This window comes from Armigeres subalbatus, chromosome 1, assembly GCF_024139115.2.
Source record: "Armigeres subalbatus isolate Guangzhou_Male chromosome 1, GZ_Asu_2, whole genome shotgun sequence".
Taxonomy (NCBI): domain Eukaryota; kingdom Metazoa; phylum Arthropoda; class Insecta; order Diptera; family Culicidae; genus Armigeres; species Armigeres subalbatus.
The window spans coordinates 252,913,647-253,115,866 of NC_085139.1; the positions used below are offsets into that span (position 1 = coordinate 252,913,647).

The 202,220-nt window shown below is 42.4% G+C and overlaps 14 protein-coding genes and 5 long non-coding RNA genes across 23 annotated transcripts; 9 read left to right on the forward strand and 10 right to left on the reverse strand.

Annotated features, from left to right (window-relative positions):
* Positions 1–3,864: 3,864 nt before the first annotated feature.
* Positions 3,865–7,308, reverse strand: LOC134206704 (protein sel-1 homolog 1-like). Of its 2 annotated transcripts, none has more exons than XM_062682429.1 (4): positions 7,092–7,308; positions 5,019–7,012; positions 4,617–4,821; positions 3,865–4,550 (listed from the first exon to the last, which is right to left on the reverse strand). In XM_062682429.1, the coding sequence occupies exons 2-4, from the start codon at positions 6,932–6,934 to the stop codon at positions 4,254–4,256; spliced, it is 2,418 nt and encodes an 805-aa protein (XP_062538413.1). In that variant the 5' UTR covers positions 6,935–7,012; positions 7,092–7,308; the 3' UTR covers positions 3,865–4,253. The 2 variants fall into 2 exon arrangements, with proteins under 2 accessions (XP_062538413.1, XP_062538412.1); XM_062682428.1 differs by having other exon boundaries at positions 5,019–7,015.
* A 21,609-nt stretch (positions 7,309–28,917) lies between these two features.
* On the reverse strand, positions 28,918–30,028 carry LOC134212818 (uncharacterized). The gene is made up of 3 exons (XR_009979353.1): positions 29,896–30,028; positions 29,393–29,495; positions 28,918–29,319 (listed from the first exon to the last, which is right to left on the reverse strand). It is a non-coding gene; the product is annotated as an uncharacterized LOC134212818 (long non-coding RNA).
* Positions 30,029–32,100: 2,072 nt separating this feature from the next.
* Positions 32,101–34,690, forward strand: LOC134212821 (zinc finger protein 43-like). The gene is made up of 4 exons (XM_062691033.1): positions 32,101–32,362; positions 32,423–33,921; positions 33,996–34,371; positions 34,434–34,690. The coding sequence occupies exons 1-4, from the start codon at positions 32,240–32,242 to the stop codon at positions 34,584–34,586; spliced, it is 2,151 nt and encodes a 716-aa protein (XP_062547017.1). The 5' UTR covers positions 32,101–32,239; the 3' UTR covers positions 34,587–34,690.
* A 9,192-nt stretch (positions 34,691–43,882) lies between these two features.
* Positions 43,883–45,651, reverse strand: LOC134212829 (transcription factor grauzone-like). The gene is made up of 2 exons (XM_062691045.1): positions 45,444–45,651; positions 43,883–45,389 (listed from the first exon to the last, which is right to left on the reverse strand). Exons 1-2 carry the CDS (start codon positions 45,567–45,569, stop codon positions 43,950–43,952), a joined length of 1,566 nt encoding a protein of 521 aa, XP_062547029.1. The 5' UTR covers positions 45,570–45,651; the 3' UTR covers positions 43,883–43,949.
* A 9,315-nt stretch (positions 45,652–54,966) lies between these two features.
* On the forward strand, positions 54,967–56,651 carry LOC134206710 (zinc finger protein 728-like). Its single transcript, XM_062682436.1, has 2 exons — positions 54,967–55,222; positions 55,283–56,651. Exons 1-2 carry the CDS (start codon positions 55,094–55,096, stop codon positions 56,597–56,599), a joined length of 1,446 nt encoding a protein of 481 aa, XP_062538420.1. The 5' UTR covers positions 54,967–55,093; the 3' UTR covers positions 56,600–56,651.
* Position 56,652: 1 nt separating this feature from the next.
* Positions 56,653–58,418, reverse strand: LOC134206709 (zinc finger protein 99-like). The gene is made up of 2 exons (XM_062682435.1): positions 58,245–58,418; positions 56,653–58,184 (listed from the first exon to the last, which is right to left on the reverse strand). Exons 1-2 carry the CDS (start codon positions 58,365–58,367, stop codon positions 56,838–56,840), a joined length of 1,470 nt encoding a protein of 489 aa, XP_062538419.1. The 5' UTR covers positions 58,368–58,418; the 3' UTR covers positions 56,653–56,837.
* Positions 58,419–60,821: 2,403 nt separating this feature from the next.
* Positions 60,822–61,741, reverse strand: LOC134206716 (uncharacterized). The gene is made up of 3 exons (XR_009978307.1): positions 61,392–61,741; positions 61,208–61,323; positions 60,822–61,115 (listed from the first exon to the last, which is right to left on the reverse strand). It is a non-coding gene; the product is annotated as an uncharacterized LOC134206716 (long non-coding RNA).
* A 10,651-nt stretch (positions 61,742–72,392) lies between these two features.
* On the forward strand, positions 72,393–74,440 carry LOC134206711 (zinc finger protein 91-like). The gene is made up of 2 exons (XM_062682437.1): positions 72,393–72,639; positions 73,123–74,440. Exons 1-2 carry the CDS (start codon positions 72,505–72,507, stop codon positions 74,416–74,418), a joined length of 1,431 nt encoding a protein of 476 aa, XP_062538421.1. The 5' UTR covers positions 72,393–72,504; the 3' UTR covers positions 74,419–74,440.
* A 352-nt stretch (positions 74,441–74,792) lies between these two features.
* Positions 74,793–163,631, reverse strand: LOC134207210 (uncharacterized). Its single transcript, XM_062682930.1, has 18 exons — positions 163,403–163,631; positions 151,551–151,670; positions 149,358–151,490; positions 149,100–149,290; positions 147,112–147,241; positions 124,020–124,249; positions 123,548–123,786; positions 112,161–112,316; positions 110,619–110,800; positions 110,013–110,262; positions 109,031–109,351; positions 106,047–106,204; positions 104,506–105,465; positions 84,668–85,056; positions 84,265–84,481; positions 77,207–77,623; positions 75,731–77,125; positions 74,793–75,245 (listed from the first exon to the last, which is right to left on the reverse strand). The coding sequence occupies exons 2-18, from the start codon at positions 151,668–151,670 to the stop codon at positions 74,913–74,915; spliced, it is 7,821 nt and encodes a 2,606-aa protein (XP_062538914.1). The 5' UTR covers positions 163,403–163,631; the 3' UTR covers positions 74,793–74,912.
* On the forward strand, positions 77,561–91,979 carry LOC134206705 (transcription factor grauzone-like). The gene is made up of 4 exons (XM_062682430.1): positions 77,561–77,766; positions 89,648–89,819; positions 89,875–91,542; positions 91,613–91,979. Exons 2-4 carry the CDS (start codon positions 89,709–89,711, stop codon positions 91,781–91,783), a joined length of 1,950 nt encoding a protein of 649 aa, XP_062538414.1. The 5' UTR covers positions 77,561–77,766; positions 89,648–89,708; the 3' UTR covers positions 91,784–91,979.
* Positions 88,253–89,072, reverse strand: LOC134206718 (uncharacterized). Its single transcript, XR_009978309.1, has 3 exons — positions 88,777–89,072; positions 88,647–88,712; positions 88,253–88,543 (listed from the first exon to the last, which is right to left on the reverse strand). It is a non-coding gene; the product is annotated as an uncharacterized LOC134206718 (long non-coding RNA).
* On the forward strand, positions 116,829–141,492 carry LOC134206707 (transcription factor grauzone-like). Of its 2 annotated transcripts, none has more exons than XM_062682433.1 (2): positions 116,829–116,891; positions 139,955–141,492. In XM_062682433.1, exon 2 carries the CDS (start codon positions 140,063–140,065, stop codon positions 141,392–141,394), a length of 1,332 nt encoding a protein of 443 aa, XP_062538417.1. In that variant the 5' UTR covers positions 116,829–116,891; positions 139,955–140,062; the 3' UTR covers positions 141,395–141,492. The 2 variants fall into 2 exon arrangements, with proteins under 2 accessions (XP_062538417.1, XP_062538416.1); XM_062682432.1 differs by lacking the exon at positions 116,829–116,891 and adding an exon at positions 133,446–133,711 and having other exon boundaries at positions 139,955–141,491.
* Positions 118,666–120,131, forward strand: LOC134206714 (transcription factor grauzone-like). Its single transcript, XM_062682440.1, has 3 exons — positions 118,666–118,783; positions 118,855–119,429; positions 119,498–120,131. The coding sequence occupies exons 2-3, from the start codon at positions 118,923–118,925 to the stop codon at positions 119,678–119,680; spliced, it is 690 nt and encodes a 229-aa protein (XP_062538424.1). The 5' UTR covers positions 118,666–118,783; positions 118,855–118,922; the 3' UTR covers positions 119,681–120,131.
* On the reverse strand, positions 142,179–147,969 carry LOC134206715 (uncharacterized). Its single transcript, XR_009978306.1, has 3 exons — positions 147,613–147,969; positions 146,733–147,241; positions 142,179–142,829 (listed from the first exon to the last, which is right to left on the reverse strand). It is a non-coding gene; the product is annotated as an uncharacterized LOC134206715 (long non-coding RNA).
* LOC134206717 (uncharacterized) lies at positions 142,843–143,809 on the forward strand. The gene is made up of 2 exons (XR_009978308.1): positions 142,843–143,559; positions 143,635–143,809. It is a non-coding gene; the product is annotated as an uncharacterized LOC134206717 (long non-coding RNA).
* On the reverse strand, positions 159,261–159,848 carry LOC134207211 (uncharacterized). Its single transcript, XM_062682931.1, has one exon. It carries the CDS (start codon positions 159,846–159,848, stop codon positions 159,261–159,263), a length of 588 nt encoding a protein of 195 aa, XP_062538915.1.
* A 177-nt stretch (positions 163,632–163,808) lies between the features above and the next one.
* LOC134206720 (transcription factor grauzone-like) lies at positions 163,809–172,866 on the forward strand. Of its 3 annotated transcripts, none has more exons than XM_062682444.1 (4): positions 163,809–163,832; positions 163,895–164,598; positions 164,658–164,949; positions 165,004–165,691. In XM_062682444.1, exons 2-4 carry the CDS (start codon positions 163,905–163,907, stop codon positions 165,554–165,556), a joined length of 1,539 nt encoding a protein of 512 aa, XP_062538428.1. In that variant the 5' UTR covers positions 163,809–163,832; positions 163,895–163,904; the 3' UTR covers positions 165,557–165,691. The 3 variants fall into 3 exon arrangements, with proteins under 3 accessions (XP_062538428.1, XP_062538429.1, XP_062538427.1); XM_062682445.1 differs by adding an exon at positions 172,749–172,866 and having other exon boundaries at positions 163,823–164,598; positions 165,004–165,569; XM_062682443.1 differs by having other exon boundaries at positions 163,823–164,598.
* LOC134206719 (zinc finger protein 184-like) lies at positions 166,047–168,385 on the reverse strand. Its single transcript, XM_062682442.1, has 3 exons — positions 168,142–168,385; positions 166,605–168,016; positions 166,047–166,546 (listed from the first exon to the last, which is right to left on the reverse strand). The coding sequence occupies exons 1-3, from the start codon at positions 168,250–168,252 to the stop codon at positions 166,168–166,170; spliced, it is 1,902 nt and encodes a 633-aa protein (XP_062538426.1). The 5' UTR covers positions 168,253–168,385; the 3' UTR covers positions 166,047–166,167.
* Positions 172,867–181,769: 8,903 nt separating the features above from the next.
* On the forward strand, positions 181,770–184,371 carry LOC134212836 (sorting nexin-29-like). Its single transcript, XM_062691057.1, has 4 exons — positions 181,770–182,365; positions 182,487–183,488; positions 183,558–183,864; positions 183,927–184,371. The coding sequence occupies exons 1-4, from the start codon at positions 182,184–182,186 to the stop codon at positions 184,071–184,073; spliced, it is 1,638 nt and encodes a 545-aa protein (XP_062547041.1). The 5' UTR covers positions 181,770–182,183; the 3' UTR covers positions 184,074–184,371.
* Positions 184,372–202,220: the final 17,849 nt, after the last annotated feature.

The following is a 202,220-nucleotide window of genomic DNA, read 5'->3' on the forward strand; positions in this document are numbered from 1 at the left end:
TTCATAACCCAACTGATCCGATAGCGATCTGAATCCGATAGATGATCCGATCCGATAGCAACCGACCAACCCACTCCAGAATTGGATTTTCTTGACCCAACTAGGTTCGATGACGTATCCAGCCATCGACCAACCCACTCCAGAGCTGGATTTTCTTGACCCAACTAGGTCCGATGGCGTATCCAGCCACCGACCAACCCACTCCAGAGTTGGATTTTCTTTACCCAATTAGGTCCGATGGCGTATCCAGCCATCGACCAACCCACTTCAGAGCTGGATTTTCTTGACCCAACTAGGTCCGATGGCGTATCCAGCCATCGACCAACCCACTCCAGAGCTGGATTTTCTTGACCCAACTAGGTCCGATGGCGTATCCAGCCACCGACCAACCCACTCCAGAATTGGATTTTCTTGACCCAAAGGTTCGATGGCGTATCCAGCCATCGACCAACCCACTCCAGAGTTGGATTCTCTTGACCCAACTAGGTCCGATGGCGTATCCAGCCACCGACCAACCCACTCCAGAGTTGGATTTTCTTGACCCAACTAGGTCCGATGGCGTATCCAGCCACCGACCAACCCACTCCAGAGTTGGATTTTCTTGACCCAACTAGGTCCGATGGCGTATCCAGCCATCGACCAACCCACTCCAGAGTTGGATTTTCTTGACCCAATTAGGTCCGATGGCGTATCCAGCCTACGACCACCCCACTCCAGAGTTGGATTTTCTTGACCCAACTAGGTCCGATGGCGTATCCAGCCACCGACCAACCCACTCCAGAGTTGGATTTTCTTGACCCAACTAGGTCCGATGGCGTATCCAGCCACCGACCAACCCACTCCAGAGTTGGATTTTCTTGACCCAACTAGGTCCGATGGCGTATCCAGCCATCGACCAACCCACTCCAGAGTTGGATTTTCTTGACCCAATTAGATCCGATGGCGTATCCAGCCACCGACCAACCCACTCCAGAGATTGATTTTCTTGACCCAACTAGGTCCGATATCTAGGCGTATCCAGCCATCGACCAACCCACTCCATAGTTGTATTTTCTTGACCCAACTAGGTCCGATGACGTGTCCAGCCACCGACCAACCCACTCCAGAGATTTATTTTCTTGACCCAACTAGGTCCGATATCTAGGCGTATCCAGCCATCGACCAAGCCACTCCAGAGTTGGATTTTCTTGACCCAACTAGGCCCGATGGCGTGTCCACCCACTCAAGAGTTGGATTTTCTTGACCCAACTAGGTTCGGTGGCGTATCCAGCCATCGACCAACCCACTCCAGAGCTGGATTTTCTTGACCCAACTAGGTGCGATGGCGTATCCAGCCATCGACCAACCCACTCCATAGTTGTATTTTCTTGACCCAACTAGGTCCGATGGCGTGTCCAGCCACCGACCAACCCACTCCAGAGATTTATTTTCTTGACCCAACTAGGTCCGATATCTAGGCGTATCCAGCCATCGACCAAGCCACTCCAGAGTTGGATTTTCTTGACCCAACTAGGCCCGATGGCGTGTCCACCCACTCAAGAGTTGGATTTTCTTGACCCAACTAGGTTCGGTGGCGTATCCAGCCATCGACCAACCCACTCCAGAGCTGAACTTTCTTGACCCAACTAGGTGCGATGGCGTATCCAGCCATCGACCAACCCACTCCAGAGTTGGATTTTCTTGACCCAATTAGATCCGATGGCGTATCCAGCCACCGACCAACCCACTCCAGAGTTGGATTTTCTTGACCCAACTAGGTCCGATGGCGTATCCAGCCATCGACCAACCCACTCCAGAGTTGGATTTTCTTGACCCAATTAGGTCCGATGGCGTATCCAGCCATCGACCAACCCACTCCAGAGCTGGATTTTCTTGACCCAACTAGGTCCGATGGCGCATCCAGCCACCGACCAACCCGCTCCAGAATTGGATTTTCTTTACCCAACTAGGTTCGATGGCGTATCCAGCCATCGACCAACCTACTCCAGAGCTGGATTTTCTTGACCCAACTAGGTCCGATGGCGTATCCAGCCACCGACCAACCCGCTCCAGAATTGGATTTTCTTTACCCAACTAGGTTCGATGGCGTATCCAGCCATCGACCAACCCACTCCAGAGCTGGATTTTCTTGACCCAACTAGGTCCGATGGCGTATCCAGCCATCGACCAACCCACTCCAGAGTTGGATTCTCTTGACCCAATTAGGTCCGATGGCGTATCCAGCCATCGACCAACCCACTCCAGAGCTGGATTTTCTTGACCCAACTAGGTGCGATGGCGTATCCAGCCATCGACCAACCCACTCCAGAGTTGGATTTTCTTGACCCAATTAGATCCGATGGCGTATCCAGCCACCGACCAACCCACTCCAGAGATTGATTTTCTTGACCCAACTAGGTCCGATATCTAGGCGTATCCAGCCATCGGCCAACCCACTCCAGAGTTGGATTTTCTTGACCCAACTAGGTCCGATGGCGTGTCCAGCCACCGACCAACCCACTCCAGAGTTGGATTTTCTTGACCCAACTAGGCCCGATGGCGTGTCCACCCACTCAAGAGTTGGATTTTCTTGACCCAACTAGGTTCTATGGCGTATCCAGCCATCGACCAACCCACTCCAGAGTTGGATTCTTGACCCAACTAGGTCCGATGGCGTATCCAGCCACCGACCAACCCACTCCAGAGTAATAATGCACTCAAGTAAAAGATCTATTTTATTATATTCTTCTCATTATTACTATTCTCTACAAGTATGAATCAAGATTTGTATTGCGCTACCTAGAGATGTCGCAAATTAATCGATTACTTCGATTAATCGATTCATCGTTGTGATAATGATTAATTTTGAATCGATTATTACCCAACGATTAATCAATTCAATAATCGAGATGAATCGTGAGTAATCGATTAGTTACTAATCGATTAATCAGAATTTGACGACATCATAAGAGTGAAATCAGGAGTGATTCAGTTTCATTCCAAATTTTCGACCACTATTCTAGTTTGAATCTGGAGCAAAATAGAACAAACATGTTGGTTTCTCCAGCAGTGTTCCATTCATGTTTTTCAAATTTTTAATTAAATGAAATCATTATGTTGCTGCCAAGAAAGGCGCCGTAATTGCAAAGTGGATTGATCGGTAGATAAAATGGCGCATTTATACACCAAAACAATTGAAAAATATTTGAATCTCGTGATTCATCGTGTTTCAAATCTGCAGAAAATAGAACGGAGCGTTATACCAGTTTTATTTTTTTGACATTTGACTGGTATAAAAAATTAATCTAAAACAGCTGCTGGGAAAATGAATGTTCCAGATTCATATTCAAACTGACAGCCCCGAACGATTTGAAACACTGCTGATTTTACTCTAAGGATGTCGAAAATTAATTGATTATTTCGATTAATCGATTCATCGTTGTGATAATCGATTAATTTTGAATCGATTACTATACAATGATTAATCGATTCAATAATCGACAAGAATCAAGAGTAATCGATTAGTAACTAATCGATTAATCGGGATTTTACGACATCTCTAGCGCTACCCACCATTGATAAGCCTACGACCTCCTTCGGGATCGCGACCCACAGTTTGGAAAGCCATGGTCTAACGCATGCGGTAAAAGCTCGGTAGGTCTTCACCTAACTTAAGTGAAGATGGGCGGACGATGTCGGCCAAGGTGTAGGCTGATAAATTACAATTACAAAGTTGTTTTTACCTACATTTTCGGCATATAATTGAATATAAAATCTCAATTACCCTGCAATCTCCATTGCACCAAATTTATAAAAATGTTCAAACGCATCCTCAAGTCACTATATTTGCGTTTGCTGTTGTTTAAGTAAGATCTATGTAAAGGCTTTCTTTTGTTAATCTTCTGGCTTCGAACTCCGTTTACTAAATATATTTCACATAAACTTCTACATACGTTCCGACAGCAGATGTACCTCGCCGTATCTCAATGTATCATCCAACGGCTTTTCAAAACACATTCTTCGACATGGCTCTCCCGTAGAATCAGATCACACTCATCAATCACTTCAAGTATAGTCAGAGCAAGTCAATAAACAGAAACATAATGCAACAGAGAGTGCTGACTTTAGTAAATTTCACAGAACTGATTTGCGGTACTGTGAGAGTTGCAAATAATGAATGAAACATGAGTTGACAAAGATTAATGTTTCAAAAATAAAAGCATCGATTAGAAGTATTCCTTCCATATTGATGAAGCTGCACGTTGCCACGACATTCATTGAGGTGTATCTTCACGCTGTTGTTGCTGCTGCTGCTGACGGCGTTGATCATCATTCGTATTACTAGGCGCGGCTGGTCGGTCCAGAAGTGGAGCTTCATCTGCTGCTTCCGTGGGCACGGGTGGCGCTGCTGGCGCAGCAGCAGCCGGTTGATTATAGTTGGCTGCTCCCGGTGGAGGTGGTCGTCGGAAGTACAGTGCTGCTCCGAGCACCACCGTGAGCATCGTGATCAGGTAGAGATCCCAGTTCGAAGCAATGTTTTCGTCCAGTTCCAACAGAACGCTGAAGGGGGACTAAAATCGAATGTAGCGAATTTTTCAAAGTAAATTTTTTTTGATTATCAAATCGCAATTCTTTACCTCTCGTAGTGATTCCAACTTGAACAGCAGCTGCAGCTTCATCAGTGCCAAAGTAACGGGTACCTTGGCATCTACACTGGTCTCCGCGGCCAAATCGTAGCACCGTTTGGCTAGGTGAATATCTTTCTTCATTCCGAGCCCCTGTTCGTGCATATAACCCAGGTTGAACATTGCTTGGGCGTTGTGCTGCTGTTCCGAGGCCATCCTGAAAAAATGCAACATATGTGTATTTGAGAAATTAAATATTAGGAGCCTTTTTCATTTTTAAAAAGTTATCCCATCATAAAAACTACGAAAAAAGTAGGTTTGCTTAATGGAAACATAATTTATCTAAACGTTCAAGGACGCCTTCTGTTCACGTCATCTGCAAGAGAGTTAAAAAATCCTACATTTGGCACTCACCTGTAGTGGGAAGCAGCAGTCTCGAAATCAACGTTCGTGCCCAATCCGTAGTAGTGATAGTCACCCAACTTCACCTGTGCCGCCGAGTAGCCCTGAGCCGCAGCACGTCCCCAGAATTGCAACGCTCGAATCAGCTCTTCCTCCCTATTCTGGAACAAATTGATCTCTCCCCTATCCAACAGGAAGGCGGCGTTGCTCTGCGCTACCTCGTAGCCCAATTCGGACATCAGTGTGTACTGCATAAAAGCTTCCTCGAACCGATAGGAACGATAATCCTGATGGGCAGACATCAATCTCTCGGACCACTTTCCTCTCTCGGCAACATTTTTGAACAGCTCTACTGCAGTCGGACAGGATCGCATCATACCAAGTCCCACAGCGTGCATTTGGCCCAGGTTGTAGAAAGCCAACACATGCCCCGATTGTGAGGCCAAATTGAAATACTTGTTCGCCAGTTTGAAGTCCCTCTTTACGCCGATTCCGCTAAAGTACATGTTTCCGAGCTGAAGTTGACCATCGACCCAACCCTGGTCGGCGGCCTGTGTAAAGTATTTCAATGCTTTTACTGTATCCTTCGGAACGCCCTTGCCATGTAGGAACATGACGCCTAAGCCAGATTGTCCAACAGGGTTACCCAAATCTGCTGCCTTTTTGAAATATTTAAAAGCGGTGTCATTATCCGCTTTAATGTTGTCGCTTCCTTCCAGGTAGATCTTTCCCAAAAAGGCCATGGCCACAGCATTACCCGCGTTCGCCGCCTGGCTAAAATACTGCAACGCTTTCTGGTGGTCCAGTGGAATACCGCGACCGCCTTGGTAGTGAAGCTGGCCCAAACCCACCTGGGCCTGAACATCTCCTTTATCTGCAAGCAGCTGATAATAATCAATCAAATCGTTGTCCAATATTCCAGAGCTCGGTCCGGCATTTTCGATTTCATCCAGAAGCCTGATTCGGTGAACAGCGACTCCACCCGAGAACGTCACTTTGTCGGCTACCTTCGTGGCTACTTTCCTGTAAAAATCCAACGCCGTTTCGCAACTGTTCGGCACGCCTACTCCAGCCCAAGACCGATATCCAAGCGCCATTTGGGCCCACGAATTGTCCCCCAGGGCGGCCATTGTGTAGTACACCAATGCCTTGGACTGACTAACGTTGAATCCAATTCCCGTAGCGTACATCAGACCTAGTCCCATCTGAGCTTCGGGCAACCCTTCCTCGGCCAGTTCCAAAAATGTCTTCTTTGCTGCTTCCGTATCCATGTGTACCGGATGACCCAACAGCTGAGCCCAAGCGACGTGAATCCTAGCCAATGGATGGCCCTTATTGGCTGCCTCCACCATTAGCTTATGCCCCTGCAGCTTGTCCACCTTGGTCCTATTGAGTACCACCATCGCCCTATCGTACGCCTCTTGCGCCTCTAACTGCTCCGGGGTCACTACCACTGGTTCTTCATCCTCCGGCGAAAGCCTATTAATCTCCTCAATTTCACTCTCAATCTTCTGAATCATCCTCTCGTGACTGTCCAGCAGCTCGTTCAACATCTCTGACATCTTCCTGCTCTCTTTATCCTGCGACAAATCCGGTGCCTTCACTATCTTTATCGCCGAATGCATAAACTGCAAATCATCCGACAACACCTCATACTCGGACTTCTCGCTACTCTTCTTCCCGGAGTTCTCCAGTACCAACTCTTCCAGCAAACCTTCCGCCGATTTTCTTTGGTTTGAACTCTCCTTCGTTTCCTTCACTCCGTCCTCTTCCGCATTCTTGCCCTCCCCTTCGCGCTTCCTACTGTTTCCCGCGGAGGTCGCACTCGTTTCCTCCGGCCCTTGCGGTAACGATTCCAACTCACTGCTCCACACCTCTCCGAACAGGATCAGGGTCGCAGCGCAGAACAGAAATACGATAGTTCTCATCTTCAGGTGCTCTTTAGTGCCGCCAGTAACAACAATTGTGACGTGTCTTGCTGCCCATCGGACGGGAGAAAAAAAAGTCTGCTGATGAATGGAATAAAATGCTATCAGTTCCTACACCGTCGTCTATTATCAGAATCTTGCGACCACCAATTCGCACCTTTCACAAAGTTGCTGATGCGATACACCGGCGAAACGGTTTAGAGATGGCTCGATCGAATGATTCTATACTCAATTTTTAGACCAAAACTCCTGATGCACTAAAAAAAAGTTAATTTTACCAATTTTACAACTGTTTCCGGAGGATTTTTTCACTTTTTTGGACGATGAACTTTGAAGATTTTTTCGTCGGAGAATGTGATGTTTATTATTTTGCACTGAGGTGGAAGAAAATACAAAAAAAATGACGTGTGATTTGCAGATAATGACAGATGGGATTCGCTCCCGGGAATTTTCGACATAGTGCGCAAATATGCAGGATAGGGTGGTGCCAGAATATCGTAAAATGAGTAAAAAAAATGTTGTGCTTCTACATACTCATACCACTTCCGAAATTAGGTTCAAAGTATGGATTGTGAGAAAAATCCAACTTCGCTATCCGGATAAAAAATTACAGTACCTTGTATATGGTTTAAGCCATTATAGCAAGACAAAATGTTCAAAACGACTTATCTGCTTTTGTAAACAAAGATTTAAACGACGATTTGACGAATCTGATAGCAACACTATAACCAGAGACCGGCGGAGTGAAAAACTGTCGAAATGGCAACGTATGAAAATGCATGAAATCGTGAAAATAATGCTGGCAGCACTTGAACTTTTTGCTTGCTTCTTATGGAAGCAAAAAGTAAACAAGTCGAAATGGAACCGCTTTTGACGGTTCGATTGGAAACAAGATGGCGTCTTCGCCGATCTCTCATTCTAGTATTTCTAGAATCTGATAGCTCTCCCACGCAAACCGACACCATCAACAGGTAGCGGAAACCTTCACCTACCTAGACGAATCCAAGTAAAAATAAGAAGAAGACACACGACGGTGTTAACTTTGACAGATCCTACAGCGCAGCATAGGAAGATCATCTAAAAATGCTTATAATAAATTCTAGACAAATTGTAATTAAAATCTGATTGATGTATGATACGGAAAAAGTTCCGAAGTTTATAATAGATACATTTTTGGAAAATATACAAAAAAAATGAGATAAGCTTCCAAATAAGTAGGCCTACCTGAGAACTTTTTCCGTATCGTACATCAATCAGATTTTAATTACAATTTGTCTAGAATTTATTATAAGCATTTTAAAATGATCTTCCTATGCTGCGCTGTAGGATCTGTCCAAGTTAACACCGTCGTGTGTCTTCTTTTTATTTTTACTTGGATTCGTCTATTGGTGGTGTTGGTTTGCGTGGGAGAGCTATCAGATTTGTCAAATCGTCGTTTGAATCATTGTTTACAAAAGCAGATAAGTCGTTTTGAAAATTTTGTCTTGATAGAATACTACACAGAAAAAAATTCCATGGTAACGGTTACTATTTTGTAGACTACGCCATGTTTTCAAAACAACCACAAATTTTCAGTTAAATTAACCACGCATTCGGACAAATTCACCACTGATTCAGTTCATGCAACAACATTCCACCAGGACCACAGTTGATTTTTACTGCGCGCATGGTAAAATCAAACGGGTTTGCTGTCTGCTGAAAATCGTCGGTGCGTATTCTTAAATTAACCCTCGGAATGGTAGTTTCGACCGCAACATTTTTTTGCGTGTACAAATTGTATGGCAAACAATACAATCTTCTGTACATTTATTGTAGATTGTTGATGGTAGAAAACACATGAATTGTATTCACATTAAAACTACAACAAAACCAATACTATATCTTTAATATTTTTATTGTTCACAAGAATTAACAAAAATCTGATCAATTTTCAAAATTATTCTATTTTTTTTTAGAAAATATTTTTTGAAGGTCATTGTCGCTGCGCGAACAAAATTAGTTCATCATAAAATCAATCACGCCGTTGCGCCCAGCATTGCAACGCGTTGGTCTAAGCCATACCGATGTTGATGTCATATTAAGAAACTGTAAGTGATAAGTAGAGCGGAAAAAGGCATAACTAATTTACATAAGGACAGCTAGGAACGAGTATCGCACACAGATTAGGCGATAAACACGCCCACGCGTAGGCGCATGTGGCAATAAACATTTTTCCTTTCTCTTTCGTCCTGCCAGAATGCAGTCCTTTGGCAGGAACGATACAAATGTTTTTCAATCCTAAGAAGCTAATGTTATGCAATCATAGAAGATAAGCTGCGCCTTAAATTGTGAGCCCTTCCCGATCTGGCCGTAAGAGCAAGCGAAATAGAATCGATTAAGGATAATTACCAGATCTGGATGGGCGTTAGTTAATAAGCTCAATACTATTATACAAGTGGTAGATCACCACACATTCAAGAGTTACATTAGGCGCAACGTGGAAGATCACCACATTGAAGAATAGTTGTAATGAGTGAAATAGAAAATATTCGTAGATTAATCACTAATGCCCAAAAGAGAGCAAAAATGTGACCCAAATATTTCCTAAATTGTAAATCACTAATGGATCATGTAGAAGTAATACCCTTACCCCTGTGAATGTTTCAAATAAAATTAAGTTCGATGTTTTACTCCTGATTCTTTAATTAGAATTTCGAAACTCCGGTCTTCAACTTCCCTGCTTGACTCGAAAACGTCTCTCCGTAAAGGAGAAACAAGTAGTATCAAAAAGGACTTTTTGGTTTGGTTCCTTGATCGAAACAAGTTGCTCTGTAACAGGAGTAACAAGTAGTTCCTTGGGAAAGTAACCTCGCGGTGTGCATTTGCGAAGGACATCTCCCTAACCGGAGAAAGAAGTAGCTCCTGCACCCAGAAAATTAGTGACAGTCCAGCGAGGTCGTCACAACCCGGTTCCTTGGATCGAAAAGGTCTCTCCCTAACAGGAGAAACAAGTAGTTTCGAGGAATCACCAAGCCGGCGTGCATTTGCGAAAAACGTCTCCTCACACGGAGAAATAAGTAGCTCTTACACCCGAAACTCCAGTGACGACTGCGTCGACTTCGTCACATTTTGGTGGCTCCAGAGAGGACCTCGGAGGGCGAATCATCGTCAGGAATTGAGAGCTTCCAGTTAGTTGAAATCTAACTGAGACACCGCAGTAGGCCTGTGTGCCAAAAGTGTAGGCCTTTGTGCCACAAGAACGGTGTGTTGATCACCTAAAGAATCAACAACAAGTGAATAACGGTGTGCTGATCACCTAAAAGAATCAGCCGTGAACCAAGTGACAGGCCTTTGTGCCAAGTGTCGGCTTCGTGCCTCGTGTAGGCATTAAGCCAAGTGAACCGCGGAAGGCCAGTTGGGCCAAGTGTAGGCAATAGGCCAAGTAGGCTTCGCGCCAACGGTGTACTGATCGCCAGAAGAATCAGTTGTGTAGGCAGTAAGCCAAGTGAACCGCGGAAGGCCAGTTGGGCCAAGTGTAGGCAGTAAGCCAAGAGCTTCCAGTTAGTCGAAATCTAACTGAGAAACCGCAGAAGGCCAGTTGGGCCAAGTGTAGGCAATAAGCCAAGTAGGCTTCGCGCCAACGGTGTACTGATCGCCATAAGAATCAGTCGTGTAGGCAGTAAGCCAAGTGAACCGCGGAAGGCCAGTTGGGCCAAGTGTAGGCAGTAAGCCAAGAGCTTCCAGTTAGTCGAAATCTAACTGAGAAACCGCGGAAGGCCAGTTGGGCCAAGTGTAGGCAATAGGCCAAGTAGGCTTCGCGCCAACGGTGTACTGATCGCCATAAGAATCAGTCGTGTAGGCAGTAAGCCAAGTGAACCGCGGAAGGCCAGTTGGGCCAAGTGTAGGCAATAGGCCAAGTAGGCTTCGCGCCAACGGTGTACTGATCGCCATAAGAATCAGTCGTGTAGGCAGTAAGCCAAGTGAACCGCGGAAGGCCAGTTGGGCCAAGTGTAGGCAGTAAGCCAAGAGCTTCCAGTTAGTCGAAATCTAACTGAGAAACCGCGGAAGGCCAGTTGGGCCAAGTGTAGTCAATAAGCCAAGTAGGCTTCGCGCCAACGGTGTACTGATCGCCAGAAGAATCAGTTGTGTAGGCAGTAAGCCAAGTGAACCGTGGTAGGCCAGTTGGGCCAAGTGAATCAAGTGAACCGAGTAATGACCACGTTGGAAGACGAGGTTCGTTACATGATCGAATATTTCAACGAGATAGATCGTCAAGTGAGTCTTGTAAGACAAACTCCAGCGCACCAAAGGTGGATGCGGATACCGTTGTCAGCAGAAGTTCTGAGTGAGACAAGAACATACACCATTACATTGTGGCCAGGGACTACCGAAGAAAGGACACACCGGAAGAACATCAAGAAGTATAAACCCCTTCGCTGGGCCAGAAGGTGAACAACAGTGTACCACTTGGAACAAAAGCACAGGAGGAGTACGCCTTCGAATCCGTCGGAACCGCATCATTAACGACACTTCAGGTGAAGGTCCGTCGTACGGTGCACGCAACATAGTAGCAGTAACGGGCTCCCGCCTCGGTGCAGGCCAGCCCGCTAGACGATAGTGGTTATCACATAGAAAGAAAAACCGCAACCGTGTAAGCTTCCGCCTCGGCGTTAGGCTAGCTATACGGGTGCGCACCTTAAACCATCGGATCAGCTCCCGCCTCGAGCAGGCCAGCTGACCGGTGTGACCAGCTCATCAATACTGTCGACTAACCGCCCGACCGATAGGGCCTAGTCTGGGACGGTACAAGGAAGGAGCACGTCAGACCATCAAGTTCCAACCAAGAGGACATTCGTTAACCAGGAAAGGAGTCAAGTGAGTCAAATTAAAGAAAATTTATATACAAACGTTGGAATGGATTTCCAATTTGAGATTAACAAGAATGGCCATTGTGGCTTATGTCAGGGTAAGGATGATAAGGATGTAATGGTGGCCTGCGACGATTGTAGTCGCTGGTTTCACCTTATGTGCGTAAATTTAAAACATAGACCGTTAAAAGAAGAACCTTGGTCTTGTGCCAAATGTGCCAAAATAAAATTAGAATTCCAAACACTGAAGGATCAGATCCAACAGTTGAAAGGCATAAATAAAATAGAGCCACAAGTAGAAATTTTTGAAGCTCTAATCCGAAAGGTTAACGACATCAACATCCATGGGCAAACGGCCATCGAAAAGCATATTGCTAGACAGTCTATGATAGAGTTACCATATTTTGATGGTAACTACAAGACTTGGTCCAGATTTAAGAAGATTTTCTTAGAGACCACTAAACAGGGCAACTTCTCGGACTTGGAGAATCTAACACGGCTCCAAAAGAGTTTAAAGGGAGAGGCATTGCGTGCAGTCAATGCGCTCTTGTTAGACCCCGATAATGTGGGGGTCATAATCAATAAACTTGAAAACCGATTTGGAAATATAGAACTTATATACACAGGATTACTGCAGGATGTTCTTACGACAAGAAATCCTAGATTTGAAAATCCCCAAACTATGATTGATTTCATCTCCGCAGTGGGAAATTTGGTTGTCAACATGACTACATTAAATCGTACAGAATACTTGAACGATCAGCGGTTAATTAGAGACTTAGCAAATAAATTGCCTTCTAATTTGCATCAAAAGTGGTTGATGCACGTAAATGAAGAAAAAGAATTGTCTTCATTAATGAACCCATACGTTGCACTCACCCTTAATGATTTCTATGATTGGTTGAAACCACATGAAACATTAGCCACTATGTTGTTGGCGGAAAAGTTGAAGGGTAATGAGGGAGTCAACAAACCGGGGAAATCCGATCGTGTAAACTTCCATAAGTTACCACCACGGAAATGTCCCAAATGTAACAAAAACCATAAATTGGTAGATTGTACCGATTTTAAGAAGATGCCTGTGAACAAGCGAAGGTTGTTCGCAGTGGAGAAGAAGCTTTGCTTCTCCTGTTGCAGCCCGAACCACAGAGTAATAGATTGCCGAAATAAAACCGTATGCAATATAGATGGATGTGCTGTTAGACACCATCGTTTGCTTCACGAAACCCAGGGGTAAAGATAAAGTCGAAACTGTGAAAGGAAATATAAATTATCACTCGAGGAGAACCCAAAAGGTATATTACCCTATACTTCCAGTTACATTATCTAATGGTGAGCATAAAATCAATACTCACATATTCTTTGATTCAGGCTCTTCTATTAGTCTAATTCATCAGCGAACAGCTGATGAATTAGAAGCGAAAGGCTCAAAACAGAAGATATCCTTGGCTTGGACTAACGGAGAAGTTCAAGAAGATGATAATAGTGAGATTATCAAGCTTAGAGTTAATGGATCAAACGGGAGGTATTTTACTTTGAAGGATCTTAGCACAGTAAGAAACCTTTCCCTGCCAAAGCAATCTCTAAATTATGAACAATTAAAGGGACGTTATCCTCATATTGAAGGATTAGACATAGAATCCTACGATAACGCAACTCCCACAATATTATTGGGGCTTCCACACGCTTATCTCTTTAGAAGCATCGAAGATAGAGTTGGTAAGTTCAACGAGCCACTGGCATCCAATACTAGACTAGGGTGGGTCTTGTACAGTTGCACAAATAATAATAATTTTTCGGCTCTCAACCATGTCTTTGTACTCAACGAGGTGGAGGAAGAGGAAAAATCCATGAAAGAAATAATGTCCGCATATTTCTCAACAGAGGCCTTTGGGGTAAAAGTACCATCGACGGAATTAGTTTCAAAGTCCGATGAGAGAGCCGTAAAAATTATGAACGACACTCTCACACGTACAGATAAAGGCTATGAAATAGGTTTACTGTGGAAGACTGATGATGTGAAACTTCCTAGTAGCTTTCAAACAGCTTTAAGTCGATTCTTACAGCAAGAAAAGAAACTTGAGCGTCATAATGATTTAAGAATCTGGTATCATGACAAAATTGAGGAATATATCAAAAGGGATATCTAAGAAAGTTGAGTCCAAAAGAGTACATGATTGAGAATAGTAAGACCTTCTATCTACCACACTTTATAACTATAAATAAGAACAAATCGAAACCGAGAATGGTGTTTGATGCAGCTGCCAAAGTCGACGGCGTATCATTAAATTCTCAGTTACTTTCTGGACCCGATATGACGGAATCATCTCTCGGGATAAAAATCAGATTTCGAGAAGGAAGCATTGCCGTCGCAGGGGATATACAAGAAATATTCCATCGCATTGGAATTAGACAAGAGGATCGAGGGTCCCAAAGAATTATCTCCAGGGAAAAATCCAATGTTAGACTCGAATTCTACGAAATGCAAGTCATGTCATTTGGGGCTACATGTTCTCCTGCTTGCGCGCAATTCGTAAAGAATAATCATGCCCAAAAATATAAGGACGAATGTCCAAAGGCAGTGGACGCGATATTAAAGAATCACTATGTAGATGATTACTTAGACAGTTTCGATGATTTAAGTGAAGCTGTAAACATCGTGTCCGATGTTATTAGAATTCATGACGAAGGTAATTTCAGAATGAGAAATTTTATTTCTAATTCAAAATCATTGCTCGATCAATTACCAAGCGACAGAGTGTCGCCTTTGAAGGAGATTAAATTAGATGATGAAGAAGGCGACTACGATAAAATTCTAGGAATGTATTGGGACATTCGGAAAGATAACTTCTTGTTCAGAATAAACTTTCCTAGTGAACCCACTAATGAACCTACGAAGCGGCAAGTCTTATCATTTATAATGAGTGTGTACGACCCGTTGGGTTTGATAGCACATATAACAATCGAGTCGAAGATACTAATGCAAGATATCTGGCGACTCGGAATAGGGTGGGATGATAAAATCTCAAACGATTTATCCAAAAATGGAATATTTGGCTAAATAGACTATCTTCCATTACTAACATCAGAATTCCAAGATGCTACTCTCATTTTAAAATCCCATCAGACGAGAACTTCATGTATTTTGCGATGCATCATTACACGCATTCGCAGCAGTCATTTACATGCGAACTATATGTCGCGACGATATTGATGTAACAATAGTCGTGGGTAAATCCAAGATAGCTCCTACTAAGATTATGTCTGTACCACGTTTGGAGCTTCAAGCGGCTGTATTAGGAACAAGACTTCACAATACAGTTCTACAGGAAATAAGAGTAGAGATTAACAGTGTTACCCTTTGGTCAGACTCCAAAACTGTACTTAGCTGGATAAAATCAGAAACTCGCAAGTACAAGCAATTTGTACAATATCGGATAGGAGAGATACTAGAGAGTACGCTGGGATCTCAATGGAAGTACATAAAATCGAATTCTAATCCCGCAGATGAAGGTACCAAAATTACTAATGCGAAAACAACATGGATTAAAGGTCCTTCATTTCTAACTAAGGAAGAAAATTGGGGACACGTGACTAAATACGATTTCTCGGACGATTTAAGCCATGAGGAATTACGTCCTGTTCTTGCAACAATGCAAACCTTTAAACCAGATCTGGATTGGATAAATATCCAATGGTGCTCTGATTGGACACGCTTAAAACGAGCCGTGATTGGAGCACTCAAATATTTGGGAAAATTAAAGGCCAACATTAGAAAAGTCACCGTTGATATGATCATCTCAGCTGAAGACTTAGAAGAAGCTGAGATATTGCTTATACAAAAAACTCAATGGGAAGCTTTCCCTAATGAAATGATGGATTTAAGCACCAAGCGAACAGTTGATAAATCGAGTCCGATTCGTACACTCACACCATTCTTGGATAAGAATGGCACCATGAAATCGGAAACACGATACAAAAAACGCAGAATGCATACCATATTCTGCCAGGTATCCGTACATCTTACCGGCTAAACATATTGTATCGGACCTCATATTGAAAAACAAGCATGAGGAATTCAAACACCAGAAAACAAAAACGGCAGTGGCAGCCATACAACAAAAGTACCATATAGTAAATATTGATTCTGGGATGAAAAGAATAAAAATAAATGCCAACATTGCAAAAACGAAAATGCCAAGATAAATATACCAAAGATGGCACCGTTACCAGAATGTCGGCTACAACCATATGTGAAACCCTTCACTCATACCGGAGTAGATTACTTCGGACCCTATAACGTGTCTATTGGGAGACGTACTGAAAAGAGATGGGGAGTCTTGTTTACTTGCATGACTACATGGGCGGTATATTTGGACCTTGCCCATAATCTAAGCGCGGATGCTTTTGCTAAGCCTGAATTCTATACAGAGTAGAAGGGGACGAATTAAATTCCTTTATAGCGATAATGGTACCAACTTTGTAGGAGCTAATAACGAGATGGCAAAAATCCAACATAGACTAGCATCAGAGGGAATAAGATGGCAATTTAATCCCCCAGCAGCACCACATTTTGGTGGAGCATGGGAAAGAATGGTAAAAGAAGGCAAGAGCCTTTTACCTAATGAAACCATGTCAGAATACGCATTTAGAGCTTTGCTAACCGAAATTGAAGGTATCATAAACAGCAGACCTCTTACCGCTATATCATTGGATGCAACCGATGACGAACCACTCACTACAAACCATTTTTTGATTGGATGTGCTGGTGGAGCGGAACCATCATTAAATGATACTTCTAAACCTGAAGCGAACCGACAGCAGTGGAAAAGGGTACAACATATGGCAAAGAATTATTGGGATCGGTGGTTGCACGAATACCTTCCCTCCCTGGCCAAAAGATCAAAGTGGGCTGAAGAAGTTAACAACATTAAGGTTGGCGATATCGTTATGATCGCTGACGACGATCAAAAGGCAAGATGGCGAAAGGGAATGATCATTAAAGTCCACCCATCGAAAGAAGGTCAAATTCGATCAGCAGTAGTTAAAACGGCAACGGGCGAATTTACTCGTCCGGTAGCCAAACTGGCGGTATTGGATGTACTACCACCAGATGACGTTACTACCTCCGAAGATAAGCCGAAAAAGAAAAGGTCAAATAAGAGGAAAGCGCCCTCTGAAAATGTTTCTGAGTGCAATAAATTTGTCGGGGCAATTAACAAATTACCGGAAGGGTACGAGTACGGTAAAAGAAAATGCGTTGATATCGAAAGGGTCAAACAAATTGCAGCGGCTATCGCAAAACCAAAGCCCAAGATAAAAAAGAAAAGGATACGAGCCGTAAATTGGACAAGCATGATGGTTATATTGTACTTTGTACGTGCTCTTTTGGGAAGCGCGATATCCTTCGATGGATCTGGATTGATAGCCTTTGATTGCGGAAATCCGGAGGTCAATCTTACGAGCTACTCCCTGTTAGATGTAGCTTCATGTATACCACCCTCGAACAACTTGTCGACAAGCGAATTGCAAATACAAGTGTTGCAGAGGAGTGTTAAAAGTGAAGTCAAGGCCTATCAATGTAAAGTAATAGCCAAGAGGAGGATTAAGCATTGCGGAATGCATTCTCACACTTCAGAATATGAACGCGGCTATGAATACATTGTGAAAAGAGTTCACATCCGAAGAATGTCATTTATCACATCAGCTAGGCATAATTAAATTAGCTTACGATCATCAACTGCGCGAATTGAAACGCAATGCTACCACTCGCGGAGAGGCAACTGATAGTGGGATCAGTTTGGGGAAGCCACTGTAAAGGAGGCACCTACCGAACTCCAAAATATACTTGGGAAGATGCCTTGGTTTATTACGAGTATGAGATCACATTGCGAGATTACATGGCAGTTGTAGATCATGAAAATGATGTTATACACTTGAGAAACGGTCTCACATGCAGATTTTCTCAAGGAAAATGTTTAGATTCGGAAGACGGAAACATAACATGGGACGCCGTCTCCAACAACGGATGTGAAGAATCAGAATACGAGGTAATTTATAAGGGTTTGGTAAATCGAACCCAAAACGAAAAAAGGGATAAACATAACAAAATCTCAAACGCCGTCTATAGCACAATTTCAGACACACATCTGTTCTCTATTAGAGCTAGGGAAAAGACAAAATTTGTGGGCACTTAGGTTTTATGACCGATCATCCTCGTATCGTTATTATTGAAGTGGTAGGCTTCAACTCTCCTTTCAAAAGGAAATCTACGACGGGTAGAAACTTTGATTTGTTTACATATTTCATTTTCAAAATAACGCTTGTAGGTAACTATATTGGGAACAGCATGTCGGAACTTTACAGCACGGTTATGACCGAAATGTGTAAAGTAGAGAAAACACTGATGGAAAACCAAATTAACACTGGCACGTCTCAACCCTACAGAATTTGTAACCAGTATCATAAAACGATCTGGATAAACCGCTGTGGTGGCAGGAGAAGTTTTGCACGTATTGGAATGCAAACCAGTTTATGTAACTCCCAGGTCGGACGAGAATTGTTATCAGGAAATACCTGTAACGGTTAACAATCTTTCCATGTTTATAGCACCAGTAAGCCACGTACTGCAAAATAGAGGTACACAGATTGATTGTACACCTCTTCTTCCGGCCAAGTTTCAAATAGGTGGAAGATGGTACACCACCGACGGACGGATAAGAGAAACCACGTCGCCGTTAAAGCTAACTACAGATATAATAACCACGTGGACTTATACTCATCTTCCAAACCTAATACAAAGTGGTGTTTATGACGCAGAAAGCGTGATCAAGATGAGAAACATGATCTATGAACAGGGTGACAAAAGAGCAGCATCTAATGTTTTTCATAAAATTTTGGTCGGAGAGCGACCAGATTTTCAAGGATTCCGTTTTGATGCTTTGATATCGGATCGAATGATTGAAAATGTTTTTGAAAAATATTGGTCTAAGTTACTCTCATGGTCAACCTGGTTGGGAAACATAACTTCTACCTTTATTGGTATATACATGATAGGAAGAATAATTAAATTTACGATTGACACTATTATGCACGGGCGCATATTATATGACATATATGGTTTGGGATGGCAACTACTTGCATCATTTTGGGATTCTTTAACAAGTTTTCTTTCTCATAGAAATGCTATGAAAAGAACAGAAACACAAAATAATAAAAAGGAAAATCCACCGCAACACGAAGTAGAAGTCGTTCAAGAAAATTTGGACAAGTCCAGCGCTCCATTCTACCCAAATTTATTTTCGCGGATTAATGAGCAAATTTGAGTAAACCTACACTCAGAATAAAATGCATATTGTATATATGTGCCCCGCACTTATATTTTGACCAGTGTACTTTGCATTTCCAAAATATGTGCGGCGCTAATAGAAATATTCCGATTAAATGATCATAAGTTTTATGTGCGAATGTATTGATTTCTTCATTAGGGCTGCACTTATAATTCACGAGGAAACTAATTCGCTCCTAACCATTAGGCTTGCACATATTTTCCATAATCATACATACTGGCTATAATTTAACAGTAATAAGAATGAAATAATTGTTTATTCATTGAATTTAGAAAACTATTTATTTTCAATTTTTTGTTACATTTTTACGTATTCATTCCCATGACGATAAAACAACGCAATTGAAGGTTTCGAAACGGTTCCTTTTTCTTTCCAAGCCGGAAAATCCCGAACATAACACGCAAAAACACTGTATATCACATGCGAGACGCGTTTTTGAGGGAGTGTGCCATTTTTTCCATCATTTTTCGGCATGGAAAAACTATTACCTTCGTTTTTTTTTGCTTCCGGTACGTCTCTTTCTATCTCATCAGGAATTATCTTCCATGTGAAAAGCTATGCCTTTTAATGTAGGTTTTTTCAGATTCCTTATGATCATTGGTTATGGTGAGATGATCGACATAACTGGTCCGGTAAGAACGTGCTCTACTCGGATTCTAAAAGCAAAGAATTAATGATTCAATATTTTGTAAAATAGATATATTTTACTTCCTACTTACCTCATAACTATTTTTGATGATGAATTGATTGATGAATCCTTGAGATAAACCGCGTAAACAACTATTGAGCAGCTTCCCTTCTGCGCTGTTTTTTTAAGTTTTGTTGTTGACGAAGCCACTCGAGATTCGTTAACTGCCTTCGTAATAAATTTTAAGTGCGGTGAACTATAGTTCAATTTCAATATCCTATGCACTTAAAACTATTCCAAATTAGTAATGCAGTTCAAAATGATCGCACATATTTTTCATAAGGTGCACTTAACCCTACAGCCTGGTACCATAAATAAATTCTATGCGAGTTTCGCACATAGAAATTATCATTCGATTTATTTGAGTGTAGCGTTTTACGGGCTCCGTAATGTCGCTGCGCGAACAAAATTAGTTCATCATAAAATCAATCACGCCGTTGCGCCCAGCATTGCAACGCGTTGGTCTAAGCCATACCGATGTTGATGTCATATTAAGAAACTGTAAGTGATAAGTAGAGCGGAAAAAGGCATAACTAATTTACATAAGGACAGCTAGGAACGAGTATCGCACACAGATTAGGCGATAAACACGCCCACGCGTAGGCGCATGTGGCAATAAACATTTTTCCTTTCTCTTTCGTCCTGCCAGAATGCAGTCCTTTGGCAGGAACGATACAAATGTTTTTCAATCCTAAGAAGCTAATGTTATGCAATCATAGAAGATAAGCCGCGCCTTAAATTGTGAGCCCTTCCCGATCTGGCCGTAAGAGCAAGCGAAATAGAATCGATTAAGGATAATTACCAGATCTGGATGGGCGTTAGTTAATAAGCTCAATACTATTATACAAGTGGTAGATCACCACACATTCAAGAGTTACATTAGGCGCAACGTGGAAGATCACCACACATTGAAGAATAGTTGTAATGAGTGAAATAGAAAATATTCGTAGATTAATCACTAATGCCCAAAAGAGAGCAAAAATGTGACCCAAATATTTCTAAATTGTAAATCACTAATGTATCATGTAGAAGTAAGACCTTACCCCTGTGAATGTTTCAAATAAAATTAAGTTCGATGTTTTACTCCTGATTCTTTAATTAGAATTTCGAAACTCGGTCTTCAACTTCCCTGCTTGACTCGAAAACGTCTCTCCGTAAAGGAGAAACAAGTAGTATCAAAAGGACTTTTTGGTTTGGTTCCTTGGATCGAAACAAGTTGCTCTGTAACAGGAGTAACAAGTAGTTCCTTGGGAAAGTAACCTCGCGGTGTGCATTTGCGAAGGACATCTCCCTAACCGGAGAAAGAAGTAGCTCCTGCACCCAGAAAATTAGTGACAGTCCAGCGAGGTCGTCACAACCCGGTTCCTTGATCGAAAGGTCTCTCCTAACAGGAGAAACAAGTAGTTTCGAGGAATCACCAAGCCGGCGTGCATTTGCGAAAACGTCTCCTCACACGGAGAAATAAGTAGCTCTTACACCCGAAACTCCAGTGACGACTGCGTCGACTTCGTCACAGTCATAGTAATATTATTTTTGAAATATTAATTATATTTATTGAAGCAACAATTGAGTCCTAAAGCCCTACCTCGTTTATGGTTGCAAACGATAGTGCATCGGTCAAGAATACTTGTACCGTTGTTATAAAAATTCTGGTAAAATTCTAAATCAGTAAAAATAATATTTTTGTGTTTAAGATATTTTAAGGCAAATTTTGGGTTCTGCAACATTTCAGAACGAATGAACCATCAGCCCAAAACGTCAGCCCCATATATTAACTGTCAAAGGTTGAGTCAAGTGCCCTGCGGTGTTTTGCTAGTGCGTTTGAATCCGTACGTCAAATAAGACCGAAAATGTCGAGGAAGCATTTTTCATCTATTTTTCAATTTCAAATTAAACAATGTTCTTTTCGATTTTTGAGTCTAAAGAAAAACTGACACGTTTAGAATAATTACCTTCATCGTTCCCTGAAAGAAAATCGAATATCGATTCTTCATTTTAGTACCCAATTGAAAACCATAAAATAACAATAACTTTCATTGTTGAGTAGAAAGTTATATTATTTGATCCTTTGTTTTTGTTGTTGTTGTCGTTGCTGTAGGACAATCTTTTTTCAGCGTTGTTCATTTGTTGATAATCTCGCGCTCCGCTGATTTCTTCATTAAACAACACAAATTTGGCAATATTTAGTTGACACCATGGTCGAAAAAGAATTTAGAAATTTTGAGCCGGTGATTTGCAAAGAATGTACGCAATGCATTAACACATATTTGGGGTTGTATTGCTTTTCTCACCGAAGAATAGACTACCGTGCAAATTTGTCGAAGTAACAAAACAAATGCTCACACGTCAAATTGTATAGAATTTAGCGAGAGCACAATCCAAAACATCATTCTTGCACCTTTTCTCACACCCCAAATAGCTCTTTCTTGCAGTGGAGACGTCATCCATATATGGAGAAACTGGTGGGAACATATTTTGGTGGGACAATATTTTCTGCATGGGAGTCGAACACGGCGCAAAATTTGCAATATGCTATATGAGCTGGACCGTGCGGCAGTGTATTTCATCTTTCGTGTGCTGGTGTAAGTAGGGTAGAACTTGAAGCTCTATCCCGAGGCCTGATGTGGATGCGTAGCAAATGTATATACTATCATTCAATGACTGGAAAATTGCTTTGAAGAAAATATCTTCCTCGTCAATGCCCGATAATACACGCCTAATGCAGAACGAAATAGCAGATTTGAAATTCCAAGTATCTTCAATTGCGGACGCTCTACAACGAATTAAATACTCGAAACGATTCACCTGCATCTATTGTGAGTTTGCTTCACTCAACTCCTACCGCACATTCAGATGCATCAAATGGAACTAACGATAACTGCGAAGACGATGTAAGACAAACTCAACCGCAATTACAGATACAATCATTGCCTGACTGTTATTTTTCAATGTTTCTAACACACATCGATAATGCTACAACTGAAAAAGGCTATGGTTTATCGATGCCTGGGCGTCTGTGAGAGCGATCGCGTTTGAATTCTAAAATTAGTGCCGAAGAACTTGGATTGTAGTCGTTTAGATTATATCTCATTCAAAGTCATCTTGAATTGTAAATGGAAAGAGAAAGCTATGAGTACATCTACCTGGCCCAGAAATCTCAAATTTCGTGAATTTGTTAGTCGCTATAACACCATATGGAAACCATGAAATGTTACTAGAAATCCGTTGACTCAAATCCGTGTTGCTCCGTGTGATTGTAATTAAGTTGTGAATTATAATGATATCAATGTTTGATTATTAATTAATAAAACCGTGATCAATGTTTGAGTTATGTTTGCATTTGTGATAGACGTTCAAAAATGTGAAAAATATTCTTATTATTAATCCTCTTTCTTACTCGTTCCCTGTTAATACCGATGTAAGTGTTTGCCTTTCTCGTGTAATATAGTTTAGCTGTGATTATGTAAAAAATGTAATTTGATTAAGTTTAAAGTCGGATGTAAATGAGTTTTAGTCGATAGTTTTAGGATATTCATTAAAAAAGATAATGTCAGATGGATTAAATTAATAATAATTAAATAAATAAATAAATAAATAAATTTAAATTTTTCATATGATATTTAATATCACAGATCATAAAATGTTCGCATTATTATAACAATAGAAATTAGAAAAATCATAAATTTCATTTAACATTTTTATTCGAAGGAAACTAGTTCTACACGTAAAAAAATTCAATTATTTTTTTTATACAATTTAATTTATATTATCTATTAAACATCATATTATGTTTTTCATTTTCCATTATATGATTGTCATAATAAAGCTGAATCGTTTTCATCTAGAGTGTGCATATCGATTATTATTGTTTTGAATGAAAAGTATAAGTTTCGCCTAATGGCAAAAATGTATTAGGCGAAACTTATACTTATGATTAGCATATCACAATAGAAAAGCAGCCGCGGCGCCGTCGGATATTCATCCTCCAGCCAAACTGTTGTGGAAAAATTGTTCACGTTTTGTTGTTCTGATCCGGTTCCTCGTTAAAACGAGCAACAAACATCAACAGGTAATATCCTATTTAGGCGTAACATTATATTTATTCAAACCAATTGTGTTTTTTTCTTCAGTAATTCAGAGCCAATCTGCTCTATTTTTCGGGCGGCGATTCCGATTGCAATCAGACCGGAGGAGGTGGAGGTGTCGCCGGGTCATCAACAACACGGCCAAGCGTTGTCATGCCGGGACAAGTAAACCTTGATGTAAACTAGACCCGGAAACAGCAGGGGGCAGCAGGGACAGCATGGACCATGTCCAAGGGCTTGACGACCCCTCCCCAGCTGTCTGCGAGTCAGGGAGAACTGCCTAGGGCGTGGTGGGATTTAGCAGTGGGCTCTGCTAAAATCCCTCCCAAAAAACCACAAGTGCCCGTAATCAGACTCTATCAAAGCGACTGTGTGCCGCTTCAAAAGCACAAGCCCAGGGAGTGCCAATTGGCATGGGGAGTGTCCCTACTTCGGTAGGGTAGCGCGTGAGCTGCCTCGGCAGGGAGTGAGTGATCTGGTTGTGCTGAGGCAGGAGTGTCATAGCGTGTCGCCGCTATTGTCACCTCGAAGCGCAGCAGAAGTCTGAGTATGAACTGCACATGCTGAGGTAGGAGTCGAGGGACCTATCGACACCTCGAGGCATGGCAGTGGAGTGTTAGAGTGAGCACCCGAAAAGGGTCACATGGAGCGAATGGTCTTTGGAGAAGCTGCTTCGGCGGCAGGGTAGCAGTGGGTTGTACCCACACACCTACAGTTGTGCACATGTGGTGCATGGGGAGTGTCCCTGCTTCGGCAGGGTAGCGTGAGGTCTGCTTCGGCAGAGGTGTGATTGATCTGCTCGTGCTGAGGCAGGAGTGTCGTAGCGTAATATCTGTAGGCCCAGGCAGTTACCGCTATTGACACCTCGAGGCACGCTTCATCTAAATAAAAATTGATTTGTATGGAAAAAATCTTACATGCTTCCCCCCATTGAAAAACCCAGATAAATTGCTTACTCAACAGTGATTCGTGCGTGAAGTTTTGTGCAAGAACCCATTTGAGAACATTACAAAAGCCGCGCAGTGTATTATAAGGCCAGTATCGACCGGGCGCGAGTATTTTGATCACCCGCACTGCGCTGTCATTTTAGTTTAGTCACTCTTTTCCGTACCAGTCACTGTTTTCGGCTATCAATTTGGTTGCTGCATTCCGCACCGGTGACGTTTGACGTTTGACAGTTCATTAAATAGCAGCGCTCTTAACGCGCTGCCAAATTTAATCACCTTTCAGTTGCGCTACTGGTTGCGCTTATATTCACTACCGGTAATCTTGCTCTTAAAAAGTAGAGAGGTCACGGAATTTTGCTCAATATTAAGGTTGGTATCGTGTTCAAAAGAAATTTCTTTTTCTATCTCAATCACATGTTAAATTTCGTTCACTGAATCGGAGTATCCACATAAAAAGAACAAAAAACAAAATTTCATGTGATTGAAATCTCGATTGAGATAGAAAAAGAAATTTCTTTTGAACACGATACCAGCCTTATATCCAGAAAATATGACAATAATGAACGCGAAGTGGTAGACCCCGAACTAGTACCCCGCGAAATGGTTAACCGCGGAATGTTTTACCGCGAAATGTCGTACAATCTAGAGGTCTTGATAAGAGAAACGCGGATAGAAAATGTAACTCTGCCAACACTGCAGCAAATCTTCTTTATTAAAGAACAACACATTAAAAGGAAGAAATGGTTTATCTAGGTAAAATTTTACATACCGCTATTCAATGTGTTCACATAACTTTGGCAATAGAATCCAATAAACAGAACAATTGCATTTCATAATCTATCATTGATTTGCATATATTATTGATAACAAATGTAAAATGCATTCAAAATTTGTTCATTCATAAATGGTATTAAATCGAATTTAGCCGTTTTCAGTATTTGAGCCGATGTTTTGGCTGCTTGACAGGTCTCTTGCTCGATTGGCTGCTGTTTTTTGACGGTTCGATTGGTGGCACATGCCAATCCGCGTTTCTCTTATCAAGGCCTCTAGTACAATCCATTTAGGCTCTGTCTCATTTGGAGAATTAAACTTAAAATTGACAGTTCAAAAATTAGCAAATAATCCGGTCATAAGAATGGCTGGTGCTACCCAGCAATTCCAATAAGACATCGATACAAAATGATTCGATATCTGTCAAAAGTAATCTTGCTCTGCGAGCAGGGTTATTTGATAATTATTGAAATGTCACTTTTAAGTTTAATTTCAGTTTAATTCTCCAAATGAGACAGATCCTTAATGAGTGTATTCTCAAATCTGTAAACATGTAAACACGGTTACCCCTTCCACACTCCAAATAATCTAAACGTTGTTTCCACCTGAATTTTCAGGTACATTTTACGTGCACACGTAACTGCAAATGCTTCAGAAAATTCAGGTGAAACTTACGTGTCCGGTGAACTCTATCCAAGAACTTACCTGATTTTCACTTAGAATGAAAATTCTATCAAAAAATCAGGTGAAAGTTACGTGAATTTCAGGTGGACAAGATCTACGTACTTTTTCAGGTGGAAACAACGTGCAGATTTTTTTGGGTGCAGTTTCACAGTATAGCCGGGCAACCAGTGCACGGAAGAAAAAAAGTACCCAAAATTGAGTACTTTTAAACTTACTTTTGAGTTATTTTTTCTCTTCGCTTTCATCCACTCTTTCACCCCAGTTCCATACGGGAAGCCAATTTTGAGTTTTATTATCTGAGGTCGAAATTGAGTGAATTAAACTTACATAGGTAGCCAAATGGCGTCAGACGGCGGTACCAAGATCGACATAGGCGCACGGATCAAGAAGACAAGGGCTGCCTTTGCGAGTTTAAGAAATAATGGTCCAATGCACCGAGTTCATCATTGACGTTTGAGACGGGCGCTGTTTACTAGGAATGAATACTTTTTCATTCATCGAGTTCATGCAAGTGTTCATTTTTAGTAAACAGCACCCGTCTCAAACGTCATTGAGTTCATTCGGTGCATTGGACCATTGGAAAAACAGGCAGATAAGTGAACGCACCAACATACGAATTTTAAACTCCTGAAATCTGTGCTGTTATACGCTAGCGAAACATGGTGTATTTCAGTGGAGAACACACAACGGCTGCAGGTGTTCATCAACAGATGCCTGCGGTATATAATTCGGGCCTGGTGGCCTCACAACTGGATCGCAAACAACGAGCTCCATCGTCGTTGTCACCAGAGGCCGATAGCAACAGAAATTCGGGATCGGAAGTGGGGCTGGGTCGGTCCTCGGGTCGGTCACACTCTACGTGTGGGGAAACGAAATCTGTAAACAAGCATTAGACTGGAACCCAGCGGGACATCGCAGCAGAGGCAGACCCAGATGCTCTTGGTGGCGAAACCTCAATAAAGAAATAAAAGAAGTCGACCGAAATCTAACCTGGCAACAGGTTTAAGCGAGATAGCTGGGCAACGCTAAGGATGGAGATTTTTTAAGTCGGCCCTTTGCACCTCCGGAGGTGTACAGGACCCATAAGTAAAGTAAGTAATTCTCAAATCTCCGTGGCTGTTCAGCGGTTGTGAACAAGTTCAATCTCGGCAGTGTCACATGAAAAGGCCTATATATCCATTAGGGTCTCGCCGACATTTCTCACCAACACGAACGCAGGTTCGTGGTTGCAAACAATCCCATTTGATTTTGCCGTGACAGCTGCTCGTGGTTGCAAACAAACCGAGTAAAAGTGTGAGTGAAACGTGCGTGTACGTACACGATCGCTGAAAGCCTAATGCAAGGAATCTGACAATATTCCCGGCTCGATTCCCGGGATGAACCCCCTTCACGCTCGTCTGACTCGACTCAAATTTGGGTCAGTTTAACTCAAAATCGTAAAAACTGGCTCAAGACAAAATTGAGTTCAAGGCCATGAACTCAATTTTGAGTCACGTTGTCAGATATTGTATTTTGAGTTATATCTACTCATTTTCATAAAATCGAATATTTCTCGCTTAACAATTGATTAGGGCCTACAATGAAAAAACAAATTTAATTTTAACACCCTTCGATAGCATCCTTTAATAGCTACTAATAGTATAAAAATGTTCCGCATCTTCAATTAAATTACTTAGAAAAAACTAATTTTAGATTGGGCCTACAACGTGTTATTTTCAAAATATGTGTAGGTCCACCCTAAAAAACGGCCAAGCCACTCGTTTTTTTCTGTCTGGGATAAGCCTTCTCCAAATTCGGGCCGCCCGGATAAAAAATATGATTAAAATATCATAAATTTTACTGTTACATCACCAATTAAAACATAGTAATTACTAGAGGCCTGAATAAGAGAAACGCGGATAGAAGATATGACTCTGCCAACACTGTATTCAATCTTCTTCATTAAAGAGCAACACATGAAAAGTAAGAAATGGTTTATGTAGATAAAATCTCATAAACCGCTATTTGATGTGTCCACATCACATGACAATAGAATCCAATAAGCAATGCAATTTAATTTCATAATCTATAAATGACTTGCATAGATTATTGCAAACTAATGTAAAATGCATTCAAATTTGTTTATTTAAAAACGACATAAAATCGAATTTAGCCGTTTTCAGTATTTGAGCCAACATTTTGGCTGCTTGACAGGTCTCCTGCTCGATTGGCTGCTGTTTTTTGACGGTTCGATTGGCGGCACATACCTATCCGCGTTTCTCTTATTCAGGCCTCTAGTAATTACAATTGAATGTAATGGAATTTCAACAATTAAATCACATCAGAAATAATGGTTTTCCACGATAAAATGAATGGTAAATGGGACTTTTACAATAAAAAAAGGGGGGTTGTTATGTATCTTTACAATAAAAAAAATCGAAAATTTTCCATACAAAATTCAGAGCAAAACAATTGATTTTACGGTTCTTCAATGGGATGATTTCGAAGGACAAAACCATAGAAAACAATGTGTTTCAAATGTTTTCTATAACTTTTTTTATTGTTTTACAGTAAAAATACAATACGATTTGGACTACATTTCACACTCATACTACAATAGAAATTCAATACAATTAATTGTTTCACGATTTATTTTATTACTTTGATTGGAAATTTTATTTGAATTTTAGATTTAGATATTTTATTCTGTTGTTGAGCGCTCATTGGGTATGCCGTAATGCTACGTTTAGACAAGGCAAGTGAATTGAGCAAGTCGATCGAATCTAACGCGAACTGAACGTGTAAACACCTTAATTCAATTCACTTGAACGAAAAGAAAGTTGAACATGTTCAACTTTTGGCAAGTCAATTGAATTCAACTGAGTTGTTCAATTCACTGGCCCTGTCAAAACGTAGCATAAGTGTTGCTGCTGGTGAAAAGTAGTGATGTTCGTATATGGCGGCGCTTATTGCGGCCGCTGTATTTCGGCATCCTTTCCAATTAACCATGCTCTAGAACTTCCGTGGAGATACGCCTGTGAATGATGAACATTATAAAAGAATGTCAATGTTCTTCGAGAGCACATAGAAAATATAAAGAAAAGTTACCTTTATCAGCGGTGGGTGACGGCTGTTCTGTATCTAACTTGGTATCTAATGGAAAACGTTGATGATTAATGGCAAACTATGGTTTCCAGTGACCTTCATAGTTCTGAAAGAAACAAGTCAAAATATTAACTAAAACGTCAGATTTGCTTTGACGATAACAATCAAGAACCCCCCGGGAAGCGTTTTACAGTTTTCTCCGCATGGTCTGTTAATCGAAATCTTCAGGTGCTGACAACACTTGGTCGGGGTTCAGCCAAATCGCACCAAGCGCCAATGAAAAAATACCCATTTTCTTGCAAAATTTTTTTTTGTAGCAGATCCAACTGATCACAAATCGTATCAAATATCCTTCTACCCTACAACTGCGGATACCCAACAACAAATGTACGAATGAATTGACATGAATTAATTTTGGTTTTCATTCTACGAACAAAATATCACAAGTCAGTCAAAAAGCCGCTTGGTGCGTTTTCGCTGAACCCCGACCACTTACAAGTACTTACCATCATTACAAGGCACAGCAGCCAATGATCTATTAGCCAACCACTATAGCAGAATTTAAAAGAGCAGGAAGCAATGAAGAGTCCTGAACTTCGACTGTTCGATTTTTTATTTTTCCCTAGCCGTAAACAAAACATTACACGCTTAAATAGAATTAGTTTTCCACCGAGTAAAAAAAATTAAAAACTATTTTTTTATTAATTTTAATTGTTGTATAGAGAAACCGTTTTTTTTTTTGAAGATTTGCAATATAATTTATATATTTAAGAAAATCAAAATAAATATTTTTTTACTCGACATTGGAAACTATTGTTTTTTTATGGTTTTTGTTGCTTCTTCATTATAATAAATACTTCAAAAATTAATTTAATTTTTCAGATTTTTATTTTTAAAAATTGATTTTTGGTGAACAAAATCGACTAATTCAAAAAATTGGTCAAAAGTATAATTAACATTAGCGAACCATAATAATATTATAAAATGTATTGGTAACATTTGGATTTATTGTTCTTTTGAGGTAAATACAATATAGATGTTTTTCAACCGTAAATATTCTACATTAAATGAACAGTCGATTGTATTGTTTACCATTCAATCTATAATATTCCAATGGATTAAACCATACAAGGTACTGTAAATTTTTATCCGGGCGATAACGGGAATTTTTTCCGAACCGTCATCGGCCCGACTTCAGAGAGAGAAAATTTCCCCTCCCGAAAAGCCTTATCCCGTGTTTACTTTCGAAAAATGCCGTAAACAAAGGGTCTATGAATGACAAGCAAATGCAGAATGACTTATCAAGAAGGCCTATTCCGGAGAAAAAAATTAAAATAGACTTAAAATTTTATTTCAATGATTTCGACACATTTTTGCATGTTTTCGATGCAATTAAGATTGTGGATGGACAGATAGTGTTGATTATGTGCTTTTAGGAGTTTTTGCTGCCGAAAATATCATAAACCTGGGAAATAGGAATAGAAATTGTGATGCATTTTTTTCGAACGGCATTTTCTCAATGTTTACGTTTTGGCTGTAGGCCCTTTTCAAATGTTACGCGAGATTTATGAAATTGAGTTTGTCAAACCAACAAAAAAAATAAATTTCTTTTTTTTCCTAAAAACTAAAAAAAAATAAAAATAAAAATTGAAAATATTTTATTTAGGTAAATGCTCAACAAAATAATACATATGGAGTTACAATCTCGGTTGGAATAACAATTATAATTATATGGAATGAAATTCAGCACGGCGTCTACGGAGCTATCGAACTGGCCATACTTCTTATACTGCTTACTCTCGAAGGCTATGGGGGAGATAAGGAGGATGTTTCAGGTTCCAATCCTGCATTGCTAGGGATTTGCGCTGAGGATCTGACAAGTCTTCACCGGTCTTGGGCAGCGTCCTCATAGGACGTGACATAGCGTGACAAAGGATTTCCCCGATGAAGTCGTCCCGATTCTTCAAGCCAAAAAGCGTTAAACTAAAAGCGCAGAATCCGGACAAAGAAATTCTTATAATCACACGCATGAATATGAAACATGGAGAAACTTACCTCACTTGACCAATCTTTCTCTTCATTTTAAGTCCTTAAGTAAATAACCTGAGGCCTCAACTGAAGCTGACTGCAATAAATAATACATGAATTCAAGACAAAATTTTCAAAACGACTTATCTGCTTTTGTAAACAAAGTTTCAAACGACGATTTGACGAATCTGATAGCTCTCCCACGCAAACCAACACCACCAATAGGTAGGTGAAGGTTTCCGCTACCTGTTGATGGTGTTAGTTTGCGTGGGAGAGCTATCAGATTCGTCAAATCGTCGTTTGAATATTTGTTTACAAAAGCAGATAAGTCGTTTTGAAAATTTTGTCTTGAATTATGCAAAACATACAATATGTTGATAAAGGTTGGTTCAACTTACGTATTTTCAACAACTTTATTTTCTCCAACATAGAAATGTTCGGACTTCGCCATTTTTCTAAAATTTTCTTGGTAAACTCAAATTTGTATTCTATCCTTTTTATTCTGATTTGAGTGACAGTTACTCAAATTAATAAATCTCGCTTACTCAGTGTTTGACGTCTCAGACAAAGTTATGAATATGAGTAAAATCGACCCAAATTTGACTTCAGCCGAACGAGCGTGTTGTACACAAAATTAAAAAAAAAGATTTTTTCCCCGGGTAGCAATGTCAAACCGCGCATCGCATCATCAGAACTCAGAAGACAGCTCAAACATGTAAACAATAAAAAAAAGTCATTTTTCGCGGATGTAAAGCAAAACTCACATTAGTTTTGTTAATTTCGCCGTAATTTCCTGTTATATTTGTCTAAAACGCAGAAATAATGAACGAATCCTTGTCAGAGTGTTTTACCTGCATGCGTAAAACAGAAAACGTTCTACGCATCTGCGACGAAGCGAACATCGAAAGGGTCGATCAGATCCTGGCCAGGCACTTTTGGTTCCAGGTGAGCACTAGGAAAATAATACAGAAAATGCTTGCTTGATAATAATGATCTTGATTTTAGAAACGGGACTTTGAACTGTCGGTACTTTGCACCAGTTGTTGGGAAAAAATCGACGAGTTCCATAAATTCTACTGCGAGGTAGCCCATGTTCATCAGGTTGATGCGCTGCGGGTGGTCAAGCAGCAAGATAGCCAGGATGAGATCGCATCAACGAAAAAGCGTCGGGGGCGAAAGCGAAAGAAACAGCTTTCAGAAGATGACACTGATGAAGAGAGGAAGCCTCCGACCATCGATTTAAGTTTTCCTGTGCCGGTGGAAGTGAAGCTGGAAATTACGGAGCCAGAAGTGGAGATTTTTGTCGAGGAGCATGAACAGGTCAAGCAGGAGAATTTGAGAGAATCGGAGGAGGATGAAGAAAGTGATGCTGAAGAGGAGGAATCGGATGAGGATTCGATGAAGCCGATAGCAGCAAGACGTAGACAATCCAAGCGACGAAACCATCGCGGTACGAAGTCATTCATGGGAGAAAAAGATGCGTACATCCTCAAGCATTTGGATAAACTGGTTTGCGAACAGTGCAATGAAGAGTTTGACACTTTTAAAAAACTGGAGAAGCACTGTAAAAAAGAGCATAACTCTTCTGCTTCTGTTGTTTGCTGCAATCGAGCTTATCATAAGCAGCTCAGTTTGTATCAACATCTGTGCCGGCACAAAAATCTGCTCAAGTACCAATGTAAGGAGTGTGACCGCTGCTTCAAAAACGTAGACGGACTGAAGATGCATAATTTGCTGCATCACACACCGGAAGAAGAGAAAATGTTCCGCTGCCAACTGTGCCAGACGGCTTTTGCCACGGAATCGTTTCTGACTAGTCACCTTAACTGGCACGCCACGGTAGAACCGAAAAACATCATTTGCCATAAGTGCAATAAATATTTTACTAACACAAAAATGCTGGAGAACCACACAATAACTCATCATCCGGAGTTTCTAGACCCGGAAGGGTTTTCGATCGAAACGGATGGTATGCAACAATCGATGGAGGAACATCAGCCATTAGATCAACCTTTACTTGACGAGTCCGAAACATCATTCAAACGACCCCAAGAATTGGCCAAACCGATCCGCCAAAAAAGCACAGAAGAGTCGGCCAAAGAGGACGATCTCATACGAAAGTACTGCTCGCTAACCTGCGACTTGTGCGACTTTATCGGGGCCACGTTCAACAAGGTAAAGGTGCACTACAAAAACGTCCACCAAGTGCCGGGTTTCGCTGTCTGTTGTGCGCGCAAGTTCAGCAAGAAGAGCCGACTTTACGAGCACGTGTGCGTTCACGAGAATCCGGAACACTTCAAGTGCCAGGTGTGCGACAAAACGTTCCAAAACAGCTTCGGCTTGACGAACCACATGATGTGGAAGCACACTCCCGACTCGGAGAAACCGTTCCGGTGTGACGTGTGCGGTAACCGATTCTGGAAGGAATATCTGCTGAAACAACATATGGAGTATCATCTGGCGCTGGAGGAGAAGAAGTACGCCTGCAAGGAGTGCGATCGATTGTAAGTTTGTTGGGTTGGGATCGTAAAAAGGGGAAATAAAATCTGATCATTGATTATTTTGAATTTAATTTCAGCTTCGGAACCAGCCTGTTACTTAAATCGCATGAGCAAACCGTACATGGTCTCAGCGCTAGCTGGGTGTGTGACATCTGCGCCAAAGGATTCACATTGAAATCGGCGCTAGAGTTCCACCGGCAGCAGCACACACAGGAGGGCTTGGCGGCGCAAAAGGCTCAGTGCAAGTATTGCAACCTCTGGATGAAGAACGTGCGTAGTCTACAGAGCCACCTGAAGCGCTGCAAATCCGACCCGGTCACGTGTGACATCTGCGAAAAAGAGTGCTCGAACACCTTCTCGCTACAAAGCCACAAGAAGTTTGTCCACTCGAACGTTCCGTTGTACGCGTGCAAATTTTGCGCCAAGCCATTCAAGCGATTGTTACGGTTGAGGGTAAGTTAGCCACAAGCTTGTGTGATAGTTTTAGAAGGAACTAAGGGAACTATTTTTTACAGGAACACGAAGCAGGACACACCGGAGATACGTTGTACAAGTGCGAATTCTGTCCGCGGACCTGTAACTCGAGTTCAAATATGTACACCCACAAGAAGGTTGCCCATCCAGAACAGTGGGCGGAAAAGGTGGCCAGCCGGTTCCATAAACGGTAGAAAGGTTCCGGAAATCTGTCCGCATTAGTGGGTAAGTCATCTCGGTGTGTAGGTAAATTATTACAAATTCTAGTATCGAATACACATAGAGCGTGTGATGATGGGTTGGACGAAATTGATTTCGATGACCACTTCCCTTGAATCAGATGACAAATAATCAAGGAATGTAAAATAACAACATTGCCAATGACAACAACATTGTCCTATCTTGTAAATGTTGGGACAAACTCAGCTCGCAATAAGCGTTTGTCCCAAACTGCAACAGAATAGGACAATGATCGCCTGCCGCTCATTTTGAGAAGTAGTCGGTTTCCGATGATGGTTTTGGTTAAATCAGTATCAGTTATCATAGCTTAGACATAAACTTAACCATCTGTACACATGATTTGTTTTTGACTTCTGAAATATACAAGTTATCGCAGTTTGAAAAGTTCACAACAATTACCTCTCCATGTTTGTTGCAAATAAAATGGAACGCAACAATGTCTTTATCTTCTGCAGATGAGGACAAAGAGTTATCGCTATTCTCTTTTGTCGCTTGTTTTTCGCATTTTTCAGCGACAATTACATTCCTTGCAAATAATTGAAAATGAAAACATGAAAAGGACAGATTAAATGACAAAGTTATGAAAGGCAGTACAAAAATATGAAGGAGAACGAAAGTAAAAGGTAAAATAGATAAAATGTTTAAAAAAGGAAATGGGTTTCAAGCGAAGATACATTTAAAGGAAAGAAATACAGATAGAGGAATTAAAAGAATAAAATTAGGGTGAGAAAAGATAAATAAGGTAACAAAGGAAATGGAAAATAATCAGGAGGAAAAATAGTGTTATATAGAACACAAACAGAGGAAAAATATAAAACGGTTAATGATTGAGTAGAGAACGGGGAATAGATAGATAGAAAAAAATGGAGAAAATGATTGAAATGATTGTTATTGAGAGGATTGATAGATAGGGAGAAAAAATGCAAACTACTAGGCAAAAAGAAAAAAATACAAGAAAAGCAAAGTAGAGAGAAAGAGTGAGAAAAATGAGGAAAAGGAAAAAAGACAAAACTAAGAGAAACAAAAACAGAAAAACTTATAGCACTGAAAAAGAGAGAAAGAAAGAAAGAAAATACTGAGAAAGGAAAACATACCAAGAGGAAAATTGGGAAAAAGAGAAAGGAAATAAAAAAGTGAAAGTGAGTGAAAGGAAGAAGAAAAAAAAAGGAAAAAACAGAAAGGTGATAAGAGAAAAAAACTGAAAAAGTAAAAAAGAGATAAAACTTAAAAACAAAAAAAATAAACTGAGCGAAAGCAAAAAAGAGAAAGAGACATATACTGAGAGAAAAGGCTGATATAAAGAAACAGAAAAAGCCAACCCAAAGAGAAAGACAGAGCTGGAAAAAATTAAACACATAAGGCTGATTTAAAAAAGATAAAAAAGGCTGATAGATAGAAACAGAAATGGTTGATAGAAATATACAGAAAAGCTGACGAAGAGAAACAGAAAGGGCTGTTGGAAAAGACAGAAAGAAAGCGAAAGAGAAGAGTGATAGAAGTTGATTGAAAATGCTGTCGTAAAGACAGATATTGACAGAAAGACAGAAAAGGCTTATAAGAAAAAATAGAAAAGGCTACTAGGAAAAGGAAAAGACTTATAAAAAAATGCGAAGGGTCGTGTACAAGACACGATCGCAAGGTATACGTTGGACAAAAAGTGTAAAAAAATGAACTGGGTGTATAAAAAGACAGAAAAAGCTGATACAAGCAAAGGTTGATAGCAAGGGATAGAGACGGCTGATAAAAAACGACAGCAGAAGGAGGCAGAAAATGCTGACAAAAAGATTTAAAAGGCCGATAGAAATAAAAAGAGAAGACTGTTATAAAGCCACAGAAAAGGCTGATAGAAAGATGAAAGGAGAGGACCGATAAAAAGAGAAAGTGAAAGAGGGGGGTCATATAAAGAGACAGAAAAAGCCGATAGAAAGAGACAGAAAAGGTTAATATAAAGAGACAGATGAAGGTAATAGGAAGAGACAGAAAGAGCTGATGAAAAAATAGAAAAAGCTGATAGAAAAGAGAGAAAAATCTAATAGAAAGAGAAATAAAAAGCTTATAGAGACAGAACAAGCTGGTAGAAAGTGACAAAAAAGCTGACAGAGACAAAAAAAATTGATGGAAAGAGACAGAAAAAGCTGATAGAAAGAGACAGAAAAATCTGATAGAAAAAGACAGAAAAAGCTGATAGAAAGAGACAAAAAAAGCTGACGGAAAGAGACAGAAAAAGGCGATAGAAAGAGACAGAAAAAGGTGATAGAAAGTGACAGGAAAAGCTGATAGAAAGAGGCAGAAAAAGTTGTTGGAAAGAGACAGAAAAAGCTGATAGGAAGAGCCAGAAAAAGCTGATAGAAAGAGACAGAAAAGGTTAATAGAAAAAGACAGATAAAGGTGATAGGAAGAGACAGAAAGAGCTGATGGAAAGAGATAGTAGAAGCTGATAGAAAGAAACAAAAAATAATAGAAAGAGACAGAAATACCTGATAGAAAAAGACAGAAAAAGCTAATAGAAAGAGATAAAGAGACAGAAAATGCTGGGTAAAGCGTACCATTGGTACTTCGCGTACCTGAAGGAATAAAATAGACCCCATTTTGCGGTCCTTAGCCTCTTACCCAGCAGCTCCTATCCCTACCTCCCCGTAGTGCTGTCCGGGATACGAGCAACCTTAGGGAAGATCGGGTAACCAACCCCGGTGGGAGCTATGGTCGTATGCTGACAGAGAAGGGGAGATTAGCTCCTCTCCGGAGGTGCAAATCTTACTGAGCATCTGCTCTCCATGTCAGGATCGGCTCACAACAGCGTCTGTTCTCCATGTTAGGGGCAGCTGATCATCGTCCGAGTGTCAGCGAGGGACTCTAAGTGAAACTGTGCACCATGGTCTACCGGAAATAAGGAGGAATGGTCCTCCGGAAATTGAGCGGTTTTGGTGTCAGGCCCAGCCAGCCTTTAAAAAAACAAGCAACGAACAATCAACAAGAGAGTACGGACCGGAACCATCGGCGAAGACCACTGCGACGAAAAGGGACTAGCTATTGGAAACTCAGTTCGTGGAACTACAAATTTCTCAACTTCATCAGGAGCACACGCATACTCGCACGCCGATGTGCTCAAGGACCGTGGATTCGGCATCGTAGCGCTGCAGGAGGTTTGTTGGAAGGGATCAATGGTGCGAACGTTTAGAGGTAATCATACCATCTACCAGAGCTGCGGCAACACACACGAGCTGGGAACAGCTTTCATAGTGATGGGCGATATGCAAAGGCGCGTGATCGGGTGGTGGCCGATCAATGAAAGAATGTGCAGGTTGGGGATCAATGGCCGGTTCTTCAACTTCAGCATAATCAACGTTCATAGCCCACACTCCGGAAGCACTGATGATGATAAGGACGCATTCTACGCGCAGCTGGAACGAGATTTGAACGCTCAGTCGCCTCCAAGAATATGGCCATTCGCAGCACCTACTTCCAACACAGCCTCCCGTATCGGTACAGCTGGAGATCACCACTGGAGACTGAATCACAAATCGACCACGTTCTGATTGATGGACGGCACTTCTCCGACATTATCGACGTCAGGACATATCGTGGCGCTAACATCGACTCTGACCACTGACCACTGCATACGCGCAGCATCTCGAGGCAACGTTGCCGGAAGAGGGGGAGCTCGATGGGGCTCCTCTTGAGGACTGCTGGAATACAGTCAAGGCAGCCATTAACGACGCAGCGGAGAACAACGTCGGGTATATGGGACGAAGTCGACGGAACGATTGGTTCGACGAAGAGTGCAGACAGATTTCGTAGGAGAAGGGCGTAGCGCGGGTGGTCGCGCTGCAGCAAGGTACTCGGCAGAACGTGGAACGTTATAGACGGAAGTGAAGACAGCAGAGCTCATCAAGATGGGCCCGGAAAAGCTAGCCACTTGCCTGCACAAACTGATAGTCAGAATCTGGGAAACCTAACAGCTGCCAGAGGAGTGGAAGGAAGGGGTTATATGCCCCATCTACAAGAAAGGCGACAAGCTGGAGTGTGAGAACCTTCAAGCGATCATCATCTTTAATGCCGCCTACAAAGTGATATCCCAGATCATCTTCCGTCGTCTGTCACCATTAGTGAACGAGTTCGTAGGAAGTTATCAAGCCGGCTTCGTTGACGGCCACTCGACAACGAACCAGATCTTTACTGTACGTCAAATCGTTCAAAAATGCCATGAATACCAGGTCCCAATCTGTTCGTTGATTTCAAGGCGAAATACGACAGTAGAGACCGCGTGAAGCTATGGAAAATTATGGACGAGAACAGCTTCCCTGGGAAGCTTACCAGACTGATCAAAGCAACGGTGGATGGTGTGCAAAACTGTGTGAAGATTTCGGGCGAACACTCCAGTTCGTTCGAATCGCGCCGCACAGAAGGACCAATCTTCAAAAAGACGGTCAAAAACCATTTTTTCAAAATGATCCAAATTGATAACTTGAGTCATGGGTTGTTAGTAGAATACTTGACGATGATGTTAACATAGTTTTGAGTCGTTTTATTCGGGTGGATCTTACCTTTACAGTCAATACAAGTTGAGCATGTTGTCGATTTTTAATTCTGTTAAATCTTGTAACATTTATCTTACTGCTTCATTATGTTGGCCACAACGTATACATCACCCAAACCTATAATATTTGGCACCATCACAAAGTGTAGTCCAAAAACTAATAAAGCCACGCATATACGTTCGTAAATTATTTTTGATCGCGCAGAAAGTACTTCGTCTTTATCATGTATAAAATTATTATTGTATTATCTTCTTGTTGTCTTCATTGTGAAATTCAAAAAGGTACCCATCGGTATCCATCAATGAAATTCACAGTGTAGCTTCATTTTTTTGTCAGGAATTCAATCCTGCTGAAATTGGGTTCCGCCACCCTCCGCCCGCTCAGTTATTTCGGTTTGACTGACAGTGATCGTTTCGGTCTTGCCATTCAATTTTGATAAATATAGCAACGCACAATATGTTTTCTCTTCTCCTTCTACTTCTCATTTGCTCCAATACAATGGTGCGACATCAGCTGAAAATTGTCTAGGGGTCGTACACTTATTACGTAAGCGTTATTTCTGGTTTTTTCAACATCCCTCCCTTCATGTAAGATTTCTTACATATAAATAATTTTTATTTATAGGTAAAACGGCAGATCCCTCTCCCCCATAAGGGCATACGTAATATGTGTACAGCCCCCTAGTACAATTTGTTCTCGTCCTACACATACTTTAATTAAGGAAATTCGACGTGATCATGAGTTTTTACAGGCACATGCGCTCTAAAATTTTGAAAATATTGTTAAAGGAAGTAGGATAAACTATCAAGTCATGTCATGTTTAGTCGCAATACAGGGAGAGAATTTTATTTGACCCCTACGTCTAATTTTCCATACTTACTCTGTAAAAAGATCATGAGTTTTTCACATGAACCTTAATATCAAGAAACGATTTGCGCCTCTACAGCTTTAGTTTGTGTAGGGACGAAACAAAATCCATTCTATATGTTTACAATTTCTAATAATGGAATTCATTTTTCCGTTAGCACTGCAGTGAGGCGGCAGAAATTGGTAGTTAAAGGTAGCAGTTAATACCTGTGAAAGTGCTCATAGAAATAGAACTCTACACTGGCCCCAGCCATAGATATTTTATGAGGCACCACTTGGTGCAAGCACGTTGTCTTTGAGAACGTTAGCGTGCTTGCGACGACTGGTGCCTCACCTCTCGTTCCGGTAGTGGATCTCTAGCTTACGGGTCGGTGAAGATTAACCATCCATTCAATGAAATATCATAATATGTGGCCTGCTAGACCATTTTATTCACTTCTAACATTTTTGACCGTCTTTTTTGGAATTGGTCCCACTGTGCGCCGGGGACTAAGACAAGGTGATGGACTTTCGTGCCTGTTGTTCAACATTGCGCTAGAAGGTGTCATGCGGAAAGCCGGGTGTAACAGCCGGGGTACGATTTTCGCAGATGACATTGTCGGCCGAACATTTGCAAAGGTGGCAGAACTGTACACCCGCCTGAAACGTGAAGCAACAAAAGTTGGACTGGTGGTGAATGCGTCAAAGACACAGTACATGCTTGTGGGCGGAACCGAGCGCGACAGGGCCCGCCTGGGAAGCAGTGTTACGATAGACGGGGATACCTTCGAGGTGGTCGAGGAATTCGTCTACCTTGGATTCTTGCTAACTGAACCACGAGCTCGCCCAGCTCTACGACGAACCCAATATCCAGAAGGTAGCTAAAGCCGGAAGGATACGATGGGTAGGGCACGTTGAAAGAATGCCGGACAGCAACCCTGCAAAGATGGTTTTCGCTTCCGATCCGGCAGGTACGATACGGCGGGGATCGCAGCGAGCGAGGTCGGCAGACCAGGTGCAGAACGACTTGGCGAGCGTGGGGCGCATTCGAAAATGAAGAGATGCGGCCTCGAACCGTGTATTGTGACGTCAAATTGTTGATTCAGTGGTTTAGATGTTAACTAAATAAATGAATGATAGAGACAGAAAAAGTTGATGGAAAGAGACAGAAAAAGCTGATATGAAGAGACAGAAAGAAGAAGCTGATATGAATAAACAGAAAAGCTGATAGAAAGGAGAGAAAAATTTAATAGAAAGAGACAGAAAAAGGTGATAAAAAGAAAAGTTGATGGAAAGAGACTGAAAAAGCTAATAGAAAGAGACAGAAAAAGGTGATAGAAAGTAACAGAAAAGCTGATAGAAAGAGGCAGAAAATATTATTGGAAAGAGACAGAAAAAGCTGACAGGAAGAGACAGAAAAAGGTGATAGAAAGTGACAGGAAAAGCTGATAGACAGAGGCAGAAAAAGCTGTTGTTAAAAGGGAAAAAAAGTTGTTGGAAAGAGACAGAAAAAACTAATGGGAAGAGACAGAAAAGGCTGACGGAAAGAGACAGAAAAAGCTGATAGGAAGAGACAGAAAAAGTTGGTAGAATGACAGAAAAAAAAAACTGACAGAAAGAGACAGAAAAAGTTGAAAGAAAGAAATTGAAAAAGTTGATAGAAAGAGACAGAAAAAGTTGAAAGAAAGAAATTGGAAAAGCTGATACAAAAAGACAGAAAAAGTTGATGGAAAGAGGCACAAAAAGTTGTTAGAAAGAGACAGAAAAGCGGATAGGAGGACACAAGAAAAGCCAAAGTGAGAGAGAGAGAGAGGAAGTGTGAGAGAGAGAGAGGAAGTGTGTGAGAGAGAGAGGAAGTGTGTGAGAGAGAGAGGAAGTGTGTGAGAGAGAGAGGAAGTGAGAGAGAGAGAGAGAGAAACATACTGAGAGATAACATACTGAGAGATAACATACTGAGAGATAAAACATTTTTAAAAACCCAGATTAATCCACCTAGCGTTGGTGGTGCCTTTCTCGCATTTAGTGGAGTCACCAACCTTATATGGGGTTTATATCGTCCGATGTATCATTTTCTTCAGAACTTTTAAATGCTGATCGGTCACGTTATGAAATTCAATAGTGATCAACAAGACTTTGTCCCCTGTCGAATGAAACTTGTTACGAGAAAATCGGTTAAGGATTACTATACGAAAAGTTGTCTAATGTTTTTTATAACTTTTGTGCACACACATACACACATACATACACACGGACAGACAGACATGTGCACAGCTCGTCGAGCTGAGTCGATTGGTATATAATACTATGGGTCTCAGAGCCCTCTATAAAAAGTTCGTTTTCGGAGTGAAATGATAGCCTTTCGGTACAACTTAGTTGTACGAGAAAGGCAAAAACTGATATAGAACAAATGTATCACAACAAGAAAGTTGAAACAAAATTATGACAGAATGCCGGAAAGCAACCCTGCAAAGATTGTGTTCGCTTCCGATTCGGCAGGGACTAGAAGGCTTGAAGCGCAACGAGCGAAATGGGTTGACTAGGTACATAATGATTTGGCGAGCGTGGGGCGTAATCTAGGATGTATTATGATTCCAGTTGAAAATCGAATTTCGAACTCGCGAAAACCGATTTTGTTCGCGTTCCAACCTTTAGCGCAATTAGTGCACATTGTTCGCAACCAGATGCGGAGTAATAAATCTTGCGACTAATACGACAAAAATTGATTTTCGTGAGTTCAAAAAAATCGGTTTTGAGCTGCACGGGGGAACGTGGGATAAGGTCGCCATACGGGGCAAGATCGCCAACAACTATTGCAGCATCAGTAAGCATTATTTTTACTTTATATTATAAGGGAAGATGCTCTAATAATGAAAAAGGGTAATGAAACTGGAAAACCTAAATAATTTGTGAAATATTCGAAATAACTCACTGAATCGATTTGTACGCTTTCATCATTAAACGAAAGCCATTGAGCCCATTGAAATTTGTTTGGAATCAGATGTTGGGTACCGGAGATATCTCTGAAATACGAACATAAAGCATTAGACGTATTTTGTTCACAACATTGGCAAAATAATGTCACTATTAATTATTTGAGTGTATTACTTCTACGTGTATTTAAACTATTTACAATGATATGGAAATGCTCATCTTCCAAACTTAGACGTACATGTTCATAATATAATTAGATGCGGAAGTATACATTTGATAGTTCCTTTAGGATACGGCAGGCATGAAGAATGTTTTATAGAAGTCGATTTGAAAGCGAGCTCCCTTCTGCCATGCTCCCGTATGAAGGGAGGGAAAACACTCAGTTTTTAATTCTGCAGCTCGGCTAAAATCCACACAGCCGTCTGCCCAGCAAAATAAAAACTGATATATAATGACGTTTTTAGCTGATTTTCGGCAAATTATTTGCTGAATTGACAGAAATCTCGGCAAAAAACTTGTTTGCTGGGACACGGCTGTGCGAAACTCGGTAAAAGTTTAACATTTTGCTGAGATCCCGGTAAAAAAAAAATAAGTTTGAAGAGTATCAGTGTGGAAGCTGTGGAGTGGAGAGATATCAGCTTCCACACTAATACTGTTTCCAGCTTCAAACTATTTTGTTTAAAATAAAAATCTCAGTTAAGTATTTGTTATCATATTGAAGGTCATATGCATAGAAATTGTAATATGCACTGGGTACACATAATCTTGTAAAAAGGGTTCCATTCACTGTATGTGGATTAACACGGGTTTTTCATTAAAATCTCTTAATTTTACAGAGGACACGGCTATGCAAATATAGTCGAGCTGTAAATAACAATATTAATAATAATGTTGATTACTCTGTAGTTTCTTCAACAACTAATTATTGCCAGCTATTATTTTCATTTGATTTTTATTATTATTATTGCTACATCAAATCAACATAGAAAAAAAACGTTACCACTATTTCGAACTACCATCCCCTCCTTCTTCGTTTTGCTCCGTACTGGCAAACTTGGCCTTGTGATCCTTCAGCCACTCCTGCGGGTGGTCCTTCTTCCTGTGCGCGTACATGGTGGCATTCGAGAAGAACTTCTTCTCGCAAAACTGACACTGGTACAACGGTTCCCCCGTGTGGGCATTAGCGATGTGTTCCCTCAGCGTGACAGGCCGCGAATACTCCTTGTTGCACAGTTCGCAAACGTACTTTTTACACTTCGGATTGTGCTTCCGCTCGACGTGCAACTTCAGCGATAGCAAATTGATCGACACGTGATCGCAATGTTCGCATTTGTACTCTCCCTCGCCCCGGTGTCGGCCCATATGTTTCCTCCAGTATCGGAGGTTTTTCATCCATTTGTTGCAAATGGGGCACTGCTTCTTCTGCTGCTCGGCCGTCAGCTCATGATACACCTGATGCGCCTTAAGTTCCGAATGCTTTAGGAAGCCTTTCGAACAAACCTCACAAATAAATTCGAAGCTCTTTTCGTGAACCGCCAGGATGTGTCTCCTGAGATGAACCTTCGTTTTGAAGCACTTGCCACAGGTGGGGCATTTGGCTTTCTCCTTTTCCAGTGTTTCATGCTGGTCTATATGCCGCTGCAGCAATTTTTGCTTGGGAAAGCTTTTCGGACATCGCTCGCATTTGAATATCAGTTGATGCTCTTCGGGATGAACTTCCTCTTTGTGGCGGTTGACGCTACTCTGAGACTTGAACGATCGGTTGCAAATCTCACATTTGATGGTTTGCGGGTTGAGTAAATGCTGCACGTGCAGAAGAAGAGCTGCCCGAGTTCTATATTTGAGGTCACAGCATACGATGTACGGCTGATCATGGACCTGAACCGTGTGGCGAATGATGGCTTGGAAATCATCGAACTCTTCATAGCAATGCTCGCAGACATAAGATCTGTGCTGTTTGATGAAGTCGTCCTCCTCTTTTTGCTGTTCCGGTGATAACTTCTTTCGCTTCCGGTAAATTTTTTTCGGCTTCGACGGCTTAGCTTTAGATCCTTTTTCCGATGCAATCCGTTTCGACCCGTTGCGCAGTTTTCGAATTTCATAACGAACATCTTCATCGTCTTCGGCCATAACTATGAGTGGTTTTTCATCAATATCAATATCGGTGTCACCCATTGATGGCTTCTGATCGGAATCATCCTCAATATCCGGCTCACACTCAACTATGTCGGAAGTTTCGTTCGCTTCCAACGTTGCATCCAAGCAGTTGTCAAATAGCGAATTCGCCTCGCAACCATTGTCCTCCTGTTTGAGATATACGGAAAGCGGTCTTGAGTCCAGCAGATCTTCATGCAATGTCTTCACTTCTTGGTAAAACTGATGGAACTGATCGACTTTCTCCCAACAGAATTCGCAGATGACGGCACTTTGTAGGTCGTCCTCCTGCAATGTAAACAAAGTGAGAAACAATAAAATCAAAAACTGAATTTAACTTACCTGAAACCAGAAATGCTTGCACATGACCATGCGAATGTTGGGTTTCGATTCTTCTTCATCGTTCACGATTTGGAAGAATTTTTCGGATTTTTGGGCGCATGTAAAGCATTTATAATTATTGTTCATTGTTTTGATTTATAAATCCCACACGGATCGAAGGCACTCGTCCAGATTTGTTAACTACTGATGTTGTGTGGAAACTGTAACGGTAAATCGTGAAACAAACAAACTGCATCTTGCAGCACGTGCAACAAGAAAAATTGTTGCGTTCGTTGCATCACAATCAGTGTCGCAGTCAGAGATGCCAGATTTGAAGACATGTCTTTAATTTGAAGACATTTGAATCTCTGTGAAGACATTATTTTCTTTCATGAAGACATTTTGAAGACTTTTCAAAATATTTAAAGACTTATTGACTACTTTATTGAGGTTAAAAGACTATTATTCTTCCATTTAATAAATAATGGAAGAATAATAGTCTTTTAACCTTGTAGCATTTCCCCTAAGACGCTCTAAAATAATTAATCATACTTTATTGAGTTTTGCAGTAGCCATCAAGCAAATAAGTACAGTGCGTGTTTTATTCATAGGGAAAATAAAAAAATATCTATTTTGTGTTCGGTGGCTCATGCGCATGTAATGCGCGCAGTTCCGGTCGAAACTGCAGTGCGTGTTTTAGTCGTCGCGAAAATAATAAACCGCGCGTCTGTATTCTCAATCCAGTTGAAAACCGGAATTGGGTTGTTTAGTGGTATATATGTTTTTACATATTCTGAATCTGCATAAAAAACTGAGACTAACCCCAATTTTTCAGAATTTTTGGAGCCCCGGAACTATTTTTAATTTGCATTTTAAATTTGTATGGGGCTAGAAATTTGTTCTTATGCTGCATGGGCCAACTGTCATTCTATGAATGTTAGTGTCATTCTATCGATTAAAATGGCTTATTGTTTGCTGTATAAAAATGTAAATAAAAGGTTTACAAAAAAAATAAAAATATGTTGGAGATCAGGAGAGCATGCTCTTTATGTTAAACTATAAAAAACTCGATATTTTTCTGAGCTAAACAACCCAATTGGGGTATAGCGAAGTTGGATTTTTCTCACAATCCGTACATTAAACCTAACTTCGGAAGTGGTGCGCTGTTTTCATATCTCGAAGCGCTATTCAGCGCACCACTTCCGAAGTTAGGTTTAACGTACGGATTGTGAGAAAAATCCAACTTCACTAGCACCCAATTTCGGGTTTCAACTGGATTGAGTATATAATGTGCTTGACTCTGGTCGAGACAAATACGGAGTTTGAGGTTGAACGTGATTCGTTACGTATCGGACGCGAATCCGGGTATTAGTTTTATTCTGTGCGGTCGGATAGTAAATCGGACGCATAACTTCCGCGGGATCCGAAATTTAGTTCTGTGCTGATTAAGCGATTGATCGTATTTCGATTAGGTACAAAGCAAAACGGTCACGCAATCCGAAATATTTTGTTTTGTTTACATGTTTACATATATGTACTGTTCGGAAAGTAAATCAATTAATGCGCGTTTTTATTTGCAATCCCCTCCCTTAGATCGCATCACTCATTAAAGTGAATCCAGATAAAATATCCTGTGCAACTAACACAATCCAGCTTTCCGCACGCTCGGTGACGGCTGACGGCTCGGTGACGAATGACGGCTTGTCGGTGTGTAAAAATCAATCGATTACTGTAATTTTTGACACTAGTTGGAGTAAAACTCACTGGCGAAAAGGCCTTTTTCCACTTCCGCTCACCAAGAAACGCCAGTGGGCTTTCCTCCAGCTAGTGTCAAACAGTACAGTGACCGATTGATTTTTATACACCGACAAGCCGTGTCCAACAGCTCCAAGGTGTGCGCCAGTAGACGTAGGCTACTGGCAGGCGTTGCCGCATCTATTCTTAGGTACGGCGGCCCGTCCTGGGCAAAAGCACTGGGGGTAACCAGTTACCTGCAGAAACTGGAGAGCACCTACCGCTTGATGTGTCTCAGGGTGATATCGGCCTACCGCACGGTATCGCACGACGCATCCTGCGTGATAGCGGGTATGATGCCAGTCGGGCTGGTCATCCGGGAAGACGAGGAGTGTTTTGCGCTACGTGGCACCAGAGGAGCCCGCGAGCGTACCAGAGTGACTTCGGTTGCCAGATGGCAGCGCGAGTAGGATAACTCCTTGAAAGGTAGGTGGACCCACCGGCTGATTCCTAACATATCAAGCTGGGTGGGGAGACCCCATGGGGAGGTTCACTTCCATCTGACACAATTCCTGTCAGGCCATGGCTGTTTCCGACAGTACCACCACAGGTTTGGGCACGCGGAGGTCCCCGTCTGCCCTGACTGCCCAGGTGTTGACGAAACTGCAGAGCACATACTGTTCATATGTCCTCGTTTCGACGTCGAAAGAAGAGCAATGCTAGACGTTTGCGGCCGGGACACAACTCCGGATAATCTTATCCAAAGCATGTGTCAAGCGGTGGAGAAGTGGAACGCAGTCTCGACTGCAACCACTCAGATTGCCTGCAGCTTGCAGAGAATCTGGCGCGCCGAGCAACAATCGACAAGCATGACTAACTTGTGATTGGTAAGTTAGAGCGAAAGTGCCGAACGCGAAGAAGTGTGTGAATGGTTTGCCCATGCAGAGGTAATGGCGCAGCGGGTGGCAACCGAGATCGTCACCTCGAGGCATGGCAGAAGGGTGAATGAATAGGTGTAGAGTAGAGTGGGGCAAGAGTGCGCGTGGGGTAAGAGTACGTTTTCGATTTTTTGAAGTAATAAAAAAAGATAAACTAGCAGCACTGCATCAGTTTGACAGGTATTCTGGCCAACTATTATCATGTGTAATTGTAAACGATTTAAATAAACAACAAGGGAGATATGGAGTTAGATAACTTTTTGGTCATTTTGCTAAAAAAAATTGGATTTCCGCAACTAGTATTTCATTACCATATATACGTTCAATCAGGTGAACATTATACCATTTCGATAACCTATTGTATAGAGTACTTTATGGTACAGAACACCAATCCGGTTGGTTTTCCAAGAAGTCAACACCATTACTTGAATAATTTTTGGGACTGTGGGGTAAAAGTACGCATGAACCGGTGGGGCAAGAGTACGCATATGGATCTTCAAGTTATGATGTCAAACCCGTATCTCCGGACGAAATAAGACTTCTTCCAAAGCGTAAAGATCCACAACTAAGAAAAAAGGGACAGAATTCGAAATTATCACAAGTTTTTAGAATAAGTTGAAGTAATTCGGTGTTAGAAAGGACTTAGCAAACAAAGCACTGAAGCGAAATAATTAAATTGTATTAGGACTTGTTGTACATCTAAACATAGTACGAAAACACAATTTCATCTAAATTATAATTTCTTTTAATCAAAAGAAACATTCATAAATTATGCAACGTTCAGCTGAGAGGAGATGCGAGATGTGTATGATCCATATAATTTTTAGAACATTCATACAAATAGTGTAGGATAGGGGGGAGGGGTGATGGAATTGCCAAATTTTACGTTACGTGATTGGTGGACTTTCTTTAAGGAAAATGCCTTTGTATACGCCACGCGAAACCTGATATATATTTTTACCTCTGTAGTTTTTTGTATATATAAAAAAAAACAATGGTTTTCGTATGAAAGTGCACATTCTTAGAACCCCCTCCCCCTTTAAGAGTTACGTAATCTTTAAACATTCCTTAATATATGCTCATTAAACATCAATTAAATGTTATTAACTCTTATTTGTGTTAATATATACTTAAAGCACATGATTGGATAAATGCGTACTCTTACCCCACCCAATGCGCACTTTTACCCCACCGGTGGGGTAAGAGTGCGTTTTTCACTTGTCCTGCAATAAGGGTTTTACTAAAACGAATCTCAATAATTTCAATATTTTTTCCACTGGGTAACATAAAGGAAGAGTATATGAATCATCGACACTGATTTGATATGCAGAAGCTTGCTTCATAAGGTCCACATGATCGATTAAAAACTAAGTGCGTACTCTTGCCCCACTCTACTCTATGTATGAACTGCACACGCCGCGCTGGGAGTAGCGCAGGAATGTTGGTTCCTACGACTACTGATACCCCGCGGCGTGGCAGAGGAGTGTGGGTGAGCATCCAAGTCAGTCTCACATGGTACGAAAGGAATGAGTTGAGTCGTGTTGAGCTAGTCTCATATGGCATGAACGAGGTGAGTCAGACTCACATGGTATGTCAGAAGTGGGAACCTAAGCGAAGAGTCCCACAAGGGATGCCAGAGGGAGTGTTAGGTCGAATGACTCGAGTAGTATGTGTCAGCGCGAACTGAATGAAAGAGGTGAGCAGTCTCACATGGTACGATAAAGGTGCATACAAGTTAGTCCCACACGGCATGAGAAGGGTTGGCACCATAGGCGTAACTAGAGTCTCGGTCTAGGGGGGGCCATGGCACCAGCTGGTGAGATGTAATTTTCAAAGGCGATTTAAAGCACTGTGCGCATGGATTGCAATAGAAATTGTTTGACTTAGTTTATCGCTCATTCGTCCTAGAACTAACATAAAAAAAATCGCGAATAATACAATTGATTTCAAATGATGCTGTGATTGCTCCAAAACGCTGTGTCTGTTTCAACTTGACTTCTCCATGTTACTAAATGTGGATAAGTGTGTAATCTAAGATTCAAGAATCTTCTTCGAATTATCTATAAATAAAATTCGATATTAGTATATTTCTGAAAGTTTTCAAGCATTTTCATAATTACTTAATGCATAAAGATCTCGATTTTTTTGAAACTTGAAATTTTTGAAACTCTTTAGATGTGGAATAAATTCCACGAAATATTGTCATAATCAATAATGAATCCTAAAGTGTTTTTTATGAGTCATAAATTCCATGAGACTTCAGAAGCAACCAAATCGATCTGAATTGTGCTGCAAAAGAAATGTTTTCTGATACGAACTGGTTTCTAAATCTATTTTTTTATCCTAAAAAATAAATTCTAACTAAAGCAGGCACAAAAGAGTTTTCCGATGATCCTTATGGAATCGCCAAAAAAATAAATGGAACAAGATCTTTTGAGGATTATAAAAATATTTCTTTAATGCTATCTCTGTTGTGAGTGCGAAGGTTGCCTAAGTTTTGTCCTAATACTTTCAATGGAATGCGTAGTTGATTTTTCTGTCATTCTAATAAAGATTCTTAAGTTTTATAATTTTATATCTTTCTGTGCCAGAATTATTTAGCGAGAGCAAAAAGCTCCATAGGAATTTGATCAACTGTTTTGCGGCATACCTTGCGATTAACTCGAAGATTTTCGAAAGAATGGTCGTTCGAAATTTCATTGACCGGATTTGTGTACATGTGCTCATTTTGATGTAGTTGCTTCAGTCTTTTTTGAAGCGGATGGTAGTTTAATAGAACAGAAATATTTATATCTTAATACAATTATGTTTTTGTTTCTGCGACCAGGATACTAGTCAAACAAATGCCGAACAAATTATTATTTTAAGCTAACAACTGAATTAGAAGCGGCATTGATTTTAGCTTAAAAATCGAGAAAATGTTCCCGGGGGGTCCAACTTAAATATTTCGATGCTTTGCTGAACAAATGGTCATAGATGTGATAACGCAACAAAAAATATGTTTATAGAATTCATAATCAAAATTAAGAAATATGTAGGAAATATGTAAATGAAATAAAACTGACTAAGTTGGAATTACTTTTCAAAATTTTCTGGGGGGGGGCACAAGTAGGTCTGGAGGGGGCCAGGCCCCCCCCGGCCCCCCCTTATTTACGCCAATGAAAATATGTAAATGAAATAAAAACTGACTAAGTTGGAATTACTTTTCAAAATTTTCTGGGGGGGGGCCACAAGTAGGTCTGGAGGGGGCCAGGCCCCCCCGGCCCCCCCTTATTTACGCCAATGGTTGGCACAAAAGTTAGTCCCGCACGGCATGAGAAGGGTGGGCACACAAGTCAGACCCATAGGAGCGTTAGCGTGTGTGCAAGCATGGAGTGTATGAGCATGAATCAAGGGTTTGGGTGGGCATACAAGTTAGACCCACATGGCATGAGAAGGGTGGGCACACAAGTTAGACCCGCACGGCATGACAGAGGTGCAACAGAGTATGTAGGGTGTGTTTGAGGGTGCGATAGAGCGAGCACCCAAGTCAGTCTCGCACGGGACGGGTGCCTGTGTGAGCGAGAACGAGCGAGTACGTTTAGTACTGCCATCCCCCAGAAGTAGTACTGGGAGGTAGTTCCTGGGGGAAACGATGGTGGAGCCCGAGGGAGTTTAGTCGGTATTACCGGTATGGTCGAGTCCGACACTCCAGTACACTTCCGTGTGGTAGTTTGGCAACTACAATGCACGTGTACTGGGTTAGTGTGTAAATGCATTCTCCCTTGTAAAAAAAAAATAAAAAAACACCGACAAGCCGCCATTACCAAGCGTGAAAAGCTGGAAACCAAATCCCAAGACAATCGTGGAGATGCAGAGGTGTTCTCGGTCTCTAGTAGCAACGAGAGTCGAGTAGCAACGAGAGAGCCCTCCTTAGCCGTGCGGTAAGATGCGCGGCTACAAAGCAAGACCATGCTGCGGGTGGCTGGGTTCGATTCTCGGTGCCGGTCTAGGCAATTTTCGGATTGGAAATTCTCTCGATTCCCCTGTGCATAAAAGTATCATCGTGTTAGCCTCATGATATACAAATCTCGAGCAACATATGATTAGGACCGAAAAACCAACAATGCCGAACTGAGAAAAATGAGGTTCAAGTAGAAACTCATTTCATTGCCAAGACCACATCAATGCTATACGTAAATGTTTATATTATAACAGCAGATTGAGATTAATTGAAAAACCGTTTGAAATCTACAAAATTTCAGCTAAAACAAAAATCGTGCCGTTTACTCGCATTACCGGCAACACGTCTGGTTTTTAAGCCGTTTGCTCAAAGTTAGTAACACCATCGGATTTGTATAGATTTGTTAGCCAGTGCAGTTCTGCTATGTGATATATTGAAAACCTAGCACGAATATAAGTTTTAAAATAACTTGAAGCTAGTTTTTCTAAATAATCAATATAATGTGAACGGCCTAAAAACCAAAGCAAACATTCTGCATGGTAGTTAAGGGCGCCAACAAAGGACTATAAAACTACTACGGTGCAAATGGTTCATGAGCCGTTCACTCAAAATAGCAATAAATGTGATTCTTAAGAGATATCAAGTACGGAGTTTTACCTAGGATGAAGAATCATTTACAAAGCAATCGTTTATGCTAGAAAATCAAAAATCATGGTTTTGGTTTATAAGCCGTAATCATATGTTACGCGAGAAATGCAAAAATGGTAACCTGGCATGCTAACCTGGAAACCTCACAGTTAATAACTGTGGAAGTGCTTAATGTACAACTAAGCTGCGAGGCGGCTTTGTCCCAGTGTGGGGATATAATGCCAATAAGAAGAAGAAGAGAGTCAAACTAACAACCCTTCCTTTCCTACACTAAAAAAATCCACACATTTGTATTGGCAAAAATCTAAAGAAATTTACAAATAAATTTTATGTGCGCGTTAATAACCACCCGCTATAGGAGAAACCACATAAGGTTATTAGTTAATAAGGGTTATGTGTGTTTCCACATATATGCTATGCGAATTCATATAGCCGTTATGTGGGAAATGCTTTAGTCAAAATTTATATGTGCCACACATGATGGATATGATTGGATTTTTGCCAGTGTATATGACCGTAAGGACGTGGCCGTGATCTAATTTATTTTGAACGGCAAAAATAGACTGACTTGATTTGATCTATTCAACCATTGAGCTAGATCCAGATTTTATTTTCTAGATTTCTTCTGAATTCATGTGATCTTTTCATATGACATTTCTCTAAATACCCATAAAGAATGAGGACAGATTTTAGGAAACTCTTTGAATTTCCCGTGGATTTTTGAAAGAATTTTCAGTGAAATTATGAGGAAAAAAAATTGAAATTGAACTGAACTTCCACAATTTTAATTTTCACAAGAAAATTGCTCCAATTAATTTCCAAAGACAATATTCTCACGAATGTCGACAAGAAATTAAAATTGTTCTTGAATGAACCTTTCTCAGACTTTCCGCGGTAAACTTTAATATTAAAATCTTCGTTTTAAAGAAATTCAAAAAATCCACATTTTAATTAAAGACTCAGTAGAAAATTCCGAAGAAACTTGTTACACATCCTCAGTCCCCTGGCATCAGGTAAAAAACTCAAAGGTGCAGCCCAATCAGGTTGTACGCAAAGATGACGTAGGACTACGTAGCTATTCGAAATTGATGGAATATGCCATGATTATTTGTGTCTTCTTATTAACATTGAGCAAACTGCTCGGAGGACAACTGAATCAAGAAGTCGAATAGTTGCTCCCAGTTAGATAGACTTTGAGTCTCCAACCGTTGAATTAACATGACTCATCGGCCTCATCGCTGCTGAAGCCACTCGACTGGTTTCATTGGAGGACATCATCATCCCCAAAAACTAAATCGTAAATAGCGAATTTGATATCGCATCGGAGGGAGATGGTGCAGTAAATTTGAATGGATGGAATCACTAACAGCAACCAAGCTACCACGCCAAACGCCGATGCCACCGAAACCGTCCATTTTCGCAATTAAACCTTTCTTTTCAGAAAATGCTGGTCCTGAGAAGAACTAATTTCCTTTCCCCAATGCGCATTTCCAACTAACTGACACCACAATTTGCAATAAATTTTCAGCATCGCCACTGGTGGTGCGGGATCGCAACAGAACTATTGTTAAGAGCTGAGCAGAATGGATACGTTTGCGTGCGTTTTAAAAGTTTCGCCATGGGAAAACTATCAAAACGCACGCAAACGTATCCATTCTGCTCCGCTCTTTATAGTCAACCCTTTCTTCATATGAAATGCTGATTCGTTGAGGTTGAATGATCTGCAGCAACACACCGAGCACCAAAACCAATGCGATGGATTTCCGTTGAAAATGTTACCAGCATTATGCTGTGTCCGCTGCGCTGCGATTGCTTTGATGCGTCCGCTCTGCGTGAAATCTTGTTCAAACTGAGGATTAGATCCAAAACCGCAAGTGATTGATTTTTGATGTCTGTGCTAGTGATACATGTACGTGATTGGTTGGTTCACTTATTTCTAAACTTTTTATCAATTATCAATAATAAATAGTTAAAAACCAGTATTTTCATATAAATACAAAGAAGCGTTGACTCATCCTTGATCGAAAGTTCCAAAAAAATTTAAAATCCATCGAGAAACGGCTGAGATATTAAAGTTTGAAGTCTATCATATTTTCGTGACGGTCCTCGATTTTCGCAATCGTAAAATGTACCCCAATATAGAAAAGACAGACGTAGTCCTACGTCAAAATCATAAAAACTATATAAGAGATTTTGTTCAGTGTAGTGGCGGTCACAAACCGTTGCAATCTAGGATGTTGCAATGGTTGCAATGCAATGTAGCGTTTGGTTGCAGGAGTTCCACAGTGTTGCAGGTGAAGAAATAACATCCAACATCAGCTGCCTAGCTGACAGCTTTTTGTTGACAAAAATCGCAAAATAAAAAAAAATCCGATTAAATTGGAATCGGAACAAGTTCGAGCTGCGCCATGGAATCGAATTTAAATAGTGAGCAAATATGTTATATATGTTGCCAAAAACATAGTGATTCAAATTTTACGGAAGTGGATTTGAAGCAGGATATGGAATCAATCATCTGCCAACATTTTTGGTTCAAGGTAATCGATGATGCATTCAAATTTCATAAAAATATATTTTTCATGTTTACTAATTTCTAGAATGACGAGCTACATAATGCTTTGGTGTGCATACCCTGTTGGGAGAAAGTGAATGAATTCCACAAGTTCTATCAGGAAGTGAAAGATAATCACTCAAAGCTGAAACTCCAGCTAACACCCGTTTGCATCAAGCAAGAAGAAATCACCATTGAGGAGGACCAAGGCCACCAAAGTTATGATGAAGTGACAACAAGTGAAGGAAGGTTTGAGATGTCCTCCATGGAACTGGATGTAAACGAAGAACTTTCTATGGGCACAAATCCTGAGGATATAAATAACGAGGAACCTACGCAAGAGCAGCGACGAACTTGGAAACAGGCAAAATACCGTAAAAAGTTGTCAAACGAGGAGCGACAGGCCCAGGATAATGTAATCATGCAGCATTTGAGCTACGATTGTGAAGTATGTGACTTGGAGTTTAGTGACTTTTGCCTAGCGCTGCGGCATCGGATAAACGTTCACGAGCAAACATATCTCATGTGCTGCGATAGGCAATACAAAACCCGGTTAATGCTGTACCAACATGCGCTGAATCCAGGAGCATTTAGGTGTGAGTTCTGTGGTAAAAATTTCAAACTGCTGCATGGCTTTCATCGCCATATGAAACAATTTCACAAAGACGAGAAGGAATTATTATTCAAGTGCCTTCATTGTCCGGAGAGCTTCGCTCAGGAAGGGATGTTGCGGCGCCATATGGTCGAGCATGATCCAACAAAGTGCGAGGTTTGTGGAAAAGAGTTCGCGAATAAATATGGTCTGCGACGACACATCAAAGATTTCCATGTGGAGCAGAAAGAATTCATTTGCGATATTTGCTCTAAAGGATTTTCTCGGCAGTCGATGTATCTGGAACACCGAGTGACCCATGATTTGACAGCAGAAGAGATGCGCGAGCAATGTCCAATTTGCAACAAATGGCTGAAGAACCATATCTGCTGGGAGAAACATGTGAAACGACATAAAACTGAGGGGGCGCAAATTTGTGACATTTGCGATCACGTTTCGGTGAACTCGATGTCTCTGAGGGTTCACAAGGTACGCCAACATGGACCGAACAACAAGAAGTATCCATGCGATATCTGTGGCAAGGAGTACTCCAGGGCAGCGACATTAAAGGAACATGTGGCAAATGCTCACACCGGAGAACATCTGTACCAGTGTCAGTACTGCTTGAAGAAGTTCTTCTCCAGTGCCACAATGTACGCACACCGGAAAAAAGATCACCCGATAGAATGGCTAAAAGATCACATGACAAAGTACGCCAGCAAAGATGAAGATGCAAATGAGAAGGGCGACAGCTCCAACGACGTTTCGTAGCCTTGATTCGTGTCTGTTTGTAGAATTAGTCGAATAGAAACCAGATATTTTATATTAATTTTTTTATTTGATGTTGATGACATTTCATTGATATATTCTTTACATTCTGTCCAAGGGATAATGAACAATCATCCTGCCCTATCAGTGCAAATTCTACTTCATTTGTAATTAGTTTTAGTTATGTTAATTGATCACTTTTTCTCCATAATCGATGGAAATTTGAAAAACATAAACGCCTCTATTCCGTTACGCTATCACCTTCGCCTGTATCCTCCTTCCTGGCGTACTTGGCCATCTTATCCTGCAACCATTCCTGCGGATGGTCCTTTTTCCGGTGCGAGTGCATAGTGGCGTTCGAGAAGAATTTCCGCTCGCAAAACTGGCACTTGTACAATGGCTCTCCCGTGTGAGCGTTGGCCACGTGTTCTTTCAATGTCGTTGCCCGCGAGTACTCCTTGCCGCACAGCTCACACACATGTCGCTTCTTATCCGGTGCATGTTTGTACCTGATATGCGCCTTGAGAGCCATCAAATTGATCGACACATGCCCGCACTGCTCACATTTGTAGTCCCCTTCGTCTTTGTGGCGCCTCACGTGCGTCAACCAGTATCGGTGGTTCTTCAACCACTTGTTGCACACCGGGCACTGTTTCTTCATTTGCTCGTCGGTAAGGTCGTGTAGTTTCCGATGCATCATCAGCATTGCCCGACGGAAGAACCCTCTCGAGCAGATTTCACAGATAAAATCTCTCGATACCTGATGGACAGCTCTAATGTGGTTCTTCAAAATAACTTGCGTTCGAAAGCACTTACCGCAGATATCGCATTTGGCTTTCTGCTTTTCAAGCGTTTCATGTTCAGCCAAATGGCGCTTCAGCAGCTTTTGTTTTGGAAAGCTTTTGGAGCAATACCGGCACTTAAATATCAACTGGTGCTGTTCTGGATGAATTTCCTCTTTGTGACGGATGTACCCACTTTGAAATTTGAACGTTCTGCTACAAATTTCACACTTGATTGCCTCTGGATTGAATATGTTCTGGACGTGCTGATATAGCATGGATCGCGTCCGGTATTGATGTTCGCAGCACATAATGTATCGCTTATCGTGAGCATCTATTGTATGGCGACGGATAGCACAATAACTATTAAATTCCTCATTGCATTCCTCGCATACATAAGGTCTGTGCTGTTTGATAAACTCGTCCTCGGCTTGTTGCTCCGGCGTTACGTTCAGATGAGTGATCGACTTGGGATTTCTCTTGACTTTAGGTTTTTTCTTGGCTTTGTGAATAGGCGAATTTGACTTAGGCTGCAGCTGATTACGTTCATCAATATTAACAATAGTATCGGTTTCACAATGCAACCGATCTTGCAGATCCTCTACCTTCGGTGCCAGGTCAATGTGGTTTGGCTCTTTTAGCAGTTCTTCGTCTATCTCGACTTCTTCCTGTTTGATGAAAATCGAGTTTGATATTGCTTCCAACAAACTCTCACGATGATGCTTTACATGTTGATAGAAACAATGGAATTGATCCACCTTAAGCCAGCATATTTTACAGATAAGTGCGGCCTGCAATTCGGCTTCCTGAAATGCAACATATTCTAGGTAATTTTGAACCCGCTGGGACTCAGATTATAGACTTACATCGAACCAGAAATGTTGGCAAATAATGTGATAAATATTCTGATTATAATTTACTTCAGTGCCAGATGTAATATGAAATTCTTCTGCATTTTGGCCACACATAAAACAACTTGAATTATCCATGATCTAAATACTAGTCCAAGAATTTCTAAACAGAATTACAAAGTGACTCCAATTACGGTGTATGAAACAAACAAAAGAAATGCTACATCTGCGCTTTCATGTTGCATGAAGAAGAAGAAACAGAAAAAATCTCCACGGGAAAGCATACGAAGAACTTTTTAAATTTTTTCTCAAAAATTCTAAAAGCAATTTAATTAAAAACGGTAGGTAGGGTTAGACTTTTTTCTACTGTATAATAAACACAATTTTTCTATTCTAAATTTTATTTTGTAATATTACACTAAGTGTAAAGTACGGTACGGTGTTGGACTTATTAAGTCTTAATAAGTCCAACACCGTACTGCTTAGAGCACCTCCACGGGAGTCCTCATCGCTATTCTTATTATACACGTAAAAAAATTTAATGTTGTTTATTATTAATATTTCTAATACTTTTTTGCCAAAGCAGGCGCTTAATAACATGTATAAGAAAAAACTTTTACATCGCATTAGTTACATACATTCGGAAACTTATACTTTTCATTAACTTATGAATGTTATTAGCTTTTTGATATGGGATCATACACGGTTAGAAAAAAGTACCTAATTTTAGGTACTTTTTTTCTCTTGCATCTCCCTCCCTCTTCCCTTTGTTGTCATAAAATGAAGAGCAAAACCACTCAACAAGGGCATTAAAGTGTGGGAACCAAACGTTGAGTAATCTCATGTTTACAAAAGTTGAGTGAAATTTACCTAACTTTTGGTTAGTTTCTATTTAAAAATAAGTATATTTTACTTAATATTAAGTGAATTTTACTTAATTTCAAGAAAAAATTACTTAATTTTGGTTTCCCACACTGAACCCCCGATTTGAGTGAAAAGTACCTAATATTAGGTACTTTTTTCTAACCGTGTACATTAGGTGGCATAATGAAGAGTATAAGTATTTTCGAATGGTTTTTTGCCATAACATATAAGGTTATTTTTTTACGTGTAGCGCTCCTTTTCGAGTGCTATTTTAGGATAGCGCCCCATCTTCCCACCGGTGGTTTCTGTTTTAGGTATAGCGACTTCGTAAACATATTGAGTTCTCACCGGGCGTTGCTAAAAGTAGTCATTTTCTCTTTTAATGGCTCTACATTCCTACTGGAACTTGGCTAGCTGCTCAACTTAGTACTCTATAAGCATTTCCTCAGTTATCAATTGAAAGCTTTTCTGTGCCCGTCATTGCATGAGTATGTATTTTGTGTGACAACTATGCTTAAGGAGCCCATTTGAAAACAACAGAATCGAGAATCCGAAGGGCAATACTACGCTTTCCTCGTAATGCTAGCTGGAGACCCGTCATCAAATTTTTTTCATTTTTTGCCTTTCTCGTACAACAAAGTTGTACCGAAAGGCTATCATTTCACTCCAAAATCGAACTTTTTATAGAAGTCTCGGAGACCCATGATGTTATATACCAATCGACTCAGCTCGTCGAGCTGAACAAATGTCTGTCTGTCCGTGTGTATGTGTGTGTGTGTGTGCACACGAGAACCAAAAAACATTAGCCACTTTTTCATATAGTAATTCTTAACCGATTTTCTCGCAACAAGTTGCATTCGACGGGGGTCAAACCCTAGTTGATCACTATTGAATTTGATAACGATCGACCATTGCGCTTAAAAGTTATTAAGAAAATGGAATCAAACTATGTAAGCGCCATATAAGGTTGGTGTCTTGGCTAAATGCGAGAAAGGCAGTGTCACCACTCGGTGAATTGAGTTGGTTTTTTTTCAACATTATTCCTTCTGGACTTCCTTCCTCCTGGAAATTTGTTTATTTCCACATTTTTTTCTCTGAAAAATGTCCCGGACAAACAATTTTGTAACAACATCCGAAAGAATCCAAAGAATTTTCTTGGGAAAACTTACTAAGTTTTCAAATGAAATCACAAAAGAAATTGCCTAACGGCCTAACTGTGTAAACGCAGCCCAACAGGCTGGAACGTCATACGTTGACGTCTTCGAAGATGACGTGGGATGTCATCGGCATTATAGGCATTATTTCCCGTTCTAAAGATGTGCATGGAGTTGAATTCAAGACAAAATTTTCAAAACGACTTATCTGCTTTTGTAAACAAAGATTCAAACGACGATTTGACGAATCTGATTGCTCTCCCACACTGAACCAAAACTTCATCCCGCCAGCGACTGAAAACTGATTTGCTCACGCCCCTTAACGATGTGTAGTCGAAAACCGGATGACAGTCATTCACTCGGATTCAACCGGGATGATGATGGGTTGAATGAAATTCATCCGAAAAAAGGAGGAAATGCATTCCAGTTAGAATTAGCATCATACGGTAAACAAATGTAAATTTTACGACAATCAGCTGACACGTGAATTAGATTCAGAATGTTTATGTGTATGGAAAACAAATATTGAATAAATTAGTTTTCTTTGATAAGATATAATCAAAAGACATTATAATGAGTGACACATTTTAAAGAAAATTTATTGCAAATAAATTAAATACGTTTATCACGTTTTTTACATTGTTGGCCTCAAACAGAACACAGTGAAAGGGCGATGAAATAGTCAATTGGAAAACACGTTCAAACAGTTTCTTTTACAACTGCTTCTGGCGCTGATTCGATGCATTCCGTTTGAGGTATAAAACTGTGCACTGATCTCAAGAAGCGTTCTGAGCCTTGTTCTAACCATCCTGGCCCTGTTGCGTTGCAGTAATCGAAACCAAGCAATTTTTTGTGATGCGTCGTTTGCCTGGGAAAAATAATGTAGTTTTGTTTTACCGTATCTTTGAAATGCAATTGATTTGTTCGTTAAGACTTTTAAGAACACGAATATGAACTCACAATAAGACCAAAACACCTGCAACACTAGATTCCTCTAGAATGATAGCACCTGGAATGGTCCCGGCCCGACTACGATGTGTTGCAGAACTTTATTCTTTAAATGAAGGTGTTTTTTTCTGAAAAACAGAAGAATGGGATCTTATACTCTCTTGATGAGAAATGCATCCAAAACAATAATACTTACAGTTTTTCTTAAAATCGAAAAAAAAAAAACAAACGCCAATCCAATGTTCCTTCCGCTTGGCTTTGAAATTTACAATGGCGATGTTCCATCCGATGAACCGTGTTCTCAAGGTGTATCTGGTGCATCGGGTGCAACTTTTGTTCATTCCAAAATCGAATGATTTGTGTTAAGGGGCAGAATCAAAACAACAATCATTCGATTTTGGGATGAGAATCAGCCGGTGTTGAAAAGATTATCTTTCGAAAAAAGGTGGATTCTGCACATGATGAATTCATAATTTGAAAATGAAAGGATAGGGTTAAAAGCTTGCGGTAATGATGATTCAGTCGTATTTAGGATTAGGTTTTAGTTCAGTGCACGCAAACCAACACCACCAATAGGTAGGTGAAGGTTTCCGCTACATGTTGATGGTGTTGGTTTGCATGTGAGAGCTCTCAAATTCGTCAAATCGTCGTTTGAATCTTTGTTTACAAAAGCAGATAAGTCGTTTTGAAAATTTTGTCTTGAATTGTGAGTTTAGGAGCAAAATTCTTTTCATTTAAAATAACTCCTTTTCATAAAATATACTCCTTTCATTTAAAATAGATCTAAAGTTGAATTACAGTAGCGAGCAATATTGTGCAACTTAAAACTAGATTTATCACAACTTGTATCACAGTGAGTTACCTTAAATGACTAGACTAGAATTTCTTAAACATAACCTAAATCTAATATCACAGATAATCGTGGCAAGATAAGCAGAGTCTACTTGAATTTAATTGTACGACCTGTTACCGAAATTTGTAAGTAGAATGTTTTCTCCACATTGTTACTTTACTTGATACTTCAATAAATTTCAGCTTTAAGCTATTTCGCACCAATCGAGAGTTTGCGTCAGCTAAAAAGATTTCGGAAGAAAACCGCCTTTTTGTTCTTGGAACAAAATCTTAAAGAAATTTCGTGGAGCAAGCATGGATGGCAACCTCAAAACACCGATACAGGAAAAGACAGCGGATTGCGTTTGCTGCCACCGTCCGGAATCGGCTGACAACTGTGTTCAGTGTGACCAATGTGATGCCTGGTGATATATGTCGTGTGCTCATGTGACACCTTCGGTTGCCGAGCGGCCGTGGACGTGTAAGCCGTGTTTACCGCTGAGCACATGCTACACTACCTCCAGTGCTAAAGCGGCACGTTTGCAGTTGAAAATGCAGAAGATGAAGGAACAGCAAGCACTCGAGAAACGTCATCTGGAAGAGAAGTTTAAGCTGATGGAGGAGGAGATAGAAGATCAGGAAGACGCCATTAGCAATCGGAGTAGAGCTAGCGGCAGGACGAGTATGGACAGAGTGAAACAGTGGCAGCAGCAATGTCTGGAACAGGGTGCGAGCGCGCAATGTCCGAAGCAAATGGATAAATCGACGGGCAGTGTAGCAGCTCTACCGGATCTGAAACCAGGCGATCCGAAGACTACTATAGGAAATTCGTTCAATTCTACAAACCCGGTCGTCGTGCGGGATCAGCAGCGGTATACTGGCGCGATCCCAAAAACGTCCAGAAAGCAACACGTGGAGGACTCGAGAGGTAAAATTAAACCCCCATTGCCCCCCGTAGCACCTCAAGGTAAGCCACTTGAATCTGTTCCCTTACTATCCAAAACAGAAAGCTCCCTCCAACAGATTATAAGACAATTTGGATCGTTGGCAGCTTCCGCCACGGTACCATCAAACGCTACAATGACCATGCCTCCCATGACGGGAGCGAAAGTTGGCCATCAGCCACTAATGAATCCAATTAACCCTGGATTAGTACCCAAACTTATGGAACAGTCGAATTTTGGCCCTTTACCACTTCAGACTGGGACAGAACCTGCGAATACGGGGCTGTACAATGTTGGTCGTTTGCCACATATATATCCGGCACCGCATCAAGGGACCATCCCCCCACCACCGGTACTACGTCATATTGAACAATTCGTCCCCTCCGCCTCGCAGTTAGCCGCGCGCCAAGTAATGTCCCGGGATTTGCCTAACTTTTCTGGTGAGCCTGCTGACTGGCCGATATTCATCAGCAATTTCATGAACAGCACCCTAGCTTGCGGTTTCAACAGTGCCGAGAATCTTTCGCGTCTCCAACGTTGTTTGAAAGGGTCCGCGTATGCGTCTGTCAAAAGTAGGTTGTTGTTACCCGAATCAGTGCCTCAAGTGATCGATACACTTCGCTTGTTATATGGGCGGCCCGAGTTATTAGTGAGTGCTTTATTGCAAAAGGTGCGCAGTGTTCCGGCCCCGAAGGCGGAGAAATTAGAAACGATCATCGACTTCGGCATGGCGGTTCGGAGCCTTTGTGATCATCTAGAAGCCGCTGGACAACAGGAGCATCTGTCCAATCCAACGTTGTTAAAATTGCCGGTACACACCAAGTTGCAGTGGGCAGATTACTTGCAACAACACCCGGTAGCCAACCTTAAGGTATTTGGGGACTTCATGCTTCAGATCATCACAGCCATTAGTAGGGTGACAATGTGCGTTGGTGGAAGCAGTGGTGATCATCAAAGGCCACGAATGAAAGGGACGGTGAACACGCACAGTGACGAAGCGGATTTCGATCGGGAGAAAAACAGGACAGAAATTCACGCAAGATGAAGGACTTTGTCGCAGTTGTCTCAACGCGCATGGTAGAAGAAGCTGCAGAAACGCGAAGCCGTGCGTAATCCAATGTTGTCCATACCGCCATCATCCGCTACTGCATTCGAGTCGAACCAGCGCAAGCGGGCGACCTGTACAAGGTTTGTCTACAGTATCTACCGATACGGAAACGAGTGACGAAACTAAAATGAAAGCGCTGCGCGGGTGATTAAAATGCTCGCGACCGATAATGATGCTCTAAACCAGGTTTAAGCTGGGTAAACACCGCTTTAGAGTTAAAACAGAGGTGAACAAATTGGCCCTAAAAGTCTTTGGTCAAAATACATTCTTTTATATTACAGTGATCGTTCGCTAATTGGGGCATTTTGACAAGCGTCAATGTTGTTTACTTTTTGCATTGAACAAAGGAAAATTGTACGCGCCAGAAAATATCGATCCCACCAAACACGGAAACAAAACGTCAACGCATTTTTGACATCATAATCTGACGTTTAGCTGCTTTTTAATTGGGTTTCGCCCCAATTAACGAACCCCCAACTAAAAAGCGCCCCAAATAGAAAAATCCCAATTAGCGAACGTTCACTGTACAAAGATTAATCAGAAGCTTCTTGCTTCATCACAAGATCGATGAAAAACGATTTTTCCTCTTCGGTAACAACAGGTTGAACCACTGTCATTAGAAAAGTTTTCTTTTCTTCTTCAACTCCTTGAGGAGCATTTTGCCAACTTACATTTGTATCAAAAGAGGATGAATTCTTTACAACTAACTTAAATAGCTTCTTGGAAAATAACTTGCAGTACTTAAGGTCTTTACTGTATTGTTTGCGTATCCAAGTTCATAACGGCCTTTTTCAAACACCACTTTTTGCATGGAAGCCACACACGGGCGTGGTTTGCAGTGGTTTATCGTATACTCCAAAACGATGAGCATTGAAGAAGTCAGTTGCTTACATATCAAGTACGTCAACATTGTTCTTTTCATTGTCATTCACAGACTTGAACTGACGACATGTTCATGGCGCATTTTGGAATCAAACGCCGCATGGATAGAGTCATCGGCCATTACCGTATCCGATTGAAAGTTCTCCAACAGTATGCGCTCGACCTGAATTTCATTACTGTTAATCAACCAAAAGATAATTGTCTTCAGGTCAGCGTACTTCATAATAACTTTGAAAAAACAGCTAAGGATTTCGTTGGCTGTACGACCCTTAACCGACTCGGACCAAATGCACGCAGACAATGGGAATGCTCGTATGTAGGGGCCAACAGGCGCAAAGCTCTCATTAAAGACCAGCACTCTTTACGTTAATGCTCTTGAACCAATCCAACCGTATGACCTAGAATAAACCCTGAGTAATCCACCTAGCGGTGATGATGCCTTTCTCGCTCGTTCAAAAGGGTTGACAAACATATTTTTCACATTTGTTTATGGCAGCCTTACTTTGTACCGTTAAATGCACAAAAACGATCCATAAAAAAATGAAAAACGATCCATAAATAACATCTGAATGTTCCATAAAACGCTACCTTAAATCCAAAAAATTGCTCAGGCGTATCCATAAAGATTAATTAAAGAATTCAATTAATCTTTTTGATTATGATCGTGATTATGATCCAATTCGGTAATATGGTCCATAGTTTTGGATATATGATCCATACTGTTGGTCTGTTGGTCATTTGACAAACTTTCGAGTGTTTCTTGTTTTGAAGTCAGAATCCAGCTTAGGCTTCTGGCACCCATCAATAAGTTAGCCTTTTTAAAATTATTGTTTTGAATAGTATGATTTTTCATATAGATAAGAATTCATTTTTTGCTGATAGCATTTCCGTTTTTGTCATTGACATTCAACCACTTTTAACTAAGATTTACGAATTTGATCCGACTTAATAAAATTTGAAGGGAATTCTACTATGGTTGCTTTTCTTCATGTGGAGAGCATTTCGGAGTGATTAACTGAAGGTTTTATTAAAATTGATTCATATTAATTTGTTTTTGTATACATTATAATGAACTGATCTAAAATTATTTATCAGATCACTCTGTACAGGTAAACTATCACTGTAAAAAATCTGATAGATAACTCGTGACAGAGCTGGTGTTACCGAAATCAGCATACTTGGGCCAATAATGTGTAATACTTCATATCATACTGATTGCATACCTGATATTATTCTATCAGGAAATCAAAAATCGTTGATTGCCTTAGAGTAATTTGTTATGGATTACAACAAGGATGTTTTCGATCATTTAGTAATATAGGTTCGATAATTTAGTAGTTTGTCAATAACTCATTCCAGAGGATAAATGTCGAAAAATATTCGTTCTAGAAGTCCACCATAAAACACGTTTAAAATTTAACTTCTGGTATGAGTAATCGACAAACTAAATGATCGAACTTAGATTACTACATGATCCAAAACATGCTTGGATTGTAGAAAAGTTTGGATACATTTTCCATTGACTTGCCAAAAAGAAAAATTTTCTTCAAATCCTACCGAATCTCAGCTTCTCCCACAATATCCGAGTGCTATTTGAAATCTTCAAACACAGCATCCGGTGCGTTGCCGCACGAATGCACAAGCAGCCGATGATAAGTGCAAATTGCGTATAACGTGTTATACTTCGATCACCACTCATCCAAGAAGTAAGGATAGGTGAGGGGTGACGTTCTAGCCTCTCACTCAGAGAATCTGTGTTCGACGCTCGTTCGGTTCTCATTTTTTTTCAAAAACATATTTATAAACAATTTTTATTTTCTATAACTCAATACCACATTTTTAAAACTACTTCTCTGCGTTTGTAAACTAAGATTAAAACATCGATTCGTCAAATCTGAGAGGCGAGAGCACTCCCACGCAATCCAACACCACCAACAGTTAGCCCAAGTATTTAGGTAGTTGAAGTATAACATACATATGTTAGACTACATATCTACACATGTCTTTTAATCGAAATAATTAGACTTCCATGTTGCCAATCTAAAAGAAAATTAAATTTCAAACCCGAAAAATCTAACTATTTTCGGCTAAAATGTGTTTTAACATTTCAACAATAATTTTAAAATTGACGCCCTTCACTCTTGACGGGGTGATGGGCCAATGGGGCGTGTTGGTGATGCTTCCTTCTGCAATATTCATCCAACGGCAAGCGACTGAAGCGAATGCAGTGACGTTTTATTTTAGTATTAGCATTTATTTTAGTATTACAAAAAAATCCCGGGATATAGAACAAAAAATGTTTCCAGTTGGCAAACATTCTAGTGCTTCCCAGTTTGAAGTCAGAATCCAGCTTAGGCTTCTGTCACCCAATCAATAAGCTAGTCTTTTAATTATTGTTTTGAATAGTATGATTCTTCATATTGGTAAGAATTCATTTTTTGTTGATAGCAGCTTCGTTTTTGTCATTGACATTCAACCACTTTTTAACTAAAATTAACGAATTAGATCCGACCTTATAAAATCTGAAGATAATTCTACTATGGTTGCTTTTTTTCATATGGAGAGCATTTCACAGTGATGGTACGAAGGTTGAATTAGAACTAATTAATTTTAATTTGCTTTTGTATCCAAAATCCAAAAGATCCAAAATTATTTACTTATTTATTATTATGAACTCCATACACTCCATATCCATGTACACAATCTGATAGATTACTCGTGACAGAGCTGGTGTTACCTAAATCAGCATACTTGGGCCAATAATGTGTAATACTTTATATCATACTGATTGCATACCTAATATTATACTTAATTAATTTATTAATTATCAAACCTGTACATTTAGTAGTTTGTCAATAACTCATTCCAAAAGTTGAATTTCAAACGAGATGTCCACCATTTCTAGTGCGAAGGTTTATACAACTCTGCCTTATTGTTGTTTCTTTTGCACTAATAACAAAATAATAGCGCTAGTTGCAGTAACTTATACTGACTAATAATAACTAATAAAAAAAATTGTTATCATTCAGTATAAGTTATTACAAACTAGTGCTTTAAATCGATTATTAGTTAAATTAAAACAACAAACTGTAGGACAGAGCTGTCGAAAAATTTTCGCACCAGAAGTCCACCATAAAACACGTTTTGAAGTTTAACCTCCGGGATGAGTCATCGACAAACTAAATGATCGAACTAAGATTACTACATGATCCAAAACATGCTTGGATTGTAGAAAAGTTTGGATACATTTTCCGTTGACTTGCAAGAATGGAACATTTTTTCCGAATCTTTCCGAAACTCAGCTTCTCCCACATAATCCGAGTGATATTTGAAAACTTCAAACATATATGTTATCACTATGAATGGGGTTCCAATTAATTGGTCTAGCGAAGTCCAAGATTTAGGACTTATGTATAGCATGAGTTAATTAACTATCAAAACCACACAGAAGATATGCAAGCGAATAGGTCGGAATATAGTAAGTTAATATTTGGAGAAAATCAATACCATTTACTAAAATAAATTGTTTTATTTACAAACTAATTGTTAGAAAAGCCATGTTCTACATATACTGTGCCAATATAGATTATTTGCTGTAACGCCAGGAAGACTGCATTACAGAGGATTCAAATTAAACGTTGAAATTGATGTTGCTTCCCTGCACATCAAAACACTATGAATATTAGGTGACATATCTGAATGAATTGACACAAAAGCACATAACGTAGACTCAATCGTATATGTTTTTCAACGTCAGATGATTTAAATATGCCACGGAACCTAAACACAGCATCCGGTGCGTTGCCACACGAATGCACAAACAGCCGATGATCAGTGCAAATTGCGTATAAGCTGTTATACTTCGATCACCGCTCTTCCAAGAAGTAAAGATAGCTGAGAGGTATCGTTCTAGGCTCTCACTCAGAGAGTCTATGTTCGACGCTCGTTCGGTTCTCTTTTTTTTTCGAAAACATATTTATAAACAATTTTTCTTTTCTATAACTCAATACCAAATTTTTAAAACGACTTCTCTGCGTTAAAGATTAAAACATCGATTTGTCAAATCTGAGAGCCGAGAGCACTCCCACGCAGTCCAACACCAGCAACAGATAGCCGAAATCTTCACCTATATGTTAGGCTACATATTTACACATGTTTTTAATCGAAATAATTAGACTTTCATGTTGCCAATCTAAAAGTAAATTAAATTTCGAACCCGAAAAATCTAGCTATTTTCGGCTAAAATGTGTTTTAACGTTTTAACAATTATTTTAAAATTGACGCCTTATATCCCTTACCGGGTGAAATAAAAAAGCATCACCCGGCCCCCATTTTGTTTACTCGCTTCCGTCAGGGCCAAAGCGGTGTGTTGGTGATGCTTCCTTCTGCAATATTCATCCGACGGCAAGCGACTGAAGCGAATGCAGTGCCGTTCGCTCCCGCCGAAATGTGCTTGCATAGCGTCCTCACGTACACCAGCTGCGCTCCCATACGCTGATTGAACGCCACAAAAATAGCTGCCACGTGAGAAGTTCACTCGTATATAGGGTATGCGAGCGCATGATAGCAAAATAATAGAAAAAATGGGCCTGATTACGTTTAGTAAAGAGAAAGGTTATTAATTATTGAACAGTTTTCTCTTCGTTAGAAGTTACCCAAATAAACACTTATAGGGCGATCATGCCTTCAGTGAAGACAATGGGTTCTTAATAATATTGTCCATCATTGCATTTCTTAACTGATACGACACGTTGTAATTATGCCATTATGAATACTAATTGAAAACAATAATTTCCCCAACAAATTGGCTTTCCTACCTATATACTGCCGCGGCAAGCGTAACTGTTCCATATTTTCTTCCATGCAAAATCAATATTGGACGATTATGCTTGCGACGGCAGTATAGTGGAGCTCATTTTACCTCCAAGAAATTTAGATTAATTATCAAGGCGAAATGAATCCAATTTCATGTCTAGCAAATTCAAAGTTTGTCTATCAGTTAATGCATTAAAACTATCAATTTAGAACCACTATTGATTTTATCAAATATATTTTCTTTCATTGATTCAATAATACTTCCAATATTGGTACCGTTACCCTAGCAGAGTGAACTCTGCGGCTTTGAAAAGAAATGAACGTATACCAATTTGATGAATACTGTACAACTTATATTTACCCATACCATGTGTGTCCCGATGGTTTTGTGGTATAGTAAGCGCTTTCCACCCCAGAGGTCAGCAGTTCGAATCTAGGAAAATTCAGTGTAGAACATTTTGCTATTTTTTTATACGCAAAAACAGTTTTTTGGCCATAACTCCAGATTGCGATGAGCTATTGATCTAATTTTCAATAGCAAACAATGGGACTGAATTCCGCGTCGACTGCAACTTGTTGCGAGCAAATCGGACAATGGGAAGTTCAAAAAAGTGTGTCTACAAAATTTGTACACATACACACATACACACATACACACACACACATACATCCACACATACAGACATCACCTCAATTCGTCGAGCTGAGTCGATCGGTATATAAGAATCGGCCCTCCGGGCCTCCTATCAAAATTTTGTTTTTGAAGCAGTATTATAGCCTTTACGTACACTTAGTGTACGAGAAAGGCAATAATATATAAATAATTGAGAACTTTTTGCAAATCCACAGAAAAAACTGTTTCATCTGGTAGAACTTTGTCACCATCATCTCGATAAGACAGTCGTGATTTCTTTGGACGTTGAGGATGTTGTGTATGTCCTTGTCCCGGGCAAGAAAACTACGCCACTGCTGCTAAGAACCGGTAATGGAACGTTTGCCTTCTCCGCAAACAAAACACGATCACCTGTGTCATTTTTTAAATCGAACCCGAGGAAGTCCTCTTCCGATTCCGCCCATTGGATTGTCTGTATTGGATATTCCATTTCCGGTTCCACTTCTACCGACAGCGAAAAATCACACCAAAGAAATACAATCGTCGCTGGCGAAATGTAAAAACAAATTAACAACAACTCTCTCTCAGTTCACGGTGTGACAAATATGCGTACATTTTTCGCCTGGCCAGTGCATTTCGCGGCATAAGTGTCACATTCGGGTTTTAATTGAAAAACGTGGGAAAAAAGTTGTTTTTGGGAATGTTTGAGTCCGGCCCAACGAATATGAATATTCTTCTATAGTTTATTGGGTTAAAGTCAATAAAAAAGCAAAATTTTGCGATAACAGGATGAATGCATTTTGGAACTTCAAATGCGTTTTTCTCATTTTTCTCGTCTGCAACATGTGACATTTATGCGTCCGACGGCAGTACAGTAGCCGTTCGATAACTGCAAAATGTTTACTTTTCTGTTAACGAATGCCGTTCTATAACTGCAACGCATTCTAGACGTCAAACGGTTGTCAATCGACGTCAGATGCAATAAAAGTACATCTAAATGTGCAGCGCAATGCAGCTGTCATTGCGTTTGACATCAGTTTGAAGTTTAGCGGTCCGATAACTGCAAAACTGTTGCAACTATGTATCGAGTTGCAGTTAAAAAGCATTGCAGTTTAATGACTTGCAGTTATCGAACGTCTACTATAAAATATTGCCAGATTTTCTGGATATGATACACTGCGCGGCGTTTGTAATGTTCCCAAATGGGTACTTGAACAAAACTTCACGCGGCGAATGACTGTCGAAAGAAAAGATATTTTAGTTACTAGATAAAGATTGTCGCTGTCGTCGCTGTCCGGAACATCTTTTGCTTTGCGAGGATAGTGGAGCTAAATGTCGAAGAAGGAAAATCCATACGGTTTGACAGCTTGGTACCCAACATGTTCCGGACAGCAGAACAAAGGGAACCGAAGCGACAATCTTTATCTATAGTAACTAAAATATCTTTTGTCGAAAGGTACGGCCGCGCCAAACGATACACCGCAATGCTATTCACCCATAGGATAGGCCATAAGAATCAAGTAAACGGGGTGCAGAAAGCGCGGCAATACCTTTCATGAAAGGTTCGCTGCGTGCAATTTTGAGAAAATCAGGCAATATCTTTTGGATAAACCAAAAAGAAATCAGCTGCTTGTCACTTTTATTAAAAAAATTTGAAAAGAGGGGAAGTCGACGAAGAGAATCCTCTCTTGTGACATTCCCCCTACAGTGACTATAATAACAGTGTCGTCAAGTGTCAGAATTGGAACATAATCGTCTGTCATTTCCATACAAATGCGCGTTCCAAACGAGCAGGAGACCTGTCAAACGTAACACATGACGTTACTCTTCTTATAGGACTCTAATTCCCCCTTATTCCAGATAGAGCTTGATTAATGAATGTCGATTGGTTCTGCACCGTATGACCACCCTAATGGATGAAACATTTTGCCATGAATGTTTTGTCACAGGAATGCATCATATGCAACGTGCAACGCTGTAGTTGTCTAGTTGTCGCAACGCAATATTCGTTGTGCACCGTCCATAACATTTTTGCCAACTATATTTTATAATTAATTGAATGCATTTTTATTTGATTTTAACATTGTTTAGTGTATCCTGAAAACGCATAAGAAACATGGCCTCAGATTTAAATTATAAAACATGCTTCATCTGCTGCCAAGGTAGTAAAACTTCCTACGAAACGCCCGACTGTGGGCAAGAATCTAGATCAACATTTATCAGTGTCGTTTGCCAGCATTTTTGGTTTCAGGTGAGTGCAAAATAGAAATCGATTTATACTAAAATTTAGATTAACTATTAATTTTAATGTTTTAATCGTGATTATGTGTTAGGCCCGCTGCACACCTGAGTTTTTTTAACGCCGTCTGCACGCAGAGTTGAAAAGACGCCATGGGACCTTAAGCTCTCGTCCTTTCTTGCATTACATTTCTAACAGGGGAACAGTTCCCTCGGTTAAATATTCTCAGCGCTTTGGGTAGCGCTAATGCTTAGATGCACATCCGTCTCCTTACCTTGTCTTAATGCTTATTTTTAAAGCTTGTCTATCTTTATTGAGTGTTATCTGAATGTGCTGCAGTTGACGAATAATTTGATCTAATTTTTCTCCAAACCAGTTTCAGTTGAATGCCAAAATTAAATCTTGCTCAATGTCATTTTGATAGATAGATTACAATCATGAGCATCCAATCAAAACCATGTTAGTACACTTAAATAGAAATTCAACTAATTCCAGGAAGACGACCTGCTAAATGCTATCTTCTGCGTTGCTTGTTGGAGCAAAGTAGATAGCTTCCATCGGTTCTACCAAGAAGTGAAACAACTTCACGCAGAGCTGACATTCCATCCTCCAACCAATACAATCAAGCAGGAAGAAATCGACATCGATGAAGAACAGCACATGGAGAGTCATGAGATCGGCGTAGTTGATGAGGTGACCATTAAAACTGAAATATTTGATGATCAACTATTGGGAGGAAATCGAGATGATAAAGACAATCAGATTACCGAAAAGAAGCATAAAAAGTCGCGAAAGATATCAAAAGTAACACGTGAAGCTCAAGACGAAGTCATTCGAGAGCACCGGCAATACAGGTGCGATGAGTGCGATTTGCAATTTTACAGTTTCTGCACGGCCATCCGACACCGAATAAAGAAGCACAATCAAGCATCCATCGAGTGCTGCGACCGACAGTTTAAAACGCGCTCTCTGCTGTACCACCATGTTCTGAATCCGGGGGCATTCAAGTGTGAGGTATGTAACAGAACGTTCAAGTTTTTGAATGGTTACCTGCGTCACAAGAGGGAACAGCACGCGGAAAACGGAGAACCATTGCTGTTCAAGTGCCAGCGATGTCCGGAAAGTTTCAACGAGGAAGGGTTATTGAAGCGCCATTTAACCGAGCACATTCCTTGGAACTGTGAGGTTTGTGGACGGCAATTTCGGACACGAAATTTACTCCAGAGGCATACGAAAGCCGTCCATCGGGAGCCAACCGATTACATTTGCCAAGTCTGTTCGAAAGGGTTCTACAAACGGCAACTGTTTGTGGCGCATCAGAAAATACACGAACTGACGGCGGAAGAAATGAAGAAACAGTGCGAAGTTTGTCACATGTGGTTGAAGAACCAGGCCTCGTGGGAGAAGCATGTGGTAAGGCACCAATACGAAGGCCAGTACAAGTGCGATGATTGCGATCACGTATCGGTCAATCTGTTGGCACTAAAGGTTCACAGGAAAAGGCGACATAGTGCGAACAGAAAAGAACATCTGTGTGACCTGTGCGGCAAAGGTTACTCGCGGGCGAAATCACTGAAGGAGCATATGGCGAATGCCCACACGGGAGTGCCCTTGTACGAGTGCCAATACTGTGCGAAAAGTTTCTTCTCCAGCGCTACCATGTACGCGCATCGAAAGAGAGATCATCCGCAAGAGTGGATGCAGGACCACGGAACGAAACGTAGTTACGGGGTAGGGGTTTCTGGCGAATTTGGTGGAAGCAGTCGAGAGGAAGATATGCAAATGGAATGACGAATACAAATGTTAGGCGAAATTATTTGTAGTTGATTTCTTTTGACAAGCAATAACAGTCCAATCGGAACCATTTCCAAGTTTTCCAAGAATGGGTTAGTTCTTGAATTGAAAGCACACCGCTTTTCAATAAGATCATTAAAGATCGAATAAAAATTCGTGACGTAGTAACCGAAGAATAACCATCTCCTGGTGGTAATCCTTACTAGATGCTTCCGATTAAAACAGCTCCCTGCCAGTAATTAGCATTCCTGGCAAAACACCATAAGTAAATCAATAGTGGCTATTGCCTACGGTGAAATATCCCAAGTGCTAACCCAATGGAGTTTTGTTTTGGATTGCTTTAGAGGATAATCCTGATATCGACCTACACGTGACTTCAGAGCTCACTTTATTATGTACAGTACAGTCACCAACTCGGATTAGGAAACACACAAATCTTATTTACTTACTACTACGTACTTACCGGGAAAATCGTCGCAACCTTCCCTTGCTCAGGAGTAAGCTGATCCGTCCTCGGACGGTTGCGATGACATCAGCGGTAGCACACCACCGGGAATCAATCCCGGAAGGAACGGAGGTAGCTCTGGAATTGCGATTGCAGTCGCAGCGCTAACCGCGGTTGTTCCCACAGCCGTTGCAGCGACCGTCGTGGCCGCTTGCACGTCCGCCGGTTGCTTTTTCATTTGCAGCGCATGCTTCCAGTCGGCGTACTCGACCGGGTGCATTTTCCGCCGGTGCGAGTACAGATTGGAGTTGGAGTTGAACGTTTTCGTGCAGAAATTGCAGGTGTACAGCACCTCACCGGTGTGGATGGTTTCGTGTTCCTGCAGAAAGGGAGAAAGTTGTGTAATTTTGAAGAAGTGCTCAATTGAGAAATTTTATTCGGTAGACTTGCTTTATACGATCGGTTTTAATATTCGAACTGCAGAAAACAATCTTTTTTCATAGGGACACGAAAGCAATTGAATCTTACAATTCAAACGCAGCTGCTTTCGGTGCCAATGTTGATGATCGTGCTCAAGGAATAATTGGCTATCTTACGCCTTAATATTCGAATATTTCCACTGGTCTTGATAATAATTCTAATTTTCAATAGTTAACTGTAATTTATTAAATTTCAAATTGTTCATCAAATTGGTGGAGTGCTTCCGAGTCGATTATTGTGAAAATCTCGAAAATCCATCTAACAATGCAAGCACCATTAAATATTTATAAAAATATTTCGTTAGTTCATGGCGCTTTTTAGAATTTCATTCGCATTTAAAATCAAAAATATTCATTGCGACACGACACAAACATATGCCTTTACCTTCAAATCGATCGGCCTTTTGAATGCCTTCTCACAATAGCTGCACTGGTGCACCCGCTGGTCGTGGTGCATGTACTTCTTGTGGCTCTTGAGCTGCGCCGGATTGGGTGCCATCTTGCCGCAAATATCGCACGCGATCGGCCCCGTGCTCTGGCAGATCTTCCGGTGCGTCCAGATGGACTTTTTGTTCTTCATCCATTTGTGGCACCGCTCGCACTGGATCTTGAGCTTCTCCAGCCCCTCGGCACTGTGCGTCAGCTGGTGCGTTAGCAGATCGGACCGCTGGCGAAAACCGCGTGCGCAGATGTCACACACGTACTTGGCGGCCGCCCCGTGCTTCGAGTGCAAATGCGTCCGGTACGATTGGTTGGTTCGGAACGCGATATCGCACTCGACGCAGTAGAAGCGCTTCTCCGCGATCGAGGTGTGCTTCAAGCGGTGGGACGTTAGATGATAAGCTTTGGCGAAACTTGCCTGGCAAACATCGCACTTGTAGATTCTCTCCTCGTCCTTCACATGGGCATAGTCCTGATGAAGTCTCAGTGCCAGACCACTGTGAAAAGTTTTGGAACAAATGTCGCACTTGAACTTGTCCGGGTCCTCATGAAATTGGGCATGCTGGTAGAGGAACGATCGCTTGTAGAATTTGTGATCGCAGCAAACGACCATCGGATTGCAGTTGTGCACAGTTGTGGTATGATATTTTAGCTCGCCGAACGTGTCGGAGCTGAAGTTGCATTTATCGCAAAAGATTGGACAGTATCTTCGGATGAACTCATCCTCCTTGGCGATGGTTGCCTTTGTTTTTCCAATCATGGACCGATCCACGTCCTCTTTCCTCGGTTTCCGTTTGGCGTACTTTTTCCTCGGTTTCTTTTCCCCTTTCGTTCGTTTTATGTTGACCAACAGTTCTTCATCGGAGTCATCATCACGCGGTGGTTCCCAATCGGAATCATCATCCGTCTGGGGTTCCTCTTCCGGCTCTACAATAACTTCCACCGGTTTTACCACCTTTGGCTTCGGCGCCGTTACAACTTCCGGATTTTTCCGTTTGCGCCCTCGCTTCTTCTTGACTGGCACCTCAACGATTTTTTCCGATTCACTTTCCTCGTCTTTTATTTCATCAAGTTCCGTTGCTTTGGCTTCCAGTCGATCCACATCCTCCCCCTCAGCATCAGCATCGACAACTTTCTTCGAATCGGCAGCATCTTCTCGCTTGATTGCCGTATCCACAATTGCACCTTCCAGCGGTTCAACCTTGATCTGCAATCCGGCCGACGGATCGTCGGCCTCATTATCCAAATGGACCCGGCGCACCTCGCAGTAGAATTTATGAAAATCGTCAATTTTCTCCCAGCAGCTGGTGCACAACACACTGCTGGAACATTCCGTTTCCTGCGGAGTGGATCATAATAATGCAATCATTTTTTCTGACCATCACAACCAGAACTCAACAATGGGTGAAACCGTACTCACCGAAAACCAAAAGTGAGTGGTGACAATCCGCTCCACGTCGTCGGAATTGGTGTCGTCCGTGATGCGCAGATAATTGTCCGTCTTGCGGAAACACGTTAGACATGGTTCCACGGTGGACATAATCGTTTCGGAGTATTTTCTTCCAACGATGCTAATAATCAGCAGCACTTTGACAAGTTTACGACTGATAATGGAAAACAAACATATTTTTCTTTTGTTTAATTGTTTGGCTTTTCTTTTTTGTTTGCCCCAGCTGTCTAATTCTGTGCCCTTAGGTATCGTCCTTCCCCTTCCTATATGAGAAAATTCAACAGCTTTGGCATCACTGTTAATGTTTACTATCGTGTTTTGCACAAATTGTTTAAGCTGATTTACATTGCTCTTTTTAAAAGTTCTAAGTTTTATGTTTAAGATTAAACATGTTTACTTAAAATTATCAATTTGAAAAAAACCTAGAATAAGTGTTTCGGTGCTTCTATATTGATCAGAAAAACGTATTCCCGGTGTGTTGTTTGGAGGATCAAATCTTGTTTAGATTTGGTGCTGTTCTGAATGCTAGGGTAAGCGCCTATTTTATCAAACCGATAATCTTGTGTCATAAAAGCCTCCCGAATAAAAAATACAGTAGAATAACAATACAATTTATTGTAACACTACTATTAATAACATTAAATTGGCAATAGATTATATTGTAAATGAAACCATAGAAATACATTAGAATGCATTGTTATGAACCATTTACTGAAATGTAAATGAAGTTTTCGCAATAGAATGTACGAGTTGTTAAGTATCGTAACTATACAAAATCTGAGATTTTTCCATACATTTTTTTCGTCACACAATAGAGTGTATGGTTAATATATTGTTGAAATATCCGAACAAAACTGTTCAAAATACAATGGATTGTATTGTATTTATATAGTAAAACAATACGATTTTAAATTTCTCAGTTGTGACAGGTTTACTGTTCAACAATGCAATTTAAAGGGAAAAAATGCATATTTGGCGCTATGAGGCAAATATTGTTATATAGTTTATATCCAATGTATGTTGTCCAGAAGAAGGGAACCCTCTCACAAAGAATAACAACTGGAGTTCCCTCTCTACACCACGGCAGGCTACTGACTGATACTTCTGCCAGCAGCTGCAGTTCTCTTTATTCAACAATAGGTATATACAATAATCCATAACAAACTTCCTTAATCTATACCAAAGAGCAACTACAACTAACTGGCGCCCGCTTCTTATCCATCTTTGATCTACAGCGAAGCGTCGCACACTACCTGATATTCCAACAATGTAAAGAAACGTTTCAAAAACTATCAATGTATGAAACTTATGTACTAAAACGTTCCAAAAACAATTGCAAGTATAGTTACATTAGAGAAATATGTTGATGTATTGTATCCTCAGTGTTGATACAATCTGTGCAACCATCAAGAAACAATGTATCCTATTGTATACCGTACATTTTATGGTAATTCAATTGTTTACACTATTGAACCAATAGTACATTTTTATCCGGGTATACCTTTTTAAATAGGCGTAATTGGTTTTGACCTTCAATATTTCATAATTCCTGAAAATTGATCTGCGTTCGATAATTATTATTGATCACAGATCATTTTTCAGGAATACGAGATGCTAAAACTTCTGCAAAACGTTCTCGAGTTTAGACCACGGTCACGGTATTTACCTTGACCGAGCCTTTTGCTTTGTCGGCATACACCCAAACCGGTTAAATAGAAAAGTATATGCACATCATGTGAACCTAATTGTCGTGGTTTGAGGTTCTTCCTGTGGTGGTATTGTGGCTGGTATTGAAATGATAATTAAAGTTTGCGAATAAAAGTAGGGTAGGATGGGGCAAGATGGGTCACCTAAGGCGAACCTTCAATGCCTCAAAATAGAAACCTTTTGATTTAGCTTTTCAACGTGGATCTATAAAAATAGCTCATAGTCTGTAAGCCAAAAAATCAACATTTCATCTCATTTTGAGTCATTGTCATCAGTTAGTATAATATCGCGTGCATAACTTATGATACTACTAGCTTTATGTACCCGGCCTTGCTCGGAATTGCCAGTTTGGTTCGAAGTTTTTTTTTCACAATCGGAAAATGATAAAACCAATTGGTCAACAGGGTAATTGTGTTTACTTATTGTTTACTGTTATTGATACTTCATCATTTGATTAAAAGAAGACATCCTCCCCCTTTTACAAAGAGCATGCTCAACCCCCCATTGTCGTCTCCTTGAGATAAAGAATGTGTGTACCAAATTTGGTTGAAATCGGCCAAGGGGTTCAGAAGTTATACTGAGTTGATAGATACCTCAGCAATACCCCTCCCCGCACACCCTCCCCCTTTTTCCGAAGAGCATGCAATCGTCGTCTCCTTAAGATTTAGAATGTGTGTTCCAAATTTGGTTGAAATCGACCAAGGGGTTCAGAAGATACATTGAGTTGATCGATAACTAAGCAATACCCCTCCCCGCACACCCTCCCCCTTTTTCCGAAGAGCATGCAATCGTCGTCTCCTTAAGATAAAAAATATTTGTTCCAAATTTGGTTGAAATCGGCCAAGGGGTTCAGAAGATACACTGAGTTGATCGGTAACTTAGCAATACACCTTCCCCCACACCCTACCCCTTTTCCAAAGAGCATCCCCAACCACACTATCGTCGTCTCCTTAACATGAAGAATGTGTGTTCCAAATTTGGTTGAAATCGGTCAAGGGGTTCAGAAGATACACTGAGTTGATCGATAACTAAGCAATACCCCTCCCCGCACACCCTCCCCTTTTTCCGAAGAGCATGCAATCGTCGTCTCCTTAAGATTTAGAATGTGTGTTCCAAATTTGGTTGAAATCGACCAAGGGGTTCAGAAGATACATTGAGTTGATCGATAACTTAGCACTACACCTCCCTCCACACCCTCCCCCTTCTCCAAAGACCATCCCAACCACGCTATCGTCGTCTCCTTAACATGAAGATTGTGTGTTCCAAATTTGGTTGAAATCGGTCAAGGGGTTCAAAAGTTACACTGAGTTGATCAATAACTAAGCGATACACCTTCCCCCACACCCTCCCCCTTTCTAAACAGCATGCTTTGGCCTCACATTGTCGTCTCCTTAAGATAAAGAATGTGTGTTCCAAATTTGGTTGAAATCGGCCAAGGGGTTTAAAAAGTACACTGAGTTGATCAATAACTGTGCAATACCCTTCCCCCACACCCTCCCCCTTTTCCAAAGAGCATCCCTAACCCCCTATCGTCGTCTCCTTAAGATAAAGAATGTGTGTTCCAAATTTGGTTGAAATCGGTCAATGGGTTCAGAAGTTATGCTGGAACATACATACAAACATACAAACATTGAGTTTTATATATATAATATAAAATATATATATATATATATATATATATATATATATATATATATAATATATATATATAGAAGATAGATAGATAGAAGCTAGAAGATAGATCACTATATTACTAAAAATGTTTAAATTTTAGATTGCTCGACGAGATTACACGTTTTATAGAAAGTGTGTTTCGCATAAGAAACAAAGCTGAAAAATAGTTTAGCTTGCCATACACTACCAAAATGAAATTTTATCATCAAATTGAGTGTCAATGAAGTAGAACCAAATTATTCCTCCTACAAAGTCATAATCTTCACATTAAAATGTATACGATGCTCAAAAACGGCCCTGGTTCTATGAATTATTTGAATGCATTGAAACTTGATCAAAGCAATCGATTTGTGCATTGGTGCCAATCTTTATTTTAATTTGAGCTCGATATACAGAGCAAAAGTGACAAAAGAGACATTAGCATATACGAATCTTTGGTTCCTACTTTGATAAGGTATCACTAGAGCCACATGTTTCTGCTGGACATACTTGCTAGTACACAGCCCATGACAATTCAGATATTCGACAGATGTCCTAAGGATATTCGCTCGGCCGCAACACTTCCTTGGTAATCGCGTCTGGGAAGTTTCAGATTGAGTTTTATTCATGTCGCTCTTATTACTGGATGTAGAGCAGTTCAGAAAATTATTTCAATTAACTCTTGGTAGCCTCAGTAACAAATTCCTCAGAAATTCATTTCATCAACTCTTAAAGTTGGGAGGGAATTTCTCAACCCTTGCTGGGAGACGATGTGCTCGTCTCGCCGTCCCTTCGTCGAATGAGTCGGACCAAAAATGGCCCGTTGCTTTTATAGCCGACCTGGCTGGAGGGAAATGCTCGACCCTTGCTGCTGCTGGGAGACGATGTGCTCGCCTCACCGCCCCTTCGTCGAATGATTCGGATGCCAATGTCCCGTTGCTTTTATAGCCGATCTGGCTGGAGGAGATTGATCGATCATTGCTGCTGCTGCGAGACGATGTGCTCGCCTCGCTGTCCCTTCGTCGAATGAGCCGAACCGCCAATGGGCCGTTGCTTTTATAGCCGACCTTGCTCGAGAGGATGGCTCAACCCTTGCTGCTGCTGGAAGACGATGCGCTCGCTACGCCGCTTCTTCGTCGAATGAATCGAACCGCCAATGACCCGTTGCTTTTATAGCAGACCTGGATGGAGGGGATCGCTCCACCCTTGCTGGTTCTGGGAGACGATGTGCTCGCCTCGCCGTCCGTTAGTCGAATGAATCGGTGCGTAGTAGTAGTAGTAAAATCTATCAGTTCAATCTAAGTTAATTGCCTATTTCCGGGGATTTGACCACCCGACTTGGACGTTAATTTACAATGTTATGAAAACTCATATGTGAATATGTACGTTATGTGGCAGATATTGATTTGGAAAATGTATTGGAGGTAACCACTTTCCCTTCGATGGGACTCGAACCCATGACCCTACAGTACGTACATATTCACATATGAGTTTTCATAACATTGTAAAGTTTTTAGGGGAACTGTTCCGATCTCCATCTCACTGTACGCTAAACAAAGAAATACGGAACCAAATTCGTCGCTTCTTTTTGTCAACATGCGTGCTCACTGCTGCAAAAAATTACAAAAATAATAAACAAACCAAATTCCTTTCCATTGCTTTGTTTTTTATGGGATGGAAATAGGAGCTATGGGATGAAGTGGCAAACCGTTCCCCTATTTCCCAATTTTTTGTGTTATAACATATTATTTTACAAGTCAAGTGTTTGACCCTAAGGTCCTTCAGCCTAGTAACTCTTTTTTTTAAAATTCCATATTCTAGTTTAAAACAATTGCATTGCAAAATACTACAAATCAGCCGAAAAGGCATTATTTGGCTTTTAACTTAATTTAAAAACTAATAATTTGATAACCTATCTACATATTTACATTACAATTTGATATTCTAATTGGGTATAAGCGCCCTAATGGCTGCCTGATCCGAGTTCAAGCAACGGACCCTAAACCGATCTTTACCCTCACCAAAGCGCTCGTGTAGTGTTTTGATGCCAGCCAGACGGTGGACCTCGGATATTCTTGTCCTGGGAGGGGCGTTGAGGATAATCCTCAGGAATTTGTTGTGGACCCGTTGAAGTTTGAGGTGGTGGGTTTTAGCGCAGCTCTCCCAGACCAGCATGCCGTAATCTATCACATGGAGGATGATTTGCTTGTAGACAGCAAGCTTATTTTTCAGGGACAATGACGATCGACGGTTGATCAAAGTGTACAGCAGTTTCAACAAAACGTTACACTTCGTCACCGTCTTGTCAACATGTTGCCTGAAAATAACCCTCGATAGGGTCAAGCCAAGGTAGTCGGCCTCATTGGCTCATTCCACAGTCGTGCCATTGAGGATGATTTTACAGTCCCCAGGCAGAACATGTTTAGGGGATTTAGAGTGGGGGAAAATGATGACCTGGGTCTTCGCCGCGTCGATACAGATCTTCTAGCAGGTGAGATATTCTGTCAGGGCATCCAGACCTCGTTGGAGTTTTGCCGCTAGCGCTCTGATCACTCTACCATTGTAGACGATGGAGGTGTCATCTGCCAACATAGACAGAATGCCACCTTCTGGAGTTTCTGGCATATCGGAGGTGAATAGATTGAAAAGCAGGGGCCCGAAGATACTGCCCTGGGGGACATCTGCGACGATGTTGTGCGCATCGAAACTCGCTCCGCTGATTGAGACCTGGAATGTCCTTGCCGACAGGTAATTGTTGATGATTTTCACCAAGTAGCTGGGAAGATTGTAGCGATGTAGTTTGTACACCAGGCCATCATGCCATACATTGTCAAATGCCTTCTCGACATCGAGTAAGGTCATGCGGATGTTTTTGAGACAAATTTGTTCCGTCTGAGGACGTTGGTAACTCGAGTCGGTTTGTGTACAGTTGACCGACCGCGTCGGAAACCAAACTATTCCTCGAGCAAGATGTTGAGATTTTCGGCACACTGATGGGACGATAACTTTTGGATTATTCCCAGGCTTACGGATGGGGATGACTTTCGCTGACTTCTAGTACGATGGAAAGTAGCTGAGCCGGAGGCACTGATTAAAGATCAGCGAACGGTGCTCAAAGTACGGAGCGCTCATGTGTTTGAGCTCGAGAATCAGAATGTTATCGAAATCTGGGGCCTTAATGTTCTTTGATGATTTGATATAGGCCGTCAATTCGCCAGCTAAGATCTCCAACTCCTCCGAGAAGTCGTTGGGAATAATATGGATGTTGTGGACTGATGATGGACTTCGTGTGGACTGATGATGTTCTGTCCAAGATTAAGCGATCTGACAAAATGACGACCTATTTGGGCGACCTTCTCAGCAGGAGTTATCAAGCGATCCTTATAGCCATTGCTGTCTAATGGGATTAAAGGTGGAAAGGGGCGAGGCTTGGATTTTAGAATTTTGATTAGCTTCCAGAACGGCTTAGCATAGTCTGGGAGAGCGCGAATCTTATTCGAAAAATCACTATTTCTGAAGTCCACCATTCTGGCCTGGATTACTTTTGTCAAGCGATTGCAACGGGTTTTGATTGCAGGCAGCCCAGTACGTTGGTACTGTCTGCGAACCACGTTGCGAAGACAAATGAGATCTTTGGTGAGGGTGTCAATGGTTAGGGTGCTGCTTACCTGACGAGCCTTTGGAACATGCTGTTCTCTGGCCACCGAGATTGCCTCTTCACTTTCTGGCATCTCCGGACGCACCTCGTAGTCGATGGTGTTGTCAACGCACTGCTGGAACCGCTGCCAGCTCACTCGATGGTAGTTCCTTCTGGAGAGTTGGTGACGGTTAATCGAAGAACCGATTTCGACCACCACACCACCGGGTAGTAATCCGAGCTGAGTTCTTGGTATACGATCGGATGTGAGATGTGATCTTTCATGTTGGTTATGTACAGATCTAACGTTGCGTGGGCTCCGGACCTACTCAGCCCCCGCTCGAATCCAGGCTCAGGATCGTGAAGTGACCTCCATGTCGTTGCTCCAGATGGCACCGTTTCGATTGCCGCGACTGTTGCCCCAGGCTTGATGCTTCGCGTTTAGGTCACCGGCAATGATGTACTGACCTTGCCGCCGCGTAAGCTTGACAATGTCCCCCCGAAGGGCGGTCGATGTACCATCGATGTCCTTGGCTTGAGTTGGGCAGTAGGCCGCGATGAGGGTGATTACTCCGATGAGAGTGGTGACTTCTATCCCAACAGCCTCGATGATCTTAAGCTGCAGACTTGGCAGCAGACGACAACTGACGTTGTTCCTCAGTGCGATAGCCACACCTCCTCCCCTGGAGTTGGACCGATCGAGTCTCACCACACGGAAGTCCGGAATATGTACACTCACCTCGGGCTTCAGGTGCGTTTCCGTGATGAACGCCACGTCGATCTCTCTCTCATCGAGGAAATCAGCCAGCTCAATGATTTTGCTCTTAAGTGATCAAGCGTTCCAGTTGACCAGACCCACACTAGCAGCCATTTTCATTGACGAACATGCCAAGGGCGAAGATCTGGTCGAAGCGCGTTTTGCAATCGCGTAGTCGCGTTGCCAGTTGGGTGAAAATCGGGACTAGCTGCTCTGATGTGTAGAGCGGTGGGTCGCCCTCGGCCGGAAGGGGCTCATTGTCCTGACGACGGAATCCAGGGGAGAAGTGGGGGCCATTCGCTGGTGGATGGGGCTTGGGGTGTTGAAGCTTGAACTGATGCTGCAGCGGCCGCCAGCCGTTTGTGTGGCTGCAAAGGTGGAAGTATTGGTATCGCTCGTTGGGGAGCCGGGATGGCCGGAAAGTTCACCTCGTTGAGAGCAGTAACACGGTTCTTTTTCGGCAGGGTCCTGGTGGAGGCCATCTTCCGGATGTCCAAAAACGCCGCCCGCTTTGGACAGTCCTTGGTTGTAGCCCGATGTTTGTCGCCGCAATTGGCGCACATGGGATCTTGGAATCTAACACCTTGTGGCACTCTTGGGTGGGATAGGGTTCGCCACATTTGATGCAGCGCGGCTTCATGCGGCAGTTCCTGGTGCCGTGCCCGAAATTGAAGCAGTTGGTGCACTGCGTGACGTCGCTTCCAGTCAACGACCGACGGTGTAATTTATAACGCCGACTAGCTTCATGTCCTTCCACGTGGTGGAGCCGTGCTCCAGATGGACCAGTTAAATCCGGTCGCGATATCTCCTCGTCTTGTCGTGACGAGCGATCTTGTGCACGGCCACTGGCTTCAATCCGCAACTTTCTAACTCCTCTTCCTTCATGTCGTGGTGTCCTCGCAGCAAAGCCTTAAGCGGCTTCTTGCCGGGGTGGTCATGAGTGTAGTACTCATACTTGAGGACCTCGAGGAACTCCACGACGAATTGATGATGGTCCTTGTTTGCTGGCATTACTTTCACGCCCTCGCTACAGAGCCGAAAAGTACATTTCAACCCTTTAGCGATCAGCTGACGAATTTTCGGGCGCAAATCCGGCGGATCGCCCTTCACAAACACGGGCGGGCACTTCTCCTTCTGCTCCGGTTGCATCTGCGGCAGCCGCGATTGCTGCTTCTTCCTCTTTTTCGGCGGATTGCCGGCGTCATCAAGTGGCAACGGAGAGAACACGTTGCTCTGCAAAAGCTGCTTAGAAGGGTTACACGTGCCTCCATAAGCAGTGCGCTTAGGCACTTTTCCCGTGACCGAATCGGCCACCGTGTCTCCCATGACGGGTCCGGGAGAAAATAACGTCAACGCGACGAAGCGAAAACGTAAACAGCGAACTTGGATGGACGCGTACACGATGGCTTTTTGCTGTTGAAGAGGACCTGAGGGCGCTAAATGTTCAGGGCGAATGGAAGCGGATCGAGTCCAGTGGAGAAGGATACTCCATTCGGCGTAGGTTCATCGAAGAGCTATAGCCCATCAAGTAAGACGGACAAGAAAAATGCTGCTAAGAGTCGAATGCTAGTGGCTCGTACCCGTTCCAACAGAGAGCGGTACAGTGTAGCAAGGACAGAAAAGAAACGATTCCACCGCAGAAAAAAAGGCAACACGAAGAGAGTGTGATAGCTGAAGCGCAGGATAACATGGATAGAAACGATATGCGGAGGTTTTGCGCATCTGCACTGATGATAAGGACGCATTCTACGCGCAGCTGGAACGTGAGTACGACAGCTGCTCAAGCCACAAGATCATCATAGAAGATTAGAATGCTCAAGTGGGCCAAGAAGAGGAGTTTAGACCGACTATTGGAAAGTTCAGTTCCAAAAATGTCTATGTGATCATAAGACATAAATTATGATCACATAGATATTTTTGGACATATATTTCTGTTTAGGACATTTTGTTTTTAGACATACTTTCTGATATATTCGAGGATATGTGTTCCAGGACAGTTTGGACGGCCTAGACCTTTTAGTTTTTGCCTTTCTCGTACAACTAAGTTGTGTCGTAAGGCTATAGGATTACTAAAAAACTTTTGATAGAAGGCTCGGAGACCCATAGTGTTATATAACGATCGACGACGAACTGAGATGATGTCTGTATGTGTGTGTGTGTATGTGTACAAAATTTGTAGACACACTTTTTGGAATTTAGCATTATCCGATTTACTCGCAACAAGTTGCATTCGACGGGGAATGCGTTCCCATCGTTTAAAAATTGGCCCGATCAAGCATTGTATTTCGGAATTATTGAAAAATCATTGTTTTTTTTTAATGTAAAAATCGAAAAAAAAATTTCAAGAATTGTTGCATATTAATTAATGCAAAAACATGAAAAATGATAAAAAAATGTGATCTAGGCCCCCAAAGTGTTTTTTTTTCACCTTTCTAATGCGATTAGAAAGGCATCATCGCCGCTAGGTGGTTTTTTCTATACTAATTTTGGCAGGATCAAGTGAACAAAACCCAAATCAGTACGTTAGATCTACATAAAACGTCCTCAAAGGGTTAGTCAACTAAAGTGGTCAGCAGAAAAAAATTGTTCCGATCTATTTGGTAAACATATATTGAATAGAGAGAGTATTAGCCGTTCTAGTTGTAGTTGGTCGCAGTGCCGCGGCTGTTCCTGGAGGATTTTGCAACGGATGGCTTACGCGCCACCTCCGAAGAGGACCACCCGTCGGGTTAGTTTGCCCGGCTATAGAATGGTTAATGAACTAATCCGGAAATTGTTCAACACACCAGGAACACGCGTAACCGACCACCCACACTCAAATTGTCTAACCCACGATACCGACAACCAAACTCTTACAATCCTGACCAACGAAACCCAGCACACTCCCAAATCCTATCACGTGTCCACAGTATAAAATTATCATCACTGGTAACAATCTTCCCACCCCATCTTTCTCTATCGCTTCGAAAGACGAACAATTCGGATCAACATACGCGGACAGACAATACTAACGCGTAACGTGAAATACCCTCCAGACTCTCTCAATCACATCTGACTAACTAGGAACTACAATTTACAGAAACAAAAAACATAGTTTATTTCGGTAGGACATTTTTATAATTCGCTTCAATTCACATCTCTGGGCCGGCCTACTTAGTCCATTTCACTTCCCTAGCTTGTGCGGTCTTCTACTCTTTCTCTACTTCTAGCGCTTTTCGGTATCACTTGTCTTGCATGCGACGACTTATTCTAATTGGCCATTTCGGCCACTGCGATGGACTCCGACTGGAGCTTACGACGGTTCGCCTATTTTCGCTGACTACAGCACACTCGGAACCGCGAACGGGTCCGGAAAAAAAAAGGTTTGGAAACACTTACGGTTCGGGCCGACTCAATCGGCCGGGGTTTGACTGGGGGTCGCCGGTTGGAGTGCAGTTAGACGGGAGTAGCCCTTCCGCCTTCGTCAAGGCGGGAAACCTTGAGTCCAGAGCGTGGCAAGGGTTGGCGATGGCGACGAGCAATGGTGATGGCGTGCAGGCGGTGGCTTTGTCGTCTAGGCTGTCCAAAAATAAAGACAGCGAAGGTCGTTGACCGCACAGATAGGTCATTGACACAATTAGACTACACTAATGACACTCAATTCTGGGTCTGGTTACCTTTAACACACAAGACAGTCGCATAGCTCACAAAAACTCTACCGCACAATTTACAACTAGGCTAGCCTATACGGGGAACACAGAAAAGATTAATTGGCCAGTCGAACACTTCACGTTTAAATTCACGAACCAATTACACCACTGAACAAACTAAAGGATCGCGCTCTTCTTTCACCACGGTCAGGATCAAAGTGAACGAGTCGATTGCAAATAATCCTCAGATTAACGTTCTTTGGCAATGTAACCGGAAATTGAAGCGCGACGGATTACGTTGACCCTGATTGTAAGAGATAGATTGTAAACATCTCCCTCCCATTCGAAGCGGTTTGGTCTGCTACTCATATTCCCGATTGCAAGTCGAACCCTTTCTCATTGCTCGGACTTTATGTAACGGTGTCACGAATGGTGATCCGCTTCAAAGGCGCTTATGCGTTTCAGGCAGGCTATTGACATCCTATTGTTTACCCCATCGCCAGATCGTAGCCAGGATGTCCCGGGCTATAATATTTTTTCATACTGCGTTTCAATGATGACAGCGGGCTATATCTATTGATGATGATGACACCACGCTTGTCACCGGCTCGGTTTCAGGCGTAGCAACTAACCTCTTCACGCAACGTTCTATTTAAATTGCATGCAAGTCTGCACCAGCTACACGGTTCGTTTTATTTGGTATTCCATGTTGTGTTGTATCGAAATTTACGAATTTGAATTAGGTCTAGAATAATTATTAACATTTGACAAAGAAGTATATATTTACAGTTTTAGATATTTATATTTACAAATTTAGAAACTTAATTTACAAAGAACTTCAAAACAAATATTGACTACCGTTACAAAGTTTCAGGGCTATTTGGCCTTACGCCCATTAAAAAAAAGGTTTGTAGAAATGTATGCGACAAGATTAGTGACTTTTAAAACAAAAATGTCGAAACATCATACAGTCATCCTACAGTTATGAATCATGGTAAAACAATCAATTTTCTTTTTCCAACGTTCAGGTGTCACAGGATCGTCAGGCCTATCTAACGAGCACGAGGTCGCCACATTTTACAGATAACAATGTCTGTTTGTTTGACCTGTGGCAAGGCAATTAATTTCGACGATCAGCCCCTCACGGTCAGCGAGAATAAAAAAGTGCAGAATGCATTATGCAAGCATTTCTGGTTCGGCGTAAGTAATATCTAAAATAGTCGTCGAAATTCAATTCACATCTAAATTATTGTAGGAGCATCAATACCTTCAGAGCGTCATCTGCCGTTCATGTTGGCTCAAAATTGAAGAATTCCATCTATTCTATTGTGAAGTGGAGGAACTGCACGCCCATCAGTTGTACCCGCACATACAACTGTTGGAGATCAAACAGGAAATTGGCACCACCGCGGAAGATTTTATGGAAGCAGAAGGCGATGTAGACAGCGGTGAATTATATGCGATTAAAGGTGAGAAACCCAGTTACGAAGGTGACGAAAAGGTGTGCATTGAAGCTGATGGTATCGAAAAAATTAGAAAAAGTCTCCGACCGTTGAAAGTTAAGGATCCTATTGACGACGATGACGTCAAATCTGAAATTGAGGACGAAGATTCAAACGCAGGCGACGAAGATTACAAGCATTCCGATTCAGAATATACGAATTCAGATGGAAGTAATACTGCTGAAGAAGCCGAAGGATGTTCGAAACGCACAAAAAAGCATCCTAAGGCCACAAAAGAAGAAAAGCTGGCAATCCAAAAATATATTTCAGAACATATTTTACTTGAATGTGATACCTGTGCGGTGCGATATATCACCATCAAGGAGCTGCATGAACATTCAATGGAAGATCACAATAAGCCAGCAACTGTTTTGTGTTGTAACCGTAGCATCTCGAACCGTTTCCGATTTGAGGAACACATACGATACCATTTGAATCCGAATCGGTTCAAATGCTCACAATGCTCGAGAGCCTGTCCCAATCGGGACGCACTCCGCAAACACATACAACAGGTGCACACAACAGAGGATGCGAAGCTATACAATTGTCAAAAGTGCACTAGAAAATTTTCTACGAAAAAGGGATTAGCCCGACATGAGAAGATCCACGACGAATCCGACAACGAAGGAACTGGTACGAAGCGCCGATCACGAGCTGTGGACAATGAAAAGATGATCGCAGAAAACATAAACCTTGAGTGCGATTCGTGCCAAAAGAAATTCGAGTCATTTGGAAGTTTGCAAAAGCACTCATCTAAGGAGCATTCAAAGCTCGCGTATGTTTTTTGCTGTGATTTGAGATTCAATAAGAAGCCACGACTCATCGATCATGTTCTTTTCCACTTGGACCCAACCAGCTTTCAGTGCAAAATTTGCCACAAAAATTTACCCCATACTGAATCCCTCAGGCGCCACATGGATAGTAATCACGCACCGGCAGAATTAAAAACGCTCAAATGCAGCATGTGCCCTAAGATGTTTACGCATCTGAAGTTCCTTAAGACTCACGAGCGCTATCACAACCGCAGGTGGTTGTGCGAAATTTGCAACAAGAAATTCATCTGCGAAGCTAACTTGAAGTATCATCACAAGACGATCCATACCAAGGAGCTGAACTATGTGTGTCATGTCTGTGCCAGAACGTTCAACATCTACTCCTCGTATCGGTCCCATCTTGAAACGCACGATGTATCCCCGAAGAAGAAACCGCAAAAACCGCCAGTGCAGTGCCCGGTTTGCAACGCCTGGACCGGCAAACTGTCCCACCATATGCGACTGCACTCGGGAACGCAAACGTGTGAAATTTGCGGCAAGGAATGCAAAAACGCGATCTCCTATCGGTACCACATGAAGAACCACGAGATGGGAGACTTTGTATGCTCGGTTTGTGGCAAGGGTTTCAAGAGGGAAATCACATTGAAGGTATAGATCAATATTGCAAACCACAAATATTGTTAAACATCCAATGTAACTTAATTTTTTTTATTTTCAGGAACATATGGCATCGCACACTGGGGTCAGCCTGTACAGTTGTGACTTCTGCGATCGAACGTTCAACTCGAATGCCAACAAAGCTTCGCATCGCAAGAAGATGCATCCGCAGCAGTGGCTCGAGGACAAGTTGAGGAAAAAGGCGGCCAAGCTGGCAGAGTCTGCGTCGTAGAATATTTTAACGATAAGTAATGAATGGTTGGATTATTTGAGTAACATGGTATCTGGTACGTATTTTATTTTGTGACCTACGTTATGAGGAATTCATTGCACAGAAGTAGAGCGACAGTCGCTCGGATCATAAAACATAGTCAAACCCCGCTCCAGACTGAATGTTGGTAATCAGATATTCAGGCTTCGAGTTTTAACATGTGAGTTATAGAATACCGATATAGAAACGGAAACGAAGCGAACGCTTCGCGAAGGATACAAAATTCGGATCTAAGTTTCAAGGTAAGTGACAATCCTACAACTTCTATCCAATGGATTTTTTTATAATTAAACTATTTAGAGCTTCCTAGTAAGTCGAGTCGAATACAAGACACTAGCCCATATGAATAAAGCCGAGTAAATACGTTCTACTCAAATCTGTGAAGATTCACAGAGATTTTCAACAGCACTCAGAGATATTTCAGTAATGAGTATTTACTCAGTTAGTGTCCTGCAAATCGCCAAAAAACGGCAAAAAAAAAGTGTCAATATAATCTATATGAAGGTAGGAAAACCTGAAATTTTCCACATTTTGATGAAACATCCAAAATTTTGGTGAAGCAAAACGTCTAAGTGATGTACTATGCGTCTCCACGGACTTTCCATACCAGAAATTTAAATCGCCGACGCGTGGTGCATTGTTCCTTCCCTAAGAGCTGCCAGCTAAAAAGCGATTTGCCTCATGAGTTTTTCGGTAGCATAATATCACCAAATGTTATTATTATCAATATGATTGAGATTTTCAACAAGTTTAAGATGGCATTAGCTAGTTATATTGTTTAACTCTACTATGAAACAAAAATACCCGTGAAAATCGTTACAACTAAGACTGTTCCAAAATTCCAAAATTTTCGAAGCTGCGCTCCTTTTTTGTGACAATGTTGATGGACCACAGATCCCACACTGAGTTCCAGTGAGGTCCGGCTGGGATTTGTTAACGGTTTTGGAATCGGAAGCCATTTTGTGGACGGACTCACGCAGAGAAAAACTACCTTTTTGAACTAAAAAATAAAATTATTGAAATATTTTTTAAACTCAAATATTTTATTTTTAAAATCTAAACTGAAATATATTTATTTCAAAAATTTTCATTGTTGTTTCTACTGCAATCCAGTATAAATAATACCGTATATTATAAACTAGTTTGTGAAGTAAATATTTGAAAAAAATACAAATATAATTATTGTGGTTTTATTTCCCACATGACGACTAATTAAAAATTAAATAATTGATAATCACAAGAAATTTAATATAACATTTAAAATAAATTTTTGATTACAATATTTATTGTTTTTTGAATTTAAGAAAAATATTATTGAAAGCAAAAAATTTTCTTTTTGGTTTAAAAATATTTTTTGTACAAACAAAAAAATATATTGTAAATTCAACAATTTATGTTTTGAGTGTGGTTTTGGAACATTGTAGAAACAACAATATTTTTCGTCTAATCAAATCTGTTTTTTTGTTGAATTCAACAAATAAAATTATTAGCCGAGGAACAATAATTATTTTTGTTGTTTTTATACATAATATCATTGAGTTTAAAAAACATTTCTCTGCGTGCTTCTCACAAGCGACGTTTTTGTAACTTCTTCGAAACACTATTTTGAACATTCTGAAAAACCCAGATTAATCCACCTAGCGACGGTGATACTTATCTCGTGCGTTATAAAATGAAATGAAAATGAAAAAAAATCTAAAAGCTTATTAAATTGCTCTTAGATTTTTTGTGAAGAGTATTAAAAACGGTAAGCAGTACGGATTTTCCTTCTACTGTATAATAAACACAATACATAATTCTATTCGAAATTTTATTTTGTAATATTACACTTAATCAGCTTCCTTCCGTCGTCGAGTATCCGCATTGCCTCTTTCGCTGACCGTATCATCCGTTCCCAAACACCTCCCATGTGTGGGATTCCCGGGTGGGATGATATGCCAGGCGGTAGTCAAACTGCTTACGGCTTCGGCGCACTCTTCGTTGATCTTCCCATCTCGATCATCTCATTGTTTGATCTGCGGAAGCAAGTGGCATTGTCGGAGAATATTTGACTTGGCATGCCAAACTTACTTTGAAAACCGGTGATGGCCATTTGACACGACTAGGTCGTGAGACTGTGCACAGCTTCCAGGTGCACCGTACGCATAGCCATGCATGTGAAAACTGCCACCCAACGTTTCTCTGTACCTGAGCAAAGGCAGATAACTGAAATAATATCAAACTGATAACAGGATTAGTTATCCTTATTATCATCTTGATATTTAGTTATCAATCATGTGATTAACTGATAACTGAATAATAACAAAATGTATTATCAATACAAATTTGGTATTTTCTTCTAAATTTCGCGTCGTTCAGATATCGGGCTAAGCATTCTATTCTTTCAAATATATTGTACAGCGCATAAAAAAATCTACTCATCCGCTTATTTTTCGACGCAACCAAAAATAAGCGCCAGATAGGCGCCTAAGATGTGGTGGGGTTTGACAGTGGGCCCTGTTAAACCTCTATAAAAAGCTGCATGTATCCGCAAGTAGGCTCCGCCAAAGCGACCGTGTGCCGCTCAAAGCGCACAAGCCCAAGTCCTGGTGTTAGGTGGGACGCTAAACAGCCCTGACACGACGGCCCTCCGACGAGACAGGAGGTTTGCGCAGGCCCAATAAGCCGCCTTTAAAAACAACTATTACGAACGACATAGAAGATAATACGACTCGATACAATCGGCAACGACCTAGGCGACGAATAAAGGATCACGATTGGAAGATTGGAACATGGAACTGCAAGTCGCTAGGCTTCGCAGGTTGCGATAGGATAATCTACGATGAATTACATCCCCGCAACTTCGATGTCGTAGCGCTGCAGGAAATCTGCTGGACAGGACAGAAAGTGTGGAAAAGCGGGCATCGAGCGGCTACCTTCTACCAAAGCTGTGGCACCACCAACGAGCTGGGAACCGGCTTCATAGTGCTGGGAAAGATGCGCCAACGCGTGATTGGGTGGCAGCCAATCAACGCAAGGTTGTGCAAGCTGAGGATAAAAGGCCGTTTCTTCAACTATAGCATCATCAACGTGCACTGCCCACACGAAGGGAGATCCGACGACGAGAAAGAAGCGTTCTATGCGCAGCTGGAGCAGACATACGATGGATGCCCACTGCGGGACGTCAAAATCGTCATCGGTGACATGAACGCTCAGGTAGGAAGGGAGGAAATGTATAGACCGGTCATCGGACCGGATAGTCTGCATACCGTATCGAACGACAACGGCCAACGATGCATAAACTTTTCAGCCTCCCGCGGAATGGTAGTCCGAAGCACTTTCTTCCCCCGTAAGAATATCCACAAGGCCACATGGAAGTCACCTAATCAAGTAACGGAAAACCAAATCGACCACGTTCTAATCGACGGTAAATTCTTCTCCGACATCACGAACGTACGCACTTACCGCAGTGCGAATATTGAATCCGACCACTACCTCGTCGCAGTATGTCTGCGCTCAAAACTCTCGACGGTGTACAACACGCGTCGGAGTCGTCCGCCGCGGCTTAACATTGGGCGGCTACAAGACGGTAGACTAGCCCAAGACTACGCGCAGCAGCTGGAAGTGGCACTCCCTACGGAAGAGCAGCTAGGCGCAGCATCTCTTGAAGATGGCTGGAGAGATATTCGATCCGCCATTCTAAGCACCGCAACCGCTGCACTAGGCACGGTGGCTCCGGATCAGAGAAACGACTGGTATGACGGCGAATGTGAGCAGTTAGTTGAGGAGAAGAATGCAGCATGGGCGAGATTGCTGCAACACCGCACGAGGGCGAACGAGGCACGATACAAACGGGCGCGGAACAGACAAAACTCGATTTTCCGGAGGAAAAAGCGCCAGCAGGAAGATCGAGACCGTGAAGAGACGGAGGAACTGTACCGCGCTAATAACGCACGAAAGTTCTATGAGAAGTTGAACCGTTCACGTAAGGGCCACGTGCCACAGCCCGATATGTGTAAGGATATAAACGGGAACCTTCTTACGAACGAGCGTGAGGTGATCCAAAGGTGGCGGCAGCACTACGAAGAGCACCTGAATGGCGATATGGCAGACAACGGTGGCGGTATGGTAATTAACCTAGGAGCACGCGCGCAGGACATGCGACTTCCGGCTCCGAATCTCCAGGAAATCCAGGAGGAGATCGGCCGGCTGAAAAATAACAAAGCCCCTGGAGTTGACCAACTACCAGGAGAGCTGTTTAAACACGGTGGTGAAGCACTGGCTAGAGCGCTGCACTGGGTGATTACCAAGGTTTGGGAGGATGAGGTTCTGCCGCAGGAGTGGATGGAAGGTGTCGTGTGTCCCATCTACAAAAAGGGCGATAAGCTGGATTGTAGCAACTACCGCGCAATCACATTGCTGAACGCCGCCTGCAAGGTACTCTCCCAAATTTTATGCCGCCGACTAACACCAATTGCAAGAGAGTTCGTGGGGCAGTACCAGGCGGGATTTATGGGTGAACGCTCTACCACAGACCAGGTGTTCGCCATACGTCAGGTATTGCAGAAATGCCGCGAATACAACGTGCCCACACATCATCTATTTATCGACTTCAAAGCCGCATATGATACAATCGATCGGGACCAGCTATGGCAGCTAATGCACGAAAACGGATTTCCGGATAAACTGACACGGTTGATCAAAGCGACGATGGATCGGGTGATGTGCGTAGTTCGAGTTTCAGGGGCATTCTCGAGTCCCTTCGAAACCCGTAGAGGGTTACGGCAAGGTGATGGTCTTTCGTGTCTGCTATTCAACATCGCTTTGGAGGGAGTAATACGAAGGGCAGGGATTTACACGAGTGGTACGATTTTCACGAAGTCCGTCCAGTTATTTGGTTTCGCCGACGACATTGATATCATGGCACGTAACTTTGAGAGGATGGAGGAAGCCTACATCAGACTGAAAAGCGAAGCTAAACGGATTGGACTAGTCATCAACACGTCGAAGACGAAGTACATGATAGGAAGAGGCTCAAGAGAGGTCAATGTGAGCCACCCATCACGAGTTTCTATCGGTGGTGACGAAATCGAGGTGGTTGAAGAATTCGTGTACTTGGGCTCACTGGTGACCGCCGATAACGATACCAGCAGAGAAATTCGGAGACGCATAGTGGCTGGAAATCGTACGTACTTTGGACTCCACAAGACGCTTCGATCGAATAGAGTTCGCCGCCGTACCAAACTGACTATCTACAAAACGCTTATAAGACCGGTAGTTCTCTACGGACACGAGACCTGGACGATGCTCGTGGAGGACCAACGCGCACTGGGAGTTTTCGAAAGGAAAGTGTTGCGTACCATCTATGGTGGGTTGCAGATGGCGGACGGTACGTGGAGGAGGCGAATGAACCACGAGTTGCATCAGCTGTTGGGAGAACCATCCATCGTTCACACCGCGAAAATCGGAAGACTGCGGTGGGCCGGGCACGTAGCCAGAATGTCGGACAATAATCCGGTGAAAATGGTTCTCGACAACGATCCGACGGGAACAAGAAGGCGAGGTGCACAGCGGGCAAGGTGGATCGATCAGGTGGAGGACGACTTGCGGACCCTCCGCAGACTGCGTGGTTGGCGAAGTGCAGCCATGAACCGAGCTGAATGGAGAAGTCTTTTATGTGCAGCACAGGCCACTCCGGCCTTAGTCTGATGATAAATAAATAATAGGCGCCTAAGAAAAGCATACCTGTAGCAAAAAAGCTACTTTGATAATTTTGAAAATTTGATCGCCACGCGCTGGTTTGTAGCGATGAATGCCAGATATGTAGAAGCCTTGAAAAAATGATCATGAAAGATGTCAACAATTCACAATACTTCTGCTAAATGTACCCGGCCAATGCTATGAATAGTGACAGGAGCTGTTTCCAAACACTGAACAGAAATTTTCGTCTAAGCAGACTGATTTTCCTCGTTACTAACGATATTTATCTGTTTTGTTTATTTCTCTGTCAACACAGGGATTTCCACAAAAATTGAAATTGTCCTATCTGTTTTATACTCTGATTATTAACTTTACTTTCATTTCAGGTGTTGTTGAATAATGAAATATGTACAGTAACCATTCGCTAACTGGGCGCTCTTTAACTGGGCTGCTTTTTAACTGGGCGTTCGCTAACTGGGCTACAGCCCAGTTAAAAAGCAGACAACCGTCAAAAATAGACGTCAAAAGTAGTTTGACATCTCATTGTCAAAGCTAGCAAGGGGCATGCAAAAGGGAGACGAGTGAATATAATTGATTCTCGAGTAACATGATAATCGGGCGTAAACCAATTATTATTTCTATTCAGAAATTAAAACAATAATTAGGGTCGCAAAATAATGTTCAGGAATGTGGAAGACCTTTTAAAAATTAACTTCTTGCCCGAAAGCGAGTAATCAATCGAAATCGAAATCAATCGCACCCATTTCAATATCTACCGTTAAAATCTGTTAATCTGTAAGAAGTACCCTCATAATAAACCCGGATCAGTTGAATCAATAATCTCGGTAGTTGAAATTTATGAACATGGCCACAACTAAAATTCAGAATGTGAACCATTCCACCATTGTGAACCATTTAAAGTTCAAGTTTGATGGTTATTTCTCTGTGGTTATAAATGACGATTTCAATTCAAAAATTTAATGAATTTCGGTACGCGGGAACTATTTAAAACTAATCTTGAATAAAAAAAAATGTTTTAATAATAGGATCAATTGCCCAATTGCTGCTTACATTTTTAAAATTGCTGCCAAACAATAATGCATGACTTAAAGCTAGTAGGCTACTGAAAAGTACTGTGCTAATAGATAGGATACGGAATGGTCACGGAATGATTCCGCTACTGAAATTCCGTGAGTAGTACGGAGCTGACAAGTAGAGAAAATTTCGTAAAAATGCTGGGTAAGCTAAATCTTTTCTGGGAGCTATTACTTTTCCTTACCGAAATATATTCCGTACCATTATTCCGTACGGAAAAGTAACATTTCTCCCATACTGAATCAGCTGTCAAATTTACCTTGGTAATTTGATCAAATTTTCCGTAAACCCATTCCGTAAGAGCAGCGTACTAGGCTTTAGCTAGTTGTTTGAATAAAATCAAGAATATCTTGTACAAATGAATAATTTAAAAGCAACACAACAAACAAGGAGTGAGGTCTTTTAGTATGTAATGTAAATAACTGTGGTTGAGTTGTTTGCATTTTGTTAGATTCGCCCAATTGGCAAATTACTCGTGTTGCATATTTTTATTGTTTTTAAAAAGCAATTCAAAACATTGCATCGACATCACCCTCGGTGTCCATAAGCGTTTGACAGGTCAGCCCAGTTAGCGAGCAGTATTCGCTAACTGGGCTGTGCTCTTAGCCCAGTTAGCGAACGGTTACTGTATCTGAAAACCAAGCGTTGTAGTTTGATAAGTACTTAAAATGGCCTTGCAGCTCCCGGAACATATGATCCAAGGGCATGTGCTTATTCAGGAACGGTGAATAGTATTGACTAACCGCAATATAATTCGTCTTGGGATCCACAGTGCTTATGTATATGGGAAAACGGAAAATTTAACTGGAAGTGTCGGATAATCAAGAAATTTCAACGTTCTGGTGTGTTGGTGAGAAAACAATTATGCCAAAACAAGTCGATTTATTAATGTGCTCAACCAAAGAGTAATTGCTCAACTACTGACAGTTTAAACCTAACGAGCAAGATCATCTGCAGTCAAATCTCCAATAATCGATGTTGAAAGGACGGTCGACTCATGGGAATATCGAAATGTGAAATAGAAAATTCTTTTGGAAGGTGTTTGAATGGACCATCACAGTAGCCCAAAAAATATGTTTAACTAGCAGACCCGACGAACTTCGTTTCGCCTAAAATTGATTTATTTTCTGATTAGTTCTTGGGTTATGCAGAAATTTCAGTTTCATTTGTATGAGAACCCCCCTTTCCAAAGTGGGGAGGGGTCTCGAACCACCCTAAGAACCTTCCCCGGCCCCAAAAACCTCTACATACATTTACTTCGATCGGTTCAGTAGTTTCCGAGTCTATAAGGTTCAGACAGACAGAAATTCATTTTTATGTATATAGATTACCCAACTAACATTTAATGTCAATGTAAATGTTATTTCAACTCGTCTATACGACTTCAAGCTGAATATGTGTGCTATACATATGATCAAGAACTTCTATTCAATGCTTTTTTACCAGCAAATCTGGCGAATCTATTCAGCTGTTTTTGACGTGCCTGCACAACTACTTTACTGCATGTTACATATTTTTTTCTCAATCTTTACTAAACCATTTAGTAATATAAATCGCTTCAATGGCGCTTATTCAGATTTTTTGAATCTGTTAAATAAGTTTTATACAGCCACTGAATTCAATTTGATTAAATAATATTTGAGAGGAGAGTGAATTTCGGAGTTTATTTGTTTTTTTTTTGTGAAAACTCAAATATCAATTTTGTTGCTAGATTCGAACTCCTGATCTCCTGATTCAATGGCCGCTGCTCTGTCATCACCGTCGGTTTGACATATGTAAATAACAAAGAAAATTATGGATGTGCTTCTTCGCATACCCAATAGGTTGTTTTACTAACGCTATTTTCAGATTCATGCTGTATAAACGTTAGAAAGAGGCCTACATGCTGCTTTCAGCACATAAGCTTAAAAATTATGCTTTCAGCATTATTTCAACCATTATTCAAACATCTGTCAGCATGTTCTGTGGGCTAACTTTTATGCATCCTCAATCACTGAAATTGTTTTTAGGCAACATTTTCTCGATCTGTATAGATGCTACTCTGCTGCTAATCGAACAGTAGCCGTCAACAGCAATATCGCTTCTAAATGGCTTGTTTTCTGACACTATCTGCAAGCATTAATGACAGAGCTTTGTCAGTTTCTATAAGAGCTGGTGAATACCTTTATAGCTGCATTACAGAAATCAATAGCTAATACACAGCTCCGGCAAAAAAAAAATCAAATGTAAACATTGCGGTTTTGACGTTCCATACTGACAAGCTATTAAAAGAAGCAGTATAAGGTTTACTTAAACGTTGTGTAATCTTCAAAGATACAGAAGTTGCCTAAAAGCTTCGCTAGTTCATTTATAGCGCCATTACGCTATATTGTTATTGCTATAAGAACAGCGAAAACGTTTTCATTGTGAATGCTACTTACCGTAATATGGGAAGTTGCTAACAAGCAACTCAATTACATACATGAGCGCTTAACCGATAAGCTTTGTTGCTAATTCAGACAGAGCTGTTTTATGACTATATGAAAGCTGCATAAACGATAAAAGATAAATATATTCGGCACAAACTGACTAGCTGATAGATATTTGGGTAATAGTCGAGTTGAAGTTAAGAGACTATTTGCGAAGGCTTTTCTTTTATTCAGCATTGGCTGCTTTTATTCAAATATTATACAGCCTTAGGCTAGAAGTTGAAGCTTTTAGCACCAAAATTGTTAGTTGGGTAGTCCTGAGAATGCATATGAAAACATGAAACATTTCACTGTGAAATGCAAGGCTGTGGTTTAGTTTGAATAAAACCTATAACCGAAATCGATTTACAGCATGGTGCTGCTAGCAACCTAATGATTGATAATATAAGTGTGTGTGTGAGTCATCCTCTACCCCTCACCCAGCTGGGGGTGTTGGTCAAGTAGTACTACGAATAATTTGATCAGATCTCATGCTCCGTAATGGTGCCCTTTTTGTTACGAAGACTAGTACTACAAAAAGGATTCACTTCTGAAACAAGACAAGTTTCTTCAGCGAGTGTAGGGAATGGAATGTACTAGTTTTTCATAACAGGTACAGCAAAACTTCACAAGGACGCCCTTATTCGTACTAACTACTTAGGGAATAGAAGGCAGAGAAGAGCCATCGTTGCTTACTAAAGCTTGAACCGGATACCTGGGACTCCCACAATATCCGCGGCAATAGAAGCGAACGATGCCCTGTACGTATTTAGTGATAAATTTCAGGAATTTTATATAGCGATTGAAGAAAACAAAGTAAATAATTGGAACGTGCTCACCAGTTAAGTTCGTCAATAGCTCCAAGCTTAAACAGGGCGTATCACTCGGCGTAGCAAGTCCAATAAGATATCGACATCCTTCTTTTTTATCCTCCTTGAATCCCATCCTTCTTTACTTCCATCGGAACTATGGCTGCAATGCCCAACTGTTGTCGTTTGGGTACTGTGAAGTCTCTCGTGGGATTCCTAGCTGCGGTAGCTGTTATTGTCAAGGCTTCTGCTCTTCCAGTTTAATTGGTTTATCTCAATGAAAATTTCAGTTTCATATTTAATAACGCTCTCGAATTAACTCCATGATGTACTGATTATCGTTGATGTTATGCATCCTTCAAGAACCAACGAACAGGAAAAAATGTGCATACGTCCGTGACCATCACTGAATCTTATCATCCTAGATATCCTTCCCGTTTAGTAAATACTTCTGATGCTTGTCATACTTCTGACGACCAAGAGCACGAGTTCTCCGATGTCTTGAACCCATAAGCCGAAATGGAAATACGGATCTTATCTTCTGGCATCTGATTTCTAGGCATAAGGGTGCCAAAATACAGTGGTTGTGATGCGATCAATTTTGAACAGAACTATTCCAAATCGGCAGCTCTTCTTTCTTGAGTTATTTTAAAATTTTAATATTTCTCAATCATAAAAACGAGGAAAATTGACAACTAGAAAATAAACACGTCTATTTCGTAGCTCAGCACACTACGATCTTCACCTAATGATTGATAATATAAGAGAGAAAAACTAACCTAAGCCTATTATTTAATTGGTCACAACTGAAAACAAAATGTATTCAATAAAAGGACGATGAACCGTATTTATCCTAATTGATTGCCGATTCGCTATTTTGAATGAAATTCATTTCGGTTATCATTTTTGCTATGTTAACTTGTAATTCAACCAGAATGATAACAATTCTAGTTATCAATATAACTGGATAATTAAGTTTGTTATTAATAAGTTATTCTGCTTTGCACCACAGAGAACAGACATGGATACTCGAACAAAATTTCGTTGAAAACGTGTGTAAAGATTTAAATCCCACCTCAGCACCGCCAACGCAGGCTACTCGTCAACTAAGATTTAAAAAATTACCTTTTACGTCGAGCGGTTTCGGGCGCGATATTGCCGAACATCAGGACTATGTCCAACTGACTACTTTTCGTACGTTGCTCGTACACGTTCGGTTGCAATTGAAGTTAGGGAAGGTTTATTTCGGCCAGGCCGAAAAGGTTGGATACGATGGGAGGATCGTCGTCATTCATCAGCTGTTCTTTGGCATTTGTGATGAACATTGACTCCCAAGCGTTGAGCTGGGAGTTTTTCCTTACTGTTTTTAACAGTTTCGAATTCTCCCAGTTAATGTTGAGACCATAGTTTACTGCATGTATAGCCACGCTCGATTCGTTTGTTTTGTGTGATTCCACAGCATTTTTATGTTCCCTTAAACGTACTTTTATTTTGCGGTGGATCTGACCGATGTAAACTGCAGAACAGTCATCACAAGGAATTTGATAGATTCCCGACTGCTCTTCCGGTGGAACCTTGTCCTTTAGATTGCAGAGTAAATCACGTAGAGTGTTCTCACTTTTATATACTATCTGCAATCCCTGTCGTTGAAGTGCAGTTTTAATTGGGTTTGTTAGTCTGGGATAAAATGGTACATAGAATTTGTTATCAATAATGGATAATAGAATTTGTTATCAATAAGTTATTCATTTTTGCTTGGGTACGCCGTTCAACTGTAGCTTCCACCGGACCCGACGCCGACGGAGCTGAATGGCCAACGATGAGATGTTACTCGTTCGACATGAAGTGGAGCCATCCTCGGTGAACGTGGCCGACACTTGTTCACTCTACACCACACAGTAAAAAATAAAAAGTAATATCACATCAGATATGATGCACATCATCGCCGTCGTAAATAGAATGTTTTATTACATCTGAATGGCGTAACAAAAAGTTGACGTACTTGATATTTCGTCCTCAAATTAGAGCAATGTAATTCATTTTAGACGTAATATAGTCGATGTAACTGAAAAAACGACGTGAAAACCGGTCGGGAAAACCCCGCTTGCAGTAGCGGGGCTATAGGGGGATTTGGACTTTTTCTTTCTTGATCAAAAAGACATTTTTAGATAAATCCACATTTTATTTATTTCAGAAGCATTTGACTGTTTCCACAACTATAAATTTGTGCATAATTTTAATTTACAATTTTTAATTGTTTAATTTTAATTTTTATTTTTTATTTTTATATTTCATTTCCTTATTTTTTATTTTATTTTTTATTATCATTTTTAATTTTTATGTTTTATTTTAAATATTTATTTTCGTTTGTTTTGTGACGTAAGTTTTTAATTTTCATATTCAAATTCTATGTATTGTATATGTTTGTATCATATGCTTGCATATTTATGAGCACTCATGAGTAACTTCCGAAAATTAAAGTATGGCATTTCTCGCTTATTTTACTTGTCCGTATTGGAATCCCGCAACTACTTTTGTAAATTTTATTCAATTTCTTCCCCCTGATGAAAATTCATCATTGAATGACTGAGATTTTTTTCCAGAAAGTCCTCCGCTAATTTATTTAGGAAAATTTCTAGATTTTTTCGATTACGTAGGCCAAGACGTGCGAAAAAGTAAAAGCAGCATTCTCGATGTCGTTGGAGAATATCGAACTCCAGTCCATACTTCCCAACACTTCGACAATACTTTCGTGGTCGGCTTTCCGGTAGTCGTACGCTACGGCATCAGGAAAATCGTCGAAGTCGTTTTCCAAGTTCTCCGGAAAAGAGACAACTAAAGGTGGATGATGCGGGACGATTTTGACCAAAGGAGCAGGGGTCATGTAGATGCATGGAGCGACGTCTCTGGCACTCACAAAACATAGATTTTCGTTTACGACGTGATTAACTTGAACTAGCGTCGCCGCGCTGTAGCTGTCGATTAACTTCAATGCCCCGGAATGGAAAGTGGAATGTTCGCCGTCAGGATAAAGAAACCCATTGTGAGATGGTTTCCATGAGACACCGGGTAAATTGAAATCTCCTAGAACAATAACTTCGTCGCTTGAGGCCATATTTTCCACTATAGATGAAACAGAGTGGCAATGAGTATCGATGTAAACCAGATCTCTAGTTCTGTCAGGAGGAATGTAAACAGCGCAAATATGAAGGAGGCGATCTTGCAGGACGATGGTCACCCAGATCTGCTCTAAGCGTTCCCATTCAGAATTTTCGATGACTCTAGCCTTCAAACCACATCTTACTGCGATTAAAACACCACCATCGGAAGACTTTCTGCTGTTTCGTGAACTACAATCGCAGCGGTGTACCTCGTAACCGGAATCGAATACTTGATTAGAGAGTGTGCGACTATCGATCCAGGTTTCCGTTAACACCATCACGTCATAACATTGGGCCGAAGTGGCCAGGTGGTAATCCAGGACATTGGAATTGATGCCGCCTGCATTCTGGTAATAAGTTTGAAGGTTATCTTTACGGAAGTCTGTCGAGAGAGCGCCCACGGTGAGTGTTTTGAGATTGAGGTGGCCGTGCTGCTGCGCCAGACGATTGGGCTAATCCACTGGGAATAGGAACACTGTTAGGTGAAGGAATTGTTGAAGGCTGTCCATACTTGCCAAACATTGGAGTCCGGAAGACCCTGTCTCTCAACTCGTTCACAGGACCGCTTGTAGCGGTGTTGGTCGGAATCGAGCAAGTTGCATACGGTGCTGGAATCGATCCAGAAAATGGTTCAACTAATATTGTAGGAATTACGGTTTGGCTCATTCGAGCTCCTAGTACAGCTCCCATCAGCTCCAGACGGGGAATCGATTGGCGTTTTATCGGTGCCACTTTTGCCCGAGACATCACCAGACTTGTAATCACCGATGGACATCCACACGTCCTGAGGTGATGACGTCCATACGCCCAGACCAACTCACCTTCTCAGTTACCTCAGGGTCGGCTTTGGACCGGGAAAAACCGAGTAACCCTATACTTACCTCCTGCTATCTTTAACGAACCAGGGAGAGGCCTATAATTGTGCTGGGTATTGGTCATGTACTAGTTATATAAAACAAAATGCATACTCGAGACATCAAATCTATATTCTAAGACAAAGGGGGGGGGGGGGTTACAATGTTCTGATTCTTACAATGCTTGTTTTTCGTTGGGGCCCATTGTTGTTGGAGGACAGATCACGTTGTTGGGGGAGAGATGACGGAGACATACCTGGGACCACGTGTCCGATATTGTAGTACTCGTAAAATGAGCGACGCTTGACGATCTGACGGCAATTCGGCGGATCGACCACTGTTCGCAAAGATGCGCGCCGTGGCAAGCACAGTTATTATTTGCAGGGTTGAAGAGTATTCTCTGTACCGTTGGCGGTAGGCACAGGAATGCCTAATCCGGCGGCCACGCGTGGAAACGACGTCGCGTGAGCCGGAACGTCCCGTTGAGGTGGAGTGGACTTTCATGCCGAAATTAACGGCGGTGGCAGATCAGATCTCACTAAGCGAACAACACTTGTAACTCTATCTCCAAACTCCACTAACTCAACTTGTCTCAATTCTATTACCAACTTCAACCAATATTTTATTGTGATGAACTTTTGTACAAAACATGTGGTTGGCTTCCTATCCCGGACTTAAGTCCCCGAGCTCAAGCGCGCCATCTCTCTTCTTCCCTCCATCATCCTCGACACCTTCCATCCCCATCATCATCCTGCTCCATCATAAAGTCCTCCATTCCTCGGCAAAATGCCAAATTTAGTATTGTCGTATTCTAAGCTGCTCCCGATTCGGTTCAGTTTACATATAACGAGGGGTTCATGATTTTGATAAACTAGATTTAAATTTAATTTTTTTTTCAGGGGTTCTCAAATACTTCTCTTAACTAATGTTTATGTTTTTTTGCATGTATCGGCAATTTATTATAATATAATTTATTTATTTAACTAACTAATTTTAAGACCTTTCATTGTTACCGATTCTGTCGGTAACAGACTACAGTTGAATTCTCCTTGCGCAACTGCTCGCAGATATGCGATGCAACCCCCGTGTTCGCTAGCATCGGTAAAGATATGCACTTCCAGAGAATCAACTTCGGCGGACATCGCACCGCCGAGATAGCATCGCTCAGGGGATCCGGATCTCCTCTACTTGTGGCAATCTTGTTTCTTCAGGCCGTTTCTTCAACTATAGCATCATCAACCTTCACTGCCCACACGAAGAGTGACCCGACGACGAGAAAGAAGCGTTCTATGCACAGCTGAAGCATACATACGATGGATGCCCACTGCAGGACGTGAGGTAGAACGCTCAGGTAGGAAGGGAGGAAATGTGTAGACCGGTAATCGGACCGGATAGTCTGCATACCGTATCGTACCCGGCAGAATGTGGAACGTTATAGACGGAAGCGGAGACAGCAGACCCGCCTTTTTCAGGAGAAGAAACGCCGCCTGGAAGAAGCGGAGTGCGAGGAGATGGAACAGCTGTGCCGTTCTCAAGAAACACGCAAGTTCTACCAGAAGCTCAACGCATCCCGCAAAGGCTTCGTGCCGCGAGCCGAAATGTGCCGGGATAAGGAAGGGAGCATCTTGACATAATTTAACATTTAACATAATAACCAACCTGATTATGTAATATTACCCTTCTTTTCCAACTGACATGATGTGCATCATTTTATGTGTAGTAAATTACTGTTTCATAGAGGTAATTTTACGTATTTTGTGCGTAGCTGAAAAAATATTTTGCCCGTTAGATTTTACGTCCAGTTGTGTAATTGTACACCGATTTGACGTGAAAATACATCAAATCGGCTATTACATTGATTTTTGGAGTACATTGACCAAGATTACGTCACGGGATATTAATATTTTTTTTGCTGTGCAGACGCATTTGCTCACTACCTGCTGTATTGCCGGACGCATTTTCGGAATCTGGAACCGCTGCCTCATCTCATTAAAGACGGTCTCCGAGCTGGTCGTGGTAGTGCTGGATTAGCATAAAAGTGACGTCGTGGAACCGTGACAGAATGATCGGGTGCTTCTTGTCGAAGGAACTCTCCTCGGATTTCGCAATCCAACCGTCTATTCGCAGAACGCCTTCGTCGTCCAATACCGGCGAGCTTTTATATACCGGGCTATCCTTTTTAAGCTTTTCCATTCGTTCGCCCGGTTGGCACTTTGGGTCAATCGTTAGCGCACTCATCTAATCCGGAAAACTATCACTTGTGCCTGTCGCCAGCTAATCGTTTCCGCTTACTGGAGCTCTTCTTGTCCAAGTAGTTAACTGCAGTCGCTTCTATCAACCACCGTTGCTTCGCCGTAGCTAGTATTTGGCGATAAACTGTAATACGCTGGCGATTACCAGCAACAGTTTCGTCCAGCGAGAAATCGGCTCGGAGTCGATCACCTCGTGGAACATTACAACCCCTCTCGCTTATACATCCGTCTCTTTGGTCTCCGGCTCTTGCGCTGGCCACTCTTCTTGCGGCCGATTCAAGAAAGACGGTCCGTTGAACCACTCACCATTACTTTGCAACGGCAGACCTCCTTTCCTCCACTTTGTTACTACGTCTGCGATGTTGAGCTGCGTTGGATTTCTCCGACCCGGAAGGCAACGAATTGCTTATTTATTTATTTATTGTTGCTACATCAACAGACTAATTTGTCCCAATGATGGTGTGATAAAAAAAATATTTGGGCGAATATAAAACAAAACTAAAAGTTATACATTTAAAACAATTTACAAAAACATATCAGTCTTTACGTAGTCCACTGTGCTGAAAATAACTGGTAGAAACGGCGGCGCAGCGTCTGTCGGGGAATGTGAAAGTCGAACAAAGCTGAGACACGATTGAAGTTTCTCTGCAACCCGCTAATAGCACCATGCATGCTGTAGTTAGTACGGCTGAAAGGCATTCTTAGCATTGCGCCGATTCGTAGTGTTCTGGGACGGACGTTGATGCTAATTTGATTCAGGATAAAGCTACAGTCAATTCGGCCTTGCAAGATGTCAGCAATTAGAAGAGCTCGAGTTGTCTTCCTACGGTGTCGAAGCGGTTCCAAATGTATCAACTGACATCGCGATTCATAGCTTGGAAAACGTTGTGGATCCCTCCATGGAAGTTTACGTAGTGCGAAACGCAAAAATCGGCGTTGCACCGACTCGATTCTGTCGGAACCGTTGTTATAGCTCGGGTTCCACACTGCGGAGCCGTATTCCAGTATAGAACGTACCAGCGAGGAGTACAAGGACTTCAGACAATCAATATCGGAAAAGTCCTTTGTAGTGCGAAAGATAAATCCTAACGCTCTGGAAGCCTTGTCCACGACACATGAGATGTGCAGCTTGTACGTGAATTGGGAGTCGATGATAACCCCCAAATCTTTCACCTGAGTCCTCCTGAGTTCGATCGTGGAGTCAAGTAGCTTATAATCGAAATTAATTGGTTCTTTTTTTCGGGAGAACGTAATCACAGAGCATTTTATCGGGTTGACCACCATTCGGTTGATGAAACACCAGCCAGAATATAATAGTAGTTGATTCTGCAAAAAGCGACAATCGTTTATCGAGTTTATCCGGAGGAACATCTTCAAATCGTCAGCGTATGAAAGCCTTGGACATTTAATTATGAAGTTCACGTCATTGAAGTATAATAAGAAAATTAGTGGTCCTAGGTAGCTTCCTTGTGGTATTCCCGATGAAGCCGGGAAATCGTCAGATGTGCATTCGCCGACGGAGACCGACAGCCGGCGTCCAGTCATGTATGTACGGAGCCAAGGAGCCAAGAAAGAACAAGCCTTTGGAGTTTTGCTATAGCGATAGAGTGGTTCAGCTTGTCGAAGGCGGCGGATAAGTCGGTATATATTACGTCCGTTTGCGCCCTGTCATTCATGCATTCCGTAATATATGAAGTAAGGCACAACAAGTTAGAAGTTGTGGAGCGGCCGATCGTAAACCCATGTTGGTCTTCGGACAAATAATGTTTGCAGTGAGAAAGCAGAGGTTCCATGATTACAAGTTCGAACAGCTTTGAAATGGAGCTTAGAGACGTTATTCCTCTATAGTTATCCACGTCTCGTCTATTTCCCTTTTTGTGAACAGGAAGTGACCATTGGAGATAGATAGCCTAAACAGCGCAAGCAGAGGTGTTAGCAAACTAGAAATGTATTTCTTCAGGAGTGCAGAGGGGACACCATCAGGGCCGGGGTTAAATGAAAGCTTGAGTCGTGAAGCTGCAGTCGAGATCATTTCGGCGTCGATGTCGATATTGCTCAGTGCTTGGCCGAACAGTGGGACGTTATTCGCTGCGAGAGTAACTTCGGCGTCGGACAGCTGCTTGTCGATGAAAACGTCAGAGAACTTCAACGAAAAAAGACGACAAATGTCCTTAGGAGTTGAAGCGGCCTCACCGTGTAATGTCATTGTCGAAGGAAGACCAGATTCTTTCCGTTGTTTGTTCACAAAATTCCAAGTCTTCGGATGCGTTATAAGCTTCGATTGCACGTTTCTTAGGTATTGCGAGTAGCATAAACGACTGAGTCGCTTATAATCGTAGTTCAATCTCACATAGTAGGATTTAAGTAGAAGTGTACGATGTTTCGTGTATTTCCTAAAAGCAGCTCTTCTAGTGGATTTCAGTTTTTTAAGCTCCTTTGTTTGCCAGGAGGGATGAGAATCTCTATTCTTGATCTTTTAGGGACGTGCCTTTCGATTACGTAGGCCAAGACGTGCGAAAAAGTAAAAGCAGCATTCTCGATGTCGTTGGAGAATATCGAACTCCAGTCCATACTTCCCAACACTTCGACAATACTTTCGTGGTCGGCTTTCCGGTAGTCGTACGCTACGGCATCAGGAAAATCGTCGAAGTCGTTTTCCAAGTTCTCCGGAAAAGAGACAACTAAAGGTGGATGATGCGGGACGATTTTGACCAAAGGAGCAGGGGTCATGTAGATGCATGGAGCGACGTCTCTGGCACTCACAAAACATAGATTTTCGTTTACGACGTGTCTAACTTGAACTAGCGTCGCCGCGCTGTAGCTGTCGATTAACTTCATTGCCCCAGAATGGAATGTGGAATGTTCGGTGGCCGTCGGGAAGAAACCCATTGTGAGATGGTTTCCATGAGACACCAGGTAAATTGAAATCTCCTAGAACAATAACTTCGTTGCTTTAGGCCATATTTTCCACTATAGATGAAACAGAGTGGCAATGAGTATCGATGTAAACCAGATCTCTAGTTCTGTCAGGAGGAAAGTAAACAGCGCAAATATGAAGGAGGCGATCTTGCAGGACGATGGTCACACAGATCTGCTCCAAGCGTTCCCATTCAGAATTTTCGATGACTCTAGCCTTCAAACCACATCTTACTGCGATTAAAACACCACCACCGGAAGACTTTCTGCTGTTTCGTGAACTACAATCGCAGCGGTGTACCTCGTAACCGGAATCGAATACTTGATTAGAGAGTGTGCGACTATCGAGTCAGGTTTCCTTTAACACGATCACGTCATAACATTGGGTCGAAGTGGCCAGGTGGTAATCCAGGACATTGGAATTGATGCCGCCTGCATTCTGGTAATAAATTTGAAGGTTATCTTTACGGAAGTCTGTCGAGGGAGAGCCTACATTGCGCCCACGGTGAGTGTTTTGAGATTGAGGTGGCCGTGCTGCTGCGCGATTGGGCTAATCCACTGAGAATAGGAACACTGTTAGGTGAAGCAATTATTGAAGGCTGTCCATACTTGCCCAACATTAGAGTCCGGAAGACCCTGTCTCTCAACTCGTATACAGGACCGCTTGTAGCGTTGTTGGTCGGAATCGAGCAAGCTGCATACGGTGGTGGAATCGATCCAGAAAATGGTTCAACTAATATTGTAGGAATTTAGGTTTGGCTCATTCGAGCTCCTAGAACAGCTTCCATCAGCTCCAGGCGGGGAATCGATTGGCGTTTAATCGGTGCCACTTTTGCCCGAGACATCACCAGACTTGTAATCACCGATGGACATCCACACGTCCTGAGGTGATGACGTCCATACGCCCAGACCAACTCACCTTCTCAGTTACCTCAGGGTCGGCTTTGGACCGGGAAAAACCGAGTAACCCTATACTTACCTCCTGCTATCTTTAACGAACCAGGGAGAGGCCTATAATTGTGCTGGGTATTGGTCATGTACTAGTTATATAAAACAAAATGCATACTCGAGACATCAAATCTATATTCTAAGACAAAGGGGGGGTTACAATGTTCTGATTCTTACAATGCTGTTTTTCGTTGGGGCCCATTGTTGTTGGAGGACAGATCACGTTGTTGGGGAGAGATGACGGAGACATACCTGGGACCACGTGTCCGATATTGTAGTACTCGTAAAATGAGCGACGCTTGACGATCTGACGGCAATTCGGCGGATCGACCACTGTTCGCAAAGATGCGCGCCGTGGCAAGCACAGTTATTATTTGCAGGGTTGAAGAGTATTCTCTGTACCGTTGGCGGTAGGCACAGGAATGTTGCCTAATCCGGCGGCCACGCGTGGAAGCGACGTCGCGTGAGCCGGAACGTCCCGTTGAGGTGGAGTGGACTTTCATGCCGAAGTTAACGGCGGTGGCAGATCAGATCTCACTGAGCAAACAACACTTGTAACTCTATCTCCAAACTCCACTAACTCAACTTGTCTCAATTCTATCACCAACTTCAACCAATATTTTATTGTGAGGAACTTTTGCACAAAACGTGTGGTTGGCCTCCTATCCCGGACTTAAGTCCCCGAGCTCAAGCGCGCCATCTCTCTTCTTCCCTCCATCATCCTCGACACCTTCCACCCCCTGCATCATCCTGCTCCATCATATAGTCCTCCATTCCTCGGCGAAATGCCAAATTTAGTATTGTCGTACTCTAAGCTGCTCCCGATTCGGTTCAGTTTACATATAACGAGGGGTTCATGATTTTGATAAACTAGATTTAAATTTAATTTTTTTTTCAGGGGTTCTCAAATACTTCTCTTAACTAATGTTTATGTTTTTTTGCATGTATCGGCAATTTATTATAATATAATTTATTTATTTAACTAACTAATTTTAAGACCTTTCATTGTTACCGATTCTGTCGGTAACAGACTACAGTTGAATTCTCCTTGCGCAACTGCTCGCAGATATGCGATGCAACCCCCGTGTTCGCTAGCATCGGTAAAGATATGCACTTCCAGAGAATCAACTTCGGCGGACATCGCACCGCCGAGATAGCATCGCTCAGGGGATCCGGATCTCCTCTACTTGTGGCAATCTTGTTTCTTCAGGCCGTTTCTTCAACTATAGCATCATCAACCTTCACTGCCCACACGAAGAGTGACCCGACGACGAGAAAGAAGCGTTCTATGCACAGCTGAAGCATACATACGATGGATGCCCACTGCAGGACGTGAGGTAGAACGCTCAGGTAGGAAGGGAGGAAATGTGTAGACCGGTAATCGGACCGGATAGTCTGCATACCGTATCGTACCCGGCAGAATGTGGAACGTTATAGACGGAAGCGGAGACAGCAGACCCGCCTTTTTCAGGAGAAGAAACGCCGCCTGGAAGAAGCGGAGTGCGAGGAGATGGAACAGCTGTGCCGTTCTCAAGAAACACGCAAGTTCTACCAGAAGCTCAACGCATCCCGCAAAGGCTTCGTGCCGCGAGCCGAAATGTGCCGGGATAAGGAAGGGAGCATCTTGACGGACGAACGTGTGGTGATCGAAAGGTGGAAGCAGCACTACGAGAAACATCTGAATGGCGCTGAGAGTACAGGCAGTGAAAGTCAAGGCAGCGGAGGAGATGACTACGTCAGTTCAGCGGACGATGGAAGCCAACCAGCCCCCACCTTGAGGGAAGTTAAGGATGCCATTCAACAGCTAAAGACCAACAAAGCCGCTGGTAAGGATGGTATCGGAGCTGAGCTCATCAAGATGGGCCCGGAAAAGCTGGCCACTTGCCGGCACAATCTGATAGTCAGAATCTGGGAAACCGAACAGCTACCGGAGGAGTGGAAGGAAGGGGTTATTTGCCCCATTTACAAGAAAGGCGACAAACTGGAGTGTGAGAACTTTCGGGCGATCACCATCCTTAATGCCGCCTACAAAGTGATATCCCAGATCATCTTCCGTCGTCTGTCACCATTAGTGAACAAGTTTGTGGGAAGTTATCAAGCCGGCTTCGTTGACGGCCGCTCGACAACGGACCAGATCTTTACTGTACGGCAAATCCTTCAAAAATGCCGTGAATACCAGGTCCCAACGCACCATCTGTTCGTTGATTTCAAGGCGGCATACGACAGTATAGACCGCGTAGAGCTATGGAAAATTATGGACGAGAACAGCTTCCCTGGGAAGCTTACCAGACTGATCAAAGCAAGGGTGGATGGTGTGCAAAACTGTGTGAAGATTTCGGGCGAACACTCCAGTTCGTTCGAATCGCGCCGGGGACTAAGACAAGGTGATGGACTTTCGTGCCTGTTGTTCAACATTGCGCTAGAAAGTGTTATGCAGAGAGCCGGGTGTAACAGCCGGGGTACGATTTTCAACAGATCCAGTCAATTTATTTGCTTCGCGGATGACATGGACATTGTCGGCCGAACATTTGCAAAGGTGGAAGAACTGTACACCCGCCTGAAACGTGAAGCAACAAAAGTTGGACTGGTGGTGAATGCGTCAAAGACAAAGTACATGCTTGTGGGCAGAACCGAGCGCGACAGGGCCCGCCTGGGAAGCAGTGTTACGATAGACGGGGATACCTTCGAGGTGGTCGAGGAATTCGTCTACCTCGGATCCTTGCTAACGGCTGACAACAACGGTAGTCGTGAAATACGAAGGCGCATCATCTGTGGAAGTCGAGCCTACTACGGGCTCCAGAAGAAACTGCGGTCGAAAAAGATTCGCCACCGCACCAAATGTGTCATGTACAAGACGTTAATAAGACCGGTTGTCCTCTACGGACATGAAACATGGACAATGCTCGAGGAGGACTTGCAAGCACTCGGAGTATTCGAAAGACGGGTGCTTAGGACCATCTTTGGCGGTGTGCAAGAAGACGGTGTGTGGCGGCGAAGAATGAACCATGAGCTCGCCCAACTCTACGGCGAACCCAGTATCCAGAAGGTAGCTAAAGCCGGAAGGGTACGATGGGCAGGACATGTTGCAAGAATGCCGGACAGCAACCCTGCAAAGATGGTGTTCGCTTCCGATTCGGCAGGTACGAGATGGCGTGGAGCGCAGCGAGCGAGATGGGCAGACCAGGTGCAGAACGACTTGGCGAGCGTGGGGCGTATCCGAGGATGGAGAGATGCGGCCTCGAACCGTGCATTGTGGCGTCAAATTGTTGATTCAGTGTTATCTGTTTAGATGTTAACTAAATAAATGAAAATGAAATGAGACACCCTGCGTATCGAACGACAACGGTCAACGATGCATAAACTTTGCAGCCTCCCGCGGAATGGTAGTCCGAAGCACTTTCTTCGCCCGCAAGAATATCCAGAAGGCCACATGGAAATCGCCTAATCAATAAACGGAGATTGAATCCGACCACTACCTCGTTGAAGTGTGTCTGCGCTCAAAACTCTCGCCGGTGTACAACACGCGTCGGAGTCGTCCGCCGCGGCTAAACATTGGGCGACTACAAGACGGTAGACTTGCCCAAGACTACGCGCAGCAGCTGGAAGTGGCACTCCCAACGGAAGAGCAGATAGATGGCTGGAGAGATATTCGATCCGCCATTGGAAACACCGCAACCCCTACACTAGGCACGGTGCCTCCGAATCAGATAAACAACTGGTATGACGGCGAATGTGAGCAGTTAATTGAGAAGAAGAGGTGAATTGTGAGGCACCGATCGAATAGAGTTCGCCGCCGTACCGAACTGACTATCTACAAAACGCTTATTAGACCGGTAGTTCTTTACGGATACGAGACCAGGACGATGCTCGTGGAGGACCAACGCGCACTGGGAGTTTTCGAAAGGAAAGTGCTGCGTACCATCTATGGTGGGGTGCAGATGACGGACGGTACGTGGAGGAGGCGAATGAATCACGAGTTGCATCAGCTTTTGGGAGAACCATCCATCGTTCACACCGCGAAAATTGGAAGACTGCGGTGGGCCGAGCATGTAGCCAGAATGTCGGACAGTAATCCGGTGGAAATGGTTGTTGACAATGATCCGACGGGAACAAGAAGGCGAGGTGCACAGCGGGCAAGGTGGATCGATCAGGTGGAGGACGATTTGCGAACCCTCCGCATACTGCGTGGTTGGCGAAGTGCTGCCATGGACCGAGCTGAATGGAGAAGACTTTTATGTGCAGCACAGGCCACTCCGGCCTTAGTCTGATAATAAATAAAAAACCTTCTGTCTTGCCGGAGGGCCGTCGTGTCAGGTCCATTAGTGGCCCAGGCTTTCGGAGGGGTTGTCAAGCTTTTGGACAATCCCTAGCAGCATAGCTTGGCTTTGGCTGACTACACATATCTATGATTGCTACTCCGTGATTGACCAGAATCAGAAAATTGCACAAATAACCAACTGAATCATTGACTAAGGATTGTTCAAGCATTCTCACTGTGCAAATTTCAGTGACTCAAATGTCAAAATGAGTAATAACGGCGCCGCCACGTCCTCGTAGTCAGTTGGGAAGAAGAAAGGAATATTATATGGTTTTTGCTATTTGATAACCGTGTTTACCTCTGCGTCTCCACAAAAACCACAGGAAGGATAAGTTAGTCGGTAGGATTTCAAATTCCTCTATTTTCGGAGTTATTAGGAACAATGGCCAAAACTGGTACAGTTACCCTATCGCTATAATCACATAAATCCCATAAATCCTTTGGAAACATCCTAACCGATAACAATTACAGCTGGCATCACTTGACGTGTTTACGTTTTTTACCTTTTTTACCGTGACATTCATCGCATCAGTTTCATGTAGATTGTTTTAGCACTCGATGTTCAGTTTAAAACCTTGTATTTATGTGAGGTAAGTCTATGAAATTTGAAAATGTTAAAACTGTTAGTGTTCCGATAACTAATCGTCATCATTCTACCATTAAATTGCTTCATAGTTAGGCATATTGACTGAGTTCTGTTTGGTTTGATAGCAATCCTTTCATCAGCAGTGATGATATTGTTCATTACTGATAATGCAGATTGTAAGTAAGGAAAATTATGATAAGAGAAAATCTAAACCAGCCGAATTCAGATCAATATAAAGCATTTTACGAGTTTGTCACACTTTTCTTGAATATACATACCAAACTTAAGGTTTTGATCAAACTGTTTCAGTCCGGTTCTTCATCTGACATCATCCTATCAAATAAAGTAGGTAATGAAAAGAAGTTTCATTGGTATCTTATACTGGATGAAATTGATGTTTTATTGCAATATTTTCCTTATTTCAGTTTGCAAATTCTCCACTGTTTGTTCTGCTGCAGTCAGGCATCGGTGGTTTAGATTCCTCGAATCCCGCTGCTTGCAACTTGGTAGTCTCAATTGTAGAAACCTGGTATAAAGCGTTTCGGTATTACAGAAGTAAATGTTTGGTAAAGCATAAGACAGATAGAACATAGATGCGCAGTAAGAAAGAGTTGAAGTTCCTACTTATTGGTTGAATCAACCAATTGTGAAGTAAATTTGGCTCCGTTTCACAGATTACAATGTCTGGCTGTCTCACCTGTGCCAAGGCCATTGATTGTGGCGATGAGCCACTCACGGTTAGCAAGAACAAGCATGTGCAGAATGCGTTATGCAAGCATTTCTGGTTCGGCGTAAGTAATATCGATCAGAATTGTTAGAACCAGAATTAATGTACATCGTTCATCTTTTAGGAACATCAATACCTTCAGAGCGTCATTTGCCGTAGCTGTTGGGTCAAAATTGAAGAATTCCATCGATTTTACTGCGAAGTGGAGGAACTACGCACATCAGCTGTACCCGCACGTACAGCTGATGGAGATTAAACAGGAAGTTGGCACCACAGATGAATACATGGAAGCGGAAGATGTTTTGGAATCATGTGCAATCAAAGGAGAAATTCCTTGTACTGTTGAAGATGCTGGTAAAGAAGAGAAATATTCCACCAGATGGTATTGGAGAAATCGGAAAACGTACACGATTGCAGAAGATGGAACTGATTCAAGAAGCTAGTGCTTCGGACCAAGAGGAATCAATCGACGACGATAGCGCAGTCAAATCTGAAATTGATAATGAAGACTCAAATGATGGTGATGAAGATTACGAACATTCATATTCCGAAAATTCAGATTCAGAAGGAAGTGATAGTTCTGAAATGAACGAAGAAGGTGCAATTGAAAAACGTACAAAAAAGCGTACTAGGGCAACGAGAGAAGAATTGCAGGAAATTCAAGAATATGTATCCAAACATTTGTCGCTTGATTGCGATACTTGCTCGGAACGGCATACAACCTTCAAAGAGCTACAGGATCATTCAATGGCAGAACACAAAAAGCAAGCAAATGTATCGTGCTGTAATCGTAATATATCAAACCGCTTTCGATTTGAGGAACATATTCGGTTTCATTTGAATCCTGATCGGTTCAAATGCTCACATTGCTCGAGAGCATGTCCCAGCCGGCAAGCGCTGCGCAGACACATACAACAGGTACACACACCTGAGGATGCAAAAATATACGATTGTGGAGAATGCGGCAAGAAATTCTCTACCAGTAAAGGCCTAGCGCGACATGAAAAGCTCCACGATGAAGGCTCTAATGTAAAGCGTCGAACGCGGATTGTGGACAATGAGAAGATTATCGCAGAAAACATAAACCTAGAGTGCGATTCGTGTCAGAAGAAATGTGACTCATTTGGGAGTTTGCAACGGCATTCGTCGACTGAACATTATAAACTCGCGTATGTTTTTTGTTGCGGTTTAAGATTCAATAAGAAGCCACGACTCATCGATCACGTTCTTTTTCATTTAGATCCGACCAGCTTTCAGTGTAAGATTTGTCACAGGAATTTACCCCACACTGAGTCCCTCAAGCGCCACATGGATAGTAACCACGCACCGGAAGAAACAAAAACGCTCAAATGTAGCATTTGCCCTAAAATGTTTACGCATCAGAAATTTCTAAGAATTCACGAGCGCTATCACAATCGCAAGTGGTCGTGTGACATTTGCGACAAGAAATTCATCTGCGAAGCTCTCCTAAAGCAGCATCACAAGTCCATCCATACAAAGGAGCTGAATTACGTCTGCCATGTCTGTGCCAGAACTTTCAGCATCTACACTTCGTATCGGTCACATCTTGAAACCCACAGCGAAACGCCAAAGAAGAAACCGCAGAAACCTCGAGTGCAGTGTTCGGTTTGCAACGCCTGGACGGGCAAGCTGTCCCAGCATATGCGGCTACACTCGGGAACCCAAACGTGTGAGATTTGCGGCACGGAATGTAAAAATGCAATCACCTATCGGTACCATATGAAGAACCACGAGACGGGTGACTTTATGTGCTCGGTGTGTGACAAAGGCTTCAAGAAAGAAATCACACTGAAGGTAGGTAGACTCATTTTGCAAACAACCACATTGTTGTAGACATCAAATACAATTAGGACCACTTTCAGGAACATATGGCATCGCACACAGGAGTCACTCTGTACAGTTGCGACTTTTGCGATCGAACGTTCAACTCGAATGCCAACAAGGCTTCGCATCGTAAGAAGATGCATCCGCAGCAGTGGCTCGAGGACAAGCTGAGGAAAAAGGCGGCCAAGCTGGCACTGTCTGGAACAACCGTTCAATCGTAGGGTGGCAAAAAAATTATCAAATGCGTGGGACGTATGGATAACAAAATTTTAAAGATTTTCTTTGGCGATTGATGTTATGAAGATTCTTTTAATTGAACACTCTTGGGCTTTCGATACGTCCCGCTGTTTTGAATGCTCAAACAGCCGAAAAATCTTTAACGGCCTTTTAGGACAACGGGAAGCATCCAAAGCTGAATAGTTTGGAACTCGAAGACAAGAATATAATATCTTTCGATTCACGGGCAAATCGGCGATTAAACTTGATCGCTGCCCTCACTGATCACTCGAAAAATTGACGGATGGATCCAAACGCCCATTTCTCGTAGTCATCACGTCCTTCCAACTTATCTTGGGATTGATGAGACTCGCTGTTTTCCACCAGAATCCATTTCCCTTCGGCATTTGGTTGTACTTCGTTTTCAATCGAAACACCGTCTTGAGGCTGTAACATTCCATCTCCCGTTCTTCTTAAATACAGGCTTGATTAATGATTAGTACTTGAAGATGGAACATGTTTACTTTCGACTACGTGACGTGGACCGATACCACTTGGAAGAGTTACACTTGGCTTGTTAACCTTTTAGAAATAGTGTCCAAACAGATAGGGACCAACAGTAGTTTACAGACTTTTAGTTACTTTGGATTACTGATAATTTAATTCGAATATCATATGTCGGGTACAAACAAGACTTGGCGCTGAAGAATAAATGGGTCTTCAAGATTGAAACCAATTCTAGTCCTGATCGCACAATCAAACGCTACAAGGCAAGACTTGTGATTGAAAGGTACTCGCAGAAAACCTTACTCTGTTCGCTACTTCTCCGTCACCGACTGAATCGTACGCTGGAGTCGGAATATGGAGTCGAAAATAGTGCAATTCTTCAAGAAAAATGATAACCAGCCGCTGGCGGCACCGGCACCGTTCCTCGGGGCTGTTGCTGTGTTATCGATAATGTTCGTTTTTTCATAAAGCGGGCAGGCGTTCAGTATATGGCAGATGGTAACGGTATAATGAGCATTTGCGGTGATACTCTTTAGTGTTGGAGAAGGGAACCCCCTCACAAAGAATAACAACTAGAGTTTCCTCTCTACACCACGGCAGGCTACTGACTGATACTTTTGCCAGCAGCTGCAGTTCTCTTTATTCAACAATAGGTATATACAATACATCCATAACAATATTTCTTAATCTATACCAAAAAGCAACTACAACTAACCGGCGCCCGCTTCTTATCCATCTTCGATATACAGCGAAGCGTCGCATACTACCTGATATTCCAACACTTCTCCTTAGTGTGCACGCGTCGCTACTTTCTTGGTTCCTTCTAACACCGAGCCTCCCGTCCAGAGCTCATCCTCGCCGAACAATTCCTCCTGGCCCAATCCGTTGCCCGTACAAATGGCCTCTATCCGACGTTTGCACAGCAAACTCGCTTTATCGGTCCGCTGTACGTTTGTTGTCCACTGTTGTGCGCTCTCCAACATTTAGAACCTAGGTTGTGAGTCAGGTTGGTGTGTCCTGTGCGAAGGCGCGACAGAACAACCTGCTCAGGACGGTTCGGTAGGTCCTCTCCTGGGAACGTAGTTTTTTTTGCCATTCGGCAGATGTTCCACTGCCTTCTCCAAGCATTTGCCCATGCTATGTTAATTTGGTTCTTCACCCATCATTTGGCGTCGTCAGCCGAAACTCTGTGGCAGAGGAAGGAGCTTGTTTGGCCGATATTGGTCAGGATGTCGGCGTTTTCGTTTCCCCGGATGCCAGCATGGCCGGGAACCCTCATCAGAGTGACGTCATCATTTAGAACTTCCTGGGTAGCTTGGATGAATGGGTGGCGGTTGGATGCTGAGGCCCGGGCTACGAGCACACTTGCCGAGTCGGTAATGATCAGCGTCGGTCCTTTCTCGGCAGAAACACAGCCTGGAAGACTGCTGCAGCTTCCGCCGAGTAGGAAGCGAATGGGTTGTTGCTGGAGTCAGTCCCAATTCCCACCATGGCAGTGACCTTTCAACCGACCGTGTATCTTGTCGACGTTGATCATTATCGGTCCTTGATCCGTTGACTGAAGAGGTTCTGCACTTGCTGCTTGTTAGGTGCTTTGTGCAATTGTGTCTTCAGCGACATGTCGAACCTCGGGGGTTTGTACGATCAGTTCCTTGGGCCAAGGCGGTGGACTTCGGCGATTTTCGGTAGCTGCTGTTGGGTTGTCTGTTGGAAGTCCTGATTTTCCCTGTCGAGGAGGTAGCAGAGTCATCGAAGGCCTTGTAGTAGCCAAGTAGCCTACAAATTTGGAGCTGAGGGCTGCGGTCACCTGATAGCGGAAGGGCACAACGCCGGCTTCTGCGCACGCGTTGTCCGCCGGTGTTGATGAGAGCTGTCCTAAGACCAGGTTGGTTTTAGACCAGGGCTAGGGAGCGCTAGGGAGCGTTCTTCTCCGAGAGATCCGCTTAATCATCAACCGTCTAAGACGAGTTTAGTACACTCCATTTAATTCAATCGTCTTCAGTGTCTTGTACTTGACTCGACTTGTCGAGTTGAGTCAAGTACAAGACACAGAAGACTACCTCACAGTTGAGGTCGAAATACGTATCTGCAAAGATAGGTCTCCAGATTGTGATCAACAATCATAGTTTTTTGTTTTTGTTTGAACAAGAATATTTTTCGAGCACATGAAATTAACAACATTACAAACAAGGCAACCTTTTCAAATTACATCAGCGTTGTGATATCTATGGCTGTGAGACTTTGCTACATCTATTTTAATTGCCTACTGTTGGGCAAGTCTGTGTTAAGCATTTTTCAAATCATATTATGATATAATCCTGTTACAACATTTGAAAGATAATGGCTACTGAGAACAAAATTGTGTAAAACTAAGTTATAAATATCACAATACGTTAAAATTGTGTTCAATTTTTGTTATGCTCTTCTAGTCGGGCTATCACGACCTGTAAAAATTCCAACTGCACAGAAACAATATATTTTGTATCTGATTCTGTTATAAATTTCTAACAAAATATGTTATTTTTATGATAAAATTGTAACAAAATTTGATAGTTTTTTGTTTCCAGTAGTGTAGTTTTTGATATAAATTTAGATATTTTAACAACATCCTGCACCATGTTTCTAACAAATTTTGTTATAAAAATTTAGTGTAACATAATAACATAGGATGATATAATTTTGATATGACCTTCTAGTCGGGAACAAAACGTAGTGGAATTAAATAGAGTGTACTAAACTCGTCTTTGACGGTTGAATACATTCCACTAAAAAGATCTTAAAATATTTTGTCTGAGCTTAATCATGTTGGATATTATTCCCGTGTTTTCTTGCAGTGTTCGCCGAAGGATCGTCGGATCCACTGTGATTCTGAGGAGTTTGACCGTGTTCTTGGTTGTGATGGGTGCTCCGTTCAGCTCGATCGGCCGGCCGGAGAGGGGGGGAGGTGGATGCGATTGTTGATTTGGCAGATGTGGGATCTCACGCACTTGTTAGCCGACATTACGAAACCGACTGGCTGACTCCATTTGGCGGCATTGTTGACAGTGTGCTGGATTTTTCTCCGGATTTTCCTAGGGTGCTTGCCGACGGCGACGAGGAGGATGTTATCGGCGTATGCGAGGATGTGTATATTCTTTGGGAGATCGGTGAACACCTCCTCCATTGCGACCAGGAACAGCGTAACCGCTATGGCGAAGTCCCGTTGCCGAGCAAAACCCGGAAAGAGCGACCAAGCAAGAAGTTTTCAATGAAAAGAAGGAGGTTGCCGGAGGCACCCCAGAATACAAGTTTACTGAGAACACCGGGGGTTCATGCACGGTTGTAGGCGCGGGAAATCTCCAATGTTACAATTTTGGTATGCCTACCTTGGGCTTTCGCGTCCTCTATGATTTGGGCTAGGGAGGCGAGGTAGGTCCTGGTGTCACGGCCGGGTCGGAAAGTGTGCTGTCGATGATCAAGCTTACCAGTAGTTTCTAGGAAGGGGGTTAGCCGTCGGTTTACCATCCGCTCCATAATTTTGTAGCCGACGTTTGTTAAGGCTATGGAGCGGTAACACCCCGCCTCGTTTGCAGGGCCTTGACTCTTCGGCATTGGTACCACTAGACTGGATTTCCATTCCGCGGGGAAGGTTCCGCTTGTTCATTCCTTGTTTATTGTCTCCAGCAAGGCAGGTTTTTAAACATCCGATGACTTACCCTTACCTTTTTACAGCGCAAAATCCAGTTCGGCAGCAGTGGAAAAGGGGTGGGTCATGGCGTTGCCATCGTGATATGCGGAAGGCGGCTATTTCCGACGCAGGAAACGGTTTTTTTGTTCCGAGGATTGTTTTTTTTGTACCGAGGATTGTTCCGGGTTGATGCCGACGAGGAAGTAGGTCCCGGCTTTGTCTTTTGCTTCGCGCAGAGTTTGTCGGCAGTCATTTCTGGCGGCGTGGTAGCTGGCGTGGGTCGTCGGCTGGAAGACGTTTTTTGGCTTTTAACAGCGCTCGGAGGGCCTTGCGTCTGGCTTTTACCGCCTTCTTGGTACCGTCGCATCACCAGTATATGACTATGCGTCCCGGGTTGGGGCTGGTTTTGGGGATGCATTTTAACGCGACGTGTAGAATGGTGTCGGAGAGGTAAGACATGGAGATTGTGAGCGCTGGGACAGCTCGCGTTCGATCTCCCACTGAAAACTGCCCCAGTCCGCATCTCCATATAACCACCATGGCCTGCGAGTGATGTTGGTGGGGGCGCTTTCGAAGGCTAGGAGGATTGGCGTGTGGTCGCTACCTCTTGTGTCCCATCGGCGGATCAGAGAAACCTCACGCGAGCCGCTCAAGGCTATGGAAATATCGACGGCAAACCTCGTAGACCCTCGACAGAAGGTAGCCGTTATCGGATGGATGGATTTTCCTCTGGCGTTCCTGTACGGCTGCCCCAAGATTGATGGTAGCTGTTCACACCGCCCAGGACGACAGCGGTGATAGGAGGTTGTTGAGAATACACCCAGGTTTTTTTTACGAGGGGGATACGTACCTCGCAAAAAAAAACCGTGTAAAAAAAAACCGCGTTAATTCGAAAATCCGTGTAAAAAAAAACCGTGCTAATTCGAAAATCCGTGTAAAAAAAAACCGTGTTAATTTGAAAATCCGTGTAAAAAAAGACCGCGTTAATTCGAAAATCCGTGTAAAAAAATACCATCGAAAAATTTAGAAAATTTATTGATAAGTGAAAAGTTTATCAGTCTATTTGATTGACAAAACCTAAGAAACTGGGTATTGCCGGAACAGGCTCGATGAGCGAAAGCCGAAAATTGGTGTTTGGCGTTATTTTGAAATTTAAGATGGCCGATTTCCAGTTAGACCTGTGATTTTCTTATACCGTCGCCGCGTCGGCGTGCCGCTGTATGTGAATTTACCACGCCACCGAATATTTTCTACCATATCGATGGATATTGGAGAACTGTTAAAGAAGTAGGTTGAAGGGTGTTGTACAATTTTGAAGATTTTTACTGTTAAGTTCAGTTTTATCTAGCAGCATGAAGATTATTTAATTAGTTACTTATGAATCCTGTACGCCTCCGGTGGAGCTTACCTGTAGCCAGGTTAGATTAAGGTCGAGTTCTTCTATGAGCCGTCATGAGCCTCTGGGTTTGCCTCTGCTGCGATGTCCCGCTGCGTTCCAGTCTAATGCTAGTTTGCATATTTCGTTTCCGCTCCTTCGTGAAGTGTGGCCGATCCAGCCCCACTTCCGATCCCGAGTTTCCATTACTATCGGCCTCGGCCTTACTATCGGACAATGGAGCTCATTGTTTGAGATCCAGTTGTGAGGCCACCAGGCACAAATTATGTACCGTAGGCATCTGTTGATGAACAACCGTATAACAGTACAGATTTCACGTTAGAGTTGAAAATTCGGTTTTTGATGCGTTATATCTGCCTGTTCTTCCAGATATTACTTAAACTCGCAAAGGCACCCCTTGCTTTCTTGATCCGTGCGCCTATGTTGATCTTGGTACCGCCGTCTGACGCCACATGGCTTCCAAAATATTCGAACTTTTCAACATTCTCCACTGATTGTCCAACTACTGTAAAACTGGAAGAGGTTGCCGTGTTTACGTCCTACGATTTGGTTTTGGTGACGTTGATGACTAAACCTGCGGAAGACGAGTCGTTGAGCTTACTCTGCATATCAGAGCACCGTTGAGCGAGAAGTTCACGTCATCAGCCTATTCGATGTCGTTTAGATTCTCCATGGTTAAAGGCTGCCATAGGTTTGGCAGATTAACGTCGATTACAATAAGGAACAGTAACGGTGATGGAATACACCCTTGTCTCACACCAGCTACGACCCGGATAGAGCCACACACGACCTCATTGTGCAGTACTCTGCACAAGAAGACCTCGTACTATGCCTCGATGAGGCCGATAATTTTCTCAGGAACCCCCTTGCGTCTCAGGGTCCCCACATATTCTCAAGAATACCAAGTAAAGGGACTCTTGGAATTCGTTGACCTGCTCCAGAGTGATACGGAGCGTGACAATAAGGTCCACACAGGATCTTCCGGCACGGAACCCGGTCTGCTGCCGCCTGAAAGTCGCATCGATCTTTTCCTGAATTCGGGCTAGGATAACTTTGCATAGAACTTTGAAGACGGTACACAGCAACATCATGTCTGATAACTGACGAGTACACAGTCAGGTCATCCTTTTTGGGCAGCTTCACTAAGATACTTTGCAACCAGTCGACCGGGAAGGTTGAGGTGTCCTATATTACGAAATAAACGATGCAGAAGATGAGCAGATGTCATGGCAGATGTTTGAATCTCTAGCAGTGATGGCGCTTCGGTGTTGACGCGCGTTACGCGTCGCATCCTGAACAGATCATGCTGAGGTGGTGGTGGCCTGGTTGGCACTTGAAAAAGGGTCGACCAATAACTGACCATTCGCGTCTTTTACAGGCATCGTTGCATTCATCTTCGCCCCGCTTAAGCGTTGTGAGATATCGTAGAGGAGGCGAATGTCCCTGGTTGCTGTGGCTCTCTCTCCCCTTCGTCGGCAAGCGAGTCCGCCCACGCACGCTTGTACCGTCGACAAGCGTAATTAAGTAAAATTTTATTTTTATTAGAAGCTTGCATTCTTGCCGCTTTTTTTAATGTCTAGTTTTTTGTAGTAAGGAGGAATTTCAGCAAGAATCATCGGAGGAATTTCTGGAAGGAATTCTTGAAGAGTGTCTGGAGAACCTTCCAGAAGATTTCCTGGAGGTACTTCGGATAAATCTCCTGTGGAGCTTTCGGAAAAAATCTTTGAGGAACTTCCGCATGAATTCTCGGAGGAATTTCAGAGAAAAAAAACGCCGGAGAAATTCCTTTGAGGAACTGCTGAAGGATTTTTTTATTCATATATTTTTTTATTCATATATTTATTTACTACTACTGATTTATTTACGCTACTGAACCGTGATCTACTGTAGTATTCTGCTGTACAGAATCTATGGATACCCGTAGTTCGATATTGTTGTCGTTGCCGATATCATCGTGAGTCCTTGTGTCCATTTGTCCATATGGTGAATCCAATGATCGTTGCTTTGTTCGGTTGCCATTTTTCGAAGTACGTTGGAGGAATGCCTTCGAGATCAGTTTTATCAGTTGTTGTCTGGCAGACGTGTCCGTGAGGCGTTACCTCAAACGCCACCGTTGGGACTGCGCTGCCGGTGACTGACGAGGGTTTGGTGAAGGGGATGGGAATCTAGCCCATGTTCATTCGCTTATAAGGCGAAAGTATAGCCAACTACGCTACGGGACCACATGCCGGAAGAATTCCTTTGAGGATCTTCCGGAGGAACTCCTCTGAGGAACTTCCGGCGGAATGCTTTTGAGGAGCTTCCAGGGGAATTCCTCTATGGAACTTCTGGAGGAGTTCCTGAAGGAACTTCCAGAAAAATTCCTTTGTAGAACTTCAGGAGGAATTCCTTCCAGCAACTTCCGAAAAAATTTCTTCGAGAAACTTCTGGAGGAATTTCTCGCTTAACTTTAATTTGAGTACTGCAATCAAAAGCTTTCATATTGGTCTGTGGATTGCAATATTCAAATTATTTCATTAAAACAAATGTTACTTAGGTCCTTTTGAAAAGTTAAGCTAGATTTCTCTGAGGAACACTCGGAGCAACTCTTGGAGGAACTCTCGGTAGCGTTTCAGGAAGAATTCCCGGATAAAATTTCAAGATGAATTTCCAGGGGAGTTCTTGGAGGAACTTATGAAGAAATTTCAAGAAATATTTCTGGATGATTTCCTGAAGGAACTTTTGGAGGAATTTCTGGTGGAACTGGTGAAGGAATTTGTGGTGGAACTTTCGAAGAGATTGCTGGACGAACTTCCGGAGGAATTCCCGGAGGAACTTTCGGAGCAATTCCCGGAGGAACTTCCGGAGAAATTCCCGGAGGAACTTCCGTAGAAATTCCCGGAGGAACTTCCGAAGGAATTCCCGGAGGAACTTCTGGAGGAATTCCCGGAGGAACTTCCGGAGGAATTCCTGGAGGAACTTCCGGAGGATTTCCCAGAGGAACTTCCGGAGGAATTCCCGGAGAAACTTCCGGAGGAATTCCCGGAGGAACTTCCGGAGGAATTCCCGGAGGAACTTCCGGAGGAATTCCCGGAGGAACTTCCGGAGGAATTCCCGGAGGAACTTCCGGAGGAATTCCTGATGGAACTTCGGAGGAATTCCCGGAGGAACTTCCGGAGGAATTCCCGGAGGAACTTCCGGAGGAATTCCCGGAGGAACTTCCGGAGGAATTCCCGGAGGAACTTCCGGAGGAATTCCCGGAGGAACTTCCGGAGGAATTCCGGGGGGGGCTTCCGGAGGAATTCCCGGAGGAACTTCCGGAGGAATTCCCGGAGGAACTTCCGGAGGAATTCCCGGAGGAACTTCCGGAGGAATTCCCGGAGGAACTTCCGGAGGAATTCCCGGAGGAACTTCCAGATGAATTCCCAGAGGAACTTCCGGAGGAATTCCCAGAGGAACTTCCGGAGGAATTCCCGGAGGAACTTCCAGAGGAATTCCCGGAGGAACTTCCAGAGGAATTCCCGGAGGAACTTCCAGAGGAATTCCCGAAGGAATTCCCGGAGGAATTCCCGGAGGAACTTCCGGAGTAATTCCCGGAGGAACTTCCGGAGGAATTCCCGGAGGAACTTCCGGAGGAATTCCCGGAGGAACTTCCGGAGGAATTCCCGGAGGAACTTCCGGAGGAATTCCGGAGGGACTTCGGAGGAATTCCCGGAGGAACTTCCGGAGGAACTTCCGGAGGAATTCCCGGAGGAACTTCCGGAGGAATTCCCGGAGGAACTTTCGGAGGAATTCCCGGAGGAACTTCCGGAGGAATTCCCGGAGGAACTTCCAGATGAATTCCCGGAGGAACTTCCGGAGGGATTCCCAGAGGAACTTCCGGAGGAATTCCCAGAGGAACTTCCGGAGGAATTCCCGGAGAAACTTCCATAGGAATACCCGCAGGAAATTCTAGAGAGAATTCCCGGAGGAACTTCCAGAGGAATTCCCGGAGGAACTTCCTGAGGAACTTTCGGAGGAATTCCTGGAGGAATTTCCGGGAGAACTCCCGGAGGAATTTCCGGGAGAACTCCCGGAGGAATTTCTGGAGGGACTTCCGAAGGAATTTCTGAAGGAAGGAATTTCTTACTTCCGGAGGAATGGGGGAACTTCCCGATGAATTCCTGGAGGAACTTCCTGAGGGATTCCTGAAGGAACTTCCAGAGAATTTCTTTAAGGAACTCCCGAGGGAATTCTTTGAGGAACTTCGGGAGAAATTTTTCTGAGGAACTTCCGGAGGAATTCTTCTGAGGAACTTTTAGAGGAATTTTTGTGAGGATTTCCCGAAGAAATTTTTGTGAGGATCTTCCGGAGATTTTTTTTTCTGGAAGAAATGCCGGAGGAATTCTTATAATGGTTTCTGACCATTGGTATTGAAAGGGTTTCCAGTCGTGTTATCGAACCGGAAAACGGCCATCTTGATTTAATGGCTCGTCGAGCTCATTCCGTTAATACCCATATTCCAGGGGTTTCCAGTCGTTTTAACGAACTCAAATTCGGCCATCTTAAAATCCAAAATGGCGCCAAACATTGATTTTCGGCTTCTACTCGTAGAGCTGCATCGGTGGTGACGAAATCGAGGTGGTAGAAGAATTTGTGTACTTGGGCTCACTGGTGACTGCCGAAAATGACACCAGCAGAGAAATTAGGAGACGCATAGTGGCTGGAAATCGTACGTACTTTGGACTCCGCAAGACGCTCCGATCGAATAGAGTTCGCCGCCGTACCAAACTGACAATCTACAAAACGCTAATTAGACCGGTAGTCCTCTACGGACACGAGACCTGGACGATGCTCGTGGAGGACCAACGCGCACTTGGAGTTTTCGAAAGGAAAGTGCTGCGTACCATCTATGGTGGGGTGCAGATGGCGGACGGTACGTGGAGGAGGCGAATGAACCACGAATTGCATCAGCTGTTGGGAGAACCATCCATCGTTCACACCGCGAGAATCGGACGACTGCGATGGGCCGGGCACGTAGCCAGAATGTCGGACAGTAACCCGGTGAAAATGGTTCTCGACAACGATCCGACGGGCACAAGAAGGCGAGGTGCGCAGCGGGCAAGGTGGATCGATCAGGTGGAAGATGACTTGCGGACCCTCCGTAGACTACGTGGTTGGCGACGTGTAGCCATGGACCGAGCCGAATGGAGAAGACTCTTATGTACCGCACAGGCCACTTCGGCCTTAATCTGATTAAATAATAATAATAATCGTAGAGCTCATTCCGGCAATACCCATATTGCATGGGTTTCCGGTCCTTTGATCAACCCGGAAGTCGGTCATCTTGAATTTCAAAATGGCGTCAAACATCGATTTCCGGCTTCTACTCGTCGAGCTCATTCCGGCAATACCCATATTGCACAGGTTTCCGGTCCTTTTATCAAACCGGAAGTCTGCCATCTTGAATTTTAAAATGGTGCCAAACATCGGTTTTCGGCTTCAACTCGTCGAGCTCATTCCGGATATACTCATATTGCATGGGTTCCGGGCCTTTTATCAAACCGGAAGTCGGCCATCTTGAATTTCAAAATGGCGCCAAACATCGATTTCCGGCTTCTACTCGTCGAGCTCATTCCGGCAATACCCATATTGCATGGGTTTCCGGGCCTTTTATCAAACCGGAAGTCGGCCATCTTGAATTTCAAAATGGCGCCAAACATCGATTTCCGGCCTTTACTCGTCGAGCTCGTTCCGGCAATACCCATATTGCATGGGTTCCGGGCCTTTTATCAAACCGGAAGTCGGCCATCTTGAATTTCAAAATGGCGCCAAACATCGTTTTCCGGCTTCTACTCGTCGAGCTTATTCCGGCAATACCCATATTGCATGGGTTTCCGGGCCTTTTATCAAACCGGAAGTCGGTCATCTTGAATTTCAAAATGGCGCCAAACATCGATTTTCGGCTTCTACTCGTTGAGCTCATTCCGGCAATACCCATGTTGCATGGGTTTCCGGGCCTTTTATCAAACCGGAAATCGGCCATCTTGAATTTCAAAATGGCGCCAAACATCGATTTCCGGCTTCTACTCATCGAATCCATTCCGGAAATACCCATGTTGCATGGGTTTCCGGGCCTTTTATCAAACCGGAAATCGGCCATCTTGAATTTCAAAATGGCGCCAAACATCGATTTCCGGCTTCTACTCATCGAATCCATTCCGGAAATACCCATATTGTATGCAGTTTTATACTCTGCAAAACAATCGTTCCCATATCCATAAAATTATTCTAAGTGTTTTCCATTCAAAAAGACTTAGAAAATTTTGATCTGGGTACCGCGTTAATTCGAAAATCCGTGTAAAAAAAAACCGCGTTAATTCGAAAATCCGTGTAAAAAAAACCTCGCAAAAAAAAACCGTGTAAAAAAAAACCGTGTAAAAAAAGACCTGGGTGTACTCATCAATTTGTTTTGAAGACGGATACTATGGTTATCGGAAGCGACCATCCGATTCTCACCGCGACGGCGGGGAAGTCTGCGTCGACGAAATTCCCTGGAGGATTCCCACTGCAACTGACCGGTAGATGTTCTACTCGACTTTGGTGAACTACTTGTACCGGCTACCCATTGATCGGTCCCTGGCGGCAGGTGTTGCTCCTTGGATTTCTTGTAGGGTAATGGTTACTGGGTCCGAGTTGGACACCAACAATTCCAGGTTACACAAATTGTTGAAATAACCGCTTATGCTCCACTGGAGTGCTAGTGTTGTGGATGGCGTTGTAGCTTCGGAGCCCGCAACCAACAGAGATGGGGGAGGCGATGGGTAAAAAGAGGTATTGGACCAGGTTGGTGGCGGAGTTCTCCCCCAGAGCTCTTCCAGAGGCAGGTCCCTTGCCGTGGTCTGCTGTGATTGACGTTGCATGGGAGGAGATCATACGAGTGTTTTACTTTCCGGTTACTGCTTTAGAACGAAGTTTTTTCATACGATTTCCAATACGTATCGCTAAATTATTCATACCATCGCATTGTAATCATAAAATGCTGAAGGAAACACGAATAAAATGTAAAACTTTCCAAACATTATTTTGTATTCAAACTTAACGGAATGTTTACGGAGAATCATACCAAAACAAAACATAAAATTTAATATGTAAGTAATCGGGACGCCGTGAAACGTCTCCATACAATATATTTACAAATCTATGACCAGAGTTGAACAATATCAACAGCGTAGGCTGATATGTGACTTCCTTCATTTATCACATATCAGTAGAAGAAATCAGCTATCAACTCTGCACTGATATTGCACACTGCTCTGTCAGTCAGACATAATGACTGATATTGAACCAATCTCTATCACTGATAGCCGAGCTGCTTGCCAATTTAATAAACTATGGCGGAGGTATCACTACATCGTAAAGAGAAATCTGAAATAGAACCAGAGCGCAGACGGGAATATCTGGAGTTATCAAATGAAACTAATATTTTACATGCTTTTATGAAACATCCCAAAATTTGAGATGTAACACGAGAACACTCCACGCACTGTCCGCCTCAGTCTCTCATGATTATGGACCATTTCAACGATTAGTTTGCCTTCAGGCTGAAATTTCTCGAATGGCTACACTCTCGTTGAAATGGTTCGCAGCCTGAGTATTTTGAACATGGATGGATGATGATTTCATTTAGTTATAAACGAACGGCACGGATATTGCATTTCCCCCTAACAAATTACTAATATAAGTCTTGCCTCCATTAATTTTATAGTAAAAGAACTTTACCTTTACTTTACTTTTATCACAGAAATATATAGGCAGGCATCCACTTTCTGATCTCTGTCAGTGACAGCCGCATGTATCAATATCAGTGTGAACTGATAGAGCATAAGGCTATCTGACGTTTATCTTCTTTCTCTTGCACGCGCACAGACGGGATAGAGTTTGTTTTCATACGGAAACGCTTCCGAAGCGTTTCCGTATGAAAACAAATCCTATCCTTTCCTTGCGCGTGCAAGAGAAAGATGATTAAACGTCAGATAGCCTTATTGCATTGATCACTGATTGCTAGGATAAAGAAAGATTTTGCTGCTAACAGGGCTATCGATATCACCTAAATTTCTGTAGTGATGGTGATATTAAGCAACTCTGGCTATGACCTGCATCGCTTATGATATTTTTTAAGAGTGCGCTACAACAGTTTGTTGCACAACATTTTCTTTCTGCAACGCAACAGAGCCGCGACAATGTTTGACATGTACAGCTCCATTTTGCCACCCGTCATGTCAAATTAGTGTTTGATGAAAATCAATCCATTCATACTTGGTGGTCGGTGTTCAAAAATCCGAATTTTCACTTTGCTCTTCCATTTAAAACATGAACCAAGCGCCGGATGAAGCCGGTTGTCTTATGTGCAACCGGAAACCGATAAATTTTTACCGCATTACAATAAAAACAGAAGATCGAAAGCCGGAGATTTCTCAAGTCCTTTGCCAGCATTTTTGGTTCCAGGTAAGCCTACTCAGCGAATGAATTATGTATGAAAAAAAAAATCAAAATTATTAGCACGCTAATGACGATGTAATGAATAAATAATAGTACATTTTTGAGTAGCATTCGCATGTGAGATGCTGTACGGCATTGAGAAGCGATCGAGTCTTTTCTAATCGCAGCACCCACAGGCGTTAAACGAACTGCCTCATTCAGCTTGATGCAATGTTTGGGATTTCCAACTTGGGATATTTGGTCGGAGTACTGCCAAAACGCACCAAGCGGCTTTTTGACTGATTTACAGGGAATCAATATTCGAGCAACGCCTAACAATATACCCTTTGTCATCAACAGAGTTTGTTACTGACAAACGCACCATGCAACAAGCCTTTGTCAGAACCTGAACACAATATGACAAGAATCATTTGCCTTGCATGCTTTGATATTTCCAAGAATACGAGGCTATTTTTGTAATCAGCGTTAGATTCTCGAATATGTCCATGAAAGTAGAAACTACGATAGCATAAAACCGAAATTTGCTCTACAGAAAATGCAAAATAACGGAATGAAAAGTTAGCAACAAAATTGTCTTCTTTTTTGTCGTGGACAAAATTTTTCGGATCTTTGTCATTATTATCTCCGACAAAAACAAAGCTTTGTCGTTGGTTCTCTTTTGTCGCTTGTTTCGTATGTGCATAGACGAAAAATTGATTCCCTGCTGATTTATGATATTACACATTGCAAGAAAAAATTGGAATACATACTGAAAAATTCAAAGCGCCTCCAAATCAATATTTTCTTTGCATTTATTAGTCAAAGGAACCTAATGCTATGTATTGTTAATATTTATATTCATGACATTTCTTCATTTAAATCCATCTAATTAGTTGCAATATTCGAAGGAATCCAGATCTGAACCTTTAGATGATGAAGAAGGTAGGAAATAGAACATAAATGAATAAATTGATGCCTAATTGAATAGAAAAGATATTAAATTATTCAATAAAATTTAAAGTTTATGGGCAGCTCAAAGACTACACACTTAAATCGATAATTTCACCTCGGTAAAACTTTTTACTGATTTTACCCGGTAAACATTAATTTTAACCGAGAGGTCAGTTAATTTTGAAGAATTTACTGATTTTTGTAATGAACTATACCGACATCTCAGCAATGTACCGCAGTTTACAGAACATCGGTTAAATAAATAACCGGAATGCTCAGTTCATCAAACTCTGTTTGCAGTTGACGAACAAAATACCGAGCAATCAGCAAAAAGAATACGGTTTGCTGAGTTTACAGTAATACGTTTACTGAAGTCAGTTCAGGACTCATATGACACTCTATGTGCCGCCATATTGTGTGTGAAACCTTTGCGCAAGCCTTTTCGGGTTTTACCGCTTAGTTTTTTACGTGATTTAATAAGACCACAAAAAAAAACAAAATATTTTCTAGAGGATATTTCGGTAAGTTGAAGCGATCCAATTTGTAGTCAACAAAACATATAATGTTAACCTTCTTGAATTTTCAGAAGTTTTGCTGCATCTGTTGAGCGTCCGTCTGCGTACCAAGAACCGAAGAAGTATGTCGCTTGGTCCAAAGCGGCGCTTCATCAGTCATGCCGTCAACGGAAGTTCTGATCTTTTGATCGACTCACATACTTGATGCACTCCTTTGTATACTCGCCGGATCCAGCACCGAACGCAATGGGACGTAACGGCGACGGTAACGGCAGAATTTGGCATGAACTATATGCGTTAACTCTCAAATCCTGCAATTCTTTTGAACCGGTTAGGTCAGTTTTGATAAAAAAACGCTGCGAAAATAACCATTGCCGAAAATAAATAAACATTTCGATCGAAAACGGTTTTCTTTTATTTTTTTATCAACGAAGAAAACTAATACTAAATAACCTTGTTCTCGGTAATATTCGTAACCGAGATCTGTATTCTTTTTACAAATTTTCCAGTAAATTTTTACCGAGTGCTCAGTATGATTTGACATTTCATCATCGAGAATGCAAACTGAGGACTCGGTAAAATGTTGAACTTTTTACTGAGTGGACTACCGAGAGCTCAGCTGTTGAGAAATCGGTAATTCGTTTACCGAGCCCGTCAATTTAAATTAAGTGTGTATATCCAACGAGTTAATGACGTCTTCTTTCCTAGCCACAGCGAATTGTGGGGCTTGCCAAGTAAGTGGTGGAGTTTGGCAATGGGCTCTATTATACTTTTATAATAAGTTGCATCTATTCGTAAGCAGGCACTACCAAAGCGACCGTATGCCGCTCAAAATGCGTTATTCCCAGACATAGTGTGGGGTGGAACTGGGCAGGACTTCGACACAATTGTGGTAAAATTATTTCCTATAATTAATAAATATTTCCATGCCTATGCAGGTCCATCTCATTCAAATTATTGAACAGTTGCATTGTTTTATTGATTGAATTCAATTCAACGCATACTATGCGTAATTTGTTCTATGCGTGGATCTCCCTCTGTGCGTTGTTTCCGCGGAGCTATCCAAATTTTTCTTTTTGTTCGTCAAAGTGAAACGTAAATCATTTCATATCAATAACCATACGTACATTTGTTGTGGAATATCCTCAGTTATGGAGTTGAAGGATATCCGATGCGATTAGTGATCAATTAAATCTGCTAAACGAAAGCTTAGGCTGGAAAATATGGCGCTTGGCGCGATTTGGCTGAAACCCGACCATTTCTTCCTGCAATACAAGCAGTTGAAACAAACAGGCAGCCAAACACTTTCTTTTTCCCTATGTGAAAAATGAAAAATTGACTTTTGGCGGTTTGCTGCGTATTGTTGCGACGAACGAGTCTTATAATACAGTCGCCTCTCCTCATCTCGGGGGACCATTGAAGGGACCATCGAGATAAGGAGAGATCGAGGAATGGAAGGAAAATTGAAATGGGTCCAAAAGTTACTATGAAAACGACAACAAAACAAATGACATTTAGTGTTGTTGATGTGTTTGTTATTGTCCAAAGCTGGTGAATGAAACCTAAACAAAATATGATCAAAACTCATCGAGATAGGGAAGTTATCGAGATGTAGAAAGCCCAAATGTATGTAGATTGAAAGGACTGAGAAAATCATCGACATTGGGAGAGATATCGAGATATAGAACATCGAGATGTAGAGAGTCGACTGTATAAGCAATAAGCATTTGCTAGTACCTATTGCTTGTTGTATACAAGCCACGTTCATTTCGGCCAAACGAAATCAGCTTCAAAGTCATTATTTAATGATTTTGAGTGTATTACTTCTTGAAGTGAAGCCAGTGGAGATATATTAGCTTCCACACTAGGGCTTCCATTCCGAAACGATTTCCAGGATTCCCGATTCCCAGGATTTTTGTATCAGTTTCCCGAATTTCCCGGAAATGAACAACATAGTAAAATATTTTGTAATAATTGTGTTATTTTTTAAAATTTGATGATAACGGATTTTGCGGTATCAATTACATTTTTTTACTAGCATCATCTCACTATTTTTTTTCACTCTTGTAGTTTAAGTTACAACTGAAAATGTTACAGAATCATACGGTGCATTCCAACACGTGTTGAAGAGAGGCGAGACAAAGAACCAGTTTGTATCTATCGTTCGTTTATTCAGTAAGTTCAAACGTCGGTAAGCGTTGTGAAGTCGAATTAAAAATTTAGTGTCTGTGGTGAAACAGCAGAGCTATTAATGTTCGCAAATACTGAGGCAATAGCAGTGACCGCTTTGGCAGGTTTGTGCTATTATTGTAAAAGGTTTTTTAAGACCTTCAATCCTTTTCACTCAATTCCCGAACAGACTCATATTCCGCAGACTCTTTTGTATTTTGAGATAATTCTTAAATATTTCATTTGAATATTTATAATATTGGTAGGCTAACAGATCTTGATGGAAAAACAGATTTTATGTCTTTAGTATGCGATCATTACAACTGTCTTACAACAAATACTCGCATTTTTTTTGCAATTTGATGCGTTTTAGGTGCTGTTCGGCATTTCAAGCAAAGTTTGACTGAAAAAAATGTTATAGTCAGGATCATTTAAGTACGACAATCAAGCACTCGCCTGACAGCTCTGTTTTATTTCAAATGGAAGAATTCTCATTTCAAATATTTCATCTGCTTTAAATACAAAACGTGTTCAAGTGGACGTATATGAATAAAAATGGTTTATCGTTCAAAGTTGACCAGAAGATTCCATGCACTAAAAAAAAGACGACGAGTATAAGAATAGTTCATGTTAGGAATATTTTGGCGATAATAGAAGAGAATCCTTGAGAGAATCTCTCGAAGCCGTCGTTGTCCAAAAACTGAAAAAAAATGCGGATACAAGCTGAAAAAGTTTTTTTTTAATATGGAGAAGTAGCACATAGTGGAGCTCATCAGGACACTGCAGATCTTACTCTTGATCCAGAGCAGATGCTGATACTTATGACATGGCGAACGTTTTGTAGAAGGAGTAAACGCTTTTCGAACTGAACACAATCTTTCTCAGGCTTTCAACAACTCTTTCATCATTTGAGGACAAAATAGCAAGCCTCCCTGATGTCGAATGTATATTTTCAAAACCATATTTTACGACAAAATTTTAACTACGATTTTATAAAAGACAGGAAACTACGATTTTGAATTAGTTTTGAGAGTTTTTTTATTTCCCGGGATCCCGGGAAATTATTATTTCATTTCCCGTTTCCCGGGAAGTTGATTCCCGGGAAAAATGGAAGCCCTACTTCCACACTGATATTCTTCCCTCCCCCTTTATACGGGAGTTTGGCAGAAGGAAGGTCGTGCGATATGTGCCATCACAAATATTGCCCTCCGCTCGCTTTCAAATCGACTTCTATAAAAACATTCTTCATGCCTGCCGTATCCTAACGGAACTATCAATTCTAATGCCTCTAATTCTATCATGAACATGTACGTCTAAGTTTGGAAGATGATAGGGTATGATGGGGCAAGATGGGTTGCCTAAGGCAAAACCTAAATATCTCAAAACAGAAACATCTTAATTTAACTTTTCAACATGGATCTATAAAAATAGCTCATAATCTGTAAGCCAGGGGTATGAAATACCAAAAACTCCACTTTTTATTCCATTTCGAGTCATTAAAGTAGAAGTCTATTTTTCTGTCAATCAAAAAATGGCGGGGTAAGATGGGTCAAACAGCGGGGCAAGATGGGTCACCTTTAAATACTGCAATTAATATTGTTTTTATTCCCAATTTTGAATTACACACAGATAGATAGTTTTATTGCCAATGATTATATTGAATAAAAAATAATGTTTAAGCCTTGGATGATGAAATGGCTCTACATTTAAAAATGTCCGCAAATTCTTATGAAAACAAGCCGTCTAAGTATAGCTTTTTTAAAAACATAAAAAATAGACATTTTCAATAAACAAATTAACATCATTATGTCAAAAGTAACCTTAAAATGATTCAACCAGCAATGGAAAATATGTTTTGAATACGAACTATGCCCTTCAGTATGCGCTGACCCATCTTGCCCCATTTGTAAGTTCACGTTAGAATGTCTAATTTTCGATCAAATTTATTTATTATAATAATATAAATATAATATAATATAATATAATATAAATATTATAATACGTTCACTATGTTACTAAAAATGTTTAAATTTCACATTGCTCGACGAGATTACACATTTTGTAGAAAGTGTGTTTCGCATAAGAAACAATGATGAAAAATATTTTACCTTGCCCTACTCTACCAAAATAAAATTTTATCATCAAATCGAGTGATAATAAAGCAGAACCAAATTATTCCTCCTACAAAGTCATAATCACCACATTAAAATGTACACGATTCCCAAAAACGGCCCTGACCCATCTTACCCCGTGACCCATCTTGCCCCGGCTAACCCTATTAGCATTTCCATATCATTCAAAGCCATGTTTGCAATATTTCTGCCTCACAGCCCAAGCCACCGGAAGTTCAGATTTTACTTAAATTTACTCTTAACCGAACTAATTGGTTCACTATGGTTCACATCAAGTTCCAAGCATCCTTAACGGAACTTTAAAGTTCACTTAAAGTTCCGTTACATACAAAAAATTACTTAAAATGAGAGCTGATTAAGCCAAAATAGCCCTTCTTATCCGAACTTCTGATTGTTGGGAGGTGTGCAAAAATAATAAAATCACAAGTTTAGTACATTAACTTTCTAATGATTTTGATTCTACTACTTAAAAGAAGAAGATACTCACAGAATTACTTTCACAGGAAGATGACCTTCAGCGCGAAATAATTTGCAAGATCTGCTGGGAGAAGGTGAGCGAATTCCACCAGTTCTACACGGAAGTGGAAAAGCTGCACAAACGGCTAGATCCGATGCCCATTTTTATAAAAGAGGAAGAATCTTCCCGGGACGCAGTTGTACAAGAGGATAAGAAATCTGCTATAACTGAACAAGTGAAGGAAGAACCATCAACAGAAAAGCTTGAAGAGAGTCTCGATGGCTTCATCGATGAGGAGGAATCCGATAGAGACGACGATAACAATTCCGAGTTTGATGTGGAAGAAGTTGCACCCGAGCCTGAACCTCGTAAGAAAAGGAAGTACACCCGTCGAGCACCCGGTGAGACGGTGAAAAAAGAGAAAAAGACTCCATATCCGTATACGCCTAAAACGCCGGAGGAACGGGAAGCGGAGGATGCCTTTATCAGACAACATACCCCGTATATGTGTGAGGATTGCAATATCGATTTTGAACAATTCCACTTATTTCAACGGCACTGCCTTCAAACACATAACAAAGAAGGATTTATCGTTTGCTGTGGCATACGGCACCGCAAGCGCACCGTGCTTTATCAACACGTGCAGCACGTTATGAATCCGGAGGCATTCAAGTGCGAGATTTGCGGTAAGACCTACAAGAACCGTTTCGGCTACAATCGCCACAAAAAAGAAAGCCACGCCACAGAGGAAGAGCGAACGTTCAAATGTCATCGGTGCCCGAAAAGCTTCATAAAGGAAGGGCCGCTGAAGCGCCACCTGGCGGATCACGAGACGCTGGACAATGGAACGGCTAAGTGTGAAACCTGTGGTAAGTGTTTCAGCAACATTGGAATTCTGAAGAATCACGTCAAGTACCGGCATGTGAAGCAGATGGAGTACATATGTGATGTGTGTTCGAAGGGATTCTACATGCGGTCAACGTTTTTGACGCATCGCAAGACTCATGAGGTTCCCGCGGAGCAGCTTCGGAAGCAGTGCCCGCACTGCTTCAAGTGGTGCAAGAATCACGACTATTGGCGGGTACACGTGCGAAGACACAAAAACGAAGGCGAATTGAGCTGCGATGTGTGTGGACACGTGTCGCCAAATTTGATGGCACTGAAGGGACACAAAGCGCGAATGCACACCGGTCCGAAAGTGTTCCCGTGTACGTACTGCGGGAAGGAGTACGCTCGGGCGATTACTCTGAAAGAGCATGTGGCGGCGGCCCACACAGGCGATGTCCTGTACCATTGTCCACACTGCGAGAAAACGTTCAACTCCAGTGCCAATATGCACTCGCACCGGAAGAAGATGCACCCGCAGGAGTGGCTGGAACAACGACTTGCCAAGTACGGTAATCGGGGCCCTGCGGGCAGTGGAGTGCCGTCTAGTGCGGCAGGAAATGTGAATATAATTCCGGAAGGGCATAGTATTTTTGAATAGAAATTGAATAGCAGCATTACGCGAGGCAGCTCTCTGGTTTAAGTTTTTAAATAAAATCAATAAAGTGCATATTTATCTTTAGCGAAGTATATCTCATGGTTCTTTTTTTTCGAAATGTCAACCCGTGTTCTGTCGATACTGAGCAACTGAGTACAAAACGTGTGGGTGGTCGATTTGAGACAGGACTTCGCTGGAAAATGGACGGTATTTACTTCCCAAGCAGTCTTCCCATGAAGCGTGCGATAGACGAATCCAAGTAAAAATAAGAAGAAGACACACGACGGTGTTAACTTTGACAGATCCTACAGCACAGCATAGGAAGATCATTTTAAAATGCTTATAATAAATTCTAGAGAAATTGTAATTAAAATCTGATTAATGTAGGGTACGGAAAAAGTTCTGAATTACATATTCGGAAGCTTATCTCAATTTTTTGAATATTTTCCTAAAATGTATCTATCATACAGTTCGGAACTTTTTCCGTATCATACTTCAATCAGATTTTAATTACATTTTGTCTAGAATTTATTATAACCATTTTAAAATGATCTTCCTATGCTGTGCTGTAGGATCTGTCAAAGTTAACACCGTCGTGTGTCTTCTTCTTATTTTTACTTGGATTCGTCTATAGATTTGAAGGGTTTCAAACCAGATCCAGGATTATCTGGATACTGTAATAATCTAGACTTATTTAAAAGCAAGGCGGAGCAGCATCGATTGGACTGTAAAACTTAATCACAGATGGACTAATCTCTCTTGATGTTATAAAAAAGACACAACTGTATAAGTCAACGAATAACCAGAAACTGATCTTTTATTTGTAGCTCTGACAAGCATACCATAAAATATCCCTTTTTGTTCTCTTTTCCTCTCTTACATATTTCACTCTTTATTTCTGAGCGCGCACTCTTCAGCACTACCACAACAACTCCTCCCTTATTTGAGAAATAAAACTAGCACTCGATATTTGAATAATCAAACCGACACATTTTCTGAATGCTACATCAATATTCACTCGAAAGTGAATTATCTAAATCAAATAGTTAGGCAAATAAATAAATTCATGAAAACAACCTAATATTTCTACTATTCCAATACAATTTCTGCCTAATAATATATAAAATCACGTTTCATCTTCTTCTTATAGTTTCTATTCGATCGCCTAGTTTTTGGCAACCTCTCTTTAGGCTCAGTATCAGGAACTAGATTGTCGAACAGATCTTCTCTGTATATGAACGACTCCGCCGGGAATCCGTAGAAGTCGGACTCGTGATCAGACATCCTTCCTTCCTCATCAAAGTCTTCTTCCCTTCTGAGAATTGTACCGATCGTTCTCATCTCGGAAAACGAACTTAGAGCTGATTCCCCGCTGAGTGTCGTTCGTGATCTTGAGCTGTTGTTTGTGCGCCGAAATTTGCCTTCCTCCCAGCGAAATCTGAAAAACATTTGCCGAAATACGTTTTAGAAATGTAGCTGGCAGCCACCGCCTTACGTCAGCTTTGTTAGTGTTTTTATAATAAATCAGATCACCGCATTTCAGATTAACAAACCGGTCATTAAAATTGTCAGTAGGTAAAATATCTGTATCAAAGGGTGTATCATCATGCATTTCAAGATTGTGTTTGTAGCTAGCCTTGGGATTAATCAAATCCAATAGTGTTTTTGGTTTGTATGAAAGGAGTCTCTCAGATGGAAAACGGTTGCCATCCTCTAAACAAGTGTTTCTGTAGTTTAGGAGAAAGTAAGATATCTGCAAATCCGTATCCAGTTTGTTGACATTTGGATCCAAAAGGAACTTTTTAAAAACATCCTTCACCAAACGAACCACACGTTCAGCTTGTCCATTGCTTTGCGGATGGTATGGTGGACTTTTCAACATTTTGACTCCTTGTTTTTCAAAAAAAATCACGAAATCTAGAGCGTTAAATGGCGGCCCTCCATCCGTGACCAGAACATCTGGTAAACCATATCTTGCGAAAATGCTGAGAAAAACTTTAATGATGTTTTTGCAGTCCGTGCCATTCTTCATGTGCTCCAGCTCAATCCACTTTGTGTAGCTGTCCACCATCACTAAAAACGTCTTACGGTCAAAATGGAAAAAATCTGCGTGAACTCTACTGAACGGCTTGTTTGTTGGTATCCACTGTGTGCAGGGAGCTGGCCTGGTAAGTGGATTCATCTCGTTACAAGTTGTACATGATTTAACATAATCCTCCATGTCTTTGTTCATCCCAAACCAGTACACAGTTCTTCGAGCCAGCTGTTTTATTTTGTTTATGCCCGAATGGTTTCTGTGAAGCAGTTTCAAAATCTTTGATTTTAGTACCTCAGGTATGATCACGCGATCTTGGAATAACATACACCCCTCAACCATTTCAAGATCCTGATGATGTGAATAAACGTCTCTGAAACATTTTTCAATGCGTTCTGGCCAACCCTGGTGAAAGTAGTTCACGATTTTTTCCAAAAATTCATCCTTCTTCGTTGCTCTGGCAACCTCCTTGTAATCCAAAGGAACTCCTCCGTAAAGTTAAGGCTCTTGATATATTCTCGATCCAAGGCTTTGGGAACTGGCACCGCTGGTGGAAACCGGGAGCAGAGATCTGCGTTTGCCATTTTAGAGGACGGCCGATAAATTATTCCGTAATCGTATACAGACAACGCGAAAACATAGCGTTGCAGGCGAGTAATATAAATCTGATTCTTTCCTTCTTTGCCAAAATTCCTATCAGTGGTTTGTGATCTGTGTATATGACAAACTTCATCCCAAATGGAATTTATGGAATTTTTTTACTGCACACACAACTGCCAAGGCCTCTAAATGTAAAATGGGGTATTTCCTTTGTGCGTCATTGAGGCTAAAAGACGTGAAACAAACCGGCCTTTCTTCTCCATCTACAACGTGTGACATTACGCCCCCTAAACCATAACTGGAAGCGTCAGTTGTTACCACTATAGGTTTCTTTGGGTCAAAATATTCCAACAGGCAAGGACGAAGGAGATAACTTTTGCAGTCTTTGAAAACCTTATCGCATTCGCCCGTCCATTCAAATTTCACATTCTTTTTCAGCAACGCATAAAAGCATCGTAATTTAGTAGAAAGATTGGGAATAAACTTGGAGTAATAGTTTATCAAACCTAAAATGCTTTGAGTTCCGACGTATTCCCCGGAGCTTTTGCTTCACGAATGGTTTCAATTTTTGTGGACATGGCAATAAACCCTTATCCGTCAAAATGTGTCCAAGATATGGTAAATCAGTTACAAAAAATTGGCATTTCTTTAAGTTGACTTTAATATTAGCCCTGGAAAGTCTTTCAAGAACTACGTAAAGGTTTTGTTTGCATTTCTCCAAATTTTCTCCCGAAATTAAAACGTCATCCAGATAACAAGAAACGTATTCCAAACCATGAAGGATTTGGTCCATTACCTTCTGGAAGATGGACGCACTAGAAGACGCTCCTTGCGGTAGGCGATTATAAACATATAAACCTTTTATGGTATTTATAACCATAAACTTTTTTGAGCGCTCTGATAAAAGAAGTTGTGTGTAAGCTCCTGCTAGATCAAGTGAGCAAAATATTTTAGATCCTGAAAGAGAGGCAAAAATGTCCTGGGCAACAGGCAATGGGTAAGTGTTTGGGATGATCACCTTATTGATTGAAACCTTACAATCGATGACTAAACGGATATTTTGATCTTTCTTAATCACAATAACCACCGGTGATGCCCATTCACTGGTTTCAATTGGCGAAATCACCCCATCTCTCTCTAAAGAATCCAAATGATCTATGACCTGTTGACGCAATCGTAATGGTACTCCATACGCCTTTCGGAAAATAGGTTTTCTTCTTTCAATACTAGATCTCCTTCATACCCCACTATTGGAGTTGAAAAATCCCCGTCACCTGAAACACCTTTGCAAACTTACGCTTAATTTCGTCCATAAAATCTTCTTCTTCAAGCTTGTGAATGCTTTCGTCTTGTGCCGCTATTTTCACAAGTACATTTCTCCATACTCCATAAAAGCAATCCATCCAGGTGCGACCCATTAATGGCACGAAATTGTTATCGCACCGAAGTACTATAAGATCAAGTTGCTGCCTCACTCCACCATGTTGAACCTTCACATCCATTCTTCCTAAAATGTGCAACCTCTTTCCATCTATCACGGCTAACTTTTTTTATTGCAAGGCCGAAGCTTGACGTGCTCAAAATATTTCAAATACATTTGTTCTGGAATAACAGTTTCAGCCGAACCGCAGTCAATTTCCATCTTAATTCTGTTCTTCTCAATCAAAACCTCTACCAAACATGGCTCATTCACGCGTTTTACCGAAGAGATCATCATGCAGGGTAAATCGATTTCGTCATCGTCATCTGACTTCGACACTCTCTTAAATTGCCCGATGAACCTTCAAATTTAGGTTTAGGAGAATCCAAAACTTTACATCTGCCTGAAATTTGTCTCTACCGTGTAATTTGTAACAGAATTTTCTAGTGTGGCCTTTCCTCTTACAGAAAGAGCACAAATAAAACGGTTTATTGGAGTCGTATTTCCTATCAGCATAACTTCCTAACCGTTTTCGGGGCGAAAATGACACGCTACGGTTTCTATCTTGGTATCTCTGCCTCGATCGTGAACGAACCTCCTTTCTTCCTAAGCGAGCAATTATCGACACATTGTTTTCATCATTGTCTTTCAGCACACTAGTTCTGTTGTTGGAGATTTCATGACTCAAAATAAGCTTCTCCGCTCTAGCAGCGGACACTTGTGACTTCATCCTCATCACATAGCTTTTTCTGAAGATCCCGGTTGTAAACACCTATAACTAGCAGATCACGAATTGCCCTGTCTTTAAATGTGCCAAACCCACACTGCTCAGCAAGAACTTTAACTGCTATTACAAAATCTTCAGATTTTTCACTTCTGCCCTGCCTTCTACTCCAGAACTTATAGCTGTGTATTACCTCTGAATCGCATTTATCAAATCGTTTCTTAAGTGCTTCTATTATCTGCTGATAAGTTAGGTTTTCACTTCTGCACCCGGGAAAAGCTTTTTATTTCTGAAAAAACTGTGACTCCACAAACCGCTAAAAATGAGGTTTTATACTTTGTTTCTGGCACATTATTATTTAAAAAAACATACTCCAGCTGCTCAACATACTGAGCAAATGGAATTGAGCTGGGCAGATAGGGTTCAACTGTGGTCGACACCGACATCCTTTATTCAAATTTAATCCAAGAAAATAAAACAAAATAGGTATATCAATATAAATTTGAAAACAAAATTGTTTCTAGGTTTCTGACGAAAAAAAAGCAAAACAAAAATTACGTACCTGTTGTACTTGTCGAAACTCACCACTCAGGTAATCAAATTCAACGGCAATAATATGGGAGACACTCGGGATACAAAATAAACTTTGGTAAAGCTCAAAACCAGCACACTGCAGCAACCATAAACCACATCAGCAAGCAACAGCAATAACGCCGGGGAAATACTTCATCCACTCAGCCAACACCAATCTTCCTTCGTAGATCTCAGGCGACCAGCTTATCGTCGATTAAATATAGACAAAAGATGCACTTCTGAGATTCTCACTGCATACACCGATGATCAGTTTGGGGATATTAGTGTTGGTATTCGCAAAATGGTTCAGTAATCGTAGCCTCACTTTCCTTCTACCACTTCAAATGTTGACACTCACACATGCATACACCTTCCATGCAATAGGTGACGTGAGTGAACGGCAAACTGGTGAGCAGACAAATGAGTAGATGAGCACTGAGCTGCTTCTCACTTTCGGCGGTGCTGATCGTCGATACGATGATAAAGTATTTCGGTACACTGCACAAATACAAATGAGAAAAATAAAGAAACACGAAACGGTGAGAAAAAGCCAAAATGAAAGGTAGTCACTTTTTTTTTGAAATGGCTCAAGGCAGGTAAAAAAAATGTCTTCCTCCGAGATTTCTCTGCCAATTTCTATATAAAAAGATTGTCAAATACAATGTGGTATTGTTTTTTTTTTTATCTGCATTCACAATGGTCGATCCAAAATGTTGTCCTATTCACACAAAACTCACTCACAGGCGGTATAGAATTATCTTAAGAAAATGAACAAAGAAACCGCCAAACAAAAGAACAATACCACAAAAGCGCTATTTGCCTCCTAGCTAATCCCAGGGAAAAACGTGAAGTAATCAATTTCAACTTACGCTAGGATTGTAGGGCGAAAATTACCATGCAATTACACACGCGATAGCACTTGCAAAATTTTCGTTCACATCATTCGATTTTATACTCGTCGCCACTGTAATAATCTAGACTTATTTAAAAGCAAGGCGGAGCAGCATCGATTGGACTGTAAAACTTAATCACAGATGGACTAATCTCTCTTGATGTTATAAAAAAGACACAACTGTATAAGTCAACGAATAACCAGAAACTGATCTTTTATTTGTAGCTCTGACAAGCATACCATAAAATATCCCTTTTTGTTCTCTTTTCCTCTCTTACATATTTCACTCTTTATTTCTGAGCGCGCACTCTTCAGCACTACCACAACAGATACTATGCAAAGAGCAACCAAATTCAATATTTTTGGGAGCTTATCAATGGCTAGGGTGTAGCTTACCTGTCGAGCTGGTCATGTGTGCTGGGCCTGGGCCAGCGAGACCGCTGTCTTTTGTTCATCGCTTCGATCCATTCTGTTGAACTAGTTGTCGGTAGCTGGTCTTCATCGCTCTTGTGGTTAGCCTCGTGTTGGTCTTCAGTTTGTGTTTGTCGGTTGGTGCATCTCCACACTCATCGATGAGCGACGACACCGATTGTTTGTTGTCCATTTGAGAGAAATCGGCCTTGGCAAACATTGCATGTTCCCCTTGCTGATGATTTGTTGATGTTGCTGTAGTTTTGAGGATCTGCATTTGCGGCTTTTTAGTATTTATTGTTGCGCATGTACAGGCTTAATATGTTCTTTCCGATGGTTATGAATTATGGGATGGGCTCCAATCTGCATCACTTTAAAGCCGTTAGAAACGCCATAGAAAGCAATGTTTCCATTTTTCACTTTGGATGCAAATAGCATCACCAAACTTCTGGATGGATGTCTTGTATCCGAGTCCACATACACGGAATCTTGAAATGCCTTTCTTTACGTCTGCGCTTACACATTTTCCATTGAATTTACATCAAAAGACAGTTGCGGGTGTTCTGTAGTTGAATGATTTTACATCCTCAAGTTTCAAGCAGATTTCGCTCTCCAAAAACTGTAGCATTTGTGTACCATTGGGCCGCACTGGTAGATCGCTGAAGTCTCACTCATTCTGGATTTCGTCGAAGTATGAGGCGAAAATCAACACACGTCCGATGGGTTTGAGTAAAGGCTATCAAGAGAGAAATGAATTGCGACCATCAGTTTTCCACGCTGACCATCCAGTAGATGACCAATTGAAAGCTGTGGTTGTCCAATACAGTCCCGAACTGATTCTGGATTAGGATATCAGAATGGCGATAGAAGTGATTATTTCGATACCGTAGGCCTCAACAACGTGTGGCTAAAGATACGGTAACTAGTCAGTAAATTGTAAATAATAACTAGAACAGAAATAAGAGCTCTTCAAAACATCGATCCCGATAAAAGACTCCCAAGTTCACTTTTCAAAATACTTTCATTTATCCATACCTGAAACAAACGAAGAACTACACCGTCTCCGCTGCCTCCGGCGGTAGCGTTCCACCGTATCGTGCCAACTTCTTCTTAAGCTTGTCCTCGAGCCACTGTTGCGGGTGCATTTTCTTCCGATGCGCGGCCCGGTTGGCGTTCGAGTTGAACGTCCGTTCACAAAAGTCGCAACTGTACAGCGTGACCCCGGTATGCGACGCCATATGTTCCTACAAAGTTCGGAGACTATCTACATCACACAAACTGAATTAATCAAACTATTTTTATAGGGCTTACCTTCAGCGAAAGTTCCTTCTTGAACCCTTTCCCACAAACGGAGCACATGTGATCCCCCGTTTGGTGTTGCTTCGTGTGGTACCGATAGGCGATAACATTCTTGCACTCCTGTCCGCAGATTTCGCACGTCCGCGTTCCCGAGTGCAGCCGCATGTGATGCGACAACTTTGGAGTCCATGCTTGACAAACTTGACACTGCACCGGCGGCTTCTGGGGTTTCTTCTTGATCGTTTCGTCGTGCGACTCCAGATGCGACCGATACGTCGAGTAGATGTGGAACGTCTTGGCGCACACGTGACAGACGTAGTTCAGCTCTTTGGTGTGCACCGAGCGATGATGCTGCTTGAGAATGGCTTCGCAGATGAATCGCCTATCGCATATGTCGCAGTGCCACCGTCTGTTGTGCCACCGTTCGTGAATAGAGAGGAACTTTTTGTGCGTAAACATCTTCGGGCACATGGTGCACTTGAAGGTTTTCGCCTCTTCCGAATGGTTTCTGTCCATATGCCGCCTAAGTGACTCGGTGTGTGGAAGTTTTCTTTGGCAGATCTTGCACTGGAATTTGGTCGGGTTGAGATGAAAGTGGACGTGGTCTACAAGACGTGGTTTTTTGTTAAACCTTTGACCACAGCAGAACACATACGAAAGTTTCTTATGCTCCAGCATTGAATGTTTTTGCAGTATTAGGAACGTGTCGAACTTCTTATGACACGAATCGCACTCCAGATTAATGAATTCTGCGATCATCTTCTCGTTCTCCATGTCCCGTTTGGCTCGTTCCACATACTTGCGCTTCCTGGTGCCACCACCTTCCTTCGGGTCGAACTCTTCGTGCACCTTCGAGTGCCTGACCATCGCCTTCCGAGTGGAGAACTTCGTGAAACACACTGCGCAGTGATGCTTCTTTTCGTCCTCCGGGGTGTGGACCTTTTGGACGTGCCTCCTCAGCGCATCCCGATTGAGACATTTCTTCTCACACTGAGAACACTTGAAGCGATCCGGATTCAAATGGAACCGTATGTGATCCACAAATCGGTAGCTGTTGGCGAGCTTGAAATCGCAGCACCGAATGATTGCTCGTTTTTTGTGTTTGTCCTGGGAATGTTTCTGTAAGTCGTCGAAAGTTTCACAACGCTCTGAACAGGTGTCACACTCTAGCGTCATGTTCTTCGATACGTATTCCTGTATTTCCCCCATCTCTGAACTTTTCAGTCTTGTTCGTTTGCCAATTTGGAATTCTTCCTCCTGGTAATCATCATCGTTATCATTATTATCCGCATTTTCCTCATCAGAGTCAGCATCATCCTCCGAGCTGTCGGACTCATTCGAATAGTCCTCTTGTTTGTAATCATCCTCATTATTGCCGTCATTACTTTCATTGTTATCGCTGTTATCGAGTTCCTGGTTCGCTTCGACAAGTATGTCTGCAACGGTTTCTTCTACTTTAGTGTCCGATTCCGGAGGCTTTTCCGTTTCCTTAGTTTTGATAGGATCCACCAACTTCACAGGCTGCAAATCGACTTCTTCTCGTTTGCTCACGGGCTCTTCTGGCTCTGGCGAATGGGCTGTTCGAACGTGCCTGTGCAATGATTCCCTGTTGACGCATCTCTTCGTACACTGCTGGCACTTGAACCGGCTTGGATTCAGATGGTACCGAATGTGATCCACGAATCGATAGGCGATTGCGAGCCTGAGATCACAGCACACCACAGTGGCACGTTTTCCGTGTTCCTTCAGGGAATGCCTCTGTAAATGATCGAACGTTTTGAACTGCTTGGAACATGTGTCACATTTCAGTTTCATATGTTTCGAAACGTATTCCTGGACATCGTCTAGCTCTCTTTTCTGCACTCTCGTACGTTTCGCTTTTTTGCCCTGTCTGGTTTCCCTGTTTAGCTCCCCATCGCTCGAATCCTCCTCCTTTACCGAACAGAAATTGTATTCGCCTTCCTCAACCTTTGTTGGGTCCACCAGTTCCGGAGAGGATGGCTGGAAATCCACCTCCTCCTGTTTGATCTCCAGCAATTGAACCTCGAAAAAGGTAAGCTTCTCTACCTCACAGTAGAACCGGTGGAACTCATCTACCTTGTTCCAACAGTTCTGGCAAATTGTGCCACTGAGATAGTGACTTTCCTGAAATAAAATGAAGAAAGTGAACCAATAAGGTTTGAAATGGGATTGTAGCTCACTTACCGTGAACCAAAAATGTTTACTCAAAGCAGTTTGAATGTGCTTATTTTCGTTTATTTTGAGAGATCCGTCTCCTTCAGCCAAGTTCTTTATGCATGTCAGGCAAGCAGCGGAGGTCTCCATCTGTTTGGAATTCAATATAAATAAATTATCGTGAGCTGAGATAATGAAAACAAAAAACTAGCATATTGATAGTGTGGTAATTTTTCAAAATGCTACCCTGCTGTCGTCGCTGCAGCAGATTTCAATCGAAAAGCTTTATTGTCTCGGTAGGCTGTCGTATGCGGGCCTGGATTGCAGATGTGTAGGTATTTTAGACGACGTTTTGGCCAAATTCTCTTAAACTTCCAGCGCTTATATGCCTCTCCACCTGCATGCCAAAAAAGTGGCAAATGTCTTCGATAACTTGAGAACAGTCGAATTTCGACTTGAATCCGTAACAATTACCATGGTTGATATAAATTAAATTATACGTTGTCTGCCCTTTGCTCATTCAGCTATACAAGTACGGGTCCTGTTTGGATTTTGTGGGCCTTCTGAACACTTTTGTATGATCTTTATAACCGACTGGACTTCCTTAGACTTTGCGTTTCACTTTCTTTGTTTAATATGAATATGGGTAATTAATTACTCACTTTGAGCGTGCTTACAGCGGTTCACCAGGAGAGAAGTTAACTTTCCAAAATCAGTATGGCGTGGTATCGTTTGATTTCTCAAAAATCTCATCGAACAAAATATGTATTTGATAGACGTGATAGCGAATACCTTCATACATTTTTGGTACCAAATAGCTTTTCGTGGAAAATTCCTACTTCTGTAATGTGACCAGCAAGAGTCCAGTGAAACGCGGGACGCCTATTTGTATTTCGTCACTAGCTTGGAAATTTACACGAAAAAAGTGCATTCCGCATAGATTTGGCTCAAAAAAAGTAGACTGCCGATATGTTCCGCTCTGAAGAAAGGTCACAAATAGTATCTATTGAAATATCAGAATTGAATGACAAGAAGAAATATTGTTAGAGCTGTAGATCGTCTGATTTATTATTATTTATTCAGACTAAGGCCGAAGTGGCCTGTGCGGTATTTAAGAGTATTCTCCATTCGGCTCGGTCCATGGCTACACGTCGCCAACCACGCAGTCTACGGAGGGTCCGCAGGTCATCTTCCACCTGATCGATCCACCTTGCCCGCTGCGCACCTCGCCTTCTTGTACCCGTCGGATCGTTGTCGAGAACCATTTTCACCGGGTTATTGTCCGACATTCTGGCTACGTGCCCGACCCACCGCAGTCGTCCGATTTTCGCGGTGTGAACGATGGATGGTAGATCGTCTGAACCTACCAATTTAAACGCTCTGTTTTCAAGAACTTCAACGGAAGTATCAAGAAATCAAAGGGAGAGGAGGTCCAATAGCGGCGAAAACACGCAAAGCTGGTGCGTAGGTATATAGAAGCATGTCGGAAAATTATGAAGCAAATCATCATATCATCATATATATAATAGCCCGGTTTGTCTGTCCGGTGACTAGCCAACGAGACGCAGCACGCGGGGAAATTCTCACAAAAAATAAAATATTTGACCCTTCAATTCTTTTTCACTATCAGATCAATGAGAATAGATAGTATTTATTTTCATTGCTATCAGATGCAGAAAACAAAACCAGTGACAACCTTAGACAACCATCAGACACAGCATTTGATGTTATGGAAACACAATCAAATCGAGCTTCCAATGGCCCTGTAACGATTGAAGTTTTTGGAGAGACGCATGACTTGGGACCGTGGTGAGGCACTGGCTAGAGCGCTGCACTTGGTGATTACCAAGGTTTGGGAGAATGAGGTTCTGCCGCAGGAGTGTATGGAAGGTGTCGTGTGTCCCATCTACAAAAAGGGCAATAAGCTGGATTGTAGCAACTACCGCGCAATCACATTGCTGAACGCCGCCTACAAGGTACTCTCCCAAATTGTATGCCGCCGACTAACACCAATTGCAAGAGAGTTTGTGGGGCAGTACCAGGCGGGATTAATGGGTGAACGCTCTAGCACAGACCAGGTGTTCGTCGTACGTCAGGTATTGCAGAAATGCCACGAATACAACGTGCCCACACATCATCTATTTATCGACTTCAAAGCCGCATATGGTACAATCGATCGGGACCAGCTATGGCAGCTAATGCACGAAAACGGTTTTCCGGATAAACTGACACGGTTGATCCAAGCGACGATGGATCAGGTGATGTGCGTAGTTCGAGTTTCAGGGGCATTCTCGAGTCCCTTCGAAACGCGTAGAGGGTTACAGCAAGGTGATGGTCTTTCGTGTCTGCTATTCAACATCGCTTTTGTAGCTCCAAGAGTCAAGTGGACTGTATAAACCGAAGGGCTCAGCGTAAGCTAAATAAAAACGCAACCGCAAACGTGACCTTCTGAATTTGAAGTAATGTATTTCCGCTTTTTACACACTCAAAATATTTAGGTTAACCGTCAACGATTAGCAACAATGCGCCCACCTTGATACTAGTCGTCGTAAAGTCGACGTTCTCGTCGTTGAAGTTCTTGAAGATAGTCGTTTGACCAGGTTCGCCAATACTTCTGCTTCAGGTCCTGCAACACCTGCCATCTAGACAGTCTACCGTGTTTGATGGCTTCATACGATACGATGGTTCGGATATTGCTTGAAACTCTCTGCCTATTAAAAAATGAGCAGGCGTGATTGCAGTCAAGTCATTTGGATCGTCTGATGATGACACCAAAGGACAAGAGTTCAACGTAGCCTCAATTTGTGCCAACACTGTCGTCAATTCTTCGAACGAGAGTTTATGATCCGCCAAAATTGGTCGCAGATGAAATTTAGCCGACTTCACCCCAGTGAGGACTACGTGGAGGGATGAAGGACCACTCGATGTTCCGCTCGACGCAAAATACATTAAGCTTTTTCTTATGCATCTCAGTTTTAAAAAGATCGGCCAATTTCGCTAGCTCATTGTTCGCACCAACAAAGTTGGTGGCGTTGTCCGAAAATATTTTCTTGGGTAGACCGCGCCGACTCACAAACCGCTGAAGAGTAGCCAAAAATGCATCTGTCCATAAATTTGACACTGCTTCCAAATGCATAGCCCGTGTAGCCATGCAAACAAAAAACGCACACATATCCTTTGGTCATTACACATTTTCGCACAGAGACCGCTGATTTTAACAAAAATGGTCCGGCGAAATCAATCCCTACGTTGGAGAATGGATACGCAGCTTCCACTCTGTATTCCGGCAGATCTCCCATCAGTTGCGTCGCTCATTTCGGATTAGAACGGTAACATGGTGTACATTTGTATACCACGTTACAAATCAGATTCTTCGCTTGGAGAGGCCAAAATTATTGTCTTACAACAGCCAGCAACGCTCGCTGACCGATGTGCATGTTGGTCTGACGCAAGTGGCGAATAATTGCAACAGTCACAGGGTGTTTGGCAGGCATCAAAAGCTGATGTTTACTGCCATACAAAATTTGAGCGTGTCGAATTCTTCCTCCCACACGCAATGTGTCATCTCTTTCGTCGATGAAAGGGTTCAAGCATTTCAGCGGATACTTGAAGTTCCCTTCTTCCGTCAAGGCTCGAATTTCGTTTTTGAAGCACTCTTTCTGGATCAGTCTCACAATCAGTAATATGGGGGACACACTTGTGGTATTCATACCATGATACAAAAATCTTGAAATGAGTGACATGCCAATTATTGTCTTCATTAAAGATAGCCTTGAAATTATTTTCTTGTCGCCTTGTACCATGGTACGAATACCACAAGTGTGTGCCCCGTATAACAATGCACGTTTCATTTCGTCCGCAGTAGGAAATCCCTTCGCAATTTGTCTTCTTCCGTTCCGAATGTAGTCAGTGAAACGAACCACGTAGGCCATGGATCGTTGCATGATGGAAAATCGGCTTATGTTGTCAAACAATTTCAGTCGTTGGCTTTCGGTCGATGTGAAAAGGGTAACTACTCGTAATTCTTGAAGACCTACCTCCGGAACCGGTGATGGGGTTCATCTTCGTTGGAATATATCGCCACTCAAACTGGTTGGTCGGCATCTGGATTTCCTTCACTCGATTCCCAACGTAAAGCTTCAACTCATCTGGCGATTTGTTGATCCAACAGAGTACTATTTGACAGAGTCTCTTAATTCTCGTGTATACATGGATGAGACAGTGTGCCATGAGCTACAAAAGCTCACGTAGCATCGATTCAGTGCGACGAGAGAAGCTGGCGCGCACATAAAATAACTAAGTGAGCGCGTCTCAATGTACGTCTCATGAGACTCATCTCATGTGCTAGGAATGCATAGCTGGCGTTACTTAGGCGACGATATTATTGAATGAAAATTTCCCGCCAAAGCTGTTTTACGCACCTCCGCTGTTGTTTGTTAAGGTTTGCCATGGCAAACAGCGCACACTCAAATTAATCGCATGATATAATTTATGTGCAAAACTCGCATAGAAGCCATCAAGAGGGCGAAAATCTCATTTCAAATGCGTTTAATGCAAAATATTTACGAAACTATTTGAAAACATGTACTCTCGTAATATATTTTATGTGCAATTTGAAACACGATCTATAAACTCTTGCACATAAAATTTAATAACAAGATATTAATTGCATATGACTCAGAAAAACAAAAGAAAAATGGAGAGAAACAGCCACAATTTGCGGACGGAAGTGCATGGAAGATGCTATCTCGTAATTCGAAAGCAAATCTTAGTTTGGAGAACCGGATTCAAAGGTAAATGCAAGCAACTTCTATTTAACCTTCAATATCAAAATGTGTTGATCCCGTTTTTGCAGAGTATATGGTAGATTTTCGTAAACTAAACGATGCGGAAATACGGAATCTAGACATGTCGGCAAGGATCTGATGGAACCAACCAAGACTTATTGGAAATAAGCTGCAATCGGGCAAATGCTTATTTAAGATTTCCTGCGGGGAGCACATCCGACGTTTTGGCCTGTTGGATAAACCGACAATGATTCGCGTCTAATCGTTTTCGCACAGAAAACATTGGCTATAACTGGCATCCTGAATATTTAATGACTCCTACGTTTTCTTTCAAATGTGAATAATTAGGTTGAAATAATAAAATGGCTCTAGACAAAAAAAACGAAACGAAATTATCATTTTAGTTTGGTTTGTTTTGCTTTTAGCAACGCGAAAAAATATTAGCAAAACTAATAAAATTGCATTGATTCAATCTCATTAATTAATATGTGCACCCCTAATAGGAGGTAATTCTTTTGCACTTAAAACTCATGATGATTGGATCGACAAGATTTTATAAGCACCGCACATATTTTGTAAAAGCAAAACCAACTGGTCATAATTTAAGTGCACGACATTTATAAGCAATATGCAGTTTTTTCTGAGTGCATGAGCTGATCGCATTGAGATGTCTCAATGCGACTTATTGTGCTTCCAGTTGAAAACCGAAGTGAGCTCTCGCGACGATTGAGTTTTTCCTTATTTCTTGATGTCGCAACTGCATCGCGACTAGTGCGCATCTATGCTACCGCCGTGCGCCATCATGCGCACTAGTCGCGACGTAGTTGCGACAAAAGGAAACGGGAGAAAACTCGATTGTCGCGAGAGCTCACTTCGGTTTTCAACTGGAAGTACAATACCAATGCCACAATAGACCTGTGCAGGAGTTCATGAAATTCACTCACCCGAAGGATTTTGACATTTGAGCGGGTCGTCTTCTCGAACAAAAGTTCATTTTGCGTTCATTATGCGACCCGCTCAAACGTCATAATTTCTTGGGGGAGTTCATTTTGCGTTAGTCTATGGTCCCAGAGTCGAATCTAGCAAGACAAAAATGTTTGCGCCAAAACTATTAGTTTTAGATATATAGTGTCTTTGGGAAAAAAATCATATTTTTTGACGATTTTTTTCCATGTAGTGAAATTAGGGTGGTACCTATATTTCAGAAGTTCATAATATCAATTTTTTTAATTTTTCGGTAAAGACTTGTGCAATGTTCCACAAAGTTGTAGAGCAATTAATTTTGAGCAACTTTGCCGAAGAAACCATTTTTCTATCACTTATGGTTCACAAGTTATGAGCTTTTTAATAAATACGTTAGGGCGGTCGCTAAAAATCGGTATTCTTCACATAACTTTTTATACATTCATTTCTAGCATAAACTTTGTTCCGAGCACTTTTAGGACTTTTGAAGACGCACAATTTTTGTTAAAGAACCATGGATCTATCTCTTATAACAAAAAAGTTATTCGAGTTTTTGTATGAAAAACATGTTTTTTTCATATGCGTATATTTCAAAATGGAGCAAACCGATTTCCAATCTATTGGTTCTATTCGAAAGCTCGCACTTTTCTGCGTTTATGGTGGGAAAACTGAGAGAGCGTTTTTTGTTTAAAGCGTTTTATTTCATTTTGAAAAAAATATGTTTTTAATCGAAAAACGGCTATAACTTGATAAATAAACGAGATAGGTCCATGGGTCTTCAACAAAAAGATGTGTCTTTAGAAGTTCTAAATGTGGTCCATACAAAGTATCCCTCAAAAATCAATACATAAAAATATATTTAAAAAACGGTTTTCTTAAGGAAATAAACGTTAGATCGATCAAAGTAGGCTGAACTAGAGAGCGCATTTTCTCGATTCACCGGTTCATTCATACTGAATGTTTACATACGCGTTGAGACTGCCATGTCTTTTGTGTGCCATGCTAAACATCAAACAGAAAATCAGGCTAAATGTTGAACGGCTAATTTCTTCGCCTATTGTTGAACGCACGTGCTTTTCTTATGGAAGTTCAACAATAGGCGACAAAATTAGCCGTTCAACATTTAGCGGTTTCCCCTACTATGCATATTAATGGTAGTAGCTTGGTTTTCTGTTGGATATGTAGCGTTAAAAGTACGTCACTTTTGAAGTATAGCCTTTGTTACAAGCCTATCTTGTTTTGAATAGATTTTATTTCGGTATCGCCAGTGGGAGAAAGCGAAGATGACCTGTGGTTAGCTACTGAAATGTTGTTATTACTATTACGTTAAAATCAAATCTTCACATTTGGCCGCCACGTGGTGCATCCTAGCGGTGAATGCTTGGATAGCACGTGCTATTTGAACTGCGGAGAAATTTTTCACATCTATGAGAGCTTTGGAAAATTATCACGAAAGTTGTAATTTTTGTTGCAAGGCACAATAACGTCAAAAAAAATCATACGCTCTGTCGACCAGCCTACTTTGATCTAACTAACGTTTATTTCCTTACGAAAACCGTTCTTTATAAATATATTTTATGTATTGATTTTTTAGGGATAACTTTAACAAAAATGTGCGTCTTCAAAAGTCCTAAAAGTGCTCGGAACAAAGTTTATGCGAGAAATGAATGTATAAAAAGTTATGTGAAGAATACCGATTTTTAGGGACCGCCCTAACGTATTTTTTGAAAAGCTCATAACTTGTGAACCATAAGTGATAGAAAAATGGTTTCTTCGGCAAAGTTGCTCAAAATTAGTTGCTCTACAACTTTGTGGAACACTGCACAAGTCTTTACCAAAAAATTAAAAAGTTGATATTATGAACTTCTGAAATATAGGTACCACCCTAATTTCACTACATGGAAAAAAATCGTCAAAAAATATGAATTTTTTTTCCCAAAGACACTATATATCTAAAACTAATAGTTTTGGCGCAAACATTTTTGTCTTGCTAGATTCGACTCTGGGACCATTGTGCCATGGTTTCGGAATCGCCCAACTGACCCTTCGCCTCGTTGAAGGGTAGTCGCACAAAAAATCGACCGTTTTCGTCACGCCGATACGTTTCAAGAAAATGCACAACGCATGCATCATCAGATGATTGCTTGTGCACAGTTGCTTCGTCGTAAGCATCAAAATACCAAAATCGTTCAAGTAACTTACCGATGTCGTCGTCGTCAGTTACCATCGTACAGAGCGTACCACCTACACTCAATTGGCTAGTTGGAATCAAACCGCTCACAATCCAACCAAGGGAAGTCTCTTGCACAGCAGGCAAATGGTCTGCCAACTGCAGCTGTCCATGCTTGATTAGCTTAAAGAAAAGTCCTGAACCAATCAGAACATCCACAGGACCGGGTACGTTGAATCCAGGATCAGCCAACTTGATGTATTTCGGTATGTCCAACTGGGAGGTTTCGAAACGCTGCATGGGAAGTTCACTTGTGATTTTCTTTACAACAAGGAACTCTAAACACGGTGACTCATAATTACTTCCTGTTGACTTGATTCGTGCGTGCACTTTGAACTGAATGCTCATCTGGTTACCACCAATACCGACGATTGTATAGTTTGCCTTTCACCGTTTCAGCCCAAGCGGCAACCATCGCTTCCGTAATGAAGTGCTTGTGTGAAGCAGAATCCAACACAGCCCGGCACTCCATCATTCGCTTCGTTCGAGCATAGAACCGATCCGTCATTACCTGTCGTCTCTGTATTCTCAACGGCATCTGCTGATGGCCTCGGCGCGTTCGCCTTTGATGCACCGCTGTACTGCTGCACTACTGGTTCATCTGAACGCGTATTAGTGGGATGCAGTGACGTATGATGACGTTTGCCACATTGTTTGCACGACCGCTCAGACTTGCATTTTCCCGTGATGTGTCCCCTCTCCAAACAATTGAAGCAGGAACCACTTTTCCGTAACGAGTTATATTTTTCACTCAAGGTCACTTTCTTAAACGCTTCACACTTCCAGAGTTCATGTTCTCCTTTGCAATGCGTACACTTTTCGCACGTAGTAACCAGACTATGTACTTTAGAGTCTGGTTTTCCAACGGAGCGCACTTGCTTCACTGCTTCTGCTGTCGCCTTGCTGCTACGACTTATCTTCTCACTTTGCACCTTTCCTTGAGGAATTCCATCGTCGATCGATAATCCGCCAAATCGTTATCCTTCTGGTGTAGCTCCCATGCCTTACGGGTTTCCAGATCGAACTTCTTTTTAGCACGTTTAGCAGCATCATTTCACCCAAACCTTCCACCGGTAACTCCAGCGTCGATATTTTTTGCAACCGTATCAATCAGCCTCCGCAATCCAATCACACTTTCCTTCGTCATAGACGGAATGTTGAATACCGCGTCGATATGATTGTCTACGATAATCTGTTTGACACTCACGCAGCGTCTCCCAGGCAGCATCATAATCGTTATTGTTTATGATGTCCTGGTCTATCACGCCAGCAGCTGCACCTATATCAGAGAGTTGCGCAAATGGTACAGCTTTATCGCCGGAGGTTCGTTATCGTAACGCGCCATCAGGTTTTCAAACATATTCTTTCCAAGGAGTGTGATAAAACCAGTATAAAACTAAAATGTTACTAGGGTTGAACGCGAACCAGTTCTCGAAATTTCCGTCGAAGGTTGGCAATGGAGCCTTCAACGGAGGAACGTATGGGTGATTGTGAACAGGCTGTTCTTGCACCACCGCAGGTGTCGCTTCACTTTTCACTGCCGCATCAATTTACTTCGTAATTTGCACATACAGCACACTGTACATTTCTTCCACTTCAATGAACCGCGTTTCTTCCGCGCACCTTACCTCTTCGCTGGTGATAAGGTCGTAAACGCGATTTTGAAGGTCACTGTACTCACTGTAGGCACTTTCCAACATTTTCAATTGGAGTTGCAGATAATGCTTGTCTGCCTACTCAGGCCTCTGCACCGCAATTTGAATCCTTGTCAATTTTCCGCCACCGTTTCCTTTTCCTACCAACACATCGAAATCAATTCTATTCTGTCGAACCATTTCCCTCTGATTTTGCTGGTACAGTTGCTCACTCACAGTGAGAACATGCGACGGATCTGTTTTATCTACATTTCCGGTATTCGTGGCGTCCGTCATATTTTTCTGGTTCTTCTTATTACTTTTCGGAGTATGCGTAGACGGCGCCATTTTGTTTTTTACGTTTGCACTCCACTCGCGACACGTTCAAACATGTTCCGTATACGCTGATTCGATATCGTTCTATTTCCGTAAACGTTTTACCGTTTCACTTCCCGATTTCGCAATTTCCACGCTAGGAAATGCGATCAACACGATTTTTCGAATTCAACCACACATCCGGCTCGAAGGACCAAAAAATGTAGCTCCAAGAGTCAAATGGACTGTATTCCCGCTTTTTACACACTCAAAATATTTAGGTTAATAGGGGTTGAAAATAATGCGTTACATTTGGATTTTCATTGACACGGAAACAAATATTTGTATGATCAACATCTATCATGGCACGTAACTTTGAAAGGATGGAGGAAGAAGCTAAATCAGACTGAAAAGCGAAGCTAAACGGATTGGACTAGTCATCAACACGTCGAAGACGAAGTACATGATAGGAAGAGGCTCAAGAGAGTTCAATGTAAGCCACCCACTACGAGTTTCTATCGGTGGTGACGAAATCGAGGTGGTTGAAGAATTCGTGTACTTGGGCTCACTGGTGACCGCCGATAACGATACCAGCAGAGAAATTCGGAGACGCACCATGTTAGGAAATCGTACGTACTTTGGACTCCGCAAGACACTCCGATCTAATAGAGTTCGCCGCCGTACCAAACTGACATACAAAACGCTTATTAGACCGATAGTTCTCCATCGTTCACACCGCGAAAATCGGAAGACTGCGGTGGGCCGGGCACGTAGCAAGAATGTCGGACAGTAATCCGGTGAAAATGGTTCTCGACAACGATCCGACGGGGACAAGAAGGCGAGGTGCACAGCGGTCAAGGTGGATCGATCAGGTGGAGGACCATTTGCGGACCCTCCGCAGACTGCGTGGTTGGCCAACTGCAGCCATGGACCGAGCTGAATGGAGAAGAGTGTATGTAGTGCACAGGCCACTCCGGCCTTAGTCTGGTAATAAATAAATAAATGACTTGGGACCTGGTTGTTAAGGAATACCTGCACAGGCAACTGTAGGAGTATCCGGAAAAGGGTTATGCGCACCCTGGTACAGAAACGAAGCTGGAAGAATCCGACCCCAGACGAACATGGTATTATCAAACGTCTCAGGTGCATCTAATGGAAATAGACTGCCAGATGTAGATTCTAGTTCCAACCAGCTCTAAAGCGAGCACTATTTTTGTATTCTTGCAGCATTCCCTGTCCATCGTATCTCCAGCTTTGTCAACTTTGGAATACAGCGTTTTGTACGTGACACATTTAGTGCCGCTTTAAATTTGATAAATAGATGATGCGTTGGGATCTGATGTTCACGGTATTTTTTAAGGATTTTCCGTACGTACAGTAAAGATCAGATCCGTTGTCGAACACTCCCGCTTGTCGCCTTTATTGTAGATGGGGAGTATGACCTCTTCCTTTCACTCCTCCGGTAACTGTTCAGTTTCCCAAATTCTGACTATCAGTCTATGCACTCAAGATACCAGTTTTCCCAGGATCATCTTGATGAGTTCAGCTCCGATTCCATACTGCTTTATTGTTCTGTATATGTTGAATAGCATCTTTAACTTCGCTCAAGGTCGGGGCTGCTTGGCTTCAATCGTCCGCTGAACTGACGTATTTGTCTAATCCGCTGCCTTGATCATCACTACCCTTATTCTCAGCGTATTTAGGGATCATAGCGGTGGTATACATAGTTCTGAATATATGCAGGTCCACAAACTACTGAGGGTTCTATACAAAATGAGGCTATGTAACCCAAGATGAAGAAACTTCTACTTTTGCTCAAAGCACTTCGACCTTAGTAAGAAAATAACTGATTTTTATAAGACACCGACCATGACAAAAAATGTTTTAATAATCACAAAACTTAAGAATAATCTGTATACACGGAACGTATATGATTATTATAGGTGAACTTACCCTAATGCAGCAGAATATAAACACTTTACTGAATCCTTTTCCAATGTTTCTAATCCTTTTGAATATTATACGTAAGGGTCACAATTGATGTTTTTTTACACCACACAGAAATCTTCATTTGTATTGTACCAAAATTATCATTTCACGTCCATTTTATCACTTGTAAAAATGAAATTTTCCGAGTTCCGAACTAAAAACTGTTTTCTCGCACTTTTGAGGAAGTAACTGTCACCGCATCAGAGTCAACAAAAATCCGTGTTGCCATTAAATTAAATTTTCTTCAACATGAGATGTTTCCGAAGGGCAAACAGTAGAGGTCGTCCATCAGGTCCATCTATGCGATGCAACTTTGTTTTGTGTTGCATTCGTTTTTTCGTCATCAGACGAGCGACAAATCCACTGTGACAAACAACTGTGCGACATAAACTTGGTAAATATTTGAGGAAACTGTTTTTTATCCTTCCGTAATTTATTCATAATTTTGTGTAAAAGTGGCATCCAGATGGAATTACAAAGTGAACAATTGGTGCCGAACAACTGCTGCTTCACCTGCCTACGCCGGTCGGACGATTATTTGCACATCGTCAGCGGCGACGGCGAAACATCGGAATCGAAGCCAATCGCCGAACTGTTGGTCAAACACTTTTGGTTCAAACAGGCCGATTTCGTCAGCACCTCCCAATCGGTGATATGCCAGATCTGCTGGACTCGGGTGGACGAATTTCACCAATTCTATCTGGAGGTGGAACGCAACCACCGTGACGTGGATCCGACAAAGGCTGAGGTCAAGCACGAGGTTTCCGGTTGCAGTGAGGACTTGGATGTACCTCCGCCCGTTGAGGTGGTGGTCAAGATCGAAAGCACCAACGAGGAAGAGCCGGAGCAGGACAGCGAGGATGACGGCCAACCGGATCGAAATTCGGAGGACGATGACCGGAGTGAGCAGCAGCCGCCGGAGGAGACGACGGTGGTGATTGTCGATCGAAAGCCGAAGCGGAAGTATACGAAGCGGATTAAAACGGAAAACCCGGTAGCCAAACCTAAGGGGACTTACCAGGTGAAGGATGCGAAACAGCTGGCCGAGGAGGATGAAATCATAAAGGCTCATGTGAAGTACATTTGCGAAATATGCGGCATGAATTGTCCGACGTTTACGCTGTTTCAGAAGCACTCGAAGGTTGCACACGAGATTCAAGGTAGGGATCTCTTTTTCATCAGAGAAAACTATTAAAAACATCTCTCGTTTTCACTTCAGGTTGCATCACTTGCTGCGGGACGCGTTATCACAAAAAGGTCCGCCTGCTGGAGCATGTGCAAAGGCTGCAAGATCCAAATTGTTTCAAGTGTGATATCTGCAATAAAAGCTTCGTCAATAGTCGTGGCATTCGGAGACATAAGGAGGAAATGCATGTCCCAGATGAACTGAGGATCTACGGTTGCGATCGATGTCCGAAGCGCTTCACGAAGAAAAGTCAGCTGGCGTACCACCTGAAAGGGCACGACACATTGGATAACGAATCGGCCAAGTGCCCACAATGCGAGAGAACGTAAGTTTCGTTCAGTAGTTCAGTTTTTGTTCATATTATTGATCGCAAATTCAGCTTCCAGACGGAGTCGCAACTGAAGGTGCACATCAAGATTCGCCACACGCGCCCCACCGACTTTATCTGCGATGTCTGCGCGAAAGGGTTCTACTCAAAAGCGGAATTCCAGCGGCACAAGAAGCAGCACGAAATGCGCCCGGAGGAGTTGCGAGTACAGTGCGACATCTGCCAGATGTGGTTGAAGAATGCGCTCTGCTGGCGGAAGCACTACCGCCGTCACAATCAAGGTCCAACGGCGTGCGATCTTTGTGGGCACATCTCGCCGAACGCCACGGCATTAACCAGCCACAAACGGCACCGTCACCGGACGGAACGGAATCACACCTGCCAGGAGTGCGGCAAGCAGTTCAAGCGACCGCTTGGGCTGCGTGAGCACATGGCTTCGCACACCGGGGAAGCACTGTACACGTGCAGCTTCTGCGATAAGACGTTCAACTCGAATGCGAACATGTTCTCCCATCGGAAGAAGATGCACCCGAAGGAATGGCTGGAGCAGCGGACGGCACAACTGGAAGCGCAGCGTGGGGTGGCTCCGGCGAGTGTGCAATAAGGGGCGACAATTGGTGAGTATTTTTACGTGTATAGATTTGTATAAAAGCTGTAAAGGGGAGATCGTATTTTTGATAGCTTCGAAATCCTGTTGCTGGTCAATTGTGTTCAGCATTTTTTTTTCTGCAATTGCTCTGCCGGAATTTGGTGAGTCTATGAAGTGTAGAGGAAGATGAAATCTTTGAGCGCCGAATTAACAAAATTATTTGCTGCGAAAGATCTCATCTCTGTGTCTGCGGTAAAGTAGCAGGATGCGGAAGTTGTCCATCTTCGTGGGCCTTTCAAAAAGCAGAAAACGAGAGGTGCCCTGCTTCAGGACTTTTGAGTTTAACCTAGGACCTAGGCCCAGTGGAGCTGGAACAGGACAGCCAGAATGTCGAACAATAGCCCGATGAAAACGGTTCTTGGTAATGGTTCCGAGTTTCGATTGATAAAAAAGAAGGGGCGCAAGACGATCAAGGTGGAAGAATATGCAACCTACGAAGGGCATTTCCGTAGCATTAAAAATCTTTTCATGAAATTTGGTTATTCTAAATAACTTATGCATTCCTTATTCTGGTTACAAAATTCAAAACTTATCTAATATTAGTACCTTTCTGAACTCTCACTACATCATATATTGTCCTCCATTTGCCCAACCGATTCCTGCTGTTCCTTAAGCATGTTGGGATTCTTCCGTATCTTGTCCTCGTACCACTCCTTCGGATGCATCTTCTTCCGATGGGAGGCTCGATTTGCGTGCGAATTGAACGTCCGATCGCAAAAGTCGCACTGGTACAGAACTTCGCCCGTGTGCGACGCCATGTGCTCCTTGAGCGAGATCTTTCTCTTGAATGTCTTCCCGCAAACGGAGCAGCTGCAATCGCCCCTCCGATGTTGAGCCTTGTGGTACCGCAGGGCCATAACACTTTTGCACTCTTGGCCACAGATGTCGCACGTCTGCGTTCCCGAATGAAGTAGCACATGTTTTCGATAGTTTTGTTTGTATACCCTAAAAGAAAATTGGATCCAATTATATTTTCAAACCGATAAAGAACAAAAAAACCTACCAAATGCTGCAAACGGAACATTGCAGCCGTTCCTCCGGAGGTTTGTCCTTCTTAGCTTCCTCATCATGGGACGCTAAATGCGACGAATAGGAGGACAACGCCTGGAATCCCCGAGCACAAACGTGACACACAAACGGACACTCCTTGGTATGAACCAGTCGTTCGTGCTGCTTCAGCATCGACTCGAACGCAAAGTACTTATCGCATGCTTCGCAGCGGAAGTTCTTCTCGTTCATCTTCCGGTGGTACTTTTCGTGTACGTTCAGATACGACTGCTTCGAAAACCCTTTGGCGCACACACTGCACTGGAAGACTTTCGCTTCCTCCTGGACGTGCTGCTTCCCCACGTGAGTGCTCAGCGCTTCGCTATGCTTGAACTGCTTCGAGCAGACTTTGCAACGGAACCGTTCCGGATTCTGGTGGTACAGTATGTGGTCGATCAATCGAGGCTTTCGGGTGAACTTGTGCCCACAGCAGAAGACGGCCGCATGTTCCCCATGTGCCGACTGAGAATGCCTCAGAAACGCCTGATACGTACTGTGCTTCTCGCTGCACACGTGGCATTCGAGACTGATGTTCGCCACGATAAACTCCTCGTCCCTAATCGCTTTCTGGGATTGTGCCTTCGCTTGATCGGTATCCTCCGCTTCTTCGCCCTCCTCTCCATCATTGTCTCCATCGATTTCATTCTCAGATTCCGGATGGCACCTCTTACGATGCGCAACCACCAGACTCTTCAGGGCAAACTTCTTAGGGCACATTTCGCACTCGAACAACTTCTCCGCGACGTGTTTGATGTCCATGTGACTCTTTAGAGCCTCCGAACTCGGGCACCGCTTGTCGCAACTTTCGCACTTGAACTGGTTCGGATTCAGGTGATACTGAATGTGATCGTAGAATCTGCCCCTTTGGCAGAATTTCTTCTTGCAGCATAGTACGGTTGTTGACCTTCTGTGTGTCTTCTTAGAATGTTTCTGCAGAAGGTCAAAAGTAGGATACTTCACAGAGCAGTAGCTGCATTCCAAGCTCACGTGCTTTGCAGCGTATTTATCAATATTCTTCCGCTCATCTTTGTCCAGTGAAGTCGGCTTTTTTCGGCCAGACTTAACTTTGACATCGTCATGATCAGATTCATCATCGTCGCATTCTTCCTTCTCGCTGGGACAGTACCCATCCGATTGTTCACTATCATCGCCTCTAACAACATCAGCCCCATCCTCACCAAGTTCCTCTACTTCATCCTTGACGCTCGCCGCTGCTGCGATTTCCTGCTCCTGCTTAATTTCCAACAATTGTATTGGATGGTCACTTTCGTTGAAGTGGATCCTTTCGATCTCGCAGTAGAATTGATGGAATTCATCGATTTTGTTCCAGCACAGCTGGCACAAGACTGCATTCGCTCGATCGTCCTCCTACCAAAAAACATTCAATTTATTATCATTCATGTTTAAGATAATAGCAATTTTTAAATTATTCTAACGTAATCAAGGCTACAGATTTGAAAAAAAAGGCAACATCGAAGACTTTCTGTACTTACATTGAACCAAAAATGCTTCGCAATTGCATTCTGTGCAACCGAGCTGCTGGAGATTGTGATCGATTCGTCGGATTGAGCACTTTTCGTACAAGTTAGACAGGATGAAGTCATTTTCAGATTTAAATGAATATTTTCATAATATTAAATATTTTGTTTTATATTATTTTAAAAATTTGTCGCGACAATCGTCTGAAAAAATTGAAAATCTACAAACAAAAATAAAACACAGCTGTTGTCATTCAATGTCAAAATGGAAACGACATCATACACTGAAAAAAATCAAGTTTTTTACCTTATTTACAAGCATTTATTGTATCGTAGTAAATTATACACCAATTGTACCATGAATAATTTTGACGATAGCCTCTACAATTTTTGGAATTTGGATGATACACTAAACGGGTCGTTAAGCATATATGCATATAGTTAAGAGCCCCGCACATAGGATACGTTTGCGTTGCGTTTGACACATTTCCCATGGGAAAACTGTCAAACGCAACGCAAACGTATGCTATAGACCAGTGCATGATGACGTAGGTTGACAGTTCACAGAGCTTGTTTACAGGGACTTGGTCTCTGGAGCAGCTTCCGGAAAACTGTTTTGCGAATAATTAAGAATATTAATGTCTGCTGTAGTGGATTTATGGTAGGAATCAAAGCATATCACTAGAATATTCGGATCAAAATGATTTTGAACGAAAATTACGGAATTTTTTTTCCAGCTGATCAATTTTAATTCTAACACCTTGTAAACAAGCTCTGTGAACTGTCAAATAATTGAGGTTAAGTCAAGATCTTGCATTGGTCTATATATGTGCGGGGCTCTTTACCATTCGCAATGACCTTTTGCAAACCAAAAAATTGCTGTATTATTCGGGTTACGATCACTTTATCATGCATTTAATGATTCTATGAATAATAATCGTTTAGTGTATAAACGAAATTTAATTATGAATAGTATGACATTTTTCATCTGTATCATAAAATCACAAAAGCATTGACGAATACGGAGATAGTATAACTTTGAAAAAATCGTTCTGTAGTATAAGCTTTATGACTGTTCAAATTACTTTGGAATTGAAGATGGTTTCAAGGTTATGTTAGATTGTTTTTATTTTTTCTAACAATTATTAAAAAACAGAATGAAAGTATTTATAGTATAGTATAATTTCGGTTTTTGTTATAATCTTTATTAAAAAAAAAAACATGCGATAGAAATACTAATGTTGTGCGATCGATCATGGAGCACCTGGAAGTACAGAATCGGGACCTAGTACTCGCTGAACCGGAGCTGGAAGTGTGCGGCTGGTGGTAATCCTGTGCTTGAGTGTCTTCCAAATAGGACGGTAGAGCTGGACTAGCTGGAACACACAGAATAGATGCCTGCGGCTGGTTTTGACCCTATCTTCAACTGGCTGGTTTTGACCTTTGGCTTTCACCGACAATTATTCATTTAGTACCAAATAAATTCGAGTTGTAGATCATTTTTGGGCGAGACTTTTTTGCTTTGAGCTATTCGATCTGAAAAAAAAATATGAATAATTATTGATTATAAAAAATCCTCCAAAAATTATGCAGGCTTACCAAAATAACATTCGCACGCCAATACAAGTGGGTCGATTCTTCCGATCGGATCATCCGCGGCGGGAAACATCACTAATTGTGATTATCTCGCGTCGTCGCAACATCTCAGGAATGATAGGGAAATTCAATTGTTTCCAAACGTGATACTCGTGTGCGTGGCAAAGATTCAAAACGGAGAACAACATGGCCAGAATTCCAGTCATCATCAATGAGGAAAAGTTGCAGTTCTGTTTTGAAATTGACCAAAAGAACGGTCGTAAACCGGGTGCAACTTTCTTAATGCGGGTAGTAAAAAGGGGGATGAACTCGCGACGGAACCGAAACCGAAACGACGACGCAAGGTGAGGGAGAAAAACAAACAGACAAACTGTCAAAACGTCGAGAGGGGTAAGTCAGCGCTCGTAAAATATTTATGCGTATAATGTAATTCGTCACCCACGAGGGGTATTTTCTTTAAAATGAAGAAGAAGACATGGTGCCTGATTTTCTGATGGCTTTGTACCGGACATTTCGGTCTATGTATTCGTCAATGACAAAAGTGCTATTACTTGAAGAATTATCATTCCATGAATAGAAACTGAATTATATTACACGTAAAAAAATTAATGTTATATATTATTAATATTTCTAATACTTTTTTGCCAAAGCAGACGCTTAATGATATGTATAAGGGAAGATCCATTAATTACGTAACGCAAAAATTGGACTTTTTCAACCCCCGCTCCCCCCTATGTCACACTTTTTGTATGAAGCTTCTGAAAATTTTGTATGGACCGTCACACTTCCCTCAACCCCCCTTCCCCCTCTAAGCGTTACGTAATTTGTGGACGTTCCCTAAGAAAAAACTTATACCTCGCATTAGTCACATACATTCCGAAACTTATACTTTTCATTAAATTATGAATGTTATTAGCTTTTTGATGTGGGAGCATTCATTAGGTGGCATAATGAAGAGTATAAGTATTTTCGAATGGTTTTTTGCCATAACATATAAGGTTATTTTTTTAGTGTACCGATTCGATGACTGGTTCATTTCTATTCTGGCGTTTAGACTGTTCAAGAGAATTGAGCAAGTCGCTTGAACTGAACGCCTTTATTCAACTCATTTGAACGAAAAGAAAGTTGAACAAGTTCAACTTTCGGCAAGTCAATTGGGTTCTAATATAAAGAATCGATATTAAAATTTCTTTCAGGGAACGATGAATTGAATTATCTTGAACGCGTCAGTTTTTCTTCTGGCTCACTTCGGGAAATTATTTTTTCGTGTCACGGGAATCGCAAATCCCGCACCCATTCAATGTACAAGGTAGTGATTCGAGTCGTTGTTCGGACCTCTGAAGGACTTTACATCTATAACATCCGAGAAATGTCGCCCGTCGACCAGCACGTGGTCTATCTGTGAGCTAGTGTCTCCACTCGGATGTTGCCAGGTGTGTTTACGGATATTCTTACGTGCGAAGTAGGTACTGCTTATTGCCATCCCTCTAGCAGCAGCAAAGGTTACAAGTCGCAGACCATTATTGGAATGAAGGCTTTCCGTGCCAATGACAGGGCGAAAGAAACTTTCTCTTCCGATCTGCGCATTTGCGATGACAATCTTTACATCGTGTGTTGGGCACTCTCCGTAGGCCTTATCAAGGCTCTCATAGAACTCATCCTTCACGTCATCAGGCTTATCGTTCGTTGGGGCATAGATGCTGATCAGGCTATAGTTGAAGAATTTGCCCTTCATTCTCAACAAGCAAATGCGGTCGTTTATCGGCTTCCATCGGATAACACGTTCATTTATTTCATTTATTTACTCTACATCTAAACAAATAACACTGAATCAACAATTTGACGCAACACTACACGTTTCGAGGCCGCATCTCTCCATCCTCGAATATGCCCCACGCTTGCCAAGTCGTTTTGCTCCTGGTCTGACCATCTCGCTCGCTGCACTCCACACCGTCTCGTACCTGCCGGATCGGAAACGAACATCATCTTTGCAAGGTTGCTGTCCGGCATTCTTGCAACATGTCCTGCCCATCGTACCCTTCCGGCTTTAGCTACCTTCTTGATACTGGGTTCGCCGTAGAGCTGGGCGACCTCGTGGTTCATTCTTCGCCGCCACACACCGTCTTCTTGCACACCGCCAAAGATGGTCCTAAGCACCTAGGTCGTACCGCGGCGGTCGTCGGTACCGAACATTGTTGATGACGGATAGTTGGACGCAGTTTAACCAGATAGTGGTCAGAGTCGATGTTAGCGTCACGATATGTCCTGACGTCGATAATGTCGGAGAAGTACCGTCCATCAATCAGAACGTGGTCGATTTGTGATTCTGTCTGCAGTGGTGATCTCCAGGTGTATCGATACGGGAGGCTGTGTTGGAAGTAGGTGCTGCGAATGGCCATATTCTTGGAGGCAATCAATTAGTCGTAGGTTGTTTTTGTTCGTCAGCCGGTGAGCGCTAAACTTCCCAATAGTCGTTCTAAACTCCTCCTCTTGACCAACCTGAACGTTCAAATATCGTATGATGATTTTAACGTCGTGGATTGGGAAGCTATCGTACTTACGTTCCAGCTGCGCGTAAAATGGGTCCTTATCATCATCAGTGCTTCTGGAGTGTGGGCTATGGACGTTGATTATGCTGAAGTTGAAGAACCGGCCTCTTTATCCTTAACCTGCACATTCTTTCATTGATCGGCCACCACCCGATCACGCGCCTTTGCATATCGCCCATCACTATGAAAGCTGTTCCCAGCTCGTGTTTGTTGCCACAGCTCTGGTAGATGGTATGATTACCTCTAAACGTTCACACCATTGATCCCTTCCAACAAACCTCCTGCAGCGCTACGATGCCGAATCCACGGTCCTTGAGAACATCGGCGAGTATGCGTGTGCTCCCGATGAAGTTGAGAGATTTGCAGTTCCACGAACCGAGTTTCCAATCGCTTGTCCCTTTTCGTCGCAGTGGTCTTTGCCGATGGTTCCGGTCCGTACACTCCTGTTGATTGTTCGTTGCGTATGTTTTTTTACAGGCTGGCTTGCAGGGACTGACACCAAACCCCCAACCCCCGGAGGACCATTCCTCCTTATCCCCGGTGGACCATGGTGCACAGTTTCACTTAGAGTCCTGTTGGGAACAAAATCCAATCATAGCAACCATAGATTAATAAGTTGCTAGGCTACGCAATCATAGAATCTAAGTAGGTTGCTAGGCAACGCGGTTGAAGAAATTCAAATTTAACTTTAGGCATTCATTCGTAAAGTAAGCGTGATGAAGAGAACACGTGAAAATAAATTGATATTGTAAACCGTCGAAACCGTTGTTCAGTTCAGTGAAAAGTGGTGTTTATCCGAATTGCTAGCGTAGTCGTCAGTAAAAATAGCGGTGGTATATCGGACGTATTGGTCCTTCTCTCCCCCGGCAGGTGAGCCCCGGTGTATATTGCGCTGCGTTGCAATTTGTAACATTCGTCCTTCTCTTCCCCGGCAGGTAAGCCCCGGTGTATATTGCGCTGCGTTGCAATTTGTAGCAAGTCCCTCGCTGGCACTCGGACGATGATCAGTCGCCCCTAACATGGAGAACAGACACTGTTGTGAGCCGATCCTGACATGGAGAACAGACGCTCAGTAAGATTTGCACCTCCGGTGAGGAGCAAACAAAAGATATTTTAGTTACCAGATTAAGATTGTCGCTTCGGTTCTCTTTGTTCTGCTGTCCGAAACATGTTGGGAACCGAACTGTCAAATCGTATGTATTTTTCCTTCATTGACATTTGGATCCCCTATCCTCGCCAGCAAAAGATGTTCCGGACAGCGACGACAGCGACAATCTTTATCTGGTAACTAAAACATCTTTTGAGCAAACCCCCTTCCCCTATCAGCATACGACCATAACTCAGAAATATAAAAAATCATAGATAGTATAAAATCTAATCTATTGTATTATTAATGAAATTTATTCATAGCTTAGTTTAGAATAAATACTACCATAGCATAGAAATTATACCAACGCTGATTTTCGCGAAGGTATTTTGCTTAGCATATCCGGTATTGACAGTCTGCTTTCTTTTCATTAAAACGGTTAACAGCTCACGAAAGTTAAAGATATTTTCCGCATTTAAAAAAGGATTATATTTAGAAACATCGATGCGCGGCGATAGTATACAAAATGAATATGTAAGTTCTGGATCAAATATGGTAAAAAAATACTATACTTATTTCGCGCAACATTGCTTCAAATTGTTCTGCATAGGTATCGCCGGAAGATAAAAAGGCCGCCTCGGAATACCAAAACGAAAAACAAAAACGTTTTATTGGTAAGAGGACTACGACTACTACTGGTCAAGAAAAAGGACAAATCAAACATGAAATGTTTCAAGTGCGAGAAACTTGGGCACTACGCGTCGGAATACCCACAGAAACCGAGTTTCAAGAACGGAAAGAACAGAATGGGTCAGTAGTAGAATGGATACAGTAAACGTTCGGTAACTGCAAGTCATTTAACTGCAATTCGATACTTGCAACAGTTTTGCAGTTATCGGACCGCTAAACTTCAACCTGATGTCAGAATCAATGACAGCTGCATTGCGCTGCACATTTGGATGCACTTTCATTGCATCTGACGTCGATTGACAACCGTTTGACGTCTAGAATGCGTTGCAGTTATCGAACGGCATTCGTTAACTGAAAAGTAAACATCTTGCAGTTATCGAACGGCTACTGTACTAGATTCTGGAGCTAGAAACCATATCTGTAGGGACAAGGCTGCTCTTGTAAGCGCAAAGCAGGTGTCGCAGTCTATCTACGTGGCAGACGCATCCGAGATAGCGGTTGTGGCCGTAGGCAATGTCGAACTAAACGCTGAAGTGGATGGTGAGTGCTGTAGCCTAGATGTCACTAACGTTTTATGTGTTCCAGACCATGCAGTGAACCTTCTATCTGTAAGTCGCATCTGTCAGAAAGCCTATTGCATTAATTTCACCTATTCGGAGTATTATATGTACTATCGAATGTACAACCCTGAAAGCAAGTTTTTGTTTTTGTTTTTGAGAGCCGTGATGTGGTGATTCTTGATGAGCGCTCGCGATCGAAGGTATCGATTGCGAAAGAAACCGATAAACCAATGATTTTCTAAGAAACTGACCAGCCAGGAATCATGGATGGTGATCACCATGGAGGAGTCGACTACGATAAAGGTGCAAGCCGCAATGAAAGAGAGAATTACTGTTCGCCGTCGGGTAGTGTACTTGAAGAGTCGCTAGACTCGCAACAGCCGCTTGCGCTCCCCTCGCAATTTTCTCAACAATTTACGATGAGGTACAGCGGGAGGGAGCGCATTTCCAGACAAGTATGATAATTTTAAAGTTACATACAGTATCTTGCCACAAGTTTTCGCAATTTCACAGTGCCAACGCAGCCATGGGGGATGTAATTTGTTGTTCGAGAGCTTGGATAACACCGCGCTCCCGTCCCATTCAAAAGAAGTAGCTGTTGAAATGCAACATGATACTGTGCACAGTGATTGGGAGCGCCCAATCCAAGGCAAATTGAATCGTTCCATGGATATCAGAAACTATCTCTCGCCGGAATTTATTCCACAGATAACCAAGGACCCTGAAACAGTAAAAGAAGCATTAGTACGAGAGGATCGTGATCGATGGATTGAAGCAATGGAATCCGAATACCACGCATTGCGTGCTAACGAGACATGGTGTCTTGTGGATCTTCCAAAGGGACGGAAGGCTTTGAATAATAAATGAGTATTCAAGATCAAAACCAACCCGGACGGCACTATCGACCGGTACAAGGCAAGACTGGTTACTCACAGGTGAAAGGAGTGGACTACAGCGAAACTTACTCGCCTGTTGTTCGCTTCGCCACGATTCGTCATCTGCTTGCGCTGGCCGCGCAATTGAACCTCATCGTTTACCAAATGGAAGCTGTGACAGCATTTCTCCAAGGCGATCTGGACGACGAGGAGATATTCATGGAACAACCTAAGGGATCCCAGTGCAAGACAGCGTCAAAGAAAGTTTGCCGATTGTAGAAAGCTTTGTACGGGCTTAAGCAGGCAAGCAGAGTTTGGAAAATAAAACTGGATAAGAAACTGAAGCAAATGGGAATGAAGCGCTCAAAGTTTGATACGTGTGTATACCACAAGGTGACCAATAATAAAATCATCATCATAGCAGTGTACGTCGACGACTTTCTTTTGTTCTCCAACGACCAAGGGTTGGTCGACGATGTGAAGCGTCAGTTGTGTGCCGAATTCCAGATGAAGGACTTAGGGCCAGCAAAGCAGATTCTGGGGTTGCGAGTCACCATGACAAATGGCACAATTTCGATCGATCAAGAACGATACATCGATGAGCTACTTGAGAAGTTTAATATGAGTGATTGCAACCCGGTATCGACTCCGCTGGATGTGAACCAGCGATTACTGAAGACGATGAGCCCTCGAAATGATGGAGAGAGAGAGAGAAGATGAAGCAGATACCATTTCGTGAGCTGATTGGAGGTCTTCAATTTATCGCACAGTGCACGGCCGGATATCAGTCACGCTGTAAGTGTGGTCAGTTCGTTTTGCAGTGACCCAGGGCTTCCGCATTGGACAGCAGCCAAAAGAATTTTACGATATCTCCGAGGTACCAAACAGTGCAAGCTAACGTACAGACGGGAGGCAGATTCGACGTTTTTCGGATACAGCGATGCTGATTGGGCAAACGATCCAGAAACGAGACGGTCAGTAAGCGGATATGTGTTTCTCCAGAGTGGCGGAGCTGTTTCATGGAGTTCCAAGAGACAAGCCACGGTGGCTCTATCGACCACTGAAGCAGAGTACATGGCTCTTTCAACAATTACTCAAGAAGCCGTCTTGTGGAGAGGATTTCTTCGTGAGCTGTACAACATCGACGATGCCTTGGTCATAAAGTGTGATAACAAAAGCTGGATCTGTTTGGCTGAGAAAGAGATGGGTTATTCGGCGAGAACAAAGCACATCGATATCAGACACCATTTCGTTCATGAACAAATTGAATTGAAGGCGATAAAACTAAGAACATGTGGCTTCCAATCTGCAAGCAGCAGATATCTGACGAAAGCGTTACCGGGACCGAAACTGAATGAAGACCGGAAGATTTTAGGTGTTATACAAATACCAACTCAAGGGGAGATGTCATCATAGTGTTGTTTTTTTGTACATTAATAAACTCATTCGTTGCTAATCACTGTACCTGTTCAGACGTTACATTTCTATCATTAACAGTATACCCCCGCTGATCCGACAAATGTATAGCCGGACTATCGGGGTTTCTCTCGTTAATCCGACTGTCAAATTTATACAAATGAACCAACACAAAATCACAGCACAAATTTGAAAACTGACGGCATAATGTGTTTAAATGGGTGTTGATACTTTTTAATCCGAATTAGTGAGATCCGGACTAACGAGTCGTTGGACTAACGAGGTCTGGATAAGCGGGGGGATACTGTAGTTCCCACCAGGATTGGTTACCCGATCTTCTCTAAGGTTGCTCGTATCCCGGCCAGCACCACGAGGAGGTAGGGATAGGAGTAGCTGGGTAAGAGGCTAAGGATCGCGAGATGGGGTCTATTTTATTCCTTCAGGTACGCGAAGTACCAATGGTACGCTTTACCAAGCATTTGCCGTGCAGGTTAATAAATAATATTCCTCAGATCGAGTTTTTTGTTTATTTTTTGATTCGTCTTTGTCCATAGTGTGTATTATTGTTCTGTAGTCAACTTTTGGTGTTTTTGTGTAGTTCACCTGTCTGAATTTAGTATTTGTCGTACTTGGCTGTTCCAACTGTGGGAATTCAGCAGTAGACTCTAACAAAGCAAATTTGTTGGACGTTTTGATACTTTGTCTTGGGTAAAGGTATTCCGCCTCTTGAAATGTCATTTTATCGACAGTCATAGCAACGTTTATGTGTTCTAGTCTAACTCGTTCTGGGCATTCCTTGTTTGTTGGTAGGTGATTTCCACCACAGTTCCTGCATGTTTTTTTCTCGTTTCCCTCACATTGAGTGTGTTCTTCAGTTACGTATTGTCCGCATGTTATGCAAGTTTTCTTGCTCTTACAGGCTGTGTTTTTGTGTCCTAATCTCCAGCATAAAGTACAAATTCGTACTGGGTAAATGTAAATTTCTGGTTTCTCGTGAACTCCATAGATCGATATCGTTCGTGGTAGTTCAGGGCCTTCAAATGTTATTTTTATGGATCTTGTGTCAATTAAGTTTGATTTTGGGTCTCGTGGGTCTTTGCGTCTTTTTATCCGTTCAATTCGTGTGATTTTTTTGTCTGAAATTGTGTTCAGGAAGATTTCGTTTTCTGTTAATGAGATTGGTATGTTTTTGAGTATTCCTGTCGTTTCTAGTAGCATTCTTGGGATGAATGCTTTGTAATTATTGTTCTTGAGTGTTTGTGTTGAGTTGAGAATTTTCTCTGCGTCTTTTGGTGTTTTGTATATGAGTTTGTATCGATATTGTCCTGCTCGTTTGAGTTCAATGAATTGGTCGAGCCCTATGTCATGGAGGAATTTTCCTACTTCCATAGGTTCTAGCAATTTTTCTCCTTCTTTGGTTGAAATTGGTTCAATGAATAGTACGTCATGTTGTTTGTTTTGGATCCAGTTTATTTGTTTTTCTTTATTTTCATTTCGCTGATTGGTATTTTTTCTGTCTTTTGTGTTGTTTTGGTTGGTGTTTGTTATTTGTTCGTTTGATGGTTTTGTTTGATTTTGGTCTTGTGATCTTGTGTTGTATTGTGTTTTTGTTGTTTTTTGTAGTTTGCTTTGTTTGTCTTGTTGTTCGTTGTTTTCGCGTCTTTTGCGGTGTGATTGTTCTTTTTGTGTTGTTTCATTTTCAGAAAAACCTGTGAAAAGTTCTTCATCGTCTGTGTGGGGTAAATTCGTTTCCATCCATTCCTTACCTTTGTCGGGTGGTATGTTTGGATCGTCTGTCTGTGTCGTTGCCATGTTTGATGTCAACCAAGCATGGAACTGGCGTTACCTTTCACCTAACCTAACTTATCCTAAAAAATAACGATTTTTCTCTACTGTTTCTATTCACAACTTATCAACTAGCACTTATCAAACAAAATTTTACTCTTTTTTACTATTTACAACTTAATTTTTTGAGAAAATGATTAATTAAACGAATTTATTAAAAACGATAAAGAATTGAGGTTAAAAAAAATTTCGCTGAAGCGGTTCGTGAACGCTTCACTACACTTGACCTTCGGCTCTTTGTGTTTCGCTCTTGTAGTCCGCTTCGAACGACGGTTTGAGATGGAGTGCATGGTAAAATCAAACGGGTTTGTTGTCTGCTGAAAATCGTCGGTGCGTATTCTTAAATTAACCCTTCCGAATGGTAGTTTCGACCGCAACATTTTTTTGCGTGTAGATTCTACTATCTATACACTGAGAAAAATTCCATGGTAACGGTTACTATTTTGTAGACTACGCCATGTTTTTAAAACAACCACAAATTTTCAGTTAAATTAACCACGCATTCGGACAAATTCCCCACTGATTCGGTTCATGCAACAACATTCCACAAGGACCACAGTTGATTTTTACTGCGCGCATGGTACAGTAGACGTTCGATAACTGCAAGTCATTTAACTGCAATGCTTTTTAACTGCAATTCGATAGTTGCAACAGTTTTGCAGTTATCGGACCGCTAAACTTCAAACTGGAGGAGAAGGACGCAGCGCGGGCGGTCGCGCTGCAGCAAGGTACCCGGCAGAATGTGGAACGTTATAGACGGAAGCGGAGACAGCAGACCCGCCTTTTTCAGGAGAAGAAACGCCGCCTGGAAGAAGCGGAGTGCGAGGAGATGGAACAGCTGTGCCGTTCTCAAGAAACACGCAAGTTCTATCAGAAGCTCAACGCATCCCGCAAAGGCTTCGTGCCGCGAGCCGAAATGTGCCGGGATAAGGATGGGAGCATCTTGACGGACGAACGTGTGGTGATCGAAAGGTGGAAGCAGCACTACGAGGAACATCTGAATGGCGCTGAGAGTACAGGCAGTGAAAGTCAAGGCAGCGGAGATGACTACGTCAGTTCAGCGGACGATGGAAGCCAACCAGCCCCCACTTTGAAGGAAGTTAAAGATGCCATTCAACAGCTAAAGACCAATAAAGCAGCTGGTAAGGATGGTATCGGAGCTGAGCTCATCAAGATGGGCCCGGAAAAGCTGGCCACTTGCCTGCACAAACTGATAGTCAGAATCTGGGAAACCGAACAGCTACCGGAGGAGTGGAAGGAAAGGGTTATATGCCCCATCTACAAGAAAGGCGACAAACTGGAGAACTTTCGAGCGATCACCATCCTTAATGCCGCCTACAAAGTGATATCCCAGATCATCTTCCGTCGTCTGTCACCATTAGTGAACGAGTTCGTGGGAAGTTATCAAGCCGGCTTCGTTGACGGCCGCTCGACAACGGACCAGATCTTTACTGTACGGCAAATCCTTCAAAATGCCGTGAATACCAGGTCCCAACGCACCATCTGTTTGTTGATTTCAAGGCGGCATACGACAGTATAGACCGCGTAGAGCTATGGAAAATTATGGACGAGAACAGCTTCCTGCGAAGCTTACCAGACTGATCAAAGCAACGGTGGATGGTGTGCAAAACTGTGTGAAGATTTCAGGCGAACACCGCAGTTCGTTCGAATCGCGCCGGGGACTAAGACAAGGTGATGGACTTTCGTGCCTGTTGTTCAACATTGCGCTAGAAGGTGTCATGCGGAGAGCCGGTGTAACAGCCGGGGTACGATTTTCAACAGATCCAGTCAATTTATTTGCTTCGCGGATGACATGGACATTGTCGGCCGAACATTTGCAAAGGTGGCAGAACTGTACACCCGCCTGAAACGTGAAGCAACAAAAGTTGGACTGGTGGTGAATGCGTCAAAGACAAAGTACATGCTTGTGGGCGGAACCGAGCGCGACAGGGCCCGCCTGGGAAGCAGTGTTACGATAGACGGGGATACCTTCGAGGTGGTCGAGGAATTCGTTTACCTCGGATCCTTGTTAACGGCTGACAACAACGTTAGTCGTGAAATACGAAGGCGCATCATCTGTGGAAGTCGGGCCTACTACGGGCTCCAGAAGAAACTGCGGTCGAAAAAGATTCGCCACCGCACCAAATGTGTCATGTACAAGACGTTAATAAGACCGGTAGTCCTCTACGGACATGAAACATGGACAATGCTCGAGGAGGACTTGCAAGCACTCGGAGTATTCGAGAGACGGGTGCTTAGGACCATCTTTGGCGGTGTGCAAGAAGACGGTGTGTGGCGGCGAAGAATGAACCATGAGCTCGCCCAACTCTACGGCGAACCCAGTATCCAAAAGGTAGCTAAAGCCGGAAGGGTACGATGGGCAGGACATGTTGCAAGAATGCCGGACAGCAACCCTGCAAAGATGGTGTTCGCTTCCGATCCGGCAGGTACGAGACGACGTGGAGCGCAGCGAGCGAGATGGGCAGACCAGGTGCAGAACGACTTGGCGAGCGTGGGGCGTATCCGAGGATGGAGAGATGCGGCCTCGAACCGTGCATTGTGGCGTCAAATTGTTGATTCAGTGTTATCTGTTTAGATGTTAACTAAATAAATGAAATGAAATGAAACTTCAAACTGATGTCAAACTCAATGACAGCTGCATTGCGCTGCACATTTAGATGCACTTTTATTGCATCTGACGTCGATTGACAACCGTTTGACATCTAGAATGCGTTGCAGTTATCGAACGGCATTCGTTAACTGAAAAGTAAACATTTTGCAGTTATCGAACGGCTACTGTAAAATCAAACGGGTTTGTTGTCTGCTGAAAATCGTCGGTGCGTATTCTTAAATTAACCCTCGGAATGGTAGTTTCGACCGTAACATTTTTTTGCGTGTACTTTTAAACTATTCCACAAATTGTAAATCTGTGTCGGGATTTGGGTGCTTTTGAAAAGTGGAGCTAGTTGTTTTCCGTTTTGTCAAAATGTCAAAACTTGACAAAACAAACAAAAAATGTCATCAAAGTTTTTTTTATTCGACACAGCAGAAAAAAGAAAAGGGGTTTTCTCGTCAAAGATCTTTATCATCTGAAAATAATATTCTTTAAAGCGCGTTTTCCTATAATTTAAAGTTTGTAAAATGATATTGGTTTAATATTCACGATTGATACTAAAAAAAAAGTGCTGAAAATAAATCTATAAGTGAAATTTCACCTCGAAGAAGTGATCTGTTCCGTGAGGCGGGAATCCGCCCTCCGATTTCGCATTTGCGTGCTTGCTTTTTTGTATGAGCGCCTCGTCACCTTATCTCAAGGCCAGCGTCTCGAGCAAAATAAAAACAACTTACTTGAAGGCGATATCGTCCCTTCAACTCGCTTGATTGTACTCAGAACTAGTGCTGTTTGCGTACGGAAGAAACCCCATCGCGGCCAGTCGTGATGGTTGGGATGAGCAATTTCACGCTGGATCCTGCCATCCTTGGCGTCGTTGGCGGCAGCAGCAGTAGTCGAAGGCATGAAATCGAACGGAAGGCGCTAATGGACGAGCTGCTGACCGTGGTGAAAGAATGCCAGAAAAAGTATGGCGGAAAGACGGAACTGGCAACGGAGGAGGATTCAAGGTAAGGCATTTGCTTTTTAGTCTAATGGGATTAGGTCTCACAGTCATACCACATTTATAGTACAGTGTCACGTTTGCAGAAATGTGGAAGTTAATAATTAAGTGGATTTTTTTATTTTCAGAATTATTTTGCTCTGTGATACTTGGGAAAGAGTGCTGTCGCACGGTTTAAAGTCCACCAGTTCCGTGCTGAAAAATGTAACCGATTTAGTAGCTGGTGGCAGTGTGGAAATGCCGGTTGTATGGGATTTTGCCTTTAAGCATTTGACGAATCATGAAAAGGAAAGGTTCGCCGCCTTGCGACACGTATGGACAAATTGCGGAAAAGGAAAGGCACTGCTGAGGGCTATCCTTAATGAGCGAGCGCTTGAGCGTTATATGTTGATCTGGCTTGGGGATGAGAAGATCTTGGAGGAAAGCTACGAATGCTGGGCCCTGATGAGAGATGGAGAGATCACGGGTCTGCTTCCGAACATGGCTGCTGGGTTGAGCACTATTTTATTTGCCGTATCGATTGATGCTCCTGAATTGAACGCTCCCACGCGAGCTAAACCAGAAATGGTAGAACCGATCATAGCCACGCAACCTCCTGCAGGTCCTGCACGGAAGGTAAATGTCGTTCAACGTGAAATTCTGGATGAAGTTCCGACGAAACCAATTCTAAACTTATCCTCATCGCCGAACACGTTACAAATCGCTCCAAGAACGGCAAACATTGATATTATTCGGGAATACACCGATGTTGGGCCTAGCCAGTCATCTCGCCCTGGTGCATACTCGGTGGAAGATGCCCTCAACAGTCTCTCTATTGCGCAGGAAATAAAACGTGAATCAAAAACGGCAGGTGCCATCAGCGCCAGCAGCCCGGACAACGCACTGGAAGCATCCGAAGACAGTATTATTGGAAACTATTCTTCGGATACATCCACGGCGACAACAACGACGGCAACCAATTCTTCAAGTGGAACCATTTCCGGCTCGGACTTGTCCGTCGCACAGGAATCGCTGGACGAATCGTTCGTGGCGGAGCGGGACGCGGAGATGGTGACCAAACTTAAACGCCAACTGGTGGACTCGGAGGAACGCTGTCAAATGTTGGAGTCCCGTGTCGCTGAATTGAGCTTGTATGTAGTTTGGTGCTTCATTTTGAAAAGTGGAATTAAAACTTGTTTTACTTTATTATTAACACACAGGGAAAACCACCGGCTCCGGATGCATACGCGCTCGAATCGACTATCGTTAATGCACTTCCAGATAAGTATTCCGAAAGCGGTCCTCCGAACGCCGGTCAGCGGTCGACGGCGGGAGCACTATTGCTACGAAATACGAATATCACCGAACGGGACCGCAAACAATACCCCCGCCGGTGGTGGTGCCACCGAATCATGGTCCGTGTTTCGACGGTACAGCGAGTTCTACCGGCTCCACAAACGACTCCAGAAGGAGTACTCCAGCGTGCGGTCGTTGGACTTCCCACCAAAGAAAAAGATCGGCAATATGGTATGTTACGCTGTGAATCTCAGTTTAGCTCAGGTAGTAACTCGTACATGCACTCTTTGCAGAACGCGCAATTCGTGGAACAGCGTCGCCAGCGTTTGCAGGTTTATCTCAACAGTCTGTTCATAACGACGTTACCGGAGGTATCCGCGTGCAACACCCGGTCCCAACTGGAGCGGGCGTTTCCGTTTCTGCACGATGCCACGCTATGAGCCGGAGCTATCGAATCTGAAGACGGTTATGTGTCTAAATCGATTGTGAAGTGATTTGGAACAGTAACCGCGAATTGAAAACCTTGATATTTCCTACGCCGATCATTGCGTTACGTAGATGAGTCGCACTTCTGAAGCGGACTTGGATTTCATGCTTAAATGTATTTATATCTAAACTGTGTTAATCGAGCAACCTTTTTGGGAAAGTAAGATCAAAGTTAGGATTACGTATTGTATAAAGAGTTGTATGTAGAAATGAAAAACGGCGAATTAACATAATCATCAATACGAAATCAAATGGTGCATTTCTGTTGTGATGACCTTTTCCTCATTAACCGGATTTAAAAATGCTGATAATCGTTCGGATGCCAACAATTGACTTTATAGTGTATGAAATATCTGGCGTATGGCGAACACCTGATCTGTAGAGCGCTCGCCCATGAACCCTGCCGGGTACTACACCACGAGCTCTCTTGAAATTGGTGCTAGCTGGGGTCATAAAATTTGGGAGAGTACCTTGTACGCGGCATTCAGCAATGTGATTGCGCGGTATTTGCTGCAATCCAGTTTATCGTCCTTTTTGTAGATGGGGTACACGGTAAAAGACACCTTCCATCCACTCCTGCGGTAGAACCTCATCCTCCCAAATCTTGGTAATCACCCAGTGCAACGCTCTAGCCAGTGCATAACCACCGTGTTTAAATAGCCCTCCTGGTAGTTGGTCAACCCCAGGGGCTTTGTTGTTTTTCAGCCGGCCAAACGTCTCCTGGATTTCCGTCGTCATATCAGTCGTTACTTTGATCCGTTGGCACCGTGCCTAGTGCAGCGGTTGCGATGCTTCCAATGGCGGATTGAATATTTTTCCAGCTATCTTCAAGAGAAGTTACGCCTAGTTACTCTTCCGTTGGGAGTGCCACTTCCAGCTGCTGCGCGTATTCTTGGGCTAGTCTACCGTCTTGAAGCCATCCAATGTTTAGCCACGGCAAACGACTTCGACGCATGTTGTACACCGTCGAGAGTTTTGAGCGCAGGCATACTGCAACGAGGTAGTGGTCGGAATCAATATTTGCACTGCGGTGATGCGGACGTTTTCCGTCGATTATATTGTCAGATTTTCTGGATTTGATACACTGCGCGGCGTTTGTAATGTTTCCAAATGGGTACTTGCACAAAACTTCACACGGCGAATGACTATCGAAAGGTACGGCCGCGCCAAACGATACACCGCAATGCTATTCACCCAAAGGAATCAAGTAAATGGGGTGCAGAAAGCGCGGCGGTACCCGTTTCTTAATTAGGTGATTTCCAAGTGGCCTTATGGAAATTATTGCGGGGGAAGAACTATCAAACTACCATTCCGCGGGAGGCTGCAAAGTTGAAACACCGTTGGTCGTTGTCGTCCGATACGATGCAGACAATTCGGTCCGATGACCGGTCTATACATTCCCTCCCTTCTATACCTGAGCATTCATATAGCCGATGACGATTTTGATGTTCCATGTTGTGGTGACCGCCTGGGTGCTGCGGATAGAACCGCTTTTCTGCGCTCAAGCGAGCAGAGGAATATTTTGAAATCACTCCCATAAACAAAATTATTTTGCAGTTACTCGGCTGACAAAAATTTCCCGCTCTTCGAATTTCTCTTTCGACGCTGCAAGAGGGCGCACAAATGCGCTAGACTCTACATGACTTAACGATTGTTTACATACATTCATGCTCCAATCAGCTGCTGAATCTCAAGAAATTTCGTAACGAGTGCTTTTTAGTTGCATTCCTACTAATTTTCCATTCGAAATATAATGTGAGAATATTTGTTACAAAGAATACAAAACTCAAACAAAGTTTATTTTTATTTTTTCACCAAATAATTACAATACTTCTCAATATTAGATCAGAAACGAACATAACCACAATCTTCAATGTTTGGCTCCGGCACAATAGCAAATTTTGGCTTCAGTTTGACAACCAAATCGATTCTATCCGCACCACCCAGGTGACCGCTGTCTTCCATGACGTGACAATTGGGCGGACTTGGTAAGACTAACTGGACGACTCAGACTGACGATCCGGATTTTCACACAGAATGAATGCTTGAATAACGAGTTTGATGAACTAGCGGACTTGACGGACTGGACGGAATAGACGAACTGGAAGAACTTGTTGTGACGGATCCGGACTTCGAACAGAGCTTGATGGACTAGACGACCTCAAAACTGAACGACAGACTCTCTCTCAAAACAGATTTATTCAATTATTAAGCAACATTAAGTGATTGCTGTAGACTCTAGCTTTTGGAATAGAGATTCGGACAGAGAACGAAAAGACACGTCTGTGTTAAGCGTTGATCACAAGTCAAACTGGCGCCAATCTTTATTAGATACAAAGTCTTTATCTGTCAGGTATCGTACCACCAAGATGTGTATGAAAGGTATGATACAATAATATAAAACAAGGTATATTGAAAGCTCGATACTACATCTCTCCTATTCATTAATTTTTTCATGAACTTCATTTACATTGAAATCACCTAAGTAACCTGGTAACTTTATTACTCGACGTGGCCGTTCATAAGGCTTCGTTTGTTTGGTGGACTCAGCAACATTGTGGTCCTCGATGTTGTCATTTGTATCTGCCGCGTCCCTTGATTTCAACATATTATAACTAGGAACGTTTGATCCGTTTCCTGTGGATAATTTCTTCAAATGTGATACGTGTCGATGAATGACACGACTGGAGTCCTTTGATTGTATGATGGCTTCTGATCCTCTTCGATCAATTACAGAGAACTCATCAGCACTGAATGGTGTTGACAATTTATTCTCTTTCTGGATTCTCTTCGTCAGTACAGTATCGCCAATTTCAATTGTATTTGGCTTAGCATTTCGGCGTTTATCCGCATACTCTGCACCCTTCATTTTGTTCACATGATCAAAATCGCTAATTTCCTCGAGCACCTTACTACTTTTCACTAATAGACCCGGAAGTTTGTCTTTCAATATTCGTCCGAACATCAAACTGGATGGAGCAACCCCAGTTGTGGAATGAGGCGTTGAATTGTGCATAAGAATGAACATCCTTAAGTCCCATTTCCAATCTGCGCTCTCTGTTTCTTGGCTGATTTTGAGTCTTTTGACGATTGATCGATTAATCCTTTCAACTTCCCCGTTTGCTTGAGGCCAGTATGGTGTTGTTTTCTCCTGTCGGATGCCAAATTGCTCACAAAATGTCTGTAATTCTGAACTGATGAACTGTGGTCCATTGTCTGTTCTGAGAACCTCTGGCATACCGAAACGGCAAAACGTCTCATGTAAAGCGCGAACTGTTAAACTTGCTGTTATCTGCTTCATGATGACAACTTCGGTAAATCGACTGTAGTAGTCTATCAGAACAAGTAGATTATGTCCCGAGGGTAAAGGTCCTACGAAATCGGCTGCTATGTGCATCCATGGCTGTTCAGGCAATTTTGTTCGGTGCATTGGTTCTGGTGGCTCGGGAGCTGACACTAATGTACAGGCTTTACATTGTTTTACGAATTGTTCTACTTGTTTATCCATCTGGGGCCACCACATTTTTTGTCGTAACCTTCTTTTCATTGTTACCATTCCTGGGTGTGATTCATGCGCTAGCTCGAGAATTCGGTTTTGTAATATTTCTGGTACTACTAACCTATCTCCCCGAAGTAATAAATTTCCTGATTTGCAAAGCTCCGTATTGAATGGTTTAAAAACCTTCGATCTTTCACACCAAACACCTGTTTCGAGACTTTGGATTACTCCTTGTATAACTTCGTCTTTTATCGTTTCATTTTCTACTTCCTGAAGTGTTACAGCTTTTGGTATAATAGAGAGTACTAACTGATATATACAATTTTCCCCCACAACGTCGAAATCAGTTGGATGAGACACTGAAAGTCTTGAAATAGCATCTGCTATGTTACCTGTTCCTGGTTCATAAACTACCTCGAAAGAGTATGCCTGTAACCTCAGTACCCACCGTTCTATTCTCGCATTAGGTTTTGTTCGCTCTTTGAACAAAAACTGCAGGGGTTTACAATCTGTTATGAGTCTGAAATGTTTTCCGAGTAAATACATTTGGAATTTGTCAACCGCCCAAACGAGTGCCAGTGCTTCCTTTTCTGTATGGAAGTATTTCTTTTCCACGTCTGAAAGAGCTTTACTGGCGAACGAAATGATCTTAATTTTCCCTTCTTTGTCTTCTTGTAGCAAAACTGCTCCCAGTCCTACTGGACTTGCATCCGCTATAACGATGCATAGATCCATAGGATTGAAGTAGCCAAGAAATTTGGTGTTACACACTGCAGTCTTGATTTCATCAAATGATTTTCGATGTTCTGCTTGCCACTTGTAATGCTCGCCTGTACGTAACAGTTTCCTCAACGAATCCGTTTTTTCTGCCAAATGTGGAATAAAACGACCAATGTACGTGATCAGTCCCAGGAAACTCCTTAATTCAGAAATATTGTTAGGTTCACGGAAGCTTTTTATTGCAGCTATTTTGCTCTCAGTTGGACGAATACCCCTCTCCGAAAGTTCATGCCCCAGGAATTCCAACTGAGGGACATTCCTAACACACTTGGTCTCATTTAACAGAATGTCATACTCTTTCAAACGATTTTGGACTTGTTCCAATCTAGAATCATGCTCTTCTTGGGTTTTCCCTGATATCAACACGTCATCAAGATAGATTATAACACCTTCCAATCCAGCTAAAACCGACTCCATCACCTTCTGGAAAACCTCGGGAGCGCAAGATATTCCAAACATCAATCTTTTATACCTAAATATAAAACCAAAGCATTTTTTTAATGTTTTATTTTGTCTGTACACCAAAATAACACCTATTCAGCATTTTACCTAAAAAGACCCTGTTTGGTTATGAATGTTGTTATCCCCCTCGAACGCTCAGATATTTCAACCTGATGGTAGGCTTCTTTAATATCCAGCTTCGAGAAACGTACGGCTCCATCGATACCGCTGAATAGCTCCTCGACGATTGGTAGTGGATGCGTCTCTCTCATTACCGCTGAATTGGCTCGCCTCATATCCACACATAGCCGAACTTCGCCTGAATCCTTAACGATGGGTACAATCGGTGAAACCCAAGCAGATGGTTCGTTAACTTGCTCAATTATGCCTTCGTTCAACAAATATTGTAGCTTTTCCGCAATTTTCGGTTCCAATGCGAATGGTACACGCCTGTATGGTTGTTGTATTGGTTTCACAGAAGGATCGATTGGTATTTCTACGACTATGCCTTTTATTTTTGGAAACCCACTAGACCGAACCGAGTTTATGTTATAGCCGATCTTCAGAACGTTCAACAATTTAGCTGTTTCGTCCCCAAGTAAACATTGCCTGCCATTCTTCGCAATATAAAACACGGCAATTGTTTTATATTTCCCAGCTTGAATTTCTGCGGTGAACTTGCCTGTCATTTCCAGAGGCTTTTCGGACCCATAAGCTTTGAACGTACGATCCACCTCAGGTTGAAACTGGACATTGGCCCCTGCCGCCGATAGCTTTTTCCAAGTCACGTCATCTACCAAATTTGCTGCAGCCCCTGAATCAATAGCCATGGGGATTTCGACGCCTCCAACCGTGAATTTGAACGTGTTTTGTCCCATCACATAGCATATGTCTTCATCCTTTTTTTCCGTGTCCGTTGGCTTTCCCGTTTCGTATACAACTTTGATTCGTTTTGAAGGTGGTGCGTCGTTACAATCTGATCCCAGTCTCTTCGTGCACCATTTTGCGAAATGTCCGGGCCGTCTACACCTCAGGCACTGTGCCTGCTTCGCCGGACATCTTTCACTCCCTTTAGCATGACCTCGGCGTCCACACCCGAAACAAATTCTGTTGTCTTCTTCGTTACGACGTGGATATGCATCAGTCGGTTTTGTGGAGAAACGGTTTGTTTGTCTCGATTGCTCAAAAGTCTCCCTCCTGTTGCCGAACTGCGATGGTCGCCATTGACCCCGTGCGTACTGATTTCGCAACTCTGTCGGAGACTTGAATGACCAGCTCTGATGACCACGGAACGACGATGGATCTGGATTTTGCTGCGTTGATGGGTCAACTCTGTTAACCGTAATTGGTTCTTTATTCGAAGAAACCAACTCTTTACATTGCATTTCAACGTCCTCGATCGTTTTGCCAATCGCCACTACTTCGCTCAGAGGTCTGTCCTTTTCCAGTATCTTTTTACGGAGGGCTGAAGATAAGCATTTTTCCGCAATTTGATCGATGATCATACTGTCTCTAACGGATCCACCATCTTGGTCGAAATCACATCGGCTTGCCTGCACACGAAGCTTCATAACGAAGTCATTGAAGCGTTCTCCGTTTTGTTGTGTGATTTGACGAAAAATATGTCGTTCGTAAGTTCTTCGTTGAATTGGCTGAAAATGTGCGTCCAATTTTTCGATTGCCACGTCGTAAAACGGTGGGTCAACGGCGACATGTGGAACTTCATGTACCCCCGGCAAACTGTCAAAAATGTCCTGAAGATCATGACCTCCCAAATGTAACAACAGGTTCTTCCTCTCTCTTTGCCCAACGACATTACTAGCTTCCAAGTAGTATTCAAGACTTCTTTTCCACTTTCTCCATTCAACTGCCAAATTTTCCCCCTTCGCATCGAAAGGCTTGATAGCGCGTGTCGAATCCATCATCTATGAAAGAAAATAAAAAACAGGTTGATCCCTTCTATCTATTATTTTCGTGAATGTCCATTTCCTTTTTTCTTTTTTTTTTCAGAAAAGCGTATGTATTCTAACGTTGTCTTAAGCAGCCTTTTAATTACTTTCGAACTTATCAACTAATTAACTTAGAAATGGAAATCCATTCAAATAATCTCGAAACAGTACGTTATTTATTCCTTGAACCTCATAAGTGACACCCACAACAATAAGAAACATAAATGGATTATACACATTAATACTCAATTAATAATCAATTACTCCGTAATTTACCACTTCCTACAAAACGTGATGATGTTTATTTATTTATTTATATATATAATTTTTTTTTTTATATGTTTCTTCTTTTTTTTTTTTAATAAGTCCTCAGTTGTTAGGCAATGATAGGTACATTTTTTTTTATATGATTCCGGTTTTCAACCCATTTCAATTCACCTTGGATCAGAACAGTCGCGTAAACTATGGGCACATTCTGTAGTTTCATGCTTTGTAATGAATCCGGTTTACAACCCATTTCATTTCAGAGGTGAGAAATATTAGCCTTTCTGTAGAAAAATAATATCGAAAGCTTACAAACTTAACAAAACTACGATAACAATCCATTTTTTTTAACGCATGTCTTGTAATGAATCCGGTTTACAACCCATTTCATTACATAAAATGAAAATTTTAGTTTCTTTGTGAACGACTTTATATTTCCATCGCATACCATGCATTTTTTTTTAACTCCTGCTGAGTAATGAATCCGGTTTACAACCCATTTCATATCACGTTATATGAGCAAGTAAGTCTTTCTGTGTTTAAAACATCTAAACGCATTGTAGACCCACTATTACATGTAGTATTACTTTTTCCACATTTTGCTCACTTTCCTTACATGCCTTGTAACGAATCCGGTTTACAACCCATTTCATCAAACATCAAAAACAAAACAACGTGCTTTGTTTGAAAACTACAGGCTACGTGCATTGTAATGGATCCTGTTTACAACCCGTCCATTACACATTAGATAAATTCTTCTACTTTCTCTGAAGTCTGAATAAATACAAAGTTCAACTCATGTTTTTACCCACAGGTCTTCAGCTCATTTACCTCTACCTTTAGTAACCATCTCGCGCATCCAAAATGTAATAACACTCGAGCACGCCCAAACACTAGCAAAAATATTGCCCTCGGCACACAGCACGAACGAGTCTGCATTAGCGCTCCAAACCCGCGCGCTTTCTGAACGGTTAAAATATTCATGTTCATCTCATACATATCCCTTTGAAAACCATACGGTATTTATCGTTGTCCCAATTTGATGCTTGTTTCTTGTACTGACGTATGCATCGAAGTTATTATATAAACAAATGATTCTACTTACAGTCCGCCTTCCAACAAGTGAAAAAAACGATGGCAAGAAAACCAGCTAGCACCGGCTTCACTCTCGCCGGCATTGCAGCTGTTTTGATATAGGTCACTAACACCACCACCACCACCACCACAAGTCACTTCCTTGGCATAACCTTGTCATATTCGTCGCTGGTTTATGTTCCACATTTCACTGTCCCTGCTTGCTGATATCACAAATACACTTTCAAAAAGGAAAAATTTCTCCTCATGAACATTCCCCATTATTTTTTATGATTCACGCCATTTTGTCTCCCCGATCTGGTTCGTTACGCATTGCGTAGCAAAGCACAATTTCACCATTTTAGTTTTTTCCGAAAAACTCAATTTTCCAATTTTCACCACAATGCATTTTTCTTTATGATTTACGTCATTGAGCATCACCCGTTGTTTCCTTCCGCGTGGTCAAAATAAGCACTAGACCCTCCATCTTGTTTTTTTTTTCAAACTCAAATCTTCTCAATTTTGAAATCTCCACCATTTTATAATTTCGTTTTGAAGATTCCTATCACCCCCTATTTGATTCCATTTTGCTTGCTTTATAGACCTATAGGCCATGACAACTTTTTGCTTTGAACTCTTTTCCATCAAAATTCTTCATTTCATTTCTTCACGACCAAATTCACTCCCTCCCGAAGGAAATGCACATTCTGATTTGCTCTACATTCTCTGTTATTCCATGATGTGCATACTCACTTTCTGATTTTACACAACAAAACTCGCGTCGCAAAATACTTCCGATCGAAATTTTCTCCTCGTCGCCAAATGTAGACTCTAGCTTTTGGAATGGAGATTCGGACAGAGAACGAAAAGACACGTCTGTGTTAAGCGTTGATCACAAGTCAAACTGGCGCCAATCTTTATTAGATACAAAGTCTTTATCTGTCAGGTATCGTACCACCAAGATGTGTATGAAAGGTATGATACAATAATATAAAACAAGGTATATTGAAAGCTCGATACTACAATTGCTACGTTTTTGTTTTAATGCTAATCTTATTCTCTACACACACATGTCTGCTCCGCATCATGGAGAACTGCCTAGGGCGTGGTGGGATTTAGCAATGGGCTCTGCTAAAATCCCTCCCAAAAAACCACAAGTGCTCGTAAGCAGACTCTAACAAAGCGACTGTGTGCCGCTTCAAAAGCACAAGCCCAGGGAGTGCCACTGGCACATCAGGGTTGATACCAGTATGACCCTGATTATGGTATACTGGTTGCGTGCTATTGGACTTTGTATCTGGATATTGAAATATTGTGAACGCGAGGGCTGGTAGTCTGGTTATTATATTCTCTTAGTAAGGCCGGGCTAATGGCCAGGCTGTCTTCCGTCCCCTAAAACCGTGGCGGGCCTTGTAGCACGCGGTACAATCCTGTGGCTCAGCTGGTAGACGAGTGGGAGTAGGCTCAGATGCTCCTTCCTGACTAGCGCTGATCTGGCTCTGAACACGAAAGTGTCAACCCTCGCATGGCCTCCCTGCATGCCGCAAGGTATGTATAGATAACCATGGGATCGCCAAGGCGACTACACCAGCAGGATTCGACAGCAGCTGCAAGGGGGACCCAACAGCAATGATTAACCCAACAGCAAAATCAAAACTCTTGAAGGAGAGAGGTGAGACGAATGGCGACAAGGAGAACTCTTTCGCCAGGCGCAGTGGCCTTAATCGGTCATCCCAAAGGTCGCCGGGGGGAGGCGATGGTGGAGCCCATGGTGGGTCAGACGAGGTGCCGGTCGACATCAAGATGGACGGCCCCACTCTGACCAAAGTCATCAACTCGGTGATGACCAACCATGGGGATGATGGAGTCTAGACCATGGAAGTGATTACGGACGTATCGGACGTAATCATGTCCTTCCTGGACAACCGGGTAAACTACAGTAAGGACTTGAAGCAGGCCGTACTGACCCTCTGCGCTCTAGTCGTGGAGGCGAAGTCCGAATGGAAGTCCTTGCTGGAAGCCAGTAAGGTGGTGGAGCACAAGATCCGTCTTCTTACTGAGGAGAAAGAGTTGGCGGTTAGCCAAGCGGTGAAGGCCTCGAAAGAGGCTGAATCGAAGATTCGGCTCCTTACAGAGGGGAAGCAGCTGGCGGAGAGCCAGAGAAGGTCCGAGTGGATAAGACCGAGAGGAAAATGGTACCTCCACCAAGGAAGATACCAGAGGATCGCCGGGAGGAAGACCTGCCATGGACAGAGGTCATGAATCCGAGAAAGGCGAAACGAAGTCGTCAGCAGGTCGCAAGGAGTGCGACCAAAGGTACGGAACAGGTCACCGCTAAGAAGGGTAGAGCCCGTGTGAAAAAGGGCGCGCCTTCCAATGGCAGCGACAAGCGGAAGAACAGAGGCGAAGCGATTATTGTCAAGACTGACGATAAAAGCTATGGCGAAGTCCTAAAGACTATGAGAGGCACAGAGAAGCTCTCTAGTCTAGGAGGGGATGTCAACTGCATCCGAAGAACACGCAAAGGCGAGAGGATTCTCGTCTTGAAGCGGGATGCTACTCGGAAGAGTTCCGAGTATAAAAAGTTAACGGAGGAGGTCCTGGGTGACGGGGTTCAGGTTAGAGCCCTGTGCCCAGTCCTGAACATCCAGTGCAAGGGCATGGATGAAATAACCGAAGCCGGAGACCTGGTGGACGCACTGAAGGAGCAGTGCAATGTCGAGATCCAGGAATCCGCGATTCGGTTACCCAAAGGCTTTGCGGGAATGCAATTTGCCTTATTCCAAGTACCTATGGCTGAGGCCAAGAAGGTGCTGGATAAGGTAAAACTGAAGGTGGACTGGTCGGTGTGCTCGCTAAGCACAAGCCAACCCAATCAGGCCTGTTACAGGTGCCTTGGCCACGGTCATAAGTCCTATGACTGTAAGGGACCTGACCGTAGTAAGCTGTGCCGTAGGTGCGGAGCCGAAAACCACCAGGCTCGCACCTGCCAGGCTGCACCGAGATGTCTGATCTGTCCTCCGGCGGCAGACAACAGGCATCTCACCGGTGCTCAGGCCTGTCCGGCCTCTAGAAGGGTCCAGACATGTAAGCGAGGCGGGCCAGCTGCTACTACAACAGTCGGTTATCGAGTGTAAAGCTGATGTTGCCTTGCTGTCCGACCCATACCGCATCCCTGCTGGGAACGGCAGCTGGATTGCAGACAAGTCCGGTATGGTGGGAATATGGACTTGTGGGCTATACCCCATCCAGAAGATAATATCTTCTCCCGACGATGAGGGTTTTGTCATAGCAAAGGTAAAGGGTGTTTACTTTTGTAGCTGCTACTGTCCTCCTAGATGGAGTATAGAGCAGTACACTAGGGTAGTTGATATTCTTGCGGCGAAACTAACTGGCCTTAAACCAGTAGTTGTAGCAGGTGACTTTAATGCGTGGGCAGTGGACTGGGGTTCCCGGTTTACTAACGCTAGAGGTTATATCCTGCTAGAGTCACTAGCGGTATTAAACGTAGTTCTGCTGAACGAAGGTCAAGTGCCAACGCTTAGAGAACCGAGCGGTGATTCATGTATCGACGTCACTTTCTGCAGCGCAGGATGGACTGAAGAACCAGGATGGATGGTCCACGAGGGTCATACTTCTAGCGACCATCAGGAAGTACGTTTTATGTTCGAGTATACCCGGAAAACTACGACGAGAAGGGGTGGTGCAACTGATCCCGGATGGCGCACCTCACAATTCAAGCAAGAACTGTTGGAGGAGGCGCTGCGCTGAGAAAGCAGGACTACAGGACTGAGCGGTAACGAACTGACCGAGGTACTAACATGTGTCTGTGACATAGTGATGCCAAGCTTCCCAGCCCCCAGGAAATCGACAACCAGTGTACTGGTGGTCTGACACGATTGCAGATCTTCGTAGAATCTGTCTTAGAGCTAAAAGAAGGTTGCGAAGTGCTAGAACGGACACTGAGCGACTCGACGTGGGGTATTCCAGACAGCGAGCAGAGCTCTGAACCACGAGATTAAATGTAGCAAGCGAGCCTGCTTTGAACAGCTGTGCAGGATGGCGAATGACACCCCATGGGGAGATGCATACAGGATAGTGATGTCTAGGACCAATAGCACACCTCCTGAAAGATCCCCAGAGATGTTAGCCGGAATAGTAGAAGGATTGTTTCCAAGACATGACCCGAGTAGCACATTTGTCACATATCTGTTACTGTGACGCATATGTGACCAAATCCAGTCACATTGGAGTTGCTGCAACCAAATCGATCCGAACTGTGCTACCAGGGGAACCATCGGACTGGCCCGGTACACCGTACGAGTCAGTTGACGTGGTACCGCTAGTGACTAACGAAGAGCTTATCGTAGCCGCAAGAGCATGAGCATGAGCATGATTGACCGCCCACGGTTGCTACTCCGTTATTGCCAGGTCAGCTGTAATTACACAGAGAACCAACAGATGACGTTTGGGACTAACATCATCTTCAATGTGTAAGAACTGGTGACCCAAAAATAAGCAATACCAGCGCCGGCCGTGTCCGAATGCAGGTCAATTAGGGAATAGGTAGGAAATTGTTGACGTGATACTCGCTTTGATAGAAGCCGACGAGTCATCTGCACTTCCACGAGAAATCACTGGGATGTTGGATATATGGGGTAGGGAGTGTGGCAGGGTTCGTTTTGGTAAACGGTATGCCGTGTATAGCGTGTAGTTTGATCGATGAAAACAATACTAGTTTTATTTTTTTTTATTTTTAGGGCCGCACAAAGCAGAACAAAATTTCGGTGATCGGCTGATCGTTCTGCTTACCGCACAAAGCAGAATAAAACTTTGATGACCGGCCGATCGTTCTGCTTATTGAAGAAAACATGTCTGGACGCGATTTTAACTTTTACTTTCAAATTAATTTACACACACGCACGAGGCAGAACAATTTTTTTTCGATTATCGGCCGATCGTTCTGCTTACCGCACAAAGCAGAACAAAATTTCGATGACCAGCCGATCGTTCTGCTTACCGAAGCAAACACGCCTGGACGCGATATCTGATCGTTCTACGTCCAATGCAAAACACGAACAAATCTGCACTGTACTGATTGTTTCACTTTCAATTTACTCGCCCACACAGCAAAATCAGACATTTTGATAACCACGCGACCGTACTACGTCCAACACAAAACACGAACAAACTTGCACTCTTTACTATTTATCAACTTATATTTATTCCACGGATAATCCACAAATCCCGCGACGAAGAAAAAATCTCACAAACCGACGCGTACTTCAACACGATCTATCAAACACTCTACATTTTGTATCACTACGAAGAGGGACGGGGGGGGGGGGATACCAAAAGTCCACGTTCTTTTGGATAACAATTTATGCAGCAGCTTTGTGGGAAGTTCACCTGTTTGATTTTAAAGGTTTTTTGGGGGGGCCTACGGCCTAAAACTATCATGGATTTTGGAAATTGGAAATTGGAAAATGGAAATTCTTCTATGTTGAGCAGGAAAATTCTCCAAAGTGTTCTATAAAATCCTTCATTTTTTTCTTTATTTCCGCTCGGACTTTATGGCAAATTCTACTAGAATATCTTTTGGTTTTCGGCAGGAACCTCCATGGAAATGACAGGTGATTATTGAGAATTTTCACGGGAAATTATTTTGTACTTCAACGGAAAATTCTTTGGAATTTACAAAGGAAGCATTTTGGAATATCAAAGAAAAAGTCATGTGAATTTTCAAAAAACATTCTTTAAAACTTGTAAGGGGAAATCTCCAAAATCTCCGCGAGAAACCCTCCAGAATTTCAGCTGGTGATTCCATAGGAAGTCCCTGGGAAACTTTTTCTTAATTTCGGTAATTTTTAGGAATTTTCGCGAGGAATTCTTTAGACATATAAGCGATACTTTTCGGAATGTCGGTGAAAAATTATTAGAAAATATACGGCAATTTATTCGGGAGTTCTAATTCAAATTCTTTGGAATTATTGATGGAAAATCTTTGCCATTGCTATAGAAATTGTTGAAAATTTCCAAAAGAAAAGAGTTTCCACAAATAAAATATTTGCAATTTTCGTAAGAAAGCCAAAATTTCAACTGAAAATTCGTCATAATTTCCATCGAAAATTATTCGGAAAATTCTTTAGAATGTGGAAATTGCTCCAAATTTGAAACAGATATTAAAAAATATGTATCGTAGGAAACCATTCTAAAATTCCACGGGAAATATTTCAAACTGTTCGTTTAAACTTAAAATTACCTCGAAGCGTTTCCCGATGAAAACAAGTCCTATTCGCTCTGTGAGCGTGCAAGAGAAAGATGATTAAACGTCAGCCAGCCTTATTCAAATGAATAAAGTATGTGAACATGCTGAAACAACAACATTGAAGATTGAAACAACAATATTCCCGTTGTTTGATGCACCAATCGCAATAGTTGTTTCAATCTTGCAAGATTCTTCTGCGTGTACTGAAATGGATTTGAATAGCTGAATTGCTTAAAACATGGTTGAACTCCATACTTATCGCATATCGCATATGATATTTTGTAAAATTTAAAAAAGTCTACGTAGACTTCAAGGGGGAGGGGAGGGGTTTCGGAAAAGTCTACGAAAGTCTACTAAAGGGGACGGGGGTTTGAAAATGTGAAATTTCGGTCTACGTGGTTTGTGGACAGCCCCAACCTAGTCCTCAAGAAGCTATCCGACAAGGTTATTTTTCTACTGGCCAACATATTCAATCGTTGTCTTGAACTTAACTACTTCCCTGGTTGGCGACTGTTGTACTGTCCTCGCTGAGTAAATTATTTGAAGGTTTCATTTACAAACTAGACAGGTTTAACAAACCACTGTGTTTGACGAAAATTATTAAAAATTAACTCTTAGGAGATCACTTTCCGATAGTTACTCAATACCTGCAGGGGTTCCGCAAGGTAGCCTGCTTGGGCCCATCCTATATAGCATTTTCACGTCTTCCCACTCTATCTGGCAAGTGCGTTCTTGCACTCTTTGCGGATGATACATCCATTGCAATGAAGGAAAGGAAGCCCAGAGAACTTACAAATAAACTTCAAAGAAGCATGGAGGTTCTTGTTTGATATATGACCGACTGGAAAATCAAAATCAACTCAGCAAAAACGCAAACTATAATGATTTTACATAGGCAATCCTAGCAATTGTATGATCACTGTAGAAAATAATGCCATCAACTGGTCGTCCGAAGTCACTCTGCTAGGAGTTATACTCGATGCTAAATAACTTTTCAAGTCTCACACAGAAAAAAATCAAGAACAAATGTATACTTCTTTTGAAATGTCTCTCTCCACTGATAAATAGGAGATCAAAACTATCTAAACTATCAAAACATAAATCAATATAATATATAGAAAGGAATGCACTGTAATAAAGATACAGGTCTGAGAGTAAAAAAAAAAAAAGCTTCTTTCCGATGAGTTTTGAATTATAGCAAAGTTTTGATTTGAATATTTGAATATTTATACAGAACGGGCTCACCAGATTGTTATCGTAGCCGCAAGAAAACTTAAACTCAATAAGGCGCCAGGCCCGGATGGTATTCCAAACCTGACCCTTAAACACGCCATTCTTGCCGATCCAGGTATGTTCAGGAGCTGCCTCCAGAGATGCATGGACGAAGGAAACTTCCCAAATCGATGGAAACGGCAGAAATTGGTGCTATTACCGAAGCCTGGCAAACAGCCGGGGGATCCTTCGGCATACAGACCAATTTGCCTACTCGACACAGCTGGGAAGCTGCTAGAGAGGGTCACTCTGAATAGATTGTCGGCTTATACAGAGTGTGCTGGTGGCTTATCCAGCAACCAGTATGGCTTCCGTAAGGGCCGTTCTACCATCGAAGCAATTCGAGCGGTAACGGATACGGCCAAGATAGCAAGAGGTTTAAACAGAAGAGGTATTAGGTACTGCGCGTTGATTACACTTGATGTAAAAAACGCGTTTAACAATGCTAGATGGGCAGCAATTGCTGACTCCCTTCACCGATTGAGAGTTCCGGATTACCTGTGCAGGATACTGAAAAGTTATTTTCAGAACAGGGTGCTGTTATACGACACGGATGCTGGTCAAAAGTCGATCGTAGTGTCTGCGGGTATTCCACAGGGATCGATCCTCGGACCGGTTCTGTGGAATATCATGTACGATGGAGTATTACGCTTAAGTCTCCCGGCCGGTGTGAAGATTGAAGGCTTCGCAGATGACGTAATGCTGGAGGTAACACGAGACACTCTCGATGAAGTCAGACTGAAGGCTTCATACGCGATTGGCCGAGTGGAAGAATGGCTCAACTCGAGGCGGTTGTCCCTTGCACACCACAAGACGGAAGTTGACGGAAGACGGTTGAAGCAAGCGAGGATAAGAGTAGGGACCTGCACAGTTCACTCCGTGAGGTCTCTTAAGCATCTGGGCGTGATGATCGACGATAAGCTCAATTTTACGAGCCACGTCGATTATGCATGTTAGCGGGCTTCATTGGCGATAAAATCTTTATCACGAATGATGTCCAACAGATCGGCGGTGCATAGTCAAGTGCGTAGGTTGATAGCTGGCGTAGCATTGTCTATCATCCGTTATGGCGTGCCGGCATGGGCCGTAGCACTAAAAGCCGAGTATAATGTAAAGTAAATGATAGGAAGCATGGTCAAGTCAACTTCCACCTAACACAGGTTGCTTTAAAAAAATCCTACACAGGTTTGGCTTCGCAGACTCTGCGGAGTGTCCTGAATGTGTAGGTGAGGTAGAATCGGCCGAGCATGTGATGTTCACATGCCCGCGATTCGAGGTAGAACGCAATGCCATGCTGCTTATTAGTGGTATGGATACAACCCCGGACAACCTCGTCGAGAGGATGTGCCAGGAGGAAGTTATATGGAATGCTATGAACACAGCATCTCAACAGATTATGTCGAAACTGCAGCGGTGGTGGCGTCTTGAACAAAACCAACGAGTGCAGTAAGGGCACCTGTGATGCAGTGAACACTTTGCTCCGACAACCAACATGTCGCGGGTGGGCTGCGGGGACCTCAGTATGTAAATATAGAGGTCATTGCGATTCACGCGCGGTGGTTGTTGTCGGGGTGCTCGTCTCCAACGTGAGATTATGATACGGACCGCTAGGTTACTATCATAGCTTGCGATCGACGGGTGGTGAGGTAGTCACTCTTGATGTCGATGTTGTGTGTATTAACGTCAAGTGCGTTAGCATAGGCGTGAGCGTTCTCAATAGTCCCCCCCTGATGTATCGCTTAATTGCGGGCCGGGGGTACGGACTGGCGAAAGGGTTTTGGTTTTAGTGGGTCGGGTAAGAGTTACATGACATACCCATCCCCACATTACCTGAGTTACCTCCTCAGGTGTCTGGTTGCAGATTTCCGTTTACCCTTGCTCAAGAAAAAAAAACAATGTCTGCTCCGCACAGTTGTGCATAGAACCACATAACATATAGGCATCTTTGCCGTAGAATGTGGTCCTTCCCTGAATTTTGAAACGCTAGCGAACATAGCGGTGGAAGTCAAGCTTTACTCAACAACGAGCATAAGATAGAGCAGCAGCGCATGTATTTCTGTTTCTCTCTATTGCCTTGGATACGCGGGAGGGCCGTTCGTCAATTGTTGATACACAAAGAGTTCACTTTGAATTTTGCTGTTTGTTCTATGATGTCTATCTATTTTGTGATAGAACGCTCCTTTCTCGTCGTCTGGTCTCCCTTCATGTGGGCAGTGCACGTTTAAATAATTCGGTAAATCAATACCAAATTTTCAAAACGACTTATCTGCTTTTGTAACCAAAGATTCAAAAATCGATTTGTCGAATCTGAATCAAATCATATTCATTATGCGTGGCACACATAAATTTTTGACTATAGCATTTCCCACCTAAAGGCTATGTGAATTCGCATAGCATATATGTGGAAACACACATAATCGTTATTGCTTAATAACTTTTTTGTGGATTCTCCTATAGCGGGTGGTTATTATAATATAACCCACACATAAAATTTATTTGTAAATTTCTTTAGATTTGATTGTTGAGTTTTCTGAGGTTTGCGCCGAAACAACCG

What these genes read in the sequence shown, in the direction of transcription:
- LOC134206704 (XM_062682429.1), bottom strand. Translation starts at nt 6,934, where the DNA reads ATGAGAACTATCGTATTTCTGTTCTGCGCTGCGACCCTGATCCTGTTC. An exon ending in ACTGCTGCTTCCCACTACAG is followed by an intron (nt 4,822 to 5,018) that starts GTGAGTGCCAAA and finishes GCATTTTTTCAG; the next exon opens with GATGGCCTCGGAACAGCAGC. An exon ending in AGTTGGAATCACTACGAGAG is followed by an intron (nt 4,551 to 4,616) that starts GTAAAGAATTGC and finishes ATTCGATTTTAG; the next exon opens with TCCCCCTTCAGCGTTCTGTT.
- LOC134212821 (XM_062691033.1), top strand. Translation starts at nt 32,240, where the DNA reads ATGAACGAATCCTTGTCAGAGTGTTTTACCTGCATGCGTAAAACAGAA. An exon ending in TGCAAGGAGTGCGATCGATT is followed by an intron (nt 33,922 to 33,995) that starts GTAAGTTTGTTG and finishes ATTTAATTTCAG; the next exon opens with CTTCGGAACCAGCCTGTTAC. An exon ending in AGCGATTGTTACGGTTGAGG is followed by an intron (nt 34,372 to 34,433) that starts GTAAGTTAGCCA and finishes TATTTTTTACAG; the next exon opens with GAACACGAAGCAGGACACAC.
- LOC134212829 (XM_062691045.1), bottom strand. Translation starts at nt 45,569, where the DNA reads ATGAACAATAATTATAAATGCTTTACATGCGCCCAAAAATCCGAAAAA. An exon ending in GCAAGCATTTCTGGTTTCAG is followed by an intron (nt 45,390 to 45,443) that starts GTAAGTTAAATT and finishes TTTACATTGCAG; the next exon opens with GAGGACGACCTACAAAGTGC.
- LOC134206710 (XM_062682436.1), top strand. Translation starts at nt 55,094, where the DNA reads ATGGAATCGAATTTAAATAGTGAGCAAATATGTTATATATGTTGCCAA. An exon ending in GCCAACATTTTTGGTTCAAG is followed by an intron (nt 55,223 to 55,282) that starts GTAATCGATGAT and finishes ACTAATTTCTAG; the next exon opens with AATGACGAGCTACATAATGC.
- LOC134206709 (XM_062682435.1), bottom strand. Translation starts at nt 58,367, where the DNA reads ATGGATAATTCAAGTTGTTTTATGTGTGGCCAAAATGCAGAAGAATTT. An exon ending in GCCAACATTTCTGGTTCGAT is followed by an intron (nt 58,185 to 58,244) that starts GTAAGTCTATAA and finishes GTTGCATTTCAG; the next exon opens with GAAGCCGAATTGCAGGCCGC.
- LOC134206711 (XM_062682437.1), top strand. Translation starts at nt 72,505, where the DNA reads ATGGCCTCAGATTTAAATTATAAAACATGCTTCATCTGCTGCCAAGGT. An exon ending in GCCAGCATTTTTGGTTTCAG is followed by an intron (nt 72,640 to 73,122) that starts GTGAGTGCAAAA and finishes AACTAATTCCAG; the next exon opens with GAAGACGACCTGCTAAATGC.
- LOC134206705 (XM_062682430.1), top strand. Translation starts at nt 89,709, where the DNA reads ATGTCTGTTTGTTTGACCTGTGGCAAGGCAATTAATTTCGACGATCAG. An exon ending in GCAAGCATTTCTGGTTCGGC is followed by an intron (nt 89,820 to 89,874) that starts GTAAGTAATATC and finishes AAATTATTGTAG; the next exon opens with GAGCATCAATACCTTCAGAG. An exon ending in AGAGGGAAATCACATTGAAG is followed by an intron (nt 91,543 to 91,612) that starts GTATAGATCAAT and finishes TTTTATTTTCAG; the next exon opens with GAACATATGGCATCGCACAC.
- LOC134206714 (XM_062682440.1), top strand. Translation starts at nt 118,923, where the DNA reads ATGGATAGTAACCACGCACCGGAAGAAACAAAAACGCTCAAATGTAGC. An exon ending in AGAAAGAAATCACACTGAAG is followed by an intron (nt 119,430 to 119,497) that starts GTAGGTAGACTC and finishes GACCACTTTCAG; the next exon opens with GAACATATGGCATCGCACAC.
- LOC134206707 (XM_062682432.1), top strand. Translation starts at nt 133,577, where the DNA reads ATGAACCAAGCGCCGGATGAAGCCGGTTGTCTTATGTGCAACCGGAAA. An exon ending in GCCAGCATTTTTGGTTCCAG is followed by an intron (nt 133,712 to 139,954) that starts GTAAGCCTACTC and finishes TTACTTTCACAG; the next exon opens with GAAGATGACCTTCAGCGCGA.
- LOC134207210 (XM_062682930.1), bottom strand. Translation starts at nt 151,670, where the DNA reads ATGGAGACCTCCGCTGCTTGCCTGACATGCATAAAGAACTTGGCTGAA. An exon ending in TCACCTATTGCATGGAAGGT is followed by an intron (nt 124,250 to 147,111) that starts GTATGCATGTGT and finishes CCCCAAAACCAG; the next exon opens with CCCCAACCCGGGACGCATAG. An exon ending in TCAACCCGGAACAATCCTCG is followed by an intron (nt 123,787 to 124,019) that starts GTACAAAAAAAA and finishes ATGGAAATCCAG; the next exon opens with TCTAGTGGTACCAATGCCGA.
- LOC134207211 (XM_062682931.1), bottom strand. Translation starts at nt 159,848, where the DNA reads ATGAGCATTCAGTTCAAAGTGCACGCACGAATCAAGTCAACAGGAAGT.
- LOC134206720 (XM_062682444.1), top strand. Translation starts at nt 163,905, where the DNA reads ATGGAATTACAAAGTGAACAATTGGTGCCGAACAACTGCTGCTTCACC. An exon ending in GGTTGCACACGAGATTCAAG is followed by an intron (nt 164,599 to 164,657) that starts GTAGGGATCTCT and finishes TTTTCACTTCAG; the next exon opens with GTTGCATCACTTGCTGCGGG. An exon ending in TGCCCACAATGCGAGAGAAC is followed by an intron (nt 164,950 to 165,003) that starts GTAAGTTTCGTT and finishes TCGCAAATTCAG; the next exon opens with CTTCCAGACGGAGTCGCAAC.
- LOC134206719 (XM_062682442.1), bottom strand. Translation starts at nt 168,252, where the DNA reads ATGACTTCATCCTGTCTAACTTGTACGAAAAGTGCTCAATCCGACGAA. An exon ending in CGAAGCATTTTTGGTTCAAT is followed by an intron (nt 168,017 to 168,141) that starts GTAAGTACAGAA and finishes GTTTTTTGGTAG; the next exon opens with GAGGACGATCGAGCGAATGC. An exon ending in TGTTCCGTTTGCAGCATTTG is followed by an intron (nt 166,547 to 166,604) that starts GTAGGTTTTTTT and finishes ATTTTCTTTTAG; the next exon opens with GGTATACAAACAAAACTATC.
- LOC134212836 (XM_062691057.1), top strand. Translation starts at nt 182,184, where the DNA reads ATGGTTGGGATGAGCAATTTCACGCTGGATCCTGCCATCCTTGGCGTC. An exon ending in GCAACGGAGGAGGATTCAAG is followed by an intron (nt 182,366 to 182,486) that starts GTAAGGCATTTG and finishes TTTTATTTTCAG; the next exon opens with AATTATTTTGCTCTGTGATA. An exon ending in CGTGTCGCTGAATTGAGCTT is followed by an intron (nt 183,489 to 183,557) that starts GTATGTAGTTTG and finishes ATTAACACACAG; the next exon opens with GGAAAACCACCGGCTCCGGA.